This window comes from Echiichthys vipera, assembly GCF_963691815.1.
Source record: "Echiichthys vipera genome assembly, chromosome: 6".
Classification (NCBI taxonomy): domain Eukaryota; kingdom Metazoa; phylum Chordata; class Actinopteri; order Perciformes; family Trachinidae; genus Echiichthys; species Echiichthys vipera.
The window spans coordinates 8,961,837-9,229,768 of NC_139831.1; the positions used below are offsets into that span (position 1 = coordinate 8,961,837).

The window sequence follows — 267,932 nt, forward strand, 5'->3', positions numbered from 1 at the left end:
GTTTTATAGAAGGGTATTCACTCTACCACTTACACAAGAATGAGAAATAATGTACGTATACACAAAATAAAAAAAACACACAGAAGCAACCACCCTTCAACTAAATATGTTTTTTTTATGTGATACATATTTTGTGTTGTATGTGTTTTCGTTACCCTGCTTTTAATTGTATTTGTGTCTCCTATAAAACACAGGTAACAGGACAACTCTTTCAACAAACACATGAATTTTGTCGTAGTCAATCAAAAAATCTTGAATTTTTGTTAAGACTGTAACAGATTAGAAGGAACTCACCCTCCTGATCGCCAACAGGATTTGGCTATAAGAGTAGACCATGAGCATAAGGGGCAGCAGCAGACAGAAGATGAAGAGACACAGCACGTATGAGACACTGGTGGGTGAACGGAGGTGCCACTGGACGGAGCATGTGGTACCGGGTCCCTCGGGCCCATAGCTGCTCCAACCCAGGAGGGGAGGCAAGGTCCAGAGGAGAGAGTAGAGCCAGGTGCCTCCGACCCAGAGCCAGGCCTTCCTAAAGTCCGAGATGTCGATCTGGGAGGAACGCAGCACGGTTGTGCAGCGCTCATAGGAGAGAACAGACAAGGACACCAAGGACACAATACCTTAAAGAACAAGAGAGAGAAAAGCAGATCACAAGTTTAAGATTTAGCCTTACGAGGACCATCAACAATTTTAAACTCACTGCCTCCCAGTGAATCCATGGTTGAGGGTCTTACCCAGGGGTGCCCAATTCCGCTCCTGGTCCACTGTCCTGCATGTTTTATGTTTTTTCCCTGCTCTGACACACCTGGTTCTAATGATGTGCTCGTAACCAAGCCGCTGAAGCTTGTCACAGGTCTGTAAATTGTTAAACCAGGGAGAAACCTAAAACATGCTGGACAGTGGTCCTCCTGGACTGGAATTGGGCACCCCTGAAATGACCCAACCTGCTGAAAACTTAAACCCCATATTTTGCTCATTTTCAGGTTCAAAATTGTATTTTGTGTTTTTACTAGAACAAGTTTACATGTTTTAATGAAAACACATTATTCTTCTCACACTGTCTGTCTGAATATACCTGTATTCATTCTCTGTCTGAAATGCCTGTCTCTGTGAACACTCATGCAGGCACCTGAGGAGGAACTGGTTTTTCTGTGGATTCTGATACTTTCACAGTATTTTAGTAATTAAAAAAAAGACCACTTTTTGAAACCACTTCTAAAAACAATATTATTGGAGCCTTTATTTTCATTTAAAACATCAAGAAACAAATTAAATTTAGATTTGAAATAAAACAAATGTGGAAGTATTTGTGCTTTTTGTTGCAAACAATATTTAAAGTGTTCTACAGACTTTGTAATGTGATTCCTGATGTAAACATGCTTATGCGTTTTTTTTATCATATGTTCTCCAGGGGGGAAATATTTAGGCTCTAAAGTGTGTAAGCCTCATACAACATATCTCTGCGGCTGACTGTGACTGCAGTTCACCTGTGTTGGAAAAAGAAGACAGAAAACCTTCAAGGAGACCTTCAAGGAAACATCTCACACAACCACATGATGTTCAAGAGCTGTATTTAGCCAGCCATGCCTCCTTGGATGGCTATATCACTCTGAGTCCACCACTTGGGTCCAGACTCAAATATCTCAGAAACCATTGTGTTGTGGATTGCTATGACATTTTTGTACAGACATCCATGTTTCCCACACACCGAATCCTGATGACTTTAGGTTTTGAGAGAAATGTCTCAACAACTACTGGTTTGTTTGTTCAGTGCACACATTCATGTTTCCTACTGACTTTTCATTCAGGTTAAATGTTCAGTTGTTCCAATACGTTATTACTGTCAAACGCCTGCAAAACTACTGCCTTATCCCACTAGCCTTTAACTTCCTGAATTCCTCACAAAACTTTACACACGTGGTGAGGGAAACAAAAGCACACGGACAAAAACTTGCATAGCTGCACTCATAGCCACTTTAGTCACTCACCAAAGAGGGCATTGGCGAACCCATACCACTTGCAGCCGTACTCTCCAATGAGCCATCTCCCGTGCAGACTAGCAGCGAAACTGAAGGGTGTGCCGAACACACACACGAGGATGTCGCTCAGACTGATGTTCAACAAGATGACATTGATGGGCGTCCAGAGGGAGCGAAACTTTGCGAAAATCAGAAGAGCGAGGAAGTTGCTGACGATCCCCGCCACTAAAATGAAGCCGAGGCATACTGCCACCACCGTGTGGCCGGTCCGGCTCAGTCCGCCGGGACTCTGGGACAACGGGGAGTCCCGCAGAGTGGCGACGGTGCTGAGGCTGGAGCTGGAGAGAGAGCTGTCTGTGGTGCTGAAATTGCAACCGCGTAGGTGGACGACCATAGCAGTGAGAGGAGAGAAGAGGGCTGGAGAGAAGCACAGAGGTCCTGCAAAGCCCTACAAGTGACAGCTCTACACACTGGGAGGGCCGATCACAGTTATTAGAGGGTGAAGGGAGTTGAGTGTGCCCTGAGCACGTCTTATACCTGTTGCACCCTATATAATACCCCCCCCCCCCACACACACACACACACACACACCCTTCTCTCTGCCACGCACACACACACACCTTCTTTTCCTTTTTATTTCTTTCTCAAGATTTCTCTCCAGTTGTTACAACAAACCCTTTTGACCGCAATGGTCTGTATAAATACAGTTCATCCCTCACATGTATTGCCTTCCAACAGCAAATACAATGCCTTTCAAGGCGTTATAATGAGCTCTTTTCGAGACGTAAATCAAATTTGCATATAGTTGCGCCGACTTTCACTGGCTTTTAGGATTTTTCATTGCAGATGCAGGCCGGATTAAGCGGTTCTCCAAAATTAAATTTGGATTTCCCACTCACAGAGACAGAGAATGAGTCAGGGCGTTCTGCTCCAGATATTAACACTTGCATGATTTTGCAAAGCTGTGCGTTTCATATTCATTTCTGTGCCAGACTACTTCAGCTGACTGCTTCAGCTGAAGTACATACAGCGGACAAATAAACGTCCTCACTGTTCAGCATTTTCTTTCTCACCTAGCTTCTATTACAATAATAAACAAACTTCCAGAATAACTTTAAAGGACCTTGCAGGTGTTTTTGTAGGTTTAATCCAAATTGTCCTTACATGCAGCCACACATACAGAGACGTGAAACTCACTTGAGATGACCCATGCTGACAATCTAAGTTCAGTTATTTTTTTTGCATGTTAATGAAGTGAAGACAGCTGCACTTCCAGCTGATAACATTATTTGGGCAACAGTAAAATGAGACACAGCAGTCAGTTTTAACAAATGTTTATTCCATAGTGAGATAAATAGAAACTACTTAAGGTCTGTTAGTACAGAAAGAGCATCCTGGTATACATTGGAAAGTATTTAGCAGAAATGTAAAGTAGTGTTCGTCGTAGTAAATGGTTTTAATGTGCAAAAACACCAGTATGGGTCTTTAATGACAAAGCAAAATGGATTCACTTTCTGAGCATTTCCTTCTCTGTGGTTCCTGATTTATTATTTATTATTAATAAAATGAAAAAAATGATTCCCCAATGAAAGAAAGCAAACAATGATGGAACATTAAATACAATCCTTAATACCTTATATCTGACACTGACACACCACACCTGCTTTATTCCTGTGCACACACTAAACCTCAGTGTGTGTTCACATAATGCTGAGGAGAGATGCACTGAGACATAGAGACGTGTACTGTCAAGTCAAAATGCATTCATATGAACTCTTACGACTCCAATGGATAAATGACTGGAGGAGGAACTGACGTCAGCCTGCTCTTCAGGGGCGGATCTAGGATTATGGGAGATCCAGGCTTAGTCCAGAGGGAGGAAAGATGTATGTGCAAAGTTCTGGCTTTTCTTTGGTTTCATTGTTTGATAGCTTATACTGAAAATACATACCAACTTTATCTAGACAAAGGATCCACAAACACACACACACACACACACACACACACACACACACACACACACACACACACACACACACACACACACACACACACACACACACACACACACATACACACGCACACACACACACGCACACACACACACACACACACACACACGCACACACAACGAGGTCAGTGACTTATGTGATTATATTTGCTCAATTTTACCTTCACTTTAGATTTTTATCATGTCATTTTTATTAATGTTGTTGTTATTCACTTTCATTGCGTATGTGAACTGTTATTACGGCTGACGCTAATGAAAACCATAACTTTATCAGTCTGTAACTTGTCACACTTGTGTTAATCTAAAACACAGACCTGAAACATCTGTTCTGTGATTGGCTTTGCGCGTGGGTCGTTGTGCCGCCACTGAGAAAAAAATTCTTATGTCCATGATGTTTATGTCTAGCTACGTCCATCAGAATGATTATACAGATCTTGATTTGAAATTGCGGAATCAACACAGGAAACACATTTAGAGAGGAGGACACACTTCTTCTCGGCAGGGCAGGCTACTGTACACAGGTTACTTTCCCACTGCTGCTGCCTCTCTTTTGGACTCCAGTACTACAGGAAGGCTACACTTCAGACTCTGGTGGGGTCAGGGGAGGGAAGCTGACATAAACCGTGTTGAGCCCCCCCCCCTACATTCAGGGCTTTGGCAAAAACATCTGGGATTGCAGGGGATATCTCTACAAATCCCATTGCTAGGGAGTCAGCTGGTGTCAGCCGGAACCCACACAGAGTGACCAATGAACACTTAATGCCCTGTATTGTTGCTCTTCAATCAACACCAAGTTTGATGGGCAGTCGGCAATGCAGAACCAATCACCTCATCCCCTTACCCCCAATATGGGCCTCAGACCAGCCTGATTATGCCTCATACATGGGAAGAAGAGAGATTACTTTAAGTCTGCACCAAGCCTTCCTCCTGGAGAAAATACAGATTCTCTGCAATTCCTCACATCTGCTGCCAATCTGAATTCTATAATATGAAAATATACCAGAACTCTTCAACTGTTGATGAGAAACCCCTCCAATCCACAGAGCCTACAGCCTCGTTTGCACCTGATTCTGGCTTATTTGGACCACTGACTCAATGTGAGCCCCTTTAACCCTCCCGGCGCGGGCGTCGACCTCAACCTCGGTTAATTCTCGGTTTGCCATTTGACAGTCTGAAGAGCTGCAAAGCATTCTGGGGCAGTTTAATATTTCCTGTAATTTCTCACGCACAATATCTATTGCTGAATGATGAAAAAATGGTGATTGAGCCTATAATCTCTATGTAGAACCTGGGGGCTACAGGATGAGATTTGGGCAGTGGAAGCGGTCTGGTTTCTGTTTGTTTTCCAAGCAGTATTCACCAATATTAACGCCTTTTTGAAAAGTGCCATCTAGGTGTAGAACTTTAATAAACTCCTCACGAAGTCTCAGATGACTCTTGGTGACAGAGCCAATCTCAAAGTGCACACTGTTCTACTTAAAAAACACCCACTGTAGTCTTCACATGTTTAATAGGGCTACCTTTTCACCATCATTTTTTTGTGTTATGAAATGAAATAATCCATGTGAATGTGTGAAGAGGTAAAAGAACAAACAGGTGAATAGAGAGGGAAAAAAGCAGGGGTGGTGGTGATGATGAACATTGTATGTCCTTGAAAAAAACAGCTTACATTTGAAGTTCATCTCCACTCACACTTCCTGTAGGTACAACTGTCTGTTCGTTAATTCGCTGTCTGAGTGGCACTCTTATGTAGCTCTAATGGGTTTGTTCCAAAGACTTCACACAGCAGCAGATCTCCTTTGAACTAATTTCTGGGGAAAATGTAAATGAAACAATCTAAATGACATGAAATGCGCCCAGCAGTAAATATAGATCAAATGAATATGTAACCATGTCACTGTGAAAGGCCATTTTTATGTTAATTCTTTAAAGCAGTGCTTTTTAAATGTTCTTTTTTTTTTATTGCAGAACACAATTTTCCCCAAAGACCATTTCATTGTATAATGCTGTCTTAATCATCAACTCTGTATTTGTCAATCAAGACAGAGCAGAGCCAGTAACACAGTATCTGATTGGAATTTAGTAACTTTTCACAATATGTACTTCTTTATATGATTATTGAGTTCATAATGCCTTATTATACCAAGAGACATCATATGCAGCTGGAACATTCATTCATTCAATCATCTTCAACCGCTTGTCCCTGTCGGAGTCGCGGGGTCGCTGGAGCCGATCCCAGCTGACATCGGGCGTGAGGCAGGGTACACCCTGGAAAGGAGGCCAGTCTATCGCAGGGCACATAGAGACGAACAGAGACAGAGAACCATTCACACCTAAGGGCAATTTTAGAGTCATCAATTAACCCACGTGCACGTTTTTAGATGGTGGGAGGAAACCGGAGTACCCGGAGAAAACCCAAGCAGACACAGGGAGAACATGCAAACTCCCCACAGAAAGGCCCCCAGTCGGGATGCGAACCTGGAACCTTCTCGCTGTGAGGCGACAGTGCTAACCACTACACATTTTTTCAAATAATTAACTTAAAGGACCAGTAGGATTTAGTGGCATCTATAGCTGTGAGGTTGCAAATTGCAAACAACTGAATGCCCCTTCACTCACCATTTCCTTTGCAAGTGTGTCGTAGAACGTACAGTGGCCTTCAGATATAGTCAAAACACAAAAGGCCCTCTCTAGAACCGGTGTTCGATTTGTCCATTCTGGGCTACTGTAGAAACATGGCAGTGCACAGGCTGTCCTCATTCACTGTTCAAACATATACCTATGAAAAGTAATGCACTTTAATCCTATATAATTCAAAGATTTATTACTGCAGAAATTACATCCAGAGGGCCAAAGTCTGCATAAGAAGGAGGGTCGGAGCAGTGGATGGGTTCCAAAACCCAGGATATTAACCTGGGGGACGGGTGTTCACGTACAAGTAAAAGCCAAACCTTTTTCTATTCTGAGCCAAATCGCTAAGGTGCCTAAACTTAACTGTCACCTTTTGTCGCCTAAGCTCAACCGTCACCACCACATACAGTAACGGTCGCCATTTCACAACGTTCAATAGAATGTCTTTTGTAAAACGTTGTACAGATCAGTTTCAGTCATATTTTGTTAGATATCATACGAACCTGTTTCACAGCGTTAGATATAACGGGATACCATCTGAATTGTTGTGCATAAGTTATATAGAACAGCTCCTTTCAGCATTATACTAATGTATTTTGGATCTTTTATGCTACATTAATATGTAAGTGGTAACCTACTTTAATGCCATGGTTGGGTGAGGTAAAACTATCGTTAACTACTTCATACTGTTGTTTCACTGCTTACAATTATAGACTTTTGCCATGGAAGGTCCTTATCATAGACTCTGGAGATACATTTTTAAATCCATAAAATCACTTTTAAATCATTATTTTCTGTCAAATCATTAGTTTATTTAATATTTAGCTGTGTATTAAATGGGATTTTGTAGAGGTTATGGCAGGTCATGCATAACACATGATATTTTATAAATGAATCATATGTTAGATAACTACTATTCTGAAACGTAAAAGGCCTAATGAAAGCTGTTAGATATATATATATATCATAAAATACAATTTAAGTAAGTAAGCAAGTAAAATACGACACAATGTGAAAAGTGTACAGTAAAGTAGTAAGTAAATATACTACTTGTGCTTTCTACCAATGATCATGTCTCATTATTTTAGTATTTCACATTATAAATATGTGAATTTGTATTGGACATTGAATGAAGTTTGACATTTGTTTGTTTGTCTGCTCAGATATTTATTTATGTTTGTATATGATTCCATTTTTGTACAGTACAGATGACAGAAAACAAGTCATTAAAATAACATCACTATCCTTCATTTTGTGTTTGTTTGAATTTACAGAATATCCTCATAGCAACTTAAAGTTATATAGCTGAACTGTAGACAGATATCAACATTAATATTTATACTCACAAATGTTCACTGTAATACTGGTCTATTTGCTCGAGTAGGCCCACTAAGAGAAGTGCCTGATAAAGACACAAGAAAATGCCCTTTTTCCAACGGGAACTAACATATACAGTGCTTTGAGGAGAAGAGTGACGAGTAGTTGAAGAACAGGTTTGTCAGAGAGCGTTCGCTTTCACAAAGGTTGTTCCAATCAGTACATGCTGACGTACTGAGGTCATTTTACTGAGAAATGGAAGCAAGGGAATGGAAGTGCTGCAGAGTGTCTCACTGAGGCCTGTTAGACGAGAAAACATCTGACAGCTGCAGCAGCAAGCCAGACGACTTTAACAGAGCCACAAGTAGCAGCCAATCTCTCTTCAATACCAGTACAAGTCCTTCTTGTCCAGATGCCGTCCTGGCAGAGAGGAGACAACAATATTTCTAATCAGCTCTAATGGATACAAGAACATGTTTTCATTCAAGCATGCTAAGTTAGAACAAGCTTTAATACACAATATTAATAAATATAGCACAAATAAATGAGTATTGAAGTAAGGAACAAGTAATTAACTAACTAATACCATACAAACAGTTCCTAAATAATCAGTAAAAGCCCAGTTGGGAATTGTGCGGTAAGTGATGCCTTTACCTGAAGGGACATAAATAGAAACACATACGTACACAACAGAGAAGTAATGCTTGGTTGTTATTTATGTGCCATTTATGAGTCCTTTAAGAGTTCATTGGCAGTTTAGTTTCTTCCTTTTAGTTGGGGGACTCTCCATAAACAGATGGTCAAAAGTGATGCAGCAGAGGGTGAGATATCTTTAACTTTGTCCTGAGTTTGTGTCAAGATACAAAAAATGCTCAAAAAAACTACATTTCCCATAAAGCAACTCAGAACTTTTTGTGAGACCCTTGATGGGCAATGCCTACGCCCACAGTCCCAGTTTACTATGCTACGCAGGCTATTTGTTAAAAATTTGAAGTCTCCAAGTTCAAGGCAAGATGACCCTGATGACATCACCAGGGGTCATTTTCAAAGACTTTGGAAAGCTCCTCCAGAGTCATTAGCATATCATAATTTATATCAATAAATATAGAATTATCTATTGTCACTGATTTGTTCTTTTATCAAAACACAAATATTGTGTGACCCTTATTCTTAAGTGTTATCGATTCATGTAAGAAGCAGTTTTTTTTATTTGAGTAAGACCTACCAGGTTCAAAGCTTGCAGCAGGATCCACGGAGTCTCTGAATCCTTGAGGCACCGTCCAACTGGGATGCAGTTCTGGCTTGGAGCTGGAGGTCATGGCGGGTCCCATCTCGCCCCGGTCACTATGCAGTAGGTTGAGCAGAGATGTGGCGTATTGTTGTCCAGTAAGACTCAACCCTTGTGGGGACAGAGAGTAAGCGATTGGCAACCCTGGGCCCTCTCCTGGCCTGGCGGTGAATGAGTGCCAAGAGCCAGGACCCATGTCTGCAGGGCTGAAGTTCCGGAGACATCCAGCTTCAGGAGGGACCTGTGACTCTGAGTAACCATTGACCGCACTCCCCTGACAGGTGCTGGCTTCCTCTGCAGGGGGAACAAAGAAAAAAGTCCCCATGGTGAGGATGAATGTGATTCATTGTCCTGTTTGTAGTCAGGTAGGTCATGCTCTGTTGATTTTGTGTGCTTACCCAATTTAATAGTTTTGTGCATCTTCTTTTTCTTCGCTGCTGGTGCCTTGGCCTTACAGCCTTTGCTGAGAGCACGGGTGAAGTGAGCATCCACCATACTGTTGATGTCCCCCTGGAAGTACGTGAGGATGACACACCGAGAATGCTCCTCCACCTTCACAGCTTTGGGACTGTCTGTCCTGTCCTCCATGTGTCAGTGACTGAGATAAAACAGGTTGTTCACGCCACGACATACATGCAACGACAGATATTATGTTTTTGCTCTGTCACACAATAGACGGCTTCATCCATTATGTAGCAGATCGCATTTCTTTTTTTTTCATGTAGTGATGAAATGTTTATTTATTGCTTCCCCTGAGACCCGGAATACCTTTTTTCTCTTGCTTGCCAATTTGACTCCCTGCTGACATTTCCCTGAAGCAGACTGATTATACCTTCACTTAAAATGTACAAATCTTAACGCAAATGCAAACAGTAATAATATAAATAGTATTAAGCCATTTTATGTCTCATAATGCTATAAGTCACATGATGGGGCACAAAACATTAACTTCAAATGATCAAGAATTCACTTTGTAATTTGCCTGAAAATGGGCATTGCGGTGTGACATAAAACACAGACTAAATCAGAAAATATATTGCATAGGTTTTCACTGCGGGACGTTTAAATAAGGGGACTGAAAAGCATCATGAATTTGCCCTATTTTGGGGAACACATTTTGGCAGCCAGAGAAGAGTAAATAATCCGATTGCATCCGTTCTATAGTGGATAGAAAAACATCTTCATTGAATGTTGTTTGTGGATAAAGACTGAAAACGTTATATTTTAAGTAACTTGCTCTTACCAGACCTGACGAATGATTAAAGATGACTAGGGAGTGCGTCCTGGCATTGACTGGTTGATCAAAGCTGATGTGTTCACCTACATGAGCAGAAGCCGAAATTCTTGGAAAATGTCACCTGTCTTGAGTTTAAACATCAAAGTCATCGATTTGTTTGAAAGAGCCACCGTCAGTGTTCCTCTACAGACATAATATTTTGCTCACTGAGCTTCCAAAGTTACAGGATGTGTTCGACTCGGAGGGCGTGTGATGCTTTCTCAACACAGACAACTATGAACAGAATGTCATCCAGCAAGTTCCTCCAGAAACTGACTGACATCTTATTAAAACATTCCCCAGTCAAAAAGTTATTAAACAGTTTAACAACAGCTCTGAAGTGAACTGCCAGTCAGAGTTGTTACATCTCATTTTATATTTTTTTAAAGTTCAACATGTTTTAAAAAACAAGGTAACATGTTACCAAGCACACAAAGGTTTTGTTCATGTTGACCTCCATAAGTGAAGAATGTGAATGGCCTTCATGGGTTCTATGGTTTTACTTCTCTTTGTGCAATATCACAAATAATTCTGTGTTTTTTCAGTACACCCTCTGGACTTTTTATACTTTTTGTAATCATAACAGATCAAAAGAAGGTTTATAGCGTAAGTTCAACCAGGAAGCATGTCACTCGCTCATTCCCATTCCCCTCTATCTCTCCCTCTTCTCCTGCTTCCTCTTATCAGCTGATAAGAGGCGTTTACACTTTTGATTAAACCAATAAGATTTAACCACGATCTGTTTGCTGTCAATATTTCAATTTGTTCTCCTCTCTATTGCTGTCAGCTGTCGTTTCAGTGTAAGTCGTCACAACCCTCCTCCATCGGTTCTGTTCCCCCAGTTCCACAATTCCTGTACCCAGTTGCCAGCATCCTCTTCATTCATCATTATCAGCACCAGTGTCCACACTCCATCGGTGGGTAGCACTACTACACTATGCGCGGCTTCTATAACCACTTTAAAATATAATGATTTCAGGATGGGGTCTAATCGTCAAGGACTTTTCTCATTTATTGTGTCAATAAATGTCATAAATTGCTCATTCAAATGAAGTCTCCCCTGATTGATTAAAGTTGTAGTGTGTTTGGTTGAAATGTTGTCTGTTGGACCTAATTAATAAATGCATTGTATCTTTGAAACTGACAAAAAATAGGAAAGTACAGTATTGTGAGACAATCAGTGTGGTCTTATAATGCAGCTAAATGTATGTAAAATGTTTTTTTTACTCACTAAGTTCACACTGCGAGCCTTAGTGCTCAATGTTTTTTTGGCTGTTGAGATTATTCTTTAAATGCGGCCCACATCAGATTTCACTGTGAACTGGTCACGGTCCTGAACTAAACTGCAAGCTCAAAAGAACAATAAGACGTCAGCGCACTGTCAGAGTTTACGGTTTCATTTAGAAGTTAAAGTGCGGTCAGTTGAAGCCAGAAAACTCATGAGCAGGTGACAACGAGAATTTTCATTATCTTTTTCTTATCTTTTTGTGGAGCATTGACAACTGTTTCTGTACGGAGGTGTGTGTGGATGCAGTCAGAATCAGGAGTGGAGGGATCATGGTGTGAATGGCTTTACTCAAACAGATTTCATCAAAAATTACAGGATGGCAACAGCCGGTGAGTGAGTGACTGAGTGAGTGAGTGAGTGAGTGAGTGAGTGAGTAAGAAACATGAATTTCCAATGTGACCAATTGAAGTCACATTGCAAATAATCAGACCTGTATCTGATTTAGGACCACATATATGAAAGTGGCTCTAATCTGAATTTAGTAAATCAGATTCCATGTTATTTGTGACACTATTCACATAAAAAAAAGATCCAACCAACATATGAGCAAAACCTTGGGCCACTTTGGCCTGCTGTGTGGATGTAGCCTGTGTTTTGTACTTAAGTTTACAGTTAAGAATCAGTCGTGCTCTCGATGGATTCAAATCTTCACACACACAAAATCTTCAGACCATCACAGGTCCAGGATCAGAGCGATGCCAAGACTCTAACCTAAACTTTACCTGTGATCTTATGGCAAACAAATACACATGGAACGAAATGGAAACATAAAATCACACAAAATGTTTCCACAAAACTTGCATGAATATTTTATTATCATTGAAATTAAGTATATCTTTAAAACATGTTAAAGAAGCAGATAGGAAACTAAGAGCTGATGTAAACAAAGATGGTTTCATGCTGAAAATCAAACATTTGAGTATAATTTCTCTTCTGCTGTCATTGAAAACAGTTCTTGGTTACAGACACTGGCCTTTCCATTGCATTCACATTATTTTAATGAAAAGCCCCTATAACCTCTTGCTGTGCAACATTTACTTAACTCCTAACTTTACTATTAAAATATTTGCAAACTTTTACGAATGTAAACCTTGAAGCTGAACTGTAGATTAATGATTGGCTGCTTTCGTAAAATGTGTTTTCTTTAATGTAACTGACTGTAAGTGCAGTATTATTAACATTTTCATGGATTGTCCATGAACCTTTGGTTGACTTGATCTTTCTCTTTCACTGCCCACAACAGACACAGAGCTGTTCTATAATCTGCTATCATTGTTTGTGATTGTTCAATGGACCTTGACAGAGAGAGCTGTACAGAATGGCACATACAGAGGCCTGCTCACGCCCCCTGGTGGTGGTTTGGTGCTGATCCTGTGGAGGAGTCCGAGACCTTCCTGACAGTGGAGGTGTCGTCAGAAGCGACTGAATCAGAGTTAACAAGATGGTTCTTTTTGCAGCCACCGCCCACTGTCACAGAGCGACTCCAGTCTGAGCGCAAAGGCGACAAGAAAGAGAAAACAGTCCATCATCCACCTTGTAAATACTTCCCCCTCTGGCCATTACACTACAATAGTTCTTACTGAGCTTCCAAAGTACCTGAGTAGTCACTGAGTCTGAAACGTCCGCAGCACAAATGGATTTTCCACTGTTTCCTCACATTTTCCTTCATCAAACAGTGGAACAAAAAGATAATGAACCCTGGAACAAAAAGGGAGAGGTAGTGGACAAGTGAAATAATAGACATTTCCTTTGCTTTTTCTGTTTCTCTAACACTATTTCATAGTTCATTTTGGATGTATCACCTTTAACGGCACTCTTGAAGGTCCCATATTCTGCTCATTTTCAAGTTTCATACTTATATTTTTGGTTTCTACTTGAACATGTTTACATCCTGAGTCTGCTCTGGTTGGTCAGAGTTTCTGGGTCGTCTGTATCTGAGTTCTTTGCATCTCTATACTGTACTGAATGACTGTAACAGCACTTTCTATCTACGTATTGTATAGTTTTGACTGTACAGAAGTCACGAGGGCTCGTTTAAAGGCACAGTTTCTGAATACGGACTGTGTGCATTTCTCTGTGGATTGAGCTTTTTGATTTATATATATTTATATTTATATAACTCCTTGACCTGCTTTATAATAAAACCAGACAAGGTTATGTCACTTTTTACAATATGGGACCTTTAAAAGTGCCACTTTCTTCACACTAATGTTACATCTAAAAAAAAAGAAACCTCATCATTATTTTTAAAAAACGAGATAACAACACTGTAAAACTACAGGACAGCAAATGTGAACAATTTGGAAGAAAAGAAACACACGCTGAGTCTAGACATGTTGCTAAAATCCCATTAACACTAACAGAATTACAGGTGTTTTGAAAAATGACTCACTCCTCTGTAGCTAATAACCACTTAACACCAGCTACAGCTCGTATTTACCCTGTAAGGTGTTGAAGATGCAGAAAAGGTACATCATGACCACTTTTCCTGGTCCAAATGAAAAAAAGCCCAATGACCATGTCAGCCCTAACAGAACTGTGAGACTGGCCACCGCCCTCAAGTCATGCAGAGCCCTGCGGCTCTTTGTCGATTGCTTATTGGCCCTCATCTTTCTGATCTGGATCAGAACCACGATGAACACAGAGATGTTGCACAACAGGATCAGAACGACAAATGCCACCACCGTCACGTAGAAGAAGACGTCATCCTGCAGCCAGCAGCTGGAGGGAGTGAGGGAGCGGGTTAGTCATCGTGTTATTAACACTGGGATTTATGATGAATGTCATAAATAGAGTATTGGATTTCGTCTCTGTTTATTCTTCAACAAAAATTTAGAGTTTTATGACTGTTATCAGGCACTTATTTAACGTGATCTGACAGAATTCATCAATCAGTGTAGACATGAAGCTCTCAGAATAGAAATGACTCACCCTGGTTTCATCTACAGTCCAGTGCTTGTACTTACAATTGGTCAGTGGACTGAAGCATCATTTCAGCACCTTCAGTTACATCACTGCCGTAAGCATCTTTATCTACGGCCAGCACCACGCTGACTATGACCAGAGGAACACCTGTGGGAACATAAAAAAAAAACACCACAGAGTTAACTAAACATATTCACACACTGTGTCAAAGAAAGTAGTGAATTTGGGATTTTTCTTTAATTACGAAAATGACAGTGTGAAGTGCTCCTTATTAATCCTGACACAGTAATGAAATAGAAATTTCAAGTGTTGGGCGTTATTTTCTGTCTTTTTCAGTTTGTGCTGTTGATTTACTACTGAAATTAAAAACTTGAATTAATTTCGAGTCGGGTTCGACTTCGACCTACAACACCTTTATCATGTCTAACTTAATGGTAATGCGTTATTATTTAAGTCTTTTTTTCAATCTTATCTAAAAATAGAGACTTTATTCTATACTAGGTACACATTCAGACACTAACCTAATGAGATTCAAATAATCGCTATCTTAAGCCAGAGAGCCTCATAGTCACAGCACAGTAGGGCAACTAGACATTCATGATTGCGATCATTTGTCCGCAGGCAAGGATATAATTCAACATATATGGTGAATAAAGGTTGTAATGAGAAATGAGAGATGAGTCAGGGCTGAACGATATGCCCAAAATCTTCTATCCTTATAGATCATGTCATATCTCAATAATGATACATATCATGATATAGCATGTTCTCTGGCATGTTTTCTATCATAAATTATTCTTTCCAGGAAACTTTGTGGTAATTAATCAAAATTGCCGCTTGGCAGCAACCAATCAAAGTCCATTCCTGCATCTGAATAAACCAATTAAAGCCAACTTGACTTTCTCAACTAGGGAGGAGCACTCAAGCTCTGTCTTACCCCATCCAACAGCACAGAACTTGAGGATGTAGGAGGGAATGTAGATGTTAAAGACCTTGACGAGTGCAAGGTACATATGCACGGCCTCCAGGCCCATCCAGGTGAAAGAAGCCAGCAGAAAGTAATGCAACGTTGCAGCAGTGGCAATGCACAGACTGTAGTTGGAGAAGGAGGAGAGCCAGGAGTCCAGAAGGAAGAGCATGCTCAACCCCAGGAGGGCAACTGACAGGTTGATGAGTATCTTAGATGGGTAGTCTCGACGCAGCTTCCTAAAGTGTATGAGAGTGACAGACAGACACAGGAACAGAATAATAGATGAAACGTGTGAAATATGGTAAGAGACCTCTGGATTTCATGGTGACGTTAGGCTGATGTTAAAATGACCACGACAGTGTCCACAGTATTTTTCATGATAATTAAAACTCCTAAAATGCAATAACATTAAACATATATTGTTATTTAAACAAAAAAATATGCCATCATTGTAATAACTCATTTAAAACTTAATAAAATACTTTGTTTGACTTAACAAGTTGAGACAAGTTGTGTCATGTCATTTATAGTTTAACAACAAAACTTGCTTACGTGACTTCTTCCTTCAGCTTCCTGTTGCTGGTTATTCCAGCGAAGATGGTTTTTAGCGTATAAACCTGTTACAGTGTGCTAAGTGTGCACTAACATGTTAGTGCTGTTCTGAGTGACTTACTCAAAAGAAAGGTAGGTGAGAAGAGTGATGCCCAGAAAGATGGAGGATATACCACAACCGAGATATGAGATCACTGTCAGAATCTGACTGTCAGCTTCACTGATGGGTGCTCTGGATACATCCTGAAAGACAATTTACAAACGGAACAAAGCGTATTGTTTAAAGCACACATACACACACAGACACACAGACACACGCACAGACACACACACACACACACACACACACACACACACACACACACACACACACACACACACACACACACTATGGGAAACAGCAGTGCAAACTGTCAATTCCATCACAATTATTTGAAAAATACTGTATACTGGAAATTCACACATGGTGGGGTTTAACATCAGCTTCTTACATCATTAGCAGGGATGTATGTAAGCAGTCTGCCCTTGGTCAGACTGCAGACAGTATGTTGGTGCTTGTGGGAGTTGTTTGTTCCGTGGTTTGATTTATAAAAAGAAGAGCAATGACTCACCAGGAGCACAGCGAAGTGTGTGAGGTGATTACAGAGACAGCTGGTCCAATCAGCAGAAGAAGTCCAGGTTTCACAACCGCTGCTGTTCCAACCACCCCGCCCACCTGACACGCACACACACACGCACACACGCACACACACACACGCACACGCACACGCACACACGCACACGCACACGCACACGCACACACGCACGCACACGCACACACACACACACACACACACACACACACTTGATCGAAGGTGCTTATCAACAGCCACACAGCTACCTGTGTTTGGGGAACTTCATCGAAGTCACTGGTTCGTAAAAAGTACTATGAGGCTCAATTACTATAAATCATCTAAATCCAGCTGTAAACATGTAAAGTATAATAAATAAACACACACTCACTGTTTTTCTGGAAATCCCAAAACATACATTGCACATTGTTTCCTGTCTATAGAAACAAAACAAAAACAGGTAAGTGTTGATGGTTTGAGAGACAAATCTTCTTACTGATGAACTGAATGTATTAATGTCTCACCTGTTTGGGCTTTTTGTGTCTGAGGGTCACCACCACTTGATCCTTTAGATTGCGGACATGGCTGCCATTGATGCTGGCAGACACTATATAGGAATTCAATGTCCAGTTGCCATGTGTTAAATTGGTAATGTGTGGGTCCTGTTAAAAATAAAATGGTTGTCACATTTATAGACAAGGACAAAGTCATTGTTCAATACATTATGCTACAGTGAAAGAGCAGATTTGTCTTATTTAATCTATTGAATATTTAATCTCTAAACAGGAAAATGCTTGTTTTATTGTAGTTTCTTAAAGGAATTGTTTGGCATGCCCTTGTTTGTTTTCTTGTCGAGAGTTAAATGAGATGTTTGATACCACTCTCTTGTTTGTATGGTCAACGGTTATAACTTATAGTTTAGCACAAAGAACTGGAATGAGCTGTTCGGGCTCAGTTCAAAATCCCCTACAGCTCACGAGTTAACACCTTATATCGTCTGGAACATAATCCCTGTAAAACCTCAAACTGTCATTTTTACAGTTAGTATTTGTACTTAATGCTAAGTTAAGTGAACCATCTCCTGACTGAAGCGTCATATTTCCTCTACACAGTGTGGTGTCGATTTTTCTCAAGAAAGCAAATAAGCTTATTTCCCAAAAGGTCACAACTTTAATCATTACGTGGTCTGTCTGGATGGTTTTTTCAGCCTATCTGAAAAAAAAATGAGGATAAAGACGGGGGAAAAATTTCAAATAGCAAATGAGAAGTACCTGAAAAAGGTCATTTGTTCCATAGAACTGAAACTGGACACGAGTTTTATTTCTTTCTCCAGGAGGGAAAAAGTTGTGGAGTTCAGACGGCAAAGAGATAGTTGCATCTGTATCAGGCAGCGGGTCACTCACAAAGCTCTGGTCCAAAAACACCTGGGGGGACAAAGATCATGGATCATCACCTGTCCATCTAAACTGTTTCAGCTCTTGTCACTTGCTTTCCTACATTATTAAAGGTGTGTAAGGGATGTGATTGCCTGAGGTCACTGTTTCTTAACACTGTTTCCACGACGTTCACCCAACAGAAATTGCCCTGAAACAGTCGAGTGATACTTTTCTTTTATCCTGTCTGTCTGTATCATTCATGTCTCATCAATGCATGTTACTTATTCAACTTTATACTGTATTTACCACTACAATTGTTATTGTCATTGTCATGTTATGTCACCTTGGCTGTGCCTGTTTCTTTTTGTTCTGCTGTATTAATTGCCATAACATATAAGTCATATTTACATTACTTGAACTATTGTTTATATGTTACTGTTACTTCTGTGGTTACTTGCATCTCTGGAATTGTGTCTGTCTGTCTTTGTGTCTGTCTTTGTCCCTCTCTGTCCATCTCTCTGTCTTTTCTCTCTTTCTCTCTCCTTTTCTTCCTCCCCAACCGGTCAAGACAGATGTCCGTCCTCCACAGAGCTGGGTTTGTCCGACGTTCCTGTCTGTTATAGGGACGGTTTTGTTGCCACTGTACTCCACAGAGGAATTGTTCGGTCTATGTAAATCATAAAGGAGTCATAAAGTGTGGTCTATACCTACTCTGTAAAGTGTACTGAGATAACTTTTGTTATGATTTGGCACTTTAAATAAAATAGAATTTAAATTGAAGTGAACCATTTTAGTAGTTCAAAGAAAAACTGAAATAGAGGCCTTCTTCTGCTTGTGGATATCTCACTCTCGCAGTTCACAAAAACAGCTCAAAAGTGAAGTTTGCTGCTCCTTCTTTTGCACACTTGTGTATTTATAGCAACTCACTTCTGGATTCAGCACTGAAGAATTGGAGGACACACCAAAGGTGAGGCCACTGAATTCATTTCGTTCTACATTGACCATGGACAGGGCCAGTGAGGGTGCCGTTATACTGACAGAGTCCTCTTGGAAATCCATGTTGTTCCCCATTCTATCTGTGAAATTAAGGACACTTTTTCCAAAGACAAAAACAAAGAGATTAGATATAAAATAACATTAGAAAAGACAGGATTTAGCAGGAATATCAATCTCAAAATCTATAAAATCAATAGTGACATTAACAACCACTTACATGCCAGCCACTGGAGCCATGTCAGTATTGGAAAGCAGGATATCTGCAACAATATTGATGACGTCGGCACCAACAGCAGGTTTGATGCTGTTGATATCAACCACCTCACTGAGCTTCTCCACCACTGTATCCACCTCAGAGGCAGAGAGCTCTGCACTGTTACCTAACTGAACACCTACAAGGTCCTTAATCATGTCCACAACCTCAGCCGCGTTACCTAGAAATCAGTAATGTCATTAATGCTTTTTGCTGTTGTGGTTTTATTTCGATGGAAGGTTGAAGAATAAACAAAAGGGGACATTTTTTTATTGGTAACACTTTCTATTAAGACAACATCTACAGTGGATTAAGGGGGTATTCATGATGTGTTAATGTGGATGCATGAGACGGCCTTTAAACCACCACCTTGGAAGCTTTCTGGAGCAACCGACACACTCACACAATCAATTACTCGCTCAGCTACTCACCCGCAGCCCATCTCACACAGGCACTACAGCAGACGGAGGGAGAAAAAACATCCACCACACAGGCACAGAAGCAGTAAAGCGTGTAAAAGAGTATATAGATAAATGTTCACACTACAATCATAAACACACATGATGCTTTCTGATGCACTATATCAACAGCCATAAAACATTAAGATGTGATACTTATCAAAAACATGAAACGTTATGATAAAGCGTGCATTATTTACTTTACTTAACACATGATGTTAATGCGTTATAGTTTACTATGAAACACTATAAATGTGGTCTTCATAGAAAGTGTTACCAAATTGGAAGCAATGGAAACCAGACTGTGCGTCTGTGCGTGTGACGGATCCCCTTACCAGTGGTGACAGTGATATTATCAAGGTCGGATATGGTCACAAGCGGGTTGCAATTTTTCATATCTGGATCAGCCCAGCTGGTCGTGTCAGTTTCAATGTGTAACTTACTGAAGAGAGAATCAGAGGGAACAGAAACAATGAGGCAGAGAAAACAATAATTTTTTGGTTTATTTTCTTATTTGTTTAATTAAACTTGACAAAGGTTCATGGTCCTCAGCGATAGTCAGCTTCAGACAAAGGGTGATGTAAGAGATAAAAACCACCTGTCCATCACTGATTATTGTGTTCTAGTCTTAATAAGCATCAATGGTTTCACTTGAGACCATAAAACGGATTACCCATTATCATCGTCCCTTGAGAGATATTTATATCAAATGCGGCAGAGATTATGTGTGCAGATTGAAGCCCCTTATTACACCAATAATTCACATGTAGGAAATAGATTTTTCCCCCCTGAGCTGCAGGCTGGCAGGGATCCATCAGTATTACATGTGCGGGGGTCAGGGCTTGTGTGCAGAGTGGAAGGACTGGTTGGAACTGGACGTTGTAATTGAGGGAATTTTCTTGTCTCGCTGAGCTGTCTCTATGGAAACAGGTTGTTGGGACAAAGATAAACAGGATCTGTAAAGTAAACAGAGCGATATATATCTGTTTCTATCTATCTCTCTATATATAAATATCCTGGCTCTGATGACTCAGGCAGGGGTGAATGAACCCCCTGAACATTTTTACCCCTTGTCTCAATTGTAAATCACTTTAGGCTTTATTATTGTATGAAAGACATTTATGTAATACACAGCTGTGTAATGTCAGTCAATAAATCATTGATTACACACGACGTGATGATTGTTTAAAATTAGTGTTTTGGCTAATTAATGGGATGTGTTTGGATCACAATCTTGCGATATGACAATTAAATTTTCATTTATATCAATAGTATAGAATCAGAATCAGAATCAGGTTAATTGCCTGGCAATTTTCATTACAAGGAATTTGACTTGATTTGACGGTGCCTACATAAATATAAACATGAACACAAGCAAACTAAACATATAGCATTGAATTATATACATGAAATATAAGTGAGTGTATTTGCATGACCAGTGCAGGTGGTAGTGTGCAAGTTAAAGTGTCCAGTGAAAAAAAAAAAAAGGGGTGGGGGGGGGGGGGGGGGGGGGTAATATAACACCTTTGATTTGGGTACGTTAATATAGGTCTAATAGGTAAATATTAAAGGCGTAATATGTAAGATTTTACTAAAATAACTATATAAACCATAGGCTGTACGTTGTCACCGTGACATCACCAATTGGTGTGTGGACACAGTGCCATGGATACACATTGCAGCCACTCTCAAGCACACCCCTATTTGACTCTCAATGGGACCTTGATTTACAAAATTATCATGCTGTCTTGAAAAAGACTCGAAAATAGCTGATTAGCGAGAAGTAGGGTCATTTTCTTATTGACTTTGATTAAAAGAAATCAGGGGAGTCGCCCCCTGCTGGCCATTAGAAATAATGCAGGTTTAAGACACTTCCAAATTGGCTTCACTTCTCAGGCCTAGAAGCTGTCCATTTATTTTTACAGTGTGTGGTATTGATTTCATTCAAAGTTATCCCTCTTAATCATCACTAATGATCCACTAGATGTGTGTGGTAGTGTCTATTACTACAGAGACACTGCCTTCTGCTTGTGTTTTCTTTAAATATTGCTGTGTTCAGGACATTGGGTGTCAGCCTTTGGGCAGTTGGTTTGCAGCCCGCAGCCAATAACAGCATGCAGGTGGGCTCGGGACTATATAAAGACATAGCGACCAGGTTGCATCGCTGTCTCTCTCCTCTGTACTCTCAAATCATGCATAGTATGTGTTTAAATCCACTGGATAAAAGAAACTTAATGTCTTACCAAAGCCTGAAGGCTCTCTCTGATTCTGGCTTTCTGCATCCCATTTCTTGGTTGACTTGTGGAAATGCCTCAGGCCAAATATATTGTCCGTAGATCGTCGATGTTGTATTTTCTAAACAGTTTGCTGGCACTGAAAAAGAATATATACATGTGGGGAAATCTTATTCCATAACTGAACATGTATTTTTTGTTTGTGTTAGGATATCCAGCTAACCTATGTGCTTGATCGCCACATCTGTAGTTTGAATAATAATAGACCCATTTTCATACTTTGATGTCAAGGCAGCGTTAATAGAAGTTTGACTTTCTGCCACACTGTTTATGTTGTACTCTTGGACATGGAAGGTGCAGTAATATCTGTGGATGAAACAGATCATTAGTGGCGTACAATACAGACGGTACAGGTATAGCTTTCTGCACCATTATTCTTTTATTGGTCACCTACTGTTTTTGTTTGCTGTGGAGTATCTAAAAGAAAGGAGGATTGTGAGATGTGCATTTGTGTGAGATATCAATCACATTATGGCACTTATGTCAGTTTTATTTGACTTGTCTTGGCTTCCTATTAAGATAAAGTGCATACTCACCATCAGCCCACTGTGCTGCTCATCGTTCCTATTAAACATTACAAATAATTAGTCAACCGGAACTTTCCTATCACACATATTAAACACAGGGTGCTAGTTATGCAACAATACATTAATTTAATGTGTCCCACCTGCCAACAGTCTCCTTTATGATGACGTTCAGCACAGTCATGGTTTTATTCACCCCCAGCTGTTCTTTCACCTTGTTACCAAAGAAAATAGTTCATTGTACACATATTTTAATAAAGACAGCTTTGTGCAGGTATGCCAGTCTCTTACCCATTTCTCAATAACATCCTCTGGTTTTGTCGGGCTTCCAATCATACTTGAGGTCATATTAACTCTGAAGAATATGTCTGGTCTAACTGCAGGAGTGACAAGACAACAGAGAACATAGCAGTGCATCTTTACAGTGGGCTACACATGTATTTGTATCACTATTCTGACAAGATTTGAACAGCAGCCTTTTATATTTAACAGAATGCATCAAAAAGGAGGTTGATGCAAGCAAAGTCTAACCCCACTTTACACCCCTGGCCAGACAACTATGCAAGATACAGTCTCAAAACTTTACAGGTGTGTAGTTGAGATCAAAATTAGGGCCGAGTTTGAAGATGGGTGTGGTCTCTCTTATGTGTACAACATTGCAAGCAATTGTTAATGTCTTCAAATATACGAGTATCAATAAAGAGCTGAACTAATATGAAGAAGATGAAAGAATGAATGAGATGGACAAACATTTGACTTGTTTAACTGACCGGTAGTCTCGTTGAGATCAGAAGGATCTCCTGTCGTTGACATGTTAGCAGGTCGAGCTGGCAGACTGTCAGTTGGGCTTGTTTCTGTGAATCAAATGACACGCGAAAAGAAAATATTGCAACACAAAGAGATTGTCTGGCACCTGTTAAAAAAACAACCAATAAACATCGATTTGTCAGAAGGCTTATTCCATGCATGCTCACCTGATGGCCCACCAGTGCTGACAGTTGGCAGTGGTTCTGACACAACAGGGAGAGACTCTGAAAGAGACAAAATGGATCATTAATTACAAAAGCTTTAAGCTGGTACATTCAAAGGAAAATTAAAAATAGCTTGATGTCTGATGTAAATCAAATTATGGAAATGTAAATTTATCATAATGAATGGCCGTGCATATTTTAGTCATCTGTCAGGTATTTTTAGAAACAAAGACGTTATACATCTCTGGCTCTTATGAATCCCTGCAGGTGTGCAATAACTATTTTATCATTAGTGTATCTATGCAACACTCTTTTAATTCAGCCACTTAACAATCACAGTGAAAGTGCATGTTAATTCAATCCCTTTAATGGATTCACTAATGTTCACATCTCTAGAGTTTGCTTTGTGTCTATAAAATAAAACTGAATTAATATTACACAGTTACGTACATAAATACACTTCCGATAGAAACAGTCAACTTCATGTTACATGAGCATACATCCTTTTTCAAGACAATACTAATGGTAATAAAAGACTGTGTTTGGTTAATGTTTGACTAATGCAGTAGTCCACTCAAACACAACAGCCAGTGCATTTTACATGTGAGAGGACTGAGGTGTCCTGTACGGATTATACGTACCCACAGGAATTATGCTGATGCTTTTGGGGTCAGCTGTCAAGTTGAGGAAGCCATTAGAGAAGGTCGAACTCAGTAACAAGGCAATCCTCGCCTGAACCACTTCTACATTCGCAGCAGGATCCACATTCATGTAGACTTCACAGCTGAAACTTGGGTGTAACCACAATGATATGGGTTAAATCAGCTTTGTACCTGTACGTTTGGAGAAAATCTGTGCTGTTTCATGCATCTTGTGCGATGCAGCCCATATTGTAATTATTATAATGCTTTTTAATGTCTTGAATTCAACTTACCACTTGTCACAGGTGGAGCTTGACAATGCTCTTGATCCCTGGAAACAGATTTGTTTTCACATCTTTAATAAAGGGTGTATGGTTTCCCTCACTGACAACTGATTGTTCTTAAGGGTCTCAGCTTATGCTCTTCTTCCTATTCTAATATGTTTACATGCTTTAATGTTTTAAAAAATACATTATTTTTATCATACTGTCTGTCTGAATATACCTGTATTTATATCTGCATCTCTCAGTAGCCAGGCAATGCAAGTAACAACACTGTAGCTGTAATTTCTACCTATATATATGTATATATATATATTTATATAGTATAGTTGTGACTTCACAACCCTACTGAAGTCCTGACGGCTCAGCACATTTTCTGAGTGATCTGTTTGCATTTCCCTGTGGATCGAGCGTTTTGATACTTTCACAGTATGCATCTACACACATCTTGACCTTTATGATCAAAAACCTGAAAATCTCACTTTTCACAATATAGGGCCTTTAATATAATTTACAGCCATCATATCTCTGTACACGGCCGCAATTCTAACATACGTCACTCATTTCCTCATTTCCTCCGCCTTTCATCTGTTCCCTAATCAGTCTTTGAGGATATTGCTGTTTCTTTCCATGGAAAATCAAACTGAGGACTCTTAATAATTGTGTACCTGCGGTTGTTGCACCGGTAGAGCAGCAGAATTATTTACCACAAGGCAGGTACGGCTGTATGGGAACAGATAACAGAAATTACAGACAGGAATGTTGTCAAGGATCGCAACCGTGAGCACAGTAGACTTTTTCCAAGTTGCAGCTGCTACTTGTTGTTTGCTCGTGTGGGAATCGTTTGTTTTTTCTAAATCAAACACAAATCAAAGTGTTGTGTAGATCTATTCTATATGGAAAGTCTCCTGATAACTTTTGTTATTATATGACACTATAAATAAAACTTAATTGAACTGAACTGAACACTTTACTAGAATATTTCCATTTCACCCCTCTTTACACTTCTGCCCCACTACAAAGTGAAAAACATTGATTTTTTTGCTCCGCTACATTAATTTTACAGCTTTTGTTATTAGTTTATTTGTATATTCAGAAAGATATGACAAGCTTGTGAAATATAGCGCACTAAACAAAAGATGTAAAAACAAATGTACATAGAGTGACAGGTAGTTAAAAACGATGCTCAATAAATAAGTAAAACAAATACTTACATTATATAATAACATCTGTGTACTTTCACTCTCTTTATATTACAATACTGCTGCGTTTACTGAAGAAAAGAATTTGAATACTTCCCCCATCACCTGCTGGGAGTGTTGAGCTAACAAAAGTTGTGTTACCTTGGGGATGACAGCAGGATGTTACAGACAGAAATGTTGCGAGGGAAAACACTCTCCAGCTGATGAGAGATGGCAACAAAGATACATTATTTTGATTAGCAAATCTGATTGTTTAAAGTTTGCCAAATTTCATCAACATATTTACATATTGTTCATACCCAGTTTCTTGTGGCTTCCTCCAGTGGCACTGGACAATTTCCAGACTTCATAGTGGAGTGAACTATGGATGTCCGCATTTTGATTTTGTAGAGTGACCATGCTAAAAAAAAAAAAAAGTTAAGCAAACAAAGTGGCTGCTTTAATTTATGCAATACCTCCAAAGAACAGCGTTAAACCTATAAACAGGTTAATTCACCAGTTACTGACAAACTTTGGAATGTGTGGTTTACCTTTTATTTGACCTTAAACTGTAGTTACTGAATAGCAAAGTGTAGCATCAGTAAACTCATTTGACTCTCATTTACAGTCAATTGCCTTGTTATGGAAATAAGTAAGGAAACCCCGGGAGTAACTGTTTTGCTTGACCATTAAATGCAAATGTAAAGGTCATTCTATATTTACCACAGTGTAAGTTGTTGTCAGGCTCAGGAGGGCAGTTGTGTTTCCACTGCTGCAGGTCCCACCTCACTACGTCTCCATCCGCACAGCTCGGCCCCCTCACCTCCTCAGCGCTCCATTCTCTGGCCCATATCCTGAACAGACCAATCTCACCCAGAAGATCCTTCCCATTCACGGGCTGCACCTCACCATTTGTGTTTATAAAATGAGACACCCCCAGAGTGAGAGTGCCGTTTGGGGCCAGTTGCTGGGGCTGCTTGGGGCTCAGAGAGGCCTCATACTCCCTGGTTCCATTAATGTAGATGTGCAGCCTGCGAGCTCCTCCAGACCAGGTGATACAAAGAGGGTACCATTCATGCAACTTCAAATCCTTTTCCAAGATGTGCTTGTTTCCAAAGAGCCATACTGTCAGCTGTGCACCTGCGCCCTCAAGTCCTAGCTCTATGTGTCCTCCTCCTGGTGCTTTGTAGTCAAAACCTGTCCAATCTGTTGTATGGGTGCGGCGTAAGAGGATGCATACAGTCAGCTCCTCGAGGGCTGGTACCACAGCATCTGGTTGTAGTTGCCAGATACACCTGCGACCCCTGAACATCAGCTTTTGACCCCACAGGCTGGTACTGGAAGAGGCAGCTGAAATAACACAGAGACACAGCTAGATTAACCATAAAGATGTATGATCACCATAAAAAAAAGAGCCTGATTGACATAATGTACTCCATCAAAACAATCATTCTCAGTTGTCCCACAATTTAAAGAGTTGGTGCTATACACACTTTTTGTAATTACAGCAAATACTCTAGTTGACATTTACTACTTTAAACTTTGTGGTCTGTGATCTAACCTGAACCCAGAAGCTGCATACACAGACAGGTTAGAGTTAGAGATGACAGGCCTCTGACGGAGTTCATGGCAGCTTTAGATGTCAATCAAGTGGTCATCCGCTGTAAGGTAACAACAATACCAACATTTCTTCTTTTAATTTGCATTTGCCTTGAAATAATACAATTGTTATTAGCATATCTTTTTGTGGCGGAATATATAACTTACACTTACCATAATCATCTCCTTGAAATCCGAAGTTCAAGCTATTTCGTAAATGATTTAAAAAGTAATCAACACCAGCTCATGAGACGCCGGCTGAGCCATGAGTCCGCTGGCAAGCGTCACTTCATTTCTCTATAAGAAGACCTTCACACCCTCTCCCCGAAGTTCCCTGAGTTACTCATTAATCACAGGCAATAAACATAACTAACACACACACACACATAAATGGTACAATCATGAAACCTTTGCAAAAGTGAATCTCAAAATCCTTCCATTACTAGTTTTTTAGGCCATTTGTGTTCAGTGTGAATGCACCTGGTTTTAATATTTGAGTGCCGATGATTAAGTTTTAATGTTAATAGTTATCACGAGGCTTAAAGTTTAAACAAATACAGCAGGATGTTGAGAAATACCTGGCACACACACCCTTGTACCCTTGTTTCTGTAGATGCTGATGACACATATGAACCATTTATGTGACATTATCAAGATAACTTATCTCAATGCATAACAAGCTTTACATTTAGGGATGTTACAGGAAGCTTCCTTTTTAAAATTTGCATTTACGCGGATGCTTCTGAGAATTTATATTAATTAACATTAATGGTCTCGGCAGCTAAAAGCCAAAGATGGCATGATTAGGCATACAAACATAAAGATCATCTGCATACGTTCGAGTTCGAGTGCTTCTACAAATTCTTTATCTAAAAAATCATCTGGTTAGGTTATATGACTCAGACAGCAAGTGTGTGTGTGTGTGTGTGTGTGTGTGTGTGTGTGTGTGTGTGTGTGTGTGTGTGTGTGTTCTATATGTCAGGTCTGCAAACAGTCAAAGTAATATGCTCGTTCTTCTGTTGTGTTTTACAATTATCCTCAAATGATGGCTGCTCAAACAAATCTAATTGGCTTTTCTGTGTGACATATAATGGCCGTGTCTACCTTGTTCTCAACTTTTCAACCCTGAAAGTAAAGAAACATCCAATGTATGTCAATAGCTCCTCCTTTTTTAAAACCCATAATATCCTGCCCTGGTGGTGAAAGGTTTCTTTGGAGGTTGTATGGCTCCATACTACCACAAAGTGGTCAAACTGTGTATTGCAACTGAATCCTTTTGTCAGTTTCAGGAACTCTTTGGTCTCACCTTCAGCATGCCTCTCATCAGTGGAGTCTAGAGAGAACAAAAATAAATTCTGGTCGTAGTATTGATGATTTGATTTCAGCCTGCAAACCCACTCACACATATACAAAGTCTCTTTGTTGGAAACACGTCCAATAACAAGGGTTTCATTCATGCATTGTAATTCCCTCCTCTCCTCCTCTGCTCTCTGTCTGGGAGGCCTGAGCCAAAAAAAACGGGTTCCCCAGAGGGAATATGAGAAGACCAGGTGTGACGTGAGGTGCCCAGGTGGGGGGACCTGGAAAGTCTCATATTCGTCTGATTGGGAATCTCTCCTGCGTCATTAGTGATGTAGCATGAGGGGCATTCCCAGAGTTGTTTCCCACCTGCTACCTGCTCAACGTGAAGCAGCTTTAACCATGTATGGCTCATTTCAAATCTGCTGAGTACGTTTGTGTTGTTTTGCTCTGCTAGCCTCTGAGAATGTTTTGTTTTTTGTATCAGCTGTCTTAATTTTATACTTTTACTTTTACTACTTATACTTTTTTAAGGGTTGCTGTTTCAGTGTAGGAAGGAAGACCATAGACAGTTTGCCAATGGACGACTGTCTCTATGCTACTCTGCTCATGGTAGGTCTGACCTTCAACTCATTTCCTTTTACATATTTATCCCACTTTGACTCTCTAATCGTCATAATTTCCGGATAATCCTTATTTTCAGCAGTGGTGGAAAGTAACTAACACTAACATTTTCTCATGCACAGTACTAAAGCACAGTACTGAGGTACTTCTTTACTTGTTTTTCCAGTTTATGCTACACCTTTGTAAATGCCACCACACAGAGCCTTCGTGTCTGGAGTGATTTGTGTTTGTGTTACTAACTTCCTGAAGAGGCAATATGAATTCAGACTATTTAAAGACACAGAAACATCTTTTGGATTTTTTTTTATCTCAGAATACCCAAACTGAATGGTACAGATGGCTCAGTCAGGTTGAGTTAGGTTCAACACATTTATCAATAAAATAAAGTGACTCCAAACTGTTGAGCAGAACATTAGAGGGCTTGGAAAACAAGATTCTCAGAGCCCAGTTATATAATATATGATTAATAAAACACCACCAAAGAAGCCATTTTTCTGCGTAACTACTTGTACTTATCTGTACTTTTAAATAAGTAAGGGCTTTTAGTGTGGTAAAGGCTCTGAATATTTCTTCCACCACTGATTATGTGTGTGTTTCCTCAGGTTTGGTGCGTGCTGGTGCAATCTGAGCCCATCTGCGATCAGGCAGAGTTCTTACACACTAATGGCACTTGTGTTGCATGCCCTGTATGTGGGCCAGGAGAACAGCTCTCAGAGGTATCACACGACACATTACAGTGGCAGCATCAGTTTTTCCCCAGCCTTGCTATTTGGCTCTAAGTCTGTATTGTGCATCTTTCACAGGACTGTGGTTTTGGAGATGGTGGTGAAGGTGTCTGTATTCTCTGTGAACAAGGGAAGTTCAGTGCACATACAGGTGTTGCTCCCTGCATGCGATGCACCCGGTGCAATCTGCTGAACCGCTTGAAGGAGAAAGCATGCTTACCCACCAGTGATGCCCGGTGTGGTCAGTGCCTCCCAGGGTGAGTAACAGCCTAAACACCAGACACCAAGCATTTGATTTTGTGTAAAGTGTATGAATGTGGTTGTGTGTACAGGTATTATGAACTCAGGAGCATGACTGGGGAAGTGGAGCTACCCTGTGTGCCTTGTTACAGTCATGACACAGTCCATAAAGAGTGTTTGCTTTTGACAGCTCAGGGCTCTAAAGGAGGTAAGAACCAGAGGTACACCATATAGACAGAATGCCAATGTTAATAAGCTTGTATAAATATAATTTAATGACTGGTGACGATGAACAGGAAGAGTTATAGCTCTTGTTCTCTGACAGAGAGTACCATGACTGCGGCCAGGGGAAACATCGAAGAACCTGGAGAGAAGAGTGAGTAAGCCTGCACTTCGTCGACAACTTGGTCGTTTTGAGTCTTTTGACTAATCTTCTCTTTGATTTAGGAGTAAAGGATGAAGCATTTTCAATGGTCCTCATTGGTTCAGCAACGGCTTCCTCAATTTTCCTCATTGCTCTGCTGTTTTGGGCCGTCCTTCTGACTGCTGAGAGATTCAGTGAGTAGACACCTGATGTTTGACATTTCCACTTTGACTCCCTCTCTGCCTTTTGTTTTCTTGTTGACTTTCTTTCATTTCTTGACTTTTTGTTGCAACATCCAGAGCAGGTTCCTGAGCACTGTCCTGGTCCTGGAGAGCTGCCTGCAGATGACCTTCAGTACACATCTTTGTCCAGCTCTGCAGAGAGGGCAGCCAAACAATCAGAGGCCTCTTCACAGACACTTGTTCCAGCTCAAGATCCCCTGAGGTGCTTTGCAAATACGACATACTGTTGTTTGATTACTCATTCAGTTGACCTCTATCAGTCTCTATTTAATGAGACACAACAAAAACCTTGTTTTTTATGCACTGGTCAGTTTTTGGGTAAATTTGTTTCAACAACATTTCCTCTTTCAGACCAGAGGAAAGAAAACAACCAAAATAGACATAAAGATGTTTATTTTTACACTTTGTCTATTTGCGTCTGTATATTCCTCCTAAATTCATCAAAAGTTTGCATAACATAATGTTTCATTTGCATATACATATACAGTTTCAGAACACTTGTAATGCAAAAGATAATGTAAATCATTAACAGAGGAAGTTTCATAATGTCTATATCTATTTTCAGAAAGCCCAAAAATCTCCAGTTTTATATTCTGGAGGTTTTTCCTGAGAGATCTGTTCATAAATCACTCATTTTGGTTATATCCTGTACAGATTTCCATCCTCAAAATGTTTACAAATGAGTGCATATATAAGTAGATGTCTCATATGTGTGTTTAAACATAACGTTTTAGAAAACTTGTAATACAAAAAACCATTGTCTTAATGTAAGTAATCAACTGGGCGAGTCTCATGATGATATTACTCTTTACACCTGTAGTATCAAGTTAATTTCATCTCTGCCCAGAGGCCTGAACTCACTCAGCCATGAGAATGAGGTGCATCCTACTTCCATTGTGATTAATGTCACCACCAACATTAAGCCCTCCAGTCACAAAGAGGACAACATCACGCGGGATGAGAAGCAAAGGAGCTGCTCTTCCATGGAGGAGGTAAAGTGGTTTAACTTATCACACAGTGTTATTCAGAGTAAGGGTGCCAAGATCAGCGAAAGATGAACACTGCTTTCAAATAACACGTACTTTGCATAAAAACACATTTTAGTTTGACCAGTTTACTCATACTGGTGTATGGAGTCCATGTGGTCAATTTTCTCAGCACACAAACCAAAAAGAACTGTGTTAATAAAAGTGAATAAAGAAATGACCCATTGTGGTATGCGGCCATGGAGATAGTTTTGGTTTTATTTGTTGAGGTTTTGAGATTTTGGTCAGAGATCTTTGCCATCACCACCAGTACAAGTGGGATGAGTGGAATTTAATTTGTGGTGAACAAAGCACGACATTTGAAAACAAAAAACCCAGCAACATGTTCCTTTCCAGAAGTCATGTCTCCACAGATGCTTTCATGAGTGATTGTCCATGTGTGTTTGGTGTCACAATGTGAAAGCAAACCAGAAATCTTGAGCATCTAAGCCGCATGGTATCATCTCATCTCATCTTCAACCACTTATCCGGGGTCGGGTCGCGGGGGCAGCAGCTTTAGCAGGGGACCCCAAACTTCCCTTTCCCGGGCCACATTAACCAGCTCTAACTGGGGGATCCCGAGGCGTTCCCAGGCCAGTGTGGAGATATAATCTCTCCACCTGGTCCTGGGTCTTCCCAGAGGCCTCCTCCGGGCTGGACGTGCCATGATGTATTTAAGAAACACAAGCTGACTCTAAGATATTCGTTCATTCATTCATTTAATTCAATATTAATCGCCATTATGTATTAATTTATTTCGCTCCTGTCATCATCATCTTATCTGTTTAAAACCTTAGAAAAAACACATTGAGGGCGATCCCTTGTTTGCAGTGGTGCAGGGGTACATTATACGATAGAAGCAGACAACTGAGATCACAAAACAACAACATAAGGATACATCGCTGTATAACTGCAAACAAAAAGAAAAAATTAGCACACTAAAAGTAATGACAGTTATGAATATCAATAAGTGTGTAGAAATCACAATGTTCTCTTTTCTATGTCAACATCAGATGGAACAAAAACTCCAGACAATATGGGAAGTGGCTCAAGGTGTGTATGTTTTTCTTTAGTCAAAATAAGAAAGTGGTGCCACACATTTTCACAGATATGTGTCCATAATAAATGCTTAATAAATCTATTGGTGACTCTGTTCTGACTCTGCAGGTCAAAGTATCGAGATGCTCGACTATGACTCAGTCCAGGACTTGTCCCTGCTGCTCGACTCTGCCGACAACGGGAACACGCTGAGGAGACTTGGGCGGTCTTTGGGTGTCCCGCCTCGGGTCAACGCTCATCTTCAAGGCTTCCAGGACCTTTTCCAGTACCTGCGCACCTCCACCTACACTCTGCTGCCCCAACTGGCCCAGGCTGCTGCACTCTTGCCTTATCCTGAAGTTGTTGCAAGGATACACAGAGCTGTGGTGACCACTTAGACCCTAAGGATGTGTTACCATGACTTCAACTGTTATTTCTGACTCATATTAAATGATGACATTGTTAAGAGGCGGGTCACACAATGCACTTATTGTTGGGACTCAAAGACATTCTTCTATCTGGATTTTTTTATTATTATTTCAGGGGAAATACTGGGAATTAAAGTAAAACCTGCGACTGACAACTGATCTTTTCTTCATCTATTGGCTCATTATTGTTTAAGCTACGTGTGTGGATGTTTGCTTCCATTTGAGCAAATTCATTAAGTAAGATGTGTGAGGTTGAAAAGCAAGAAGAGGTAATTATTTGTGCTTTCAGTGTTCAATAACACAATATCGAGGTCATTGCAACTGAACCCTCCATGTGGTGCTAGGATACTTCCTGTTTAATCATGTATAATAGAAGAGGAGCCCTGTGGCTAAAGCATGTGAGACAGACCAGGACAGAGGATACAGTGTTCATGGAAGGAGAAAAAACACAAAGAGTCTTGAGGAAATGTGTTATTCTCTCATATGGGAGAAGTTCGCCAAGTGATCATTTTTGTTGATCTCTAGCTCGGAAGATTTTTCGCAACACACAATCTGGTAAGGTTTACATTTTTCCCATTACTATTTTATCAAAAGCAAAGGAGGAACACATTTTCGGTTTTACATTTGAAGTGTACTGTTATGTTTACAGTGGTGGAAGGAAGCTAAGTACATTCACTCACCTACTGTAAAAAAGTACCATTTTGAGGTACTTTACTTGAGTAGTTCCATTTTAATCTGCTTTATACTTCTGCTCCTGTACTTTAGTTTAGATAGTTTATTTTGAAATATGTGAATAAACAAAATTATCATACATTAATGGGCAGTCATAAAGAAAAGGACAAATAAATATCCAATAACAAAATATAACATAGTAAACTGAAAAATATAAATTCTGTTTACATATCCGAAAAGGAGTGAGAAGAAGTATAAACGTATTTAATTCCACACCTTTTTAATAAATATTACTGAAATAACACGTACTGAAATATTTTGCCTAATATCTTTATAGTAATAATAACAATAATAATAACTTCCATTTGTCATTCTTCTATGATCCTTGTTCTTTATCTAACAAAGCATAATTCTATTACAAAGATATTTATCTTAATAAAATATTATATTATTCTTTATATTATTATAATATATAACATGCACACATAACTTTAGTTATTAGTTACTTTAGAGGCTGTGATAATTAATACACAATATTATCAGCAAATTAAATAACATATATTGTCATAGATTAAGCTCCACAGCAGAATATAAAGTAAATAAAATGAGCCCTTCTTTTACCGACTGCAACATCAAACTGGTATTAACATTAATCTATCAATAATTATAATCTGATGATATAATATTCTGAAATAAGCCGTTCTGCATAATGAAAACTTTTACTTTTTGTACTTTAAGCACATTTTGATGCTGATACTTTTGTACTTTTACTTACATTTTGAATGCAGGACTTTTACTTGTAACAGAGTGTTTTTACAGTGTGGTATTACTACTTTTACTTAAGTTAAAGCTCTGAGTACTTCCTCCACCACTGCCTGTTTATTATCTTCCTTCTACTCTGAAAACTCTCTGAATCTCTGAAGTCAAATGAAAAATATTTGATATCATGAAAGTAGGTACTTTAGCCAATATGTGTTGAACTGAATCCCTTTGTCTCATGAGAGTATCTGACGCCTGTTTCATTCATTAGCTCAGAAACCTCCTTGTTATATCTCTTTTAGATAAACTTCCCATTTATTAGCATGCAACAACTGCCAGCTGTCAACGCTAGAGGGCGACCTCGGTGTCAGAGCAAATGTGGGCCACTATCATAGACTGTATACAACCCTGAGATCGTCTATTAGTGTGCTGCACCACCAGTCACATATACTCGCACTACTTGCAGTTTGCACAAAGTTTATGACCAGACTCAGCTTTATTTATAGGTTTATTGTTGTTTTTAGGAATTTGACTCCGGCTACTGACCCACAGTATTGTATGATTTATATTTGTGAGGGATAAAGCGTACATGTTAAGCACAGTGTGTATTATAAACTATAAATACTTTATCATTTGTATGCAGTGACAGTTGATTATTGATACAAGAATGATGCAAACTGTTTACTGGAGTGGAAAGAAACTGTTGTCGTGTGATTTAAATCAAACATAAAGGATATGCAAAAACGCTTCAGCCTCTCCTATGTAATGCAATTGTCTTGTAAATGGGCATGGTAGAGTTCACAAAATTCAGATGTTTTTTACCACATGAGCTCATTTAAATGTGTTTTATCTGCAGTGTTGCATTTGTTCACCACAAACAAAAAATGATGATGATAAAACATATTGGCCTATCTCATTTCATCTCATGTCATCTTCAGCCGTTTATCCAGGGTCTGGTTGCGGGGGCAGCAGCTTTAGCAGGGGACCCCAAACTTCCCTTTCCCGGGCCACATTAACCAGCTCTAACTGGGGGATCCTGAGGCGTTCCCAGGCCAGTGTGGAGATATAATCTCTCCACCTGGTCCTGGGTCTTCCCTGAGGCCTCCTCCCAGCTGGACGTGCCTGGAACACCTCCCTAGGAAGGCGCCCAGGGGGCATCCTTACTAGATGGAGTGAATGCTTGGCCAATACTGACTCTCGTTTTTGCCTGTCTCGGTCACTCAGCTGCTGGATTGGCAAACTCCATTTCACCCAGTACCAGCCGACAGTAGCTGCACCCAACAACAGACAACCCTGGCAACCCACAATATCGGCTGCTATTGGCTGCTACAATGTAAACAGAAGATGACAGAAAGTCTTTGTCAAACCCGTCAAAATTTAAAAAAAAATATTAATTCCGACCAAATATATATATATATATATATTTTTTTTTTAATGGAAAAGCAACTTTCATTCTGTACCCCTCAAAACACCCCCCTGGTGTATTATTTATTTATTTTTTTATTTTTAAATATAGCTTTTAATGAAGAGTCTACATATTCAACCTTTACATTTTATTTATAGTGCCAAATTATGACCGTTATCTCAACCAAACTTTACATTAAGAGTGGGTCTAGACCACATTCTATGACTTATTTATGATTTACAAAACAACAATTCCTCCATGAGCAGCAGCCACTCACAATATATATTATAATACAATTTTTAATAATAATAATAATAATAATAACAATACAATAATAATAATAATAATAACAATAAAAAAATAATAAGAATAATGATTATAATAATGACAATAAAAAATAATAATAATAATAATGATAATAATAATAATGACAATAAATAATAATAATAATAATAATAATAATAATGATAATAATAATAATGACAATAAAAATAATAATAATAAAATTAATATAATAATAACAATAATAACAATAATAATAATAATAATGACAATAAAAATAATAATAATAAAATTAATATAATAATAACAACAATAATAATAATAATAATAATAATAATAATAATAATAATAATAATAATAATAATAATAATAATAATAATAATAGTAATTAAAATAAATAAATAATAATAATGTACAGTATTTATCCATAAATCTTGCACATGGTGGCGAGAACGTTTGTTGGTTTCCGGGTAACGGGTCAGAGTGAGACCTCTCTCCCGTCTCACGCCTATCTTTGATGTCCACGTCCCCGCGGTGTCCGAGCTCTACCGGCTGCGATGTGTTACGCGCCTCTGCTTTAGAAAAAAAAAACAGAGAAGGAAAACTTCACAGAAATGGCGGAGGGTGCAACGACTCTCAAAGGCTTACGAGCCCAAATGGGTAAGAAAATACTTTGGCAGCCGTGGTTACTTGTTGGCGTAACGTTACATGTGTGTCTTACAAACGTAGTTACCAGTTTGTAATGTTTGTTGGCAACTGCCGCCGTTAACCGGGTTATTTGAACATGTAGCTCGTCTGTGCTACTAACGTTAGCTCGCTGTCCCGGTTGTCTGCTCACAATGGATGCGGACTAATCTGCAACTTCTCCCCACCGTAAATAGTACAAGTTGGGTTGGATTCACCCATCCCAGCACATAGCTATGTTTATAAGTTCCGGTAAAAGCTAAATGACATAAAGTTCTCGTAGTTCACGTCAGCTAAAGTTGTAATGTCAGAGAGCCGGTTGACATGTCACGACTCAACGTTACTTGTCTGGCGCTTAGCTCACTTTGGCTTCGCTTTACCTGCTTTTTAATCACGTTTTATAACAAATTGTTGCAGTGTGAACACATAAGACTATTTAGATCATCTCTAAATGCTTGGTAAACGAAGCTAACTGCTTTGTAGCTGACGTTAGATTAGATAACGTTGCTCATCACTTGGGGATTATTGTCAAAAGTGATCTGTTATCCCCATCAGGAAGAGTTCAGGAAGCGCTTCTCTGTGTCTTTTGTGTTGAAGTTGATCTGATCTGCGTTAAAGCTCACAGTGCCCTATAAACCTAAAGGGCAGTAACTACAAAAAAATGGCTTTAAAGTTTGTTTCCTGTCACAACAAATGACTTGTTGGCACATTGATGATGGATCATGGTTTAGCAGTTTGCCATTGAATATTTTTTTTATCCAAATCAATCAACCTCCATACTTCCAGGTCCAGATCTGTGCAGAAATGTCATCAGCGTGTGTAGTTACTGCACTTCTTTGTAGTAGAAACCAACTGACAACTCTTTATTTATTATTATTAAAGTCACAGGCCAGCCTGTTCACAGTACATCAGCAGTTTTTGTAGCTTCCTGCTCAAAAAGTGGTCTTCTCTCCTCTATATCCATTGGGCAGTTGTGCTTATTTGTTGACATATGGCATGACCCCCTCCGCCCTCCAGGGAGGGTAACTATAACAATGTCTGACCTGAATTTAAGATAAAGCTGGAGTGTGAGACACTGTCAGACACACAGCTCTGATAAGGCAGCATAGTTTTTCTTTTTAAACGTCTCGATGAAGCGATAAAGGGGTTTTGGTTTGACCAGCAGCTCTACGTCACAAACGGCTCTATTAAGCAAGAGGCACGTTGCATTTTTGTAAATACTTTGTAGACCGACTGCAACGGCAAAGTCTCTATCAATGCTTCTCATCCATGCCTCAGTTGGCCCCTTCCAGACGTAGACATGGATGTTTACTGTGTCTGCATCTGTGGGCATGAATGCACAGTTTGTTATGACTCGAGCTGCAAGTTTGGCTTTTTTTTTTAGTGTTTTTAGGGTGAGAGGGGGTTTTCTGCATACCCAGTGTGGGTGTAGGCATGTTCTACCCATATTCTTCCTGTTTCCCTTTGCTTTTCCATTCAGTATTTTCAATCTGGAATTTACATCCACCCAATTCTGTGGTTTTATGATAATATCCACATTTGCAGTGATGTGAAATGTAGGAATCCTGGCACTGTGAGGAGTGAAAGGATGTCAGTTTGCTGAGCCTTCAGCGGAGGACTGTCAGTAATAAAATAATGTTAGGAATCTAGCTCACGTGCATGGTCATTTCCACAAAAATGTGAGCAAGGATACATTGCACCCTGCTATTATGAAGGGAGATCACACTACTGCAAGTCACACTGCAAGGTTATCCTGATCCTGGCTCAGCGATTGCTGCTGCAGAATTAAAAGCATGAGAAGTATTTGTGAACTGGTCGGATCTAACCAAAGGAGGAAATGGACCAGCCTCAAATCCAGTGTGTACTTTCTTCTTGGATCTGTCCATTTAGCTTGGCTCTTCTAGCACAAGTGCCCCCCTCCTTCTTTATTTCGACCTTTTAAATGGACTCGTGGGCTGTGTCATCGTGTGCACACTCAAAAGATTTGAATTGCAAAACATGTTCATTTGTGTAAGCTCGAACTAAGGTCAGTCTATCATCAGGATAGTTTTGTTCATAAGGCAGATCATACATTTATACATCAGAATTGTTTCTAGTTTATTTTTGGATTGTTCTTGTTTTTCTTTCATTTCACGTTAGAAAAGACGTGCATGCAATACAGCTGCATGCACATACACGACTTCTCTGCCAATTTTGCCTGCAGCTTTGGGGTTGGAGGATAAATTCCCATTTGCAACCAGTTCCAAGTCGTCCAATTATTGACAGTCGATTTCTCTTGGCAACGCTGGCCTGTTGTAATAAAATAGGCCTACATACCACTGGGACGCACATTGTCGAAGAGGCATGGTGTCAAAGTTTAATTTACTGTGGTACTTGAGCTACAGACATCAAAAAGATAAGTTGTGTGACTTAGGGGTTTACCATGTAACAACATATGTCACAAATTGTTGGATGTTTGGTTTGGCGCTCTTGGTTGTAACTTAAATAGTTAGAGGTGTAATAAACCAATTAAGTTCAATTACAGTCTGTGTTTTGGCATGTAACTAGGAAACAGTAACCTAGAATACTTGAAATATATAACTTTTGTTGTATTTAAATGTTTGTGATGTATCTGTACTAGTGTCTGCTATTTCATAAAGAGAGTTGACCATATTTTTTTCTCAACAGAGATTGCTCTCTAAAACATAACACTATAAAACCAATACCATACTCTGTTTAACCCCGAGTGCCTTATCTAAAGATGTAGATTAAAGAGTCTCCCAAGAACTTGATTGATAATTTGTTTACATATGATCAAATCCTTTCAATGCTCATCTCTTCAAAAGAATACGGTCCACCTGGAAGAGGAGACTTCCTAGGAAACTGGGATGTGTCATCATTATCCTGCCAGTACTGCAAATAGCCAAGGCTTACCTTTGCATGAGCAGGTCCCTAGTAATCCCATGGAAGATCTAGTGTGTTTGTGCATGTGTGTGCGCACGTGTGTGAGCGTGCATCAGCGGTGTTATCTGAGGACTAGAAGAAGGTCCCAGAAGGTTGTTTTTATTGAGGCCAAGTACGACTCAAGGTGGTTTTAGGACAAAATGAAATGAACTAATTGCTGGTTCAAGTTGATTTGGTCTGTAAATTAACCTGTTGTAGTGTCTGTTTGGAGGTAAAAATCCCTACGTACTTTTAGCACTCAGTGGCTTATGGTTGTCCACCCTTGCTTTAAGCAGCACAGACACTTCCTGTGCAACAAGCTACTTAATTGTACCATGCAGCAGGGCTCATTAAAGGCTGTAGTCGGAAGGAAGGAGTCCAAAGTAACCCACTCTTGCTTCCCTACTATACCAACATTGTCTCTGTTAGAGAGCCTTCAAAAAGTACGTCTGAAGAGCTTGCTTGGTATTTAGAGAACTAGCATTTGATCAGTGTTAGCACTTAACTTGAAGTGTTATGATGTAATGCAGACTGGCCTGCTTCCTGTTAAGGTTTTTTTTTTCTTCTAGCCTTCAGAGTCGGGTCATCACCAGCCCTCTTTCTGGTCTTTACTGCCACCATTCTCAGCAGCCCTGACCATATCCAATCAATATGTATACGTGCTGCACACAGAATGTTTTTCCAGTGTGCTCCTACTATCTAAAACTGCTGGATGATATTGTAGTTTGTATCGAAATAGCTGTACAAATATATATATTAATATCTGTTACAATAATCATTCTGATTAATTACAGACTAAAAAACCATCACATTAAACTAAGTGACTACAACATGGTGGTTGAGCCCACTGCAGACAGGATCTTTAACAGCATCCATCACTACTGGCTACACATTAGGGCTGTAACGATACACCAATCTCACGATACGATATTCCGTTCACGATACGATATATATCACAATATTCAGTCAAAGCTATGATTCAATACGATTCGTTATAATTCGATACACACGCATCGTTTTCTGAAAGATTCAAAAGGTACAGTGTGATTTTGGTAACATCTTGTGAGTTTTCCATTTACTTGGATCTAATTAACTGAACTGAAAACTAAAAACATCAATTGCACAATATGTGTCTGACGGGACAGAGAGTATACAGCTTGCAAATGCTGGGCAAGATGAATCAAAGATGTGTTGTGAAAATTGTTTCCATTTATTGAAACAGTGCAAACTAGCTTACAAGCCTCTGAAAATATAATACGGTCTCAAATCCTGACAAAATAAAATAGGCAATGGACTCTGTGACCTTGGTAAAGCAGAGGTAAATTTGTGTAAACATACACCATCCATGTCCAGCATGGTTTGTTTTTGGTCACGCCGTAGCTTCTTGGGCTCCTCCGTTAACATTACCTTGTCTGGGTGGTGGTGACGTTTTAGGTGGGCTCATAGGTTGGTGGTGTTTCCGGAGTATTTCATGTTTGTGTGACACAGCTTGAAAACCAAGATGCTTTTGTCTAAGTTGTCACTTTCCTTCTTCCTTTTAAACCCAAAGTGCTCCCACACGTCAGCTTTTAAGCACAAAGGTGTTGGATTTATATTCAACACCATTTTTTGAATCTCCTCGCTCTGACTCCGCAAACAGGAAGAGGTAGATGTTGTCATCTGTTCAAAGACAGTGTCTAGACGGCTAACTTACTCAACAGCGACACTAGCGGCTGGGGGACAAAATCGCTCTTCCTGCAAAGCGAACGGGGGTAAACACGGGGGATATGAAAGGGATTTATGTATAGATTCTAGCGGCTTAAAAATCGTTACTTTTTTGGGGAACAAAATATCGATTTATATCGCAGAATCGATAAAATTGCTCAGCCCTACTACACATACCTGAACAATTGATTATCCAGCACTGATAATGCCATTGATCAGCCTGGTGTATAATCAGAAGGAAATTACTAGAAGTTAATTTCTAGTGGTTTTATCCCTCTAACTTATTAAAGTGTTAGCTGAGTCTGTTGATGCAGGAGCAATGATTTATGCTAATGTGTGCAAATCTCCATAGTGATGGAGTGATGAGAGACAGCTCATCTGACTGGCTCTTTTCAATTCTACGAGCACACCTGGCTCTCTTGAGGTCTGTAGGGAAAACAGAAGCTCTCAGGCCTACACAGCCCCTTTACTTTCCTGTCTGCTTTTACTTCCCTCTAAAGATCAGAGAGTGCAGAATTACGTCTAAAGCCTGTCCCGTAAGAAGGTCATACCATTGAAAATTAATAATTTGCATTATCTAAACTAATTTGTTGACAGTGTTTTGTGTAAGTTAATACTATTTCAGCTGTCTCGATTTTATCCTAAATCTACCGCTTATGGATTTTTGAATATTGGCATCATATCATTCACAGGGTGTTACTGTTGATATACTGTGTATATTTTACAGCCCGACTAAGTAATTGTTGCTTGTAATTTGACAAACTAGTCTGACAAGTAATCTTTGAAAACGGACTGTTCTCTCTATTTAGCTCTAAATAATCTCATTTCAGAGTCCATGTCTGCCTTGATGCAGGCAGCATGGTTGAGAAGCTCTTCATCCATCCTGAGCTGCTGTGTGTATCACTTAGCAACAGTTACCTTGTTACACAGGGTGCTTGACATTTATTTATTGAATCTTTTTTTGCATTTGTGAAGGTGGAGAGAGACGGCAAGATTGTGGAAGGGAGTGAGATATGATTCTGGGCTGTATTCAAAGCCTGGACATTTCTGTTGCATCTAGAGATGCACCGATCCGATACCTGGATCGGATATCGGCTCCGATATTGACCAATTAGCTGGATCGGATATCGGATGATTAACAGCCGATCCAGCATTACGATCCATTTATTTCTTTTTTATTAATATACACAGCAAGTTAATGAAGCCATATCACATTTCAAAACATCTTTTTGCAGTGCACTTTACATGGAAGTGTTAGTTATTTCTTTATGCTGCTAATGTACACTTTGTTATTTGTTGGGAAATAATATGAAGTACATTTATATCTGTGTTAATTTGTTACCTTTTTTTTAACAAGGCTAAATGTTTATGTCAAGCATGATGCCTTCACTCACATGCAAAGGTAAACGGTTCACTCATTCAACAGTAGGATCTGATCGATATCGGGTATCGGCCGATACACTCAGCCCAGGTATCTGTATCGGATTGGATTGGAAAAAAACTGGTGATCTCTGTGCATCTCTAGTTACACCATGATCTGTTCAACTGATCCCAGAGGCATCAAGATTCAACAGCTCAGCATTTTGTTACTCCTTTTTTTGGAGAGAAACTTTGGATTTGTGATTCATTATTGCCCTAGAATTAAATGGCTTTTCCCTCTGAATAAAGATCAACTACTTTTGGCCCACAGTGCCCCTGGTGTTTTTCCGGTCTATTCTCTTGAGTAAAGGAGAATGTGTTGTCAGAAGGTTAATAGCAGTTTCACCAGTGTCCCAAAATCAACGCTAGCCAGTGCTGTCTAGTAAACATACAGCACATGCATGCTAAATAGTGCTTGCTTTGAGATCAGTGTATTTTTGTGGTATTGTATGATTCCTTCCATATGTAAAACTAAATTACACAAATGGTAATTGATAAGGGTAATTAGTTACTCTTCTGTATTGTAACAGATGTTAAAAGTCCAGGCAAATCCCAGATATTTTTCTTCATTTACCCACGGTTAGACCCCCTTCTTCAGCCCCCCTGGTGAGTAGGTTTGAGAGCAAAAGTGACCAGTACACTTCCACTGGGCATGGACTGCAGACTTTGACCCTAATCATTTGACTGGAGAGCATCAATGCTGCTGCAGAATACAGATAATCAGCGTATGAATACCATGTCAGCTCTCTTTGCCCTGTCCAGCTCCTGGTAAATCTGGTTTGTTACTACTTCAGGAGTATTGTTTGGTCAAAATCTCTGTGAAAATCACATAATCCGTCTCAAAATAATCTATCCAGATATCCTGTAATATTTCTTATTTCCTCTTGTCGGCACTAATAAATCTGCACAGGTTTAATGGCGCAAATAAAGCATATTCAGTAGTGAGCTAATGCTATCTCTCAATCTGCGGTGTCACTTCATGTAAGAAGGGCTCTTTGTTCTCTCTGCTTTCCAGAGTAAGGTAGATTGTAGAGTCAATTTCCATACAGACAGGACATGTACTGCAGACCGTGCTGTCCTCTGAGATGAGTGCCTGTGGTGGGCACAGTGGGAAAATTTTCCATACGCTGGATATAGCACGGTAAAAGCTGTTGCATACTTTGATGACATCCAATAGGTTCATTCATGTACCCATTTCAATTCACCATGTCTGCTTCTTTTGAAGACAAATGTCTATTTCTTACCTTTTTACCTTGGTGTGAAGCAGCAGAAAACTTTTTGTTTGTGTTTGAAGCATCTTTATGACTTTTCCAAGTAGGGGTGGGAGGGGTGACAATATTATAGTGACTAGTAATTTATCTACAATATATCAATAATATATCAAGATTGCTTTAATAAAACTACGTATGGCAGATCTGAAAACTGTGTGGCTGCTCCGTGTCAGACAGAAAGAACAGGAATGTAGAAGAAATTCTACAGGAGTCCGTGCAGTTGTCTACTGCTTGGAGGATGCATGTGATCATGACTCAGCATATCATGCCACAAGCAATGGAAATAGGGCATTTCTTATCTTGTCTCCCCTCTGAAAGATGAGGGAGAATCAATACTTTTGTGCCTTTAAAGGGATACGTTGCCCATTCTTTCAGAGATCTGCCGATACCAAAATCTCATCAGATATCCGATGTAGCGTTCCGTGGGGACTTCTGCCATTGAGACAGGCCAAACACAGTTCATTTGAACACAATGCCCACTTTGCAATGACATGACCTGGATTATAAACAGCAGAATATCTCTTTAAGTACATTTGGTCGATTTTGGATTGGCATTTCTGTCGCACTACATCCTACTAATTTATATTTCACCACATCAGAGTATGCCATTGATGACCTAATGTTTGATGTTCTTTATCCAATTGATTCCGTGACAGTGGTGTTTTTGCCTGTTCTAGTACAATTACTACAAATTGCATACACAAAAGATCCTTACTTTTGTTAATTTAGGTAAAGTACAGTATGAATAAAGCATGCAAATGCATGGATTTTTTGGCAGCCCACTCTAAAAACTCACGTCAGAACTTTTCAACATCACTGCATTTGAACTTTATCACCACAAAACAGTAGTTGCTGGTGATGTAAAGTTCATGTGATTTGTAGTACCGGTAACATAAATAGGCTTAAACCTGTAGAAGCAATCTTGCGTTTTTAAAAACACAGGGTACCATTAGATAGATGTAATGTACTAATCAGTATGTAATCACTATTATTATATGCCCATTCATTCATTAATTTTAATGGTTATGGCAACAGTAGATTTTCATGTTAGTGATGGATACAGTCTTTCAGAACACAGTTGGGAGTGTTAATCAGTAATGTGAATATCACATGACTGACCATCGTTCTGCCTCTTTGTCAGCAGTTCAGTAATGCTGAATACACAGCTACACAGAAGGAAAGAGACTGGAGAAAGGACTGATACCAGGGCGCATAAAGCTTGATCATGTCCTCACTGTTTCCTTCCTGCCCCTATATCTCCTAACCATGATTTTCCTGTTAATAGATTAAGCTGAAGAAGGTTTGATTGACCCATTGTTGGCCCTGATGGGAAAGTGATTTGCTACTGTAAAAGCACGTTTGTAACCCTTGCATTCATCTGAAATGAATTGATCATCTATGGGTATAGCAAGAAAATTTTTATGCTAATTTTCTCTCTATGGTGCTAGAAATCACAAACTGGAAAAAAAAAAAATCAAAATTGTAAAACAAAACAGTTTGTTGCAAGCAGAGTATGACTTAAGATGTGTCTTGTATTGATTTTATTTAAATTTGATGTCTTTTGCAGGAAGCTCACATGGGTATGATTCCAGACATGTTTCTCACAACAGCTCATCCCTCTGAGCAGTGTATGACTGCTACAGGGTTGACCATGAGCGGGGGGTTATGTCAGATGGCTGAATAGCTGAATTGTTCTGTTGCTTCAAATCCGTTGGGTCTCACTAGAACTAGCATTCCTATGGCAAACAAAGCACAGTGAAAAACAGCTGATTTAAACTTGATTTGTTTGAACTACTATAAGCAAATTTGTTTCCTAGATAGTATCTGATATACCTGCTTTGTCTGATATACCTGCTTTGACATGATGCGGCTCTAGTTCTCTGTGTGTAAACTGAGGGTGTCTATGTGTTTTCCTGCATAAAGCTGCAGCTGCACAGGCACAAGCCGAGGAGCGTCGCAGCCTGTCAGGGAACAGCCCAGGACCTACAACCAACATCACACCAGCTAAACCTCAGGGGAATAAGCCAGGTAAATGACACCTCACCCTGACACAGAAACAGATTCGTTCCCACAGATACTGCCCTGTCACCGCTCTATTGTCTGCCATAATCTGAACCATTAAATGCAACACAATCCACTTCCACCGCCCTGTCAGTGTATCTTACTGAAGGTACACCCGCGTCATCAACTTATTACTGCAGCAGTGGATAAAGCTCATTAATGACTGTCACATGTACACATCTGCTTGATGCAGAGCCTTTGTAATACTATGCTGCTTTATAATCCCCCCTTTATTCTATGGTAATTTATTGCTGAATATGTTTTTTACATTTTAACCACATGTGCACATGTATGCGTTTGCAGTCCTCGACGGTGCTGCACTTAGAATAGACGACCGACTGCGAGTGGCAAAAGAGAGACGAGAGGAGGCAGACAGACAGCAGGGTAAGAGGACCACCCCGGTTTCTTTGTGAGATTATTTTAGCCTAAGACAACATTCTAATAAGTCGCTTATTTTCCTGCATGCATGCACATACTGTATGTTCGGTCAGCTTTGCGAGACTCTCAGATCATGGAGCGGGAGCGCAAGGCCAAGATGCAAGTGGAGCGTCAAGTGGAGGAGCGTCAGAAAAAGGTTGATGAACAGCGAAGAAAGGAGGAGCAGAAACGATTGGCTGTGGAGGAGAAGAGGAAGCAGAAACAGGAAGAGGAAAAGGTAGCTGCAGTAGGAGTAGAGTCTCAAGAGCCTCAGAGCAGTGCTTGTTGTTGCTCTGCTGAGACTCATTGAATTTACATAAAAACATGATGCAGTTTTTCCTTTATGCACCTTTTTGCACAAGGAGAGGAAAATAATTCTGAATAAAGACAGTGTTAAGGGGATAACAGCCGTTATGTAATGTATATATTGTAGTACAGATGACATTGTCAGGTCTTATCTCTGCTTCTGGTTTAGAAAGAGTTCTACTGTAAATTACTTGCATTTTTCTGTCTCTGTGCCTCTGTAATGCTGTAGGAGCACTACGAGGCAGTAATGCGGCGGACATTGGAGCGTAGTCAGCGAGTGGAGCAGAGGCAGAAAAGATGGTCCTGGGGAGGACTGTCCACAGACTCAGATGGACGAACAGGTAGAGGCCCTGTCATCACTGGTCCTTTATTCACAGTTGACCTGTACAGTAGTCTTTTAGGCTCTCACTCCCAAAACACTACATGCATGTGATCTATCAATTGGCCCCTCTGTTCAATCACTCGAGCAATAAACCACAATAATCTGCAGATTGTTTGTTACTCTGAAATACAGTCATTTCAGTTACATTTTGTTTATAATGTTGAATGTACCAACTAATGACTCTTTGGTGCCACATTTGGAAATACTCAAACCAGTGTATTTATTGCTTTCTCCGCTGGGTGTCAAGCAAATATTGACAGTTACCAGCCAGGTTTGACCTTTTTTCTCTTTCCTTGAAGGATATTCCTCAGCATCTTGTATTTTATGGCTCCTCTCTGAGAGCTCTCTTTTCCCACAGGAGACTCTGATGCTGGCTCCACATCTCCAGTAACTATAGTTATCTCCCCTGCCTCGCCAGAAAAGCCACCAAGGAGTCGACAAGGTTTTATTTGTTGATAATTTGCTCACCAATGTAGCAACGCAGCATGGACCTGCACCAACTCTCTACATAGCTTGGTTACCTACTATGCTTCCCACCACCCCAACCTCACTCCACCCTACCAACCCCCACCTGCAGTCTAACTGGCAGCTTATCACTAACAGTTTTTTTTACGGGGTCTGTATTCTGAATGTGCCTTGTGCTGGGTGAATAGCTGGAAGTATAGCTTTAGGTTTTACTCACTCAAACTGTTGAGCACGTCCAGGTCACATGGGGGCCTTTGCATGGAAGTCTAATTGAATGGCACACAAAAAAACAGAACTAATATCACGCCTTGGTTGTCTGGCACGGATCTTGTTATGTTATGATGCTCTCTTCTTTTGAGTGGCTCACTGACTCTAAAACCACAACTTTGTTATGGTTTGTTAAAAATGTACATTATCATGTTAAACATGATATTTACCAGCAAATTCATGCTGTTTTTGTGTTTTGTGTGCGTCACTAAATGTGCACTGCATTAGTAGCTAATTATAGTATATATCAGTGTATGTAGTTTTTTTGTATTTTTATTTTAGATATATTATTGAAGCAGCATATCACCCTATGCATATTAGGATATTGCAGAACCTTGTACTCCCTCCTCCACTGGCCAACCTCCAGTGTAAAACCCGCCTCCCTTGTCTGTCTCTCCTCCTCCCTCTTAGTGGACAAGCGCTCCACATCCACCATGAACCTGAAACAGCCATCCGAGGCTGGAATCAGCAAACGCCTATCCTCCTCCTCTGCCACCCTTATCAAATCTCCTGACAAAAGTAAGTCTCCTCTTTTCCCTCCCTCCTTCTCCCTCCCTCCCTCCCTCATTTACTCCTTCTCCCTCTCCCTGCCTCCCTTCCTCTTACCGTCCCTGCATTCTTGTGCCCTAACCAATGCTGTATGTACTGAACAGTCTATTATCAGCCAGGTAAACCTTCTTCAATGATGAGTAATGTACTGAGATCCATCAGGTGATGAATTGTAAATCAAACTGTAGAACAAACCCACTTTCTATTCCAACTCTGAAGCCTGGAGTGAACTCTGACCCATGTGCTCTCCATATCCAGGGTTTTACCCACAGGCTCACTGGAGCATTGAAAGAATGGTAAAACAAAATGCTTTAGCTCTCTGTTTCTGGTTCCAGCTAATGATAAAGTAGCATGACCTCTCAATCATTCACTAAAATCAAAATTTCAGAATCAGAAAGGTTCTCCGGCACCAACTGGTGATTCATTAATAAATATGCTCATAGTGGTATGGAAGCCTGTCGCAATATTCCTGAGTGTATTTTGATTCACAAGAAGTGTGTTTGATTTCTGCTGAAAAAATAATCAAGACAATCAGTAGATTTATATTTCTCCACAGCTTCAATTGGCTGCCAACGCCATCTCGTTTTTCTGATATTGTCGATTTCTCTATATTTCTCAGCTTTTTTAATATTCATGCCTTTTCTTTCCCAGGCCTACAGTATGAATATTTTGTAAAAGTCTAAGGGACTTTGTACCAGAGAGAGCGCTGTGTCAATTCACCATTGGGTGTTTCATCATTGTCTCTCAGGTGTTAAGCCGAGGAGTTCGTCTTGTAACCGGTTGCCTAACAATGGCAATGCTGCTCAGGCCAGTAAGGAAGATGGCAAAAAGCTTCAGGTGGAACAGACAGGTGCAAAATATCCCATCTCCATCCCACACTTTGCTTTCATAACAAAGATGATGTATTAGTGCAAAACTGAGCAGACCAACACAGTTAATAAAAAAAGGATTCAATAGTTTCCTTTATAAATTAAGCTCTCTCACAGGTAGATATTTTACATGGTAATTATTTGAACACTTAAAGCTATCAATATCATAACCAGGGATTTACATCCTGAATTTCTGTCAGATTCTGTCAGTAGTCACAGCTGTCCTCTGTGTACTTACACTTCACATCGGCTGCTGTCTGCCCTAGCCTGGTGACTCGCCTATGGCCAAATGAAGTGCACATGACTTGTAAACTGTCTGGGGATTCCGTGTTGACTCCTTCCCAGTGCCTGCTTGGCTATAACTCCACTTTCATGTCCGTAGGCCGTTCTGTCAAGAAGAGAAGTTCCTCCCTCACACGAGTAAGTGCGGGCAGAGCACAGACCCCTGCCAAGCCTGATGAGGGGACAACGGATGATCAAGGTGGCTAGCATGAACAATCACTTATCGTTTTCCTCAGGGCCCTATCTGCATCACTCAGGCCTCTCTGAATAACAAGCATGTTGCTATGATGTTAACGGCTTGCTCATTCTAAATTTGCTCCGTTTTTGAAACTTCATCAAGACTATCTTACGGCTACTAAGAGATTTCAGGGATGCTATATTTTTATATATAGGTATATGGGTCTATACACTGCCCAAATCGTCTTTCTGCGTGCTCCCCTCTTTCTAATTCTTCTCACTGACTGCTGAATTGCCCCTGGGCAGCTGCTATGTCTCTCTAAACTGTTGTGTGTGATTTACTGGGAACACTCGTCCGTGTATGTCTTAACCTTTCTGTTGTCTTAACCCACCAGATCCTGTACTGTGCCGTGTTTCTCACTGACAGCTTCTCTTGTTTTAACCGTTTTCATTGTTTTCTTTTAAAGAGACATCCCGGTTGTGGTTTTGTTGTGCATCATGGTCCGCACTAACACAGTGTATTGTTTTGTTGTCACAAAGTGTTGATTGTTTTCTCCCTCCAAGATGACGTCATAGCTGGATTCAAGTCACTAGGCTTGTGCTTCAGCGTGGTGTGTGTCAGTGCCATCCCACCATAGCACCTTCAGAGCACAGAAAATGACCCCAGCAACTAACTGCAGTCTGTGTATTGCCATTTACCTCCCATGCTTTTGTTAGTCCAACAGCCAATGTCCGCATTCATGCACATCATCAGATGTAAAAAAAAAAAAAGTTCCTGTTTTGCATAAATGTTTGTTCTGTGTGGTAATCCTAAACAATAATACAACACAGCTACAATAATTCATACTGACTTAGTACTTGCAAAAATAACCTTTTTATTAAAGTTATTTAACCCCAAAGCTCTCAAACATAACATGTTTTTATAACTACAACCTAATCTCAGACCAGATTCTTAATACAGAGCTGCAGATCAGCGGCCGTGCTTCCGTGCCCCAGAGGCTAGCACTTAACAGCCAACAACAAATCTGTCTGCAACAGATGTCATCTCAGTAAGGGGTTCCAAAGGGAAGTGGGTGACTCTGGACTCTCCTTTTTGAAGAGCTAGCATTTAGGGACATGTGGCAAAATCATCCTGTCAACACTTAAACTTCTGGTATGATTTCTACTTTGTAGCAACAAAGGCCTACATGGGGAATTGTTAATTCTTTAATTTCATGACTACAAGAGCTCTTAGTTTCTGCTGTGAAATCATTATTCACCATAGTGCTTTCATAATATGCTGACTTGTTCAGTGCTGACCATTGAAGTCAGCTTCCTTATTTTATTCAAATTTGGCACCTTCTTTATATTAACCATAGAAATGTTTCCACAGCAGAAGCTAGAATAACTCTTGCCTGTTCACAGTCACTTGCCCTATCACTTTTAGGTTTGTTTCACTTCTCATTTTCCTACCCAATAGTATTCCTCTTCTGACTTATGAAGTTCACTAATCGATTGTTTTTTCCCATCAGCACACCTCCCTCTACCTCAGGGGACCATTGATTTGACCTCATTGTCTATTTTGACTACTTTTTTAACTGCTCGTCAGTTACCAGACAATCAGTCTTTGGACTGTCTCAGCATTCTTCCATGGCATCCTTTCCTTACTGTCTCTTATCCTCATTTGATTGAATGTCACTTACAGTTAACAGGTTAAAAACTGTTGATAAGGAGCCCATGTAAGAATATTGAGGCATAACCCTTGGTTGTTTATGTTGATTCTTTCCTGTTGGTTAAATCACATGGTGACCTTTCTAAACTTAATTGACCCCCCTATCCCCCTTCTTTGTTTTACCTACATCCCCCATCCTCATCCACTCTTTCCTTGGCCTCTTTGTTCTCTTTTTTTTTTCGGGTGATTTTTCGGTCATGTAGCTCGCAGGCCACCGGCCGGCACTGTGGATGGAGGGGTCCTTAGTCGCCTGCTCACCCCCACCCAGGCCTCACTAGCTAGGAGCAAGAGCGCCGCCGCCCTGTCAGCTGAAGGAACAGATGCTCCAGGTAACCTAGGAGACACTGACAGAGAGGAAAGGAGGCCAGACACAGACCCTGGTCCTCTTTACTTATCCTTGTTTTATCGATAGAAAGTCAACCCAGTCACTCCCATTATCACTTTACTAGATCTGAGCTCATATCCCATATCCCAGATCATCATGCTTTTAGAACAATCCTGTCAAAGTGAACGCTGGCTTCTTGGTGGTGGTGGTGGAATTACAGAAGTTGCAGCCCTGTGTAAAAGCCCCTATTGTACTGATCAGCTGTTCTTGCTGTGTATGTACAGTAATTATTTGCAAAGTACACTCATGTGAGAGAACATAGTTACTCAGTAAATATTGAGAGACAGACACACACACGTCCAACTCACATGCACTCTTAGATCTGACACAATTGGCTGTTGTATGCTGTGCTGAGCTGAGCTGAGCAAGGCCGACTTGGCTGGGAGCATTTCTCTACATCTGAGGAGCCTCAGGGTCCACGCTGGGAGATTTGCGCTAAGCTGCTTACCTGTTGGTTATTGTTACGTCAGGTTAAGACTGTTGTGCTATTGCATGTGTTCTGGTAGTAAGGCTGAAATGCTGAAATAGTAATTAATGGCATTTCAACAGAATATATCGGCTTGACGTCACACTAATCAAAATTAGTACATTCCCATTCTGGCACTGAATTCTGGGCTGACATTTGGTACTAAAATATGCTCTGAAGCCATCTAGGTGGGATTTTACAGTACGTCTCAACAGATGACTTGCATGCTTTACATTAAAAGTGAAGTGTTTCTTGAAGTGTGCTCCAATGGGAGTGATCTACAGTACATAAGGGCGCAGTTGAGGGTCTACAAAGTCCCAGACTCAGCATAGATGACCCTAAATGAATCTGAAACCTGACACGCACTGATGAATACTGCATTTTTGTGTTGACTTTTTTTTGTAAGACTGAAAGAACCATACTATAAAGTACTGACTCACTGCACTGTATCCCCCTTGTTGGTTTTAGGTTGTGGTGTTTATTGATCGGCCATTACAAACCCATTAGCAGCTATAGAGCTTCTGCTAAGTATAGCCCCAGTTGAAACATGACACATTCGCATTAGCAGCAGCAGTAGCTTATGAGAGGGTAAATTTCATACACCATAGCTGCTCAGTGCACAGTCAGAATAAATTACAAAACACATTTGTGGCCAGGCTGTGGCAGAGAGAGTTCTCCAGGTCTCAGGATTATCATGGCTAATCCCTCAATCTGACACAGCAATCTCATAGCCAGTGAACAACAGTCCTCGCTCTCCTTGCCAACTACAGCCCACACTCTGTGGTAAGGACAGTTATAGTTATTTAGCCACTTGGCATCAACATTTTAGATCAGTTGGTCCTGTTTACATCCAGTTGGGTTGGTTTGTGTGTTGAAAGCTTTAGAAAATTGTAAGACAATGCTTGTGCCAGAGACGGCTGTGTCTTTAATCCAGGCAAATGTTGTGTGATCTGGAGCCTGGAGAGTTGCATTGTGAAGGCAGGAATGACTCAGAGACTAATTTTTTAGTTACATCAACTGAATACAACACACACGACTATAAACACTTATTGTGAGTTCAGTGTACTAATAAATGTGTGTGATATGTCTGTAGTGTCAGTGTTTGTGTACTGTGCTGGTGGTAGGTTTTGTGTAGTGTGGCCTGTGCTGTGGTGCTTGGTGTTCAGGTTTGTTCATGTTGTGTCCGAAAGCTTTGGCACCTGTGGAGTGTGGTTTTTGTGACGTTGGTACCCGCTGCCCCTTATGTCTGCTGTAATCTCCTGCCCAACAAAGCTTCAGAAATCATGCCATTGCCCGCCCAAAGTGCTATATCTAACAAATTGCTTTTTTTGTGCTTTTGTCCCCTTAAAAAAAAAACCCTACCGCATTTCTTCCCACCCTCCCTTTCTTTCTCTCTCTCTCTCTATTTCTCTCCCTCTCTTTTCCTCCACTCTTTGCATTCCTCTTTCTTTTGGCTCTTTGCTGCTTTGCTGCCCAACGCGGTTGCTTATCACACCTCCCATTGGTTGTGCTCCCCTGGCCCTCCGATGACTGTGTCCTTTACCAGAGTATCACCTGTGTCCTCGCTCAGCCTCTGCCACTCCCCTGCATCCACCGCGGGGACCCGTGCGCAGCCGCAGCATTGACCGACAGAAGAGCGGCATGACCACCTCAGTGTCGGCCGACGGAGCCCTTGACCCCTCACTGGTGAGAACACCTTTCGACGTTAATGTTACTAACTGACCTACAAAGAAAACTGTTTGAATCAGACATTTACTAAAACAGATGAATAATGCATTTAATGATCTGAAGTGAAAGCTGTAACTGCAGATGGTCATTAATTCCAGATTGTCCTCCCTGCGCCCTTCTCCTTCAGCTGCGTTTTTGTATCTTCATTAAATATGTGGCTCTTATATGGTTATGCAAGTATGGATACTCCGCATACATGTGTGTAAAACGGCAATGCAGGAGGTAGCTGACTGACTGATAATGCTCCCTAGAGGAGGTCTGTTTGCTTGAACAGTATTGGAAGGGAAGCTTGCTGACGATTTGATCACGTTTCAGTTAGTAGGTACAGTCACTTTGGATGCCTGAATATCACTGTTGTATGGAAAATGCTGTAGTAACATGTCACCTGTTTGTTAGATTTCAACTGACAACAATAACTCAGTTGAAAATTGTAGTAATTAATTTAAAATACAGCTATGTAGTCAACAGGATAATGTTGAATTATTTTACAGTTCTGTGTCAGTCAGTCAGTTTGATGTTTACTGATGGAGTAACCTGGCTTTAGATGGTCTTTAAATGGTATCGTCCAATCTTTAATTTTTGTTTCCAAAATTGAGATTAAATTGGTCAAGAGACAAGCAAGTGGCAACAAAGACTCTGATTTATATGCACATATCCGGCTAAATTTGCCTGTCAAAGTACCTCTGCAGGATGCTAACCACAGGGAAATGTTCCTCCAGCTGTTCTTTGATCTTTACTCATCACTCATAATATTAACTTGTTCATATATTGCCAACTTACTGCTACTTATAAGTGATGTCTCATGTTTTCACTTGGTTACCCGTAGTGCCTGGCTGTCTTTCTCTCACTCTCTCTTGCTCTCTCTCTCTTGCTTTCTCTCTCTCTTGCTCTCGCGCATATAACCTGCCTCCTGTCCTCCTCTTCCGTGGCTGTGAAGGCCCTCATTGTCGTAGCATGAGACAAAGGGATCCACAGTGGCCTGATTATGGACAGATCCGACCATGCAAAGTTGCACCCACCCCAACCCTGGGGCCTGATATCTCAAAAGCCTTTGACAATACTCACCCCACCATCTGTTTTCCTCCACACGCACAAATTGGTGTGGAAATGATTTAAAATTAACAGCTTATCATGCAGGCATTGTGAGACACTTTAAATGTGTTCTTTCCAGTCAGCTGAGTTAGGCCACCTGCCTACAGTGGCGGTGTTTCTTGTTACATTATCAAAAGGTTTATAAGAAAACAACTTTAATAGTGCAAAAAGACACCATGTCGGTTTCTACAGGATATTATGATGGGTTTAGGATTGTCATGGTGAAGTAAATGGCTGTTACTGCTGTGTGTGTATTTGAGATGATTTATTTTTTCTTTGTACAAAGATACTGTCTATTTGCCGTTCTTGCGCCAATGCTATATTGACATAAACAGGAAATGAATGTCCTGTCCCTCTTAAGAAACTGTACGCCGATCACCGATTTACTGTTCTGCTTTTCCGTCCCATCCTCATCCATCAAGTAATTTGACCAAAGCTGTTAGAGTTTATTATAAAAGAGATTTCTCACATGGGTACATAAAATGAATTGTCATTTTTCCTTTTGGGACCCAGGGCTCCTTCACACCAGCATTGTGTCACTGTTTGAAGTATCAGTTAAACTATATGAAGAATCTTAAAAAGGAGTTTATGATCAGTTTTCACTGTAGTTACTCCGTTATAATAGGCAGGCACCCATGTTTTGGGGCAACTTTTCCCCCCACAAACTCCTGATTCTGTTCAAATGTAAAGATAATTATATTGCATAGACCAGTAGTTGCCAACCTACGTGAGCAGATCCTTTTTGGGGTCCCAAGATCAACATTAGGGATCACTAGATGATTAATGGGATACATTAGAAATATATACAGTATACAGTATTTCTGCTACCCATGTAATGTTAACTTTTTGCAACAAAGTGCTACAATTTATGCCCACATTAATAGAGTGAGCGATTATCATGAATAAGTTCCTCACTTCTGTCCCATCTCTGTGGAACGACAGAAGGACAAGCAGTTAACACCATCGCCTGGAAGGCAACGTCCCGCCTCCCCATCTACATCTACTACCCTGGGGCGCAACCGTTCACCATCCCCAGCCCCCAACCCAGCCCCAAAGAGGACCCCCTCCCCATCAGCATCCAAGTAAGATTTCTTTAATACAGCTTATGTTATTTAGTGATATTTTACTCTAAGTTTATTGAGAGTTTGGATGCAGCCTTTTATTTATGATTTCATCATAAATCATGAACAAGTCACACTTTTTTCTTACAGGCAAAGTTCCAAGTCACGCCCACCCTCACCGGGTGCAATGAAACAGCGCCCCCCATCCCCCCAGCCTACGTCATCCAAACCTCCACCTATCCAGAAACCAGCTCTCACTCCAACAGGGCCCCCCACCCTGCGAAAGAGGGACTCCAAGTCTAAGGACCTGTGTCCTGTCCAGGCTGTGTCTCCACAATCCTCTGATTCCAGCAAGACCAAAGAGAAAGATGGTGAGCAATTCTCAGTGATAAGAATACAGTCCACAATATTAATGTTTTATTGAATTTCATAAATATATTTATATTTATAGAATTCATTTCATATTAGTACCAAACATGTTAATAGTTCCGAGGAACTTAGGTACCTTTCCTGGTCAGCTGACAGATCAGTCAGTACCAATATTTACCAAGGCTGCTCTTTATTCTGGAAACCAGGATGTTTGCACTGTGCATCAAGACCTGCTGTCAGTTTCAGGGAGGGAAGTGACACAGCAAGTCATCTATTTTTATCTTGACTATATGAATATTACTGAAGTTCATTGCTGCACAGGTCCAAACCTGCTTACGCACCCCAAAAAAGATCAAAGTCGTTTCTTTGTTGACATTTCACTGAGGCACATCTTGTTTCAGATAATCACCTTTAAATAATTGGGTGTCCCTTAATCTGTTGCAAAGATTGCAACTACACAAAGGCTTCTTACTCGTCATCCTCCACACCTGTTCTGTTTACACTTTGCATTATTCATAGTGAACAAAGTTGGTGCAAAAGGAATTAAAAGGAGGAACTACAACAGCCAAAGCTGTTGGGTCCAAAATACATTGCAATAGGATGGTTTGTTAAATTAATACTCAAATACTGTATTAATAATTTGTTACGTGTGTGTTTGTGTGTGTCTGTGTGTCAAACTGACGTGGCAAAAGCTCAGTTTGCTATAAATCTCAGTGGAGCAGGAGACCTATTAAGTTCCAGCTGGAGTCACATCCTGTTACACATCCAAGGTTGTTGCTGCAGCCACCTTCTGGAGAGAAGCATGCTCTGCACCATAAAATCGCTTAGTAATTGTTTAATACTACATGCAACTGGACAAAGACTTTTGTCCACTGTATCCACTAGAAATATGTAAATAGAAAATGTTTGTAGGTAGTACAGTTTAGGTATGCATATTTATGTTTAGGATTGTATGAAAAGATACATCTTTTTTTTTATTGATATCAAATCAATTGAGAGGATTTATGTGGGCAAAATGTCTGTTTTTGATTCATCAACCAAATGTTTAAGTACCCAATTTTGTTCCATAAATCTCATACAAATCTCAATATTTCCACAAAACAGTCCTGCTCATCGATTTGCAACATTGCCTACCATAGACTGAAGCACTCAGAAATATTAAAGGGATAAATGCTATGCTTTAAATGGAATGGCAAAATCTCTAATGACAGACAAATAGATTTTTATTTCATTGTATGTATTACCCTGTGTAATGTATGTGACTGTATTCCCGCAGAGTTCTCTGAAAGAGCACAGCGAAGATCATGTGAAAGTCACACAACTCTGTATCAGGTGGCTTGTTTCTCTGTTCAGCTCCTGTCTCTCTCTGTCAGGGCTAACCACCTCTGCCAGTCTGGCTGTCTCTCCTTTCTCCATTATTACTCATCCTCCAGTCAGTGCGTCCTGTGGAGGGCCAGGTGCTGTGGCCTCAGATCAGCTCTACAATGAGAAACGGGTAACATAAAGTGCTAAATGTATTTTCTAATTTTGTCTTTCTACCTGTCAGACTCTAAAGCCGCAACAGGCACCAACTCGGCCGCTGAGGCAGCCAAGATCCTGGCAGAGAACCGCAGACTGATGCGAGAGCAGAAAGAGAGAGAGGAGCTGCTCAGGATCCAGAGGGAGGAAGAAGAGAAGTAAGATTATTAGAACTGTTCAGTGAATGTATAATATTTATCTCCCCAAATCATCTTTCACCATTTCTATCATCATTTTGCGTATGGCAGCAATGCATCAGATATGATAACAACAAAGTACTATGGACAACACGGCAGTACTGGCTGTTAAATCGCTCCCAAGGGAATTGTAGTTATTAATTGAAACCAATTGTTTTGACCAGGCTAAAAGTCTCCGTACTGTTGATAATGACCTCCTACATGTCCACTTTTTTAACTGTATTACCTGTTACCTGTATTTATTTGTGAGAGTGCTTTTAAGCCATTTGCTGCTGTTTCTTCACCTCAAGGGTGAGAAAGGAAGAAGAGATGCGTTTAGCGGAGGAGGCTCGTCTGAAACGCCTGGAAGAGGAGAAGAAGCTTGCAGAGGAGAGGAAAATCCAAGAGGAGGAAGATGCTCGCCTAGCAGAGGTGGAGCGGGTGAGAATGGCAGAAGAGGATGCAGTGAAGCAGGCTGAACTCCAGAAGGAACGGGAGGAGGCTGAGGCCAAAGCCCTGGAGGAGGCGGAGAGAGTCCGTCAGGAGAGAGACCGCATCATGCAGCAGAACCAGCAAGAACGACTAGAGAGGAGGAAGGTATGAGTAGACTAATGGAGAGAATCCTCTGTGTGTTGCTTGATCCTCCGATCAAAATCTGTTCTGAAGTGCATGACCAGATGTCCTGACCAAAATAGCAAAATAATATTTTAACTGGTTTAATCCAGAGGCTCTCAATAGTTTCTCAGGACACTTTCCATAAATAGTAGATATAGAGTCCTAGAGCATACTCTGATTTACAGAGACCAACAATTCCCATGTTAGCAATAGCAACAGGGGCATTGAAAACCTCACTTTTAACAGGCAGGAACTTCAGACAGACCTTAGGTTCTATGCAACTGACGTCAATTCAGTTAGCTGCAAGTAACATTGTACCTGAAGAGAATAGGGATCATTTGAAGGGCATTCAAAACACACACACACACACACACACACACACACACACACACACACACACACACACACACACACACACACACACACACACACACACACACACACACACATAGACTAAATTAAACACTGATTCACATTACGGTATTTATAATATACAGTATGTAATCTATAAACTAAGATTTAGAAATTATTTTTTTTTACTACGAAGCCTTTAAAAAGATTATAATTTCAGTAAATAAATATTAAAACTTCAGACCTCCAGGCAGAGTGCCACAGACCCTCCTTTAAGAATCAAGAATTTTAATCAGTGTCCAACATAAACAGAGTTTTCTTCATGTTGCCTCATTGTGTAGATCTCGATGGATCAAATTACTTACAAAGATATGCTCTCCATTTTCGTTTCAGAGAATTGAAGAGATAATGAAGAGAACAAGAAGAGGGGACCAAAGTGACTTTAAGGTGAGCTCATGTTCATTCAGCCTGCAGACAACATCATCTACACTGAGTGTATGTTAACCAAGGTTTGTCTCCTGCGTAGAGAGATGAAGGAGATGACGATAAACAGGAGAATGGAGAGGACGGAGAGGAGGGAGATGACTGTGAAACTCAGAGTAAGTGTACTCATGTCCTTACTCAGGATATCCGAGTGCATGAAGAGCACTGCATTTCTCAATGTGGTGTTTTGTCATTGAGAGAGAAGGAGTGTTTTACCCCTGTTTGCTTTTGTTTGCATATCCTTTACATAAATGGCTTGTGATTTATGACATGTCTCATTCAACCATTTCCTCCACTCACATAGGCCAGACAGATGACATCGGCATGGATGATGACAAAGACGAGTGTTGTCTGTCCTCTGGTGAGCCGTTGGCACAACGAGAGGAGCCCCTGGGCAGCGTGAACGGAAAACCAGAGACGGACGACAAGGAGAATAACAATGGCATAAGCACAGATGAGACTCAGGCAGTAAGGTATGACTCTTGAAGAGATAATGAACCTCACAGAGACTGCTCAGAGTGGTGCTGACATTACTTTATTGTTAACTGAATCAGCTTTATTGGCCAAGTATATGTGCAAATGCAAGAAATTTCACTCAGGTTTTTGCATCGGCCTCCATTTACTCACACGGAAAATGACATAACAGGAAAGAATCAGGACAACAAAGCTGGACAAAGGGAGTGGACAGGCAGGCTCTTATGTACTTATGTGAAATGTTTGGTTTGGTCAATATGCTAGTATTTGAGTGCCTTAACTTTTACAGTTAGAATTCTGGCCAATGAGCCACTGTTGAATGTTTACATTTTTTGAAAGAAATATATATATACAGTATATTTATAATTATAATGCCTGTCTAACAGAATTTAAAAAAATGGAAGTAAATTGATGTGTTTATTTTAATTATAGATCATTATAAATATGCAATGTTTAATATCTTGCAAGGAGTCACACAGTGAGAAAAAGAAATCCTGTATGGAAATAAAAACAATTTGATCCATCACGATGTCTCAATAATCGTTTTATGATGGCATTGTAGCCGAGAGGGTTATATCCCTTCCAGGAAAGCACAGATTTTGGCAATTCACTCCCACGGCATTTAGAAATAACTTTTAAAAAAATGAAATAAAACTTTGTATTTAGGACTCGTTTTTCAGAATTTTCTTCTTCAGTAGAAAAGATTGGGATGGAGCTGAGATGGACTTTCATTCACTCATTCATTTCATTTCACTTTCATCGGATGTGTTTGTTATTTGAAATACATAAAGTAACAGCAGCCTTATCCTTTATTAGACTGGGTTTCTTTCTGCCATCATGCACTCACTTCCCCATCTGTCTGTGACAAAATCGTGTTAGAAACGTGATCCGGAAGGTGAAAGACAGATTTCTAACAGCCTCCCACCTCTACCTCCGTCTTTCACCCCTCCCCTCTCCAGTCCAGTCCCTAAGAGCCGCCTCGTCGAGGGCTCAGAGTTCCTGAATGAGCAGGACTCCGCCAAGGTGGTCTCAGGTCTCAACGGTAAATCCAACCAGTGGAGCTTTGAGGAACTCATTGACCTCAACGTCCACTCCAAGACTCGGCCACTCATCGAGGCAGAGGACTGTAACCAGCTCTTGATCAACTGTGACGGGAGCTCAGACGGGGCCAGGGTAGCCTTCGAGGACAAGGGAACCCCCGTCAACACCCTGCATTCCTCTAATCAACCCATAGAAGCTCTGTCAGGTGAGGAGTCACTTACATTTGTTCATCTATTGGGCATTTTTTGACTTATTCTTCTTAAAGGTAGACTGTAATTCTTTCTTCCTGTGTCTCTGTAGAGATTTGATGCTGCAGCCGTTCCTGAGAAGCCTCTTACTGTTGCACTCGTAAGGTTCCTGTCCAACTGAGCTCCTTTAAAAAAAATTAAAAGCCCTCTACCAGTTCCAGCTTCCTCCTCTTTCTCCTCCTCTTTCCGAGGGAGGAGCACAAGTTGAAGCGGAAAGACCACCCCAAGTGCCACATTTGCACCCCACATTATGAGGAAACAAATAAATGAAAATGATATATTTAAGAAAATGTAACGCTTCAGGGAAATAACATATATTCCTTCAACATGCTCACTTCAGGTCTCTTTCCTCTTCCTCTTGTGTTTAGCTCTTCTTCAGATTTTTTTTTTTTTTCTATGTTGTGTCCAAATTTGATGATGTTTTTTAAAAGTTGTGTCTTTGTCAGGGGTGCATTTGTTGTAATTTATTAATTTTGGCTTCTTTGTTATTGTAATTATTGTTATATGTTTAGTTTTTTTTTTGTTTTCTCTCTTGTATGAGAATATTCCAGCACACATGCACATTCGGCTGTGTGAATTGAATATTGTGAGTTAAAGGAAGGAACATTAATACATTCTGTTCTGTCGGGGGTCAGGTGGGGATAGCATCCAAAGTTTTCGCACGCGATTCATCTAAATCGACTCGACCGGCTGCTTTTTGCAGCATCCAGCAATATGGCCTTACCATTTTCTCCCAACTTCTCATTTTTAAGAGTGGATATACAAAATTGCTCATGCTGAAGCACATATGCGCACAGTTTAGACTTTACGTGCTTACACCTGGGAGCATAAAGCTCTGTCCTCTCAGCCCCATTTTTCAGTCCCACCTCCTCTTGCCGTGTGTTTCCTTCTTTGGACACTGGACGGCGTCAGAAACACAGCTCCAACTGTTACATTTGAAGATGAATAGCGTTGAGATTCATTCACAGCACTGTAGTGAATTCACATGTTCAGTGAAGTTTCTCCAGTCTGTTCATTTAGGTTTTTGTTCATTTTTACATATGTATATAGAATATATGTTTACTAACAACATCATTGTAATTTCCATCAGAATGTGAGTTGCATCCAGGTTTGGTCTCATCTTCACCAAAAAACTGTTTGAATAACCATAACTGCAACATACTATCTTAACAGGTGAAGTCCATGAGTTGAATTCTAAACTTCTTAAGGCGGTATGTGTTTGTTATTGAACTGAACTTGAATAGTCAGCTGAAACGAAGAATCAGGTTTTCAGTTATCTGGTTGTAACTTGATCTTTACCAACACATCCATGCACACTTCTCCACCCATCCCTCTGTCCGCACGGCTCTCATCCATTACATTTATTTCCCATTCGTTTACCGTCTTTGAAAATTCCCAACACACTAGCTGCTACATCTGACAAAATGCATTTCAATAATTTTTTATAATATAAAATTTGGCTGTTTTGTTTATATATGAAAATACATTTCTACATATATTTAAGTGTTACTGTTGTGTGTGTATATAATCAGTATTAGGCAAATGAAGCCATGTTTAGGATGGAGCGGCGTCAGGATGTGGATAATTGAAGTCTCTCTGTACGTGACTGTGCTATACGTTAGGTTTCTGTTCGACTCGTGCCCTGTGACGGGGTTGTCAGGTTACGTTTGGGCAGCCTGGAAACATTTTAACAAAGCCCTCCTCCACGTGAGCTCTGTAAAAAAAAAAAAAAACAAGGGACCAAGTGGGGACCCACTATATGTTTCTGAAAAAAAGGTGTTTGTATTTGTGTATATTTAAGAGCTTTCAACCCCATAAATTCTGATTCTGTATATTGCCTCACAGAGACTAAAAGCTGACATTTTGATGGCGAGTTGCTAAAGCCCTCAGCAACATGTCTGACCCGTGATCAGTCAAGGCTGTGCCTCTTTATGATGCTTCAAATGTCATCAAAATATGTTCTATAGCATGTGAAAGGATATTGGATAGTTACAGTAGGCATATCAGCTCAGGTCTTAACTATTCTCCTTTGTATATGAGGCAGGGCACATCACCAAACAAAATATGACAGGGGTCTGATTTCTCATGAACTTTATTAAAACCTTGAAATTTCCCATGCTTGGAGAGACCAAGCACAAGGTTTTTGGGACCTTGATTTTTGCCTTGTTTTCTGCTGGCTGACTAAAAATCTCTTTGTACATAAAGACTAAGGGCTTTAGATCTTAGCTTTGATCAATAAGCTCAAAGAATGTAACAGACTCCATAAACCGTCCTTCATTATTTACCATGTCTCTCACAGCTGCTGGCTTTTTTGGCTTTCATCCATTACTCATTTAGAAAACATGAGTCTTTGCACTGTCACAAATTACTGGCTATGTTAAGAGAATGGTTAGTGAGGAGTAGCTTCACTGTACAGACCCATAGGAGAGTTTTGTGATATTCTGGAAACAATTTGTTCCTTCCCAGATGTTTTAGAAGTCTCATTCGTAACCTAAACCTCGCCTATTCCCAAACTCCACCTCAAACCTTTCCTACTCCTCTTTCCACTCGTGAGTAGCACCTGTGTGCTGTTGTAGCTGCTGCTTGAACAGATACTGTATCTATTCCAGGTCTTGCTGCATCCTTGAGGGCTGGAGTGCAGAGCCGACCGCTCTTACGTCCTCAACTTTGTCTTTAACAATAGGGTAGAACGGTGCCTTAGATTGAGATTTAGTATTTTTATTGTATCACAGTTAACTGAGAAAGCTTGTCCTTACCTCTGCCTCGACAATCAGTCTACCCAACCAAGGCGACTTTGTGAATATGAATAAATATTTCTCTGGAAGATTTACAAACCTAACAACTCCCTGTCCACAAGTAAGATTTGTTCTGTAAATATATCTAAAGTGTACTGAGATGATACAAAATGTTAAAAACAAATAAAGTCTTGCAAAAGTACTCCTTTGTCACGTTTTTAATGTCTTGCTGTAGAGAAATAAGAGACTCCATATGACGTCCTCCTCTTTTATTCTCGTTTTACATTTAAGTTCACTCAAAGTCTTGAATACATAAGCAGTTTATATTTCAGCATCAGTCTCACATGCCTCATTTAAATTCACTCTAAACATGTTTGAGAGTTGGGATTCAAACATGAATGTAACAGATTGTGAATCAAAGCTGTTATGTACTGTATGAGCAGCATATGCATGTAAAAAGCATTGTATTCTCTCTGAAAGATTCCAGTAAGGCACTGAAAAGGCTTTCGTCTCCTAAAGCTGAATCTGGATTAGACTAATAGTGCACATCACAATCCCACAAAAGACTGTTTTACCGCGTTAGTATCCAACACTGACACAAGTTGCAATAATGTATATGTAGATAAATGATTCAAGCTAGTGCATATTTAGTTAAAATAACCTCTATTGTCTGTCAACCCCGTAAAGGGAAGTTTCACCAAAACTGACTGTATCGACGTTTTTTACAATTCAGAAACAGACTAACGTTCATGATATTCTGAGGCCTCGATTTCACTCGCCCAAAAAATATTTTCTTTTGCAAATAAACAGTCTAAAAAGTAAGTTTTGGTGCAATTCCACTTTGAACAACGATCCTCTGCACATCTGGTCATGCACTTCACAACTTCTTAGCACAGTCAGGGCAGTAGATGTGATCTGCATTGATGACAAAGCGCTTGTTGGCCAGCGAGAGGCTGCACTTCTTGCAGTTGAAGCAATACTCATGCCAGGAGAATCCCTCGTAGTTCACCACATTGGTGCCATGGCCGAACCCTGTGGACACAGAAGGATCTGTGAACAAGTGAAATAACATTCCTGCTGTGGGACAATTTCATATATCATCAGTGGTAGTCACAGCTCTTCCTTCAAAATATGTCTTAAGCTTCTTTCAAACAACCGTACAGTAACTCACTGCCTTCAGTCATTTCAGTGAGGGCAGGCAGCAGAGGGGAAGCCGATTTGAAAAAGGTGGTAGGGTTATGACGCTGGTGCCGTCCATGTGAACGTGCACAGACCTGACTGATGCCCAGAGTTCTCCTTGCTGAACTTTGGGTGATTACACTTCGCTTTTTTGGGAAACACTCTTGAAAGTAGGCGGTTGACAGGGCCAAATTGCATCATGGTCTATTGAGTCCTTTTTCAGCCAATTGCAATCTGTCAGAGGCCATTATAATTGTGTAGTAAAAAATAAAGGAAAGGAAACTATAATAATAATAATTTTCCATCAATCCCAACATGCATTCTGTACACATTCAACACAATCTTGGTATGTGTTTGCAACAGAAATCACACTAAAAGGACCATCTGTTTCTGCTGATCTGACCTGTGATTGGGTTCTTGCATCCATGGCACTTCTTGGCCACATCAGTCTTGAAGCAGTCCACGCAGTAAAAACCGGTCTCGTGGGAAGTGAAGCGAGCTCCTGCCAGAGGCTTACGGCAGGTCTTGCACACAAAACACTCAGAGTGCCAGGGCTGCTCCTGGTAGCTGATACCTCCGGAGGTGATGGGCTTAGAGGGACAGAGGAGCACTCTGAGCATGATCTCAAACACCACAGGGCTAGTTAACATTCACTCTGCTGAAAGTTACGCTATACTGTAAGTGATACATAATCAGGGCTTGTACCTCCTTGCAGTGGAAGCACTTCTTGGCAAACTTCTTGTCATGGCAGGGAGCACAGTAGATGTCATCACCCTTGGTCAGGAAGCTCTGTGTGCGGATCGGCTGCTTGCATTCAAAGCAGGTGAAGCACTCCTCGTGCCACACCTTGTTCTTGTACTCCACGTTCTTGGATCCTAAACCGCAAACATGAAATGACATTGTTAATGGAATTCATAGTCAGTGTTTTTGTTTCCTCATACAGTCTTATTTCAGAACGTTTGACATTATCATATTCATTTTGTATCAGCATGTTCCACTTCTTCATTGAAGATGTATGATGCTTATACTGAATTAAATATCAGAACACCAAGACTCCATGTTTTTAGGATTGCACTTTTCCATCAAATAGAAATATTTAGAGGTTTGTGCATAATTTGCAACATATTTGATATCTTTGGAAACATTGGCGTCTCTGCTAGAATTTGAAATAAAGTTCTTTGGGTTTGAACAACAATTGCACACATACTATTTGTAATGCATGCTTGCTGAGATGTAAATGAATACTAAGAAACACAAGGAGGAGCCAGGAGGAAGCTGGCTGTTCTAGGACCTCTTGTATAACTGGTAATAATAAACTTTATGTAGCGCTTGATTTAATTTCATAATGCTTTGTAAAGGGCAAAACAACATCAAAGAGACGTTGAAACAGAGGCCACATATTTTTTATTAATTCATTTGTATTAGAAAAAAAAGAGGATGGAATCATCAGTAAGCGAAGATCGTACAAATGTTATAAACCTCAACATCTTTCTTTAAATCCTTTAAAAATGGCTTGACATGCAAATTATCTCTCTGTGAGAGTGTTTGGCAAAAGGAGCAAAAAACGCCCTCACTTCTCATCATTTTGATGTTTCAAATGTTGCTAAATCCTGATTGGCACACATCACATTTCACCTATTTAGCCCCACCCACTCCAAACCAGTCAGACAAGCACAGATCAAATACAGAAATGTAGTAAAACAAACCAAACTGTTCTTACTTTGCTCATGTAGAACCACTTTTCACATTTTAATAAATAAAGACAATAGGTTTTTAAAAAGAAAAAGTAGAATAGCAAACCCACCTGGCATGACCACCTTGTAGCAGCCCTGGCACCGGTTGCCATCCTCCCGGGCTCCACACTTGCCACACATTATCTTGCCATCATCCCGGGCATTGAAAGGCTCACTGGCCAGAGGCGCGTAGCACTTGGCACAGCGGAAACAGTCCTCATGCCAGTGACGGTTCTTATGGTGCAGCTCCTGAAACCCAAAGAGGAGGCTCGGGGGTGAGCTGAGGTGCTCACACTAAGTCCTCATATAGACCTCATTAAAGAGGAGTTTGTTTACTCAGCGTGTGTCCTGAGACTCCAGGCCAGAATACAGAAGCCCATGTGGCGAGCGTTAAAATGGAGACGAAGTGAACTGGGACGTGGTGAGCCATAAAGAAGTTAGGGGACTTAGATGGTGGAAATGGAAAAGCGATATCAAGTATTTAAGCCTCATTAGTAGTATCGACACTTCTTTTTCACACATTCAACTGCCTGTGACTGAGTATTTTGGGAGCAGCCGGATGACAGAGAAGTTGTATAACAGTCTGAGACTAAAGCTCTCTGAACAGATACATCCTCACTTGTTATCTGTTTGTATTGATCCAATAGCAACCATTGCAGACATCTTTATAGTCCCTTTGACATGTTACAGTATGGAAATATAATAAAATTGAATTTAGCTGCCGCAGTGTCGGGGTTCTGCTATTGTTCCTACTGGTGCCACTGTTAATGTTATGAGTCATTTGTAAAAGTCACGAGTTTCAGGTGTTTTGCTAATCTATAAAACCTTCGATCCTACTGCCACTGAACCAATATCACAAATCAAGTCTAAATGGAAAGCCTGTAACCGAGGTAACAACTATATGTATTTGAGAGTATGTTTTTTTTCCATTAATCTATCTATCTAATGTTGTCCTTGGAATTTGTAGAAATCCACAGTGGCAAATAATAAATATGAAGCTACTTACTTCCTGATTTCTAACAAAGGGTTAATCCTTTTTTATTAGGTTAGTTGTTTTTTGGCATCATCTTCCTGTCCAATGAAAACCATGCATCTCAAAATTTGGTGATTGTAGTATTAAGTGTTATTCAGTGTTCCTTTATGGATTAAGAAACCCCCTTATTCTTAAACTAACTATTTTTAACAATAAACAAGTCATTATCATTATTTTTTATCATGTGAAAAATTGCATTTGTGTCAGGGTTTTGTTAAATCCTGATTTCGGTCCCTCCATCCTTTATTCATTCAGTCTTTTTCTTCCACTCAGTCACACCGTGTTTTCACCTTGGAGTCAGCACCGATCGGGCGTTTGCACTCCGCGCAGGTGTTGGCACAGAGTTTATTGAAGCACTTGGTGCACACATGTTTTTCGTCCTTCTTCACATACTTCTTCCCGTGCAGGTTGTCCCGGCAGTAGTAGCAATCGAAGCGATCGGTCATGGTGGAGCTGAGATAGCTCTTGGCACCTGTGGAAACACACAAGACTGTCAGGCTTGCACAGCTCTCGTCCCTACATCACTGGGCGTCACCAGATGGGGACAGTGTTGCCTTTTCTAACATCCCCATGATTCTGAGCAATGCAAGTCAATGAATACATCTGTACGACACCATATAGGTGAAAAAAAGTTTTTTTTTCAAAAATGAAAGAAATGAAGAACAAAAATCTGCATTTAATGACTGAATTTTGGTGAACAGCGCAAAGGCAGTAACTATAAATCTGACCTCTGTACCTTTAAAATGCAAAAACAAACCTGTGTGGAAATCGAACAAAGTATATTTTATGTGGGGTAAGCCAGTCCCAGCCTGGTGAGATGCGTACATGAACTGATGAAGCCTCTTGGTTGAGAGGTGAAACGTCTTCCTTGACAAATAACCAAGTCCAGTTGCTTTTGACTGAAATTGCTTTGGAGTATATTTTATGTGTTTTCCATTTGACTTTAGTAAGACACAGTGAGACGCAGCTCTGACAGCAGCATACCAAACTGATGAGAGAAGTGCGAGTGAGGTTAAAAAAGCCCCCCCACAGATGTCTGCTTGATGTCTGCGTGCTTTCTGGTCTGCAGACTTTTTATCAAGCTCTCCCTGGAAAGCTTTTGTCATATTTTTAGACTGTTTGGCTCTCATTCCCTTCGCCCCCCTCTACTTGATGACCTCCCCTCAACTCTCTCTCTCCCTCTCTCTTGCTCTCACTCTCTCTCTGTCTCGCTCTCTCTCTCTCCTTCTTTCTCTCTTTCTCTCTCTGCATCCTGGCCAGGTCATTTTATTGGCTGTTAAGGTAAACACCAAGTTGTTTCTTAATTTATCAACATTACTGTGTTCCCATCACAGACTGCGTCCCCCTGGGAGCAGACTTGAGTAGTTTCCTGGAACAACTGTGCGGGTGGAGTGTGTGGAGGCTTTATCTACATCACTTCAGACAGGGTTGTCACAGGATGTCAGCAAGAGCAGCTGAGCATTGTGTGAACTTTAGCAAAAGTGATTTATACATCAGTTTAATCCAGCAATCACAAATCGAGGAAGCAATGGGCGGACCTGCATTTTTGTCCTAGTAACCATAGGGACAAGGGAAATATTTATGAAGGGGACTGCAGCTATTTAAGTGTGTAAAGAGATGAGCCTCCCAGAGTGTGGTATGTGCCCGTGGTGTGTGTGTGGATGGACAGATGGGAGAGAGGTTTCTATCTGCAGCTGTGCTCTAGGGATAAAGACGGGACTGAAGACAGAGCCCTCACATGCCAACACCCACCTTGTAGCATGTGATGGGGCTACAGCAGGACAAACCAACACTGTCAAATCACACACACAATGCTCGGGTCTCATTACTGAGCCCAGCCAGCTCAGAGATCTATTTTAGACACTGAGTCTCTATTTAAAGCACATTGACCTTCCAGAGGGGACAAATGGAGATGGGTGCAGACTGAGGACTACTGGGACGATGCAGTTATTGTGGCTCCAGCTGAGAGGCGTCCAATAACTTTAATCTTTTGTTACAAACTGTGTGACAGCTGCCCCCTGTCAACAGGTGTGGTATGCACAGACGCTCGGCTGTGGGGGGGAGTTGAGTTCACTGTGCTTCCTTTGGGGACTAAGTAAGGTCAATGTGAGCCCAGTTTGAGGGGTGAGTCAGAGCGGTATGAGATGATCAAAGACAGCGACCCACACAGTGTATCATCCAAATCAACAGCTTAACCGTCCAAACTTTCTGTTCTCTGTTGATAGACTATTTTAACATAGTCACATCTTGCTATCATGCTGCTTTGAATTAAACAAAAGTTACAGCCATAGAAATTCATTTTCTATGGTTACAGCTTAACAAAAAGAGTAACGTTCACTGTAAACTCTGGTACAGGCTGTTCTTTAACCTTTTCTCCATCAAGAACTGAAAAATGGAAGAGAGCTCCAAATATAAAACTACAGATTTCTACTACAAGATGACATCATCATAAAACTACTCAGGAAAAGATGAAATCATCTACCCTATGAGTGAAAACGGCATTCGTGAACTTTCAGGCCATCTACAATTAAATGCTCCCTCAAATTCAGGTGTGACGACGAGAAACAACGTGTTGTGATCCCCGAAGTAATTTCAGTCAAAAGCTGTTGATGTTGTGATTTACTTTTCATCTAAATGAAAACATACTTAAACAGTTCTCCCCAGCCAGAGAATGGGAGGATTTTACATTGGGATATCTGAGCATTGTAGCTGTTCATTTTGTTGGGAAAGGTTGTTTGAACGATGCACATCAACTAATGCTTGGCTGTACTAGATGAAGCAGTGTAGCTGTTTTAATTTCCTGAATTATTTAAACATTACTATACCACTATTCCAGTGCTGTTCTTCTTCTATTGGTAGAAAAATATATAATATTATTAGCTGCGAAGAGCGTTGAAGTCAGGGCGTGAGTGTATTGACAGGGCACCTGTGTACCCTTCTTAATAACTTTTAACACATTTAACAGTTAATACCCACACATTATTCTCTTTAACAGGGCAAAACACCACAGCACACAAATATATGTAACATATTAACAATTACTAACAATATTAATTGTATATTTCCGAAATTACACCAGTGAATGGCAGGTTTTTATATTATATGTACTCTTGACAGTAGAATTAGACACTATAAACCCATTATAAAGTGAAATAATAAAAAATAAAAAAAATATTTAGAGAAACCGCCAAAACCTTAGAAAACAGCCTACGGTGATACACATTTTTAGTCAAACTGCCCAGCACTAAAGGAAGAAAAAGAAGAACAAATTATTGTCTTCTTCAAATTGGTTGATTAGAAAAAGATAAACTAAAGGATTAAGTGTCACTTAAATGATCCTTCTTCTCAAGCTAAATAAAGCATTTAAAATGCATTCCCACAAAGTTCAAAACAGCGTTAGGCTTTTTCTAACTCTAAGCCCCTAAAAAAAGTTTTCACAGGACAGCAAAGTTTAACAAATTCAATTGAATCATCTATTTCTGATAACACATTCAATGAGTTATTAATTGAGCATCCCTGGCAGCTTGTTTTACCTGAGTGTCTGTAAGCCATGATTCCAGTCAGGAGGATAAGAAGAAGGAGAAAAGAAGGACAATACAGGGACAGGAGGAGACGGTAGCATCCACGGAGGGTACCATAAGCCTCGTTAAGTTATGGGGGGCTGTATATACCCCTCTGTGACCCACACACACCCCCAAACCCCACGTCCCAATCCAACCCCAACTCTAACCCTCCACTCCTTTTTAGGGTATGCATTAGAGAATGGAGCGGATGAGCGAGAGTATGAAGGGATGGATTAGGTGATAGAGATTGGAATCCACTGCTGTAACATCAGAAGGGAAAAAAGTGAATGATGTCCACGAGGGATAACAGATACTCCCACTGCCCCGATACCAAATGTTTTGTTAGAGTGTTCGGGACGTGTACACAGATGCCACGTAGGATCACTTACCATCAAAACTTAAAGGGGTGACTCACAGGAGAGAGTGGATATGACTCACTGAGCTGAGGAGAGACAAAGTGTGTCGGAGTGTTATGGAAGTATCTGTTCTTCATGTCTCTGTGCGTGTACCATGTGTACTGTACGTCACACTTTCCAGAAGATAATGTGGTGTAAATGTCGGGCCCTTGGGCTAGGGTCAAAAAACGAAACTGTAAAGTGAGTCAGAGTGTCAGTGATGAATTTTTCTCTCTGTTATATTTGTGTTTTCTTCGTATTCTGAGACGGCATATTTCCTTTAAAGCTGCAGGAATCACCCGGATAATGGAAATGCAAAAAGACATCATGAATCCAGTCCTCTCTCAAGAATAAAAGGCTCTAGCAGTGAATGAAAGTCATCATCCATCAGTACTCTGGTCTACTTAGACAACAGTTAAGCTGATGTTATGGTCATATTCAAGTTTTATTAAAGCATCAGAAAAAAGCTTGAACGCTACAAGGCTCCAATTCTAATATCTATTTATTGCACCAAGGTGGTGATGTTTCGAGCAGGTCACAAATCCTTGTCTGAGCCACCTTGGTGCAATAAATAGATATGAGAACTGGAGCCCTGCAGTGTCCGAGCCTTTTTCATTACTCTGTTTCATTGACTTACCTGTGGCTCAGCACTTGCCCGCCAGAAACAAGTTGACATAGTATCACATTTTAGGCAGAGATGGTATTTTTAGTCATCTGATGAATCTTAGTCCAATATTCACTCTACTTGTAGCTCTGTTTTGGGTCTTCTAAGGGAAATATCAGCTCTTGAGCATCTAAATGCGCCATTATGTTCACAAGTTGCTGACACCAGCTGTGTACAGTATTTAGAGAGTATTCCACTTAGAAAAGCTGTGAGAGTTGTGAGAGTGAACCAAAGCAGTAAGGTTGTCATCCTGTTGCTGCCAACGAACTCTCATGATCAAACTCATCATCATCATTATCTATTCTGCAGTGGAGCAAATGCTCCACAGATGGCACTTTAGTCTGATTGGTTTGGGCCTTTAGAGTCAGACGAGCTTAAATACAGAAATATAGGATCATAATGGGAATGAGAGGAGACTGAAAGCCTCAGGGACAGGAAATAAATGAGTTAGAATCAGGCCTCTGTGAGGACCCATAAAACTAATCCTCAGACTCATCTTAAATAAACGTCTTCATATGTCAGACACAAAACGAATCAAGGCAGTCATCTTGTGTTTGTGTGTCGTTTGTATAAAGGGCATCTGGTTGTAATTACAGATTTGATTTGGCCCATTACCAGGGAGCACAGCATTGCGTTTGTCCTTTTCCTAATCTGTCACCCAATTACCCTAAACCCTCAAAGACTAATTGATGAGCAGAAAGGCGCCATGACTCCCAGCCTTCAAAACCCTCCCCAGCCCACTCTGTGTTACACCATGACCTCTGCTCCTCTATTTCTTTACACTCCTGTTAATGCTTAGATTGTTCTTTCAAATGCTTTTCATTTCACATTTCTCACTCTTGCCAAGACACAGTTCTTTCGCAGCACTGGATTAATGTGGATTTTGACAGTCAGGGGTGAGGCAAAAATACTCAAATGGATTAACGATCGTGGGGATGGTGAATGGGAAAATGATGAGATGGTAAGTTACCACTGTATATTATTTGGAAGCAGCATTCAACCAATAAATAAACAAAGTAAATAAATAAAGTGCTTAACAATCCAATGTCATTCGATTAAAGTGCTACTGGAACCAATGGAAGAATCATTTTCATTACGCTCATCTGAATAAATGGAGGTTGAAATGTGCAGCATAAAAAAATACTGTGTGCACATTATAAAGAATATATCACACTGTAGGTTTATGATAACAAACACAGCAAATAAAAAATATAATACAAGCTAAACAAGCTTACTAACAACATGGTTTATGGTCTGATGGACACTTCCTGCACAAACCTTTATCTTCTATATACTGTGTTTGTATATAACATGAAGTGACATACTATTGCAGGGTCAAGTGAAAATTGATTACTTAGATTAAGACAATTCTTTTTTGAATTAATATGTTTAAATATGCAAAAAAATGTGCTATCTAATGCTTACTTTTGCTGCATTTAGGAGAAATCTACAGACACCTGGATACTTATTTTGGATGTTTTCGTTCCACTGCCCCCTAGGGTGCACTTACAGTGAGGAAAATGTGATAAAGTGCCCTCTAGGGTGGCTTTAAAACTGAGAAGGACACCTTCCCCACTGCATGCAGCTGGCAACCTTTTTTCTTTTTTCCAACCCCTTTTGTGGAAGGTACAAGCCCATCTTCTCTTTCAGTGATAGATTTGGGGTTTGTTGTCACAGCGAAACAGGAAATCAGCACGGCACTTCTCGAACAAATCTGAACAAATTGCTCAGCGTGACAGGAACAAGCTCCCACACACTCTCTTTACCGTTACCAACAGCAACAAAAGCCTTGTCTGTGTGTCTGAGAGCTCATCTCTCAACATGACCTCTCGCGCTGGACATCCGTGTGTCTCAGTCACCCTCCAAATCTGGTTAGTGGGCGGACAGTGGGTGACAGAGCTAGACATACTATCTCTGTCAGAGGAACAGTGGCTCACCATGTACACAAACAAAAACACACTGACAAGACACAGGAGACAGACAGACACACACACACACACACACACACACACACACACACACACACACACACACACACACACACACACACACACACACACACACACACACACACACACACACACACACACACACACACACACACACACACACACACACACACACACACACACACACACACACACACACACAGACACACACACACACACACACACACACACACACAGACACACACACAAACACTTAAAATAAAGCCCTCACTGTGAGCCAGCGAGTACTTCAGCTGTATTACAGCACGGACATAAGGTCAGTGAGTGACTGAAGGAAGCAGGGTGTGGCTGTGAGACCCAGACACATTGAGGTCAAATACGTGTGCACAAAAGGCCACGAGGGAAGCTCAATCAACACAGTAACACTACCGCCTAACGGATACGACTCACACACACACACACACACACACACACACACACACACACACACACACACACACACACACACACACACACACACACACACACACACACACACACACACACACACACACACACACACACACACACACACACACACACACACACACACACACACACACACACACACACATACAACAACAACATTTTCAAATAGAGCCCTCAGTGAGCCTCTTAAACAGAAAAAGTCAGTTCCTCAGGTTGATGTGTGGAGTAATATATGGTTTTAGAAAGGACATACATAAATCATCATAACAATGTAATTCTTCATTTAGTGCACATCAACTTCTTATATCGCTCAAGTCACATTTTCAGCTTGTACATGAAAATGGTCATAACACTGAAAGATGCAGTGTTTTGACCATTTTCATATGCAACAGCCACATTTTCATATGCAACAGCCACATATGCTAATTTATACTACTATGATTCAGAGGGAATTATTCTACTCTTGTACCCTTACAGTGATCCAACAGCTATAGTTACAAGACACTTTGCAGAATAATTGTAGACACAAAACATACTTGATCATATGATTGCCCTCTAAAATATGATTATTTCTAACGGACTCAACGGTACTTCCTATACATTAGCTGCAACTCAACCACGTACAGCAGTACACACACACTATATCTGTCTAAATACATTAATTATTCTAAAATAATACTCAAAATAAAATGTTGAACAATTTACAGACAGTACTGTTGTAGATGTACTTAAGTATAATTGTAAAGCTTTGACTTTTACGGAAAGGATGTGAGTATTTCTTCCACCACTGTGTGAAATCCTGAATATACTAGCTCCTTCTCTTACATGAAGCATCCAACCCTCTCAGTCTCTTCCAATCCCTCTTGCTCGCAGCGTTTCTTTCTCACATTCTTCCTCTTTTATTCACAAAGTAATCATTTGCATAATCTCTGCACTAAAAAAGAGGGATAGACGGGAGAGGTAGCAGTGCAAAAGGAGAAGTTTGACATCCCCATGAGAGAATAATGCCTCCACCACACAGACAAACAAGCAGCATTGCCTATTTAGGAGCAGTGCGTCGGGGTGGTGGACGCTGTTTCATGTGTTTCATCAACTCTGTCATCTACACTCAGACACACCCTTGCGCTCTCTCTCTCTCTCTCTCTCTCTCACTCTCTCTCTCTCTCTCTCTCCCTGTGTCTCTGTGTGTGTCTGTGTGTGTCTCCCTGCTCTCTGTGCAAGAATAAAAGATGTGATGAAACTTTCTTCTCAACAAAAGCATGTCTCTGCCTGAATGAACTGCAGGCAACAAAGCGCAGTCGCCTTAGTGTGGCAAACGTACTGCTGCTGGCCTGATGGAGAGGAGACCTCACAGGCTCTGACATACAACAACTTCATAAAAGACTGAATAAATGATAAATGATGAATTATAAATGACACACTACATACCAGGCTTTATGAATCTGTAACTGCGCTGTTGGATTTGTAAACTGCTTTTATGCTGATTTTTACATCAAATATTTAAAATAAAAACACTTCTAAAATAAAAAAAAGTGATTCATGCATTGCTGCACATAAAAAGCTCAAAAGAAAAAGCAGTCTTTTTCAAGTTCATTTATTACTCAGTGAAGTACAAAGTATTTATGACTCTTGAAGGGTGGTGAAGTCATACTGGAGCCACAAGGAGATCCAGTGTGCCACAGAAAAAGGGCCGTAATCTCCAGGTCTCTCCAATGACATCATGCATTTGGTTTGGCAGCTGCACAAACCAGAGAGGGAGGAGACCGTAAGCTGGTGTATGTTTGGACAGTTTTGAGGTCACACATGGTGCCTTTCAAGCTCTGATGTTCAATATACAGATGTCAGCAGTGTATGATAATATCACAGATCACGTCTGATCTATGAGATCAGTAGATCTGGTGCTTCTGTGCTGAAGTACATCACATTGTCAGACAAACACGTACAGTATGTATGAGGGGAAGTGATGGGAGAAGCAGTCAGATCCTTAAGTAAAAGTAGTACTATGACAATACTTTATTACACGTAAAAGTCATACATTCAAACATTGCTATATCTGTATTATTGGAGCAGAACTATTGATGCCCTAACATGTAAGTATTATAATAACATTGTAGCTTCATGGGTTAGAAGTTCTTTTGAGCTGCTTTATTATTCTTTTATATACTTTTGGTTGGTTTTGGTTGTAACAGTGTATAATATGAAAAATAACTAGCAATTCAAAGATGTCAGCAGAGTTTAATTTTTCCATGTAAAGTGTGAAGTCGAAGTATAAAGTTTATTATATTATTAATTAATGAAGTATCTCAAAATTGTACTTAAACGCAGTAGTGAGTAAATATACGTCCCACTACTGTTGGTTAGAATTAACTGCATTTCCCTAAATAGACAGGTTTATTCCTGAAAAGGGCCTCAAAAGTTAATTCCCTCCGAAAAGATATGAACATGAATTTATACGGAGGACAATAGAGATGTAGGCAGACATATACGTGCAGTGCGAAACAAAGCGCATCACCTGTTGCGCAGCGCAACACTGTTCCCAAAATGATCACCTGGACTAAATGTATTTGTCGCACATTTCAGTGTTTTCCAGTGATATCCGTTTGTGTGTAACTGTAGATTCAACTGCCTCTAACTATATTGGAAACTACCAACGGATAAGGTAAAAGCAGCAATTACGCATTTGGCATATAGCTTCAGTGCAAACGTAATGGAGCAAATAGACGCATTTTGTGATCAACTTCGTCTTTACCTGTTTAACATTAGCCTGAAGTGAACTGAGCAGGCGGTCTGAGGGAAACACAGCTGTGGTTTTGGACTCACCTCTCCAAAGCGAAACAGATGAGAAGTCTTTCACTCGACACCAGCAGCAGCAGCAGCAGCAGCAGCAGCAGTGTGTCCGGTGGGTTTAGCCGAGAGGTGAAATCTGCGGAGGCAAGGCAGCTTTAAAAGACAGAGTGAGCTGAGAAAAAAGAAAAAACCTCAGGACCTAAGCCAAACCTCTGTAAGCACTCATAAACAATGACCTCAACCGGGAATTTACAAGTAAAGTTCTCATTGGCCCTGCGCTGGAAGCAAACGGGATCATGAAGAAAATAAAGCCATAACTTCTCTGCATCAACGAGCACGGAGACTTAACAATGACCCCTCTGTTGGAGGGAAGCTGCGCGGGGATCCCAACTTATTGTATTCATCAGCTTCACAATATTTTAACATTTACATTAGTTTGCAAAACATGGACTTATCAAGTTGATACAATTTCGTCCATCTTCTGTATTGGCCTCACTCGTCTCCTTCTTTGGTAATGAATAGAGAGATTGTTTTCAGGTGACTCATTCTTAACCCAAAGTAAACACATAAAGCCTGTTAACTTAACCCTCAAAGTTAATCCATTACATTTCCAAATGGATGATGAAATGCCCAATAGGTGTTCCTCTTACACGGCACAGATGCCCACTTTTATATCAACCGTGTCATTGAGACTAAACAGCCTCTTTGAGCACAGAGATAAACAGAGGATCCATCTGTTTGTAGCCTCCACGCAGGATGAAGATAGAAGAGAGGGTTTTAAGGTCATGTCTGTTGTGTTTCAGGCTGAGATATGGCTTCTTATGAACAACATGCTAGAACAATAAATATGCCTTCTTCTTCTTTTATGCATTAAAAAAGCTTTGAATTGTTAACCCATTACTGTACGCGGCTGTACAGACAAAATTGCCATGTTGGTATAACAAACCTGTATTAATGTCGATGGGACAACAGTTTGACCTTCTGTTAGCATTCTGTGAAAGGTGCATTTCATTAAACAAACAAGGATCCTGTATTTAATACAAATGCAACAGAGGCTGCACACAGCATGAAATGCATACCTGCAGCTGTGGTAGTTCTTTCGTTTTGCTTTATGTAAGGCCATTGTGCAATTTAAAATGAATGTGCATCTGGTGGAATGATCATTGAGGGATTTGTCAGGATCAATAACATAAACAATCGTGTGAAAAGCAGACAGTTCAGCCGAGAGACATATATAATATTCTCAAGCCAAAGCTAAGTGGCCCTTTAAAACGACTATTTCCTTTCTGGAATGTTACCATACAGACATTCTTGAGCAGACTGGAGGGAGTTTTGCCCATATTAGGAACGTGTTACCTGATATCTGGCACAAATCGCGTCTGGGAAAATAAAACGCTATCAGTTTTAGCTGTGCAGGGTGCAGCTTTCATAATAACACCTCTCTGCCCCTTTTTCGTTGGATGGATGAGGTTAATGTGTCATTTTTGGGCGAGTGTGAAAAGATTTTTTGTTTGGGTTGTTTTTGGTTCAGCTCAGCATTCACTCCAAAAAGTGACAGAAAATGGTGCATTAATTCAGGATTTGTAAGCTCAGTGAGAACAAGATCTGGTAATTTGAGCATTGTGCATATTTCACATGGGGCCTAAGAATGAATTTATTCAATAAATGCAACATAAGAAAGGAGCAATTTAGCGCTCATATCACATACTACGGAAGGTTTGACACATTCAGGGTTAAAACAGAATCTTGTCCCAGAGTTAACCTACAACCAGGAATAATCCATGCACATTTATCAATATTAACAATATTAACAGGTCGGGACTGGAGGTGATTCACAACCTTTTAAGCATACTTTCAAATGAAACTGTGTCAACCTGTGAACCATAGTAACAACTATGTCTAGTTCAACCAAATAGACCAAAGGAGATAAAACCATCCAGTGTAACATAAGAAAAAAACAGAGAAAGAGACCTCTTTTTGCGGCGCTACCTCTCCCCTCTCTGACCTGGGCCAATAGGAAGGCGCTCTCTCTGCCTGAAATGACCTGTGATTGGCCAAAGTCTTCCGTCACGGGCTAAATTTTCTAAATCCAGGAAACAGAGCAATAAGAGGAGGTGCAGAAGTCTATTTTCACAGCTTTACCTTGCCGTCAGACAGCTTTGTTTAAGTTTAAAACGGAGGAAAACTTGTCAAAGCCAGGAGACTCGATTGACATAACAGTACATTTACCTTGCTGAACACAGGAGTTGCTGGTCTACTATCGCCTCGATTGGTTAATTTTTGTCAATGGAGTCTGGTGGCTTTGATGAGAGCATAGAACTGTTTCAGTGGTCCCTGAGTAAACTTAGCAGCAAGGCAAAGCTGTGAAAATATTGTAAACATAGAGTACACTGAAACTGATATATATATTTTTAGGTGGTTAAAATATGTTTATGCTTCCATGTTGGTCCTCCTGCCTACTTCTTCAAACTGTGGGCGTGCCGAACGCCATCTATTTTAGGTAGTGCACTGGCTATGGATAAGTACCTCATACAGTACAACCACACTTCAAAATATCTGAACTTTACCTTTAACACTGCTTCTGACCAAGACCAGCCAGTCCCAGTCCGAATGTTTCACCATCTTAAATGGCTTGCAGGTTTGGGCCACTTTCACATGTCAAGGCTATGGAGATTATAAACCTTCTTAGCATAATGTGAAGAATCCCAGATTTATTCACCTCAAATAGAATCACTTCTGGCACTAATCTTCTTTCGTATGTCTTCTTCTCTAGAGCTCCACAGCTGCATTCTTACAGAACCCAGACAACCAATAAAAAAAGGGAAACAATGTAAATGAGGAGGCCATTAGAGAGCGAGGGCTTTAATCAAAAGCACAGGCTTCTGTTTATTGACCGTTGCACGCACATGAACAGGTGAGAGTATATTTACACATATGTAAACAGTCAGCACACGCACACACACACGCACACGCACACGCACACGCACACGCACACGCACGCACACACACACACACACACACACACACACACACACACACACACACACACACACACACACACACACACACACACACACACACACACACACACACACACACACACACACACACACACACACACACACACACACACACACACACACACACACACACGCACACAGACTTTGCAGTATAAAGATAGAGTGGACTGTCTGAAAACACAAAGCACAGCAGGCCTCTTTGGTCAGCTACTTCAGACACGATTTCCAATAATCAAAGCCTATCACAAGTCACCATTCAGAGAACAGAGAGAGAACACACGCTGGCAGAGCCGTAGGCAAACACCAAAACTTATATCAGCTTTATGCAGTTTTAACATTATTTCATGTGTCAGTTGAGGAACAGTGGCACAAAATTCTGCGTGTGTATATTGTTCTACCACCCAGCATCATCAACGCAGATGAATGATTCATGCTCTGTAGTCATGGCAACAGCATTCAAACACACACGCAGTAGCTGAATGGTGAAGTGATGAGATAGAAGTACAGTGTGAAAGGACTCTGATGCCATTGAGTGTGTCTACATGAATAAACTCCTAAATGGGATACTTCAATGACCCGATCATGAACAGGATATTCATGTGCATTTAAACACACTAAGTGCAAAGTGGAATTAGTTCTTTACAAAGAAAAAAACAATGAACCAACATAACTTGTACTGAAGATGCATTTAAGATTCATTAAACTGACATGAATTTGCTCCTTTTTCCACAACCTTCCAAAAACATAAATGGTCAATCGTTTGAAAGCAGCTGTTCAATAAAACATGAGAGCAAAAACAATAAAACATTTGTAATGGATGAGTGCAATTGATTCAACTTTTTTTTTTTTTCCTTCATTGTTTCCTTTCCACAAAATAAAAAACAAATAACAATAGCACAAATGAAAAGCATAAAATGGTAGAAAAACAAAAACAAAAGTAGAATAAATCATTTCCTGGATTATGGGGCGTCAAGAGGCATGCCGGATTAAAACAACGTGAACACATTTATTTAGAAGTTCCTGCACAGCAGAAGATAACTGTGGAAGGAAAAGAGATATCTAAAAGCCTGCTCTTCCTTCCACCTCTGTATCATCCCCAACCAACAAACACACACACACACACACACACAAATATCCTTCCTCTCTCGCTTTTATCATCATAATTATTTCTTTCACTCTTTTCTGAAACCCTGTCATCATCCTCTTGCACCCATTTTTTTTTCTCCGTCTCACCAAGACGATGAACCACAAAACCAACTAAGTCACCACGTTCGGAGTGTTTTCTGGCTTCTGTCCACATCAACACAGTGTTGCCACAGTGACGGCCTATCAACGCTTCCTGTTAAACCCACGTTAACAGCTGCTATACTGCACACAAAAGGAGTCACAACTCTTCTTGTGCACCCACACTGACCTATAGACTACAAGTTAAATGTAACACATCCATCCATGAGTACCATTATAATAGTATTTTTATGACGTAATGCATCCTAATGCTAGTAAATACTGAATTGATGCCATCGAACGATTAACCCTCAAGGAAACTATTGTGTACAGCAGAGAAAAATATCCAGCATATCAACGACTATTGTTTTATTCAGTCTGTTTTCATAATGATGAACTGCCACAGAGTTGATTAACTAATCATCAGGTAGCCTTATTATGTCTTATTTACTGATTTAAAGACCTCATAGTATATAGGGCTGCAACTATCAGTCTATTTATTGTTTATTTAAACAGCAAACAGCAATTTTGATCATTAATCGCCTCACATTCACCTTGTCCAGCTTCTCAAATGCAAATATTTGCTTTTCTTTAAAGCCTTCCATGATTACACAGTTGATATCTTTGGGTTTTCAACTATGGGTCAGACAAAACAAAATATTTAAATATGTCAACTTAAGCTCTGGGAAATTGTGATGAGCATTTGACACTTTATAGAACCAATGATTAATCAATTACACAACAAATAGCTGATAAATTGATAATAACAATAACAATAATAATATTTTGCAGCCTTAATAAAAACAAATAGAGATAATCCATTCTCTGATTTGCCAAAATGATACTCAAAATCAATTTTGTGTTAACCAATAACAGTTCGCTTCATTATAAGATCATTTGAGGAGAAAATGCCATCCAAAGTCTTGACATTAATGCACGATCGTAATAGAAAATGTATGCACAGAGATAAATGAGTATGAAAACTGCAACTCGGCCTTTAGTTCTTAAGCTCTGTTGCAAAAAATAATACAAAACCCTTTTAAAGGCATCTGCATTCAATTTCACAAAATGTCAAAATGCAGGATAGAAATGGCACAAATCTTTCTCCGTTAAAGCTCATTTGGATCTCGGAGCAGCAGCCCTTGGTTCTGCTGTGAGCGACATCAGCTTCTAAAATAAGGTGTGAAGTCCCTCTCCATGTCACAGTCAAAGGTCATTGGGAGAGATCCACAACTTTCACTGCCAGTTTTCACTGCATCAGTGGCAACACATTGTTACACTATTTACAGACGAATAGCACAAACTGCCAGCCCAAACACCCACTGAGTATATTGCTACCTTATGGACTTCTGTTGACTTTTTTGTATCTTTTTTTCTTTTTTACAAAGTGACTGCCCATCCTGAACAGGCTCTGCTTCAAAGAGCTGATGGCTCTTTAGTATGGGTTGCCAGGCTTTAAAATACAATTCCCAGGCACTTGATTTTAACACAATGTACAGTTAAGTTGTCCACTGGAACAGCATGCCTCTGATTCACAGAGAGAAGGCAGCAACATTCAAGGTCTGACCCAAAACACAAAAGTCCTCAACCTCCTATACGAAGAAAACAACAAGCATCCTCAGCATGCATGCAAAGTTATAGTCCTCTATTGTACATCGACAAATTAGCCAGTGGTTGGTACTTGCATTTACACACTAACACATGCTGCTAGACCTCTGTGCAATGCTACAGTAAGGTGACTGACACAGCTTTAAGCCAAACTAAGACAAACTGACTCTGAATTGAATACCAAACAAAACTGCAAATAAATAAGACTGTATTACAGTTATGGCAGAGGCCAGGGGGGTGTGGAAACGAGCAGAGCGAGAATGAGGTAGAGACAGTGATTTGCCACTATAGGGAGTGAGAAAATGTAACTGTGAGGAAAAGTGTGTAAAAAAAGAAGAATGAGGCAAGATCAAAAGCGAAGAAAAGTGGACAAGCCAAAGGAGGAGTGTCAGGTACTGGTCTTTTGCTCGATGGCTCGGGTCAGTGTGAGTTGGACGGTATATCTTGGTCAGCATTGAAAGATTATCTTCACATCCGCAAGCGGTGGTGGGGGTCTGTAAAGGGCGGCTCAGAGTCATCCATGGGCAGCACCAGGCGTGTGCCCCTCATCACTAGCTCGTGATCTCCATACGTTAACTCTCTGTCCAAGTCATCAGTGGTGGCGGCGCTAGCGAAAGCCGGACCGCCGCTTGTGTGGGAACCTGAAGCATCTGTACTGACAGTGATGTCGCCGTATGTCAGGTTGATATCACCGTCTGTCAGGATGAGGTCCGAGTCATCATCCTTCAGCTGGCACTCATTCTGGTGAAAGGGAGGAAGAGGATGTCAGACACAAACCAGAATAAAGTGTGAGATGTGACTCTACTATATGAGCATTAAATAAAGCAAACATTTTTACCAATAAAACGTAACTCTGGTTAATGTTTAAAGGCACAGTTTCTGGATGAGTCATCAAAATAACTTTTTTTTTAATTGGCTGATACAGGATGAAACCTAACAAACACAGATCGGCCCAAAATAGGTCCTGCATGAACCAATGTCTGACCTCAAAGGCCTGAGGGCTGGTGAGGAAGCGGGCGAGGGGGCCGCAGCAGGGGGGCAGTGTGGCTGTGAGAGGGGGACCGCTGTGAGTCAGGATGGGCTTCAGGTAGCTGGAGAGGGGGCTCGAGTCAAGGACATATTACACAGAAAACAGGCACTAAGAGAGAGTGGTAGGACACAACAAACAGAAACAAACAAAGATTCCTGTCAAGTGTGATTGACTTCTCACTATGCGTATTAAAAAACAAAAAGAAAAATTATCAAAACAAGTAATTTGATTAGGTTATTTACTTCAAATACATTAATGACCTTCATACTACGCAGCCAATAAAAGAGATCATTTGTCTTCAAGTCTGTACATAGTGCTCCCTCTGCTGTCTGACACTGTGAACTAGTCACCTCTAAACTGGAACATGGTTGACTGGGAATCATCATTTATCCTTTATCAAACCTACAAAAGGTTTTCTAATCTTTACACTGTATTCAGTTTTTAATACTCAGTTCGATTATTTTTGTTGTTGTTGTTGTTGTGGTATTTTGTGACTGAGTGATGATTTCTGCTCTTTGTTATATTTTGTTGTGTAATATATTTTTTTGGAGTTTCTGCATCAGAGGTGCAGGCCATTTATGTGTTTATCACAGGTAAATTAAAAAAATAAGTACTTGTTTTCCGATGTTTATGACACTGAAAACTAGTCATATGTTGCCAAAGGATACTTGTGGTCAAAGTTGTACCAAATTCTAAAAAGCCAGGCACTTTCTTGTTTGGTGCTTCTTCTCTCTGAGCCTTCAGCGATACTCATCTAAACAAACACAGACAACGTGGTTTAGCAGTTTTGTCACATTGTCACATTACAGCAAAAAGTATTTCACTATGGCCACACTTACAGAGTTATCCTGATCAGAATCCACTCCCACTCTGTGAAAGGAAAGTAAACACGTGTAAGTCAGATACATTTTTAAACTGTCAGAGCAGAACAGCATGTTTCCCCCGTTTAGCAAGTTCCTCTGCAGCAAGGTTGCATGAAAAGGTGGGTGTACTGTAAAAAGCCTCAAGCATTCACCAGAGCAGAGCCAAAGGTTACACTGTATGATTCTTGGAGTTTTAACCTGATGAACCAGTTAAACATGGGGGGCCATAAAGTCGGGACAAAAAAAGCTAATTGCTCTGAAAGCCTCTGAAATGATCTAAAATACCCAGTTGTGTCAAAGCCCTCCATTGTTCAACAAATGCTAACTGCAAATCCAGTTTGACTGAGGAGACGGAGAGGCATACCTTATGCGCAGACAGGACAGCATCTGGGTGGTGCCACCTCCACAAACCCAGACAGTAAAGAAGACCACGAGCAGAGTGGTGGAAAACATCATCTGTCGGGCGTATGTCGCCGTGTCCCTGATGGAAAGGGCGAAGGTCATCGCGCCTCGCAGTCCTGAGGAGCACAGCATGGAGAAATGTTAAAACACAAATGTGTATGTATGTTCCTATACAAGACAAATAAGTTGATTTCCGTTTACAAGCATCCATCATCTTCGGGGCTGGAGCAGATCCCTGCTGACATTGGGCATGAGGCGAGGTAAACCCTGGACAGGACGCCGGTCTATTGCAGGGCACATAGAGACGAACAGAGACAGACAAACACTTACAGGCAATTTAGAGTCATCAATTAACCTAAGAGAACCGACGCACACACGGGTAGAACATGCAAACTCCACACAGAAGGGCCCCAGCCCCAGCCAGGATTCTAACCAGAACACCGCCGTGCCATCCTATTTACAAGCATGTGTTGATTATCTTCTAACCTACTCACAGTGAGCTGCAAGAAACTAGAGCTATGACCCTACAGCAAGGGTGTTTTCCTGTGTCCACCCCAGATCTGATAGTTAGTCGGTCAAGTGCATCAACACACGGCCGGGACAAACTGATCAATCAATGATGACAGCTAATCCACTAATACAGGACTAGTTTGCAATTTCCAACCACTACAGTAATGGTTGGACTGTGGTCGTAAGAACTAATCTCTGGACAGCAAAGGTCTGAAAAATGGCGTTTGCTTTGCCATGACCCCCCCAAACTCTAGATCTGTGTCCCACCTTGGCCGCCCCCAGTCAAAATGTCCTGAAAAAGCCACTTCCCTACAAACCCTATTCAAGCCCCGCAGGAATTTTTTAAAAATTACACTCCAGCCCAGAATCAAAGAGAATCAAAGCTCTACAACCAACTAGAAAATGTTTCACTGCATCAACACTGTGCAGAGGCCTAAATGTCTTGTACAAAATACATGGTAAATGTTTTTTATTTTTGTATACCACTGACCCGCAAACATCATCATGTGCTGGAAGTTAGATCTGATCTTGTTGCGTCGTCCCAGATTAAGAAGGAAAGAGAGAGGGTAGATATTTGCAGCTCTTCCCAGGAACACTGCCACCTGGGTGGGAACGAGGTTAAGGAGAGGACAACAAAACAAAACAGAGAGCTAGTGAAGTCTCCTTGCTCTGTGCCAGGCTTGTTTTCTGCAATCAATTACCGTTTGCTTCTTGGTGGTTACTTGTAATACTGTGGGAACTTTTTTCTTCTGCAAGTGAAAACAGCCACTGCTGTGATCAAGCAGAGCGTTAAGTCAGGCTCAAGTGCACCAGAGAGGTCAATAAGCAAAAGATACAAAAGCTCCGACGATGAACATGGGATTAAAGACATGGCTCTGGAAGGTGAACAGGGTCAGACCCATGTAAGAGAAAATGAAGTTCTCTGCCAGGAAATTGAGCAGTTCGAAAAGCTGCAACACAAGAGAAACAACATCAGTAGATTTGAGGTGCAACCAAATTACATTCCCGAAGAAACAGTTATAGTCAACGGTTGGGTACACGCAGTTTTAACTGCAATCAAACTTTAAACATTAAGGGCGCACCGTACCTAGCCCTAGCCCTCACGCATTGATTGATGTCATCACTTTGTTTACAAATCTTTCCATAGACCTCAGAGTTTTTGTGCGTCTTGTCGACTGTTTTTGAATATTTTCATTCGACCAAATCTGCAGTAAACACTCCACCTCCGCATCACACCAACGTGAACCTTTCGCCGCCATTGTTTTAAATGTCTGCGCATGGTCCTTCTTTCTTTCTTGTCTGAACAGGCGCACATAAAAATACGTCAGAACCGCTGCACACTCGTGTTCGTACATGTGCAAACGTGCTTTACAAAAGCCCACCTCTCCCAAACGGGCCGTAGACGGCAAGCGTACCGCTCCTAGAAGCGGTTCGGTCACACTCACACTGGTCAAACGAACTAGACTTTAGCCGTGAAAGGGCCTTAGGCACAGTACGGATGGACAGTGTGAGTGTGTCCTTAAAATCACATTGAACATATAAATGCAATTATTTATTTCATTATACCTGAAAGGAAAATAATATATTACGGCCATTGTTAGTAAAAATATTATGAATTATAGAGCCAGAGGAGGGGGGGGGGGGGGGGGGGGGTAATATTCTGTTTTTAACTGTTAATGAACCACACCGCTTCTTAAGGTTGGGTCAACCTCCTCACAACATAGACGCCGGTAGTTGCCCCGTGTATTATGCCTGCGGTGGATGACCTAATCAGATTATAATTTGCAATCAGTTTAGTAACAAGGAAATCCTCATGATTTTAGCCCTTAATCATCTAAACATGGCAGAGACATTTCCGTAAATTGGGCCCATTGAAAAGAAAACAACACATTTTGACTGTCGCACCTCTTCGTTAATATGTATATGGAATTTCCCGTTTACTGGTCATGTGATGAGTTTGATCCAAAGTAAAGCAATGTGGTTCCTTAACAAAAAAAAAATGCTGTCGTAATTATGCTCTACTCTTTTTAATTCAAATCGTTTTTATGGTCAATCAAATCTGGTTTTCCCCCTTCTTTGAAAACAATTTTGGTATGTGGAGAACTATCACTTTGGTTCTTGACCTTTAAAGTTGGTTAAATACATTTCTGAGCCACAACATCAAATAGTACATATGAACATACTGCACATTGCAAACAAACCCACTACTATTTTACATTTTTATAGCTTGTAAATTGACACACAGCACTTAGTGACTGTGTAACATTTTCACTTTTAAAACATTTCTTGACATGGTCACTGATAAATTACACCTTGATCTTTCTGTTTTACCGCCAAAAGAAAGGGACAAAGACAGAAAAAGAACAGAATGAGCAGTGTTGTGGTTCAGGTCTGACCTGTTTGGTCCTGTCCTGGGATTCAGGAGACAGGTTGTTGAAGGTGTAGTGGGCCTGAGTGATTCCACAGAACAGCACTGCGACCACACCTGCAACACAGCAGTAGGAACGGAGGTACAGAAACAGAGTTAGAGTTAGAAGACTGATCATGCAGCGTGTCCTTTATGATCCCCGACCTACCTGCCCACCCTTCATTAAATAATAATACATACTTTAAATAATATTATATTAAATAATCAATTAAAAAAAAGATACAACTATAACAGTAATACAAAGAGAGTTCATAAATACAATATTAAAAATATATATATATATATATATTAAAAAAAATAACTCAATAAGAAACTTTAATAGAAAAGAAACATTACTATTAATAATAAAATAAATGCTCTATCTATCTATCTATAGAATGTGTGTGTGTGTGTGTGTGTGTGTGTGTGTGTGTGTGTGTGTGTGTGTGTGTGTGTGTGTGTGTGTGTGTGTGTGTGTGTGTGTGTGTGTGTGTGTGTGTGTGTGTGTGTGTGTGTGTGTGTGTGTGTGTGTGTGTTACCTGTGAAGCCACAGGCCTCAGCCAGTAGAAATGTGCTCCATGACATGAGGAAGAACAGAGCCGTCTCGAGCAGTGGAAAATCTCTCAGTTTCGTGAATTTAGTTACGTACAACACAAGAAGTCAAGGAGTTTAACAAAGACGCTCTAACATGAATTCATATTAGAACAGAATACAAATCTGACATTTTGGAGAGTTAATTTCACTTGTTTCCAAAGCAGAATGATTTTGTTTAATTGACTCACAACATTAAAAAATCCCATTATCCACCAATTCCATCAAACTTTCTTTTTCAACCATTATTTTACAATAAAAACAGTTTTATCACTTTGTATCAATTACATTGCTAAAGGTACTTTTTGTTATGTAGTATTTTCTTTTCTTCCTCGATATTATTAACAGCTGAGTAAATCATTACAATTGAATTTAACATTTAACACTTTATGCCTTGTAAACATGTTCCAGTGGATGGGTTCTATATTTTATTAGAATAGGAAAGCTTTAGAAATAGCTTATAAATAAATAAATAAATGCCAGAAAAGATATGAGCGCAGTGACGACCCCGGTGGCCACTCCCAGAGCAAAGGAGCCGCTGAAAACTCCAAGGAACATCCCAAACGACTTGAGCATCGCCATGACCTCAAAGGTGTGGCTGTTGTCCCCTTGTGGCTGGTACGCTACTATGGACCTGATATTACACAAGATACAGATTTACAGAGCCATACATAAACTTCACAGCTCGTCGAGCCAAAGTTAAAGCCTGTAATGTAACGGCCTAACCCGTACAGTAAATCGTCTTCTCATCTGGAAATATTTCAACTGCACATTCCACCACTTTAGTAGGTCTCCACTTAGAGGGCATTAGTTTGATAACATTTCAGGTTTGCTTCTGTTGATAAAGCACACAGCAAAAACTCCCACTCATGTAAGTTTAGACAAAGAGAAAAGCAGAGTTATGTAGAGGTCAGAGACTCTATTTGGATAGTTCAGTGTTAATACTTAACTTGTAACAAAAGTGGCTTGATTAGAAGTCTACACAGGTGATATTGCTGTGTGGAAGAAGGTATAGACATATGTAATCCATCCGTTAGACTGAATATATTCAAGTCAATTTGAGTTTTTTTGCAGAGAATCTGGAGGAACCCTGCAGACCCCGCTTTCCAGGAATCCCAGGGTGGCATCATGATAGAAACAGATTTATTTCAGCTCTCAAAGGACAGTGGGGAGACTACTTCGAATACGTTGTTAATGTGGAGGTTAAGCACTTTATACGTCAACTTTGAGTATCATCACTGAACCATCTCAATAAAGTCATCCTTAAAAGAACAAGACCATCCTTTTCATCCAACTTGAGTCAAACTGCTTTCAAATACAGGTTACAAGTTTTCAAACTGGAGTCTGGAGTGAGAGGGATTTTATGACAACAGAATTATTTAAAATTCAGCACGCTAGCTGTCAGTCAGAAAAGGCTATTTTTCAAATATTTCGCTAGTAGTTCAAGATAGTGTTGTGATAAAGTGTTATAAAAGGGAAATATCTCCCTCCTCGATTCACAGGCCCCACACTCACAAAACAAATCACCAGGCATCTTGTCCTTAAGCATTCCTGGCGTCCTGCCTTCTTCTTGGCTTTTGGACAAACAAAGCAAATTTATTTTTTCACTGACTAATGAAAAAACAGTTTACCGAAAAAAATATATATATATGAATACGTAATGAAATGTTCTGTATCTCTGGTTGAATAAGCCACAGTCAAAAAACAAATGGCTGGTGATTCGTCATATTTGTCCCAACACCACAAAGGCACACGATGCCGTGCTCTACTTATTGCTTCCGTTCAATGGGCTGGTCAGAGTCTCGCTGCAGGCACCGACCCCTCCACTGTGCCTGCTATTACAGTTTACAATTCTGTGGAAATAATAACAGTCCCATGTAGAGGAGGGGAAAAAAACGAGTGTTAGCTTATGTACCGCCTGGTGTTTAGCATGGCATTAATGAGAAACTGATATGATCGATATAAAAGCATGACTTGCACTTTTCAATATTCCTCTCAGGAGTAATTCAGCAGCTCCGTGCACGTTCAGGCTGGTTCGGAATAGATGCAGTCTCACGGTTTGAGTGTGATATGAATTTAAGACTACTCACGAGGACAGAACCACGGCCACTGCATCGTTGAGCACACTCTCTCCAAACAACAGAGCGTACAGATCCACGTCAACCTGCAGCTCGTTGAAGATAGCCAGGACCGTCACTGTGAACAAAGAGACAAACACGGAATTCCTCTGGTGTCATTCTCGTTAGAACTAAACCAAATGACTGATAAACATCACTGAGCAAAACTGAAGCGGGTCCCAAGTTGTGTTTCAATTCTATACTCCAGTAAACACTAATGAGGGCTGAATCGTGTCTTCATTGTGTTTAAAGCTGGTATTTCTGCACATACTGTAATAATAATACATTTATTTTATAAAGCGCTTTTCCAGAACCCAACGTTTACAATGACAAAAAACAGGTAAAGGGTTTCTGCATTTCAGATAAAGATTAGACCACACATTATTATTATTATTGTTATATCATTATTATTATCATAACTGTTATACTATTTGTAGAAATAGATTCCAGTGGTGGATGCATAAGATTGTTTTTGACTTATGCCATCCGGACATTTCCAATAACTCCAGAGCAGAAAAAAAGCTCGTAGCTGTAATGATCATTTTCAAAATTCCAAACATGTTTTTATCCACGAATATTTATTGCCCTTTCTTCCTTTCAAAAACAACATTTTCACTGCAGTCAAAAAACTGTTTGCTCTCCCTCTTGCTGCACTCAAAGGGAGACACGCACCTGTATTAACGGGGCGGTCTTAACAACACCATAAATAACATTTTTATCACCGCAATGACAAAACATCCGTTTCGGCTCAAACACTATTATAGTGAATTATCGAAGTCACAACGACAATTTCAATCTCATGAATAACTATATTCAAATTGATGATTTTTGATGTCTTCATAACATATGATATATGACGTTCAAAGCTTTGAATTCAAAAAAACGAATTACATTCGCTACAGCCCTAGTCTGGTTTATTGGATGTAGATTGCAGGTATAAAGCACCACTTGCAGGATGTCAGACATCTTCCTTCCCTTCTGTTCTCTCCACTATTTGTCTTGTTCTGGTTGTGATTGCTTTAAAGAAATACAAACAAGTCTGTGCATGTTTAGCCCCTATCCCAGAACGTTACCTCGTGCAGCCAGACCATACTTTAAGCATATTTTAATGATAACATATACTTTGGCTTTACTCTTTACTACAGTATACCTGTACTTTGTAGAAACAGGATATAACACAATATTTGCATTGACATCCTTGAAAACAAATTTTGAATTTTGAAATTTAAAGCAAACCTGCATCAACACTTATTATTCACATTTTTAGCAGCTGAAGCTTACATCTCCATCTCAGTTGGAGTTTGTATTGGGGGAAATGGTGTCAAAACTACACCCAAGAATTAAGCAACGGTGTCAGACAAGGTGAAATATTCATGTATGTAAAAAAGTTAGAACTAGTGTAACTTTTAAGCAAGACAGACTTTGAAGACTGAGAATTAGCACACGTACCAGGGTCTGTGGCTGAGACAATGGCTCCAAAGAAGAGACAATCGGTGAAGAAGAAGTCTCCACCTAGCTGTCCCACCTGATTCATTAGCACCACACAGCCGTACATCAGCAACCTGACGGAGGAACAGCAGGTGGTTTTGCATCCCAAACAACAGTGACTTCAGTAGCACAATGTCTTTTGTGCACAATGTCTTTTGTGCTACTACTGTGACTACAATATAGAGTCAAACATGTGAAATCAGTGGCTCTTTTTCTTAGTGTTGGTGTTTTGCAAATTAATATTCTTACCCAATCACAAAACAGGAAACAACTGTCCCCAGGAAGGCGTAAGCCAGGATGGATCCCATGTTAAGGAAGAAGTGTCTCTGAAGGACAAAACAAACAAACGTGTCAACAATCACCTGCATAGTGACTAAAATCCTTATTCTACTCTAAAGATGAGAAGGAATAAGTGGATTTTAGCATTTCATATTGAAAAGAGGACAATATTTAATTTAGTTCTTTATGCTACAGTAGAGAGAGTGGCTGAAATAATACTGCACCCTTTTTAGGCTGTAGCCAGCGTGGAAGATGATAGGTGGTAGGAGAATATTGAAGAACACCTCAGGGTCAAAGGTCACCTGAGACACACACACACACACACACGCGCGCGCCTGTTGCATTATTGGAAAACTAAAACAAGTTAATTAATCAAATGACACATCTGGACAAACATGAAGCAGCTTCCAGCACATTTGACAGAAAGTTATTATAGTCGTAAAATGACAAAATGAGAAAAGCGGACAGCTTCTATACGCCGGCAGACCAAATATATTCCGGCTAATACCAGTTTTTTAGCTGTAAATCTACATCAGTGTGATATTAAAAGTGTGCCCAGATGTCACAAATACACACCAGCATGTGATCACAGCATAATCATTGTGGACGCAAAAAGTCCAATTGATCCTCTGTCCACCAATTTTTTTCTGTACTTTTCACAGAGAGGAGCTTCCTGACACTTATTTTACCAGAAGCAATAAGGCTTTTTTTATATATAAAAGTTCTTGGTCAGACTTCTAGAAAATAAAGATATATTTATGTGGAGAATTCATGGTGCATACAGATACGAAACCAAAATGTTTGACTAAGAACACAACTCATCATTACTTCCATTATCAATTAATCTGAACAATTTCCTGGATTAATTAGTTAAACAGCATGAAGAAGTATCAGGGACCATGATGCCCCAGGGCAGCTGTGACTACTACGTAGTTTACCACCACCATGTATGTCTGAGTGAATGAATGGAACCTGGACTCTGTAAAGCGCCTTGAGCACTGAGAAAGGCGCTATATATAAATCAAAGCCATAATAATAATAATAATAATATTAATGATAGAACATCCTGGACCTTGTCGTGATATCCTTAATGATGCCTTAAAAACTTGTATTTTGTTTTACTTCTGTGCTGTATTTTGATTTTTGTCAAATAAACTACATAATTTTTTCTATAAAATGTCAGGTGAAAAATATAGATTATCATTTCCCAGAGCCCAAGGTAAAGTCTTAAAATCGTTTGAAAACAGTGGCAACATGAACAGCAGAGAAGAACCTTAAACCTGTAGACAGATCTATAGAAACTTCACGATACAGTGACAGAATGCACATAATCAGTAGTGAAACTCTACGACTTGTTGTGGTCAGACACAATCTCAAACACGATATGACGGAGTGTACCTTTCGCAGCATTTCGTTATCTTGCACGTCGTTCACCTCGTTGGCACCGATCTCCCCTTTCAGAGTGTACTCGTAGAATCTGCCACTGATGTTGACCAGCAGAGTGGCGGGGCTGGCATTGACGTGGCAGCTCATCGTGGCGTTGCTAATGTCCCGAGGAACGTGGATGCCATAGCGCAACACCACGCCAACAAGTACGCCTGGGGGGTGGGGGTGGGGGGTAGAAGAAAGACGAATGGGACAGTTGATGAATGTAAACCGTCTCTGGCTGCAATAAGGAGGCCGGAATAGATGAAGACATTTCACTAAAGGAGTTAATGTGGGGTGCTCGTGATTCTGGGGCTGCCTACAGTTGCAGAAGGCAATCGACATGATTCAGTAAGATCACTTTATGAAAAAGAAATGGAGAACTATTAGCATCACAAAGCCAGACTAAACGGTATAAGCTCAGGTTTCATTATGAAATTAAAGTCTGAAAAACCTCCATTTGAGAATGAATTGCCTTCTCAGATTTGTACCTACAAACTAGGAATACTATGTGCACAGATGATGATGGAAACACTTGTTAAAAGCACTGCACGGCCACACAGGTATTTTTCAACTACAGTAGTCTGGCGGAGGAAGTTGAGTGAAGCTTTGTGCAAACACAGGTGCAACAAAACTAACCGGAGAGTGCAGGATATGTCAATCAAGCATACTGAAGTTTGTACATGCCCAGTATATGTACTGTTATTTTAAGAATGTGGTTAAATATTTTGACTTATCAAGCAGGAAAAGCAAACACTGTTCATGATGGCTCTGTGCAATTTAAGTACTCCAGGAAGCCAAGCCAGTGAGTCGATGTGGCAACACCTCGGCCCTGTAATTTACACATTATTATTATTATTATTGTTATTACTATTATTATTATTACCTCCACCAAGGAGGTTAAGTTTTAAGTTCAGTTGTCAGCAGAATTACGAGAAACTACTGACCCGTTTTCATGAAACTTGGTAGAAGCATGTAGCATGGGCCAACGGAGAACCCATTCAATTTTGGAGTAAATCCAATCAGGGGGTGGATAAGGATGTAAGAAAATACACTTGAGTATCACGACATATTTTGTTTTATGGTTTGGATTCTCAAAAACACTGTAGTGATTTTTTTTTTTGCTTACATGCAATTACAGAAAATACTAAATACAGTGCTTCATTTCGTGTTGTGCAGCACGGTGGTGTGGTCGTTAGCACCGTCGCCTCACAGCAACAGGGTTCCTGGTTCAAATCAGAATCCTTGTGTGTGGAGTTTGCATGTTCTCCCTGTGTCTGTGCGGAGGAAATGTCCAAAGACATGTATGTGATGGGTTAATTGATGACTCTAAATTGCCCGAAGGTGTGAATGGTTGTCTGTCTCTGTCTGTCTCTATGTGTCCGGTCAAGGGTGTACCCCGCCTCACGCCCAATGTCAGCTGAGATCGGCTCCAGCCCCCCGCCACCCCATTAGGGACAAGTGGTTGAAGATGATGGATGGATTTTGTGTTGTGTATAGACAGCAGAGATGCAATCAGTTGACTCTTCCATACCAACATAACAACACACAGGGTTCCTACACCTTTTCCAAAGTCAAGATCAAGCACTTTTCAAGCATTTCAAGGTGCATTTGAATGTTTTTCACCTTACAGCTGTGCTTAACTACATATTTGTATACAGTGCAATACTCAGTATTCAGTAGACTTATTGTTGCACTTGTTCATCACATAGATGTGAGAGGTTATTGTACTATAAACAACCAAAATTATGTTTTGAGACAGCTTTCTACAGAAGGACGACACTGAAAGGAAAACTAACTTGACTAATAGATCGACAGAAATATAATTATACATTATATAATTAAATATAATATGTTATATAATTAGAATTAATTATATTTTGATAATCGGTTAATAATCAAAAGTCATTTTCATGCAAAAATGTCAGAAAATGCTGTTTTCAGTGTCTCAAATATGGAGATCTTCTTTTCTCTATGTTATATCATATATGCATTCCCATATAAAATAACATTTCAAGCACTTTATTACAGATCCAAGCACTTTTCATATCTTGAAAAGACCACACATTTATCCAAGTGTTTTTAAGGATTTCCAGCAGCCGTACGAACCCTCAACTATAAAAGTTTCCCTAAAATTTGATAAAAACTAGAGACGATCGTGATGGGATCACACCTGCCGCAACACCAAATCGGATCAAGACATAAAATAGGGGAGGCAAGGCACCTTAACTACTTCTTGGGGTGCAATTGCTCGGACGACACCCGTCTTTGAACTCATTTTAACTCTCAAAACAGACAGAAAGACAGACAGATTACTCAAAACCACACCTGTGGTAGTTCCAGCTACAGTAGGTGTTTAACGGGCTGAATTTTGCCATGATGACACACACACACACACACACACACACACACACACACACACACACACACACACACACACACACACACACACACACACACACACACACACACACACACACACACACACACAGTGAAAACAATACCAAAGATCGCACTATAACAGTATCATAGTATATCATGATACATAGATAGATACATCGCCAGATTCTTGCGGATCAACAAATACATTTTTCACTTTTGTTAACATTGCGAATGCGTCTCTAGTTGTTATTACCTAGGGCTGAGCATTTCCTCCTTTAGGAAAAGATCTTTGTGGGTGGACTATGCTGCCGTACAAAGCCTAAGTACAGTAACTACAAAACCCCTAATAACAGTTTTGGGCCTGAAAGTATGGAGGTTAGGATTGATTAGGAAAAACCATAATCCATCATTAATGTGCATATGAAGTTGTTGGGACAGTAAACAAACTTTTTTGCTTACATTATTTTCTAGTCATTGCAGATACACAACAGCATGACCAATTTCCCATCCATTCAGAAAACTGTTTTAGAGGGTGGCTTTTTTAAAAGTGTTGTCAACTCTCCATAAAAAAGGCCAAAGACACCCCAGTGGGTGGTGTTTGTCCTGTCAGGTGTAGGGTGGGTTTATGTTGTGTGGTGTCTCTGAGTGAAGGAGGGAACAGTCAATCACATATTGTGCAGCCTGCTCGTCATGACGTCTATTTCCAAGCACATTTATCCTTGGCCTCACCAGACCACAGAGTAGGGAAGTGACATTTTGGGCTGTGTTTTTTTCATGCTACGTGGGCCTAAATACTTGGCTGCATGAATATCATTTGCAAGACCGAGCAGGGAGCTTACAGCATCTACCTTGAACTTTCCCAAATGTACTTAAATGCGTCACATCTTATAAAACTTATTGCCGGGGTTGGAAGAATGAATAACAGACACTGTCCACGCAATCATGTCAAATCTTATCCTGCGTATGAAATTACATATCAGTTATGATGACGTCTCTCGGTCACGCTGGAGGAGCATCTCACCATAAATCATCGCCAGTCCAGTTTCGTGCAGGAACCTGAACCGCCGGTGTTTGAACAGCCAGATGGTGAGGATGGTGAGGGTGAGGAGCATGATGAAGATGAGCAGGTCCGCGCTGTCCTGCCTGTGGCTCTCCTCAGCCTGTTTCTCTGTAACGATGTTCTCCATGGCACTATCCTCCTCCTCCTGAGATAAAGATGCTCTGCACACACAGATGCTCACAGACAGACTCACGAGCAGCAGCAGCCACAGCGTCCTCGTCGCCCGCCTCCAGGCGCCGTTGACAGTCACTTTAAACACCATCTCGGCTGCTCGGCGGTCAAATGCTGCAGTGTCGTCGCGGGTAAAAAAAAAGGGAAACTTTGTGCTAATAATATGATTCACGAACTGGGGGGAAGTAGAGAGCTGAGAGACGACTGCTACAGAGCAATCGACTTCGGCCCGGAAGTGAAAACTATTTTTTTTTCCAAAAAGTGTACAATGTTTATTTCAAAGTAAAAGTACCATAGCAGAATGTCCCTGTAATAATAATAAATCCTGAAATAAATCGTATCATAGCGTATTGTGTGTGATTGATACATCTTGTGAATGAACAAGTATATTAATTCGGCCTTTTTTACGGAGTCTTGACAAAGATGATGATACTAGTTCGGAATGGCGACTCTTATTGTGAAATCGTTCATTTCCATTTTACTGAACAGGAAGTGAGTTTTTAGCTGGATAATTTATTATGATTTCGATTTATTTTCTGTTTGTTTTTTATGTCTATGGTTATTATTATTACTAATATTATTTTTATTATTATCATTATTATTAAAAAAAATTCAACATGTTGCAAAGTTATACACGATACCAAAAATGTATTTCTATATGTAGAAATAATTATTAAAATGTACTAGAACATCTATTCATGTTATTTTGACCAACTTGACTCTAATGATAGATTAAAATTAAATCAAAATCATCTTATTTTGACGAAGATGTAAATATTCATAGCGATTTTCTTTAGTAAACAATACATAACGTGCAACACTACAAACAAGAAGCCACGTGCAATTTAAATATTTAGCTAAAAATGTGATTTTATTTAAATATTCCCCCGAAACGCGTTTGTAAACAAATCTCGCGATACATAATACAAGACGGGAATTAATGTAACGTTCAGGCCACCGGAAATTATTGTTATACTATATATTGTGGGTAAATTAATGAACATTAGTACTTATTCATAGAGCTCAGCATGTAGGAACGACTACAAGTCTATATATACAGAGCAACATTTGCAGATGTTTCTATACAATTTCCCAATTTGAGTTTGAGGCATACAAAAAGGTGTATGTTGGTAAGTTTCGTTTAACAAAAATAAAGTGCAACAAAATGCGAGAACACAACCTTCATATTCATAAGTATTTGATTAACAGAGCTATACTGGAAGGTATGAAAGATATCTGAAAGGGCGATACGCCGTACCTACGTTTAGACCGAGTTTTTCAAAGTGTGCTGAAAAGAAAAAAGAGAAACTTCCGAGGAGTACTTGAATCCATCGTGACTCTATACCAATCGCCACTCACCAGTTTCATTTCTGCTCGGCTATGTCAGCTTCGAGTAGCTACGCTGTGTTGTTTTAATCAAAACCAACATAACTGTGTGTTATTTTCCATAATTTAAATACATTTATACAGCCACACCGTCCACATTACAAAACGAAGATGACATCCAAACTGAAAGGTACGTTAAAATCCCGTGCCATTGTTTTAGCAAAGCTGCTAAGCTAACGAGAGCTAGCCCTCTGCTTTGTAAACATCCTGCCTCTGCTAATGCGACTTTGTTGAAGTTAATTAACTACAATAAGAAACAACAGGGTGAAGGTACGATTATGTGGTTGCTACAGGATGTGAACAATAGTGTCCACAAGTTGTGTTGCTGTTTTATCAGTGTTGTCTGTAGCATTATAGCATACACAGGTCAGGTTACCTAAACCCTGCTGCAGCGTAGATAGATAGGTAGATATTTTATTGTCACTGCACACAAGTACAACGAAACTTAGTTTAGAGCAAACTTCAGATGCCATAATAAAACAGAAAGGTACACAATATAGAAACACTGAGTACAAAAATATATACAGTAAATATACAAAGTGCATAAGACAAGAGTGGGTGTTCAAGGGAAATACTGCACTGAGGGATTAATTGCACCATCACTGTTGGATAATATACAAACAATTATACAACTAGAGCATGGTGTGTGGTAATACTGTAGTCAAGCGAAGAAAAAAAAAATATGTTTATGTCAAAAAATAAATAAACAGCAGTCATTAAATAGAGTCACATTGTGGATATTCCTATTGCACCTGCCCCCATTAAAAAAGATACACAAACTGCAAAAGATAACATAAGATTTAGTTGTATTCATCCAATGTTTGCTTTGACATAAGGTTAATTATATTGGCACTCAGATATAGCAAATAACTTTTTTTAGGTGTCTTGATAGTGCTGGTTGTTTTACATATAGTGATGATGGCTGAGGAGAGGTTTTAGTGTGATGACATTATTATTTACCAGCTGTATTTAAAAGTTAACACAAATTGTATATTAACCAAAACATATTTTGCCTTTTCTTTCATATTATCCAACAGTTAAATGAATTAAATATATAACATGAAGATAAAATATATACCTAATAAGCTACATTTTAAAGCGTTAAAAGTTGTTAAAGAGGGTTGTGAGTGAATTTATCTAAAATTCTTTGATTGTTTTGCTTTAGATCTGAGAAAAGCCTTGAAAGGAATCTAAGTAGTAACTACTGTATTTCTACGCTGAAACCAGATTCAACTGTATAGCTGCACAAGTCAAACACCACAGTGTGTTTCTAATGTATTGTGTACACTGTAGTTTCATAAATGCATATCAAACAACAAACGAGTAAATTTACCACTTTGTTCATGCCGTTGTGTTTTGACTCTAGTTGGGAAGGTCGGCTCAAAGAATAAGGAGGATGCTCCTTATGAGTTGGAGAGCCAGTTTGTCCTGAGGCTTCCTTCGGTGAGACATGCTGAAACAGATCATTTCTATAAAATTTAATGTGACAATTAGCTGAAAATTACATGGATTAATCTTCATCTTCTTTTACAGGAGTACGCCTCAACAGTGAGAAGGATTGCACAGTCAGGCAGCATGAATATAAAAGACAGACTCACGATTGAGTTGCACCGTAAGTTGATTTCTTGATAGCCTTAGTGCTGTTTTTTTTGTCTAACCTGTGTGACATCACTGTTTAAACTGTCATATCAATCTCTTCCATATGAAAGCTGTCGGGTTGAAATCTAATCCGGAAGTTGTGACATGTATTGTAAATAGTTCTACAGTGAAACTAAAATGTTCAGTCTTAGTATTTTTTAAATTTGTAATTGGGAATGCTCTGATGTGTCTTTTTACTAGCACTACTGACTTATGTCAATTCAAAAACACACAATTATCTGTTTTTCAACTTAACAGTGACTGAAGGGTAGCAGTGGTGACCCTTGTCTAACACATTACCCATTAGAATGAATTATGTTGTCCCTCTTGTTTGTAGCTGATGGTCGTCATGGCATAGTGAGAGTAGACCGTGTCCCTTTGGCCTGCAAACTGGTGGATCTGCCCTGTATGATTGAGTCTCTGAAAACGGTGGACAAGAAGACATTTTATAAGACTGCTGATGTCTGCCAGGTAAACTGCTGCAAAGGGATATCATCTTAATTGGATACACCCCTTGTTCAAGTTTAGAATGACAGGTTGTGAATAAAAAGCCATGTAGCGCTGTACTGTGGGATTAGAAGGTAAAGATGCGATATTCATTGCATACATGTTTGCTTTTAAGTTTAGAATACAAAATGTGAGTTACAAAAAAATACTTGTTACTTTTTTTCCATTCATTTTTAAAACTAATGATTTTGTCAGCTTTTCATGGTCATTATAATATTGTAACACAGCAATAATCAGCAGAACGTAAAGTCATTTTCCGTTCATTTCTTTTGCATCCATGGGTTAGATGCTTGTGTGTACACTAGATGGAGACCTTTACCCTCCCTTAGAGGAGCCAACTGGAACCGACCCCAAGAGCAAGAAGAAGGACAAAGACAAGGACAAGAAATTTCTTTGGAACCACGGCAGTAAGTTAGACAAATATTCTCACACAACAGCTTTTTCAGATGATGGTGCTGAAAACTTGGCACATCAGTGATTCAGGATGCATAATTTCCCCTCCAAAGCGGATTGAGCCATTTGACTTAACTAACCCTGTTGTTTTGGTCTCCAGTCACCTGCCCTCTGAAGAACACGCGCAAGAGAAGATTTCGGAAAACTGCGAAAAAGAAGGTTTTGCCATTTTTCATTTACCTTTCAGAGCTCCCCTCCCCTTTCCCATCCATGTCATTAGCGTCCCATCTGATTATCCATCTCATTCCTAGGCTTTCTCTTCCAACAAGACATTTACATTTCATAAAACAGGAACCGTGGTGAAAGTGAAATCTGAGATTTACATATAAATAAAGCTTTTTCCGTCTAAGTTTGCCCCAAAGGCACGCGGAAAAGCAATTTCACTATTGCCTTGATCAAAGTGAAAGCGAGTGTGGTTGAGCACTACGCTTCTACTTTGTCTTCTGAATAAATCTTCCTGAAGGTGCCTAGCTGAGCTATATTGATTTGGACCCTTCTGTTTTTAATCGCTAATGTTCTTCCTGGCATGTGGCCAGCTGCTACCTTTGTGTGTGTGAGAGAGAGAGACAGAGGTAGAGAGTGAGAGAGATGCTGCTAACACTTCTTGTGACCCAATCTTTTTCTCTATCACAGTACATTGAATCTCCTGATGTGGAAAAGGAGGTGAAGAGATTGCTGAGCACAGACGCTGACGCTGTCAGTGTCCGTATCCTTTAATAATAAATCTCAGTTTATCTCATACAACAGCAAGAAACGTAATGTAACAGCATGCAATGTAGAATCAGACGGACATTTTTGTGAATGTGAAATTGAACCCCTAGCTATGACTTCAGCTTTTAAAAAAAGCTTCAGATGGTGTTTACTATTTTGTCTTTTTAGGACAACCATAACCTCACTCTATCATCCAAAATAGGTTACGGTTTAAGGCCCAAGCGGTTGTCCTCACTCCTGCCTGACTCACCTGACTTGACTCTGTCTAATGCCTTTGTGAGAGAGATGCACTTTGCAAGGAGGCTATTAGCACACTAATGAAACTCTAAACTTCCCTGACAGAATAAGAGCACAGCAGGGCCACTTTGAGTGCCTGCTTGCTGTGTGTTAATTGAGATGGACTGTTCATTATCATTGCTTAGTTGCTCACATGAAGCTAGATTCTAATGATAGTTTTGCAGAAGCAGACATACACTTGACACATTAATAAATATTAAAGTTGCGGCAGTTCTTTAGGAGTATCATCCGGTTTTACCCTTCAAGTCTACTTCAAAGAAGAGTTTTGAAAGAGTCTTTTAATGTAGGACTTCTGAAGGGGGGGGGGGGGTCTACAGGGAGTATGTGGACCTTAACACATGATGTTCAGGGTGGGAAATTATAGCAGAAGATGAGTCGAAGGAAGCAGATCAGCACGGCTCTCTGGCCAACCTGGACTCCTCTCCTGGCACCTCAGGACACAAGATGGGTCATGGATCCTCTGGTAAGGGGTTTTTCATACGCAAGTCATAGGCAGCAAGGTGGTGGTCTCAGAGTGCATGCCAGTTCTTCCACTCAGTTAAAGCCGTAAAAGAGCCGTGTATTGCTACCTCGACTACATGGCCCTACAGAAACACAAAGTAAGAAAGCCTGATCGATACTGTATTTTTGAGGCAAATGCAGATGGTGATATTCAAGAGGTACACATTTTGTTAATGAGACGTAGACCTTTTCGGTGTAATTCCATTGCTAGGCAACCACCTGGGCCTTCATTATCTTCCTGTCAATTCATACCAGTCACATGCACTGCAACAGGAAATACACTTTGCCATTTCTGTACTGCAATTTCTTGTTCCGTGTTGGCTGACGTATACACAGATATCTGTATATCTGCAATAAGATAATAATATCTGATTTATTGGTGAAGCTCTACAAAACAAGGTCAGTTTCGATAATGTATACAATATGCAGCTACTTTGAAATGGCACGGATTGCTCTTGCAGTTGACCTGACTGTTGTACAAGGATTTTATTTGATACTCTCCTCACCGGCAAAGGTTTCCTTCTTCATTTTGAACATGCACACCCCCCTTGTCACCCTTGACAGCCTCTGTCCCAGTGGTTTGAAAAAAAAAAATAGAGCTTACCCAAGCTTTAGTTATCCTCTTGCCTTGAGATTATTTTCACCTCTGGAATCCCCAGAAGACTTTCTTAGCTCCTAGGTGCATAGAAAGGGCTTAAACTTATAGGTACTTCTGTGAGGGGTGTGCATGAGTTGCGCGAGGAATATATATATATTATTTTAAACCAATGATTTAAGTCCTGCTATGTGAATGTACCATATAAGAATCTAGAGTTAGTTCATGCTTCTGTTGTGTTTGGAGTCTGCATTAATCCTACCTGGTTTACGTCACACTAGACTTTATCCCGAACTTCGTTTTTTCTGACTGCAGTCTCTGTGACCTAGATCAAACCCCAGCAAGTGGTCTTTCTGTTTCCATCTTTGTGTCCATGTTAATAATACCAATGTGCGTTTTGCGTGGCCAGCCCAGCGGGACGAACTGAGGGAGATCTTCAACGACATCAGCAGCTCCAGTGAGGATGAGGAGGACGAAGGGGACCGGCACGAGGACGAGGACCTGAATATCATGGACACGGAGGATGATCTGGTCCGACAGCTCCAAGAGAAACTCAACGAGTCGGATTCTGCACAGCATGAAAGTGACAGAAACAACCAGATAGGTGAGAGGATGTCAGGGTTTCAACACAGATCTGGAAAATCGTGCTGTGCTTGCAACTTGCATTTGCACCTTGGTGTGTGAATGCTGATTCTTTCAGTGTCCAGCCTGACAGCTCAATGCCTCCTCATCCACATACATGAAGCTGTCAGTCAGCAACACTACCGGTCAGCTTCACTGTAGCAGCCCAGATGAGCCTTTCCTGATGTGCCAGAGTTAGGCTGTGGATGTGTCTGGCAGCCCTGCAAAGTTGTAATAAATGGGTCTGCAGGGACACCTCTCTGCTTGTTTTTGCATATTAGATGGGGTATACCAGAGGATTGAGTAAGTTGGGGAGAGGCAGAGGATAGACATAATTAGTTTGTAAGATAGTTGATGTTGATGGAGCCACAGGTTATTGTTGTGAGGCACTATCACTTTGGCTGGATTTAATGAGAACCCTCTGTGGAGCCCCGATCAGACTGATTTAGTTGTCTTTTAGTGCTTCGGCCTGCTGGCTCACATCCTTTTAAATGGATTTGTTGTTCTCATTAACTGCAATTTGTCAACTAAATTTGAAGCATCCTTGTGGTTCAACAAGCTACGGTGCATATCAAGCCATCCTCATGGCTTTGCGAGTGTAGTGTTACACTCAAATTATGTCACAATATCGCTCTACATTTTGTTCTGTCTACTCTGCAACTGCACAATAAAGTATAAGCAAGTGGTTGTACCAATGTAAACCTCCTGCTGTTGCCCTGCAGTAATGGAGTATCAGGTGCAGATCAACGGTGTCAAGGCCAAGCTTCAGGAAACCCGTGCCCGAAAGAAACAGCAGGAGGAGCTCATCATGAAAGTGGAAAACCAGGCCCTCAAAGTAAGCAGGGAACACACAAACACACACACACACACACACACTTCACTAATTCAGAAACTAGGTCTGCATGTACAGAAGCATAAACAAGAGCATGCAGATGAGCTTGGAGGCAGAATTCTTCATGTTCTCCCAACAGTGATGTGAAAACATGAAAACAGCTGATTACACACCGTGTTGGAGGCCATTATTTTGTTTTGTTTTTTGTATTTTTAAAGCCTTAAATATTACATTTCTCCTGTCAGCCTATTACTATATAAGCAATGCTTTGGAGAAAACATACCATACAAATTCATTGTTCTACCATGCGCTCTTTAGTGGAGACTTTACAATGAGTGAAACATGAGCAGACATGGCCCTTTTTTACGTTGCCATTTAGAACTCTCATTGTGCGGTGTTTTGGGACCGCCAAAGCCCCATCTCCAGTCGTTATTATCACAGTCACAGGGAAAAGGTCAGCTGTCTCTGACTGGCATTCCAAGTGGCCTTTCTGTCAGAGAGGAGATGGTGACATGAGCAGCCCAGGCAGACACACATTTAAAGCCATCACAATTTAATGAGGCTAAACTCGACTCGAACAAATCTTGTTTGTCTCTCTCCTCTCACAGAACCGCTTTCAAGCTTTGCTGGATGAGATTATTCAGCAGGAGGAGCGGGAGATGGAGCAGGTAAGAACCATTCTGTAAAAGCTGAGGATCAGTGCCTCACTGTGAGCTCTCCACAGCTCTCAGCACTTTGCATGAATTTATCTTGTATGAATGTCAAATACCATGTTAGCAGATGGCATTGTGCTTGCTGTCCTTTTTAGACCCAACGGTTTTCATGCCTGATAGGAAGGCTCAAATTCAATCATGTGAAATTTAATTTATCAGCCACTACCAGCAGAGTCCTTATGGCAGCTATGGCATAGTGGCCACCCACTGTCTTGGGTCATTGTTTGTATTGACAAACGAAGGCAGCAAATTAATGTGAAAAGACATGTTAATCATCATCCACTTACCCTCCAATTACACCCTAGGGCTGTCGGGCATCAATCACCACTTCTTTTTTCTGCTCCAACAGCTGGCCTCCCTGCAGGAGCAGCTGGACTCACTGATAGAGAAGTGACCACCAGGGGGCAGCCTCACGTCATCTTCAGCCACACTTACACACGAAGCGGAGAAGAGCCTTTATCCAGCGAGGATGGAGTCTTTATAAGCTGACTTGCTGTGTCATTCCTTTCAGTTTGTCGTCTCCATGCATTACACACACAGATTTATGTATTAAAAGTCAACATTTTTTATTAGAGTGACAAAGTGTTTTTTATTACTGTGTGATTTAAGTCTTTGGCTTCATCTGTGAATAGTTTTGCTTGTCATCTTTTAGTAAATGTACTCTCAGCCAACTCACCTTCTTTGTAGCTCATGGCCAGCATGAGCAATAAATTGGATTGGAAACAATCTTTGTTTGTTTTTGTTTTTTACATGTGGGCACTTTGATGTTGGTCATAAATATCTCTTTTCTGTAGGTTCCACAAAGTGATAAAGATAGTGAACACACAAGTCAAAGCATAATGTGACACATTTCCATGTGAAACACAATATAGGGACAATGTTTTAGTGGTGCGTTCACATAATCCTCAGATTATCCTGTTTCCCAAATTGGGAAGTCGCTTGTGTGTGTGTGTGTGTGTTTATGAGCTTTTAAGTCCTAATGTGGAAACAGCAATGACGCTACAAAGAAGAGGTGTTGTATTTGCTTAGATCATCTAAACATCTAATACCATATTACGAAACACATGCGAGTAACAAATTGTACATGCAATATGTGAATTAATAAAAGGTTTGTTCACTAGACCTTTACTTTTGTCAATTATGCCTAATATGATGTCAGCTCACTGACACCAACCTTGATGTTTTGGCTTGAGGGTGTGCTCATGAATCTTCTCAGTTGGGAACTAATTGTCCCGATTATTCTGACACAACATGAACATCCGTTATGGAGATTTAAATGAAATCCATAACCTGTGATGGATAATTCCTATGGCACTGCCTTCACCTGTCTTGTTAGATCAGGATGACGAGGGTTAAATGGTCAAATTAGATCTCAGCCACATTGTAAATTTTCACAGGTTTACTAGCTGATACACAAACAAACACTCCCCTTCTGCTAGGGTATAGGTATCTGATAGCTGCCCATTCTAGTTAATGTCTCCCCACTTCCTAACGACACTTGCTTGGATCACACCCATTTTCAAACTTAACCTTCATTTTGAGCTTCACTACACACCTGTACAGTTTTATGACTGTATCTTGCACAGCTGGGACGCTATCATGGTGACAAAATCTGTCCACAGGCAGACAGATGACAGACTAACATGGTGAAACCAATACCAGCAGCACTGTGGTGTCTGGCAATAATGACTAAAAGCATACTACACACGCATGATAAACACAATTAAAGACTAGTCAGCTCTCATGGCTCTATAGCTCCAACTAAATTATTTAAAGAGCACAGGCAGCATGTTAACCTTTTAACCAATCAGATGATAGGGCTGACTGCAGTCATATTTGGTCCTAATTATACTCCGATGAAGTGTTAGAGCGATTTAACTTGAGCAAACAGCCGACAGCAAAATGTAAATTATTTACAACTATGTTCTAGCCTTTAAATGGTTCTAATGTGAGATTATCACACATTAAAGTGCTTGCTGTTCACATTAGAGCTGGGGTGACTAGTAATCTATTATCTGACTGATACTAATCTGCAGCTTCTCTATTGATTATTATGTAACAACAGTCTCAAACGTAAGGATTTGCTGCTTTTCTTTATTTTATGTGATAATAAAATGACAAAATAAGCAATTTTATAACACAGGGCTTCAGTGCTGCCTTTTGAGAAGGTAGTACTTGAAAATCTTGAGGGGTGGCTCAAACAACCTTTTCCAGAATTTCCACGACTGTGCTTGTTAGAAGACAAATCACCTCACCCGCCTCACTAAAGCAGAGTCTGGACTGACGATAACAGGTTTTATTGTAGCAGCCAGGCTGATCTTACACAACTGGAGGGGCAGACACAAGCCAGAAATTACAGAATGGTTTAAACTAATGATTGAGACCGCAGCCTTTGAAAATATGATTGCTAGATTGAATAATACCCAAGCCAAAGCTAGCCAAGTATATCAGGCATTTCTGCCATATTTTTATCATGTGTATTTTATGTTTGTGTAAGATGTTTAGATTTTAAAAAAACATATGAAACTTAAATGTCAAAATAAACAGGGTTTCAGGTTGTGGTGGCATTTTATGACATTTTATGGAGGCAACTATTATTCAAGTAATAGATAGTATTACATTTATCGATAACGAAAGTGACAGTTTGTTGCAGGGATAGTTCAAATTTATGTAAACTCTTATAATGGCTACTTCCTGTCGAGCTCTCCTGTGTGATGTAAAGGGCACCCAACATGGCAGCTGCGTCACTAAGCCATTAGATTACTCTCCTTCTAGAATGATCTTAACTTGTTCGAGAGTGATTTAGGCCTTTCTTGTGGTCATCCCCGCCTCTCCTGCTTCTTTCTGCAGGGATTGCCCACCAATCGCAGGGGTAGGCAAGAGATCAGCTGCTCAGATTAAAGTGTCCACCTCCAAACCCTGCCTAATCCTGCCATCTGTCAGAGAGCAGCTAAACAGCCAAGATTCTCTCCACTAGGCTAATTAGAGATCCAGAAGAACACAGACACAGTGAGAAAAAGAAAAATCTCCAAAACACGCACTTCTCTGTCTCATACTGTAGAAGGCATAGTGACAATGGAGGAGACGTACCTTCTCGACCATCTAGGAGTCAGGAAGAAGATTCTGGCAGGAGGCACAGGACCGCTGCCACACTTACCACCTGGGACAAAGGTAGCAAGTACTCTGATAACCTAAATAAAACTAGAGTCAGTATGATAGGAAATGAATCACTGCATAATTACCAATCTGATGTAACTCATATTACAGGAAAAACATGTCTTTTTTTAAACCATGTGTTGCATTGCCCACTTCAATTAAACTCTGTTGAATTATTCATTAAGAGAGGAAATTTATTCTGTATCTGGCTCTTACACACAGAGCAAACATTTGGTCAACCAAATTGCGACATGTATTTTGGCACTGTGTCTGTGTTTCTGTTCATCCGCTGATCCGCTGATCACCAACGTTTTCCCCCTCCTAGTCAAATCCAGCCATATGGCACAGAGCCTGGACACTGTGACAAACATTCTCCATAATAATGCCAGCATGAAGTTACCTGTGTGTCTGCATAACTGTGTGTGTGTGTGTGTGTGTGTGTGTGTGTGTGTGTGTGTGTGTGTGTGTGTGTGTGTGTGTGTGTGTGTGTGTGTGTGTGTGTGTCTGTTCCCATTTGCTCACATAGTTATACCATTATCCACAATCTGTTAAGCTATAAATAGAAGGTTACATGGAGCCAACGCACCAGTGTGAGGGATGGTTAAGTCTTTCGCATGCACATATCAACCTCTAAAAAAAAAGCAATTGTCAATATAAAATTGCCATCTTGTATTATTTTACGTATCAATGTCAGATACAAGATAAGGAGAAAAGGAAACCTACATACATACACACATGAATGCTTGGGCGATTTGAGGTGGGATGCCAACCCCCACGTAGCAAAAGGACAAAAATGTGTGTCCTCTGTTAACCTGCCATCCCTGCTCTCCATCCCTGACCCATCAACCCTTTATCTGACTGAGGTTTTTGCAAGTTTGAATCCATGGCCCCGACCACAGCCCTGAAATGTCAGTAGCCCTTAATGTGCTGTGTATTGATGAATCCATGGCACTATCTATGGTTCTGAAGTAGCGGTAATTAAGTAATTGAAACTTTTCCTTTTTTTCCATTAAAAAAAAACAGTAACAATAACCAGAACCAAAATACTCATTCATGGGGTAGTTCACTAGTCGCGGGTGGACAAAATGAACCACATCCATCCCCTGTTTAAGAAGCAATGTATTTGATATACTGAATATAACAGAGAGCTGGGATTGGATCCTCTTGACCTTCATGAAATACAGAAGTTTTTTCACAGCCACGTGCACTGACATGCAGATGCAGCCGAAACAATCAGCAGACATACTCAGAATACAACAAACACACACACACACACACACACACACACACACACACACACACACACACACACACACACACACACACACACACACACACACACACACACACACACACACACACACACTAACAGTGACTTCATTTTGTCCCCGTGGCACCATTACTCCACTATATATTTACACAACAAATATTTACTTACTGCTATATTGATGCTCTGAATGTTGAGTACAGCTCCTTTAAAGAATAACTAATTTCCCACTCACGTATATGCACATGCATGAATACATACATGCATTATTCATGGCCTTTCTGAAGAACAACCCCACATAGAAATGCAACAACTTAAGTAAAATACGGACAAGCTGTGCACCACTATGAGAATGTTTATGTATTTGTTTAAGTACATTTTGTTGATGAATATTTGTATTCATTAAGGATATGTATTCATGAATTTATTCACTGAGTTCCTGCTGCCTCCTTCTATCCCAGCTGGTTTTCCATTTCCAGACGCTGCTGGACAACTTTGAAAGAACAGTCATCGATGACAGTCGTCTGGCTGGCAGGCCGGCTGAGATCTTTGTCGCAAAGATGTTCAAGATGGAAGTCTGGGAGACCCTGCTGGCATCCATGAGGGTTGGAGAGGTGGCTGAGTTCTGGTGTGATGCCGTTGTGAGTTGAACGACAGGCTTCACACACACACACACACACACACACACACACACACACACACACACACACACACACACACACACACACACACACACACACACACACACACACACACACACACACACACACACACACACACGCACACTGAGATATTTGGCCCCTAAATGAGGTCCTAATGAGTGTTCATGCGCGAGGAAAGGAAGCTTTTGCTCTTCATTATGATTCACATGAATCAACCTTCTGAAACCTCCTACATGCTCTGTATTATAAATACAACAGAGCAATCAGTGAGAACTGTAGTGTTTTTCCTTCTAGAGAAGAATGTAATTTGCAAGTAAAGTTGTGGCCCTTTCTTGTGTTTTCCACGCAGGACTGATTGGCCCAGGCTGGCAGCACTAGGGGGTTAACATGATTAAGTGCTTCTATGTGTTATTGTAGACTTGTTGTTTATGCTTTTGTTGATGAGTTAATCTTGCAGCACACAGGCTTGTACCCCATCGTGTCCAAGGGAATGAGGCTAATCGCTCAAGGGAAAGACCCTCTTGAGGGCCAGAGACACATGTGCGGCATGGGAAACATGTTCAACTATCACACCACTGGTTACCCAGAGCTGGATGAGCTAATGCGAACTCCTCAACCTCTTATATTTATCATGGAGCTGTTGCAGGTAAGTACCAGTGGCAAAATACTGTCATAGTGAATAGGGAATAGAGCAATCGATCTTCTAATTATCAGCGTTCCTCAGATTTTAGCTTCTGTTCTGTATCAGCTAACAGTGGGAAAAAAATACATTTCCATGTATTCATCAACACTCTTCTGGAGTTGAGGCACTCCTACACTCTTTTTTTGCCAGAAATTTAGCTTTGAAATAAGATTTTATACAAAACAAGCTTAAAATTCACCAGGGGTCTGGTAGTCTCAGTAAATGAACACCTTCCCCGTTTAAGATTCACAGTTTTTATCCATGCACAAGTAGACAACTCTTCAGTGGTAGAATAAGCAGTTATTCTTTATTTAAGTAAAAGCAACAAAACCACAGTGTGAAAATACTCCAACTATTATGATCATGTTTTAATAACATGTGGTATGTTATAAAAAAAAACAACCTAGTGAAGTATGTCGGAAAAAGAGTCATGAAAAAGTGATAGTATAGTCTTTCAATAAAAATATCATGAAGAAAAAGAGAGTATATTATTACATCAAATATATGATTTTAAAAAGTCATAGTATAGTATGACATCACAAATATCATAAAAGGTCTACACCTCAAAGACGGTAAAATATCTTTGAGTTATGGACAAAATGAGACAAGTGAGGACATCCTAGACTTTTTCACAATTTTCAGACATTTTTTGGATTAAACAAATAAACGAGAAAATAATCTATAGAATAATCGATAATGAAAATAACATTATTATTTTTAAGCTGTAGTCCCAAAGCATAGTATGGAGCACAGCATCTATTTTAAGTTAATGTCCATTGTATGTACATTCACCCTGATCAGGTCTTATCAGCCACATAACTAAAAATCTGTAATAATGTTTTATAGGTTGAACAAACGTTAGATAAACTCAAAGTAACTATAGCTGAAAAATAAATAGGGAAATGAAAAGTACTAACTTGCCTTTGAAAAATTCAAGTACTACCTACAGTGCTGAATAAATGTTATTTTTTCTTTGTAGCTTTGTAACTTCTGCTTCTAAAGTGGAGTTTTTCTCCCGCTGACATTTTTTGTTCTGTTGTGCATTTCTCCTGCAACCTGCTGCTTCCAGGTGGGAGACCCCATGTCCTACCAAAGAGAGTCGTGGATGATGGAAAAGGATGAGAAGCTGCAGGAAGTGCCAATCCTCCACATGCAGGGCAATGCGATGGTCAAGCAGAGAAAATTTAGAGAGGCTGCCAGCAAGTACAAAGAGGCCGTCCTGCTGCTGAAAACAGTCCAGTCCAGAGTGAGTGATGCATTAGGGAAGAGTGATGGGATGGAAGGAGCAGGGTTGTTAATATTGAGGTTTTCACAGGATTATAGGTTTTTGGGACATGCAACTCTTTGCTCTGCTTCACTGTGTCCCTGATATCAGGCAGTGGCGTGGGAGGGCTGTTAAGGAAAGAGGAGGGAGATTTGTAGAGCACTGTCTAAGATGAGAGGGGTATAGGGAAGGAGGAATACTAGATGGACATTGATACATGAGATGTTCTGATAAGAGAGTGTAGAGGATTCTTTGTAAAAGTGATTTTTTTGACAACTTAAGACGGATTCACAAGTTTGATGTTGGAGGCTTACAGTAGCAGTGTGTGTACGATATGCCAAAAAACAAGAGCACCACTGATCATGTTCTTGTTCTTCCATCTGTGCCTGTGCAGGAGATGCCTGGGGATATAGATTACATTAATTTGGGTCGAATGATCATCCCCCTGGAGTTGAACTACTGCCAGTGTATGTTGGAGCTGGAGGAGTATTATGAAGTTATAGAACACACCACCGAACTGCTGGAGAAACACAAAGGTAAACACCTGCTTGGACAGCTACTGAAGAGTAATTCATTATGATTACCAATTAATCCTCATTTTGGCAGTGAAACACATTTTTAATTGACCTTTTCCAGTTAGAGTTGACTGAGCACACATTTTGTTTTCCAGTGGCATCCACACAGCTGCATCAGTCTGGGAAAGATGCTTATTCACTTTTTTGACAAGAGTTACTCAAGAAGATTGATAGCACACACGTCTGTTGGTTAAATATGAAGCATAGCCAGGAGATACACCTTTAAAGCTAAGGGGAGTTGAACAGAGGAAAACAAATCTTTGGACACAGCCAGCGGTGTCAAACCAGTTGCTTTCAGTCATTATGCTAAGCTAACCTGTCTCCTGGCTGTTACAAAGTGAGACTACCTGGCTGTAGTTAAATACGAAGTTACTGCCAGAAGACAATTAGCTTAGCATAGCATAATGACTAGAAGCAGGGGGGGAACAGCTAGCCTAGCCTAAAACAGCAACTTTTCATATAGAGACAGATTTTTTAACTTTCCATATGGGTATTTTAACTCAAACCACCATCTTTTCCTTACTTAACAAAGTAGTTGTATTCCCTAACTTAAGACATTTTGGCTGACGACACTTTCTGTCAGAAAGCCCGGAAGGCCAAGCTCTTCTTCCATGCGCACTTCCTGTCTTTATGCTAAACTAAGCTAACCATCTCCTGGCTTTAGCCTCATATTTAAACAGACAGAAATGAGGTTTGCAGCTCTTTTTTTCTGACTTTAAGCAAAGAAGGGTGTTTCCCAAAATGACAAATTATTCTTGTACACAAAAAGTTGCTCAGTGATGGGTAGAATTCAGGTCTGTACACAGACACATCCAACTGTGGATATGAACACTGAGACAAACAATCATTTCAAAATGTTGTTTGTTGCTGGCTTTATTGCACTGCATGTTGCAGCTGTGTATTCACTGAGAGTGTAGGAGGAATGAGGTTGACATCACAAAGGGTTTTACAGTTGGAGCAGCCCTGGGCATTGTACTGTCATACCCATGGCTACTCATATAATCCTGGAGGAGCTCACATGCTGGCACAGTCTCCACTTCAAAGCCTTATGAATTATGCCCCTCACCAAGAGACAGGATCCACCGAGGCAGCCTTTATTTTACCCTCTTTCCCTCGGCCTGGATTCCCAGTGTAATATCCGTCTTTGTGTGTGTGTGTGTGTGTGTGTGTGTGTTTTGTGTGTGCTTTGTGTGTGTGAGTGGAGGAGGCATACAGTTGCCCTCTTCATTGGGTTCATAACCGTGATAGACTACAGTACATCCCACACCACCATTACAATTTTACCTATACTCCTTTTCAGCATCTTTAGTCTCTCTTTTACAATCCTTTTCTAGCTCTACATCTAGTCATTTCTAGCTCTTTTCCACATTTGTCTCCTTTTCTTTTTCCACTTTACTTTTTTCTTCATCTCTTTGGTGTTGTTCCTCCTGTCATAAAAAATAATTTTGTCTGTAACAGTTCAAGTTAGCCACTCCATTGCTGTTACATTCCTTCAACCTTCAACTCAGTTGTTCTTTAGAAAAGCACCCCAATGGTGGTTCACCCCAGCATCTTTGCTTCTGCCAGAGGCAACAAATAAATCAGTTTAAATGTCGGCTGAATGAAGATTTAGCGTAGAGGGAAATTAGATGCAGAAGAAGAGGAAACTGAGCCATCAGTGGGTATCTAACAAAGCACATGAGCCTATTCTTCTGAAACAGAGGAATCACAGTGTGTGTGTGTGTGTGTGTGTGTGTGTGTGTGTGTGTGTGTGTGTGTGTGTGTGTGTGTGTGTGTGTGTGTGTGTGTGTGTGTGTGTGTGTGTGTGTGTGTGTGTGTGTGTGTGTGTGTGTTCATGTGTTTTAAAAGAAGGAAATGTGCTTATTCTTCTGGAGAAGACTGATACCAATCTCCTTTCTGTGTGTTAAATATAAGGCTACAGCTAGCAGCGAGTTAGCATAGCTTAGCATAAAGAGTGGCTCTTTCCAAATCTAACAGAATCTGCCTACCAGCGCCTCTTAAGCTCGCTAATTAACACGTTATATCTCGTTAGCGTAATCTGTACAAAACCCAATGTGTATGTGTCAGTCTTTGTGCTAAGCTATGCTATGCAACCTTATATTTAACACACATATATAAGACACAAGGCTTCAGTGATGAATAAAGGAATGCATTTTTTGTTTGTTTGTTTGTTTTTGCAAACTCAGAACTGTTGAGAAAATACACACTGACAGTACAAACCTACACACTGTCCTAAATGCAGACAAATCACCACTGCAGTTTCAGCAGACACAGCAGGTTTATTATTTAATATCTCAAGGTAAGGACATAAATAACATTGTTTTTATTCATGCTTTTTTCTAATCATTCTACATTTTCTTTTTTTGTTTGTTTCCCAGACTGTGTGAAGGGCTACTACAAGAGAGCAAAGGCCCACGCTGCCGTGTGGAATGAAAAGGAAGCTCGGAGAGACTTCAACATGGTGGCCCACCTGGACATCACCCTGGCCTCCCTTGTCAGTCGAGAGCTGAAAACCCTGTCAGAGAACATGAAGGAGAAGTACTGGGAGGAGAAGGAGAAATACTGGAACATGCTTGAGAAAAAGGAGAACAGAAATGATGACGAGGAGGGGGAGCAGGATGAAGAGGAGGACGAGTTGGAAGACAAAGGAAAACAAGAAGAAAGTGTGACCACTGAGAGTAAAGATAAAGAGGGGGAAGAAGAATCTCCGGCCATTCTCCATGCCGAAGTCTATAAAGAGGAGCTCGGGGGAAATAAGGGTAAATCAACTGAGGGAACAGATATTGGAGAGGAAGCGAGCTCTTCTGAGATCAATCCAAACACTGCTGTTAAAAAAGAAGAGAAGGACTGGCAGCAGATGTTACGACTGGTCATGTTGCTGCAGAAGGAAGGAAACTTCCTCATGAAAGAATATGACTTTGAAGAGGCTTTTGTAAAGTTCAAGGAGGCCATAGAATATGTGGACACCCTTCAGAATACGGTGAGTGTCACTGATTATAGTGAAGTTGTGCGAAAGTTCTCTTTGCATTTGTTTGCTGAAGTTCTGGTTGTTTTTGTGGCGTTTTCCTGTGCCTTTTTATTGCACGCTTCTAAAATCTGTGTATCTTGTACAATGGCAACACAGGCTGTCTATTCATTCTATTCTAAAAGCATGCACATATGTAATTATGCAGCATTTTCTGGAAAATGAAATGTAAAATAAAACCGTTTATGACGACAATGATCATCCAGGTGGACGTCAGGATTGATGCCAACCATATTGATGGTCCACTCCATTCAGCGTGATGAATGAATTGAATGTGCCACTCTTACAAAAGGACTGTGGCTCACAAACTATAATAATCTGTCATTGTTCCTTTCCTTTTTTTTACCGAAGAGCAGCTGTGGCATTGTAGGTATCCCAGTGAAGAGCAGAGAAACGAGCGCTAAATATAACAGCACAGAGACATCACTGTGACAGCCCCGTGCTTCTTTTCTCCTTTACTCCTGCCACACCTCGCTGTCTAACTCCCTTATGCCTTTTGCACAAAACAAAGTCCCTCTTCTCATCAATCCACCCTCTTCCTTCCTCATTTCTCCTCCTATTCTTACAATCCTCTACCTCATCTCTCTCCTTTTCATCAATCCTCCCGTCTATCTTCATCTCTCTTTCCCGTCATTTTTGTCTCATCTTTTCAACGTTTCCTCTGCCATCTATCACATCCTCCATCCTCATCAACCCACATTGTCCCCTCTGTGTGCTGAGCAGGTGGATCAACAGGGCGAGGACTGGGAGTCTCTGGAGAAAGTACGTCTACCGCTGACTCTTAACATCAGCCAGTGCATGCTGGAGCTCAAGCAATACCAGCAAGTGGTGGAGCTCAACAACAAGCTGCTGAAGAAGCATAAAGGTAATACATGTTAGTGTGAACATGAGAGTTTGAAGCATGTGAAGAAACAGATCATTTGATTAAGAAATAGGTACATGGGTATATAGTATGAACATGCTTGGTTTTTAGTGTTTTCTTCCTTACACACCTTCGTTTAAAAATATCAAGATCTGTTGTTAGTACAAATGCATGGCCCTCAGCAAACGGCTGTCTTCACACTGCAACAATCCTTGATCTCTCTGTTTACCGGGGAAAGAAGAAACCAAACATTCACAGCCGCATTGCTGAGTCTCTCTTTCGTTCCCCCGGCACTCACCCATGGACATCACAGCCAAAAATGAATTCATTGTTATCTTTTTCTTTCTGCTATGACTGAATTATTTATAGTCGAGGGCGATGTGGAATGGTTGTTCTTATGCGTTTCTTTTCCCTTCATTTACTTTTCTCCAACTTTCGCCTTCTGCTTTGTCAGTCTCCGGTCTCATCACTGATGTTTTGTGTTTTTTCATCCTCCCGGTAGTAAATGTTACCCTGTATCTTTTAGTTTCCTTGCTTTCTAGTTTTTTTTTCTTGCTGACCTCCTGATCTTGCTGACCTCAAGGGGTCTTTACATGTCAATACTTCAAACATTAATACCCCTACACTATCTTTTACCCATAGGTAACTTTAAGGCGGTATATCAGCGGGGACGAGCACATGCTGCTTTGTGCAACGAAGATGAAGCTCGTAGGGACCTTGATATGGTGGAGAAATTGGACCCTACGTTCAAACCCTTCGTCCACCAGGAACTGAAAAAGCTCGGTATAAAAATGCGCACCATGTGTGCCAGCCAGAATAAGACTTACTGGGATACAACACAGGAGAAGTGGGGACCTGGTGGGAGCAAGGCAAAGAGTGCAGCAAAAAAGAAGAATGTCAAATTTGCAAAGAAAGCCACCGCAGAAAAAACAAATAAGAAGACAGAAGACAAGGATTGCAAAGAGAAACCTACCCCTGCTGAGCCAGAGGAAGTGTATGAAGCAGAAAGAGAGAAAGATTCATATGTGAAAGCAGAACAGAGTAATAAAGAGCTAGAGAGTGGGAGAACAAGTGGAGAGGGGTTAGATAATGAGAATATAGAGAGTGTCGTGGTTCATGAGGACGGGCAGCCTGCACCAGATAATCGAGCGACAGATAAAGATAGTGATCTCGCGCCCACCAGCACAGGCAAAAATAATGTAGTGAGCAAGAGATCAGCGAGCGATAAAGGCAGAGAGAAGGTCAAATGTCAATCAAGTGCTCTACCGGGCCCAAGTAAAACAAGCCCAGGGGACAAAGCCACCTGTGATAATGGGGGTACTCAATCAGAATAGACCAATGGGTTGGAATTGGGAAAAGGCAAAAGAACAGGGGAAGCTGAGGGCAGGAAGAAGGATAGACCTTAAAATAACAGCGATACAATAACAATATGGTCGTAGAAAAGAAACGGCAGGAAAGACAAGTGATAAACAGCCAAGCCTCGACAGGAAATACTGATTCACAATACAAATATAAATATAAGGAGAAAAATTAATAAACACAGCCTGCGCTTGGCACCATTCTAGGTTAAGTTTCTTCATTCAGATCTCAAAGGGATAACCGCAGTCAGACAAGGAGTTTGCCAAATACAAAGTTTTTATTTCTGTACACAAAGAGTAGAAAGCAGCCAGTAACCCACTTGTTATTACAGTAAAAAGCCTTTCTTCAGAAAACCTTTTATACAGATTAAAAACTCCAGAGAAAAGATAGCAAGAGGTGTTTGAGTGCTGGACAATAACATCAAATCAAATCCATTAGACCATGAACATTTAAAGGATTAATGAGGTATATTAACAGTGATTTAAAAAAAACAAAAACAACCAACAACCTCAGTTTACCAGTAAAGTGTGAGTGTCTGTATATATGTGTTAGTGTTATCAACGCCTTGTTCGAGGTTAGGGGATTCATTGTCTTGTCATGTAAGAGGTGACACAAGCTTAGACTCATGATAGCAATACATGGAGGTTGTGCAAACAAAGACGAGGGAGTAATGATCGTTAGTGTGTTGGCTGGCTACATGCAGTGACTGGAGAGAGATAACACAGAGAGGAGGAAGATCCTCTGTGAAGAGCCTTTTTCTTCAATCGCGCAGTTTCAGTCACGCCACAGGGAGCGGGGTATGTTTCAGTTTGTGTGGGTCATATAGGGAGCCACTACCAGTACAGAAATGTGCACACGGGTCAGACATCAGATGATCACAAAGTCAAAGAGAGATGAGCGTGACTGCTGCAGCTGGATGACTATCAAGGTCAATGAGACGCCGGTGTCGAACAGCAACAGAATGACATGTGGGGACAAACTGTGTGTGTCATATAACCAACTACTGTATTCATTTCAATCTGGCTCCTCTTTATTGTCTTAAAATAAAATAAGGCCAATGTTGACAGGCAGCCCTGTGGGGGGTTCCTCCTCTTCTGTATTCACACGCTGTCACTGTTGCATCATTTTGTGTATCCACGTACAAAAGTATGGAGATAAAAGTGTGATCATTCATGCCTAATGAGATGTGTGAATAGCAATAAATGAATGTCTATAAATAAACATTAGTTGTCATGATGTACTGGTTTTTATATTTGCTCCTCTTTGTTCTGACTTGTGAGAGCTTCACCAGAACACATTCTTCAGTGATGCCAGTGCTGAGATGGATTTTAATAGATGATAAAGACTATCTTCAGCAGCTGAACAGCAACAGGCTTCGGTGGAGGTGGAAGTGAAACAGAGAAGGGCGCTCTCTCTTGCTTTCCTTAAGGCTATTAGCATTAATATTATGAACGGCACATCACCTTTCAAACTCACAAATCTGTGGAACCGCGTCCTTGGGGACAGTTCCCTAGCAACAGTATCAAAACTCACAGGCAGCGATTGCTAAAGAGGATGATGTCAAAATGGGAGCACTGTGTGTCCGCAGGGACGCCCGTAATGAATGCAGCACAGGGGGTAAACTTGAGTGTGAGGTCAGAGTGTCGTTTTAAGGTTCAAGCTGAATTCCTAACTGTGTATATCTCTGTTTTCTGTGAGAATGAAACGGTATGATTTGCTGAGAAACACACAGAGCCACAGCTTACTTGTTTCAGGCATCCTCACCTCCTGCTTCTGGAGATTTTGCTGTGGCAGGCACATCAAAGTGGATCTCTCCCACCAGCCCTCAAGCAATAAATGGATTGTTTTTTCCCCCCTACCTTGTTTCTCAGATCTTTAGTCCCTCCAAGCACCCCCAGCATCACGGGCTCACTCATAAAAGCCCTATTTAACTGGTTTCAACGTATGGATGATCATGCGCTGTGATCCACACTTTTTCCATTCTTCCTGTTACCCTAACTCACCACCGGCCCGTCCAGGGACGAGGCACAGTGGCATACAAACACACACTCTTGATGCACAAACACACACACACACACACTCCTTCCCTGAATGTAAAAAAACAAAAAAAGGCTTACTCTTGCGTGACATGAATTCAGTTTGGTTTTAAGGCATTCACTGACTGTGCTATGTTTAGAACAGAATACACCCTATGACCCTGAAACGATGAGGGCGACGCCATTTCAACCACTTGTCTCTTTGTAAATCTTAAAGCAATTAAGTACGCATTAGCAAGGGGAAATGAGGCATGTGGAATCAATAGCTAGTGTTCTTTTACAAATCTACATGAAGAAGAGGGATTATTGAAGATGATGTCAGTGTAGGGCCATATTATGGTGGTCAGCCTTGTTCCCCCCCTGTAGAGTCTGGAATTGTCCTAACAGAGAGAGAGAGAAAGCGCTTTAGCCTTGCAGCTCTATCGCCCGGAGCTCCATCTTTCGCATTCTCTGCACACAGCAGGAGAACACCCAGATCCCATAGTGGATGCCTGCATGCTGATATTTATCGGCAGGAATTTCCTCAACAAAACACAATTTCAGCCACAATACAAAATGGCTCAAAAATGAGAGCCTGTCAAAATCCCGGGAGCCAAAGAGATGAAATGGATCTCCATTTACATGGAACTGTCTGTATTTTTAGTGATGCAGTACTGTATGGCACATAATGATCATGCAGGAAGCCATTTGTGCACATAAGGGAAGGATGCATTAGAAATAGGGAGTGTGGATGTAGCAGCATACGTGCACGCACGCGTGTGTGTGTGTGTGTGTACGATAAGTGCAAGTGGTTCTGTATGAGCGTAAAGGGCTCACTTAGGAGAGGCGAGCAATGAGAGCGACAAGCAGTTTGAGAGGATTAGAGGAACACAGTGTGTGCAAACAGAGGCGCTGTGCTAGCGGGCACTTTGGCTGTCTTAAATAAATCATGGATTTAACAGATGATGTGTCACTCTCACAAAGTAAATAAGCACATTGTGGGTGCTGTCAAACGCAGCCAAATGAACTGCAGTCAGCCCAGCCCTGATCTAGTTACTCTAGCAAGCTTCAACGCAGCATCTCCTTTCAAAACACAAAAATAACAACCATGATAACACATTCAAGGAGAAAACAAAACCCACTGAAGATACAGGCATTCTGACAAAAACAAGGGGATATTCTTCTTATTCCTTTTTGCATTTTTTCTCCTCATGGAAGGTCCGACTTGTGCTGTGGACATACAGTATAAAGCTTCACACCTCCGAATGACTACACAGATACTGGTAAGCACAGTGTCTTGGCTGAGCATGTACCTTTACTTTAGTCTCTCCCTGACCTGCTGCTAACATTAGTTCCCTTTGGCACGTTATCATGGTGTCAGGCTGCGCCACTGACAAAGTCCGGCCAAAAGGATATCGGCGTGAGCCTTTAGCAGTTTGCATTAAAAAAAGGCTTTTAGTGCACAGATTCCAGTAGAGGGTTAGCTCTGGGTATCATAGCTGCTGCAGTGGTCACAAGGCCGGGTGTACTGTGGCCTGACCTCAGCCGTACGGAGCTCCTCCCTCTGCTATCAGACGTCCTTTCAGGATTTCACTCTGCTCCTTTAGTCTCACTCGGGGTTAGATGTGTGAGGTGGTGCCTGAAATTAGGAAACAGAAGAAGAGAGAGAAAAAAAAAACTTTTCAACTTTAGGAACGCATGCACAAGGCTGAGAAAATGTTATTGGTTATAACTGAGGAGGCTATAATTATGATAATCCCTTTCTTTGTTGAAGTTACAGGCTTTGGACTGCCCAGCAAATTGAGTTTTAAATGCGACGGGACAGTTTGAAAAGTGTGTGACAGTGACAGGCTCTTTCTCTCTTTCTTTCTATCAGAGATGCTGTCTCTGTTTCTCTTTATCTTACTCCTCCACCCTGCCATTTAACACCCCCCCACACACACACACACACGCACACACACTATCGACCCACAGCAGTACATATTTGCTCCCCTCTCCATCTCTCACTCTCCCACAGGTAATGGAAGAGCAAAGAGTCTGTCTCTGAAGCGTGGGCTGCAACAGTCCTCGTAGCTGTAGCAGAACTCACCCGGTTCTGAAGGGAAGACGTTTCTCAGCTGCTCTATGACCTCCTGAAGCTGCAGCACTGTATCCTGTTCGTGCTCCATATCATCTCCTGAAAGACACACACACAAAGGAGGTTAGACCTCTGTAAATGGCTATGCAGGGGATAGGAGAGGAGGATGCATTGTTTTATATTCAACATGCATGCGTCCTAGGCATGGCTGCACATAGCTGACCTGCTGCTTCAGTGTCAGTAGTCTCTCTGCTGGCCGGCTCCCCGTGGTGACCCCCTCCAGACACAGGAGAAGACAGGGTTGACGGCTCTGATCCGTTGGCCTCGGAGTCATCTTTAGGCTGATTTTAGGAAAGACTGATTATCCTTCAATCCTATTAACTGCTCATATCCATCATGTTTCAGGCTACAGAGACATTTAGCCTTTCACATGGTAATGAACGTGATGTATAATGGAACTCAGCCAGCAGCCCTCCACTGGCATCTTTAAGTATGTATGAATATAAAGGCAATTTTGCCCGACAGCTGTTACACAACACACATCAGGCTACTGTGATTTGTGCTGTGATAGACAGATTAAAATGTGGTGGATTGTACTGCACACAGCAGCATTGCAGACAGAAGTGAGGTGAAGGTCCCAAATCACAATCAAAGATGTATAATCTAACTTTTAAGGATATTTCAGGAAGTATCACATATATGCAACCCACCATTTCAGTAACACTGCAGCAATACTCAGGAGGTGAGTAAGTTCAGTTGTAGTTGCAGTGAAACCGGGGTGTCTGTAGAGATTGGTAGGAATTCATACATAAACTTCCACAGGCTACAAAGACAAGATTTACTGATTTCATCTTTTGAGGAAGTGAAAGTATGATATTAGTCCTGGGAGAAAAGGAAATGAATAGGTTTCTTTTGTTTGTTTTTTTACACAGGAATGTGTACCTCCTCCAACTACTTTTGTTTCTCTTTACTCTCAATTTCCCAAGTCTTTAACCTGAAGAAGCTTGCTGTCCCTCCTCCTCTCCCTCGTCACTCAATCCCTTTGCTTTCTCTTTAGTCAGTGACCTGGATGCACAATTTACATCTGTACTCCCACGGCTAACAATTTGCATTTTCTTATTATAGCAACCCCGTGTGTATCAGCTCCCACTCCCTATCCATCTCTTTCTCACACCTTTCTTTTAGACTGCATTAAATCCTTTTGTATTATACTCTGAGTGTCTTAAGGTGCATTCCCTTTCTTAACTCTTTCTACACTGCACTTTAATTTATTCCCACTACCGGTATTTCCATTTTGCCATAGTAGCAAAGTTCAGAGCAGTTGTCATTTTGCATATTTTTTCACATGTCCCTTATTTGCCTTATTATACTTGAAGAATGTATGTGAAGCACTGTGATGCATACAAATGTTGAAAACCATGGTACTTGAGTCTGTGTCTGCTTGTGTCCTTTATCAAGCTGCAGCTGCAGTTCAGTTATATAGTTGATGCAGTTAACCAGAGCAGATGCTGTTGAAGGCTGACACATAACTATAGGGATCAAATTTTTGACCTTCAGTGTTTATCAGACAGAAGCTGAGGGGCCCAGACAGCAAATGCCCTGTCACCTTTAATGGCCCTACCAGAGGATCTTAAGCAGTAATCAGGTAATCATGTAACATCTTAAAATCAAGGGCAGCAAGGAGTTGAGTAATATGGTTGCTTCTCTTAGAACGTATTAAAAGTCTGGCAGCAGAGTTTTGGATGAATTTGATTTTTACAAATTAATAAAGATAAGAATAAAGCCTCTGTTTCAACATTATGAGATAAGGTTCGCAGATGAGACTATAGAGTGTTAACACAGCTAGTGCTGCGGCCAGAAGGGGTAATTATAATTATTTCTGATTTGAAATCGTTCAACTGCAGGACGTTTTTGGACATTCAGATCTTAATTTCAGCAAGGCGGGACATAATTAAGGGCACATTGATGCCAGGCTTTATCAGGACATACAGTACAGCTGCGTATCGTATGCGTAGTATTGAAAATTGATATTATATTTACACATGAGAACCCAACTAAAGAGAGGAGCACAAGAGGAGAAGGTAATAACTCGAGTTTGAGAAAAAAGCACTAAGATGCTCTGGATGCTATGTTTCACAAACTGTAAGCTGCTCAGATAAAGTATCCACTTCTAACACTGTTCATTTGAGGACGGAATACTACTTCGAAATAACCGAATTGCTATTCTAAAACCTGTATTTCTTCTTTTCTATCTCACGCACAGTATGTTTTGGGGGATTATTATTAGTGCAGAAGTAAATTTACTGGCAATTATTACAGGCAAAACATACTTAAAGTATCAAAAGTACTTAGTATAATGATTTGCTACTTTGAGAGAATTATATTGATATATATATTATACTATTTTATCACTATTAGTGGTATATTAATATCGGCAGCATGCTACGGTTGTAGCTGGTCAAGTTTGCACTCATTTTAAACATATAATGCTAAATTGATCAATCTTTAGTAAACTATAGTAACACTTTAATTCATTCCTACAAACAATCTCACAATTCAACTTTATGAAGAATAAAGTTTTTAATAATAATTTAAAAATTAATTATGAATCAATATTTAATCAATAATAAATTAAACAACTAACCGAACCAATTGCCCAAACTATAATTTAGAGGATGATGACATGTTATATATGTAAAATGTAATGTAATCTACAAAGTAACTAGTGACTATATCTGTAAAATAAATGGAGTGGAGTAAAAAGTAGAATACTTCTCTCTAAAAATGTAGTGGATTAGAAGTAGAAATACTCACTGCACGTACAATAAAAATGTACTAAGTACATGTATATTTTTATACTCCTGCTCAACGCTCTCAGTGACACCCCACCACCACGCCTCTCATGGAGGTGTACCTGTAGCAGAAGCTCCCTGAGCCGGCAAAGCTGGGACTCAAGCTGTTTGTTGTGGTCCTCCAGGATCTGCATACGGGTCTCCAGGCGCGTCTTGTGTTGCCGAAGGACCCGTGCCTCGGCCAGGAGCTCCTCATCCTGCTGCCCTTCCTCTGTTGGTGAACCTGGACCGCCCTCTCCAGCCTCAGTCAGCATGGGAACTGATGCCGCCTCCTCATGCTTCCACTTGAGCCTCCTGTACTCGCTCTGCAGCACCCTGAGGACCCATGGTGGAGGACAGATGGAGGGAAAACAGTCAGGCATGCAAAACACGTAAGAGACTACTAATGTATTGTTGATATTGTACCACATGGAGAGCAATCATCTTCATTTTGAACATAAGCTGTAATAAATCACTGTCATCTATCTCCTCAGTGTGTGACACTTGGGGTGTCAATTGATTATGCGCTGTGCTGTGAAGCATAGCAAATCTAAAAAGCTGCAAATATTAGAGTGTCATCACGTCCAAATGTCCAGTCCAGTAGACAAACTCCTATCTTTTGTTGACTATGACTTTACTTTCATTTTTTGTGATCCCACAGACTCCACTGAGTGTAAAAACTAACACATTTTCCCTCTTTAAATTGTTCTTTTGCTTATCTTCTGACCTTGCCCAATATGTCGAAAAGTACTGAACTGGTAACACCTTGGGAAAAGGCATGAAGTACAAAGTTGATGTGTGTTAAGAATGTGTTTTTTAGGGTTAAGGTGTTTGATTCTCGTATTGATGCATCTCTCAGGTATGAGTCACGTGAGAGCCACAGCAGAGGATATAAACTAAGCTACAGCAGCAACTATAATCATAAACGAGGATAACACTGCAGAGTCATAACTGAACTGGGTCAAGGTCTCAGACACCCAAAGGGCACAAGTGTGTGTGTGCGTGTGTGTGCGTGCGTGCTTGGGTGCGTGCGTGCGTGTGTGCGTGTGTGTGTGTGTGTGTCTTAGTGGCTCGATGTCGTTGTGTTTGGGAAAAGGTCACAAATTGAAGATGAGAGAAAATTATTCATATGAATCATTCGCATAAATGTTGCCTCTGGTAACCAATTAAGTGGTTAGGAGAGATGCATTTGCTTCATTTATGGAAAATGCTGGAGCCTCTTAACAACTAGGACACAATGAATTCATATTCAAGCATTAACATCTTATCCCATAGGTTGCAGAGATGCTTTACACCAGTCAGTCCTTAATGGACTCTTCCTCTTCCTGTCTCTTCTGCAGGACACCAATAAACTGTGCAGTGTTTCCATGTTATCAACACATTATTTTACAGGCTTTACTGTCGGGTACGCACACTGAAAATACTTATTTTTTTAAGGCTGTTCAATAAGATTTAGAGCGTGAACATATTTACTCTCTGCAGAAGGTCTGCAAATGGCAGCAGACATATTGAAGGGAGTATAATGCCTCTGGATAAACACCCATATGAGTGTTATTATGCTTCTGGGGAGGTTTACTGATGAAAATCACTCATAAACCAAACATTTACATTGCTGCTCCATGCCATATGCCCAACCTTGAAGGTAAGGTTTGGATATATTGAAGTGGGGTTGTATGAGGTACTTATCCGTAGTCTACAGTAGATGGCACACCCCTGGTTTGGAGAAGCAGGCAAGAGTACTGACAAGGCTCACCTAAAAGTAACAGTTTAAGTTTAAGTGTACGCCATATTTACAATATTTTCAACTCTTTACCTTGCAGCACTACATTTTCTCAACTGTAAAACTTCCATATTCCAGCACACAGGTGCTACTGCGCTTCACACTGTATTACGCCACGGATCAGCAGTTTATGAAATAAAGAAATACAAGAATAATTGACGATGAAAAGCTGGTCACTGTGGAGACAAGAGGATCCCTTTTTGAGCTGGACTATACAGACGATGAACTTTAGCACAAGATGACTTAACAGGCGCAAGAGAGAGGGAGGAGAAACTTCTGTCTGAAGGCAAGGTAAAGCTGTGAAGATACTTTAAATATAGCGTACACTTAAACTGATTTTGAGGTGGTCCTTTTTTAGTCGGCTTAAGGACGTTTTTGCTACTCGTCCACAACAGGACATTGTTGGAAAACTGGGGGCGTGCCGTTCATCATCTCCTGTAGATAATACACCCACTGTGGAAAAGTATCTCATACATCCCAAACTGATAAGAGCCGAACTATTCCTTTAATCTAAACCTCTTTCTACTGTACAACCAAATTCAACAAATGTCTCAATGCTTACAAAAAATGGCAAGAATGACTGATGTGATGGAGTTTGTGTATTGCGGTGTACAATATGCAGGTTCAGATGGATTTTTTGTGTGTGGAAAAAAACATGCAGTAAAGACCACCACCTCAACAAATAGGGAAAAGAACGTAGTTCCAGACTTAAAGCACCATTTCCTAAAAGCGTGTGTACAGACCTGTTCTCATTCTCCAGGCGGGCCAGGGTGCATTGGAGCTGATCTTTGTCCTGGTGCTCCAGGTGGGCCAGCAGCATGTACTGTCCGCAGGGTGAGTCATGGTCCAGGGCTGGGCTGGAGTGACGCAGGAGGTACTGATCTTCATCCCTGAGTCCCCCACACAGGAGACAGCACACTGAGCCACCAGCAAACAGCCACCAGCAGCACCAAGCAGAGCCAAGGACGGCATGGGAGAGCACACAGGCCAAAGCAAGGCAAGGCAAGCAGCACGAGGAAAGGTGTTACAGGACAAGACACAAGACTGGAAAGAATGGGATGGGTCCTATGACAAGAGACAATGTGCCGGGTTCACGGTCCAAATACTAAATGTCTTATAAGCCAAGTTTAGCTCACCACAAGATTAAAAACCCACTCACATTTATTAAAAATGGACAGTGGATCTTAAGCTACAGCAAAATATATTACCCAAATAATAAAACACTTTATTGTAGATGGATAAGAGAACTTAATGTGCAGATCTATGACAGCAGACCCACGGCTGTAAAACAATAAAAGCATCTGTGAATGTTCGGCAATTATTTTAATGGAAAGACAGCTGTTTGTCAATTTATATGTTGTGATAATGCTTTGGGCTACAAAGCAAACTACTTTATTGAGCCAAAGTTAAAAGCAAGTTACAGGCTTGCATTGTACAAAGAGGTATCTATAGGCCTACTGGTTATGTCTGGACTCTAGAGATTGCCAGATTGTCTACCTTAGTATCAGTACACCTCTCCTACCGTAAGATATGTTAACCCTTTAATGCAATGTATGCTTTTTTTTATAACAAAATATCTCAGCATTTTATATTATAGATAAATGTATTCCCTCTGGATTTAATCCCATTCCAGGTTTTCAATTACCTCTTATTGAAAGTTGAGTTTTTATCCCAATTTCCCATAAGGGTGTCACAAATGACTCACAGGTATGGATCTTTCCTACTTTTGTCATTCACCACTCACCCACATTAATTTACAGACAATTTACAGACAATTTTACATTTGATGTAAGTATATTTTTACCTTGCAAAACGGTATTTTATTAAAATATTACAGCTATTATAACCAAATGAACCTATTTGAAAGTCTGGTTACATTAGCTTGCCAACATTACTGTAGTTGTAGATGACATCATGACAAAGTTGTCTCCCTATAATAAAATAGAACGTATATTTGCAAGTTGAATAAGTATATTATAAAAATACATATTTCAAACTTTAAATAATGTTGGTGTGTAAAAAACTAAAATCATGGACATAATATATTTTATGATTAAGAAAAAACATCTATGATTGGATTATTTTTTACCCACTGACTGGAGCCAGAAGACTTATTTTCAGGTTTGTTACCTGGCAAAGAGCAAAATGTGTTCTCAGAGCAATGCACACAGGTGGAGGGTGAAGGCTGCGCACACACACAGGGCAGCATGATTCAGGACAGAAAACAGTATGACGCCAGCCAAACACCAGCTGGAGGCACAGATAGCACAGCAGCATGTTCAGAGCCATGCAGCAGGAAAAACAGAGAGGCGCTGACAGCCAGTAGGACGGATTCGCAGAATAAGAACAAGAAGATACCAGGGCACGGGAGCGGGAAACAGCACCGCTTCACATAAACGGGTAGAAGTGTCATGCATACAAACACTCTCCGGCATCGAACAGACACAGATGCAAATACTATATGTGCATTGTACACTGATGTATACACTTTTTTTGTGACAACGCTCAAGATATACTCAAGATTCATGCACATGGCAACAAAGACATTGAAAGCAGGCTCGAGAGGCACGGATGTCAGTAGTAAAAAGGGTTGCACTGCTGAAAAGAATTGTGGTTTTATCTAAAAACTAGCTTTTATTGTGGTGTCAATCAAAGCCTTCTCTCAGAGCGCTCACACATAAGTCGCATCTGAAAAAAAGTAATGAGCACACTTCACAATACACCCACACGCATGGATACACACCTGAAGCCCTAAAAGACCACATAACACTTTACAAAGAGCTGCTGGGCATGCAACCTTGACTTTAAAGTGCATTAGAAAAAAAAGTTAAACTATCTCAGAGGAGGAAACGGTTGATAGCTGATGTCAACTAAATAAGACATGGACACACAAATACAACCCTAAGTATTCTGTCCACCTGGTACTTTCCACAATGAGGATTCACCTTGTTGGCTGCCTCATTCACAAACATCCATATTCCTCTCACTCCTGTGACCTCGCCACTACCCCGCCAGCTTTCTACAAACACACATGCCTCTCTCTCCTCAGTGGGGTTTTGTGTATATCAACCCAAAGCCACACACTTTAATCACAGCAGGCATGTGCATGATGAAGTGGGACTGTGTGCACACCGCGGGTCATTTTCATTATGTGGCTGATTATTCGTGTCATGTTATCCAATCTTTCCCTAACAGTCGAGCACAAGCTTGAGCACACACATAGAAACACAGAAACAATCAGTGCATCAAGAGGAAGGACCGCACACAGACAAACAGCACACGCACATATAAACCCCATGAAAGGCTGTGGTTGTGATGAGGGGGGAGGCAGTGTGGGGGTGGCAGCATACTCACAGACTTTCATCAGGAGACAGGCTATCTGTGAAGAATGAACAATTCTGGCTTTCCATTTCCGCCAATCTATAGATACACACACGCAAACAAACAAGCACATACAGGACAGCATGTATTAACATATGTGAGACACACAAAAGAAAAATACAGGAGAGTGGAAGAGTCAGAGAAAATACAGCTTGATATTATCACACACTGGGGAGATACACTTCTTCAAAGACAAGTCAAAACAAATAATCAGTACAGTTTAGCGCTTGTGTACAGTAATAAGGCCCATGTCCTTTAAGCATTATAGACTACAACTGAACAGCAAGCTGTGGACAAACAGCTTCCTGATGAGACTGCAGAGAGGCAGAAATTGTACTTGCCAGAGAGCACCAGCTATAAAAGTGTACAGGAGGAGGGAGGGTCAAAATCGTATGAAATACTTTGCATACTGTGTGTACTGTCCATCAACATGCAAGCAATAAAAGGGAAAATATGTGCTGCTATTCAGCACCACGGAGAGCAACTGTGCAAGATGTGTATGGGTGTGCGCGTGTGAGAGCCTGTGTGGCTTTTCAGAACCAAGGACAGCTCCTGTAGTTCTGCATTATGTCCTGCTGACTGTCAGTGGACAGCTGCACTGTGCATGCTGCTCTGTAAGCTGTTCCACTACTAAGACAAAAACAAATGCTGCAATAGGGAAAAATGTTCTAAATGATTTAAAGTTACATGGATTACATTGTTTTTAGGTTAGATGGCATAAAAAAAAATCACATCACTGACTAAAATTAACAAAATGGTAAATGCGATGAGTAGCTGTGGTTTATCCAATAATCGCAGGGCTGATGGTTTAATCCCAGACTTCCTGTCCACATCTCAAAGTGTCCTTGAGCAAAACACTGAACCACAATAGCTCCCAGTGCTTAGGCTTGCCGCCATTGGTGTGAGTGTGCGTGTCAATGAGAGGAAAATTGTAAAGCACTTTACATAAATAGTCTTTTTACCAAAAGAAAGAGTGAGAAATTGAATGAATACAACATTTGGAATGGCTTTGGCAATCGCAGCATATATGCTGCACATTATAGAGCATAGCGGATTTATTAAAAAAAAGGATGTTAAGTAAACAAAAGCAGTCAACCACTTAAGCTATTCCTGGGTTATTAAAATATTTAGTTTGGCCTCTGACTCTCTCTTTAATTGCACAAGTACTTTTCTGTATAGGAGTTTGCATCTCGCTCATTTGGGTGTGCATATAATATTAATATTTGGCTAATACACCAATAATCCATTAACATACTAGTATACAGTATGAGAACTTGTATTTCTTAACAAAGTAAAGTGTAACAAAACAATTAGTCGTATATTTTTGTGTATGTGTGTTTCTAATCTGACCATGTCATCATTTACCACAAATTAATTGAAAAAGCATGCATCCCTATCCATGTTTGAACTACTATCTCGCTTCCTCTTGACTGAAAAACCTTACCCCTCAATGCCCCCTGCTGTCAGATACCCTTTTGAAAGGAAATTAAGGAGGATATGATCTAAAGAAGATGCAGGTCATTAATCACAAACCGCTGCAGTCCTCTGAATGTCACATGTTAATGATATGTAAGTGTTAGAGGATCAAAGGATGTCGTTTCTCCTTCAAGGTAATTAACCAGTGGTTCAGCAGAGAACCAACCCACTGATGCAAATGTGCGAGGAGCCTTGTGACTGCCCACATACATACATACAAACACACACACACACACGTGCGCTACGTGAACAAGGTCTTAAATCTACACTGCGGCATCCCTGGTTCACATAAACACTCAACACACTCCATGCTGCTTCATCTGATGAAGGAGCGGGGGACAGGAGGAGGCATATGAGTGATGTAGAGGCTGACGGGGGACATCCACATCCCATCCTATTTCTCTCCAGAGTCCGATGACACCATAACACTGAGGATTTTAGGATTTATCCATGTCCTGTTCATGGAGGACCAGGCCTGTGAACCTGACCGCTCGTAATTCAACCTGCGACACAGTTCATCGGAAAGCCTGGGTCTCAGTCACGGACGACAGCAAATATAAAGGGAAAGGGCAGAAAGTAATAAGAAAAAGTAGCGTACGTGGTAGTGTGTGTGGGTGTCGTGTGGATACTTGTGTGTTTAGCCTCCTGTATGAATTTAAATGGATATGAAAGGAAATGAGAAATGGTAGAGAGAGAGAGAGAGAGAGGGAGGGAGCGAGGCTAAGAGAGGAGAAATCCTGACAGAGTTCTAAGAGGTTTTTTATTATCTTCCTCTCATCCATCCTCTATAAGATGTCGAAGCAGCGCTGATGATGAAAGGAGTGAACTCTACTCCTGCATCGATATGGGGGGGGGGGGGCAGAGAGCGAGAGAAGGAGGGAGAGATGGGGAGGAAGAGACAGAGGATGTCATAGTGTTTGACATGCCTGCAAAAGTTTTTTTTTCTAACCCCGAATATCAAATATTTTATCTCCCACATTATTTCCATGAATTAACACGTACACCCCTCACTGGATGAAGGGCACTTTGACGCAGACACACACACACACACACACACACACACACACACACACACACACACACACACACACACACACACACACACACACACACACACACACACACACACACACACACACACACACACACACACACACACACACACACACACACACACACACACACACACACACACACACACACACACACACAAACACACACACACACACACACACACACACACACACACACACACACACACACACACACACACACACACACACACACACACACACACACACACACACGTACGCCTACACACACCCGTCTAATATGTCAACCCAAGGGGAAGAATTTCAGACACTAACCTGCCAGTGATGACATCCAGTATTTTGATATTACCTTGACTTCCCATTAGTGTTAAAAATTAGTGAGGAGTTACGATTTCTACAGGGGATACATTCAAATAATTAAATATCTCCCTTTATATCCTATGATAACTGACAAGTAGAGAGCGAGAGAGAGACTTTTGACATTTACGCCACATTGTAAAAGTTTTCCGTTCTATCATCATGTACTTCAGTACAAACTGATAAAACTAAAACAATAAAATCCCAGGCATCGTTAGCAGCTCCATCAAATCATTTACATAAAACCATTTCCCTTCAAAGAGAAAGTGAGAGAGCAGAAGTGCACTTCCTCCTACAATGAAATCACATTTCTGATTTCAAAGAGCTAAATGACCTCTCAAAACTGAAAATATTCCTGGAAGTAGGAGACCAGGCATGAGTATCAACACGCCACAGATGAGGCTTTGCTGGTCGTTCCTCACTGCAGACTCGAGATTCTAAACTTTGAAACTCTCTCCCACTGGATTTAAGATCTGTGGACACTTTTAAAAAGCAGCTTGAGACTTATTTGTTTAGAGTTGGTATTGTTTCTGTTTTTTTTGGAGGTCTTTTATGTTTAAGCTTGTCGTCTGCTCTTGGTGTCTGTTATTTTTGTCTTTTATTTGCTATTATTTTGCCTTGTGTTGTGAAGCACTCTGTGTTCCCTGCTCTTGAGAGGTGCTACATAAATAAACAGTATCATTATTATCATTGATATTATTATCTACTGTCCCTCTCTATGCAACATTGTGAATGAATGCTTGATATCACAATATAACTCTATACAAACATGTACAGATTATTCACTCATTCACAAGCAGGTTCAAAGGATAAATCTGATGAAATTCTACATTTTTCTTGCTGTCAAGAAATAACAAATGTTGTCAAGCAGCGCCTGCTTATACATGTTTCTGTGCCATTAGAGCTCCATTGTTGTCCAAAGGTGTTACAAAGCACATCAATGAGCCACACTGTTGCACTGGTGGACATGTTTCTCCATCATTGAGATGATTAATCCAACAAACACAATCCTGCTGCAAAAAAAAACAACTCACTAGCGCACCAGACAATTAGTCCCAAACAAAGTCCCTATTTACTTCTCATTTGCTAAAAGCGACGGTGGCCAGCAGTGAATAACGAAAGTATATATTCATGATCCATTTTTGAACATTTAGTAGTAAAGAATGGGCTTGAGGCTGAGAGCCACAGACAAAGGGTTTTTCTCACAGACTCAAAGACATAATTTAAAATACTATCGCAGTGCCTTTTAGTTTAAAATGGTTCATAAAGACATATAATCATTACGAGAACACAACAATGTTGTATTGGCAAGCATTAATTATCTGTTTCTTCACCAGTAACAGATGCTTCATATGAGCAGTGAGTCCTAACTATCAAAGCAAACCGTTAATTGATAACATAGTGCTGGTAAAAGATAGGAATGCTATCATTTGGGACAAAGCGCAGCCCAGTGATCATAGGTTATCGAACTTTACTCATTTATTCTCATGCAGAAAAAAGATGGTAGAGGAAAAGAGGACGGCTTCCTGACATGCAAAATGATGGGATGCTTGTAATGAGTAAAGTTGCTAAGATACGGTAAAGATAGTTGACACTTGTGGGTGTTTTTCTGGTGTTTTCTCAGTAGGTCAAGCAAGGCAATGTGTCTCGTTTATTTTAGTGAAAGCTTTTGGCAGCTACAGTTTTATGCTGGTGAAGGTATTTTAGCTGTTTGAAGCAAATTGTTCTCTAATGAACAACGGATGGGTAAATGTAGAAGGATGTAACATAAAACATATAAAGGAATGGTGAAGAAGAAAGAGCTGGAGAGGGAGAAATAAATGTGTGGGTGAGAGACAATAGAAGACAGGGATCAAAGATAAGAATAACAAAGAAAAAAGGCAAACAGAGGACAGGAGGAACAGGAAAAAAGGGAGAGATAAGAGGGGTAAAGAGGACAATTGTACTTGCTCTCTTGTTGGTGTGTGCTCCCTTTGTTTTGGCAGGGTCTAAAGCAGTAATACACAATGACACACACAGTACCATACATACTGCAGGCTCAGTGGAAGTGTGTGTGTGTGTGTGTGTGTGTGTGTGTGTGTGTGTGTGTGTGTGTGTGTGTGTGTGTGTGTAAGTGTGTGTGTGTGTGTGTGTGTGTGTGTGTGTGTGTGTGTGTGTGTGTGTGTGTGTGTGTGTGTGTGTGTGTGTGTGTGTGTGTGTGGTCAGCTCTGCAGCACTGTGGGCTGAGCTGCCAGGAGTGTGAGAGTCCAGTGCTGAGCCCCTGTTTATAACCCGTCAGACAGACACTAATCCACACCAACAGCTCCCAGGTGACCAGTGGGCTCACTGCCCTAGCAAGTGACAAGCCGCTAGGCACGCTGAACCCCACTGACCTACACACACACGACCACAAACTGCTCTGCTTATGTGTGCCAGCATGCGGCCGTGTGGAGAGTAAGAGGGAAGGAAACTGCTGGGCAGTACAGTCTCTACCTAGGCTTGTGTACAGTGCACAACACAGCCAATCAATACTTCAATCAGTGTGTGGTGAAGATTTAAGGGTGAGGGAGCAGAGAAGAGGTGGACGCAGGGGTGGAGTGGACATAAAGAAGAAAAAAGGTTGATTTGGAGGGAGGAAAGTGAGATACTGCATTGTAGTGATTTGATGTATAGCACAGTGGGCCACGTACCTGCTGGCATAATGTTCAATCCTGCTGTGTGTGTCTGCATGGGGTAGTTTGGGTGAGGAGCACGGCCTGGGAACAACAGAAGGCAAACGTCAATACTTCACCAAGGCATCGCTAACACTCTTACTACGACCACATGCTCTAGATCTCCTCGTCTCAGTTGTCCTGGCACTGGTTTGAGCTCTGAGATCTCTTCATCCTTATTCTATTTGCTGTTCAACAAAAGAGAGATGTTCTCTTCTTTGATTGTTTCATTTTAAGGAGACCCTACAGGCAAAAACATGCTTTTTTTATGCACTAGTCAATTTAGAGATTTTGTGCTACTTTGCTTCATGTCTTCTTTCAGACTAGTGAAAAGGAAACATTTATTTTACTATGCTTTGTCTGTTTGTGTCTGCAGATTTCTCCTCAATTCACCACAATGTTGCGTTAGGGAATGCCCCTATTCACTTGTAGTGTTTCAAAATGCATGAATTTCACAATACATATCTTTAAAGGTTGTTTTCTCAATATTAGTTTTTTTTTTCACTCTGAGACAGAAATCTCCACTTCAGCAGCACTTACATACAACAGACTTTCCAGTTTTATTCCTATCTATAATCCAAAGGTTTTACACGAGGGTTTGTTCATATATCATTCATGAACTGCTTTATACATTTTATTCCTAAAAACACAGAGAAAATACATTTATAGCTGTTGGAAATATCTTCTGATTTATGGAGTGATAAAAAGAGATCCTCCCAATCACCCAATCATTTGACTCTAATATGTCAACAAAATGAAACAAGAATTGTTTATTAGCACATATTTCATAAGATAATACCTTATTTGCATATTCAGAGATTTCAGAAAACTTTTATGGTGATATCTATTAGTCACACGTTTCACCTGTAGTGTCTCCCCTTAAGACTTTTTAATGTAGAGGTAAAGCTATCCAACATTTCACAAGGAGAGAGCAAAGATTTGAGAAACATTTCCTGTTGCAGATTTTTATTTCTTCCTTATCTTGTTTATAACATTGCAGCCTCTCAGATTTATCTCCAAGCTCCCTCGAGGGGTCCGCAGACTGGAAAGCACCGTCGTAAACTACCCCACGGGGGTGTATAAAAAAAGTTCAAATCAGCTCCATTTCAACCAGTTACAACATGAAAATAATGCTTATAAATGAATGCATCAGTAGTAATTACAATAGTATAATAGGCAGTAAGTATAATATGTATGAATATATGTATAAAATATAATATATATTAATATATTATATCAGGGATCACTCTGCATAATTAGTGTGTGTACTTGTAATACATAAGTTGATGTGGCTTGGAGTCTAGTCTCTAATGTTTGAGGTCATAAAAAGGTGAGCCCAACAGTGACAGAATCAGCCAAAACATCGACCCATAGCCATGTTAAATCTTCCTGGGTACTGCCGTAGCCCTAAGCTATGCTTTTTGATGATCTCATTGATGTTAGTCTCATTGCTCTTGTTTTTCCCTTTGGGTGAGACTCGCTCATGTGAACAGAGCATCTGAGCCAGACTGAGATCACCGGAATAACATTATATTAATTCTGAACACAGAGTCGCCCCTCGAACCCATCTCAGAGTGCCCAAAAACTGTCAGAGCAAGATAATTAGCCTACAATAACATGACTTCGAATGGGTGATAGAGAGATGATAGATAACAGGAAGTCAGAGAGATGTGTGTGTGTGTGTGTGTGTGTGTGTGTGTGTGTGTGTGTGTGTGTGTGTGTGTGTGTGTGTGTGTGCATGTGCGTGTGCGTGTGCGTGTGCGTGCGTGCGTGTGTGCGTGCGTGCGTGCGTGCGTGCGTGCGTGCGTGCGTGCGTGCGTGCGTGCGTGTGTGTTTGTTGGGTGACTCACGTCTCTGAGCTCTCAGCTTCCAGCACAGATTGCACCGGCAGGTAACCTCTCTGCGGGTGCTTGGTGAAGTACTGCTTTGACCTGAACTTATTCTTCAGAGTCTTGGCAAAGTCCCTCATCTTCTCTCCCGAAGTCGTCTAGAGTCGTGATTTAGGAGGCGAGGGGGTTGGTGAGGTGGAGGAGGGGGTGAGAGATGGCGGTGATGGAAAAGGGTCGGAGACAAATTACAACACTTAAGAATTCATGAAAATGTTGCTTTCTCTAAAATGACCTCATCTGGAATGCTTCCACTCTCTCTCTCAGCACTGGGTGGTCTGATTTTGATGTTAGATGACATCAACTTATTCCTCCATCTGCTTTGTCATCGTTTCTGCTTCTCCTTCCATCATTTTCTTTCTGGCTCTCTTGTTTCCTCTCTCTCTCTCTCTCTATCATAGTATCTATGGGTGTTGTGAAAAACTATAGCTAGCTAATGAAAAATATTGTACAGTGAAAAGAAAATCATTGTAGAGATGGCCTTTTGCCACATTTTACAGCCCAGAACTGATTAGAGATTAAATATGGCTTCATCTAAGTCCACTCCAGCTCTCCGGCTACAGCTTCTCCTTTGGAATTAACTCGACTTCGGAGGCTGTGTGTGCAATCGCTTTACACTCTGGTTTCATTAGGGTTTAGTGCACAATGTGTGCTCCAAATAGCACTTTACTGTATGTGTGCACCATGTGAGCCTGTGGAGTGGCACTCAATCTCTGCATACTATAGATCTGGATGAAGCAGTGTAAGAATACCTAACGCACATTTAGAGATGGGGCTAATCCAAGTCTGGCAGCAGGAATAAGGAGATAGTATTTTTTGTTTGCAGTTTTATATGTCCATGGAGCCTTGAATTTGCATTCTGTTAAAGTACAAGATAATGTTTTTCTTACTGGCGTGTAGTACTCCATGATGGGGTAGTGCAGCTTCTTTCCCTTGGTAGTGCGGCCGGTTAGAAAACATGTCTGACAGATGTCCACATTGAACTGCTTCAGACTGCGATACCTGTCAAGATCAATATAACAGAGGCTGAACTGATGCAGGAGAAGTGAGCAGAGTGGTTTGTGTGTGTGTGTGTGTGTGTGTGTGTGTGTGTGTGTGTGTGTGTGTGTGTGTGTGTGTGTGTGTGTGTGTGTGTGTGTGTGTGTGTGTAAAGGTAATAAATGTATCTTAGGTAATACATTATGTATTGCCACTACTCAGCTATGTACTTTCTGATCGATGTATAACTTGCAAAAAAGAAAATATACATTATGTTATTATATTAATATTAAGCACACAGATAAATTATTTTCTGTGCCAGATTTTATGAAAATGTCGACTAGTGCTTAACAGAAATAGCATCTGCACACTATAATCTGTACAAAATTCATTTTGGAGGCAAGCTCTCTATCAGGGACTTTTAAGAATTGCAGTGAGTGTCTGCTTCTCTTATTATTATTATCATTATCATCATACATCGTATCTTAGTTCCAGCATCTCCAAAAAGCCTTTATCTAGTGAGTAGAGATTCTTATGCATCCCTATCAGCAAAGCACTTATTCTTATACCTGCTGCCACTATTAAAATTGACTCATGTGCTTCTCCTTCCGACTTTATAAAATCCCCCACAAGTAATATTCTTGTCCTTCTTATTGACAAGTTACTATTACAGTGCAAACTGTATTTTTAAAACAACTTTTTTTGCATTCATATTATTTACAGAACTGCTAAACGACCCAGATGTCTATTACATTTGAAGGATGTTGTTGTAATATTACACACCTTCATAAAGAATCTATACAATTGTATTCTTCCTCACATGTGATTTTGTTTTTTGAATGTGTATATGAGGAGCTCTTTTAAACCAAAACGCTATAAATCCATTTTAATAGTTTTCAGGAAAATTACATTTTTACCTAGACCCACACATTTGGTTAATATTCAATGTATCTTGTCAAAACGGTTCATGGCTCAGTCTGGACATGTTGAACGGTCGGACAAAACAAAAAACTCTCCCGCTTCAGAGCGCCGCCATGTTGGATCCCATAGACCGCTCACTGAATTCTGATAAGTCGAGAGGACGTATTGCATTTAGGCTAAAAATAGGTTTGCCGCTGGTCGACGTTTGGAAAGGAACTGCATCTTGCGGACCATTTTAAACAAGGAAATATAGCGATTTGGCATGAAACATTGAGGAAGCAGTGAAAAGGTTCTGTATACAGCAAAGTGGCATGACAAACTCATTTTTTTTAAATTTGGCTTTTATCTCGTATTGGAAAAAGAGCTCTTCATATGTTCCTCATTATGTTTTTTTTCTTTTCTTTTTTATGTGATGTTGCAATAGCCCAATGTGATTACTCTTATGTTATGTCCAGTGGGCTTGTTATGCTATGCCAACCTGAAGCCCTTGATGGGACACTGTTTGCAGATGTAGCATTTGGCCTGATGCTTGGTCGATTCTGCAGCAGCCACACGGTGGAGGACAGGCAGCCAAACCATCGATTGAGGCTCCAGGCTCATCCACTCCAGGAAGTGAGACACCTCAATGGCAGGTTTCCCTGGGGCCTGGAAAAGTAAGGTGGGTGGGAGGGAGGAAAGAAGTGCAGGAGTCTGTAAACAATCCAAATATAGAGCAACAGCAGGGCGGGTGCACAAAGTAATGAGGAGAAGGTCTGCTTCCTCTCCAAAGGTGGTCTAGCGGTGAGGTATGGGTAATCAAAGAGAATACAAAAGAGGAGGAAAAGAGATGTACTACACTGAGGAGTGTATTTTGCTTTTATGCAACAGCCTATTTATGCATTCTAAGCGTTTTCTTTTTTATTGCGTTTAACTGTATATTGTGTTCAGTCATTTGTAGTATGTGATTGTTGTATTTGTCTGTTTATATTGTTTATGTGTATGGCTGTAACAATATTCATGCTCCCCTCTTGGCCAAATGACATTTTAATCTCAATGAGACTTTTATTTAGCCTGTTATGGTCAGACTCATTTACAAATGCGAATTAGTCTGGAACCTCCCAGTGCATTTTATATTTGAAAAGGGTGTTATTACCGGGGCAGATCTAAATGCCTCTCTACGCAAAAGACCTATAACCAATCAAAGCAACGAATAACACAACACATGCAAGTTGGGGCGTTTTTTTGGTCTGTTTTGAAGCAGGAAACAAATGGCTGCCATGTAACAATAACTTTCTCAGATTATAGCTAAACAGTACACTAAAATGAGTTCCCTAAAAATACTTTAGGCAAGAAATAGGAAATACAGTTACGAAATGTTGATTCATATTTGATCAGCACTGTTTTATTTGCTGAATTGCGCTGGACGGAGAATGACAGTTACATTCTAACTACATGCAAGCACAACACTTCTGCCAGACATCATCTTAAACCCGCTCCACATGAGATAAGCGGTTGTGATTGGCCGGCCAGATCTGAAGCAATCTCTGAACCCATCGGCTGTATATCAGACAAATTAGCTTTATCCTCTGAGGGCAACGGCTAATAATTTGGGCTTTACGATTTATCCGGCGGTCATTGTTTATGGTCCGATTTGCAATTTGAGAGGCAACGAGGACAATGTCTCTATAAACAGATATCTGTATATGAATGCAGATAAAGTTGCTGGAAATGTAGCTGAATGCAAGAGGGGCCAGGCAAACCTGCCAGAGCAAATGAAACATAAGCTCGGCAGCTTTGTCTGGTTCCCAGGCTACATATGTACAGTATATATACTACATATGGTATATATATATATATATATATATATATATATATATATATATATATATATATATATATATATATATATATAGTAGACATAACTTCTGTTTCTGTGTGTATACTGTATGTGTGCTTGTGTGTCTGCATGCAGTCCATCTCTGCTCCAGACACCTTGTTGAGGATTCCAGAAAGTGGGATAAAAAGGAAGTCAACCTAATAAAAGAATGACTCGCCAAGCGCTAAAAATCTGTGATGTGCTAAATTCTCATTAAGTCTGCATCAGAGATGCATTAAGAGGTTGATTTCCCCTGGGGCTTCCTCCACCGCTCAAGCAGAGTAGCATAATAAATGTGTGTGTGTGTGTGTGTGTGTGTGTGTGTGTGTGTGTGTGTGTGTGTGTGTGTGTGTGTGTGTGTGTGTGTGTACGCACTGATCGCACAGACTGTGAGGTGTACAGAGGTATCTAGTCTCCCGGGGATAAAGGAGCTCCTCTCTGCTAGCAAAGTAGCCAGCTCCACGTGGGAGGTCAAATAGCAGTTCCTAGGATACCAAACACCTGGAACAGATACTGACTATGCTGTGCACAGCACCGCATCTCAAAGCAGCATTATGAGCAGATGATGGGATGGTTTAAACATCAGTGGAAAAGTAGTCAGAGTCATAAAAATTCAGCTATCTATTAAAAAAACAAAACTGTGCGTTTGTGAAGCAAGAATCAACCTACAATCACAAAGTAAACAAATACTTACTGAATGTTGAATTTGACTCACTAACCTCTGCACATATTGTTATGTATAACTCTGCATATGCTCTGCCCCGTGTCTATCCATCTTAGTCTAAAAGTCAACGTTTATGAGAGGTGGTTGCAACATCTCCACAAAATGACTCTCACTCATTTGCAAGCAAACTGATGAACGGGCAGATGGGTCACCCCCCAATTCGCATTACATGGATATTTCATCTACAACTAAACGCCCTGACAGGGAGCAAATGGAGACAGGAATTGATTTTAATCAGCCGTAACTGATACAGCGAACATGGACCAGAATAGAGTTTGTATAATTAGGATCGGCCTCAAAAATGAGCGAACTAAAAGGCTTCACAGAGACCACCTTCCAAAACAGCCGTGGTCTGCTCCTGAAAACTCCCTAATTATCCAAGTGTCCCAAATTGAATGTAACAAGGTAAAGTTCCTGCAACCTGAGCCAAACGTACAACTTCAGACACACTCAGAACAAGCGAAGGAGGGAATGATAAATGAATGCATGCTTTGAACATGTCTCCTCATTAGCTACTGCTCCGTACACGACTGGACTCTGTGGCCTTGCTTCATCATTAAACTTGGATTTCACTTATAGTGCGTGAATGGTTTGAAACATGCATTCTCTACCACCGCCTGTATTCCATGTGCATTAAAAGCAAAGCAATGCAATATTAATGTGAGGTAATGTTTGTGTGATGCAGTCGGGGCTTCTTTAGATAAAATAATTATAACCTCTCTATTTCCTCTGAAGTAAAGTCGGACTCTGCGGATGTTAGTAAAACACAACAGGCTTCACGTAGCAGTGTTTGATTTTGCCATGATTTTTTCAAGTTTCAGGCCTTAAAATTGTGTTTCTGTATTTGTAATTCTGTCACAATTCTGTTCTGTTGAATGTTTCTGATAAATTCTCCTACTTTGTTATCTAAATCAGATATTTAAAACCCTCTTGGGTCAAAGGGAAAATGCCTCGTCACAAAGATGAAAACAGGGCTGTCTTTCTAAACTCATAAAAATTTGACTTTCTGTAGATATGTGGTTCTCAAAGGATAGCCGCTTTACAAATATATGGTGATGATGATGATGACCATGACGACGACGAAGACGAAGACGACGACGACGACGACGACGACGACGACGACGACGACAACGACGACGAAGATGACGATGATCAACAAGTAAAGCCTAATATTATTGCTGCAATAATATTAATCCAGGATCCATCCATCCAGACAGGGAACTTTTACTGCACAATTTGTGCAATGATACTTACATACTTTTACTTAGGTACAGTATGGCAGCACTTGTACTTTTAGTGAGGTCTTTTCACAGTGTGGTATTAGTACTTAAGTAAAGGATCTGAATACTTCTAGTACCACTGGCCTTGGATTTCATTAAGTTGGACTAACAGGGAATCTGAGCTACAAAAATCTATAAGCAGTTAAATCTTGGGATTGAAATAAGACTACATCAACACCATAACGGTGCTAATCTGATCAAAGGAGGTAAGGTGAACTCACAACCTATTCCGCATGAATTATTTAGTAGTATTTATGTGTGCATCTATCTGTGAATGTGTTTAGCAGACGGTAACTCTGTCTCTCACCACGCGGAAACAGCTGCGGACGCTGGGCTCCACGTTGCTGCCCCCGAAAGCAGCGACTTCACCCAGCTGGCGGGGGATCTGGATGGCTTCATGGAGGAGCAGGCTGAGGTGACGCTGGTCTGTCAAACCTCCAGGACCAGACACCTGACGGAATAAATCTGCAACCACCAGAAAATACATGAAGAAATGTATCAATTATGCAGTAACAAAAACTGATTCTACACCTGTGTGTAAAAGCATTCATTTTGCACTGCTTTTGTATGCATGAAAAAAACAGTTTTATCTTAACGTCTGCATACATTTCTCCTGCACATCTACGTCTGATGATATAGAGTGTTTGTATTTCTATTTTGCGTTTCAAAATGTATATACGTAGAAGGCATCCACAATTTAAAACATGGCGCTTTGTCTGCAAAATAATGGCATACATAACACATATGTATGCCTTTCATCTATTTTTAACAATAGACCTCCAATCTCTGTCAACAGAGTTTATCAAACCTAGTTACGTGGAATAAAACTGACCTCAGTGACATATAGATAGAGACAGAATCACTATTAGTGGCCTGGCTGGTCTTCTTGGAGATGAAAGAGCTGCCTAAGTGGAGTCTTGTCAGGTTTTGAATGAGCCCTTTACCCAGCTAGCTTCAACTCTGCCTGTCACTGAAGAAATGCATGCTGACAGTGTTGTGAAACTGCTGCATAATTCCAGTATAAGCATCCCATGTGCCCCCCTCTTTGTGTACTTATCCAACCCTACAGGGACAACACTTGGCTTTAACACCTGCATGTTAAACAGCCTCCTTTATATAGATCTCATAACCTGAGCCGAGGCGAGATGTTTGACATTTTAAATGTCACAAAGCTGTTTTATAGAGATGAGTTTTTGGCATGTTTTATAGAGACACTACCAAGGTATATAGGCCTATTACATCTGAAACATGCAGCCTGCCATGTTGCAAACCCTACAGCGAGATAATGGAGTTGGTTGCACATCTTAAAAATGTTTACAGTAATTACTAGTAAGTATGAAACTAAATTGCGGTTGCACTCCAAGAGCGTTATGTATAAAGCCTTTAGTAAAGTGCACATCATTTACCAGGTAAATTTGTATTTAATGGATCATTAGTGGGTCAGTTAACGAATCCCCGACTGAAACGGCCACTTTAAAGGTCCAATATTATGCAAATTTTCAGGTTCATACTTTTATTTTAGATTTCTACTAGAACATGTTTACATGCTTTAATGTTGATAAACAAATTATTTTTCTCCTACTGTCTGTCTGAATTTATCTGTATTCACCGTCCGTCTAAAACACTCTATTTCAGAGCCTGTAGCTGCACTAACAGAAGTCCGGCTCTTTTGTGCATTTCTCTGTGAATAAAGCGTTTTCATACTTTAACAGCATTCATATTAAAACCACCATCTGCTTTATCGAAGGCTAATATTTTGTGGTATATTTTCCTGTATATGTCATAACCATGAGAGTGTGTTAAATGAATCATGAATGCATTGAAATGTCAAGAGTCTTCTTTCTTATTTTGACATTCAGAAAAATATAAGAATTAATGGTTCCCGAGCGAGGTAGGCATTAGTGTGGAATATATGCTCATGTTGCCAAATGTTTATGAGTAGCTGCCATTATCCCTCAGTTTGATAACTAATGGTGGGGTCTGGTACCATAATAAATCAAAGTGAGGAAAGATAAATAGCCCAAAGGAATGTGAAAACTGTAAACAATGGTGGAAAGTACCCTATAGAGAATCTCCGGAAAATCTTTGGCAACAAAGTAATGTCTTAGAAACCCACTACAGTTACTGAAGTGTGGAAGAGACTGAAGAAGAATGGACCAAGATCAAACCAGAGCAGTGTGAGAAACTAGTGATGTCCTGTGGGTGCAGAAGTGCTGAAGTCATTCAAAACAAGGGCCTCTACACTTCATATTCATTTTTGAATCATATAACCTTAAGAAAAAATGCATAAACCGTCTCTTTTGACACAGTGGTGAGTGTTACTGTTCTCTAATATTGCTCACTGTTTTTTTCACAAAATAAAGTTTTTTGCCTTGATTATTTAAAAAAAAAAAACATGCTAGTACAGCAGAGGTGTAGCCACAGAGGATATTCTATCTATCTATTAATCTGAACAACAAAAAATAACAATATTTCAATATTTTTTCTCTAATTTTGATCTCCAGTGTAGTAGACGTATAAACATTTCACAAACAACAAACTCTGCAAGTCTATGGACTATTTCTTCCCTAAAAAATATTCAGAAACCTATATTGGTGGAAAATTGAATTGACTGAAAAGCAAATAGCTGCAATGTTTTTTCTCCTAAGTGAATTAGAGGCAGAGCAAAATAAGGTGTGAAAACAGTAATTGTAGTAAAAAGCAAAATGGTGCTTTTGTGGAGTTAATGTTAAATAAAGGCATACAAGGGCCCCTAACTTAGGCTGTAGCGTCAAATTGACTGGTACCACAAAGTCAAGCAAATTTTCCCATTTTGAATCTCAAGCCAGAGACTGGTGATGATATAATTACCACCCACCATCTGTATCTCAAAGTGTTTTGATACTAATGCTTCAGATTTATTTGCAAATATTATTCCAGATCCGTCTGCAGTTGGCAAAACCAGGATCAGTCAGTGAAATGACAAACCGTTAAGGCCACCACATGCCTACCTGAACCCAGAATAGAGGGCTCACTCCCCTCAGGGACAATTCAATTGAAGGCAGATATGTTATCACTACAGATGGCGTGCCAGGCATGAATAATCCTGGCAAGGGTCTGGCAGTGTTGTTTCTGATCTTGTATCAATTACAAGCTGTTTCATTTCCAGCTATCAAATGCTCGCTTTTCCTTTTCACCTATAGTACTCGATAACTTGTAAACTGGGGTTACAATAAGACAGTAAAAGATATCTGTATATCATATACAGTAATCAAAAAAGGAGGGAAGGCTGCGCCTTGACTCTTTGCTAGTTGAAATGTGAAGAAAAAAGGAAGTGTGAGCCGTAGAGAAAGAGTGTGCATGAATGGTGTCTTTTGCAAGCAATCCTTTAAAAGCCCCTGGTGTACTTTGTAGAAGTAAGGAAAGCTTTCTCCATTATAGCAGCAGACTCATTTCCTCCATTAGGCTAAGTGGATGTCTCTATGTGATACTGGCAATCAGGGACGTTTTGTGTTGGCTCATTGTTTGCAGTTGAGAAGACGCATTAGGCACATGAGCGAGCATCATACTCACATTTGTATTTGTCTTGGACATCTGCATTGCACAAGCTCACCAATCCCATCTTGAAGCTGAGAACGCGCATTTTGCCATTACGAGCACTAATGGAAAGAAAGAGAAGAAGAAAAAAAAGTTGGAAGGTTACACTTTTAGAATGGTGAATGATCTCAAATCACAGTGTATTGTGTTGTTGTAAAACATTCAAACAATGGCTGAGCCCTGCTGTGGAGGAATTACGTGGGTCAAAGCAGTTCAGTACAGGTCAGTGCAACAGTGTGAAATTGTATTAGAGCACATCCAGAGCAACTAAAAGTACTACAGGGATTTGATAAAGTGCTGTGTCCATGGGTTTATAGCCAGAAGAGCAATAATAATCTCAAAGTGTTGCTTACTGTAACAAATGCATGCACACAATTATTACACATGGCCACGATGTGTGGGTGCTGTCCGGAGGATAAATAGAAAAAAGGATCAATGGCCAAAGGCAAGACCAGTGAGATAGACCCTGTTGTGCCCTGACCTGAGCCTTAAAGGGGTCACATTTTCTCTGCTTGGAACAAACACCCAATCACGCCAACGTCATTCGTGTTGAGATTTCACAGCTCCGGTGCCAACGCAGCCTGGCAGAATTTACTGCTGAGCTGAACAGCATTGGCAGACACCACAGGCTTATCGAATTAACATCTGAATCGTTAAGTGAGAAATCAACAACATCACATTCATCAGGGAACATCAGATCAATGAAGTATAAAATTGAATCAAAGAGTGAGTGAAATTTCCAGAACTGGGTTGTTGCTTTGAAAATAAATGTGTTCAAAAACAAAGATCGAAGATCCACGAGGAAGTGAAACATTACTCAGACCAGGCCGTTAGAATCACATATGAGAAACATTGTACGTGATAAAGAGGCCATTACTGTCTGTTTTGCTGTTTCATTCAGAGCCCGGTCGAGTTGAGCTTGAGAGCACATGGGGGCTACTGGCTGTCAGCATCTTTCACACACATTTTCCGCTGTGTGTCGCATGCCATCTTCAATACGCACCCCAGTGCTGCTCCTCCGGGGACATGTCACTCCCGCACACCTTGCAAGTGTGACACTCCTCTGGAGGCCAAACACACATAAACACAGGCGCACATACGCTGTGATGTACCGTAATTCAAACGCAAAAATAAAAAAAGAACCCACACGTACACACACCTCATTCAGATTCACTACCGCTGTTTATTGGAAATCAAAAAGCAATTACTGAAATTTATGCAGAAGGTAAACTCTCTGATTGTCTCTTATTAGCAGCCAGTAGTTAAAGAGCTACCGACTATTACTCCTGTATCTCCGCCCTGCTTGGCATTTTCTCTTTGGAGACGGTACAAAATAGTCAATCAGGAGCAGAGAGGGGGTTAAAGTTGGTGTGAAAGAGGATTTGTTTCTGCTGTGTCTCAGAAGGGATGATTGGCCCTCTGCCTGAACATTGTTATTGGAGCTTTAGTGACACTGTGTCTCTTTATAGATGTCTGTACTACAAACCGTTGAACCACTTACTGTACATCAATCTACAGACAGACTGTCCTGGGGCTGTGAGGAATAGTTAAAAATAGCCTTTAAACTGTTTATATTGACACAAGATGACACAGTGAGAATCTCTATGAGTTCCATTATGTTTGATAGTACCCTCAACTCAAATGAGCTGGTGTAATGTAAGTGCCCTTTTGCAGTGCTAAAGTATTATTACTCTACACTCTGCAGCATTTCTAGACCTAGATCCACGAGTCTCCATCAATCAGTACTACTGTATGCATGTATCACTGCCATGGAGGGCACACATATTTCTAGCAATAAAGCCACACTGGATAGTTGTATGCTCATTAAGTATTAAATCAAACAATACGAGAATAGATAATAAGAAGAATACAGTCCTGATTTACAATGTCAGTCACATGTAAAGTGAGTACAACACTGATGCAGTGCAGGTGAACTCCATTAAACTTTTCTGAACTGTCGCAATAAAACAAAACTTTATGGAGCATTGCATAACAAAGATTAGCTTTCCATTTAAAAGACTGCTGCACCGATTTAGCATTGCACTCTATAACAGTGTCGCCTCATAATGGACAGTATAAAAAAAAGGATGCAACAGAACCAGAAACAAAATTCTTCTTTCGTCCTGTTACTGTGTGCGGTGTGAGAGAAGGAGAGCAGGCAGTCATAATTTTTGTTGACCGCCAGTTTCGTTTGATCGCTGTGATTATTTTGATTATGATTTTGTACATGTTATAAAGGTTAAATGAATTAATAATTTGCTTATCTTTTTCATTAAATGAGATTTCTAAACGTACTTTTGGATCTCAGCAAATCTTTTTGTGAGCGCGTCATACAGGCAAACCAGAACTGACCTCAGCCACTCAGCGACTTTGAGTTTGTAGGAATAAAAGACCTGTAAACCTGTAAAAGACTCTGATGTGTGAATCTGGCCCAGATAACATTTAAATAGACCTCTTGGTCAGCAGTAAGTAGTGTAATTATCTCGGATGGCAGCTTAGATGAGCTCATATCCCAGCATCAAATAATACAAAATCACACAAAATGTATTTAATCACTTGATTATTATTTTTTAACACTGCAGTGTAACCTGTTATTCTTGCATTTTTTATAGTGTTAATTTTTTTGTCGTATTGTAATTTAGCTTGTTTTTATTTTCTTATTCTCTTTAATTACGGTTTTAATTGTTTTTAATTGCTCTTTAATGTTTTATGTAAAGCACTTTGGATTGCTTTTTTTGCTTAAATGTGCTATATAAATAAACGTGCCTTGCCTCATCAGTTTGATTTCATTAGCCTGCACGTAAGCCGTTTTTTTCATTGACTTAATTACTCGATGCAGCTTTCAACACAAGTAGGTCTCAATAATTACTTGGAAACATCTCACCCCTGCTCACTCACCTGTCGTAGACGTTTAGCAGCCAATTGAGACACATGTCGACACAAAGAGGAATGTTGACCAAGACGGACCTCTCCTCCTCCAGCCGTTCATACAGAGCCGTCAGGCCGTGAATCATCTCCACCACATCCAACACACGCTCCCCCTGCAGCAGGTCCTGCTCACGAAACACCTCCGAAAGGCTGCTCAGAGCCACTAAATCCACTAAAAACAAATATGGATTCAAGTCAAGGAACACAGATACCTGGAAAATACATTTATTGTGACAGAGGAAGTATTCAAATATTTAAATGTTTTGTTCAAAGTAACAATACAGAAGTGCAGGAAAAGTTATCACATAAATGTAGTGGAGAAAAAAGTACAATCTTTGCCTCTGAAATGTAGTGGAGTATACGTATAAAGTATCATAAAAAGGAAATACTCTAATTAATTACCTAATAATTGTATTTAAGTACTGTACATGTACTTGGTTTGGAATAAAATACTCTGATCATTGTTTACAAAGCATGTACAGCACACAGAAAAGCCCCTTTCACACATGCATCGCAAAACTGAACTTAGAACTAGAGAGAACTAGACATCAGCTGGCGGAGCTGTATGTGAGAACGCAAATGTCCAGATCAGGTGGAAGGAACACCAAACAAACTTTACCCTGCCAGTCATTATAATGTCTGAGCCTATGTGTGAGACTTCACAACAAGCAACTGGGCGTGTTGATGACGTTTCTATCATGTAGCACATGAATAACTGGAAAAAAACATCCCAGGGTGAAGACAAAAGGTGATTTACGCGAAGACACCATTGAAAATGTCTAACTGAAAAGGTGACGAGATTTGTGAACTTCTGTGGGTAATGTTTGAGAGGTGAAATTGTCGGGTAAATTTAAGAAACAGCAAGAGACTTTATGACCAAATTATGAACCGGCTGTGGCGGTGTGATCTGTGTCATGTCCTGCCTTCTGCATGATCTAACCGGGCGCCACCCCTCGCCTAAACCATGTATTTCCAATAAGGGAGAATATGTCTTAGAAGGGTAGACATTGCTCCTGAGAGTAAAAGGAACAATGTCTGGAACTTATCCGTATGAGAAAACAGCTACATATGCAACTCCGACGTTCATACGTACATACATGACTGCACATTCACTTTCGAGCACAGGCAGTCACAGAGCAGGATGATTATCCTCACCTTAGCAAATGAGTGCACAGGCGATGGCACAGTGCTTATTCACCCTTTTCGCCCACTTAAGCCCGACCAGATGTTTCAAGAGCAGTGACACAAATTTGATTTTGCTCTTCTAAACTAATTTGATGGCCCATCCCTAGGAGTGGAGCTAAAAGGGTGTCCGTGGATGCCAGGTATAATTGGATAGCACGATAATGAGGTAGAACAGAGAGTGAAGATAACAGGAGTATTCTCATGGTTGTGAGGGAATCACCTAAAAATGTATTTCTTATACAGCACTGCTCAATCATTCACAAAGTATGCAGAGAGAGAGAGAGAGTTCTGTTATCAAGGCAGCCTGGCAATTAAATTCTGTAACGATATCAACTAGTAGGGTGAGATAAGAGAGCGAGCAAGAGAAAGAAAGAGGGAGAGTCATTGAAAGAGGTTTTTCACAGTGTTGTGAGCAAGCTTAGTTTTTATTACAGCAACTCGGGACATGGAGGAGAGAGAGGAAGGTTGCAAGAGGCAGAGAAGGAAATGGGTTGAACAAGAGGAAGGAAAAGTGTAAAATTGGCCACTTGCAGCGGCCAATATGGGCTCAACTGGAGTCAGCGGGAGTTAGAGCACTGCAGGTGACGGAAAATGGACGAGATTAGGGTGTTGTAAGAGCACTAAATGGGAGAACGAAAGGCCAGGTTTGAGGTAGAGAAAAACAAAAACGAGAACAATGTGAGGCATAAAGAAACAACATGAAGAGAAGACTTGGAGGAATCAGTTTCATTTATAAAAATGGGAAGAGAATGAGAGTGTGTGCCGCGCGTAGCAACAAGTGCTGTGACCCTGAAGTAGCACACACTCAACCATGCTGGGGAAAAAATGAATTGCCTTCTCTTTTGTAAGTCAAATGGACCAATTAAAAACTCAAATTACTGTACCCAGCAGACCAACAATCCAGGCCATGATGATAATCTGGTGGTTGAGTGGTTTCTAGTGGCTCTTGAGTTTATCAATACTTTTGATTTCGGTAGTTTTAAGCTCATAATAATGGAGAGAGTATTTCCAAGTACTGTAGAGAGGAGCAGTTTTTCCTTCGACAACTGAATAAAGAAAAGCGCCACAGCTAATCGTTACATCTCATTCCCGAGGCGAGCTTGTCATAGTGGATTACTGATGGTGCAGGATAACAGTACATCAGTTAACCAGCCATCCGAGCATTGCAGGCAGGAAATACCATCGATGAATAACGTGTACGTACATCTTAGAGCCTTCTGAACTCGCCGCAGCTTCATGGCCGTTCTGTATGCTGAGAACTTGATGTTGTTCAGATCCGCTAATGAAGGTAGAGAGAGACACAGAGAGAGATTAGAGTTAATGAAAACATGAGGCAAAACAAACGCATTCTGCACCACTCCACCCTGCCATGGAGGAATTATAGATATCACTATCTCTGGTTCGTATGGTAGTTAGTATCGTGGTTACTACTCTACTGCAGAAATCATTAGTGGCATTACATGTGTACGTGCACATGCCTGTGTCTAGCTGAGCATGTGTATGCGACAGAGTGCCTATCTCCCTTAAAAGCTCTTGGTGTCCGATCAGATTAAAAGTAAAACCCATGTCGTTGTTTAATCACAATTAATTAAAGGCTAAGTAAAAAGCAATCACAGTCCTGGCAAACTGGGCCTCATAGGTTAATGACAGTAGAGATGTAGTCCCTAAGGTGTTTGAAAATACAGGGCCCTTAATGAGCTATGTGACAGGGCCTTCAAAGAAGGGGCCCAGTGGTGCCATGCTGCTGCTGCTGCTGTAGCCCAGTGGGGGTTCTGGGCGAGTGAGCATAACTCAGAGAGTGCTTTAATTGTCTCCTTACTCACCCAGTGCTTGGTACAGTTCTGTCATCTTTGGATGGTCCCAGCAAGTTGTCTGGGCCTGATGGCTGGGGGAAGACAAAAAGATGAAACAAAAGGAGGAAACATTGGTGAAGCAGGCAAAGATGGAGGTGCACATTTTCCAGCCGAAAAAGATCAAAGCAAAAAAAGGGAGTACCAATGAGCTGATGTAAGCATGGATAGGTAGGAGAGGCAGACGGTAAAAGAAAAGAGATCAGAGGGTATAGGTGAGAGAAAGAGAAAAATGAGAGGGCAGGAATTGTTCACAAAAGATTTCAAGCCTGAAAAGTGCAGACAAACGTCAAACATGATTCAGGTTCAGGCAACAAAGTTACATACCACTGTGGCGCTGCCGCTAGCGATACAATGCCAGTAACTTAAAAGGTTTCATGCAGGGACACTTCATGGAATCCAAGCTCATACACAAACATCAAAAACATACAGTGACAGCACCTTCTTACTACTGTAGCTCTATGGGCACATGCAGAAAAAAAAAATCCATCCAATAAAAAAGTACGAACGCAGCAAAAATAAATGAGAAACCCCAAAGCAGGACGTCTGCAGGACTCACGGGCCCTTTTATGGGCAACATTCTCAGATAGTGCTGCTCAGATACTACTCCCACCCCCACTGGTACAGTAATAAAGCCCATGAAGAATTGACTAGAAAACTTTAACAAGACCCACAAGGTTCTGTGACATTAAGAAAATGAATACTCATAGTCTGAAGAGGAACACTTGCACAGTTACAAACCTGCACACACAGAGATACCACCTCTAGGCATAAACACACGCCCACACACACATTCACAGTTCATTGATAAAACCGTCAGCACTCTAAAGGTGAAAGGATATTGATGAGGTAAATAGCTAAACAGATGAGTGCTTAAGCACACAATAGCTCAAGAGATTCCCCCTCTGATGATTTGGCTAATAATGTATCTGCTTTCTAATGATACCTCTGTACAAACGTTTGGGCAATAGAAAGATATTTGAAAATGTGGCCTGTCTAAATCTGGCCTGCATTTGATCCACATAATGTTAGGTTAAATCTCTTCTATGATGGATTGTTAGTGTATGTTGAGTTACAGCTGAGTGTTCCCAGGTCATTTTAAACCTGCAGATCAGCTGTTTGGCTCAGAAAGGTTTATGGAATAAACAAATACAAGAAAATAAAAAATGAGTGATTATATCAGTGAATATGAAATACCGCTCACTGTGGAGACAAGAGGATCCCTTTATGAACAACTTAATGGCTTTCGAGGGAGCTCAGCCTATCCAGACCGAACATCACACAGTATGATACAATACGGCAAACTAAAGCAGTGATGTAGTATCCTCTGTGGTTTGCTGGCAAATGTATGATGCCTCTGGCTGTGGTTGCTCTTTAAAGTCAATTGGCTTAGATTTTTGGGTAAATCCAAAAATGTTATCATTCACCAGCAATTTTGGCAGTGGACAAAACCTTTAATTTTTAATATTAAAGGTTGAATATGTGTAATCTTTATTAAAAGCCATATTATATTCTATATTATATTATTCTATATTTAAGGGCGTTTTGAGGGGTACAGAATGAAATTATTGCTTTTCCATTAGAAAATATATATATTTAGTCTGAATTATGTATTTGAATTTTTTTTTTTGACGGGTTTGACAACGACTTTCCGTCATCTTCTGTTTACATTGTAGCAGCCAATGGCAGCCGACATTGCGGGTTGCCAGGGTTGTCTGTTGCCACTGTAGGCTGGCACTGGGTGAAATGGAGTTTGCCAATCCTGCAGCTGCTTATTTTGCCCAGCAGCTGAGTGACGGAAGACGGGCAAAAACGAGAGACAATATAAACCAAGCATTCACTCCATGGACTGAGATAAAGGAGTTCAACGTCATTAAAACGCACGCCAAAATTGCTACGTTTCCCTTTGATCGGCAAGCTAACTTTCATGTTTACTTAGCTGTGACAGCTAACGGTAACTGTCAGTCAAACTCCTCTGCAATACTTATTGTGTGATTTGCCGGAGGAGATGGATTCAAACAGGCTCAAACAGACTCTAGTCTCCTGTAGGCAACTGGTGTAATTATTTTTTGCTGTTGCAACTACGATCTTGAGACCCTAGATGGCGATGTTCTGCTCATTCTCAATATTAAACCGTTAAAGTGAACTGCTGATGAATCACCTTCATGCATGAATCAATGCTAGCCTAATTTTGAGCATTATATATCGCTAAAACTGGCACATTTACATGTTGATTTATGTGCATTGTCCTTATACATAAATAAATTAAATATAATGGAAGCTAAAGTTGCAAGAATATCCTAAATATAGCCTGCATTTAAACTGAAACAGATTTTTTTAGGTGTGCCTTTTTTCAGGTGACCAAAATACTTTGATCTGCTGCCGCCCATCCACAGCTGTACATCGCTTAGCTCCCATGTCATCACTCCTCCCTGCTTCTCTGAACTGATGCCGTGCTAACCGTCATCTTCTGTAGCTAGCACACAGACTACCGATAAGAGCCTCATACAACCCCGCTTCAAAATAGCCAAGCTATCCCTTTAACTTTAGTGAAGAAAAATGTGCTCCACAGACACACTATCAAAATACCACCGCCTGAATCCAGCTGAATTACATACATTGCCTCAATGCAGAAACTGAACGTGACATCAGACTTACTTGATGTAGTAGGGCACTTTGTTTGGGGAGATGGCCCGCTCCCACGGTATCTGGACTGAACCTGTGCAAACACACAGAAACCAAATCAATTTCAGAATTGGCATGTCACGCATGAAAAGTCATTGTGCACAGCATGTTCATTCAGACCTTCTTAACAGAACTACTCAGGGGTATAACAGGCAGAGTAAAGCCAAAGATACATGTCTATTGTTGCGGGGGTTTCCACAGAGTGTTGGCTTGTTTGGCATGGCCTAATACAATATGGGAGGCGGGGGACTCGGTGAGACGGGTTGACTGTAGCGTTTAAACCAGCTTCCAAACTGAACCACAGGGGGTCCAGCTGAGGATCAAACAGGACAGTCTGCACGAAAGAATCAAGAGGCAGACAATATACAACGACAAAACACTGATACAGAGGCATACACGCAACTCCACACACCGCACAATGCAGACTTGTATGTTGTTGCCAAATGAAGACAGTTTTAACTACTATACTGTATATACAGTTCGGTAGTTTAGTCCAGCTGTTCCCAACCTAGGGGTTGGGCCCTCTAAAGGGTGAATCTCGGGATTGATTAATTGATTAATCCATTGATGATTAATTGAGTTAGTAAAGAAGAAAAGTTCTGGGACATGCATGTTTATTTATTTTGATTTTTCTCTATTCTTTACTTTTTAAGGGGACATATTGTTGAGTTTTTGCTCTTTATTTAAATGAAACCGTTTCAGGAGTCCTCACAGACTGAAATATGACCCCAACTAGACATGCCTTTTTCGATATGAGGTCAAAAACAAATACTTAAGTAAAGTATAAGCTCCTTATATTGCACTTAAGTTACGTTCCACCAGAGCACCATACGCATTATACCATATGTGCAATATCAAACACTATCCTGAAATAAAGGCATGTTGGTGCATAAAACACACACGACCACACACGACCACACACACACACGACCACGACCACACACGACCACACACGACCACACACACACACACACACACACACACACACACACACACACACACACACACACACACACACACACACACACACACACACACACACACACACACACACACACACACACACACACACACACACACACACACACACACACACACACACAGATGCAGACCCAGACGTTCCTGCAGGGTGCAGTGGGCTGAGCTGGCAGTGGGGTAGTGCTACATAAGCCCCAGTGTGGCATATCTGAGCCAGCGTGACAGCAGTAAAACTGGATGAGGTTTGGTGGGGACATTGGAGACACACAAGCCCACACCACTGCAAATGCACTCACACAGAGAGCCCTGTAACACACATCAGTTTAAATAAGGTAAAGTAAATCACATTTTGCAGCCCTCCTGCTACCTCTCTGTAGCCTTTGAAGAGCAGCGGGTAAAAGAAGAGACAGAATTCACAAATATGTATCTCTCACGGAACTGATGAGCATCGCTGGGGATTTTTATCACAACAGTGTGCTGGAACTGATTGAAACAGACAAACAAAGCCTGCCAGCTCCACCTCTAACCCAAATACACACACAAACACACCCATGCGAACACACGGGCAGTGTTTTATAGCCTTCTTATGACAAAACTGTAATACACCAAACCTATTTATTCCCACACTCTCTGAGATATTACGTTGGCACTGTATGGTACAGATTGGTGCGACATGAGGTACCAACTTCAAGTAGCAGAAGAGGACTCTTACTGGAAAGGAAGTGCTGCGATCCGGGGCCAAAGTCTCTATGTGCATCCTGGAGCTGCTTCAGCCGCTCTTCTATGGAAGCCTGAGGAAGCACGCACGCACGCACACACACACACACACACACACACACACACACACACACACACACACACACACACACACACACACACACACACACACACACACACACACACACACACACACACACACACACACACACACACACACACACACACACACACACACACACACACACACACACACACACACAATTAAATCAAAGAGAAACATGCTGTTCAATCCTCTCCACCACAAATCCCCTAAAGAAAGAATTGCACACACACATACCACCTGTTTCTCCTCCATTAGTTAACTATGGAATAGAAATGATGTCTTTTTCCCCCCCGCTGTCCCTCTTGAAGGACTTTGAAAGCCTTTGAAGAGCGGCAGGTAGGAAATAAAAAACAGAGATTACCAAATAATGTATTTTGTTGAAAATGAGGACGACGGTTCCTGGTTTGCAATGTCAGTGTGGAAAAGAGGAAAAGATGATGAAATGTGAGGGGGGTTGCAGAGCCTCACATGTGTTGCGTCATTAACCACAGAGACTGAGTTGACAAAATTGAGTTTGCCTTTGTGAAAGCATTTCACATCAGTAAGTGTATGTTTCCCACCAAATGGGATTTAGTCTGCCTAATCCTGGTTTATTTGAAATGTATTGGATTTGGCACATGAATCATTGTCAGCTAGATGTTTGAAACGCACCCTCAAACAATGGGAGGTAAATCCACTCGCGGTGAGGTAGGCAGACAGATAGAGAGAGGAAGAGAAAGGAGAAACTGAGACTTCAAAGAGTAGCACAGGCAATGAGTCGTAATGTGTAAAGTCAAATACATTAAGTTGGCATTTCTCAGCGTACGCACATCATGCTCCCTCACCAGAAAACAAAACAATATAATTTGGAGCGTGATTTAAATTGTTTGGGACTAATATAGAGCATTGTCAATGTGCCGTGGAGATGTTACTGCCAACTGTGCTGTGTTGTACAATCTATTTGTTGTACAGGCAATTTGGGCTGCCATAAGGAAGACAAATGACTGAATTATCCATGATCGACAAATATTAGCAAATCAGATTTGGAAATACATTTTTCACTGGTGTCAGAGCAGCCAAAATCTACAGGGCACAGGATGTTGGCGGGATTGAGCATGTGTCATTTTAATTAAGAGAGAAAGGGAACCAGAAGGAGACAAACAAAAAAGGTTGCTTCATTGTGCTTGCATTTACTGTGAAAGATAGCAGGTCAGTGCATCTCACTGCATTGAAATCAATTATTATGTTGGAGTAGAAATAGCAGATTATCCGGGGTGTGAACAAGGCATCTCAAAGACACTTTTTTTTTTTAAAATCTAAAAACCATTTGCAACACCTGTCTCACCATATGTCACTTAGGTTCTACTGATATCAGAAACTCTCAGAACAATCCAAGATCTGGTGATCTGCTGGTGACTATAGATACTAAAAGCCTTTTTAACAGTGTTGATCATCAGGGGGGGATTTAAGGCTTACTTGCTGAATCAGAGACCAGAGGAGATACTACCTGTAGCACACAGTGCTTAAAAGATTTAGCAGAAATTGTGCTGTAAAATAACTTTTTCATGAAGACTTATTTTACCTCTAACACATAGGAACATCAGTTTGAAAGAAAGAGTGCCGATTTAAGTTATTTCTATATAGCTCACTCACAACAATCCTTTCCTAAAATACATGAGACGAGGATGTCTCCTTCATACATTAGACTTCAGAAAGTGTGTCAATGTAATGCCCGTCCGAATGCTTTTAACGGTCGTTTAAACTTCACAGTGCATTGTGACTCGAGAGAGAAAAACTTTCGGATGTTCTAATTGGAACAGAAGGAAGATTTGCTTGTGATGCTTACAAAAATAAGACTGACAGATGTTCAGATTTGTATGCGAGCTCATTTCCATCCCACACATTTGAAGAAAGATTGCATATCAGTCTTTTTAGCTGCATCTATAGGATCTCAAGTACCACACAAGTACGAACAGAGAGCTCTTGAACTTGATCTCTTGGTCAAACAAGTGTCCTAAAATGGATCAGCTGGAAATAAATATGAAAACCTTAAACCAAAGAGCCTTTTAACAAGACACAAGCTGAGTCTCAAATCTGTTAGTTAAGTTCGTATACAGACTTATCAACATACCTTACTAACAGGGTATGATGATCAGATGTCAATCAAACCGCAATTTTGGAAAGCTGCTGCCAATTAAACTTCAGAGAGAATTTAAAATGTCTAATGCTTCTGTTATCCAAGATTTTTTTGGAGCTGCTTCTCTACCACCCACGTTTTTTCTTTTTTTCAGCTGTCAGCTGCTCCTCCATTTCCTTTGTGAATTGCATTGTGGTACAATAGAGTGCATCAAAAATCAACCGTATTAAATATGCATGTCTGGTTTGGGTAAAGTTTACTCTGTAAGTTTTCTATTGTGAACACCATACACTCTAGAAACCATGGTAGTCGGGCTATATTAATGTCTCAGGGACGATGCTAACATGCTAATATTCAGCAGGTATAATGTTTGCCTTTAATAAAATAGTTTGGCTTGTTTGCATGTTAACACTTTCTAATTAGCACTAAAACAATTACAGCTGAGGCTAATGGGAGTGTCAATACTTTTCCAGGTGTCAAAAACCAAAGTGTTGGACTCATTGGAATTGTGACCGGATGATGGTGCTAAGTCAAAAAGTCAGAGAATAACCAACGTCATGCTAATCCATCCAATAATTGTTGATATATTTCAGTATTTCAGGACCAAAGTGGGGAACTGGCCAACTGACAAACCAATATTGCCTTCCATCGAAAAACTAACTGCTGCATAAAATATTCCAACCTGAGCCAAGATGTAAAGTATTCAAAAAGCACCGGCATGTGACTCGTTGTGATTTGTTGCTGGAAACAGTCCAATATATTTCACTTGGACGACAAAGGCTTAAGTTGAAGCAATCATATTCGATTGCTTCACTGAGAGCAGAGAAAACGCTGGCATATAAAAAAAGGCCCTGCTCTGTTCTCCTCATGAACTGGTTGACTGTGGGCTGTTTCAGGGCCACAGAGGAAACATGAAAGAGCTGTAAAGAGCCAAGGAGCAGAGTGTGCAGAGTGGATATTGGAAATTAGTTTCTAAGAATTCTTGAATGGACATTAAAATCATCATGTTCAGAGACGACAAAGAGACAGACAGGAGAAGTGTCAATTAAAGCATAATGACAAGGCCACGGATAGCAGGCTGTAGAAAAGGTGCCATGAAGGTTATCTAATGGGAACGGGGTGTTCTGATGCTGTTGTGCTTGCAGGAGCACTACTGAGGTAGCTGATGGAGAAAGCAGGATCAGTTTGGAACTTGCACAGTGGGGACTGACGGTAAGTCACTGGATAATGCATCCATACATTCAGCTAAGCATCAAGGGAAGGGCAAGTCCAGTTCAATGAATCCAAGGCACTTTATCCTTGAAATTTTAAAACACTTCAAGAGTACACGCCTTGAATTCTTTGAATAACTGCCCACTCAATGTAAGTGCATGTGTTCAAATCTTGATTAATTTTATTCTGCCGTAGAGTTTTAACTTCCGATTCATGATGCATAAAAATGCCACAGGACGCCTGTGAATGTTCTCATTTGTCCAGGTCGTTGTTATCCCCAAAGCAATTTCAGTCAAAAGCAACTGGACTTGGTTATTTGTCTAGGAAGACGTTTCACCTCTCATCCAAGAGGCTTCATCAGTTCATGTACGCATCTGACCAGGCTGGGACTGGTCCGGTCTATTAAGTCCAGTTGCTTTTGACTGAAATTTCTTTAAGGATCATTACAGGAACCGGAAAAGGCAGTTAATCATCTTCATTTAAGTCATTTTTACTTTTTAAGGTTTTTGTTACTTGTTATATTAATGCATATTCTGTATGTGCAATGCATATCCTAAATTTATCACAAAAAAGAACAAGAAGGAGTTGTCCTCTGAGGCCAAATGCCCTATTTTGCATTGTTAACAAAAGTGAAGAAATACTCTGTGTATTCATCCTGTGATGGATCAGTTTTAATACATTTAATGAGGGTTTCTTCGGTCCATGCTACACCTTTACACTAAGTTTCATAAAAATGGGCCAGTGTTTTTTTTGTAATCCTGCTGACAAACAAACCAAACCCTCCTTTGTAGAGGCAATGAAGTGCTGCTGAAAAAAACAGCGTCAAAGCAGATTCATACTGGTGTGTTAAGTTTGGAATTTGATGTGGATAGAAATAGATATAAATAAACATTTGGATATTTTGAGTATGTATTCTTAGTCTCAGCAGCATAAGCAGTTTTTCTACAAATCCTTTTACTGTATTTAATGTAACAAATGACCATTTTGCAAACCATGCTTGGTATATGATCATTTCCATTCATTTTCCTTTCTTATTTCACTCTCACCGGTTAAACAACATGACCAGGAGTTGGTTTACTGACAAGAATGGAAATAAATAGCTGATGGGAAATAAAATCAATGAATCAATACAAACAAAACACTGTTGACTTCTTCCCATGGTTAAGTAAAATAAATCAGTCAGCCAGGTTAGGGAAGGTTAGCCAGCCATTGTACACTCAGCTGCTGAGGCATATCATGTCTCATGAAGTGCCTCAATTGGGATTATCAGGAAACAAAAGAAGGACAATGCATCAACAGAGTCCGGCCGGTTGATGAAACAGATATCTCAGTGACCGTATTTCTATCGTCGCTCCGGCCGCCCTAAAGTGATCATCCCTATATTCCCCGGGTCCTATGTTCCCCGGTCTTATAAGCCTATGCCTTCACTGATTGAATTCAGTATTTTATTAGGGTTAGGGGGTAGGGCTAGGGACTACATAGTCCTATTTGCCGTGGAATTCGGCATTCATTTTGGAAAAAATAACAGACCGGGGAACATAGGACACAGGGAACACCGGTACACTACCGCCCTGAACACGAGTTTCCACTGGTAGCTAGCATAAACGTTCCATGACTAGACCAGTTGGCGAAACCCCGACTGACTGCTATCATTCTTCAAAAATAGTCTACAAAACCACAACCGTTTTCAACAGCAGGTCAGTTTGACATATTGCAGGGAGTAATGGTAAAAAGAGCAGCCACATTGAGCTGTTAGATGAAGAGCTAACCAACTACTATTACTTTCGCAGACTCACGCAATGGGCAGCATAAAATCGGATCTCAGTTGCTTGCAAAATGATGGAAAAAGGACAATTATATTCTGACTTCCTTATGAAAACAACAATAGTTTTGTTCTGCTGCTGGGATCTTTATTAAACCACATTTGCTGTTACCACCTGTAAATAGGGTGTTGCCAAATCAACCAGGACTGAAATCTTAAGGACTGTCACTTTAAAACTGTACCTTATGCATTGAAAAAGTGAAATATACAGGATTTGTTGTTAGGGAGCAATAGGTAACTGATAGAAGGGAGAGGACAGGAAATGAGGAGAAAGAGAAGAAAAACAACATGCAACAAAGGTTCCTGGAAGAACACCTCTAGGTCACCATCGCCAAAGCATGTTGCCTGTAATGTTCAGATTGGGGCTACTTGCCTAACTGGACAATTGCTGGTATTTCACTTGCATACGAACCACTTAGTTCAGTGGTTTTATTTGACCCTTGTGAGCAACTGGCTTTCATCTGTTGGGTTGAGCACATTATCCGATCATAATTTGTCATCACTCACACATATCCCTTTATGCATTCCCTAAAACCACGCTGTTATCCTTCACAAGCTCATAGAGATATAAAAGACAGAGTGTAAAACAGTGGGAGGCCTGGGGTGTGATCATCCCATAACTTGCATCAGGACAAACATTATACTTGGAATCACTCTCTGATGTCTCCCTTGAATTTGACTGCTGGAAAAGCTGCTGCTGACAATGTCAAACAGACAACACAAACCACAACAGTGAACTCTACCTGAAGCACTTTCCATCTGCTGTTGAGATGCTCCAGGGTGCGGGCGTTCTCCATCGACAAATGGACATCGGAAATAGCCAGCTGGTGGGCTAGATCATTGATGTGTTTCATACCCTCTTTCACTTGGGTCAGCTCCTCCTTAAATAACTGCGGGAGTATGAAAGGGTAGAGAGAGGAGGATGGAAAAGAGAAAACGGCTTAAATACAAAACATATTAAATGTAGAAAAATATCAGACACAGCCAAACATGCAGTCTGGACAAACTCCACCTATTATAGAAATCGATTTAACTGGATTGGTTATTGTTGTCAGCTCTGTTATACCATATTTTACCTTAAATCAAAGTGAAAATGAAGTACAATGGTATTGTTAAAGCACCAGCCTCTGTTCATAGTATATATTTAAGACTGTATGTGAACAATGACCAGGTAACTTAGACATCTTTATTTATTTGCTGTGTAAAAATTAGCATGATAACATCTGGACACATGCCTAATAAAGACACTCAAAATCTAGATGTGATTTATGTCTCATCTGAATCAGATGAGACATAAATATGTTCATAAAAGATTGGGAGTAAAAAGTACTTTAAGGCATTCATAACTAGGAAGCTGTATGGCATGAATCCAGCAAACTCAGCCTCGGGACCACCTGAAGTCACATGTTTTTTTATCTCCACCACGCGTAAGCCTGGAGGGGATCATGCTTTTGGTCGAGTATGTGTGAAAAAGCAGATAATCTTGCTGAACCCATCAGCCTAATAATTAGTTTTGTGCACATTTATGGCTGCATGCTCGAGGATCTCTGGTGGCTGCAGTGAGTCTCGACTTTATTGACAGCTTTTTTTCTGACATTGACTGCGGACTTCTCACTGCAACGTCACCACAATTATCAACAACTGAAGGATTCTTGTTTCCCAGACAACGTACATGGTGGTGACGTTACTGTCGGTGGATTCTTTTGGTGGCATTTACAGTTTGAAATTGATATTTTACATCACTGAATCCTTCCTATCCAGATGTGTACGCCAAGGTAAAACAATTGCAAGCAAAGCAAGCAAAGCAATAATACCATCTGGTTTATATGGACATGGTTTGTCTCCCTATACCCTGTGTACACCTTGATAATGTAACATACATATATTGTCTTCCCTTCCTTCCCCTACTGTCACACTGGACACACAGCCTGCCTTGCACTCCCTGTTCCCCACACACAACCCCCGCCCCAGACACTCCTGGCACAGATCTGCACACATTTCAGCATTTCTTCCTGAAATGAAGTAAATTTTCACTGTCAGGATGTAAAACAAACATTCAGTTTGAAATAATGTTCAAACACAAATGTGGCTGAAATCAAATTAAGGTTTCACGTATTATCGTGATGGATGATCTACCGCAGCTTGAGCAATTTGTAACCCTGTCGAACCTCGACACTGTGTAGATGTGAAAATCACCAAAATAGCTCCTTTAATGGAAGGACATTAATCTCTGATAGCTGCAAATATGCTGACGGAGTTTAGAGAGCAGCAGGGACAATGTGAGAAGGATAATGACAAGCAGAAATGTAAAAAAAACAAATGGATCAGTATTATGATAGGAGTCTCGGAGCAAGTGTTTGCACACTGTGTAGAGCAGACGGTCTCCAACACATGACTTGTGAGCTACCAGTAGTTCGGGAAAACATGTGACGTCGAGCGACAGTTCACAGTCCACAGCATTTTTTACAGGACTTTCTGGTTAGTAGCCGTCTAGCAACAGAGAAGGTAAAGGAGCTGAAAACTACGGTAGAAAGACAACAGTCTCTGGTTAAAGAAGGCCAGTGCAGCAACAGAGGTTTGTCTTAAGGGTAATCTTTCTAACAAAACACGAGAAGCCCTTCACTGACAACCTTATTGGAAAAGAGGTGATGACAGCAGAGGCTAAAACATTATTCAAGCACCATAGAAGTAATAGAGAATAATGCCTGCTATTGCAGATGTACAACTTGTTGCTAGTACTGTGACAATAACAGGTTGTCTACAGATGCAGTGCAGCAGCTACAGCTGGACACTGACAGGTGCAAATGGTTTTCGATCCTGTGTGATGAGTCAATTCACTCCAGCGATACAGCCCGGCTGCTCGTTTTCCTTTGGATTTCGTTTGATGACTGTTTCACAAAAGAAGAGTATTTGACCTAACTTCCACTGAAAACCACAACCTGTTTACAGTTTGAACAGCTTATGTCTGTAATAACTGATGGAGCGCCGCCCGGCTATGAAGGAATGTCACTCAAGATTTATTGTCCACTGCATAGCGGATCCTGAACTATCGTTGTATCATTTTTTAACTGGCTAAATGGGCAAACGTTGTGGGATCTGTTTATGTCATGACACCAGTAGCAACACAGAAGCTTCAAGCTGTTTCTGGATGAATGTTCTGCTGGCTATGGGGATCTCCTTATCCACTTTGAAATCAGGCATCTCAACAGGGGGGAGATACTGCAGCACTTTCTTTCCTTGCTGAGTGAAATCAGGGCTTTCATGGAAGCAGGGGTGGAGGATACCACCCTGCTGTCCCATGCTGAATGGATACTTATGTGATATGATTAGTGCTGTTGAGGCGCTCAACGCACAACTGTCCATTGTACATTCAGCGAGTGGATAACAAAAGGTCTCGGCACCTCTCTGTCTCAAAGACGTTGGAAAGCCATGCAGAGGCAGCCAACGTTGTGAATGTACAAGTATTGAGAATTTGCAGACGATTCAGTGACTTTGAGAAACTTGACCTCTGTGTGACATTTGTAGGCCAACCCCTTCTCGACGGGTGGACGTAGGTGAGATTTCAGGAAAGATGGACTGTTCCGTGTCAATCCTGTGGAGATGGCAATGGAGATTATAAACCTTCAGTATGACATGCAGCTAGAGTCTCCTCAGCATTCACAACATTTCTGGAACCTACAGCAGTAGAGTCACAAAACTGTAAGAAACCTTCACCAAGCAGCTCTGAAAATGTTTGCTTTGTTTGGGTCTGCATACCTCTGTGAAGCAGCTTTAAATGTGATGAAATCTAAGCTCAATACAAGACTGACCGATAAGCATAAGAGTGGAACCTATGTGGACACTGTACACTCCAGCGTACACTGCTCTTGTTGACTCCACGCAGTGACAGTCGTTTCACTAACTGTGGGAAAGACTGACTGCTTGTGAACTAAAGACAATAAAAGGAAGTGATGTGATGCAGCAAGATGTTGACAGACAGAAAATAAAGACAGGTAAACTGGTAAATAATAACATTCCACATCCTACTGAATTTAACATATTTTGACTAAATGTGAATGTAGGATATCAATATTTGTATCTATGTATATACATTTGTAAATGTTAACACAAAAGATTGAGATTCAGATGGTTTTGCGTGGAAATCTGTTAAGTTAATAAATGTTTCTAATAATATTAAACATGTGTAGCTCTCAGCTCTCAGCCACTTTCATTTTGTCAAATTAGCTCTCAGATGAAAAACGGTTGGAGACCCCGGTGTAGAGTGTAGAGCTGAAACACTTAATAAGTCAATCAAGAGGAAATGAATTTGTGTCCATTTCTCATGATAATAAAAATAAAATTATAGCAAAAGCAAAAACATTTTAGGGTGCTTCCATCATCTCATAAGAGGGTTTTCTGCATTTAAGTTCAGTTTTATGCGATAATAAACTCTTATATTTTGGTTGTAGACTAAAAAAAAAAGATATTTAAAGAGGTTTTTGGACATTTTATAGACCGAATGGTTGACCCCATATTGAAAATATCCCTGTACGTGTGTATGCAAGTGTGAGTGCTTTTGCATAAATGTAAGTGGCTGAGGGAGTACAGTTGAGGCCACATGACAAGCCTGCCCTAAAGACTGAGCTGAACATGTGCTGGCTGTGACAGGAGTCCAAACAGACATGATTATTGTGCCCTCACTTCTAATGAATAGTACCACACAATTACAGGCAGCAGCGGCACCTCGGCACTCCATAATGACTGAACCAATGACCTGCCATTTGCTTAACAATATCCATCCAACTGGGGGATTTCAACCCTGTGTCAGTTTGAAGTGCCATGTCCTTGTCATCATCTGTCAGATCGCAGCTACTCCGACAGGGATGTGTGCACAGGCGACCAAAACAAACATTTTAAAGCAACGCAGATAAACATCTCTCAATTATTCATGAGTAACACATCACTGCTGTGTTTCTGTGATAAAAAAAAAATGACTGTCACCGCTTTGATGCTTGTTTACGATTTGTCAAAGTGTCACGATGCGTGTTTTTTCAGGATTAGTCAGTCAGTCAGAGGCGATAATCTCAAAGAGGCAATTAAGTTACTCCGCAGGTAAAAGCCATTTATATCTGGTTCATGATAATGTGTGTGTGCATGAGAGAGATAAGGAGAAGGAAAGAGATGTAATGTCGCCAGGTTTTCTGTGTCTACCTTGGTGGCGTCTATGTGGTCCTGCAGAGAGTCGATGAAGAGGTCTCCGACGGGCTCCCAGGCGTCTCTCACCCCCTCCGCCTGCTCCAGGGCCACTGCCAGCTCCTCCATCGCTGCCTGGATCTGGAGTAGACGCTCTAATGTCCGCTCCATGTGTCTGGGGGTTTTGTTAAACACACAATTCATTATAGTTTATGCACCATTAAAATTTGGAGCAAATGCGAGCAAAAAAAAAAAAAATCTATCAAAATCCATAGAGCATGCAGTCAAACGCATAATTTATTCCAATCTTCAGACTGTCATTTCAGCAGTGCTGCGAGCAAATGATTCTACACCACCATTTCATAAGCTAAATGCCTTTTCTTTGAAAACATGTTTTGATATTCTAGTGATGCTGAATTTAAAACTTGATGAATGTGTTTCCCTAATTGTTCCTCTAATGGATCGTATTTGCCACATTTTGTAATCAGGTTGTGGTAATTGTATTATGTGTAACATATTGCAGCACAGCCCTGCTATGAATCAGCACCCACAGTCACCGAGAGAAATAACACTTAACTTTATAGCTCAAAAAGTTACAAGCATATTTTTCTGCTGTAAAGTGAAAACTTACTTTTTAATATCATGTTTTTATGATTAGTTTATACATTACTTTTTTCATCACATAAATTTGGATGCCACTCTCTTCGTTCTTTTCTAAGAGACACATTTTTCACCTCATAACATTTATATTCAAACAAGCAATGATTGTTTTGGTTTCAGGCAAAAGCTTCATGAGTGTGAGGTTTTTAGAATTTACTTAACTCCCTGATGGCCTACATTATGATGTTATATTATTAATTTATTTCAGAAATAATCACCAAAACTGGAATTCAAAGGCTTTCAGAGGACGAGAAAATGCTGCTATTCTGAACAGAGAAGTCTCTTTCTAATACTGACCTTGATTAAAAAAACGTGCATTATAAAAGGACTGGAAGATCTTCTATGCAAAATATAAAGTACAAATTTTTCACATCAGATCTGCGGAAAAATGTGAGTTAATGGACTTCATTGATTATCACAATATCTCGATATACGACATACGTACTCACTATACAATCCCATTGAAAGATGATATATGGTCATATCGAATTATCTCCCAGCCCTATATAATAATTACTCTCAAGAACTTGTTTCCATATGCCAACACCTTAAGAAATATTCCTGTACTTGAAATACAATAATGTAAAATTACTCCATTAAACTAAGTTAGTAACATATCGTACAAAAATAAAAGTACAGGAGCCATTGTTCTGTGGAAACAATGGCTCCTGTGACTGCTATAACATTTGACATTAGCATGTACTGCTGTAGCTGGCTGAGTGGAGAAGGCTTTATTACTTTATAAACACTTCTGTAGTTTAGTACAGTTGTTTTCAATGTAAGGTTTTGGCCCCTCCAAAGGGGTCATGAGATGATTAATGAGGGATGAAAGAAGAAAAAAAAGGGGGGGGGGGGGTTATGCTACTGTTGGGGACAGGGGACTTTTCTCTAATTTCTGCTGTTTTTGTGGAATCCCAGTCCTTTAAGTCTGTGGGCTTAGAGCAGTTATTCAAACAAGTTCAAAGGTGAAATGTATCTTTGATGGAAATGCTAACAAGTCAGACATCTGAAATGTGGCAAGGGGCTCCAACTACAAACCAAAAACACAGTGGGAATCGCTGGTTTGAATTTTTAACGATGTAATGTCTTATCTGTGCTCATCATTTGTTTTTATTTCATATGAAATCTGGTGTAAAAAAAATACAATTTAATTCCCTGAAGATAAATTAGCATCTGACGGAATATATTAAAGTTAAATAAATGTACTTTCCACTACTGCAGAAACCACATTAAATCTGCACAGGATACACACCATGTGAAAAAAAAAAAAAGTGTCTGACCTATGGCGGTCCACACAGCGTGCCGTCAACTTCTCCCACAGGTCACTGGTCACGTTTGCCTGCTTCCACACAGAGCGACTCACATTTAAGATTCGCCGGCGTGGGGACACCTCTGCAGAGGGTGGAAGAGGATAGAAGGGGCAAAGCAGGTGTATACGCATAAAGGTGCAAAGGAGGAAGTAAAAAAATAGAACAAATGGAGAAATAATGGAGTGGAGAGGAGAGCAGGGGTTAGAGGTCAGACAAAGAGAAGAGCAATGATTGGAGATGGATGGTACAACAACTCCATGAAAGGAAAGAGATAAAAGAAGGGGGGGGGGACAAGTTGGACACACAAGGAGAACACAGTAAGGTAGACTGAAACAGTATTTCCCAGGTGAGCATACAGTCCTGGAGAAATAGTGGAGCTTTCTGTATTATTGATCTGAGCAGACGTTACTGTAGAAGTGGTGAGCTGGAGCTAATTGGTCCCGACCCGGACACTTTTTTTTAAACCCAGTGTGACACCAGAGAACAGATCACTGCTTATAACTATTAATGGAAGATTTCACCTGCATGGGTCCTACCAAATGAACTCCAGGGCTTAACTGAGGGAGGTTGTGAGTATGATATTTTGGCTGGCACAGTAGTTGGCACAGAGTATGAAGGGAGCAGACCTTTTCCATCAGTCAGGGTCTCTTCTGGCTCCTGGAAGGGATGCTGAGCCAGAAAGGCCTGGGCAGACTCCAAGACTGAGTAGATGAACGGCCCTCGAGACTTGACATCCTCCATGAACGCCTGCCGGGAGACAAACAGAGAGGGGCGAGCGTCTCTAAGTGGGAGAGAATGAAAGACGTAAGCTGTTTAAAACTCAAGTGCTGGTTGTAGCCATGGAAGATGAGTCCTGTAGGCTAAGCTGAACCTGTACCTTCATAGACAAACCTCTATGAATAGATTCTGCATAGGAATGTACGGGTTATTGTGTGATGACAATTTAGCTCTTCATTAGCTTTTTTGTTTGTCTCTAAACTCTTGTCATTCATGGCAAGCTGCTAATTGGACCATAAAAAACGTCCGCCACTCAGAAGAAGAAGTCTCGGCCTGGATATGTAACCTGACTATCGTCACATGACTTTCGTTCCGCGGTCCGTCTTGACTCCGCCTAGCTCCACTCAACCATCTGGGATTGCTCCATTGCAGAGGGATTTCGGGGTCCGCAAAAAATGGTCAGGCCAATCAGGACCGTCATGCTGGATTTTATAGATGTGACATAGTGGAGAAGAGACTGTTTGTGATTCAGCCAACAATGGCGCCTCGCATCGAGGAAGCAGGCGTCAGCATCGATGCTGACATTTCATGTGTCTTGTTCAATCTAGCGAATATTTCTTCTTTAAACACCCGAGAACGGCTCTGAAGGATTTTGTTGGTGGAAACTATGTTTTCGCCCGTCGCTCTCATCAGCGTCAAGTTTTGGTTTCAATGTGTTTGGTTGTAGCACGTCAATAAAGATGACGGACAAGTGGTTTATCCAATCATATGCAAGGATTTTTGATAAGGCCCAGCCTCCTGAAATCACTTTGCTATGGAGCGATCCCAGATGGATGAGTGAAGCAAGGCGAAACAAAATTCATCTGGCGAGAGCCAGGTTACTGGATATCCACTGGTCAACCTGGAAAACCCAAAACTACTAAGCGTTGTCCCCAGAGGTTGAATTGTCGAGAGATATTTGATCATTGGCTGGTTCCAGCTCCTTTAATAAGAGGATTTGCTGTTTTTTAAATTGGAATCTGTATATCCTTGGGTTTGGAGTATTGGTGTGACAATCCTGACATTTATAGAATAAAAAATATATAATCGAGAGATAAATTGACAGTGAATACCATAGTTACTTGTGGCCTAGTGCATTTGAGCAGATGCTACTTAACAGCATTTTTTTTTGTGGGAATATAATGATCACTTTTACACACAATAGAAAACTGGCATATAGTGTAGTAAGGTAATGGTAAATACATATGCCTGCACACTACAGAAAAAAGAGGAGGCTCTTTAGATACAAAAAAACAATGACCTGTATAAATACTCTGACTTGACTTCCATTCATCTGTATTTCCCAACACGATCAGGCTGCTAACAAGAACACACAGCGGAGTTTGTGTCTGACCTCCATTATTCACATTCTGCAGTGACATTTTCATTGGTCTAGTTCAAGTGATATATCACCGGTGACCAATGACCACCTGTGTGGAAATACCTGGTACATAAAACGTGGTGATATTTCCAGCCTTTACGAGTAATGTGGTTTTTTTTTATATAAAAGTTACATAAGCTTCTTCCAAGGAAAAAAAATAATAACACACATACAAGGAATACAAAATGTCATACATGCGAGAGAATTAGCTTGTTTGAATACATGAGTTACCGATAGGAATCACTGCACACACAATCTACTGGCAGGACCACATGAGATTACACGGCTCTCTGCTTGCGCTGACAGCCCAGGGCACAATAGGAGACCAAATCTACTGGGAGTACTGGTCAGCTGGCTGCCACACACAGAAGAGCCAATTAGCTGGAGAGTGCAGCTCCACTGGTCCACATTTAACAGCACTCCTGATGCAAGAATACACACACACACACACACGCACACGCACACACACACACACACACACACACACACACACACACACACACACACACACACACACACACACACACACACACACACACACACACACACACACACACACACACACACACACACAGGCCTTCACTCCACCATTGAGCAGATACCCAGAGCCTCCCCAGGGTCTTGACAAAGGCCAGTGTGTCCACCTTTTTCACTCTTCTACAATAATCTTTGTTCTGTATAAAGCATACTGTAGGTGTGTGAATTAACTTCTGTCCCCTTCAAAGTACTTTATTTAGGTGAAGTCAGCATTCTCAATCCATTTATGCTATGAAGAGATTACAATTTCAGCGGAAAAATTTACATTAGTAGCTGCAATTAGCGTTGTTGTGCGGAACTGCTCTGACGGTGTTTCAGTGCCTGTTAAAAAGACCTCAGGACCAGAGCCCGGCAGGCCTGATAACACCCAATGAAACATCTGCAAACACCAGCCGGTACAGAGCAAACATGTAAAATGGTGTAATGGCGGGGAGCTTGTGGCATGAGACAAGATTCTCCACTCATGGAGAAAACCTGGTGTCTTCTTTTTTTCATACTCTCTTTAAACACAAACACATTCCTTCTTTTTCCTCGCATCCTCACTTCCTTCCTTTCCTTATACCCTCTTTTCATCCTCTCTAGCTCTTTTTATTCTCTCCATACTCTCTTTAGCTGCTTTGGTGCCCAAAGAGGGGCTGAGCTACGGATTCCCTGAGCCAGCTGCCATGTTAAAACTTTAATTCCAGCTAAATTTCACACTCAGAGGCTTCATCTTTGGTTGAAGGAACCTTAAGAGCAAAGCCTTCAGATCAGATTAAGATACATTATGTATGGCGTAGAAAAAGTCTGGGGGAGGAAATGACTTAATTGACTTCATTGTCTAAGCATGTTGATGGTATCCCTCTGGGCGGTTCCTCTCAGTGTACTTGTGACTACACAGAGGAGGAGGAATTTTCATTTAATTTTCTCTGTCGCATGAGGCAAGCAAAGATTCTGCACCTGCTGCAGATGCACAAAATCCCACCCATTGCTGAAACCAGGCACTAATCCCAACACCCAATCCTCACTAACACATCTTCCCACCCAAACTCCCCTTCATCACCACCCCCAGAATTCACATACAGTAACCAATACACGTGAAGATGCACACAGAAAATGTAGCAGAGAGAACTCTTCCGGCACACAAAACGGCATCAGAATAAATCCATTTAAGATCAATAATTCATATTTCTTAAAACGCTTTAATTCTCTATAGAAAACTAGGATGCAATTTTCCTCCCTGCTTTGTCGGAAAAGTTTTAGAGCGACCAGACGCTTGGGAAGCTGAGGCATCTTAGATAATGAAGGCATGCTGTGCTGAAAATGGAACATATGAGAGAGGAGAGGAGAGGAGAGGAGAGGAGAGGAGAGGAGAGGAGAGGAGAGGAGAGGACAGGAGAGGCATGTTCATTCCTATGAATGCCTTCACTAAGTAGCCCCATCAGTGTTAGAGGGTTGGTTGTGGAAAGAGAGAATGTGAACTGCGGTTTGAAAGCATGAAAAGCAGACAGAGGGATGAGGAGGGAGAAGAGAAATTAAGAGAGTGAGAAAGGGGGATAGAAGCAATTGCAAGATAGTGTTCAAGTATGAGTTTTGTTGTCTTTTCATCATCCTGTTAATTGGAAGGCTGACTCGACAGTGCACCAGTCGAGGTGAGAGTTGGGAGTGGGATTAAATGGGAGCCACAAACCTCTCACTGTCAATACATGTCTCCTTTCAGAAACACTGCACAAACTGACAGCCCCGAAAATTGGAAAATACGGTGGAAAAGAAAACTGTACAGAACCAATTGCGTGTGTGTGTGTGTGTGTGTGTGTGTGTGTGTGTGTGTGTGTGTGTGTGTGTGTGTGTGTGTGTGTGTGTGTGTGTGTGTGTGTGTGTGTGTGTGTGTGTGTGTGTGTGTGTGTGTGTGTGTGTGTGTGTGTGTCTAAACCAGTTCCAGGTCCTGAGATACATCACCCACAGCTACAGTGAGCTGATTTACAGAGAAACGAAAGAACATCCAAAGCATCCCAGGTGGCGTTTTTCCAAATACTCCTTGTCACACAGGAACAAGGATCCAAAGAACATAGCTTTTACCCTCAACACACTCTTCCAAGTTCCCTTTAATGCATTTATTTGAATCGTTATTGTTTTCTTGATTTGAATAGCATGGCAGCTCATTGTTTTATTCCAGAAAACAAAAGAATCAAAAGCTTCATCAGCCAATATGTAACTATTGCCTCAGATTATTCTTGTTGTCTGGAGCTATTTTTGAAGAAGAACAATCTGTATGGCTCTAAGAGTAACACACACACACACACACACACACACACACACACACACACACACACACACACACACACACACACACACACACACACACACACACACACACACACACACACACACACACACACACACACACACACACACACACACACACACACACACACACACACACACACACACACACACACACACACACACACACGCCTGCTGGGCAACTCCTGTCTGTACCAAGTTTATGAGAGTCTCCCCCATCACAGCACACACAGGGCTATATAACGTGCCAATTAAAAAAGATGTCATTGGAAAGACTTCTTTAATGACATCCTGGGATTTTTGTTATTGTCCCACCAGTGGGTGTCTTTAACACACAGGAAAGACATTTATTTTCTTGTGATCTGCCCTGTGAAACAAAAGCTACTGACATTATATTGAAAGTAGCTCAGATGATTCTGTCAGCTTGTTAAATAAAGGGACTTTTAAAGAGATACTTTCAGCACGTTAGATAAAGTAGATAGCGGTCTACATGTGCCCAGTTTGGAGAATCAGACACAGAAGTTGAGAAATGTACTGCTGTGGACAGGGGCAGCCGCAATACATATTTTAGCCACGTAAAAAAAAAATCAATATCACTTCAAGTGTAGACTAGATTTAGAATATTTTCACTGCTTTACCTTGCTGCCAGACAGCCCTTCCTGAAGGGGAACTGAGGCTGTTACATTGCTTCAAAGGCACCAAACTCCTTTGACAAAAACAGGAATTATACCTCGCAGAACATGGAGTTGCTGGTCTACCACTGCCTCGATCTGTTAGTGTGTTTGTGTTATTCCATGAATTTGGTGAATCTAAACTAATCCTTTAAAACACCAAAGTCACACAGGGATAAAATTACTGTTTTTGTCAAAGGAGTCCGGTGGCTTTGAAGAGAGCATAGATAATGACTTCAGTTCCTCATTGGAGAGGGCTTTCTGTCGCCATGGTAAAGCGGTGAAAATATTCTAACATAGCGTACCATTAAACTGATTTGTTTTAGGTGGTTAAAATAGGTTTTGCTGTGTAGTCCCATCCACAGCAGTACATTACTTAGCTCCTGTGTCTGTACTCCTGCCTGCTTCTCCAGACAGGGGGCGTGCCGGCCGTCATCATAGTGTAAGTAATACACTGATTATGGATAAGTACTTCTTAAAACTCCACTTCCAAAAAATCTGAACTATCCCTTTACCCTAAAAAAGAGGTCTAATCAGCCAAAATAGGGGACTACACTTGTGTGGGTGTGCAGAGCCTTTCTAGACTGAAGGAGCATCCCCACCAGGCAAAAACACTTCAGTGAGAGTGACGAAAATGAGTAAGAGACTGGAGGAGACGGGGATAATGAGTTGAATCCCTGTATACTGGTTAAAGGTCCTGCACATACACACAGAAAATTGATCTTTGCACAGAGCATCACAGTTACAAGTCTGTCTGCTCCCGACAAGCTGTGGCATCACACTGACATATGGGACACACTGGGAAGTATTTAATCATTTTTTAAATTGTGTTTCACTACATCATCAGAAACTCTGGATGCATTGTTGAGTAACTTGTCAGTGTCATTCTTAATTTCCCTGCTGGGAATCAATAAGGTTTTATGTTATTGTATTGTATTCAGGTAACGGTGGAAAAACATGCAGATTTTTGTCTCTGCTCCTGTGAGGTCTTTGCATAATATACCTGAGATGCAACCAAGCCAAAAATCAATCAAGCAATCTCTACACGCCAACACAGACTTGAATAAAGAGCTCCAAGAATCCAGATGTAAGTTGCAAATTGTATAATAATTATTTCAGATGAACTCCTGTCACCTGAATCAGTAGATGAACCAGTAAATCCAATTAAGACCCTGGGTTTTAGAAAAAAGTATTGGTTCTCTACTCTCGATATGAGAATGAAAGTATTTATTGGAAAGATAAACAAGCGCTGATTTGTGCTGTGATCAATAAGGTCTCATTCTCTGAGTTTGCCCTTCTGTCCACACAAGCGCTTCAAAGGATTTACAAGCCAGTTCAAATCACTGTACCATGAAGGAATTATCTGACAGCAGAAGGAGGTGGCTCACTCTGCTTTCAGCTAATGATGTTCCCTAAAGCCATGAACTTTAATACTGTGAAAAATAAAATGACTATCAATCCTATCAGCCTACCATTGGGTAATTAGAAATTAAATACACGGTAAAAATGCTGGTTTGTAACCTTTTCTTTGTAACACACATCAACGTTGACTGATCACCACCAGAAACTGACAAAGACATGCAAAGTGAGGTGAAACAAATAATCCTCATGTGGCTCAAAGTCGATCAACACTTTAATTTAACTCTGAATTTATTCATTTATAACTGTGCAGATTGTGCGCTGTGTGTGTGCTCTGTGCGTTGCGCTTTTTCCTGCTGCAACTAATCCTCCAGACCACAGCGGGGAATAATAAATGGAGTCAACCTGTCTAGTTCAATAACTATCAGACGACGGCCAACTGCTGGACTGCAAAATACAAAGCTTTTGAGCTTAGTTAAATGTCTTAAATAAAAACTCTCTTCTGCCTTATTGTTCAGTCTAGAGCTGCAAGGAATAGTTGGTTCTTCAAATTATCTTGATGATCGATTCATTGTTTTAAGTCAAAATTCAAGCAAATATGAAAGCATTTGATGGTTCCAGGGATGAAATCACTAGTCAAGAAAACACTGAGTGCAAACTCATTCTTAATTCCCGTAAAGTAACAGTGAAGCTTTGCATACTCCAAAACTATTTCCTTGTTTTAAATCGAGGGGAAGAATAAGGATTTTTACATGAAAGTTATTTAAACAGAATATTGACATAAGACAAAACTGAACAACTAACACAGGGACACATATTTAGAACTAGTCAAACGAATACTAAAGATAATAATAATTAATGATATGTTATCTGGGAGTCATGATTATTTAAGCATCCATTACACCACTTATTTTCTGTGCATTAGAGTTGCTTCTTGGCTGAACTTGATGAAAGCAGTCTAGTAGTCTAGTGTTGACTCAGGCTGGACAATAAACTGAGATTTGATCAATATCTGTGATATGTACAAAAAGATGCTAGCAAAGACTCTCTGTCTCCGTCAAACTGAAAAAAAAACATGCAACACATAATACCCCACTGCTCCTTGTGCTTCTTTACCACTTCTCTACCATGTCAACCGTCTCCAGCGACAACAAATTCAGCCACTAAAAACATCGCCTCCCAACCTCAGGCCTCTCACATATTGATGACAGAGCCATCACACTGCACAGACCACAGCACGTGACTCTGGGCACACCCTCAATCTATTCTTCACAGTGCTGCCATATGGATGCAGATATGGGACTTTAAAGGGCACTCTGTACTGTAGCAGGAGTCTCATCCCTTCTGCCACACAAAGAGTAAATGTCTCTTTGTACCTATAGACTGAGTACAGTACATGTGTGTATATGAATGGGTGCATATAGATATACTGTGGATTTCCCTTAATATATAATAAAAGTGTCATTCCCCTCAGTGTTTGCACTGGATGTGTCATATAAGAAGGTATCATTGTCCACATTACCTGGTGGAACTCCCTCTGGTGCTGGACGGCCCCAACGTCCCCTCCTATGGGCAGCTGCTCCGAAAGCTCCTCGTCCTTGGCTGTGAGCCATTCTATGATCTCCTGCAGGGAGAGCTGCAGCTTCCCGCTGTTGTCAGAGAAGGCCTCTAGCCGCACCCTGCCGAAACACACACACACACGCACGCACGCACGCACGCACGCACGCACGCACGCACGCACGCACGCACGCACGCACGCACGCACACACACACACACACACACACACACACACACACACACACACACACACACACACACACACACACACACACACACACACACACACACACACACACACACACACACACACACACACACACACACACACACACACACACACACACACACACACACACAGACACACACACACACACACACACACACACACACAGAGATGAGAGTTCATGGGCGCACACAAAGGGCCCATAATGTAACATAAATATTAGCCCAGCAGATAGCAGAGGAGGAAGCCGAGAGACTTCAAAAGGACAAAAGATAATAAATAAGAAGCCCAAGAAAGCACTACTGAAAAGCTCATAAGATGATCCCGCACCGTGTGTGTGTGTGTGTGTGTGTGTTTGTGCTGTGTTGACCATTGTTGCTTGGGTTTTATTGTGCGCTTATTTGTGAGTGTCTTGTGTGTAAAGGTCAATGTTTTCAAACCAAATCATTATTCCCTTTTATCGCATGTTGGTGTGAGTGCCTGTCTGTGTGTGTGTGTGTATGTGTGTGTGTGTGTGTGTGTGTGTGTCTGTCTGTCTGTCTGTGTGTGTGTGTGTCTGTGTGTCTGTCTGTCTGTGTGTGTGTCTGTGTGTCTGTCTGTCTGTCTGTCTGTCTGTCTGTCTGTCTGTCTGTCTGTCTGTCTGTCTGTCTGTCTGTCTGTCTGTCTGTCTGTCTGTCTGTCTGTGTGTGTGTGTGTGTGTGTGTGTGTGTGTGTGTGTGTGTGTGTGTGTGTGTGTGTGTGTGTGTGTGTGTGTGTGTGTGTGTGTGTGTGTGTGTGTGTGTGTGTGTGTGTGTGTGTGTGTGTGTGTGTGTGTGTGTGTGTGTGTGTGTCTGTGTCTGTGTCTGTGTCTGTGTGTGTGTGTGTGTCTGTGTGTGCGCGTGCGTGTGTGTTCACGGGAGATAGAGCTGCAGTTTATCACCACTAATGTTGGAGAGAGAGTGTGTAGAATTCAGTGCTTCACTTGTGGTGTTATTGCTTCAAACAAATACAAATATCACACTGACTGAGGTGTGCAGAGAAAAGGAAGTCCCTGTCCTCAGTTGTGTCCAATGTTTGGTTGCATTGCCAGAATAAATATTTAAGTACTTTTCCCCACAACAGTGCCAAGTTCTCAAAAATGGTCCATGTTTTCATGTTCGACTGGCCTTAGAAAGATAATTCAATTCTTGTCTGTCTGTAGCGAAGGAAGAAGTAGTGTGATGTTAAAATAGAGCACTGGTTCTCAAACTGTGGTGCTTGTACCAATGGTGGTACTCAAGCTCTTTCTGGTGGTACTTGAAAGACTCTCCAAAATAAAGAAGGAAACATTAATAACTTAATAAATATAATACTATCAAAATATTACAACGTTTCGAAAGAAAATACTTAAACTTTTAAGATCCATGAAATGTAATTTAAAATGGGTTAAGCATTTCCTGTAATATTTTTGTTTCAATATCAGCCTGTTACAGAGTCATGTTCATGAGTCACAAGCTAAACTGTGATGGCAAGAGAGCAAGCAGAGGTAAAGGAAGTAGAGAAGGGTCATTGCCCCACCACTTTATGCCCCTGGCCCGGTTTGGCATTGCGGCTGGTGTAATCCCATCACAAGATGGTCTCTATTGTGTTTGATTTCATAGTATGTTGTAGCCTGGTAGCCTGGAGAGCCTGTGCGGCAATGTGTAATAAGGTTTGTGAACATTTTAACACTTATATAATTTTTCATGCCAACACCAGGGGAACTCTACTGTCTAAAGTCATCACATTGCGTTAGTCGAAACATTTTCTTAACATAAACAGGTTCATTGTTGGGTGTTGGTGAACTTTCATGCAGCTTTATAAGCTAAGCTTCATTATCCATGGTGGCAGTGCCCCATAAGTACATGAGAGAGATGCAGAGGAACGAAGGGAAGAAAGTCTAATTTCAAATCAGCTGCTGATCAAAAGGTGAATTATTACTCTTAAAAATATCCATCAACTAGCTTTTACACACTTGTTGGACACTGTTGCTCTTTGTTTGGATTTGAAACAGTAACCCTCAAAACGTCATGTCTCTGCAGGAGAGTAGTAGATACTTGCTCCATTAGTCTCTGACATCAATATGAAGTACACAATTTAATGTGAACTCATTATGCCAGGAAGCAGGGTGCCATATTTGCCTACAGCCATCACAACCATGTCCTTTTGTCGAAGCAAACCCATTAAAAATTTCAGCAATAGGAGTTCAGAGTGAGTGTAAATGAATCTTTGGGCCGCAGGTGACGATAATGCTCCACTGATTCTGATCAATGTTTGGAAAATGAATGATTAACACACCCCCAGTAGCACAAGATCAGAGAAGGACAAGAATGCTTCCACAACAATTGCCTAATTACATACAAGGTCTTCCTGCTGGCCCCATCATATACAGCAAAGCTATTAAGCCCTTATTCCACCTGTGAGCTACCCCAATCATCTGATCAAGGCCTTTCATCTGCTTCAGTTTTAAATCTAGAGGCGACCGTGCATTTGCAGTTGTGAGACCCAATCTTTGAAACAGCCTCCTTCTTCCATCAGCTGAATTTGTGGTTTGTTTAAAGCAGCTGCTTAAAACCAATTTAGTTTGGTTAATTTATTTTGGTTGTGTGCTATATATCATGCACGTGTGTATTTATGTGTATACTTGTATTTATGTGTATTTCAATACTATATGTGAAGCACTATGTTACTGTGTTTTAAAAGATGTTTATACTATATTATGTTATATATAATATATATTATATGTACAATTCTCAGTCATACGTCTGTGTGAAGGTGCAGGTGTACTGGCACAGTTAAAGATGAAATTTTAAATCAAAACACAACATTGGAACTTGCTTTCACCATTAAAATGATCAACAGGTTCGTAATACCTTGATTAACACTGGTCAACTACTGAATCTACTGTTTTATGATGCTGTTAAAGGTCTGTGAACACAGCATTAAAACATGCCAAGTGACAACAAGCCAATTGTGATGATGAAACACAAAAAAGCAAGCAGACTTTATGGGATCATGAAACATTGATCAGGACGTCCGTCTGACTTGTCTTCCTTTCACCTCCATGCAGGTTTGGTTTGTGGGTCTCCAAGTAAATAGAGCTAATGTAAAAAGCATGTTTTTAGTTCTCGAGCGCTCATTGTTCTTTGCAGCTCCAACAGCACGGTGTTTACATCCCTTGGGGATCTGATTTACTCTGTACAAACCTTTCAGCATGCCTGGGTACAGTGTGTGCTCGTAGAACAGACATTGTAGCAGTCCAAAACAGTCCAACAGCCTCTGCAATCTGTGCAAGACCACCTCTGATGGACCAGTTCTTTTCACAGCTTCGATCTCGTTTAATTTCAAGAACACACACACACACACACACACACAACGTGGCAAATCATCAAATTATTCATGTGGCTCCTAATTCCCCATTGGTTTGTTTTATCATTAAAGGGCTTTGCATCAAAGGTTGCTGGCGCCTCACAAGTCATGAAACTGTGATTGCTTCTTTATCAATATCTTCATTTCCTTGTTTCCTTTAGATGGTGTGAGACATATGACGTCAATGGGAAATCTCTCAAGGAAAGGATAATGAGCGTTGCATGAGTCTTGACTTCATTATTAAAAAAGAAGTCACTAATTAAAGAATTAACTGACTGCTACTACATCTATTAATATTACAGTATGCAGTGATACGGTGAGACTAAGCAAATATGTACAAGGCATCCTGGAATAATTCTGCCTTTTTTTTGTTTTACCATTAAGTAAACCACTCAAAATAATTATCAGGCAGCAGTGAAAGTAAAATCCTTCAAGTTTCAAGGTTTCATCGTACCCAAGGGTACATTTTTTATGCAGACGGGATATTCAGAGTTCCAGGGTTAAAACAAGACACAACTGAATGATTGATGATACAGGACCGTACACGCGCACATGCTTTACCATTACTTACCTCTGTAGCAGCATTGGGTTTTCATAACTATCATTAACATGTAATTGGAGCTCAATAAGTCCTGCAGGCATTGTACTGTAATTTGTCTTGGAGCAATGTGGGCAAAGTGGAGCACAAAACCACCCAAAGGCACCTGACTGAGCTTGAGCTGCCTGTGGAGGGCGCTAGCAAGGGAAGGAGAAGAAGAATAGAGTTGTAGGTTTGACAAGTACCAGGAAAAAATAGCAACAGCAGGCAAGAATTGAAGTGGACGAAGAGCCAAAAAGGTATAGACTGAATGACAATAAAAGACTTTGAATGAAGAGCATATCAACGGATTTATCGACTTGTAAATAGAGATAGGAACATTGTTGTAATGACTAAAAAGAGGCCGAGACAAAAACACGCTCAGAGGTCTCCCCTGGCCTCAGACATACGCCGAGCGTGGGTGGGTGGCTCTCTGCAGTTATCTGAACCATGCGGCAAATAAATTCATAACATACCACCGAGACACCCACATCCACTTCGGTGGGCATTCATTAGATGCAAAACAGTGGGCACCTCATGATGTGGCACGACAGGGATCTCAACAAAGCCTGATATTGTTACCCATGCGGTGGCCGCTGTTATCGGCTAAGTAAGATATGAAATCTGTTTGAAAAAGTCATATTTTGAACTGACTACTCACTCTGTGCTATTGCTGTACACTGGCAGGGATTTGTGACGATTCAGCATCCAAGTCTCGTGTGTTTGACTGCAAAATACAGCTAGTCTCAGTGGAAATGTGGTTTTATACCATCGCTAACGCGGTCAATCTTCGTTCCTACCCTCACCTATGGTCATGAAAGTTGGGTCATGACCGAAAGAACGAGGTCACGGGTACAAGCGGCCGAAATGTGTTTTCTCAGGAGGATGGCTGGAGTCTCCCTTAGAGATAGGGTGAGAAGTTCAGCCATCCGTGAGGAACTCGGAGTAGAGCCGCTGCTCCTTTGCGTTGAAAGGAGCCAGTTGAGGTGGTTCGGGCATCCAGTAAGGATGCCCCCTGGGCGCCTCCCTAGGGAGGTGTTCCAGGCACGTCCAGCTGGGAGGAGGCCTCGGGGAAGACCCAGGACTAGGTGGAGAGATTATATCTCCACACTGGCCTGGGAACGCCTCGGGATCCCCCAGTTAGAGCTGGTTAATGTGGCCCGGGAAAGGGAAGTTTGGGGTCCCCTGCTAAAAAATGCTGCCCCCGCGACCCGACACCGGATAAGCGGATGAAGATGAGATGGGATGACACTAAAGCGAACGTATGCTGAGCAGGAGCAGTGTTTTAAAAAACACAAACATGAGTACATCCAATTTAGTTGATGTTAAAGGTGTAGTTCAAGGGGTTTTGGGGGAAATGTGCTTTTTGGTGCTCTAATAAGCTATTTCAAGATGCCACTATCTTGTCTGTGCTGTAAATATACAGTAGAAGCAACATCCAGCAGCTGTTTATTAAGAACAGCAAAAAAATAGAATGGAAAAAGAGCCAATGACAACTCCCTACAACATTGTTAAACGGGGTGCTCATTTACTTGTATTTGGGGTTTCTACTAGAACATGTTTACATGCTTTAATGTTTCTCATACTGTCTACCTGTACCTGTATTCACCCTCTGTATGAAACACTCTGATTGGTCAGTGTTTCCGGGTCTTCTGCATTTGCGCTCTCAGTGTCTCTGTACCATCATTCAGCCAGACTTTAACGTCACTGTAGCACAATTACACAACCATTAAAAAAAAAGTTTTCTCTACTGAGTAATGACCTTCAAATTACCGAAACCACACTCTCATACTGTATTTTCTGACACAGTAGTTACAGATGGCTGAATGACTTCAGCAATACACTTTGAATAATAAATGTCTCTTTTACATATATTCATAATCATTCAGCTGTGATTATGATAGACACGGTGCAATACATTGTTGTGGTCCACTTGTTTGGTGCTATTACCTCAACTTGATATAGCATAACACACAGCAATAAGGAGAGCATGTCTACATTTTTTTGCCACTGGCATCAAAGCACTGTTAACACATGCTACACAGCTGGTGAGTGTGGGTGCAGCGGCTCACTGTGTAAATGTTTTTTTTTCCTACTTTCCATACAAGATGCCAAAAAAGTGATCAAGTCCCTAACCTTCTGTTATCAGTGCCGAGCCCAATTAGCTGAGCGGCACCGTGTCACACTAATAAATTATCTGTGCCACTGCCATCTGTAAACATTTGGAGAATGCATTTTGTGTGCCGTTTACTTCTTATCTTAATTTGTTCAGTTCTCTGGGTGCTTCAACATAACAATCAAATTTCGGAGAGGGGACTCTCGGGATGAAAATTTCGGTCTGTTCACCACTTTTTTATTTTTTAAACTATTGTTTGGATTGGCATGGCATTTTGAACAGATAAGGGATCCTACTGACTTTTGCTAGAGGACCACCAGCAGGTCAAAGTTTTCACTCATCCAGGGAAATATCTCAACATCTACTGGACGGATCAAAACAAAACATGGTGCGAACATTCACCATGAATGTTCCAAGATGATGAATTCTCAATTGATAATCCCCCCCAAAAAAAATCTCTGCTAACACGTCAAATTAGGATGGTAAACATGGTAAACATTATACCTGCTAAACATCAGCATGTTAGCATTGCTCTGTGCCTAAGTGCAGCCTCACAGGCCTGCTAGCAAACCTGTAGACTCTTGAAATGAGAACCAAAGTACCACCGAGGAAGTTTAATCCATTCATGTATACTAAAGAGTATAATGTACAGTAGTTTAAAAGGATAGAAGGAAGCAGCCATGACTTGGAACAGAGCCTCAGCCACCTGTCAATCAACTCCAGACAGGCCATTATAAAGCCAGTCGTCTGCACTTGTCCAGCCGCTGGCAATGAACGCAGTCAGACGTTTCCTCTGGACGGCACTCACCCTCAAGGTTAGACAGCTTTTCAGTGAAGCTCTTTCTCATTCATTCTTATATTCTTCTTTCTTCTACTCCTCCCCACTCTCCTGCATCCCATCGCTCCTCTGTGATGATTTAATACCAGCTGTCTGCCCTCTCTGTCTCTCTCTCGCTCTCCATCAACTCCTTCCTTTATTCCTCCCTTTCTCTCTCAGCCTGATGAAGTCAGAGTGCAGCTCTGGTATAAACAGCCACTGCAGGCCATCCATAGTGATCTCATTACACGCGACTGCAGGGGAAACTGTCTTAACCAATTTCACAGCTATCCTTCCTTAACCTCCCCCTCCCGAGATACATCAGGGTCAAGTAAGCAATTAAGAGGCCAATTGTCTAAACAGGATGCTAGCTGAATTGAAGAAACAGAAATGATGCGACAAGCCTGGACAGTTTCCAATTAAGCATTAAAGAAAAACATGAACGCCCTCTAATTGTTTTGCACTGGCAAATCTCTCGTAACTTGTGTAATGGCAGCATTAACCCATTATATCAATAAATAATAAGCTGACTGGTAGGAGTACGGAACTATACATTATTGTGTGATGGCACATTATTAGACGAAACATTTTTAATTGCCTGAAAACTGACGGTGAACAGCAAAGAATCGTTGGAGGAAAATATATTATGATATATATATTTCCTCCTATATATATATATGGATCATCATAAGGCTATATTTCCCTGTGCGACTGTCTGGATATAAACATACACATATTAGCATAATGCCCCCGAACAGATTCAATAGCAAAATGACTGTTGCCACAGTGATTAAAAGTGCATTTCTCACTTATTATTCAGGTAGAAAGAATACTAGAGTCTTTATAAAATAATAACTTGAGCCAAAAGCTCTCAGGCTCATCTAAAAGAGGCTTTTATTAGTCTACTTACACATCTGGATAAACTGATCAGGCGGGCCGGCTCTGTGGTCGGCATGAAACTGGACTCTGGGGTGACGGTGGCAGAGAGGAGGACACTGGACAAACTGCTGGACATTATGGACAATGGCAGCCACCCCCTGCACACCGTCATCAGCAACCAGAGGAGCCTGTTCAGTGGAAGGTGCCCCTGCCCAAGTGCAGGACCAACAGGCTCAAGAACTCCTTTGTCCCTCAGGCCATCATCCTTAATAACTCCTCACTCCTCAATAAAGAGGACCGAAGGGAAGGAGTGGGAGCCACTCACTGTGCAATTAATAATCTCTTACATACCTGGACACTTATCTTCTTCTTTTTTGTGCATTAATTTTATCCACCACTTAAGTGCAATAATTTAATCTTACTGCTCATTTCTGTCTTATACAGTCATACATATTATATCTTATACATTTCCTCTACATTTAGCTTATCAGATTTCATTTTCCGTGAATTTTATTTTACCTGTATTCTTACATCTACTTCATGTATATTTGATATTTGTTTATTGTTTACTGTTTATTGTTTTTTGGTTCATTGGTTATCTAATACTGTATTTTTTTATACCTCCCTTGTGTTTTTGTGAGCTTCTGGAAACTCAATTTCCTTGCAGGAGTCATCCCAAAGGGATCAATAAAGAGAAGTCTAAGTCAAAGTCTCTCTAATTAATTTACAGTAACTGGGTTTAGTGAGGGATGTGCTTCCACATTTGGTAACTTTCAGTTTTGTGTTCCACAGAAATGCTTCGAGGTATTCTGTAAACTCAGTGAATCTTGGTTAAACATTGTGTTTAGAAAAAGACAGCGATGGCTAGCTGCAGACTGAAAAACGGAAACTGATCAGACAGTTCACTGGAGAAATGATCTTTACCCTGACAGAGCTATAATAGAAATCAACATTTTCATTGAAACAGCCAACTCGTGGGTAGAGAAACACTGAATGTTCACTCAAATGCAGCAGCCTCCTTCTCTCTGAAAACATCCTTCCACATTGTTACAGTAAACCCATATGGATGTCCTCTTACCGGATGTTGTGGGACTTGCGTTTGATCTCGTTCCAGCAGAGGTTCATTTCTCCTGTTTGGTGCGAGCCGCCTCCTCTCAGTCTCCTGCACTCGGTCCCCTCCTCCTGCCCCTCACCGTCCACTGTGGACTGGCACGGCACACAGTGGCATCCCGGCCACGAGGGCCGCCCTGCAGCTAAGGACAAAGAACACAGGTGAGTATTAAGTCAAATGATACACTCTTCTTTGAATCGAGCCTGCTAAAAATTATATTTTGTTCAGATATATAAAGCAAATGAGGGTAGGATGAGAACATTTCTGTCTTTGTTGGCAATCATCTGTCTGGACACTGTGTCGCAGGATCCAGGTAAGTTACTTTGCAACATGAACAGAGTATTTCTACTATATACTAGAACAAAAGAGAGTGACAACCAGAGCAGTAAAATCCTACATCATGTTCTTAAGTATTTCATATTTATTATAGTTTCTGATAAGCCTTCAAACTCATGGATCTGTAACTCAAACTTGCCACCACCAACACAGCAGCTTGCATTGTTTTAACGCAGCTGAACGCCCACTCAGAGTGAGTGGGCAGAGAACATCAGACACGGTGCCAACACAATTTTCACTGGGATTGTCTAATTTCTCCATTCTGTAAACAAAATTTACGTTGTGGCTTTAACCCATTTTTACATTTGAGCACTTTTATGCCAAACAACTCAAAAACAAACAGATATTCAGTTTCTCCAAGTTACTGGAGAAAAGTATAAAAGTCTACTGGACTACAAACCTTGTCCTTGAAAAAACATTCTCTGTTTTGGGGGGTTAGTAGGCCACTCTAAGTTATTTTGAGAATTAAAGTTACCCTCTTTCTTGAATAACTTACATAAAGTGATGGATGCACACTCATATCTGTACAGTGAATATGAGGCTACAACTACTAGACTGTTAGCTTAGCTTAGCGCAAAGACTGGAAACAGAGGGAATAGCTAGCATGACTCAGTCCAAACACTATCAACTAAATAATTTATTTCTTCTTATTTAGTTGGTAGTGTTTGCCTTTGTTAACCTTCTGTTTAAAAAATGGTGTTATCAGCTATTTTATGTGTTCAGTCAGTTAAGTTTGTTCTGTTCTGGTCAGTTTATCCTAAGTTATTATAGCTTTAATAACTACCTTTAAGTTCTCATTAGTTGACCTATTTTATGGGCACAAAACTTTGCTGCATATTTGTCAATAGTTTGTTTCCCTTTTGAGTCAATAACACACTCTTTTGAAAAGCCATCTGTGACTCCTCATGCCTGCCAGCTCGGTCCCTCACCGTCCCCTGCTGGCTGCCTTGCTACTCGATTCAAAATGTCAAACTATTCATATTTAATATAGCAGCAAGGTCACTGGTAGCGGCTAAACTACAGACCTACATTCATGAGATGACGAGAAACATGACTTAAAGTGGATGAAAGTGTTGCTCCATGGCTACTAGATATGAAAATAACCAACTTATCTGCTAACACGCTTGTTTCTGCCGTTCCCAAGAGGCAAAAAAAAAATCTGTGAACGCAGGTTTAAGTCAAGACCTGAGCCATGAAAGAGGAAACCCGGGGACACTCCTTAACATTACTAACCTCTGTAGTGCAAGGCAATATTATGAACAGTGGACAGAATATGTGATGTGGTGATGGACCAGACGAGTCCTGATATTTCTTAAACAAAATTGTCTGAACACTAAATCAGTAAAGGATACATCCACCGGTCTACCTCGGGGTAATACACCCATCTCGTTAAAGAAAGCACAATGTAAGTGTTCAAAAATGAAGAAGTCTAGGCAACAAATCAGAGTCAAATTGAATAACGCTGTCCTGTGTGAGATCTGTGAGACTCCAGCGGTTTCATCCCATTATTCCATTCCATTAAACTCAAGGAAACAAACACAGACAGAGAGCCTCCTTTTTCACAGACTTTAAGAGTGAGGGGGCATGTGAGGCTAGACTTGAAGAGGTGCAATCCCCTTGATGGAGCTGCGGGGAAAAATTGGCAGCCCATGTACACACACACACACACACAATCACACTATAATAACTGGCAGAAGAAGCTTTTCTCGGTTCACAGGTCATGATAAATCTTGTGTTTGGTCACTGGGCTGTCAGAGGCTTCATGTCTTTTCAGTACATTTCACAACCTTTACTTCAGAAGCAGCTGGGCCTCTTAGCTAACACCTTCAGCCAACATATACACACACACACACACACACACACACACACACACACACACACAAACCCTAACAGTATAACCAGGATATTCCCTTGTGCTTCGTCAGAAGGCTCTTATCACATTTTTTTTTAAGCTGGCCAATCCGATTATTCCCTGCTGGAGGGCTCAACCTCTAACCTTTATGGCAACAGTCAGCTATCCATCTATGCCAACACACACACACACACACACACACACACACACACACACACACACACACACACACACACACACACACACACACACACACACACACACACACACACACACACACACACACACACACACACACACACACACACACACACACACACACACACACACACACACACACACACACACACACACACACACACACACACACACACACACACACACACACACACACACACACACAAATATTAGTTCTAACTTGTGATTGCAACTTTTTGTTGTTTTTATATCACCACAGGTACTTTGAAATGTTTTGTGTTTTATTCAATTTGCAACGATTAGTTGATTAATCGATTTGAGCTATTTTTAAAGAAACAATGGCACAATTCTCTGTTGTCAGTTTCTCTCTGTTTTATATCATTGTAAGCTAAATTAGACATTTCAAGTGATTACCTTGAACTTTTTTATAAACAATTTAGAGGAGGAAAGTGTTATCTTAAAAACAATGAGAAGAGCTCCAGCACACTGTCGGCTTAATGCTAAAATATTCGCTCTCACAACATGTTGGTCTTTCTGACCTTCGTCAGGTATAATTATAAAACACCTTGTGACATTTTATAGACTAAACGATTGATCGATTAATCATGAAAATAATCATAAGAAGAATCAATTAAGACTATAATCATTAGTAACAGCCCTAATATTACTGGGATGTGTAAAATGTTGGTTACACATTGTGTTTTATTTCACTTTAAAGGGGATAATGTTGTGCAGATTGTACTTTGACTGTAAACAGACATCTATCATTGGGTGAAGGATCATACAAATTGTATACAAATATACCTATGTGACCTGGACGAATGAGAACATTCACAGGCATACAAATATACAATTTTTTTCCAATACTTTTTTTCTGCTTGGGACCATTAAAGGGTTAACAAACTCGTCACCTCTGTCTGAGTGCTTCTGTCTCGAGCTCAGGTGGTTTGTCTAAAACAAATTGAGCCTGAAATGAACCGGCAGAAAGAACTTTTGTTGCAGTGTCAACATCGGACAAAACGACTCCCCAGATTAGACGGAGAGAAAGACTTTCTTTCATTCATCTCCTTTATTTATCGTCATCCTCATTCCTCCTTTTCTGTACATATTCATTCATCTCTCTACCTCTCTAGTTTGTTCTACAGACCGCCTCGCCTCAGATTGGTTGGAAGTTTTTTTTTTCAGTTTCACATGAATCATCACCATCTCGTTCCCACTCCTGTCTCCCGTTATCTCTCTGCTTCCTTCCCCTCCTTTTCTTCCTCAGACAGCTCCTGTTAGTGTAGGTGAGTCATGAATCAGCACATCTCTCCCACTCTCTCGCTGTCTCCCTGCCTTCGCTGGCAATCAGAAGTCACGTGTGACTCTGCATATTTTTAGCTCTCCCAGGACCTCAAGTAAGCTTTAAAAACCTCTAAACATAATAACTTAAACGTCTTTATAGTCTGTGTACAGATTTGATTCACTTCACTGTGGGAATTCATTACAGCTGTGACTGTGAATAAAACATGAAAACGAGGCAGCGGAGGCTCCAAATGACAATGATGTTGAAGACCAGAATGGTAGCGTGGTTGTTTGTTTGCTTTGGAAAGCTGCCTCTTCAAGATATGAAATGAAATTGAACAATGACAGCCATCAACCACATCAAGAGGATACCCGGTGGGTGAAAGATAGCTCCCAGAAAGGTTTGTTCCTGGAGTGAAGAGGGAACTCAGTGACAGACCGCGCTGACGGCCACCTCAAATCTCTCCTCTCCCTCTTCAACTTTGTCTCAGATCGACTGGCAGGCTTTCATATAAAGACAAACAAACAAAACTCATACATCACTGCACCTGGAGGAATGTATTTATAAACTTGCATGGATTTCTTTTTTTACATGAGTTTGCCTTTACCGCTGCAAGACAAATTAAAAGTCCATCTCAGCAGGGAAATGATGTCCACAAAAATCCTGTCATGCAAATGTCTCTATTATCTCCGTCTTGTGGGCACACATCTGCATCATTAAGGCATGTGACGGACCAAAGTGCAACACTTTAGTGGGGTCTGTCTCCCGCTTTAAACTTCAAAAAATGAGTCAAGCTTTAAACATGCATTATTTACGGCCTTGATCGGATGTGGCGTTGCTCAGTCAAGCGCGTGTACTGCGTGTTTTCCCAAAGATGCTGAAAAACCAGCAGAGATTTCAATGACATGCCACAACGTGACACAGACAATATTCATCTTGCTGCTATGGCTACAGCTCTCACTTCCATGTCCTCATGACTGTTTCCTGCAGAAATCATAGCATACCACTTTTGTTTTTTAAACTGCCAAATGATGTGAACAACGCTGACAGAATATCTGCCTCTTCTTCTCTGTTTGACAACTTGAGCCAAGGCAACCTGGAAGGACATTTTCAAGTCAATACGTGAATCTAAAATCAAAGGAGTTGAAGATGATAAAAGACGGCACAAAGAGCTTTGCTGGATTTCAGAGTAAAAGAGAAAAGACAGTTCAGATAAAGCACCACAGGATCAAAGCCACCGTACCGCCACACCATGTCTACTCATTGATATTAATCTGAAGGAATCAAGACTCTAGCAAAGATATCCCTGAGAAGCAATACGATAGCTAAGACTTACACCCCTTACTGGAGCTCTGCAGATAAATGCAGCTCTCTCACAATGTGCAGTGCCTACCTTAATAGTACAGACTTGCCACGCCGTTATTCCAGTCTCAGACTTATGTTGTTAAACCTGTCTCTACTGGTAACCGAGTGAGTGGTACACTGTCTGTTGATTGGCTTGGTGTTGAATCCAGAGATAAATCGGGCATGCAGCGATATAAGAAACAAACAGGGAGATGGTGACAGGGAGGGAGAGGGTTTGGGGGGGAGGACAGACAAGGCATGGGGAGAGATGGGTGACCTAATAAGCAGAAACTTCTCTCTTAGTGAAAGACTTCTCTGTCCTTGTGCATTCCTGCTCACACCTACATGGGCCCCCACTTCTCAGGACTGAGAGGAAGAAAAGGCCATCTGCCTGGTGTCCTTCGACCCACGCACACACTCTGACCAATTCACACTAAAAAAGCAATAATAGTTCTAGGAACAGCCATGATTCAGAGAAAAATGAAATACTTATTTTACTCCTACAGCAGAGGCTTGAATTGCTATAACATGTTCCCAGAGTATACACAATTAATAATAGAGAGCAGAAGGGTCAAAGCCAGAGTGGCATAGTGACAAAAAATACAAAAAGCAAATGTGCAAAGCATGTGCTCCCAAGCAAAGGAGGAAAAGTGATGTTCAAAAAGATAAAAGTCTGATGAAGATTTATGTTTTTAATAATATTATAACAATAATTGTATTACTCAGCCTAAAACATCTTTTCTTCATAGAGTTACTGTGCATAGGGAAAGAGACACCTGTAAATCAGTGGTTGAGCATCACAACCTGCGTGTAATTTACTTGTGTTACAATCAGAGTTTTATCCATTCGGTCCAATAACATTTGAAAAGCCTAAAAGAGTTGCATGATAAATAATGAATCAAGTAAGCTGAAGCGCTAAGCCGAAGTAGCCGGCTCGGCCAGTGGAAGTCTCTAGTGTGTTTTCTCTATCCCAACCTTGTGGAAGTAGTGCCGATCATGTTTTTGGCTTCATTTGCCACTGAACAAGTTTCATAGGAAAAAATGGGGCCCTGCCTAAAATCAAATGAAATGTTGTATCCAGTCCTCTAAACAGCATGTTGACTTTACCACTGTGAGCATGTTAGCATGCTGACCTTCGTATTTTGCTCAAGGCACCTCTAGAGATACATTAACTATTTTACAAGACACACTTGTCTGAAATGGCAGCATAGCGTAGTTAACATAAACCATCCATCCATCATCTTCAACCACTTGTCCCTATCGGTGTCGCGGGGGGGCTGGAGACGATCCCAGCTGACATCGGGCGTGAGGCGGGGTACACTCTGGACAGGACACCAGTCTATCAGAGGGCACATAGAGACAAACACAGACAGACAACCATTCACACTCGCACTCACACTCACACTCACACCTACGGGCAATTTAGTCATCAATTGACCTTAACACGTGAATGTCTTTGGACTGTGGGAGGAAGCCGGAGAAAACCCACGCAGACACAGGGAGAGCATGCAAGCTCTACACAGAAGGGCCGCAGCCAGGATTCGAACTTGCTGTGAGGCGACAGCACTAACCACCACAGCACTGTGCCGCCCCTAGTTAACATAATATATTATGAAATTTCTAATTAACATTCAGTAAACACCATTAACATACAGCACACATCGACAGGACGAGGCAATATTTGGAATCTAACATCTGAACGCCCGATATGAAAGCAATGTTTCCAAATCAAGTTCATCTTGTGAAGGGTTCAGACAAGATTCTGGGGACACTGAAGATTATTCCTCAACATCAACCTTTTAAGCTTGTGACTACTTAAACCAAGGCATTTATGGCCTTGCATGAATTGTGAAGACTTCAAGTGGACTTTAAGTTTCTTAGGATTTGTGGAGGCTTAACGAAGTGACAGTGTCCAATATCTCATGAAGAAAAAAGAAAAAAAGTAGAGAACAATATGGATTTTTTTTTTAAATTTGTGCAACAGAAATACATTTTCCTTTATTCCGAAAATAATTGTGTGACCCCTTAAGGGGGTAAGTCGGGAACCACTGACATAGATGATAGCTACAGTATTAGTAACAGGCGAAAGCATTTTACAGGTGTAGACAGGAAGTTCAACATGTCCTTTCTTTAACTTACTCAACTTCTTTGGGATAAAAGGGAGGTATATACACTGGAGATCAAAATACTGTTATTTTGTATTGTTCAGAATTTGATAGAATATCCGTTGTGAAATACAACTGTTGTACTAGCAATATTACAGAACAGTAAAAGTAGGATTTAAAAATGAATAGGTAGTGATCATTTTGAATCCTTTAGCCATAAGAAAACATTGTTTAAATCTTATCTTCTCACACGATGGTTACCGTTCTCTAATTTTGCTTAAGGTTTGTTGGTTATATGGCCACAGCAGATATTCTATCAAACAACAATATTTCAGAATAAATCAAGTAGTAATACTTTGTTTCATATATATATATATATATATATATATATATATATATATATATATATTGCAAACACATCCTTCTGTCGGTGGGCTTAAGCCAACAATGATTTGTAATGCTTTTACACCCACAATTACAAACACTTAACAGAAGTGATGAAGCCATTATTCACTGTCCAAAAGAACTGGCCACCACTGATATGGACACCCAGCAACTTAACGGATGGGCTTCACCAAATGAGCCGAGCACTGATTTAACTTCAATAAATAAATCCTAAGCCAACATTGACTCAGAGTATCAGTGTCCAAGAGGCCTGCTGGTAAATAGAGGCATGCATTTCTGTGAGTGTGTGGGTGAGTGTGTGGATGCATGTGTTTCCTGGCTCTTGGCTTGGTGCCTGATGGGGGTTAGACCACTGCCTCCCTGCTGCTCTGTCCCGCTGTCCCACAGCCCCTCAACAGCCACCAGTTAGAAGGGAAAGGGGAAAACGCATGCGCACACACACACACACACAAACACACACACACACACACACACACACACACACACACACACACACACACACACACACACACACACACACACACACACACACACACACACACACACACACACACACACACACACACACACACACACACACACACACACACACACACACACACACACACACACGCACACACACACACACGCACACACACACACACGCACACACACACACACACACACACACACACACACAAGCTCTCAGTCCCTTCTCTGCTGCTCATGCAGGATGAGTGAACTGAGCTTCCCCTCACAGCTGCAACCGTCACACACTACTGGAGGGACTGGAGGAGCTCCAATGACACAGCCCACACGCATATTCACATAGGAACTTTTCAATAGGCATGCACAGATACACACACTTACTGTAAGAGACACTACATCACTACAAACTACACTCCGCACCCCTGCTGTGCGCAGGCAGCCCTCAAACTGTTACTATTCCCCCCTGAAACATAGTCGCACTCTTCCCAAGCTTGAGTCCTTTTGTCTGCAGACATGTGGCACAGTGATTTGTGATTGGAAGCCCCCAACAGAACAGCAGGAGAACATTGTCATGCTTGCAGAGTTTTGCCCTCCAACTGCATATTTCATTACCCTTCCTAGTTTATTATCTTTTCAATGACAAAGTAATTTCCCCCAGGAGCAAACATGGCATCCACACACTTATTTATATTTACATGGTGCCGTTTTTTGTTCCGCGAAAATGGCTTTGAAGCAAGGGCTGAAATGAGAGCTTAGCTGATATTAACATCATTTCTGCTGGAGGTGGAAGTGGGGAAGTGTTATTTGAACACTTTATAGGACACTCATTGTGTTGATTCTAGCATCAGGTAAGTAATGGTTATGTTTGTCATTCAACTGCATGGCTTGTGAAGTGCTCCCAGATCAGCATTGAAGCATCAACTGACTGTCGGAAAATATTATTCTGTGACAGTTTTATGTGTATGTAGTGCAGCAATCGTTCTTATAATGTAGACAAATACACTGGGGTATTTATCCACACCAGGATCTGAAATTATCTTTTTTCACTGCCTGCCACTGTGAGAGGCAAGGACATATTCTTTCGTCTGATATATTTACATAAAAAACATGCATGGTAAATTCACATTGAAGGGTACTTTAGAACAACAAGGGCTGTCTGAATGCACTATGAGTTTACGAGGTGCACCTGAATGCACTATGAAGTCCTGTCGGAGACCATACACTTTACCATTTGTTGTTTGTTTACATAACTGACAGAGAAGGTAAAATGTCAGATTCAGGTTAAATCTTCGGAGTCATATGTGACTTCTTTCCCTAAACCTGCTTTACAGTATTTGTTTATGGCTTCTTGGAGCTGTGCAACAATTAAGTGGGGGCAAGAAAAAACGTTCCCTATAACAGGAAGAAAGAGAGCAAAAATAAAAACACAACTAAAACCATGAGCTGAACAACACGCCATCCTACCTAAACGAAAAGACTAGGTTGTTGCCAATAACTCCCAAAATGACAGAGCCTCAGAACTGTTTCAAAACATAACATTTGCAAAATGTGATGCTACTCATTTATAGAAAGAAGTGTTTGTTTTGGAAGCATGCTAAAATAATCTTTTCACTTGCTTGAAGAAAACAAGACTAATAGACCTCAATAGTAACCGAAAATTACTTGATGAGTTATTTTGCGGTTTGCCCGAGTAGTCTTTGCTTCAAAGGGCAAGAATAGATTAGGCCAAATGTCCACTTTAATCAGCTGTTTGGTTGATGTGACTGGTACAGACAGCATCCTAATGAGCTTATTGTGAACACTTTCTTTTCTTGTTTCATACCGCCATCATGGCCTCTACTGCTGTCTTTTTCAACAAAGTGAATCTACAGCTGTGTAACCTTAATGAAAGCTGAAAAACCTCATGCAATCTCACACATGGCTAATCATAATTTTGTCAGTGTGCGTGTGTGAGTGCGTGCGTGCGTGCGTGCTTGCATGCACGTTCAAGTTGCATGCAAATATCCACCTTCAGATTCACGTGTCATCTGTTCAGTTAGGTTTATGACTAATGAATGGGTCTTAACAGGGTTATATTTAAGTTACAGTTTGCGGCTTGAATCGATTTTAAAGCAGCAGCGGACAGTTGAGATATTTCTCATCCTGTATCAAATACACACAAAAAAAGCTCATTTGCTATAAAACTGCTCCTGAAAAGTAACAAGCAGTTATGAATCAAAGATAAAAATGAAAAACTGAAGACCACAAGGCTTGAAATTACTGGTGAAGGATCCAGAAAATGAACTCCGCTGATTTCAGGCTCATTACTTAAGCAAAAGCAAAAAATGGTGATTAACCGAACAGATTGGAATACTTTTCTCAGATGGATGATTTCAAGCACACCTTTAGACAAGCCCTGTAAAAGGAAGTCTTTAGAAATGCAATGTTATGTTTAAAACGTATGCAGTACTTACTCTACAGTGGTGTAATACATACATGTGACAGGTAGACTGGCAAGCTGGAGCCACTAAATAGGATTTAAAAAATATCAGTCCATATCTTAAACCGATTATTTAGTCACTCCTTTATAATTACATCAAAAGGCACTTTAGGGATTAGCCGAGACATAAAACCGTTCATCTCAAAGGAGTGTTCATATTGTGGCAACAGCTGCATTGTTTGTGCAAGAAAAATTAAAAACTCTGGGAAGTCAATGAATTAAGACAGTCCCTTGTGTTTGAAATACTCATTTACTGACAAGTGCATCTGCTGTGTTTAGACGTAATTAAAGAAAATGAACACAAAGAAAAGCACATACCCCCTTACAATTACTGTGTAAGCAGCGATGATTAAAAGTCAACCTTGTCATTGCCTCCTAACATGCAGTGATGTGTGGAGAGGGAGCGTCTGGTTCAGAAAAGAGGTAATTTTGCAAACCCCAATTGAAATCCCTCCTAATTAAGATACATTTTCTTCCTCTGCAAAGCCTATGAGATTAAATATTCTGTTGGGAGTTAGATGAAGTTTAACACAAGAAGATGTGACTTTATTCTTCACGATGGTTCAAATCCTGCTCACAAAATAACAATAAACGTCTTCCTCACTTCTATTCCATAGCGCTCCATCTATGACATTATCAACATGTCATTGAAAATTGTAGTTCCACAGAATTTCATTGCTGAACATCCTTGGACATATTCATTATTAATAACAAACTTTATTTATAGGGCACTTAACTAAGGAAGAAAAATGAAATGAAATACCTAAGTGAATGATAAAATACATGAAGGGCAAAATTAAAATTAAAACCAATCATATAAACATGCAGCTCAGATAAATAAGGATATGCTTTCTGATACAATTACATTTTTAGAAGAGACTTCAAAGACAAAGACACTGACTCAGACAGCCTGATTTACAATCCAGAGCCTCAGGGCCCTGATGCAAAAGCTCTGGCCCCCCTTAGCTTTCAGCCTGGACTCTGGAAGAGACAGAAGAACTTAAAGTAGACACAAAGGTTCATAAAGGATTAAATGGTCTAAAAGAGCCTTAAAGGTAATAAACAAGGAGCCATGTAAAGAGACTGAAACAGGTGTGATATGATCATACTGTATGTCTTGGATCTGGTTCTGAGTTCTGTTCAATCTGTAGTCGTTTCAAAGTGTTTTGACTAAGACAAGAGAAGCAGCTGTTACAATAATCAAGGTGCAAGGACATGAAAGCATGAACAATAGTTTCTGTATCTCCAGAAGTTCAAAAAGATCTCGTATTTGCACGGCTAATCTGATACGCGTTGCGATATGTTCCTCAGAACATGAATTACTATCAAACAGACCTGTGTGCTGAATACTCCAGGACTATGCCTCCGAACTTGTTCCTGACACAAAGTAGGTCAGAAAACTTTGCAAGATCACTTTGACTTAACAGCAGATGCTAACAATCAGGTCATCCATCCATTCATCCACCCTTCCTAATAAAGTGACAGCAGAGCAGTGAACAACATCATAAAAACAATGCAAATTAAGAGCCATGGTTTTGTTATAGGCTTGTGTAGCAATTGGGATTTATAGCGCATGTACAAAACAGCTGGCATTCTCTTGAACTGAGACGGCTTAAATGTGTACTTTCTAATCTAAAAATTTTAATTGATCAACATAACAGAGAGCATAAAAAGCACAAAATAACAGCGACACCAAAATACACATTTTAATTAGATTTGCACAGGGTTCCTGCTGTCAAATCACAATTATAGCGACAAAATTATCACAGTAACGTGTTGTCACTGTACTGTTAAAATGTGCTGAAAATGCTCACACTGATACACACACTGACATCATTTCATCAAGTTTTATATTGAAAATCACAAATACAATTACAGCACTGTGAACTTTTTGTTTGCAGAAACATTAGAATAATACCTTGGCATAATAAAGACAACAGACTCCAGGGGGTTGAAAGGTTGAAAGAGTGAGTACGCTCCATTAAAACTGTACTCAGCTTGTGTACTTCATTTAAGTTGTGTTGTCACATTAAACCGCAGTTTATTGTATAATGCTTCATGTTCCTCTGAACAGAAACTCAGTAACAGTCACTTCTGTCGCAGCAAGGAACAACTGCATATACTCTCACCGCATAATTTAAAATTAATGTTCGATGTCTTCATATCTTATTAATAACACCACTTTCACTAAGGTGAGTTTGGAGACCTACTTGACCTGTTGAGTCACAGGCAAAAGAAAGTCAGAGAAAACAACGCGCAAAACTAGCAGTTAGTCGGACCGGCGGTGAGATTTTGACGTTCCTAACACTGGATTTGATTTATTAAACATTTACCAAAACAACACAGTGCATCAAATGAGCAGAACAAACGTCAGATAGGTCAAACAGCCGTGTTTAACTAAATAAATATGTACTAATGTAATAATATAAACGCTACAGCTGGAAATAGTAACGTAATTAAATAAGTATGCTGACTTCACATGCAGTGTAAATTAACTGCCAGTTGTCTACCCGGAAGTGATTTGTTGTTACTGCCACGTCACGGTTAATCGGTCTAATAGCCTAAAACAAAGCCTGATATACAAGTCATAAAGGAACAAAGATGACGTGGATGTTCTGACACCAGCAGTTGGTTACGGTGGAACATGCTTCTGCTCGTAGCAACCATTACGGACACAGCTCCATCGCAGTTAACTGACATTATCTGTGTTCAAAATCATTCCCTATCACAAAGGTAGTGCACAATGTAGTGTGTACGTCATTTTGTAGTGGTGTTTGAATTCTCCATGGTTAAGTTCATTCACTATATAGTCCACTATAAAAACTATAAAACCCACAATGCACTGCTAATTTGAGTGTACATACTCTACATTGTACTGCCGCATACCACAGTGCAATGTGGCCGTGTTTTACCGGAGGAGAAGAAGCAGACGAGGTGCTAACGGCAGCCAGGTATCTGAGAGCTAACTGCAGTCACGAACAACCGCTACTCACGAGCTGACTACTGTAACTACTGTTACTCTATAGAGCTGCTTTTTGGAAGCTACTCCACTTACTCAATAACTTGCTCTTCTGGTTTGCTTTGGACATGTGAAGAAGTGTGGAATATTTCTGATACTTTTTATTAAGTGAGAGGTATTTTCAAGTAGTCCTGGGCAAAATGACTCATTAGAGTAAGGTGTCTTTTCATCAGAAGAATTATATTAAAACAAGGGGGAGGCACGGTGGAGTGGTGGTTAGCACTGTCGCCTCACAGCAAAAGGGTTCCTAGTTTGAATCCCGGCTGGGGCCTTTCTGTGTGATTTGCATGTTCTCCTCATGTCTGCGTGGGTTTTCTCCGGGTTCTCCGGTTTCCTCTCACAGTCCAAAGACCTGCACGTGTTAGGTTAATTGATGACTCTAAATTGCCTGTAGGTGTGATTGGGAGTGTGAATGGTTGTCTGTCTCTGTTTGTTTTTATGTGCCCTGCGATAGAAGGTTGAAGATGGATGGATGGATGGATGGAGGGATATATTAAACACACATGGATTGTTAATTGCGTTAGAAGCAAGTAAGTAGGCATTGAAAATGGGGATTTTCAATGATGATTGCAGCCTACAGCAAATTGCGAAATTATGAAAAATTGTTCTCAAAATGCCACTGAGAGAGGTTTTGGTACGATAGCAGAATAAGGTATGATTACTGGATATGCACAGCAACTGTGCATACATTGCCGGTATGTGCTAATGATGAACATCCAGGATAATAAAGGCTGCAGAAATCCCAAATCAACAGGGAAAGAGCTTTAATGGATTCAACACTCCACCGAGGCTCGTTCGAAAGCACAAATCTCATTATAACAGTAAGAAAGGGGTTTTGACAGGGTGTGGTGTGACATTTGGCTCTCTGCTCAACTGTCCACACTCACTGGCCTGTCAACCTTGTCATTTCCTATTTGCTGATGGAGCCATAAAGATTCCAATAGACGAGAATCTGGTTGACAGCATGCTGTCCATTAAAAAGGGGACAATGAATTCCACCGAATATCTGCAGCCTACAGTGGGAGATGCAGCATAAATCAGAGTTTGGCTGAGAAGTAGCTGCACTTCGCAGCCGTGCAAAACAGAGGATGAGATGTAAAACACAGGAGACATTCAAATTTAACAAATATTACAACAGAAATAGAAAGTGCAACATTGACGCTTTGCCTGTGTTACAAAACATCGGGACATAAACTCTTTGGCTGACTAACTATGTAACTGGGACAGACACAAATCCGGTGTGAAAGCAGCTGTTTGAGTAAACAAGGTCAACACAAATAAGTTCATGTGAAAAAAAACATACTGTAGGTTTCAGGAATCATTTACATGCAGCAAAACAGGACGGATTAAATGGAAAACACCGAGAGGAAGTCAGGACATGGAATGGACACCAGAGGAGGAGTCGAGATCTTAACTTAAAATGAGAAAATTAACGTTTCGATTCGTCGAAACTTAACCCAAATAGCAAGTCAGACGTGAGTAAATGTCTTGGCACTGTTTGATGCTCATTAGTTGTAAGTAGATTGCAGGTACTGCAGGGCAAAAAGAAAAGGAGAGAATAATTTGTTTCCATTAGATGAATCCAGGGTGGATTCCAATGCACTAATGAAGAGCTAATCATAGAGGAGAGTCTAAAATATTCAGGTGGCACTCATCTGCTATGAAACTCTGAGACCTGCATTAACATACTCTCACTCGCTTCTTGTTACCCTTCTTTATGCCCTCAATTCAAAGTCTATTCATATTTGATTAGTTCAGAGATTCTACCCAAAGGACAGTAAATCCTGTTTTAGCTGCACACAACATTTGCAGTATATAATAGCACGTGGGACAGGATTGCAACACTGGTTGGAAGAGGAAAAGCTGAGTAGGCCTTGCAAGCACATTCTCAAACAAACTGTCCTTTCAGTGAAGGACAGTAGGCAGAACGGAAAGAACTGACCTGACATTTAAGGCTACTGAATATACCGTCACATAAAACTCTGAATGAATCATTTCTCCTGAGTTTGGAATGAGAATGGAACATAATGGTACGTTCCGGCGAGCTTTGTGATAACGACTAGCCGGCAAGGATGATAAAGCAATGAAAGCTGTTAAGATAAACAACAGCCGACACTAACCATTTCAGCTATAGCCGGAAGAGAACAGAGGGGTGTTGGATGTCAGACCGGTAGGGACTAAAAAATATTCTGTAATGGAATTTCCCAAATCCTAAATGTGTAACGAGAGCCACGCGTCATTAAAATGTAGTAAATTGAGTTTTTTTTTTTTTTTCCACATACAGCTGGATGTTCAATTTCACTAATGGAGGAGATAGATTATATCTCAATCCTTTCTGTCCAATTAGTACCAATATAGTAACGCTCAGTCTGTGCTGCAGAGTAAAGATAATATGTTGTGCAATTTCATAACATGATGATAATGTGGAGGAAGACGTATTTGAATAATTTAATTAAGTAAGTTAAGTTTAAGTTTAATAGCAACATGAAAACATAAAAAATGTTTATTAAAAGGAGTCATTATACAAAATGGTTACTTTGTATCATTATGTCAGCCTATATTTTTCATAGTATTGTTATTATTATTATTATTATTATTATTGCACTAATATGTAAGTAGCTTTTCAACACTGTTATCAAGTTAATTTTGACTACTTTACTGTTGGATAATTAAATCTATAAAAGTTTTACAAGCTGATCAATTTAAAATGTAAAATATTAATCTGCATATAACAATCCGCAAACAGCAAAATATCAGTAAGGATCCCTCATTACCCAGAACAAACGTGTGCATTCAGACCCAAGTGGAAACAGGAAGTATGTGATGGATGTGTAGAACAAGCCCTTTGGGTAAAAATTTTACTGTTTGTGCTTTTTTACTGTAAATTCGAAATCGGTTTGTTTGAAAACTCCACGATTGCTTGTGCCACATCTGAAATCTTATGCAACATGCTAATTTTTAGCAGGTATGTTTACGGTGGTGGGTAGTGGGTTTAGGCGATGTGATGTTGAAAAAAAAATCAAAAAAGTCAACTGCGAAAAGTCAAAAAAGAATCAACTTTTGAAGAAATGCAACCCAATATCACACTGAGTAAAAATGTAACCTAGCAGCGATCAGACAAAACACAATGGAGACACAAATGAGTAAGTTACCCACGCTGTCGCACAACCTTGCACTTATCACACAATGCCTGATTTGATTTGAACCCAGCCTTACTGTTCACTGTTGCATGCTAACATTTGCTTATTAGCACTAAATACAAGACGCAGCTGAAGTTGATGTGAGGATGTGTCATTAATTTGCAGCATTTTGGTGGTAATAACAATAATACCCATAATTTATTTTAAATAAGAATGCCGTTAGATGAAAAATCAGGTTCTAATTAATCCATAGGGAGACATCAAAGTCTGTACCAAATAGCAAAGAAACCCATCACCACCTGCTACAACAAAAGTCAGGGGATCACCCCAGTCAATAGGATGCATCGCCTGGGACTATGACCAAAATTACAGGATTTCATGGTTATTCATCCAATAGTTGAGTTTCAGTGGAAGCAGTGAACAGCTAGAGTAAAAACAATGTACGTTGTTACTTTGTAGCAGTTTAGACACTTTATTCTGTTGTGTTAAATAGAGAACATTGCACCTGAAAGATAATTGGCTATGTCACAAGAGCCAGTGGTACTTATAAATAGAGAGTCTAACAACTGCAAGTGAACTCATTATACCTTTGGACATCTCAGGTGGCACAAGCAGCACTGGGGTGCCATCTTTCATCCAAACCTCCTACCAGTCTATAGCACACACAGGTGACAGGGACACATTTGATCTGCAGTCTGGCAGTGAAGTCACTTGTCAAAATGTCTGTATATATTTGCTGCTCTTCTCTGAGCAGCACACTTTGCCCTCTTAGTGCCAACTCATCGTGAAGTCAGAACACACACAGAGAGAGCATGGGGCCTGACACTGACAAGATCTCATGAAATAATAATGGTCCGATTCCCATCCCAACTAAGACAGAGAACTCACACGGGACATGGCATTCATTCAGGTAGTTTCTTATTATATAATGTACAACTCAGCAAACAGTTCCTATTTTGGAGAGCGTCTCTGGAGTTTAATGGTGGTTTTAATAGATGATTTTTCATATGAACATGTTCTGGTGTCAAAGCTTTTCACTACTTGCTGCAGTTCTAAGATCATGCTACCTATGATTAGTGTGCAAAAACAAGGGGCTACCCCCTTTAAGAACTTTCATTTAGACAAAAACTGACTACAACAATGTAGTTATCCTACTAACATATAAATGGACAAATACATGTTTTCACTTGTCAGATTATGTTAAGCTAAGTAAATTAAATTGAACCTTTTCAACTTAATTTGAGTCCTGTAAATATCTGAAGCGACACACATACCGCACAGCACAGATGATGAAAGAAAGACTTGAAGCTCAGTTTTGCTTTTTGTGCTCCAGTGAGGACGGAGCCCCAGTGGAAAGTCCTTAATCAGGTGTCTAACCAGACTCATAAACAATGCTGAAAGGCCTCCTTTAGGCACCTTGCTGGGTAAACAATATCATCACTCTGTCATAATCCTGAATTAAAATATTACCACATGCATGTATTTAACATTTGTATTCGGTCCCAGAACAATATTTCATCTTGAATAAATAAATATTGAGCAGCACCTCTATGAGAAATGCTTTTTTCCCCCAGCTGAAAGGATAAACTGGATAAAATAGCAGGAATTTTTCCAAATCAGAAAGATCTTTGTGCACAAAAATAGCAAACCCCCATCAAAGCAAGGCCACTCTCATCTCTCTGAAAAATCGAGGCAGTGTCCCTGGTTCACATGTGTGAGCATTATCCACAGTGGCACTTCCAGCTTTTATGGGTTGGCCATCAGTGAGCAGGGAATTAAAAGAGAGCTGGTACATGTTGACACGTCACATTTTTTAGGACTAGTCTGAGGTAGACAGGTGGAATAATGAGACAGTGATGTACTGTGACGTTAATGAATCAGGCTTAAACATTCAAGAGAATTGTCTCTATTATGCCAACAAGAAATGTTCTGAAATAATTATGAAAGAAAATCTAAAGACTGAGATTCAAACTTCTCCCATGCAAGCTACAGTTGGAACGTCATGACCCGTAGACCGATCACTATCTAATACTGCGCTATAAACGCTATTTGAAGGTAATGACTGTAACATAACAAGAAACCTGAAAGAGAGCTTTGCAAGCAGGCCATCTGCCTGTGACTTTGGGCTTGGGGAAAAGCTAGTATGAAGTCACTGAAGAGTCTCAACCTAGCGCCGTCATGAGCAGCGGTGGTGGGTGGGTCCAGATCCAGAATTTCTCAATGAGGGAGAAAATGTAGATGTATTATAATCATGTATTTTGTATTGGCTGCTCATTATGTTTGTCAGAAACGTTGGTAGTCGTGCTGCTGTCTGTCTCAGGGCAAAAAAGAGATGTCTAATGTCAGCGAGCTCTTCCTGTGAAATAAATAAAAAATCCTCCAGTCTCTCAAACGTGGTGTAATGGTTAAAGCTAATAACGCTGTAACATTAACGTTAAGTAATCAACAATAAACCTGTAATGTAAACTTGCCTTTAGCTGACATTAATAATTAACTTAATTTGATAGACTGGAGTGGGTCTGTTGAATATCCAACTTAAAACTAACTTTGCCCCAGCAGCAGCAGCAGCAGGTGAGTGCTCTCTGTGTCATCTGTGAAGTGTGGCCGCTCGCATCTCTGTGGGAGAGAATGACTTTCTGCTCCTGATGTTAATGCTCCAAAAAGTACAAAAATAAAAAGATTGTTCAGGAGTCTCAAATCTCGAGTCCCCATCTCTGCTGGACAGACAGCTAGAAATGCTCTACAGCGACACTAGCGGCTGGCGGACCTAATAGCTGTTCCTGTAAAGCGAACAGGGGAGGAAGGGGGCAGCGAGCGGAGTGCCAGGGGGATTTGAATGGGACTTAATGAATCGATACTTGCGGGAAAAAAATCGATACTTTCTGTGGAAACAAAATATCGGTTTATATCGCAGAGTCGATAAAATCCTACAGTCTTAATTCAGGCACACTGTAAGAGAACAATGATATGTTTTTTGATCATTAAATCCTTTAAATAGAAACAAAAATAAAAGCAGGAACTTGAAAATGAGCATTTGGGACCTTTAAATACCACAGAGGACATTGTTAGCAGAGGAATACAAAATATACGTTGAGATGGTAAGCCGGCGATGATAGGATCAAAACTTTGAAGCTACAACAGCTTCATGCCTGGAGCAAGCCTATGTATGCCCTCCTTCAAGACAACATGTAAGCAAGGGAGTGAGAAAAGACTGAGGGAGTAAGGCTTTGAAGATCATAGTGCTGCCATGCAGCGTAGTGTTTGGTACCCCATCAACCAACCCAGAAAAACATGCTGACTTTTTCCAGTAATCTGCGCCACTTCCCTTTTCTCTTCTCCCTTGTTACCTCCCGCTCTTTTACCCAATCCCTGAGACGATGAGAGATGTTAAGCGGGATGGTGGCGTTTTCTTCTGTCTCGCGTATTCTTTTTATTCCCGTTAGCCTCGAGTTGTCACAAACTACCTGACAACAGCATTTTGCAGAGAAAGAAAGACAGAATAGTAGAGGGATGATGAGTGACAGGGAAAAAGCGTGGCAATGAGGGACGCGTGGAGAGTCGATAAGAAGACGGAGAGGGAAAACAACAAGGAAACAGTCGATGAGAGACAGGGATCTGAGCTGCAAAGAGCTTAGCTGTAATCAACGAGGGCAAACCCCACTGGAGGATGCACATTCTCTGTAGAAACACATCAACATTTCCAGGAAAATGACTCACTTAGACAAAGCCTTTTTTTCAAGGAAGGTGAAGTAGAGGAGGAGGGGGCAGTGAAAGAGAGAACTAGAAAATATGAGAAAAGAAAAGTCAAACGAAGAAAGAGGCATGCAGCATTTTATTGGCGCAATCACTGAGAGGGACAGGAGCTATTTCTGAACTCGCCACAGACTGGTGACAGGAAGATTGCCAGTGTCTTCAGCTGTATGTCACAACCACCTCCACCCTGAGACACCACACTGAGACATGTTTTAAAGTCAACTGGCTGGCTGCGTTCGACTTCACACTTGTGAGACACTTCTATCAGTGACATTTATGAAACATATTGTCGTCATAGCGATGCCTTTACCATCTCTCCTCAGATTTCCTCTTGGCCTTATTCTCTGTGTATCTTGTTGAATTTCTCAGGCGTACTCTATATCTGCCCACTAGCAACCCTCAGTAAGTTGACCTTAAATTGACCTGGATTAATTCAAGTTACTTTATTATCACATAAAAATGTAGCCTACATAAATTGATATATAAAATACATGCGTACTTCAAGCTAATAATTAATAACACATGGAGTCCATTAAACATATCAAAGCAGGGACAAAAAAAGGACCTTAAAGGGCGTCAAGAGGGCATGAGGTTGAAGTCGGTGTGTGGTGTCTTGAGCTATTTGTGAGGCCTCTTTTACTGTCTGTTTCTCATGGATTTTTTTTCTGATTACCTGACTGGCTGAAGCCAATTTTGCATATAAACTGACACAATATCCAAAGATTCAGGTCCAAAGTTGCCCTTTCACACATGGAGCACACAACAGGAGATATACTCTGGTTTAGGAGAGAGGTAGCGCCTAGGTAGAGCATAGTTATACATTTTGGTTGCCATCCTCAAGTAAATTAACCTTCTTCTTCACCCTCGGATGTCTGTTTATCTTCTTGTATTGGTGAGCCCCATGTTAGAAATGTCATGAACACGCCCACTCACTCGCCGTGAATACTCTGCATACTGATCTTTCTACCAATCTTTGCACAAGGGAGCTGCAAGGGTGGAGCCTGTTTGATGTCCGATCCAACTGATTTGACCATTTGCGTTCTCACATGCAGCTCCTCCAGGCAATCTATATAGATAATATCAGCTTTGCAGTGCATGTGTAACTTTTTCAAACAAACTAGGACCATCTCATACAGCAACTGGTCAGGTGTGCTGAGGTGAGAAAGTATGCAAGGCTTAAACTTCTCTCTATAGGTCTCTTTTTTATTCTTTACACAACTACTTCTTTCACTTTTCAACAGCACCATAAATTCCTTTGAGAGACGGTCTAACCCTTATCCCTCTCCCCTTTTCTGTGACTGCAGGCATCTCACCCCACCTCCTGTGTGGCTGCTGCTAACAGCTCCTGTATAAACACCTTTGTCTTTAGATGTGGCGAGCTTTAAGACAGGTTTTCACGGTGCACACTGTTCCACAGCTTTTTGTCCCCAGTTTACTGCGGTCTTTGTGCCACATTTCCTGTGTTGCGGTGTTGTCTGAATGCCTATCTGATGTTGTGGTTTTCTGCTTTCACCCTCAAGATTTGTTTACCTGTGCAGACCAACATTTGAGTAAAGTCTGTTTTCACTAAATCTGCCTTATCCCAGGAGTATGCTTTTGGATCCCACTATACTGTACGGTCCATCTGAGCAGAGAGGCTATGTTTCGAAACCTACATGAAAATTTCAGATGCATAAGGAAAGCAAAACACTTGCACTCTAACAGCAGCGCTTGAGAGACCATCCAGTAGCAGACTCCAAGCTAAATACATCTCTCTCCCCTGGAAGGTTTGTGTGTGTTGGCTGGCAGGCTGGTTAAGACATTGGCCGTCACTGGGGTTTCTGGTCACGCAATTCTGCCTGGCATTATTACACCACCCATCACTCAGGCCCACTGTGTAGCCTACATTATTCATGCCCCCAGAGGAGTTCATCAGAGGCTGTGACCGCAGGTGCAGTGACAGCGCTCTCAATCACAGGCGCCCACGCCGTCTGCTCATCTGACCCCAGCGTGACATGGCAAGCCATGGTCCAATTCAAGTTTAGCTGTGGAATCAAGAACAGGGCTGGGAGTAATTGACCAGCATCCATTCACAAATGAATCCACACAAAGTAATTGAATGGAAACTACCTTCCATGGAGGGGGGGGGGCTCTGTGTTTTAGATGAAAGCCTGCGGGTCTAAGACATCCGCCACACAAATAACGACCCACGCCACACATATCAGCTCACGCCTGTCAACTTTAGCACACTACTGGGTAACAGATAGCCAGGGGATTTTATTAACTTGTTTGTTCAATTTCACAGAGACACATAACTCCTGCTGCCATCACATATGCGGACGAAGAACTTCTCAAAGCAGCACAGCCTGTGAGCCTGGATGTGCATTTCCACTCTGCCGCTCAGATGTGTCCTGTCATCCTTCATGGCGGAAAGTAAATTCAAGTGGCACATCTTTCAGATGACAAAGTAAAGAGTGACCTGCGAGGCTAGTTACCTAATATTACTGCAATTGATACATTTACAAGTGATATTTCACAGCTGTCCTGCTGCCCATATCCACCGTTCAATCAGATGTTAGAAGGAGTCAAGGTGAGCTGTCTTTTGCCAAAGGCAGCTGTTATTTATAGCTCTGATAATGTGGGTAAGGTCTGTCACCATCAGAGTCATTTCTCTGCAGAGTGATACCTCTCAAATCCCATTACCTCACAGGGCCGGGGACCCAGACCTGCTTATAGACCTCTATGTCCTCTGTAATTATTATTTCAAGCCAATCACTCCTGCATTTTAAAGCAAAAGTTAAAGAAGCCTGCACAGTGACAAAATATTCCCACCCGTTAATAAACTTGTGTTTATTAACCTGTGTTTCAGATTACAACGTAAACGCAGATTAAGTCCCTTCGGCATTTATTTGAACCATAGACTGTAAATAAATATGGTGTTGACCAGATGGGGTGTTCAGACCATAGCGGCACAGAGCTCAGTGGTCAGCTCAGGATCTAGTTTCTGGCAAGTAAACATTCTGATAATCTATTATAAACAATATATATTATATAAATTATCTGGTTCTGCACTTATAAATTCTGCACAAGAATTTGTAAATCATCAGTGTATGCCCAAACACTGTGTAACACCGTGTAACACAGTTGCCGTGGCGATCCTTCTACACCATGTTGTCTTCAGCTTCTTGAAAAGATAACCTGGACAGGCTTTACTCTGTAGCAGCCTGGTTGTTACATTACAACTCAAATAACCGACTCAGCAGTGGCTCTACATGCACATAGTCGGAAATATAACTGGAGTGCTAACCAGTAGTGAATGGTTAAAGAGATACTATAAGTATGAAGAATAAATCTGAAGCAAATTAATTTGTGATGAGTAATATGCTGCGTGAAGTGATACTGAACATTGACTTGTACAGTTTCCTGGATATGATATACTGTTACTTGCTGATAATATTTTACCACCCCTGCCCTCGCTTGTCAGTGGGAAGCAGAGCTAGTCTTTATTGTAGCATCTGGGGAAAGGAGTCTGAATCCTGGGAAAGTGAAAGAGATTCAATAATTTAGCATTACATCTTGAATTTACAAGCTTGATACAACAAAGAGGGAACAGAATAAAATTACAACTAGAAAGGTAGTAAAACCTGTTTTTATTTGTGCATATTTATGACCAGTGCACCTTGCAATGATAGTAAACAGAGACAGGAAAAACTTCATTTCCCACTCATTAAATTAATAAAGACGAGTGAGATCTTGGACAATGTCCAATGTGGACGAGGACATGTGGAAAAATTCTGCCCAAGTTCAGCATCTTAACTAATGCTCTCAGTATTAGTAAATGTTCAAACTGTTCTTTGTTCACCACAATGTCCATGCCTTTGAATTACCTTTGCATATCCTCCAAACTTTTTAATAATCATAATAATAACAAATAAGTGCTGCCTTATGCAAAGAGCGTTTCGGGACAGGCTTAAAGAAAATGTGCAACATACACACACGTTCCCCAGGAATGCAAAACATTCCAAGTGTGTCCATTAACGGTTGTTAAACTCCAATTAAAAACAACAGGCTTGTCCTCATCACCTCAGACAGATGCCCTTCTCAAGCAGAGGCTACAGAGAAATGAATGTGCTGACTTCTGCAGAGTGCTCTTAGAGTCTTCCTGCAACACTGTAAGCGGGGATTAACTTTTTCCTAATGAAGGGCAACTCAGTGCTGGTCTTGAGACCAATGGATATGAAAAGACCCTCTGTCCCTCACCCTCACAATTACTGTGCTCCAGGATTAGCGCTGAAGGTGCTTAATGCTTACAGAATGCTAAATGCAGGCTAATATACGGCAGTGTGTACGACCATGCATATTAACACTTACATATAACCTGACGTCTACAGAAGTTCAGAGAACTGGATGTGCCTTTTATAGGTGTACACATAAAAGCGCAAACACACAAATACACAGAAGATCAACAACGAGCCCCCTGTTTCATAGCTCCGCTAATGGCTCATAACACATCAGAGAGTCAGCATCACATACACACCACCCAGCTACTTCTCAGTCACCTCACTCTATTTCACCCAGCACACATGATAATGGCCTCGCCTGCAGGAAAGGCAGGCCACAGTGTGTTATGCTTTCCCGTACCCAACATAGATAGATGATGAGAGAGTATCATTCACTCTTGTCACTGTGGCGATAACAATGACTTTCTTTCTGCCACATCAGCTAACGTTAACTCGAGCCCGGAGTAGAAGAATCCATCTCTTAAGGTAAAGTACCAACACAACAATGTAATGAGATAAACATAATGCAAAATTAAAAGTCCTGTATTTAAAAAGTAAAGGCACATATGTAGTCATCAAATGTACTTTTTCCATAGACATGATATATATATATATATAGTACTATATGACATTATTAGATTTATACTGATGCAACAATGTGTAGGGAGCATTTTACTGGTTGTAGCCATAGACTCTATAAAAAATAGACGTAGACTCTCCGCTGGGGCCCGTTCTCTCAACTAGATCCAATCATATTCGCCTCTTGTCAGACTTTGACTCTTCCTCATTTCCTCTAGCGGAGATTACACCGGCTCCAGGAGTGAAGTGCAGCCAGCATTTGTGATCTATGATTTAAACTGATATTCAACACAAAAACATGCCAATAGAGTGCAAGTGCAAGTGCAAGTGCAAGTGCAAGTGCAAGTGCAAGTGCAAGTGCAAGTGCGGCACGGTTTGTCCCTAAATCATCCGTTTTGTACAGTGGTGGTGTAAGTGACAAGATGGAATAGCAAACCATCTTGTCACTTATAGTAACACTACCTCACAAATAACCGCTCTCCAGGTCGAGATGACGGAGTTAGCATGCTAATCCTGACAACTAGTCTCCGACGAGAAGTGAGGGCCAGTGGCTAACTGTCACTCAAGAGGCTGCGCCCCTAATTATTCATAAACCTTAACTTCCAATAACATATAAACTAGTCTGTTACAAAAATATTCACCCTCCTGAGTGCTGTCATGGAGATATGACCTAAACATACAGACTAGAATGTTTTTTTGTAAACAAGTCCTAAGTAGGTTTAATTATGCTGTGAAAATCGGCCCGTTTAACATGGGGGTCAATGAGGAACTGCCATATTGTGCAAACTACTCCTACTGGACATTGAAGTCGCTGTGGTGGGGGTTCGGTTGTAGTCGGTTGATGAGTTGCTAGTTTTAGTCATTCGTTTCAGACCAGTGGAAAGAAACCTTCCAAAATATACATTTAGGTGTTTATTTATTACACTTTGTCTGTTTGTGTCTGTCAATTTCTGTTAAATTCACCAAAAGTTGGCATCAAATAAGGCCTCATTTGCATATTTAATCATATCATTTCTGAAAACTTGTAATACAAAAAATGTGTGTCTTAATGTAAGTAATCAACTGGGCAAGTTTCATGTTGGTATCTATTAATTATTTATTTACCCTGTTCCTCTTTAGTGTCTTGCAAAATGTATGACATCTTGCAATCCATATCTTTAAAGGCCGTTTTTTTCAAACTTTCCAGTTTTATTCCTGTCTATATTCTGGAGGATTTTACTTTGTTTAGATAACATTTGCAGCCTGATTTTATCCTTGAAAAACATGGCAAAAATAGATTTTTGATAGCTGTTAACAGTATTTTCTGATTTATGGAGTGATAAAAACACATAGATCTGTTCTCGAAATCCATTCATATTTCATAAAATAATGCCTCATTTGCATATTTAAACATAACAGTTCAGAAAACTTGTAATACAAAAAATATTTGTCTTAATGTAAGTAATCATCGGGGGAAGTTTCACAGTTATATATATATATATATATATATATATATATACTGTATATTAGTTAAAGATTTTACCCTATGCACTTGTAGTGTCTCCCCTATAATAAAGGTCTGTTAAGTCACTATACGGTGAATGAGGTTACACAATGTTGACTGAGCCTACGTCCCACTGATGAAAGCTGCAATGTTCATATATTTTCCACAACATTTCCTACTGCTGCAGCTTCACATTAAAAGCAATTAACTGGTGAAACAGAGCCAACTTTTTTATGACGCAGTCACAGAAAATGCATCGTGTTTTTCAGTGAGCTTGACTCTGACTGCAAACACAACAAACGCATCAGTCATTTTTAGACCGTGGATCAGTTTAAAATATCGCATGGAGTAATGAAACAAAGAGCGGCCACAGTGAGCTGTCAAATGAAGAACTGTAAACGACAGGCTATACACTGGTAACCAACCACTTTCACTGTCGCTGTTCGCAGGCTCAGGCCGTGTGCAGCATAAAATCAGATCACAGTAGGTCACAGAATGATGGAACAATGTGTCCAACTTCTTTATTAAAGCGACAATAGTATATGTCATTTCATTTACTTAGGGGCTCAAAACCACGTCTTCAACGAAAGTGCTAAAAAGTTATCTGAAACATAACACATCAATCCATTTTTTGTGAATGGATTCAATTTTTATCATCTTATCATGCGTTTTTTCATGTAAGATCCTAATCTGCACAGTAACTGTAGCTGTAAATACATGTAGTGGAGTAAAAACCAAACTGTTTCCCTCTGAAATGAAGTGAAAGAGAAGTTTAAAGAAGTATATAAAAATACCTACATTGTTTTACTTAAGTAAATGCAGTACTAGTGTAGTTGTTCACTTTAAAGCCGCCCTTTTTGGAAGTAGGATCTAAGAACTAATGTTATTACTTTCTTTTCAGTGTGCTGTTCCCACACAATAATGGTACTTATGCATAAATGATAATCACATTTCCTCACTGTGGCCCTTGGTGACATCCCTGTGACATCCACTGTGCTTATGTATAAATTATGTCCATATCTATGTAAGTGGTACTGACTAACCCGCATTATGGCCCCATGGTCTGTACTTTTACATAAATCTCTCTCTTTCACTGCACGGCACATTACACACGTTTGTATACAGCCTATTCAAACTGACATTCATTTAACACTTGTGTGTGCATTATGGCTCTTATGTAAAATAACAGAAACAGTTTTTCAAATCAAAACCTAGTTATTAGTTCAAGCAAGGCTGAAGTGATAACATTGTAATTCGGGAGCTAATTGAAGAGGCAGCATGTGATATTCTGGGACATAAGTCATATATGAGCCCTATGAATTTTTTATTTCTCATTTCTTCCACCTAAATGGAAGTTTTTTTGTACATATCGCACTTCCACAATGACACAAAACTGCATTCATGTTAAGCTTTTACTGAGATGATTTGCTGTACCAATGAAACATGCACATGCACACATAACATCAGCCTTTACGGTCATCTGTCTGCTGAGGTGAAAGTGTACTCGGAGCTAATTGGCTTCAATATGGCATAAAACAGGCCTTTACTTTAAGTCATGCTCTTCTAATCACACTGCCCAGTAATAACAATATCAGAAATCAAATTAATGGTTAGAACAGGCGTGGCTGTGGGCAGGCAGGAGGGTAAGTGAGGGGAAATATGCTCAGCCTGAGATGAATGTAATTTGGATAGAGAACGGAGGAAAGGGGATATGTTCTGAGGGAACTGGAGCAAGCATCTGTCTGCAACGAAGGAAATGTCAGGTCCTGTTAATCTTATCTGAATGGCTGCCCGCTGACGTGGATTTAATTTTACACAAGTGCACGCCTGCTAACTTGCGTGAGTGCACACCAGACAGACTGTACAAATATGCATATACGCAGGCGTATACGCGGGGCCTTGAGGTGCAAAACACACTGCAAGAAACACAAATGACAAACTAGATAACACGTTTTTTTTAAAAAGCATTTCATAAAAGCACAGAAGGGGACAACATTTCTTTGTCTTAATTGTTCAGGACCCAAGTCAATTTAGATCTCACTCCCTTTTCTGTGTTTCAGAGAGCAGGTTTAACAAACTCCAAGTCTAACCGTGAACTCTAAGTTGACCATTCCTGAGGATTTTGATTCTGACATTAACCTCCATTAATTACCGCGCTTTGATACGGACGGATTGAATGAGGATATAAAACAGCATATCTGGCTCTGAAAGAGGGAGGAGACAGAGAAGAACTCAGAGCAAGCCGGCTGGTTAGTTTATGCTACCTTTCTGACAGGAACCAAAAAAAGTTTCCCTCATCGCAGCGTTAACATACTTTTTAACGGTTTTCGCTAAACCCACTTTCTGAAACAGGGTTCTGAGTTCTGAGTGAAATTTTGTGGTGTTTTCTAAAATATTGTTTTCTATATAAATAAATAAGTGTTTTCTATTTTGCTATTGTGTTTTGTCCAATGTTGTTGTGTTTTGTACCTTAAGGCCATCGTAGAAAACATTATAACACACAGTATAAGCAGAGCACTACTCTCACACGCACAACTGACCCATACCTCACCACCCAACCCGTGTACACACATAAATTCTTATTTCCTCATATGGGAACATTGAGATGCAGCGAACATGAACAGCACATCTTAACCTCCCACATATCCCCACAACGGCGTTAAGACGAACAACCCCTCATTTATCCATCTACAACTCAATAAAACCCAACCACATACACACGCATCAGAAGAACAAATAGTGAAGCTGATTCTGTCGAGAAGCTATATCTCTGTTCCTTTACCCACCCCCATTCCTCGAGCATTACCCATGCTTCTCAGAGGCAACAGGCAGAGAGAGTGAGGGAGAAATATATGCTAAGTGAAATGGGAAATAAAGGAGTGAAGAGGAGCAGTGGGAGATGTGACAGCGAAAAGGGAAACTAGTGAGAAGAGGGAGAAGATGATAGGGGAGCGCCACATTTGCTCATCCTCAGGCCTCTGGAGCACAACACACATGCATGTCAGCCTTTGGCTCATCATGGGACAACGGGGGAGGAGAACAAGAAAATGAGAGAGGGCATCAGATTCATATGAAAGATGAGATAAGAAGATCAAACTCTGACAAGGGAGTCGAAGAGCAGAAGTAGAGAGTGAAGGAGAGCAGAAAGAGGGATGAAGAAAACGTGATGTGAAACATGAAGCTCCCACAAGTCACTGCGGTGGGTCTTTGACACACTCAGGGACACTCAGGGTGGGCAGGCAGGCTAAGCTGCCTTGAACATAGATTAGCGGAGAGCCACACAAACAGAGAGTGATGTTAACACTGAGCTCTGCAGTGCAGACTTGCCTCTACGGTTCATCCACATGAGGGTTTTAAAAACCAACCAATGTGATGTTGATATATTTAGCCAGTTTAAGATGTAGAGAGTAATCATATGCTTTATGCTTTATTAACACACAGATTACAATGTAAAGCAGAAAATGATGCAGCAGAGGTTATACGGTAATGCGTGGGAATCAGCATAGACGGAGGAATTATGGGCTGAGAGCTTTACAGGGGATAAACCTTGGGGAAACATGTTGAAGATTGCAGTCCATGCTATTTTGTTGATGACTAGCAAAGGAATACACTTCACTTCAATGGGTTTCTGTGACACAGGAGTGGAGCCAAATGAAGGTATCCGTGATACAAAATTTCAGATCGGTGAGATGAAAAATGATTTTTCCATAATCTTTTTAAATAGCAGATGACGCTATCTACTTTTGACTTCACTTGTTGACCTCCTACTTTGCTTGCATCAGTAGACTGCGATGCCAAGATGGCAGTGGACGCAGCTGGTAAAGAGCAATTGAGGATGCATCAGCCTGTTTTAAATCAGAGGTGTGGCGGCATTTTGGCTTCCCTAAGTCCAAAGGCGAGAAGACAACCAACATGATGCAGCAACACCACAGCGAGAAACTCCGGTCACCACTGCTTGAGCGAAAAAAAAAAGTTTGTAAAAGGCCAAATCATGCAGACAAGCGGATTTGCAGACTTGCTCGCCAAAATGAGTGCAAGAGCCAAAGAGATTGTGAATGTGCAGAGATCTCCGCTTCTGCCTGAAAATATAGATACACTAACATTCCTTAAAAGCAGCAGTTGAGCAGATGAACACATTGGGGCATAGGCATATGGTGCATTTGCTACACTGGTTTGATTCATAGAAAGCACTGACACTCGCAGGCTGTCGATCACAAGCTCCGGCTTAATGCAGCAGCCTTCAGATAAGAGGAAAGTAAAAAGCAGAAAGGAAAATCTCTTTCACTGACAAAGTATAGTAAACCCTTCTCAAATGTCTTGGAGCGAGATAACATTTTAACAGGCTGCAACTCCAAAATCAGATCCCATATGTGGGGCAGTTGAGGCGAGGCAATGTTCCCTTGCGCCACACCAGTTGGATGACTGAGTGAGCAGTATGCAGCTAATATCCCTGCCGGCCAAGGGGAGCTGGGTCTACGTCCTCAAAATCTCTGCAACCTCATGGTGCATTTCCGTACGACCTTCTGTCTTTTTTCTGTCCAACAGCGACCTTTTTTGTCCTTCTCTAGGCTTCCTCCTCGTTCCCTCACTCCCCTCTGCGGTGCTCTGATGTGAAAAACAGGGCTGAAGCTCAGTAATTTGGAGTCAGAGATAAGGACAGGCGCAGGATATTACTTGTGGGAAGACAGTGATTGAATTGGCTCCAGAGGGTCAAACGCACCTAAATGACAACGCGGCGGAAACCGAGGGCCAATTTATTTAACTCAGAGAAGCCTCGAATGATGGGATTGCAACAACGTCAGAGTGTGGGGGGACGCAATGATGAAATGCACCATAGCAGAGCTGGAGGGGAGAGCAGGGAGGAAAATAAAAAGACGCCGTGGCTTGCATTTCTCCCTGGGATCATGTGTGCCTAATTTATGTGTAAGAAGGAGCATAAATAAACCTACGGGTATATCGTGTCAGTCAGGTCATTTAAGGGCTTTCTGGAAACAGGAAGCATGCAGAGACAAAACACTGGAGTAGGACAGTGAGAAGAGATGTATTTAATAGGTGCATTTCCATTCACATTTTTATGCATATTTTCAGTTTGCGCATGAGAGAACCAGAATAGAAATGCCTAAAATCTGCAGAAATAATAACAGCTTGGCTGAGGGGGGAAGGCTGGTGCATCGATAAAAGCAAAATGCATCGGAGTCCAATGAAAACGCACCATGCAAATAAACGAACATGCAGTAAGTGATTAAAGTGAAAAGAAAAGTTGGCAAACAAAACGTCAGATCTGCGTGCAGTGATGAGGAAACTGTTACCTTCCTAAAATGAATACATGAAACAAACATTAAAGCCATATTTCCCTCACATTTTCTGTTGTGTTTGAGGTTTGTGGGTAGTGGGTAGAATAGAAATGAACTAATTTTAACTAATTTTCCATCCAATTAGTTTTTCTTCCATATGTGGCAGCGCAGACACAATACCGGTGGCAGTGGGACAGCTGAGCGTGCAGTGGACCATGAACTAAAACTGTTAAAGAACACACAAGTACAACTTATGACACATATGTTCATCCAAACATACATTAAAAGCATTAATAATTGACTTTTTTGTCCAGCAGAACTAGCAAAAAACACAAAGTAAAGTTAATATGGCGTTCAACCAAACAAGGTGACCAAAACAGAACTAAACGGAATGTCGACATTGCTTTATTATCATCGGGTGACTTATGATTACTAATGATGTTACATTTCTACAATTTATAAAATAAAAGCAGGTGCCTATTACACTCTAAGTACTGTAGACATGGAACAACATTAGCAATTGGAGTCACATGTTCGGTCACCCAATGAATAAGTCAATATCACCTCTCTCTTAGTTCTTCTTTGGTCTAAACCAACTCCTGAGGGAAATATCTGCCCTTTTAGCAGCTAAATGCTTCACTGTGTTCACCAGCTAGCTAGCTTTTCACACTAAACTTAGCCCCAGGATAAGGGAGCTGTTAGCCTGGGGCTAAGAAAGCTTTCACACACTTAACCCCAACTTTGCAGGGTTATCTCCTGAAAATCGCCTAAACACAGGGGGTTAAAAAAACCAACAGGATTTGTGTCAGGATTTGTTTTTTGTTGTCCAGTCACACGACATATTCGTCATATCATCGGTTTGAACTGAGTCACAAGTTCATTTAGGACAAGACATTTAACCCCGACTCTTCTCACATTACACATCGTCATAGTGAAGCTTTGAGAAATACTGTGCTCATACGCTGCATGCCTGTCAGCTCATCAGTATGTGTAACTGACTTGTAAAACTGCAGTGCAAGGCAACATTTCATACACAACGCTGATTTGTCCTGTGCTTTTCTTCGCCTCACTGAGAGTGTACTTTGTAATTCAGCTGCTGAGTTTGATACAGTTCAGTAGATGAAACCTGGAGCCAGAATTAAACTAGTCAATGGGACAAAGACAAAACTGCTCTAATCCCACCCCTCAAGTTTCCTCCTGAGCCCCCTGGCATCTGTGTGTGTGTGTGTGTGTGTGTGTGTGTGTGTGTGTGTGTGTGTGTGTGTGTGTGTGTGTGTGTGTGTGTGTGTGTGTGTGTGTGTGTGTGTGTTTGAATGCTTGGTTGGAGAAAATGAAAACCTTTTACATGAAAAATGCACACATGAGCAACTCCAGAAATAATAAACAGTCACGAGAAACTATCCCCAAAAACAAGACCGCATCATTTTAGCTGTCTGTGCCTCTCATCCCTGAAAAAAAAATTCAAAGGCAGGAGTAGTCTGCTTGAATGCTTGATAGTTACCCAGCGGTGAAGACGTGATTGACGTGGCTGCAGGATCAGAGCCTCCCTGGAATCGGGCCAACGCTTTTGTGGCTTCCCTGCGCTGGCGAAGGGGGAAGAGGGGCGGGGGAGGCCTGGATGTGGAGTAGGAGCAGCAGCAGCGACTTCCTCACACAGGGTGGATCCTACAACATGAAGAACACGATCAGCACCTTCTCCCCAGTGGACTGAAGGAAATTTGATAAGATGCTAAAAAAAAGGTGCAACATTTAACCGCTGTCTCATAAAGTTTAATCCTTTAATGTCGCTGGGATAAATACCGTGGTCCCTTTTCAGCTTTACCTTTCAGTGGGCTTCTACCTCATAAAAGCCCACTGACATTCAGACCTGGGAGCAAAGCAGTAACAGCAGGGGTTGTAAAACGCTGTGACACCGAACATAAAGTAAAGGTTTCACCCAACCTGTGAGCGAGATAGACAGAGTAGGGTGGCTGGGATCTAACTCAGCAAACCTCTGTGGCTCTGGCTCGATTGTTGGGCTGTTTATTATCAGCAGACAGCACACTCGGCCTGGAATATAGGACTGCTGAAACACTAGGCGCTGGCGCTGGGTAGAAACAGGGACTGAGGCGACGTGGGAGGAATGCCAATGAGTGTCCCCTCTCCTCCCTTAGATTTCATTTGCCGCTCTGGCACAGCAATGCCCTGGAAAGCTACTCTATCCTGGCCTCAGGTTTGATGGCAATGTTAACAGTCCTTTCTCTGATTCAAAGCTTCATCCTGACCATTAACCAACACTAATAACCGCTTTAATCCTCTTTGATACGGCCCGACCAGGCAGTTTGCAGTGATGTTGGTGCACATTTGGGCTTTGTAACGACGGCTTTTAAAAACTAAAAGGACAATATTTAGAGATAGTCTGTGAGCAAACAGGTTGGTTGAGGTGTGTCACATTTCCAATAAATCTGGGGGGGGGGGGGGGGCAGCTCAGAGGTTGGCAGGAAAAAAGAGAGCACTCCCTAACTGTTCAAAACAGATATAAAAGTTTAATGCCAAGCTTGCAGCAAGCAGCCAGCAGAAAGGGAATGAGCTGAACTATTTTCAGAGTAGTAAGTGGCATTCATAATTCACATTATAGTTTTATATGAGGAAATAGAAGAACCCTTCACTTGTTATCCTTCTTTTCCCGTAACACTTCTGCAGCATTGGCAGCTGAGATGCAGCCGCTCTGTGTTTGTATGCATATTTACATCTGTGTGAATGACAGAATAAATTATTGGTTTAATGCACTCAATATGCAAAATTTTTCACGCAGCATCCCACAAGGGAGTCAAAATGAAACCGGCAAATGCAAGAGATGAAGTGAAGGGCAAATTAACACAGTTATTCCAGATCCTCATTCAGTAATGAGATGTAATAATATAACAGTATTAATGTGATCAAAAGAGCTGAGAAGACAGAATGTCGAGCAAAATGTTGAATACAGACGCTATACTGTACATGCATACGATGAAACGCTACACTCACCGGCCACTTTATTAGGTACATGTTGCTAGTACCCGGTTGGACCCTATTCTGCCTTCAGAACTGCATTAAGTCTCTGTGACATGGCTTCAACAACGCGCTGGAAACAATCCTCAGGGATTTTGGTCAACATGATAGCAGAACACAGATTTTGCATATCCATGATGTGAATCTCCACCACATCCCGAAGGTGCTGTACTGGATTGAGATCTGAAGATAGTGGAGGTCACAGAAGTACAGTGAACTCATTATCATGTTCGAGAAACTAGTTTGAGCTGATTTGAGCTTCGTGACATGGTGCGGTATTCTGCTGGAAGTAGCCATTAGAAGTTGGGTACACTGTGGTCGAGAAGGGATGTACATCGTCATGCAGGCTGTGACCACCCGTGGATGGGCACTGCCAACTTTATCATTTTTAGAAGCTCTAGTGGATTCAATGTCAAAGTTATTATGAAGATGAGGGTATCATCTGAAACTAGACAATCCAAATAAGCCATTGGTACTATCTACATTCTTCAAAGTTAGGCTTAAGTTTGGCGAGGGTGATACACTGACCTCTGACCTCAGGAAATCAGACTGAAAATGGGTTCTATGGGAACCCACGAGTCTCCGAAAATACCCACAATCCCAGTTTAGGGCAAAAACCATGCAGTACAGATGTGGTATTTCAAATTGGGTATATGAATATTTCTGCATTGCTCAGTTGGTACTAAGGAGCCCAAAGTGTGCCAAGAACATTACACCGCCATCAACAGCCTCAACCGAAGATACAAGGCAGGATGGATCCTTCTTTTCTTATTGAAGAAGAAGAAGAAGAATTCCTTTTATTTATCCCGCAAGGGAAATTCAGTTTTTCACTCTGTGATTATTATAATACAGGTTACACACACACAGGCCCGAAATACACACATGCACAAACAAGACCTATATACATGCAATTAATGGAGAGATGTCAGAGCGTGGGGGCTGCCAATGGCTCAGCGCCCCGAGCAGTTGGGGGTTCTGTGCCTTGCTCAACAGCACCTCGGCATTTCCCAGGAGATGAACTGGCACCTTTCCAGCCACCAGTCCATGCTCCACACAGGAACTCAAACCGACGACCCTCCGGTTCCCAGCCGAGTCACCTCTGGACTGGCTACTGCCGCCCCTTGTTACTGCCAAATTCTGCCCCTTCCATCTCTGAGACTCTTCTATTGTACAACTCTGGTTTTATTATATTTGCATTAACGGACAGTTGAACAGGCGTACCTAATGAAGTGGCCGGGGAGTGTCCATTCAGCTATTATAGCAAGGCTTGCTTCTAATTTGAAACTATTAAACGTTAATTAACTGTGAAGACAAAAGTCAAGAAAGCTGTTCATCCAAAAACAGCTACAGTTTTTTCTATTTAGCCTGTAGAGAACATGCATAGAAGGTAAACGCAGACGTCTGCCAATGCACTGAGGAAAAAAACAATGTCACTTTACATAAACATGTAACTTGGATTGAAACACAAATGAGAGCATTAAGCCATAACCACAGTAATGGCAATAACAGCTCCCCCAAAGAATAAATGTCCACTTTACTAAATTAGACAGTAAAACCACAATAAATCTCCGAGCTCACTGCTGCACTGGAGACAGAAAACAATACTAATGCCGCACAAGGAGGATGTTTATGTGAGCGAAAGAAAGTTCAAGGCGAGTATCAGATGTGCAGCTTCCTCCGTCTGTCTGCTTTCTAGGTGAGAAATGAAAGTGTGTCAATTGTTCATCTAAGGACAAAATAAAGAGTCCCGAGGCAATGTGCTCAGGCTTATAAAGTTAATCTTGAATATGAAATCAGACCGCCTGTTCCAATCACCTGCTAATGATATTATTGATTTATTTCTTTCCCTTTGTACAAAGCAAATGTTTATATACTCTGCTCAGAATGTGAAAGAAGGTTTTGTTTTTTCCGTCGTGACTGGTTAAATGTGATAAACCAAAGAAATATGGCAGCATGCAAACTTTCCATAATAAAACAGGCTTTAAAGTAAGAAGCAAATAGACTTTTAACATTTTACTTTGTACAATGTTCTGTACTAGCTTTTCTTTTGCCTTTCTTATCCCTGAGGTAAACTTTGGTGTAAAGGCATTCTGAGACCATCCATTCGGAGTCAGCCTAAAGCACAGGCACAGTCTGTATTAGCCTTTATTCTACTAGTTTCAAACAGACAAAGTAGTTTTCCATAGGGGCCTTCCTTTATTGACTTTTCTAAAAAAAAAGTTAAAAAAAAATAATAATAATGAATAAAATAAATTTTAAAAAACCTTTTTATTTGTCCGTACTTAAGTTAAGTGAGATATCCAGTTCTGTCCTGGACTACTGATTCAAACAACTGTTTAATCAATTATTTAGGATTATTTCATTCAATTTCATATTTTGTGAGTTTGCATAAGACTCATGAATGTTGAATGCTAATAAAATATTTGGCGTTTTAGCTTGTTTGAAATAGTGACATGTTCTGATTTCATTGTCCAGTACAGTAGAAGTAGATATATTTATGTAGCTCAGAATCTGGAAATAAAACCCCAGTTTAATGTTTCTGACCAAGAGAAACAGAAAAGAGAAAGATGAAGAGGACCAGAAGCTAAAACAGACATGTGGCCGGACTTCACTTCTACAGGTGTAAAGAATTTATGACAGTAAACGTTTCCCCCCCTATGCCTTTCAGCTGTACTAAATCCTTTAACAGCAATTTACAGTCGCCAACCCAGAGAGACTGACTACTTTTTGTTGTTCTTCAAATGTGAGTCCCACAAAACCTCAATACGGAGGCAGCCGGGGAGATGTACCCAGAGGTTAAACTAAGGCCCTGGCACACTCTACGCTCTTCTGTGTCATCTTCCACAATATCTTAACACTTTTATTTGTCTATATAATCGCAACAATGACCTAAAACATGTCTTCTTCGTAGCTATAGAGAACATAGTCCTACATGAGGGGATGTAAGAACTTGGGAACATCTGAAGTTTCAGTGTGTTTCCTATAAAAATACCAAGCAGACCAATGAGCTCATTCCAGGTCAACGTATCCTCACCAACATGTTCATATGATATCTTACGAAAAGTTCTGCACAAACATTTGTATATCTTATAAAACGACGGTAAGAAGTTGACAGTGATAAATTACTGGGACCTTCACCTTGCCTGGGTCCAGACCTTTGAATCCACCCACTGCTCATAGTTGACAGGCATATCTTGCATTGTGACATGAAACTGTGGTTTCTCTCTAAAAACACAGACGAGCCAATGAGTTACATCTGGTACTCTTAAGTATATTTCAATGCCAATACTTTTGCCATTTTACTTAAGTACAAAATAAATGCTTGACTTTTACTTCACATAACAGAGTATTACTACAATGTGGTATTGTTGCAATACTACTTCCACCACTGCTGTATGTGTGTCTGTACGTGTCAGTGTTTATTGTCTGTGTTGTTGTCTATGGAGTGTATATTTTTAGGTGCTGTTTTTGGGGTGTTACTGTGGGTGTTTAAATACATTTTAATGTGATTTTGTATGGAAATGTACTAAAATGGTTTTGTTTTACCTTTTCTAGTGTGAATGCACTACATAATGTAAAAAACATGGTTAAAACTGGGACACTGGCAAAGTTGGACAGTATATTAAAGGCTGCAAAACTCTGGAAGAGCCTGGAGAGGACCCTAAAGCATCTGCTGATTTAACTGTGGGCCAGTCCTGAGCCCTGGTAGACTTATCACAAACGGACTCTCCAAGTGTATGCGTCTGCGATGGTTGACATTGGGAGTGAGCCAGAAAGCCTGCGAGCACACGGCCCTATCAGCCAACAGCCAGGCTGAATATTCTTAGTTAGCCCACAGTAATCAGCCCTAAAATGCACCTACCATCAGGATTTCTCCTGATCCTCCTGATTAAGAGTCTGCCAATCGGCGTTTTTCAATGAGCAACACGTCGTTGGGAAATATAAAAAGTCACTAGACACTACTTAACTTTAAACACTCACACAAACCACACTGAATATGCTCTGCTTGATTGCATGTATTACACAGGATTTTATTTGGAAAACAAATCATTTTCTCTGGACTACAAAACTCAATTGCTTCAGGAATAAGAGCGAGCCAAATATCATGTCCTTGACAGACATACATAAACTGACAGACAGCTAGACAGACAGGGAGCCAAAGAAACCTCAAGTGCAGCTCTGCAGCTCTGTAACTCTTTCACGCAACGGTACTTACACGTACATGATGTATTACTGAATGCTAACATTCCCTTTCTGTTTCTTCCCTCGTGGCCACCCACTGACCCTGAATGTTTAGATGCCTCAAACAACAACTCTCCAAAAGGGATTCTATGTGTTCGGGCTTTCATGGAGGACACCAGGTTGTCAAAGCCTCCATAGTGGATAAGGGGCACTCGCTGCCCTGAGCAATTCACACACACCCTCCTGTCGGCTTCCCCCCTACCAGGATAGGGTTATGAGAGTTTACTCATATAGCTGCAGAGGCTGCTTGTCAATTTAAATAGGACAGCACACTGAGGTGCACTTCAACCACACAACACAATTCATCATCCACAGTGTTAACCCCCAACTGTCACATTCATGCCGGCCAGATAATGAAGCATTTTGTCATTGGGAATGAGTGTGCACTCATTCAGAAAAGACTCAGTAATGTTCCAGAGGCATGAAATAGCTTTTGATGGGAGTGATGCGTCATGGGTTTGAATTGACAAAATTGAATCCAACTTATTGGAACGGACTGGAGATGAAAATGTGGTTATTGGTCACTAGAAACAACTATTGATAATCAACCTATTGCTCACAAGGATAAAGGGCACCTACACATACACACGGGAAATTCCAGACACACAGATTAATTCAGACGTGCCTATGCGTTCAAAAGGTTGTGTTCTCTGAGAAGGAATGTCACTACTGTATTTCCAATGAAAGATGAGAAGAAGCACATGAAAAGCTAACTGCATTATTTATTTGCAAATTCAAATTTAGCCTAGTAAAGATAAGTGTTAACAGATTGCATACGTGCTTTAACTGTTATATAAAATGCAATGCATTACAGCATTGTAGCAGAAGTTTACACTTAAAGGACTCAAATAAAATGGTGGACAGCAAACAAAACATTACACTCCATAGTAAATTTGAGACACAGCCCCTTTTTAACTTTGAATATAATAACTGATTCAACCCAATACAGAGGGTTTGATCAATAGCGATAGTGAAATGCAGGACTTGTAAGGGGGACTAAATCATGATAAGGCAGGGGGAGAGAAATAAGGGAAAGTGGAAATAGGTAATGAGAAAAAAGTATGACAGATGATTCAGTTGGATTTTCTATATACTGGGAAAGAAGTGCTGAACACACACAAGAGATCCCAGGAACATGGCAGCAGTCTTGGTCCAACACTTCCCATTAAGCCAAGGTGTGTGGGATGAGAAGTGAAATCCTGGGAGGGCTTGCTGTCAGTCTCACTCATTTCAAAAAGTATGTCAGCAATAGCAGGTCCCTGCAGTCAGTGTTTGGAATATAAAAAACCTTTACCATTATATAGCAGCTGTCCAAGAGCCCACTGAACGCCTAACGTCTTAACAGGACAGAGCTGTAGTGTCTTACAGTTATACGGCACAATAAGCGTCCAATATGATTCACCTGCTACCGACAATAAAAACTAAGATGCTGAGTTGACCTTTAAGTCTATTGTGGTGTTATTTCACCGTAATTTGGTTGTTAAAATAACATTATTGTCACTTGTGGTTTCTGTTCTCCTGAGCAGGCCTTAATAGAGCCAGGGGTGCAGCTTTGTCTCATAGCTGGTGGTCTGCAAGCATTATTTCTTTCTAAAGCACCTTTTTCAGCTCAATTCAACACAATACAATAACTGCATTCCTTCCCAGTGGGGTAATTAAGAAGTACACACAGCAGTCAACAGACACACTAATCTCAATATAACACACATCATAAAGTAACACAATGAGTAGATAAAAGCATAAAGGTACATTATAATAGTTAAACATAGTTTTGTTTTGATACACTTTTGATACACATTTCATGGACAATAAGCTCCTTCGTTCAAATTAAAGGAACTCTTACTTCTGTTCTATATTTGGGGGGAGGGTCATAAACCCCAGGCTCGATGGTTCAACATGACAATGCCCCCCATTGACAAAGTGAGGTCCATGCAAACTTGACTGGCCTGTACAGAGGGGTTGAGACGCCGACTTCAAGTCAAACACCAAGAGTTCAACCTCACATCTCTTGTGGTTGAATGGGAGAAAATCCCTGCAGCCAGGTTCAAAATCTTTTGAAAGTATTTCCCAAAAAAGTGGAGGCTGTTTGCAGCAGCAAATTAATGCCTATGGTTTTGGACCTTTGATAGCAAGTTTAATGTTCCCCTCAGGCTGAAGTGTTAATTACAAGCTGAAGTCTTTAACTTTCTATAAAAAAATATGTATATTTAATTTTCAGATTTGCTGAAACTGTCACTAAATCTTGACAGCACAATGGGACAGACAATGAAAAAGTAATGTCACTCTACCTCCATCTTCTGCTCCCTGTCTGCTTCTAATGTAATCTGCTAGTTTCCACCGTGTCTGACTGAAAACCAATCAGAGCCGAGGAGTTTCTGATGCATTGTCAACGACTGCTCATGAACTCAGAGAAAACTGTCAGAAACATAGTCTCGAAAACTGTTTAGCTGTAAAATGAGAAAGTTTGTTCGGCTGGTGGGGCGGAGCTTGGTTTTGGCTCAACATGGTCACAAACTTTCTCATTTTACAGCTAAACAGTACACTAAAATATGTTTCTTAAAATACTTCATGCAAGAAATAGCCAAACCGAATCAAAGAAAGTTACTGACCTCAGCTTTCACCTGTCTACCATTATCATCGGGTCAAAATTTGGTCAATGACCAAACACTTGAAGGAATGATTTTCCAGTCAGTTGTTACTTTGTGTGTCGCCAAAATTCATACCGTAGCGCACATTCCTACCGGTGTAATCTCTACACCTTTTATATAGTACATCTCTACATCCCACCCCCTCTATGTTAGCGGATAGGGAATGGGCCAAACTAAAAAAATCAAACAACACCTCAAATTCATTTTGCCAGGTTTCTGTTATTATAAGATAGTTCTGATGTTCAAGTGTCCATTTTCTGAAAAGTTTGAACTGGTTATTTGATGCTACAAAAAGGGCTGAAGCGTCATGACTGACAGCTGTGATTGAATGGTCGGGCGGGTGTACAGGCAGGGCTTCGATTACACAGCTCCAACGTCTGATCACTACTACGCAGACTCTGAGCAAGATGGCAGGACATGTACCGGGGATATTTGGGCCTCATTCTCGTATAGTGGGGGGAAATGAAGATGCATCAGAGACACAGAGCTGCTAAATGGCTGTTGATCTCTAGTGTGAAAAACATTTTTCCAGCTTCAGTTTCAATCAGTGTTTGCACTTGCCAAGTTGTGAATCCTTACAGCATGCATGCAGCAGAAATGCAAAATGATCGCAGACAGCAAAACCCAACAACACACAACCAAATCCACATCATCTCTGCAAAACAATTGGTCCAAAACATTTAAAGTATAAAATGGAAAATCCTGAACCGGCATAATTCTTACAAACGTGATGTATCACCTCATCAACAGCAGAACATATCCACAGAACGTCCTTTAAGAGCTCATCAGTTTCCTCCACCTTTCTTGTCATCGAGCATCATGTTGGCATAAAGTTGAATAAATGCATACCCACCCCATTATAGCCTGGTGCCCAGCAGAGGTGATGAGCCACACAGAGTGACCGTCTCTGTGCATGTCCTCTCCATTTTTGTGTCCTTGCTGCCACCCCGCTCTCACATTGCTGTCACTCCATTATTCATACCCAAGCATGACCGAGACTCGGCCAAAGGTAAAACAAACAGTCCCAGAGTTTCTTAGTGCCGCTGAGGCCATACAGTAGGTAAAGCGGCGGTTTGCCCTCGGGAGACAGAGACTGATGAATAATGGTACTATGATGCACACACTTTAACACGGATGGCTGCAGCGTGAATCAGAATCTCAAACCTTGCAGTGTCAGTGTTGTGCTCGACACATTAAGCTACAGGAGCACTAGCAGAAAATCTATTCTAGCAGTGATGCAGTGACCAAGAGTCTACTATTCAGTCTGGTGTGAGCGCTGTATCTTCAAATTCAAAAGCATGCTCTGTGCAATGAGAGAAATGTGTTTCTCCAGAGTGAAGAAATTATGTGAGGAGACATGACTGGTAAAAATGTTGAGGCCGGAGCGGAGAATGTTTCCACCCACCTGCAGCTCCTGTGAGCCGGTGATCTTTTTATGCTTTGATGCTTATGTTTTGCTACTTTAGGAAGGTTTCACTGCACTGCCTTATCATGAGATAAACAGGTAAATTGCTGTGTTTGATTTGTGCTAGTGTCACATAATCAGTGGCACAATCATCACCTAATTCATCTCTGAGATAAGTAATCTGTGTTTTAGGCTTGGTGCAAATTTCTCACCTCATTTTTTAGTTAAAGATCCTTTGAGAAAGGATCGCTGCCAACCATGGACTCCAAAAACACATTTATTTGTTCCGGGTTTCAGTATGTGATTGTGCATGAAGCATCTGGGATTCCATTTGTGCAGCCCAGCTAGTAATATTTTACGTGTACAGTCACTGCTTCAGTTGTCGCCTCCATCCAACACGCCTCTGGGAATACGTTGACTTGGCCCCGGCTCTGCTGCAATACTTTGCCTGAACTTTGAATAATTTCAGTTTCCAAATGGGAGGACATTATACGCTGCCCGTGTATCCAGCCAGACGTGAAGTGTTTGCCCCTGAGTGTCTGGTGACTGGGGCTCTCCGGAGGGTTAAGTGTTGAGATTACTTGCAGGCCATCTTCTTTGGTAATGAACCCTGTCTGGGTACCAAGATGTAGCTGAAGGGGTGCAGTTACCATAGAGAGCCTCCTTCTGCTGATTGCCTGTCTTAAATGGATTTTTTCACACTGGTAGACACAACCACAAAACTTTACAGCTCCTTATGAATAATTATGATGATACCTTGTGTTATTGCAGCCGCTGATAGTCCGTCTTAGAGATCATTGACAATAAATATGACTATTAAATCTGGTTTTCTCCACATTAACTGCCCCTGATACACAACGCTTATAAAACAATTTATCCTGGCAACAGAAGTAAATTAGTGTTGCCGAGCTTTGCTGTGTGGCTGAACCCCACTCGTCACCTCTTCTTTTAACTCTCACTTAAGGACTTTAACTTTAAAAGAAAGTGCTTTCTTCTGCACAACTTGAGAACCTCTCCCTCTATATACAATATCCCTGTAAGCTTCTGGAAGAAGTTGCCCTCAGGCATTGTTCCCGTATCAGCTCACCCCTACCAAATCCCTCCATTAACTATCAGTGAGACCATTCTAAGGTCTCCTTTTCTGCCTGCGCTCGGCATACATGGACGTCCTTAAAAAGCACCTTTATTGAGCGAAAAACGTTTTTAAGGTGAATTCTAACAATGTACTAGACAAACCTTGACACAGGAAAGCCCCTCACGTCAAAAATTATTCATTCTTATACCGTAAAAGCCATTCGATGTAATTGCATTTTTTATGAAGCTCCCACAGAAGTGCGTAGTGTTTAATCAATTGAAGGCTTTCATTTTTAGGAGGGGTCACAGGCTTTGTGTGAGGCTGTCTTGCAATCCTCCTTGAGGGGGTCATCCAGGTCTATTACCCTGCAGGTCAGTATCACACCGCATCCTGACGATCACAAGAAGGACTCCTTTCTAAGACCCCCTATCTGGTCTTATAATCACCCACCGCGCTGCTGTAATGGACTTTCTGTTGACTGTGGTAGATTGGTATCTCACTGTGGTTGATGGGTTACAACATGCTTCGCTATCTTGAGGCCATATCGAGCTGAATGGATTGGGGTTAATACTGGCCCCAAACTGATTCTGTTGGACAGTTTTTAGACAAACATGGAGGAACACGGCATCCCCAATGACCTCCCTTTCATCCTCTGGAACAACAAACCAAGGCATTCCAGGGAGAAGTGTACAGTACAGCTACAACATAAATGTTTACTACCAATGTCCAAGGGCGTAGGCAGCGCAGAGAACACAGGGGACACATCTGCATCAGTGCTTAAGAGATGAAGTACTCCTGATTGTAAACAGGGTTGTGATGGTGACATCCTCCCACCAACACACTTCCCTCCTCGACACTTTGAGCAGAGATAAATTCAAGTATAAGGTATTAAGCCTGAGATCACACAGCTACCATTAACTTTTGTGTTCCTTCTTAAATGCAACTATTATCTTCTCCTAGCCATAACAAAATGCTTTGATTTCCTAACCGCATTTTATCTGCCATAACCAAGTGCATAACCAGGATTTTAAAGAGTCGTCCATTATTAGCATTATTGTCTGGTGACCAAGCTGCTTTCAGGTGCTGTACTAACTATTAAAAAACAATTATATGATACGGGATGTGGAGAAAAGTGTTACAACCTGAATCATTAGCTACAAACAGCAATCATCCACCACTTGATCAAGTGGTGTAAAGTGGGATTCAAGCAACTGGCACTGCCAAACCATCTGTACTGTTCTTTGTCTTTTCACACTTGGTTTTAGCACCACTCCACGGTAGCTAGCAACATCCCCCACATATGCAAGAGAAATATGTCAGTAAAACACTTTTTGTTAATATTAGTTTTAATTGCAAATGGGACAGAGTTCCTTCGCAGCATCTATACAACAGCAAATATATGCTCATGGTCACAGCATAATAGGAAATGCACTTGTTTTATGCAGAACGGGGACAGCCCCCTCAACCCCAGAGAGAGCAAAACAAGCAAGTGTGAAGTGCTTGTCCAGCTTCCAGGAATTAGCTCTCGAATATCAGTCATCTTCCTCCTCCACAGCATGTAATAAAATGACAGAACAAGATCTAGGGAGAGTGTTGTTACAGTATGTGCTGGATTAATGCAGGCCAGAGACAGCCTCCTCCTCACCAGACAAGAGAGAAAAGGGTGAAAAATAGATTGATCTAATTGCAAACAAAACAGTGTAACCAGAAACTGCTTCAAGACAAACAGAGAGGAATACTTTCTTCCAAGTTTCATCTTTTTGTTTACCACAATTTAAATGCATTTGAACAGACACAGACACAGACACACACACACACACAGAGACAGACAGACAGACACACACACACACACACACACACACACACACACACACACACACACACACACACACACACACACACACACACACACACACACACACACACACACACACACACACACACACACACACACACACACACACACACACACACACACACACACACACACAGCTGATGTCTGTCCCTCCTTTCGAGTCATTTATTAGTAATAGGAAGCTAAAACCGAATAAATACACATTATTTATCAAAGCAAACAGAAATACACAACAATGTTTCGGATGCTGTTTGATGAATGTGATTGGGTTCTATTATTGTTAACAGGAATGTAAATTATGTCTTCCAGGAACAAAATGTATGAACGTGTCCAAGATAACTCTGTCATCACTCATGAAGACACTCGATAGTTGAGTTTAGAGTGAGCTAGAATACTCACTGATCATTGTTACTGTACGTCATTATTCACAAGTGCATTGGCACACAACTTTTTACATTTATTAAATGTGACAATGCACTGCAGAAAGGATATCCACTTTTTCATCCTACATATATACATGCATATATGTAAGTATGTATGTATATATGCATGTACGTATGTATGTATGTATGTATGTATGCATGTACGTATGTATGTATGTATGCATGCATGCATGTATGTGTCATTTAGATACATACGTGTGTATTTTTAGGACACTAGAGCATCAATTTCACATTCGGGACACATAAAATGATGGTGAGTAAATATAGACGACTAGGGAATTATTTTGAAAACTGCCGTAGACTATTTCCAAGAGGGAAGACTACAAATAAAAATAAATCCTATATCTATCAACAGCTTTCCTTCAAAGGCAGCCCATATGAAAGAGGGGCAATCCCAGCAAACATTTCATTTTTTTGACACACACAAACACACACACACATTTGCCAATTCACACACAGATTTCTTGCCATGTGGGATTTACAGTCCTTCTCTTATGTTTACTTTCTAATGTCTAAATCCAATCATGGCTATCATGTTGAAATTGAAATGAGTTGCTCCTTATCAGAGCACTGCACCACCTCCAACCTGAACCTGTCAGGAGTCTGCCAGAGGACAAAGATGCCAGCTAACCTTGCCCTTGTGCTAACTGTGCTAGCTGCCAATAAAGCACTGCTATTACGAGACTTCCTGGGGACTGTTCCTTCAACAAATCACAAGGTTATCTTCCCCCTAGATCCATCATATGTTTCCCAGTGCTTCCTCTTTTATGCCCAGGTCCTTGAAATGCCAGAGTTCAGTGGGAACCATGGTGGAGCTAAGCTAAATGCGGCTGAGTTATGTTGACAGATACACAGCTCCCTCTGTTCCCTCTGAAGCCTACAGCGCACACACCCCCTCTCCTCACAAAACAAAGTGACATTTCAAGATGGATGATATTTAGGAGTTTTTTTTATTTTGAGAAATGAAATTAGCCTAGGTTAAAAGAGAGTGAAAAAATGCAATCAGGGCATTGATTTTCGGGCAGAAAATGTCTATGCAGAGATCGATTGGTAGCAATAAAGGCATACCATAAATAAGGGGCTTACTGTCCGTCTACTGTTTATTTTCAGTAAAGAAATGCAGACTTCACATGGGTGGATGCTGTTTGAATCAAGGCTTTTCTGGGCCCCATCTGTTTTAAAGTAAAAACACATTTTTCCACAGTTTATCCAAGTTCATACCAGGTTAGCACTTTTCTTGGATGCCTCTACAAGGAAACACTGTTCAACTGTCACCTTTAGTTAGAAACAAGCAACCAACTGTCCCTCTGCATCTTTACGTCCCCTGTTTTTACTCCTATGGAATCAGATTAAAGAAGTGAAACTCTTTGTAACTAAAGTTGTATAAATAAATGTGATAACAATTGATGGATAGCGTTTGAAAGCATTAGGCCGTCTCTCCCATTGCCTGCTACTCCATCATAGTCTGACACTTTAGGAGATAAGCTTATTTTGCTGCGAATAAGATGAAAAGATCAAATCCAGTCTCAACTGTATTTTAAATAGGAAGCTTACCTTAGCTTAAAATGAGTAAACAGGTAGCCTAGTTATGTCCTTTACACAGCAGGGGTGGGTTTTTTTTTCTTTGTGAGACTAATTTCCACGTCAATTTATTTTTGAGCTGACATAGGGCGACATGGTGGTGTGGTGGTTAGCGCTGTCGCCCCACAGCGAGAGGGTTCCTGGTTTGAAGCCCTCCTGTGTCGAGTTTGCATGTTCTCCCCGTGTCTGTGTGGGTATTCTCCGGGTTCTCCGGTTTCCTCCCACAGTCCAAAGACATGTACGTTTTAGGTTAATTGATGACTCTAAATTGCCCGTAGGTGTGAATGGTTGTCTGTCTCTGTTCGTCTCTATGTGCCCTGCGATAGACTGCTGTCCTGTCCAGGGTGTACCCCGCCTCACGCCCGATGTCAGCTGGGATCGGCTCCAGCGACCCCGACAGGGACAAGCGGTTGAGGATGAATGAATGAATGAATGACAAAGTGATATTTTTTTCAGGCCAATCTTTCTGAGCTTTCGCACTGCGAATAAAGGCATCAACCAATTACATTGCACCTGCAGTTATGAGCATTATAAAACAGCAATACAGAGGCTCTGTAGTTGAATGTAAATCATTATTATTCCTTACAACCTTGACAGAGGGAGCCTATACCAGATCCACTCTTTCTATTTTTACTTTTAACAACAGAACACCTGTACATATAACCTACAGGGGGAAAGGGCTACACTGTCCAAATATAACCATATCCATCTACCAGCGCCTGTAAATCTCACTAATTATCAAATTATATTTTTAAATGTAGTGTAAAACTTACAAGTTGTGGTTTTAGAGGACTTTTCCTTGACCGGGCTAATGTCCAGGAGACCCCCATAATTCCACAACCTAATTAGTGTGTAGTGTAAAAAATCACTTTCACGCATTACAGGTGCTGGTAAGTGGATTTTGTTACTTTTGGACGGAGCTAGACTACGTGTTTCCGTCTGTGTCTTCAGTCTTTATGTTAAGCTGACGGTTATGATAGCAGTAACAATATTTATTTTATTTTATCTAAGTGACACATCTGTAATTTACCTCTCCTATTTACCACAAGGAAATACAGTATGTGACTTATAAATAGGCCCTGGTAGCAGATTTACATATTAATGTCACACTTCAAAGTCCTCTGGTATCAGTGAGAAGTGAGATAGGCATGAAATAACCCTTCTATGACTGAAGGCCAGTGAGATTGACATCAATAGGCTCCTTTCATTTAAATAAGAAATACATAGCAAGCAAAGTACAAATTGTGGTTACTCCACGCCCCTGAGCCAGACATCTTGAGAAGAATAGACTCCTTCCACTGCCAATTCAGTAAAGCCTGCACTGCAAATTTCACACAATCATTTTGCTCTCTGCTGATAAAACACTTTGAAAGCCCAATGACACAGACAATGCCTTCAGATAGGAAAAAAGCCACGTTTTGTCCCCCATCCCTTTTCATCAGTGTCCCAAATACGACCAAGCCGAACTGAGAAGTGAAACAGAAATACCCTACCAGACTCAAACACCCACCCACACACACCTCAAACACATCGCCTGCTGTGCGCAACTGAAGTAGTCCTACTAAAAACCTGACTGTGTGAGCATCACTTCTGAAGCGCTATCCGCGATGAGGTCTAATAGGCGTGTGAAGGGGATCTGGCACAATGGCACTAGAACTCTGTCACACCTGTCGCCCCTCTCATCCACGCCCCCACTCAATTTCCATCAATGATGTTCGTTGCTCACTTCATCTCCATGTCCCGCTCAAGCTCTTTACTGAGGAATAAAAAGACATCACCAGTGAATATAATATTGCTTTCATTGCCTCGCGCAAGGGAAAATTAGATGGATTATTGAGTCAGGAGCCCATAAATTACATCAGGCCTCCACCTCATTGGGTTTTACTGATCTTATGAGCCTTCGTTTTGATTAAGATTTCACATCTGGAAGCCTCAGAGCATATGCAGTGTCATCATCTACACCACTGGAGCACAGAGTCAACTCACAAACCAGGGTTGGTAGACCTTTTTCCCCCTGGTAACCGGTTGCTCAATTAAAAAGGCACTGTGGGAAGTTGTCTCCCTGACTGCTGCTCCCGACACCTAAATGCTCTTTAAAACAGGCATGCTGTTGGGCAATGCAGCAGTGAAATGGGAAAAGTTAAGTCCTACTGTTTTTACTGACACACCATCATTCACTCAACCCCTCCCCAAACAATGATTGTCTAATCATAGCTTTATAACCACCGGGAGGTCATTTTTTTTTTCATTTTTTCAATTCTTTTTAAGTGTAAAGCCTAAGGTTTTTACACAGTGTTTAAAAGCAGACAAAGATTAGCATGCCTGGCCAACTAGTTTAAAATCGTTACCCAGCGTTACCTCCAGAGTCAAGTAGTGTTTTGTTAGTGCATCTGTCCTACTTTTGTTGATGTGGGATGTTTACACTGCAGCAACTCCAGCCAGACTTGTTCAGAGCTACGTTCACCAGACAAATGGTTAGTCCTCATCCTCAAAGCGTTTCTATTTGTTACAGTAAACAGACAGTTTGGAAAAATAAACAGTGAGAGTATCTATGTTCCCAAGATCCTATGTTTCCCAGCTTAACATCCTCTTAATATGACTCATTAATGAGACATTTCAAAGGGTTTCATGTTCTCAACAATGTGTTTCCCGAGGTAAAATGTTCAAATGTATGGAAGTGTATGAAAGCCGAGGCACACTCTCTGTGATTCTCTGCTGCTCCGACCTGCTGTACGGGGGATTTTGCATCTGTCAGTCATGTAATTAGTCGGCTGAGCGACAGAGATTGAGTTTTGGACTGGCTGGTAGAGTCAATACATTCAAAGGAAGACGTAAGATAGTCCTCTGGACAAAATAACCAACATGCACAAGCAAACGCAAAGGGGTTTTCATTTTTTTTGTAACACATAAGTACTCTTATGAGTTACTCTTCTCAGTAGGTAATGCTGTAACGTAACAAGTTACTTTTTATCCGCAGTAATCTTGTAACGTAACTGGAAACCTCTAAAAATAATAACATTATCCAACGCCGGTGGTGAAGCAACAGGTGTAACAAACAATCTAAAGTCAATTCTCTTTGACTCTCAGTTGATGACACCTTGTCCAGCTACAGTCCAGCTATCACTGTCCATCGCTGCTCCGTGTAGTTTCCTACAACAGCAGGGTAGAGGAGACAAGTGATTTTGTGGCCCACACGAATTATAACCACAAACACTTGAGTTCTGTTGGCTTGTAGCTCTTCTCTGAGACCGAGTGGTGATGCATGTCATGCCTCTCATTGGAAAAGGAGAACAGTGGCTCACCAGCGTCCTGCTGGCTCCACACGCAGCACCATCACATCCATCCCTCTTAATCCATTTAAAAGCGCTCTACCCAGCACCTTGTCCCCCTCTTCACAGCTTTGAAGCAGTGCTTAACCCATTACCCTTGGGCAGGGACTGCCCTTCTCTGGATCACACTGATATTCTGACGCTATTTAGAGCCATTAGGCCACCAAGGTCAGCACTTAACTTACATTTTCACAGCTTCAGGCAGCACTTTTTCTCTTTTCCCCCTTTTATTCATTCATTATTGTTGTGTTTTGCGGCAGACTGCACACAGGCCAGCAAATTGCTCGTTAGCTGGGGCTCTGGTGCCATAACATGCACTGAAGAGGGGAACGTCGGTATGAGAAAGACAGAACATTCAGTGTGACATTTTTAGTCATCACAGTTAGAGCATCTGACGAATTATCTAGCACTGCAGGCTCTCCTTGCAACCCCGTGGAGAACCGCTTGATTTCTTATTGTGAAAATGGAATAAAGGTCCAAGATACGTCGCTCTAAGAGCCAAATCAATGACAGACCATCAGGGAAGTTGTTTCCAGGTTCCTTCCAAAGAGCGGTCAAGCTTCATAAATGACTTGATGGAGTAAGGGTTGACTGGAACAAGTGGGAAAACCATACATTGGCAAAGCTGTCTGTGGTAGGTCAAAAATAAAATAACAATCACGAAATCACGTAAATTACAAAAACAACATCCGGAGCTATCAGACAAAGTATCCGTATCAGTCATTATATCCCCATTACATTTAATGTGTTATTCCTTTAGTCTGCCTGAAGTAAAGTCTGACAGAAAGAAACATTTTCTTAGCCACCAACCATCACAGCAACAGCCACAATTCATTTAGTTTGTTTACTTTTTGCAATCACTAACTATTTATTTTAGGCAGAGCACCGTTACATAATCATCTGGCATCTGTGGGATGAATTAAACAGATGCAAGTGTAGAGATTACTGTGGAGTAACACAAAAAAATATCAAAAGTTCTGGAAGCAAATGTGTGAAAAAGACAGCTTTATAACACCGTGTATGTGAGCAACGGTTGGATTTGCGTTGTTCTGTGAAAAGATCAAACATTTACTTTTCATTTTTCAGGTTGCACTTTGTTTCACTGGAAGGTGTATTATATGGATGCCTGAATATTCCTCCACTCCTATTAGAAGCTGATGATGCATTTTTATTTTATATTTGTCCCTCGGAAATAACGCAGAATGTATAATGAAATTAACTCAGCCCTGATAGCTCCAGCTGGGAACAGAATATTCAGTCAAGTAGTTGTATTAAGATAACATGAACATTTTATATGCTGTGGTGTATTTCTGTTAAGCCCTGCAGCCGTATGCTGAGTATTTTCCTTCTTTTCTCTTCCCAAAGATGCTTGCCAATTGATCAGTTCTCCTGGAGCGAATGCTGGTGTCACATCCCAGCCGAGCAAATGAGCAAGCTGTAAATAAACTTTAATTTCCTAATGACAAATGCAATACTGCAGCAGGGGTGTGACATTCATTTTTGATGAGCCACTATATCTCACTTCAAAAAGGTCTCAATAAACCAGCTAGCAAGCCTTTTTTTGGTCAAATATACAGCACTGCAACGAGCAGGCTGCAGCCCCCTCGCACACCCCCATAGGCTGCTATTGTTCATTCACTGCCTTGTGAGATGTCAGGGTTTGGCACTTGTGAAAACAGAACTCCCAACTCATCTTCACCGTAGGCCGAAAAGATGCCTTGTCATAATCACAAAACGGAGAGACTAATATGTGGAGTGAAGCAGGTGTCAACAGATCCAATGTCACAGTCTGACGTGTTGACCGAGAAGGTGTGTGGAGAAGACGTATCAAAGGAAAGTGTGTGTAAATGAGAAACATGGATAAATAGAGTGGGAACTCGGGTGGGGGGGTTGTCTTTATTAAATTCCACCAGCATTTATTCCAAACGTTAATTTCATTGCGCTATCAGACTCGTTTCAGGGTTGAGGAACGAAGGAAGAGCAGGAACAAATTGCTTTCAAGTTCTACAGAGCATTCCCTCCGGATGGCACAGACTGGGACGCCACTCCCTCTAATTAAATTCCCCGTTGTATTTAAAAGCGTAAGATGTAATTAGAACATTAAGTTTCATTTAAAAACACTTGAATTTCTTCCCTCCTACATGAAGCAATTTAATTATATTCAGCAAATCGTGAAAGTCCTGACAGGAACAGAGAGTTGCTATAGAGATGGCCATGGCGGTGCTTCGCTGTGCTTGGAAATCCTTTGGAGTAGTGAGTCTTCACACAGCGAGCCAAGCCCAAGCGCCCGCGCGCACACACACGCGCACACACACACACACACACACACACACACACACACACACACACACACACACACACACACACACACACACACACACACACACACACACACACACACACACACACACACACACACACACACACACACACACACACACACACACACACACACACACACACACACACACACACACACACACACACACACACACACACACACACACACACACACACACACCGCTATATACAAACAAGCACAAGGAAGCTCTCTATCATTTTGTGCAGTAGATGCATACAAATATGCAAACACGTGTTAAAACTGCCACATTCTCAACAGCTCAGCCAGCAGCAACGAGCAAGCACATTATTCAATCAGGTGCCAGCCTCTTGCACAGATCCAGGCCACAGGAGATGCACCTTTATCACTGGGAGCAGAAAAGCCACCACCACTCCTCCCCCCTCCCTCCTTCTCTTTCTCTTCCTGTCTGAACACCCCTCCCTCTTTTCCTGCCTCTAGTTGCCCTGGAGCTGCAGATGCTGCCATAGGTGTCTTCTTCACAGCCCCCACCCCCTCACATTTTCTCGATTGGCGCTTTGAAGGCAGCATAGGAGAAATCAATGGCTGTGTGATGGCCACTGTCACAGTCATTAGATACCCTTTTCTGAAGGAAGAATGGACTGCATTTCTGGTCCTCAACACAGATCAATTGTCCTGCACAAAGTCAACAGGACACCTCACACACATACGCACATGTACTCACTGTCTACCCTATTTGCCCTTCACTCTCCATTAGCTACAACCTCATGTAGCAGCTGCGGTAAGTCACAATTTTCCTCCAGCATGGTGCATTTCAGATGAGATGCTGAGAAGAGTTTTCACAGAGCCGTTCACAAGTCATACAAGTGATTTGCTCTCTGCTTTGAAAATCAATAGTTATAATACCCAGCCGTTGGCAGCCGGCAGAATAGAGGTCACTCATATTACTGAGACAGGTCTTGGTGTCAAGCAGAATATACAGTAAAACGCTTCAGCGTCCGATAATGTTCAGCTTATACATGGCTGCTTACTGTTTGGTGAACAGAGAAAGTACACTTACCAAACAACCACTTTCAGGAAAACTCAAAGCAGAGAAAAACAGAGAAAACAACAAAAACATCTCAGTCATGAGCCTAAAAAGAGACTTTCATACTTGATCTCGAGTAAAAGCAAAGAATTCACAGAACACTGTATAAACCAGGATTTCGAATTAAAATCTACTGACTGAATCGAAAGGAAGAACGAATCAAAGCCTCAGTTCACTGATGCTTATGAAGGGAGTGCAACTGAACAATCATGATAAATTTATGAAGAGAAAAATCTTAAAAGGCTTAAAATTGGTGCAGGGTATGTGTTGCTCTCAGCAGATTCCTCTTAGTCTGCATTGCTGCGTGATATTTCCTCTGCGCCGCGTCAGACATTTTCTAATTCTACCCAAAGTACTGTAAGTAACTCCAGTCTTAGTTGACACTGTAGAGACGAGTTTCATACAAACACGTCATCATACCCGAACAATAATGTTGTTATCACTTTTGTAAAACCACAGAAGTGGAGCCAATGCAAAAGTGCCATAAACCCCTGACTCCACTAGTAGCAAAATTAAGTATATATAAGTTCAAATATTGTATACAAGTCAATGAGAAAATGAACCTACTTCTTACTTGATTTATTACCTCAGTATACATTTTCCTAATGATTTCATGGTCTCAGTCAATAGAGTTTCAAGTCCTCTTCAAAACAACATGATGTTTATTTAGTTAAGTACGGTCCCATTTAAGGTAAAATGGACAATAACACAGCTACACATCGGGCCAAACAAGCCCTTAGCTGTGATTTAATCCCATTATACCACAGCCTGTCGTGAGCGTTTGCTTAAGTATCTCATGACAACACAGTTGAGTGTGGTTACAGGTGTAAAAGAGCCATTTCTGAAAGAGAATTGCTTTGTTTTCAACACTGAAAATAACTTGGCTGCTTGCTTTAAGTCATAATGGCGGTTGGCACACTGAGCTTGAGACATTATCTCTGCTTAGTGATCTGAGTGGCGGACTTAATAATGAAGATTTGGGTTTAAATTTGAATATAGAAGAAAAAATCAGAAGAGGGTCATTCACCTTATTAAACTATAAATCAGGACATGGCAATAGAGATGAGATAGGACTAATGATTTATACAGCCTGGTCTCACTAAAAGGCGTGTGAATGACACGCTATTTCTCTCAAGTCATCTCGCGTATAATTACAATGCATTTCATGATTTTTGCGTGTCATTTCATGCCATGTAGTCTCAATTGACTTGTATAGTGCAGAGATGGCGTTGTCATTTGACGCACAAATGTCATTGAGGGAAAACTCACGTGGTGGAGCTTTTTTGTCAGAGGGTTGTTTTTAAATCAATATTTCATGGGAAGGATGGCTGAAATAACGGGTGTGAAATTCCCTAACCCTAACCCTAACCCCTAACCCTAACCCTAACCCCTAACCCTAACCCTAACCCTAACCCCTAACCCTAAACCCTAAACCCTAACCCTAACCCCTAACCCTAACCCCTAACCCTAACCCCTAACCCTAACCCTAACCCTAACCCTAACCCCTAACCCTAACCCTAACCCTGGGGAACTACGGGCGTTAAATGACACGCGAAAAGCTTAATATGCGTAGACATGCACGCGAAAAGTCATGAAAGTCATGAAAAGTGGCGTGCTATTTATACGCCCTCCCATGAGACCACGTAGATTTATAGGCACATCACCTGAGTTGAACTGCTATGTTGAGTGAGGATATTCATGCTGTGGAGTCAACAGTCAAGTCCCAAGTGTAACACACATGTTTAAGTACTTCTGCAACGGCTGCCTCAAACGGACTTGAGCCCACACAGCCTGTCACAACCTTACCCTCTTTGCTGCAGGCTGAACATTTCTGTTATCTCTCGCCCATAGATGAAGGAACTTAAAAGTGTTCTCTTGGCTTCTAATCCATCTGGTCTCTCACTCTGTACGGCACTTTTTACAGCAACTCATTCCTTCTGACTACTGTGTCCTCAAATTACCTTTCTAACATCATGCTTGATTTAAAAACTACAAAAATAGTCTACTACCATGCTAGTTGAAGGGTTATACTCAAGGACATAAAAAAATGTACAGAAGTCTTCTGATCATCCATGGTCGGACAAGATGCTCCAGACATCTGATTTTCATTTAACCTGTCTGCTTTCTGTTGTATATCACTTTTCTACTCTTGACTGCAGCAACAACATTCAGGAAAGTTTATTTTACAGGCTGCTGCTGCAGCAGAGTGCACGCAGCCGGCCTCCAGGAAGTTTGGTAGACTTTTAAACCAATCTAACATAACAGCCAAACGGTGGAATTGCAACTTCTGTTACCAAAAACACTTTTTTCCATTGACTTAAATGGTGAAAGAGACGTCTATCCACGGGAACATTTTTTTATTTTGTAATAACTCCTGCATAATGACTGAAATCAGAATTTGATTCATTCGGTTCGATAACACTGTGAAAGTCTAGAAAAGCCGGCACGATTGAATCATTTAACCCCCATTCAAATAAGCCGGAGCGCTAAACTGGAAGTAGCCAGTTCGGAAGGTGGAAGTCTCCAGTGCGCCTGCTTTATGGGCCAAATAACTTGGAAGTTGTGCCGCTCATCTGGCTATTTTTAGATGCGGTTATTAAGCTTTTTTGTCTTCATGCGAAGCTTTCATAGGAATGAACAGGGCCTTGACTGGAACGCTGTATCCAGTTCTCTTTATACATCCATGCAGCGCAGTGAGCTGCATGACATCTCCCTGAAAATGAAGCCAAACCATCCCCTGGTGGCTCGCTGTTAGTTTAGGAAGCACTTGATTTGATATGTAGCAGAGTTTTCATTGTAAATGTCAATATCACAGTCAAGACTGTTTATGTAATCATGGGGAGCCAAAATCGTGATCTGGGTTCATATTCAGATAATTGTGCAGCTCTATTTCTTTGTGAGTAGGTCCCAGCAGTAGGACATGCCATGCTCCTTCTAAGCTTAAAGTGCTGGCATTAACCCCCCTCGTCCCCACACTGACTCTCTCTGGGTGTCTTGTTTGGATCTTAAGGGATAAGGGAGATGAGCGCAAGCAGGGTGGCGTTCACCGGTTTAACACTCAGATGTGAGCAGGCCTCTGTGCAGCATGGGGTCTGACGGGCTCAAGGAAACATGGATAGCCGTGCCCATGTGTGTGCGTGTGTGTTGGATCTGAATATGCATGTTTGTGTGTATGAATATCTGCATGGGTCAAAAAGTGTCCAGAGGAGCCGTGGTGAGCAAGTTATGGTGTAATGTCAGGTCCAATTAGCCAGGCTCACATACTCACAGACCACTGGGAAGAGGAAATAGGGAGAAGAGGAGGGGGGTGGGAAATGAAAAGGCCACATGTGGAACACTCACCACCATTTGAGCATCATCTTCACTGCTTCCTCACTAGGAAACGCGACAAGACTTTGATAAGGGCACACGCACCCCACTCAAGACCTCGTATCATCCTCCTCCTGCTCCTTCATGCTCCCCACGCTCCACACCTCACTCCCTCACTCACAGCTGCATCTTGGAGCACTTCGGAGACTCAGTAAGGAATTAAAAAATAAGTGTGGGTTGAAATTACGGATTTAAAAAAAAGTCTCTGCTGTTACCGTGGAAACGTGTATGGTTGGAGGCACCTCACCTTAATGATGAGGGGGTTGTGATTAGAGTCGTATGTGCTTAGAGCTGTGAAGATTAATTTTGTCAAATTAATAGCCAACTATTTTGAGTATCAATTAATTGTTTTAAGTCATTTTTTTAAGAAAAACAAAGTTCAATTTATGTGATTCTAGTTTCTCAAATGTGAATATTTTCTGGTTTCCCTCCTCCTCTATGACAGTAAACTACATATCTTTGAGGTGTGGTTGAGACAAGACCTTTTAGGTTGTCATCTTGGGCTTTTTCACCATTTTTTATTTTTTTATAGATCAAACACCTAATTGCTTAATCGAGAAAATAATCAACAGATGAATCTACAATGAAAATAAGCGTTAGTTGGAGCCCTAATCTGGTTATATAACTTCAGTCAGTCCCTGTCAAGGTAACTCTATCATATAATAAACTACATACAAAGTTTTATTGGACCAAGTTATGCAGTACTAACCCCCCAATCCATTTTTTGTGAACTTTAGTCAATTTCTGCTTAACACAAACCAAGGCCTCTTCTCGAAACAGAGAATAAAACCACAAAAGGTTAAAAAAATATCTCTACCAGAAGTTAAAAAAAAAGTCAGCAGGATTAAACTGAGGTGAGTGTGTGTGTGTGTGTGTGTGTGTGTGTGTGTGTGTGTGTGTGTGTGTGTGTGTGTGTGTGTGTGTGTGTGTGTGTGTGTGTGTGTGTGTGTGTGTGTGTGTGTGTGTGTGTGTGTGTGTGTGTGTGTGTTGCAGCAGCTCAGAAATCAATCTTTCATGACATCACCTCGAAGAATTTGTCAATGCTGTCTGCTACTGTATTCACAGGGAATACAAATACCTAAAATAACACCATTCCCTCTGGCAGTTTTCACTTCATCTTCTGCCCATGTGTTGCCCTTTGGATCCATTCTCAACCCGGCTACCTCCTGTTGTACCAGCGTGAAAGGGTGTGTATTGCAATGCAATGCTTTGCCTGTATTTGACCAGAAACAATAACATCCTCTAGTTCAGTTCCTGCATTGTCTTCGTACAACATATCTGCAATGAAAACCATTCACAGTCATAAAAAGCATAGAGGAGTATTCTGATGACAAAAGATTTGAGAGAGCACAAAACAAATTGGAGCGCTACTCAGACTGCAAGTCAACCTTTGAGAGCGCACAGGCATGGATTTGTAAAAGCAGAATTAGATTTGTGGGCGAGGGAGGGCAGGATCGTGAGCGGAACAGATGATTTGAGCAAGAGGAGTTTTGTAACTACATTTGAGACTGTAATAGAGATTCTCACGCTCGTAGTGGTCACAGCTGCTCACACTCACTTTTGGCAGCAAAGTCAATCTGACTCTTTCTCTCCCCGTGTCTCAGTTTGTACATCCACAATTCCTCTCCTCACGTCTTAGTCCCTCCCCCCTGAGATGTGAGTGGAGGAGGCGAGGAAGGAAAGAGGAGTCGGGGCAACAGGCATTTAACAAAGTGAGACATCCATAATTCGTAGCTGTCATTTTAAGGCTACGTCAATTAAATATGACGTGTGGCACAGCTGCCATGGTTAGCTGTGTCACACCTTTATAAATTACGGGTGCTAAAAAGACTTCCGTAAAGGATAAAACTGTGCATCCTCACTCACAGCTCCTCTGGCAAACCTCCTCTCTCCTCAAGATACATTTCAGGGAATGAGACATCCTTCACACTCAGATCGATTTCTGGGTCACAGGTTGGAAGACGGAGGAGACGAGAAGACGTGAAGGTACAGAACAAAAACACAAGAAGAGCCCTGAGAGCAGAGAATCACCTGTTGGACCTGTATGTGAAGAAGAAGAACTACTTTATAAGGGGTCATTCTGTTAGACCGTTCCTTCTACTTTCAAAATAAAAGCTGCGACAGTGGAGTTTATTTCTTGAAAGGATATTTCGGGTATTTTGTGAAGTGAGGTTGTATGAGGTAGCTATCGATAGTCAGTTTATTACCTTTAGTAGATGGTGGTCGGCGCCCCAGTTTGGAGAAGCAGCAGACAGAAGTCGCTGCCCAAGAGCTAAGCAATGTACAGCTGGGAACGGGGGCAGCAGCAAAAATGTAGCTTAGCCACCTAAAAACAAGATCTCATCTAAGATAATCTATTTCAATGTAAGTGCACGCTATATTTGGAATATTTTCACCGCTTTACCTTGCTGTTAGACAGTCCTTTCTTTTGGGATTACATTTTCTCAAACATAAAACTTCCTACACAGAAGCACAACAGAGCCATGCACCGCCACAGATCAAGAGTTGTGCTTCTGTGTAGGAGTACAGAAGCGTGACGCTTGAGAACATGTAGAAAATGCAGATCGTCATGTACCGAATGTAGTACACTGAATATGAATAACTACCTCATAAAACATCACTTCAAAATACCCAAAATATCCTTTTAACCAGCAGATAAAGACGAGGAGCATTATTTGGTGTCTGTATTATCTTAAACCTGGGGTAGGCAGCTTATTTTTGCTGATGTTGGGCAAAAAAAAATCCCTAATAATCTTTCATCATATTGGAATTGTTCACGTGTTCTGAGGGAAGACTAGCATTCTGCACCTCCTCCTTGCTCAGGCTTTAGAAAATATAGCCCGTGACAGCAAGAAGATGTCTCGTTCTGCTGCAAATTCTGGTGTTTTTTGGCTTTTTACCTACTGCAGCTTTAATTAAACTGTGGTGTTGCTTAATGCCTAAAATTATCCAATTTGCTGGCAAATGATGTAGTTTTTAATTCATTACAGCGGAGTAATTTAGAGTAAAGCTAATTTAAAATTAGTTACTGGCTCTTTATCAAAGTGGCCATTAGCTTTGTGTTTACTGCTACTCCTGAGTGATTTTTCCTGGACCAGATGTCGGATTTTCTTATTTCTTATTTTTCTTTTCATGACTGTTTTTAACAGGGCAACTTATTAGAACAATTATAAGAAAAACATTTATGAATGAGGCTCATTTTCAGTTCAGAGCAGGATTCTGCCTGCAGAAATCGAATGAGCCTGAAATGAAGTGACTGGATTTACTGGGATCTAATCCGACTCCATGTGGGATTAAAAGAAACTGATAGTTCAATCAAAAAAATAAACCATAAAGGGGCGACCGGTTGGACAGTGGTTGTAAAGAGGCTGAAAGTCCTCGAGGCAGCGACCGTGGGTTCAACTCCGACCTGCAGCCCTTTGCTGCATGTCTTCCCCTCTCTCTTACCCCATTTCCTTTCTGGCTTATCTAATACAAAAGCTTTAAAACTGCCCCCCCCCCCCCCCCAAAAAAAAAAAAAACTATAATAATTATTAAACATACACGGGCTGTGGCTACAAAATGACAGCATGCACGCTATACAATCTACAGTTCAGATCAATACAATCATAAAAACTGAAATGGTATGCTAAACGATAAGACATACAAGCATGACCCTGACTCTCTGAAGTCTGTTGTCATCAATGTACTACTAATGCACATTCACGAGTCAAGGTTTACAGTTCAAATACTGGGTATGATTAAAAGGAACAAGGTTATGACGCTATGATCCATAAACACACAACAGCATAGAAGATGACCTTCGCATTTTAAAAAAGTCCATGACTCCACTGCCCTCGCCTTTTGTGGCTGTCAGGCAGAGGTGTGAATGCAGGCAAGTGAGTGTTTATGCGTATATAAAAGTGTCTGGATCACATATAACACCATCAAAGTTAAATTGCAAAAAGGATCCATCACACATTCTGAGAAATGATAGTATTCTAATTTAATATATTATTTTGTCGAGAGAGTGAATTTCATGTCAGATTGGAAATGTCTGCGAGCAAAGCAAAGTTTCTATCAATCCATTTTTATCACTTGTCCTAGTCAGAATTGTAGTTGCAAAGGGGGAAGAGCAACACAAATGTCCTTCAACATGTAACTTCAGTGCCTCTTGGGAGATACACAACTGCACAAAGGTCAGCTGTGTACAGAGGCTGGATTATGATGTTTTCTTATGGCCAAAATGTGTGTATGTAGTGTGAAATACGTCCCTGACAGTCTTGTGGATATGCGGGCAATGAGAGCGAAACAGTGACATTTTATTTATTTATATATTTTTCATTATTCATATCATTGCAAGCAGCTTCAAGCACTTTCGTAGCTTGTATCCAAATCTCTGCTGTTCAGCAGAGTTGGGTCCCTCTTTAACTTTAGTTTTGTTCCCGGAAGGCAATTGGTTTTAAGGAAAGCAAGCAATACATGAAAGAACATGGACATAAAGTCAGGGGGTGGGGAGGACCTGGATACAGGCAGGCTAGAGGTCCAACAACAGAAGTCACTGGTGTCTGACTTTCACATTTCTACAGGGCATGATGCTGACTTTGAGGAACACATACGGTTCAAATTTGGGAGAGCATAAAGACCTTTGCAATGAAAATTTATCAAATAATGTTTGTAAAGGGTACAAGAAAAGTGGTTTAATGTATCTGCATAAAAAATATGGACTTCAAAATGTGAAAGTTATTCAAAGTAATTTATACATTAAACTGCTTTAAACTGTATAAGATTCAAGGTTAATTTAAATTCCTTGAACTTAATTAAAACTCTCACAAACAAATCTAACGGCTGGCTAGTTAGCTAGTTAGCTTACTTCATCATAGCCCCACTCCACACCAGTCTCAGAAAATGAGGCGAACAAAGTTGTTACCACAAGTCAGTTCATACACATAAAAATGACCGCCCCTCTGACCATTTTGCTACTGTACGTTTATTTGAATGGAAATGCCCCTTCTATCCAATTTAATTTCTATGGCTCAGACACATTTCTCTTTCTCTATCGAGAGGAATGAGTCCTACATGCTGCTGATCTTTGAAGTGAAGACTAAAAAGAACTGTGAATGTATTGGAAATTTACACAACAAGAGTTTCATAGAAAACTAACTGTGCTGAGCTCAGCAGGAGAGCACCAGGAGCAGGGGGAGTTGAACGCACAGTGGGGAGGGGAGGGGCAGTACAACCACATGTGTGCGCTGCTAAAAATCCTCTCCTGATGAGCTGCAGCAGTGAAGAAATGGTTCTGCACAAGGAAAAAACAGAAATATGGAACTGTGTGGGGTCAGTATTTAGCCTGAGGCGGCCTTGGCCACCACAGGCCACCCGCTAGCTCCGCTATTGCTAGGACCCCTTTGAGCCTTTACTGTAATCCCTCCAGCATGTCCTGCGTCTACCCCGGGGTCTCCTTACAGTCAGCATGCTAGAAACAAGGGAGACCCAGCCAATGGGGCCAGGGGCATCCATATCAGAACCTGAATCATTTCAGCACTCCTAATTAAAAAGCCCCAGTTACTTCCTAAATCTGTAATCTCCACAGAGAATATTACCCCAGAAAGCCTCATTTTATCGAGAAAATAATTATGGTTTCTGCCTCTGTGGTGCTGATCTCCAGCTGCAAACACCAGAGGTCATGGTCAGATGAAACCAAAAGGACAATATCATCTGCAAACAGAAGAGATGCCGGCTGAATGTCACATCCTGACAGCAAGAAGAGGAGTTCCTCCGTTGTTGTATTTGGCTGAACAATGCGAAACGGTCGAGACTACACCCCTCTAAAGAGCTCGGGTAACATGTTCTGCTTAAACCATCCGTGACCAACACATGACTGGCACAGAAATCAAACAACACACCCCTGGGGTTTGATTGCACATACCATTTCTCTAATTCACACTCCTGAAAATGCGAGTCAACGTGAGCATTCAAGGCGGTCATCACTCCAACCAAAGTGCTCCTGGGATGGTCGAATTTGCTGCATTTCAGGAAAATTGAGTTCTCCAAACTGCTAGTGGGCGAATACAAACAACACTATTTCTCCCCTCTGCATTACTCTCCACAACATCATCCATCCACCAGACTGTGAAATATGGATCCAAATATCCAAATAGACTGGAAATTGGAATGGTGTTTTTTTGCGTCTACCCTCTGAAGAGTAGAAGTATCCAAATGTAATTAAAAGTTTATGTGTGAGTGTGTGTAATAATAACTAATATCTTCACCTCCCCTGAACGTCTTCATTCTAAGACTTTGTCCTTCACCTGGACAGCCTGAGGCTCCGAAACACTCGCACACATCTGCTTCAGTTGTATTCTAATCTAACCAGACGTGATGTATGCAGTAGAGACAGTCACTCATCTCTTGGGCAGTATGATTCCAGGGTTGTCCCGATGTTCTTTCTTTTCCTTTACTTTTCCTTGTTCTCTCTCTCAGGCACAAACTAACCCTTACTCAAAATAATGAAAATACGTCTGTTTCTTTGAATTTCCTCTCAGGACCGTATTAAAGAGCTAGAGTGAAACAAGCCTTGCCAAATCTCTTGTGTTTTGAATAAGAGTATGAAGGAGTACAGGGATAAGGACTGTCAGTCTGAATTCCACAGATAAGTTTTGATGTTAAGACTGTATCTATGCAAGACGCAGTCAGGGTCTGCAGTACGCATAAAAGACAAGGCTGGCATTCAGAATAATGGCGGCCATGACAGCTGTAGATAAACAGTTGCTATAGTGCTCAATGTCTTTCTAACTCAACACCTGCTTCACTCTACCATCTATCCATCCACCTATCTGCAGCCCTGCATGCTACTCAGCTGATTAAACAGCAGTGATTAATCTATGCAGCAGTCTAAAGTCCATGTCTTTTATTTGTCAGGTTAATTTGCATATGGACTGAGATCTGAGGACAAATGACTCTTTGAGGAATCCACTTAGTACTTCCAATCCATTATACTTTGTGTTAGAACCTTGAACACTTTATCTCAACCTGCATCTGGGCGCAGTGGTTATTAACACTGTCACCTCACAGCAAGGAGGTCCTGTTTGACCCAACTAGGACTGACCGTGTGATGGTTCATTGTTTCCCCATCTGGCTGGAAGTAGCACCCAGATGGGGAAAGGCAAGTGAATTTATAAAAACAAATTTCAGCACAGGGTCATTCAAAGTGCTTCATATAAGACACTAAAATGCAGAACAAAGTACATGGAGATAATTAAACATTGGGGACAAAAAGTAAAAATCAAACAAAAAACAGCACAAGTAGTGACAGAACACACAATTTATAGTCCAGATCCGAAAAACAGGCGACTTTAATTAAAAGGCACAAAAGACGAGTAATGAGAGTTGAGGAAGTCTCTGGCTGAATTTCAAATCACTTTTTCTTTTGACTTTTAGTACGGACTGCTGCATGCAGCCAGTTTGCATTCAACTGGGACAAACTTCTTCTTCAGAAGACTGCGACTTGACCTCTGACCCTCTTGCTCATATATGCTGCAAAAATGATTGTGGGTCAGAATAGTCAGAAAAGCATGCTTGCTTTTATGTAATGCAAAATGATGCAGCAGAACAACCTGGTATTTTTGGCAAATTGCATTTGACATACGATATATTGTGACATACTAAATCGTCTTCTGGCAGACTAAATAGTGTGGTAGCATAAGCATTGGAAACACAGGGACGGATCTTTGTGTATCTGTATCAGAAGATGTAAGTTTGTCCTAAACCATCTGGATTTAAATGAGAAGAAACACACACTTAAAAATATGAAGTCGACTCAGAAAAAATGTTCGCAGCAGTAAAATATCGCCGCCTTTGTTATTGTTTTGGAGAAGCCGTTAAGAAAGGCTTCATCACTTTACACTGAAAGCTTTGTATGATGTTTAAAATTGCAGAAGTCTCGGCTGCACATCTGAAATGTATTCTAAAATGATTATGATTATGTGCTCTAAACTTCACATCATTTATTTTTAATGCGTTTCCTCCAACAGTTTAACCAAGGTAATTTCTATCCTGGGCCAAGGCTAACATATCTTTGTCACTGGAGGCCTGCCCACTGTGGTGAATTGTTGTATAAAGAGCAACAGTGGAGTAACTTTTAACTGCTGCATGTATTTTCAATCAGCGATGACAAATTATTGTTTAAATAGCTCAGATTAATAAGTAAATCACTCCAGTTTGACTAGAAAGCTGTCTCATGTGAACTCATATTCAAAATTTACCTAAGAGGTCTCTTTAAACATTTACAATAAAGTAACTATTTACACAAGGTTATTACTGGGCGATGTACTGCCACTCAACAAAACAGAGCAATAAAAAAGCAAAGCAATAAAACAAGGAGTGAATTGTAGGTTGGCCCTGATTTGAACCGCCCATCACCATGGTCAGCAGCAGCCTTTAAACCTTTAGAGGAGGATGATGATTGCAGCAATCGAAAACATTATACACCCGTGTCAGGTTTGCTGTAATTTGCTTTCTGCGTGTCCATCACAAATTAGCATCATAAATCTACTTAGAAATCATGGACAGAAAAAAAAAGACACTGGATCTTGCAACTCCAGAACTTGCCTTGGAATCATCACATTTTTATGTTTTCTTTTGTATCATAGTCATTCAGTGATGGTTGTCTGCACATCCATGGCTACATTGCAAAGAGGAACTGTTAATACTTAACTCAGCAGATTTTTAAAGTCCCTGTGAAACAGAAGTTAGAGCATCTGTAGCTTCTATACTGTGTATTGCCCGGTGGCACAGAATATTTGAGTTGTGTAAAGTAGCGAGGGATTTAAAACAAATCCTGCTATGGCCTTGATTGATTGGCCTGTTAAAAGTGGGCGGCCTTGGAGTTTAGCACGGAGCTTAAGAGAGCAGAGGACTGTCAACTCCATGCACATTGACCAAGGAGGACAGGGACTTTCAACCAGCTCCACGACGGTCTAAGCAGCACACGCAGACATACCCGGCCTCCCAGCCCCCTCGTGCCCCCAGCGGTCACTGCTCGCCTTCAGCCACACAGAGAGAGCCAAAAGCCTTCCTGAAATAGACCTCAGCCATGTTGTTTTAGAAATGAAACAGTTTCCAAAATCCAGATTCTATAGATATAATGTAAGGGTTTTTGAGTTCAGGAATTATCATTTACACTGTTTTACAGAAAGAGAAGAGAAAGGGATTTAAATGTAAAAAAGATTCTGTTGTTTTTCGTCATATATTTGACATACGGTATATCAAGAGTTAAATGAACAATTAACACAGGGACACTGGATTAACACTTGGTTTAATGTATTTTTCATTTCACCTGGGACCTTAATCTCATCTCATCTCATCTCATCTTCATCCGCTTATCCGGGGTCGGGTCGCGGGGGCAGCAGCTTTAGCAGAAGACCCCAAACTTCCCTTTCCCGGGCCACATTAACCAGCTCTAACTGGGGGATCCCGAGGCGTTCCCAGGCCAGTGTGGAGATATAATCTCTCCACCTGGTCCTGGGTCTTCCCCGAGGCCTCCTCCCAGCTGGACGTGCCTGGAACACCTCCCTAGGGAGGCGCCCTGGGGGCATCCTTAATAGATGCCCGAACCACCTCAACTGGCTCCTTTCAACGCAATTTATCTAACAATAAACAAATAAAAGAACAGAATCCACAACAACACTATACTTCCTGTTTACAGTCCCCAAAATAAATGTATGACAAATTATACTATGAGTGACACAATACATGTGTGCTGGTTCTGTGTCAGAGGTTCAGTGTCGGACTTTGAAACTCTGCTTGAAATAAAGACAAAATGCCCAAAACTACTTTGACCTAACTTCTAAGATAGACTGGGAAGAGAATGTATTATATACTTTATGTATTTGTTGACTGCAGACCGTACATTTACAATATCCATATATACTAAATATGATGAAATGCATCAGCACTACATTCATGCCTTTCAGCCTCTTGGTTGGTGAGCAGCAAATATTCCTCAACAACTGAAATAAGCTGGCACTGCTTGATGACTGAGTGGGTGTATGAAGCGTTTAGCGAACATCCTGCTCCAACTAATTTGTGATGCAGAAAGCCAAATGGAGCCAAATAATTTAGTCCTTACCCAGAGTCACGCCATGGCAAAACACCATAAATCAAAGCCGCCACAGACCCCGCCAGCCGGATGTTTACCGATAAAAGCAACATATTGTATCTTGTGAGGAAAATAGAGGTTTTAACAACACCAAGAAACATAGTCTGAAAAGATGCAAGGTTCCTATTGCACCATGGGGATTTGACAGCTCACATTCATTGGTTTAAACATGACTCACTGCCTCTTTGCTGAGACTGAGCACCAACAGGAGATTGACTCTAAAAATAAAGACCAGGCACCATCAGCATTTCCTCACATGTTATACATCTTGCCCTGGTACTGACACAGCCGCCGAGGCACCAAGAACCAGTCAGAGAAGCAGCACTGAGGAGTAGCAGGGAGTTCTCAATGACATGGTTTGTGACAAAAAGGTTTTTCGTGCAAATTGAGCAATGTGAATGACTACCTCTGGCTCGTTCGTTATTTTAAGAGCAAAGACTTACAGCAACATCTACTGGCACATGGAAAGGTCAACACTATTGGAGAGGATCTGAAATGTCAAGCCAGTAAAATGATCAAATATCTGAATCGCTGTGGTTTAGTCCAGGTTTATTCCACTGCTTTTGGATCTTTGGGAAAGAATCTTTGGGAAAGAATCTCTGAAGCGGTTGGCTTAACCCCGCTGCCTTCAGATCAGTGACCCGCTGCTCATTGCCAAACTACAGGATTTAAAATGAAAAAACAGTGTATACAGGGCAACAAGTTCTGCAGTCTTGTAACATTTCCCCGACTATCAGATTGGTCTGCATAACAATAAGTTCGAACTCTTAACTCTGCAGTTTCCATAGGAACTAAGTAAGGTGGCTCACAAGACAGATTGATGAGACATGTTAAGCACAGAAACAAGACTATTTATGTTCAAATCACAGCCACAAGGCAGAGAAAATGATTTGGGCATTCATTTAGAAGGATTTTAACCAAGCTTTATGAAACATATTGAAATAACTTGAGATTTGTCATCATGCAGGCTATTTCTACAGCACAAACACCACAAAAATAAACACTGCCTAAGGCTAGGTGCCTAATCTAAGAGGAAGGCTTTGCCATCAGAAGACAGTACCAGTAAAGTGAAAAGAAGCTGAAGAACACGGTGGTTGTGTTTGCTGTGGGGGAAATCCACAACAGGCGGTTCATTTACTTGACTTCTGTATATGAAGATTTATTTAAGTCAAGTGTTTTTTTTAAAAGAAAAACCATCCTTGAAGCTATCACTCTTTATTTCCCAGATTCATTAAATAATGCCATATTGTGTGTTTTTATTTGTTGGAATTATTCCTTTTTGTCTTGTATTGCTGTGTACAATCCTACATAACTGTATGTATGAATATACATAACAGCATCCATAAGTAGTGAAACTATAAATAAAAAATACCTGTGTAAGTGTACAACAAAAATGTATTGTGTATTAACATGCATACAATCTTCCAGGTGACAGATTCGATGCAAAAACATCTAATGTTATAATGTTATTATTTCTATTTTATATTCTCTGGTTTATATAATATCCAACTGATCTTTGGGTTTTGGGCTGACAAAACAGGACATTTAAAAACATCACATTGGTCTAGAATGGACATTTCACTATTTCACTATTACATTGTATAGAACGTTAGATTATTTTAGGAAATAATCAGCAGATTCATTCTCATCTCATCTTCGACCACTTATCCGGGGTTGATTTAAATAATTAGTTGCTCTGCTCATTTGTTTAATAAATAATAATATGCATCTCTGCGGTCTCAAGGCTGCTCCCACAAGGATCAACAGCTACTGCTTGAAACAACTAAACATTAAATGGGGTCTGAACTGAGCTATTTCATATAAATAGCGCCTGTCACTGTGCTCCCATCCTGAAGACACGCCATGTAATGTCATATGTCAGTAATGGAGCGAGCATCCTGAGCAGCACCAAATAAAAGCAGACAGGATTAATTGCAGCCCGCCGTAGTGACCTTTTCTATTTGATAAATCATAAAGCCTAAGAGACTGCCATTAGCCTCGTAGATGGGAAAAACACAGCTTTGAGAAATGATCCCGGATCTCAGGATCTAGAGCTGTATCGACCCGGCTGGTTTGTGCTATCAGCACACATACATCACACACACACCCACACATGCATGCAAAATTTGTATTATTATAAGTCCCCTTTCTGCTCAGAACGGGACTGAGATGCCGAGCGCTTTGTTTGTGGCAAAATCAAATTCTTATTTCATCATTCGGTAAAGAAAAGCATTTCCTCGGTGTTCAATTAAGCCTCAACAGAAGGAGCCACTCTAGCCTCCGGACTGTGAATAATGTCGACAGTCATTAGGTGCTTTTCTAATTCATTTTAAGGGGAAACCACATTTTGTCGGCTTTATGAGACAATGTCAGGGCAGAGGCTTTAGAAATTGGCGAGTTCTCAATTCTTAAGCTGCATTTTTTGACTGAATAATTTAAGTGGAGAGGACTCAAGAGCTAGACAACAAAACATTAACCAGGTGGAAATAGATTTTAGGAAGAGTAATAATTTTCAAGGTGAAATACAAAGTTAAGAGAGTCCAGTGTGATTTCCAAGTGATTTCATCATGATAAAAGCAGACAGGCTTTATTATCTATTAAAAACTGCACAATAGGAGGTCATGAACTCAGCCCGACGAAGCTGCTCTGTCAAATTGCTTAAGGGCTGAAATGTTTTTCTATCATACCAAAACAGCACAAACTAGATTACATTTCCATTGTATTAAAATATACATATTATACGTGTGTTTCCTTTTAGACACAGAGAGAAAAGAGCACACTCATCCATAGTACACAAGCATTAGGTTACAGCTATGTTGATTCTTTGTTCTCCTGGAAATGTGATTAATTATTTCTGTTAAAGCAGAAACGGGTTCTGTTATTAAAACGAGACAGTAAACACAGACAGAATATTCAGCAGAGAACGGCTGCAATTCGGTGAGATGAAACTAAATGGAGGAAAATCTATAAACAGTTTACCTCTATAGGACAAGGCTTGTTCTGAGGTCGCTTAACGTAATGTTTCATGCTGTATCTTAAACGGTACACATTTATTTTTTAGAGTTCAATTATGGTTCAGCAACATTAATCCGAATTGTGTTTTTTTAATTTCTGAGCCTCATACTGGTTTCTTTACACTGGATCGGTATCAGCACTGATACTGACCTTGTTAAGTGGATCGTTCTCAGTTTATAGGTCACTGTCATTAGGAAATAAAACTTAAAGATCAACTTAACACCGGCTGAACACATTTTCACTGACCTCCAGTGGTTTAATATGTAAAAAGGGACTCGAGTCCACTAGAGTGTGTCAGTGCTGGGTGTTGATCCAGGTTCAACAGAGCTAATTTCTGCTAGCGCCCAGCAGCGATGCTGGTTTGAGTCAAACAGGCTTGAAATAGTCAGAGTTGGCCCCTCTTCTCAATTCTACATCCTGTACATCCTTGATAAGGCCAAAATGACACTGTCCATGTCAGTGAGTGTCTGGCCAGGGTCATCTACATACCGCCAACCTGTTGTGACTGCACAGACTTGATTGGACATATGCGTAACCACTGATACTGCGAGTGGTAGCTTAGCGATTAACTGCGATCTACCTCCATGCAGATAATATAAACAGAACTATACCCCGTCTGTGGTGTCCGCTGCTGTCCGTTTATGGACGCCTGTTTGGGAGTATAATCAAGCCTTTTGTCCCTTGCACCTGAGATACAGTAAAGGAGGGGAGCAAGAGACACGAGGAGAGGGGAAACGAGGCAACAGGCCTCTAACAAAATGGAGCAGTCATTTAAAGCAATATCAATTAAATATGGTTCAGGAGGGCGGCCGCGTGTGTGCGGCAAAATTGTAAAGCGCTTTGGATAAAAGCATGATTTGAAATGAAATCAATTTACCAAATGTGACGTGAGGCACAGCTACCATTGTTTGTTTATTCCAGCTGTGTCACGGACAAGCCCCCACTTCCTGGTTGATCCAACACGGAAGTGCCGAAAACTGCAGTTCTCCCAGTGGCCACTAAGAGTAGTTTGCACAATAGAGCAATTTCTCTATTGCATGGACCCCCATGTTAAACAGGCTGTTTTCACAGCATAATTAAACCTATTTAGGGCTTGTTTACAAAAACCATTCTAGTCTGTATGTTTAGGTCATATCTCCATGACAACACTTATGAGGGTGAATTTTTTTTGTAACGGGCTAATTTTATTTTAATGAAGGCTAAAGTTTATGAATAATTAGAGGCGCGGCCTCTTAAGTGACAGTTAGCCGCTGGCCGTGAGTTCTCCGGAGGCTTGTTTTTAGGATTAGCATGCTGACTACGTCATCTCGACCTGGACTGCGGCCGTTTGTGTGATGGTGTTATCATCATCATCAAGTGACAAGATGGTTTGCTCTTCGATCAACTGTACCAACAAATGGTTTAGGAACACAACGTGTTAGCTCTGTTATGCTAAGTAAATAGCCGCACATGCACATACACTAGATGCTAATCTGGAGCAGCAGGAGAATTCGAGCCCTGAGGGTCGGTGTTTTACAGCCTAAGTCTCGAATGTCACTTTTGCCCACTTTTTTGTCTTCAAAACTTGAGAGCACTGCGTCGGCAAAATGGAAGTATCTCCCTCCCCCCCAACATCATATACATGCCCTTTTTTTGTCGGAAGAAATGAGGCGGAGTTAAAGTTTGACAAGATGGCGGCTCCTAGAGGCAAGTACAATTAGATCAAGTTGAGAGAACAGGTCTCGATGGAGAGGCTAGGTCCATTTTTTTTTTCATTTTTATACAGTCTATGGTCACCGAAGGTAACGCTTATGAATCCTTGCTCAGAGCTCTTTCAGATGCATTTGAGGAACTGAGAGATGGACCCTTCAAGATGGCTCACCAAGACTGATTTCGCGTCACAGACAAGAGAACAGAAGAGAGATGAGTTGACACAAAATAGACAAATAAGAGTCCTACGTTCTTATTTGATAAATCTTCCACAACAAAATCTTCCACAACAATATCAATAAATCTTGCACCCAAAGAAGAAAGCTGGTGTTTTGATATTTCTACAGTTTTAATACGTATGTGATGCGTACTGACTCTTCATACTCATGAGAACAGGGCAAATCCGTTCAACACACACTGCTTCAGCAGTTCAAAAACAAACAATATGCAATAAACTAGATCAGCAAAAATGTTTACCATATCCTGGTAAATCTTATTTCAGAGGTGAAAATGCTGATTATCCAACATTATATGGATGTTTGCAATTAAAGTAAATTATTTGAACTCGGTACAAATAAAGAGATAGGAGGGCAATGTGTAAATTATACTACATTGTACTTTTTAGATTTCTGCAGCCACTGTACGCTGAGGAATGGGAAACATAGCCCTGCCAGGACAATAGAGAGGCCATTACACGCACAGACGATTACCACTCTGGAGAATTTATTTTGTTGTTGAAATGACAGGGTTAAAGCTTGTGTTGCTTGCACTAATGGCTACTGTTCAAAAATGGTAATTAGTGTTACCGTCTCTGCTGTGTGTGCAATGGTGCAGGTGAATGAAATGTTATTATGGCCAAAACTGTGAAAATAACACTGCTGTTGAAAAATGGCAGAGGAGAAAAGCCAAGGTAGACTTAGAAGCGTCCTCAAGACAGGAAACAAAAACAAAAGGGTGGGTATATAATTCCACAATGTTATGCAGATTATGATTTTATTTGTATGTTTTACTCCTTCAACCATGCCAACCCACAACCTTCATCTACCAGAGAACAATACACAGAAAATGTTTAATTCAAAGCCAGATATAATACCTGCTCTGAAGACTTGCCAGAAAATCTAGCAGGGTTTTTTCAGCATCATAGCCTGAAGGTTAAACTGGGGAGGAAGGATGGAGTGATTTCTAATGAGTTCAGCATCTTGTAATATGGCAAGGGGGGTATTTCAGATTGCCATGAATCTGCCACTATGTCTGTAATATGATATGAAACCAGGTGACTCACCGCAATTATCCAAATCAGCCAATTCCATTTTCAGAATCTACAAAAATAAGACATAAAAAAGGAAAGAGCATCGTCTTAGGTGGGCCAGAGCCACAACCTTTACACAAATATGCTCTATGAATTCTAAGAAGGGAGCCAAGATCTAACAAAGATGAAGTTGAATAACCGAGCAGTGGAGGCCACAGCTGAGGTCACACTGCCAAACACGACGCCGCGCTGATCAGAACATCAGAACATGTCAGCTTTAATTGGAGCGCATTAGCACATGTGCTGAAGATGAAGTGTGACCAGTGGAGAACAGACAATGCGTTACCCTAACCAGACCTGACACACGAGCTTATCAGTGCACTTCATGAAATAGGATTTAGTGGGAACACTAAAGGAGCACTTATGTTCTTCAACACAGTTTGGAAGAGAAGATGCAACCAGCAGCCGCCACAAGATGTATGTTGAACTCAGTGCAGGAGCCATTAACTCCAATTAGAGTAGCTGCAGAGGACTGCTGATGTAAAGTTATTGACCAGAGTGTCTTCTACAGGCTCCGTCCTGAAAGGCTGTATATGCAAAGTTCATTTGAACAGATCAAATGTAGCGTTCAGATTTCACTCTTTCATCTCGAGTTTTGCTGAATCTGTCACTATAACCTGACAGCACAAAGAGACAGATGATCTGTGAAAAAGGCATGTATCTCTGCCTTCGGGTTGTGCTCTTGTCTCCTACCAGAGTCCCCTCTGTGTCCCGCTCCTAATGTCATCTGCTAGTTTCCACCCCGCCAACCTGCAAGGAGTCTCTGAAGCAGTGTTAATGACTGCTCTGAACTTCGATCAAAAACTATGAAACTAGGCAGCGCTGATCAAATAATTATCAAGATTCTGTTACTGTACTGCAGATTTCTCCGATTTTTTTTTTTTATGTACCGTTTTTAGCTGTAATATAAGACGTAACTGACACTGAGTCGGAGACTGCCCGGCTCAGGATTTTCAGCAAAAAATAATGTTTTTAACATTTCTGATAGAAAGCTATCGACTTCAGCTTTAGAAAATTACTAAGCAATCATCTAGATTATAGTAAACAATGGATTTTAACTTTTCAGTAATGCATGAATCTATTGTCACAGACTAATTGTCACATGTTTAATCATTCATCTGCTGTGAGTCGCTGCAGTCAGAGGAGGAAATTGACTGTTATTCAGCACCGAAGCAGAAATGTTCAGGTGCTGAACATTTAGTCAAACAACTGTCCCACATGCTGGCAAACACAGATAAGAAAGGGAAAACAAACCAAAGCCAGCATCTCTGGTGCAGAGGATGACAGGATTACGAAAGAAAATCACCTTCGCATTTGAAGCTGCCTGAGAGTCATACCTTGCGAAATGTATGATCTCCTTTACAGTGTGGACTTCTTATCATCCCTTCACCAGGACATTTTAAAGAAGTTTGCAAGCATGGCAGTGGCTCTGTGGGGTTGTTCTTAAGCACAGCCGTCCTTTGAGCTAAATGTTAACACGCTGGTGTTAAGCAGGTGCAGTGTTTACCATATTCACCATCTTATTTAGCATGTTACAGTAGTGTCATTAACATTTAAAAATGGTGCTAGATGAAAAGTCACAGGATAACAAAAGTTATTGTGAATCATCCAGAGGGGCACGTTGTGTGTACAAAATTGTATCTGTCGTTTTTATTGAGATATTTCACTCAAAACCACAAACGTCAACCTCATGGTGCAAGAGGAAAAGTCAGGGGGTCAAATCATCTGGTGTACATGAGCATATTTACAAAATTTCACTACAAACCAACAGATAGTTGAGATATTTCTGTCTGGTCATCATCCTTAAATCCGTTCTGCGAGCATGAGCTAGAGACACAAGCTGACAGCACTCACATCTGCAGTAATGCAAACTCAAATATTTATGGCACACTCACATGCATTCTCTTTCTATGTCATTTACATAGCTCTTTTCTACCACATTGGCAGCTCTTAGTTACATATTGTAAATTAAGCAACTGGTGGTAGCTGCTCCTCTACCCCTCCCATCTTAAGGATGACTTGCTACAGGGGCGCAACACTGAGCCGCCCCACAGAGCAGCTCTGAGAGCAAGGCCTGCGGTGCTGGGCAGTAAATAACCAGCATAAACTTGTCGTGGGAGACAACTCGCAGACACCAACCCATTTAATGTTAATAGGAAAGCATCGGTTACCAGATTCTAAATAATAGCTTGCAGTCATGATGGCCTAGGATAGGTACCGCGAGCACAGGAATTTATGGAGTTAGCAAATTGCTTTTCTATCCCCATTCTTCCCCTATTTGTCTGTTTTGCCATCTCTCAGTGCAAGATGGGGATGATTGAGAGGTGCAGGGAGATGATGGGACTCTTGCCTGCTTGACTGAGCACACCTGTCCTACGGCCACAGAGCTTGGGATGATGATGCTCCGAGGTGTACAACAACTCTCCGTCCATCTGGGTCTCAGGAGAGACAGCCACTTGACAAGGCACTGAGATATTTTTATTTCAGCAGGGCCTGAGGTGTTTTTGTTGTGACCAGTGAGACTTTTGTTGGAAGATAACAACTGCTGTAACGTCTGTAAACATGATCATTTCAAGTAAGGGTGAAAATACCGGCAACACAGTGAAACAAGTTTCTACACAACATGGGCTTAAACTCCATTTATTTGACACTCTACACACGAGTGCCACTGCTTCCCAACCGAGAAGCACATCCGTCACCAAGGGTTAATATGCGTTATATCCATTATAACACCATTAGCTGCAGGCAGGAAGGCTTGGCGGGTTTTTTCTTTGACTAAGAAAACCTGAATTAAAAACAAATGCTGTAAAAAACATTCTCTCATTTCATTAACACTGTGTTCAGACTCAGATAATAGAGCAGTTTCAGATCCAGAAAACCTGTTTCCACACAGAGAGGGAAGCTAGAAAGAATTGGACCGATAAGGAGAATCGATACCAGCGTTGGTATCAGTAACTTCCCATCTCTAGGTGCACTACTCATGTGTACATACGAGTAGTGCGTCCATGTAAGCAGGAGACTGTGTATGCGGAAGCGTTGAAAATAGTAAGGTTTTAGCAAAAACACGTGTTTGGAAAGTACTGTGCATTCGACTGCTTTACATCAAGACCTTTCTCTATTCCTTTTATTCTTAGTTCACTGTGGAGACGTGACAAAAACAAAGTTTTTTTTCACAAATTCAAGGCAACACTTGGTGAGTAACTGATATACAAAGGTCTTTTTATAGGGTGACGTATTTCTTTCAAAGAGTTTATATACAAGGTTAGAGCCTCCTCATACTCTTCAAAGAATGCTATTATATTTTTGTTTCATATCAATATTGAATGCTTCATTTAGTTTCAAAGAGAAGTGACTAAGCTGGTTGAGAAATCTAGGATAGGCCTCAATGTCGATAACGCGAATAAAAAAGACCAAACTCTACAATATGTTAGTCCGTCTCTGAATACCATCTCAGTTCATCCTGTCTCTTTGGCATTCAGCCCCTAGCCCATTTGGTTTCTGTTAAAATATTAAAAAGCAACTTAACACCTGCTGAAAAACTGTTTTTTTTTTTGCTGACCTCCAGAAGTTAAACTTGTTACTTTGCTGCAGTGCTATACAAGTGTACTTCAGGACACTGTGACATCACTGTGAGGTGTGGTGAAAGGGTACAAAAGAACATACACAAACAAGTCACACTTAGTGCTTTCATCTGCTGGGCTCTGTAGTTTTTAACAAATGTATTTGTTGGGGACTATTTTCATCTGGTTTTCCTAGTTATGCCTGGCCCTAGGACAGTATGTGGGATCAACACAAAATAAACTACAGTGCCCACGCTCATTATAATGAAGGCTCATTGATGTTTTTCATAATTTTGGACCACAATGGAGGTCGCCATGATGACATGTACACACACAAGGGGAAAACAATAACAGTGTTGCTGTTAAGTCTG

At 40.9% G+C, this 267,932-nt stretch overlaps 10 protein-coding genes across 17 annotated transcripts in view; 4 read left to right on the top strand and 6 right to left on the bottom strand.

Annotated features, from left to right (window-relative positions):
- The window catches only part of tmtops3a (teleost multiple tissue opsin 3a), a gene marked incomplete at both ends in the record, with an annotated part of 5,880 nt that extends 3,504 nt beyond the window's left edge, over positions 1 to 2,376 (bottom strand). The window contains 2 exons of the mRNA XM_083914933.1: positions 295 to 623; positions 1,992 to 2,376. Coding sequence (XP_083771059.1) covers positions 295 to 623; positions 1,992 to 2,376 — 714 coding nt within the window. The remainder of the gene's footprint in view (positions 1 to 294; positions 624 to 1,991) is intronic.
- Positions 2,377 to 7,788: 5,412 nt separating this feature from the next.
- On the bottom strand, positions 7,789 to 10,675 carry vgll1 (vestigial like family member 1). The gene is made up of 4 exons (XM_083915198.1): positions 10,473 to 10,675; positions 9,628 to 9,827; positions 9,167 to 9,523; positions 7,789 to 8,361 (listed from the first exon to the last, which is right to left on the bottom strand). Exons 2-4 carry the CDS (start codon positions 9,815 to 9,817, stop codon positions 8,324 to 8,326), a joined length of 585 nt encoding a protein of 194 aa, XP_083771324.1. The 5' UTR covers positions 9,818 to 9,827; positions 10,473 to 10,675; the 3' UTR covers positions 7,789 to 8,323.
- Positions 10,676 to 13,132: 2,457 nt separating this feature from the next.
- Positions 13,133 to 27,608, bottom strand: adgrg4a (adhesion G protein-coupled receptor G4a; the record flags this gene model as incomplete). The annotated part of the gene is made up of 20 exons (XM_083914934.1): positions 13,133 to 13,281; positions 13,390 to 13,491; positions 14,234 to 14,514; positions 14,760 to 14,865; positions 15,656 to 15,924; positions 16,362 to 16,483; positions 16,852 to 16,955; positions 17,270 to 17,288; positions 17,376 to 17,513; positions 18,123 to 18,275; positions 19,155 to 19,320; positions 19,441 to 19,657; positions 20,270 to 20,376; positions 22,896 to 22,966; positions 23,044 to 23,129; positions 23,523 to 23,606; positions 23,727 to 23,783; positions 26,550 to 27,176; positions 27,388 to 27,400; positions 27,600 to 27,608. The coding sequence occupies 20 exons, from the start codon at positions 27,606 to 27,608 to the stop codon at positions 13,133 to 13,135; spliced, it is 2,880 nt and encodes a 959-aa protein (XP_083771060.1).
- A 1,695-nt stretch (positions 27,609 to 29,303) lies between these two features.
- LOC310947948 (uncharacterized protein) lies at positions 29,304 to 33,380 on the top strand (the record flags this gene model as incomplete). The annotated part of the gene is made up of 9 exons (XM_083914935.1): positions 29,304 to 29,336; positions 29,951 to 30,064; positions 30,152 to 30,330; positions 30,406 to 30,521; positions 30,761 to 30,871; positions 30,977 to 31,121; positions 31,767 to 31,911; positions 32,958 to 32,997; positions 33,112 to 33,380. 9 exons carry the CDS (start codon positions 29,304 to 29,306, stop codon positions 33,378 to 33,380), a joined length of 1,152 nt encoding a protein of 383 aa, XP_083771061.1.
- Positions 33,381 to 37,128: 3,748 nt separating this feature from the next.
- map7d3 (MAP7 domain containing 3) lies at positions 37,129 to 64,900 on the top strand. Of its 6 annotated transcripts, none has more exons than XM_083915572.1 (20): positions 37,129 to 37,188; positions 46,452 to 46,556; positions 46,893 to 46,973; positions 47,081 to 47,244; positions 47,542 to 47,653; positions 48,053 to 48,136; positions 48,838 to 48,945; positions 49,724 to 49,825; positions 50,227 to 50,325; positions 52,218 to 52,343; positions 54,412 to 54,551; positions 56,628 to 56,767; positions 56,897 to 57,117; positions 58,662 to 58,791; positions 59,121 to 59,406; positions 60,169 to 60,222; positions 60,302 to 60,374; positions 60,563 to 60,731; positions 61,692 to 61,978; positions 62,074 to 64,900. In XM_083915572.1, the coding sequence occupies exons 1-20, from the start codon at positions 37,143 to 37,145 to the stop codon at positions 62,079 to 62,081; spliced, it is 2,535 nt and encodes an 844-aa protein (XP_083771698.1). In that variant the 5' UTR covers positions 37,129 to 37,142; the 3' UTR covers positions 62,082 to 64,900. The 6 variants fall into 6 exon arrangements, with proteins under 6 accessions (XP_083771698.1, XP_083771693.1, XP_083771695.1 ...); XM_083915567.1 differs by having other exon boundaries at positions 37,139 to 37,188; positions 54,436 to 54,551; XM_083915569.1 differs by lacking the exon at positions 52,218 to 52,343 and having other exon boundaries at positions 37,139 to 37,188.
- Positions 64,901 to 64,959: 59 nt separating this feature from the next.
- Positions 64,960 to 78,659, bottom strand: fhl1a (four and a half LIM domains 1a). Of its 2 annotated transcripts, none has more exons than XM_083915735.1 (6): positions 78,561 to 78,659; positions 68,992 to 69,173; positions 67,740 to 67,917; positions 66,641 to 66,810; positions 66,339 to 66,525; positions 64,960 to 65,788 (listed from the first exon to the last, which is right to left on the bottom strand). In XM_083915735.1, exons 2-6 carry the CDS (start codon positions 69,145 to 69,147, stop codon positions 65,634 to 65,636), a joined length of 846 nt encoding a protein of 281 aa, XP_083771861.1. In that variant the 5' UTR covers positions 69,148 to 69,173; positions 78,561 to 78,659; the 3' UTR covers positions 64,960 to 65,633. The 2 variants fall into 2 exon arrangements, with proteins under 2 accessions (XP_083771861.1, XP_083771860.1); XM_083915734.1 differs by lacking the exon at positions 78,561 to 78,659 and adding an exon at positions 72,235 to 72,373.
- Positions 78,660 to 83,785: 5,126 nt separating this feature from the next.
- Positions 83,786 to 99,210, bottom strand: slc9a6a (solute carrier family 9 member A6a). Of its 2 annotated transcripts, none has more exons than XM_083914702.1 (16): positions 98,895 to 99,210; positions 95,465 to 95,664; positions 94,291 to 94,368; positions 94,037 to 94,113; positions 93,749 to 93,861; positions 92,273 to 92,378; positions 90,675 to 90,816; positions 90,131 to 90,236; positions 89,581 to 89,669; positions 88,021 to 88,134; positions 87,675 to 87,786; positions 86,637 to 86,790; positions 86,249 to 86,279; positions 86,078 to 86,163; positions 85,365 to 85,470; positions 83,786 to 85,120 (listed from the first exon to the last, which is right to left on the bottom strand). In XM_083914702.1, exons 1-16 carry the CDS (start codon positions 99,193 to 99,195, stop codon positions 84,848 to 84,850), a joined length of 2,088 nt encoding a protein of 695 aa, XP_083770828.1. In that variant the 5' UTR covers positions 99,196 to 99,210; the 3' UTR covers positions 83,786 to 84,847. The 2 variants fall into 2 exon arrangements, with proteins under 2 accessions (XP_083770828.1, XP_083770827.1); XM_083914701.1 differs by having other exon boundaries at positions 98,847 to 98,900.
- Positions 99,211 to 100,478: 1,268 nt separating this feature from the next.
- On the top strand, positions 100,479 to 108,348 carry taf7 (TAF7 RNA polymerase II, TATA box binding protein (TBP)-associated factor). The gene is made up of 12 exons (XM_083915603.1): positions 100,479 to 100,620; positions 101,857 to 101,933; positions 102,024 to 102,102; positions 102,466 to 102,599; positions 102,922 to 103,042; positions 103,189 to 103,247; positions 103,722 to 103,794; positions 104,446 to 104,559; positions 105,602 to 105,796; positions 106,536 to 106,648; positions 107,254 to 107,313; positions 107,708 to 108,348. The coding sequence occupies exons 1-12, from the start codon at positions 100,602 to 100,604 to the stop codon at positions 107,750 to 107,752; spliced, it is 1,089 nt and encodes a 362-aa protein (XP_083771729.1). The 5' UTR covers positions 100,479 to 100,601; the 3' UTR covers positions 107,753 to 108,348.
- Positions 108,349 to 110,433: 2,085 nt separating this feature from the next.
- Positions 110,434 to 120,185, top strand: LOC310947949 (uncharacterized protein; the record flags this gene model as incomplete). The annotated part of the gene is made up of 8 exons (XM_083914936.1): positions 110,434 to 110,529; positions 112,243 to 112,422; positions 112,901 to 113,089; positions 114,195 to 114,371; positions 114,784 to 114,925; positions 117,343 to 117,944; positions 118,713 to 118,854; positions 119,494 to 120,185. 8 exons carry the CDS (start codon positions 110,434 to 110,436, stop codon positions 120,183 to 120,185), a joined length of 2,220 nt encoding a protein of 739 aa, XP_083771062.1.
- A 3,545-nt stretch (positions 120,186 to 123,730) lies between these two features.
- On the bottom strand, positions 123,731 to 189,552 carry drp2 (dystrophin related protein 2). The gene is made up of 23 exons (XM_083915589.1): positions 189,435 to 189,552; positions 180,340 to 180,496; positions 172,457 to 172,577; positions 171,801 to 171,912; positions 169,879 to 170,035; positions 165,432 to 165,578; positions 159,428 to 159,506; positions 157,711 to 157,771; positions 155,026 to 155,087; positions 154,407 to 154,481; positions 151,988 to 152,189; positions 149,066 to 149,151; positions 145,821 to 145,978; positions 142,133 to 142,299; positions 140,646 to 140,757; positions 139,720 to 139,856; positions 137,849 to 137,914; positions 132,268 to 132,333; positions 129,657 to 129,803; positions 127,217 to 127,469; positions 124,526 to 124,643; positions 124,315 to 124,401; positions 123,731 to 123,864 (listed from the first exon to the last, which is right to left on the bottom strand). The coding sequence occupies exons 1-23, from the start codon at positions 189,479 to 189,481 to the stop codon at positions 123,845 to 123,847; spliced, it is 2,637 nt and encodes an 878-aa protein (XP_083771715.1). The 5' UTR covers positions 189,482 to 189,552; the 3' UTR covers positions 123,731 to 123,844.
- Positions 189,553 to 267,932: the final 78,380 nt, after the last annotated feature.

Excerpts from the sequence above, each read along its gene's own strand:
- vgll1 (XM_083915198.1), bottom strand. The coding sequence starts at position 9,817 with ATGGAGGACAGGACAGACAGTCCCAAAGCTGTGAAGGTGGAGGAGCAT. Across the intron at positions 9,524-9,627 it reads GCACAAAACTATTAAATTGG|AGGAAGCCAGCACCTGTCAG; the intron begins GTAAGCACACAA and ends TTCCCCCTGCAG. Across the intron at positions 8,362-9,166 it reads TGCTGCAAGCTTTGAACCTG|GACGGCATCTGGACAAGAAG; the intron begins GTAGGTCTTACT and ends CCTCTCTGCCAG.
- map7d3 (XM_083915572.1), top strand. The coding sequence starts at position 37,143 with ATGGCGGAGGGTGCAACGACTCTCAAAGGCTTACGAGCCCAAATGG. Across the intron at positions 60,223-60,301 it reads GGGACCAAAGTGACTTTAAG|AGAGATGAAGGAGATGACGA; the intron begins GTGAGCTCATGT and ends TCTCCTGCGTAG. Across the intron at positions 60,375-60,562 it reads AGATGACTGTGAAACTCAGA|GCCAGACAGATGACATCGGC; the intron begins GTAAGTGTACTC and ends CCACTCACATAG.
- fhl1a (XM_083915734.1), bottom strand. Across the intron at positions 67,918-68,991 it reads CGATCGGTGCTGACTCCAAG|GAGCTGCACCATAAGAACCG; the intron begins GTGAAAACACGG and ends TTTGGGTTTCAG. Across the intron at positions 65,789-66,338 it reads ATGCAAGAACCCAATCACAG|GGTTCGGCCATGGCACCAAT; the intron begins GTCAGATCAGCA and ends CTGTGTCCACAG.
- slc9a6a (XM_083914702.1), bottom strand. The coding sequence starts at position 99,195 with ATGGTGTTTAAAGTGACTGTCAACGGCGCCTGGAGGCGGGCGACGAGG. Across the intron at positions 94,114-94,290 it reads CTGGCTACAGCCTAAAAAGG|AGACACTTCTTCCTTAACAT; the intron begins GTGCAGTATTAT and ends TTTGTCCTTCAG. Across the intron at positions 85,121-85,364 it reads CCAGCCCTCAGGCCTTTGAG|AATGAGTGCCAGCTGAAGGA; the intron begins GTCAGACATTGG and ends CCCTTTCACCAG.
- taf7 (XM_083915603.1), top strand. Across the intron at positions 101,934-102,023 it reads TTGTCCTGAGGCTTCCTTCG|GAGTACGCCTCAACAGTGAG; the intron begins GTGAGACATGCT and ends CTTCTTTTACAG. Across the intron at positions 103,043-103,188 it reads ATTTCTTTGGAACCACGGCA|TCACCTGCCCTCTGAAGAAC; the intron begins GTAAGTTAGACA and ends TTTGGTCTCCAG.
- drp2 (XM_083915589.1), bottom strand. The coding sequence starts at position 189,481 with ATGAACCTCTGCTGGAACGAGATCAAACGCAAGTCCCACAACATCCG. Across the intron at positions 152,190-154,406 it reads AGTTCAGAAGGCTCTAAGAT|TGGATTTAGTGGCTCTGAGC; the intron begins GTACGTACACGT and ends ATTTGTTTTTAG. Across the intron at positions 137,915-139,719 it reads GAAGCTGAGAGCTCAGAGAC|GCCGTGCTCCTCACCCAAAC; the intron begins GTGAGTCACCCA and ends TGTTGTTCCCAG.